This window comes from Rhinopithecus roxellana, chromosome 4 (assembly GCF_007565055.1).
Source record: "Rhinopithecus roxellana isolate Shanxi Qingling chromosome 4, ASM756505v1, whole genome shotgun sequence".
Taxonomy (NCBI): Eukaryota; Metazoa; Chordata; class Mammalia; order Primates; family Cercopithecidae; genus Rhinopithecus; species Rhinopithecus roxellana.
In genome coordinates, this window is record NC_044552.1 from 12084247 (window position 1) to 12372604 (window position 288358).

The window sequence follows — 288358 nt, forward strand, 5'->3', positions numbered from 1 at the left end:
GAACCATTTATCTTAATTTTTTTTTTCTTTTTTGAGACAATGTCTGTCTCCGTCACTTAGGATGGAGTGCAGTGGTGCGATCTCGGCTCACTGCATCCTCCGCCTCCCAGGCTCAAGTGATTCTCCTGCCTCAGCCTCCTGAGTAGCTGGGATTACAGGCGCCTGCCACCATGCCCAGCTAATTTTTGTATTTTTAATAGAGACAAGGTTGCGCCATGTTGGCCAGGGTGGTCTTGAACTCTGCCCACCTTGGCCTCCCAAAGTGCTGGGATTACAGGCATAAGCCACCAGGCTCAACTCATTTTTCTTATATTGAATATTGACAGTGAAACAAAAAACAACCACTTTTCCTCTCATGGCCCTACTTGCAGGGCTGGAATCTGTGACACTACTGTGCGTCCCTTATTAACGTCTTAGTGGCAAGTACACTGAGGTGTGACCTGATGGCCCATTCTGTGTAACTATCTCTACTCTCTCCAGGAACTGAGCCATACCCATATACATAAGAGATCCAATACCAGATGTAAAAAAGTCAATGTTTATTTAGGAAAGAAAATATGTCGTTGCGTGATTAACTCCTAAAAGCAATAGTTAAACTTTTGAATCATTGGAATTTATTTTAAAGCACCACGTTTCTTCTTTGCTTTGTAGTCGGGATTATTTACTGGACACTTGGGTTTTCAATAAGAAAACCACATGGGCACTGTGAACACCAAGAGCTTCCTTTCTATGACTAGTCTGTAAAATTAGCCTGGGAAATTAAGGAGTTAATAACTTCCTGCTCTGAGAGGAGCTTTTGAGCCTTTCTGGGGACCTACGGGGTAGATTCCACTCAGGTGTGAACTCCTGAAGGCAGGAGAAGCCTGTGCACATGGAAGGATGCTAAAATCTACAACTACATGGTGGTGAATGGTGTAGGCTGCTTATAGGGAATGTTTCACTCAAGGAACATATGGTCCCCAAAACCACTGTCATTTAAAAAAGAGAGGCCAAGCGTGGTGGTTCATGCCTATAATCCTAGCACTTTGAGGCAGGTGGATCATCTAAGGTCAGGAGTTCAAGACCAGCCTGACCAATGTGGCGAAACCCCACCTCTACTAAAAATACAAAAATTAGCCCGGCATGGTGGTGGACGCCTGTAATCCCAGCTACTCAGGAGGGTGAGGCAGGAGAATCGCTTGAACCCAGGGGGCGGAGGTTGCAGTGAGCTGAGATCGCACCATTGCACTCCAGCCTGAGTGACAGAGCGAAACTCCATCTCAAAAAAATAATAAATAAATAAAATTAAAAAATAAAAAGGAGAGTAAAAGGTGGCCCCATCTTTCTATTGTGGGCAAGTTGCAGGACATCTCATTGACCTGACACATAGTAGTCCTCAGTCACTGAGGCTGACAGGCACTGGTGAGCTTGCTTGGCTGGTTCAGTTGGTTACAGACTAAGGATACCCTGTCTGGTTCCTTTCAGGTCAGTTCTCGTGGTTCAGGGGAAACACTCAAACCCATGGTCACAAGCATTACCTTTGGCCAATTCACTCAAACCCAAAGCACTTAAACTTCTATTATACAATTATATTCTTGGTTCCATAGAAGAAGACAATGGTAAACAGCCCATAGAAGCCACTTTCTAAATACTATCCTTTCCTCCCCCTCCAGTCTTATTGAGATATGATTGAAAAATAGAAGATTAAAGTGTAAAACATGGTGTTTTGATGTATAACATATCTTATGTAATGATTGCCACAAACAAGCTAGTTAACATACCCATCACCTGAGATAGTTATTCTTTGTGTGTGTGGTGAAAACACTTTAGGTCAATCCCTTAGTGAATTTCAAGTACACAGTGCAGTATTATTGAGTGTGGTCACCATGCTGCACACTAGAGCTCTAGGACTTACTCATAACTGAAAGTTCGTACGCTTCCATCAACTTCTCCCCATTTACTCTGCCCTCCCCCAGCCCCTGGAAATGACCTTTCTCTGTTTTCCTAAGTTTGACTTTTTTTTAAGATTCCACATGAAAGTGATATCTTGCAATATTTGTCTTTCTGTGTCTGGCTTATTTCACTCGGTATATCATCCTCCAACTTTATCCACGTTATTATAAATGGCAGGATTCTTTCCTTTTTTAAGGCTGAATAATATTCCATTATACAGTCTATCCTCTTGGTTTGTCCAAGTTACACGTTTTTTTTCTAGAGAGAAGTGTTTCTTAATGTAGATGAGGGTATTTTAATTGTTACGTAGTAGGAAAATTAGATTGTCTGAAACGTATTTAAGGCTTTGTTAACATATTCATTTGATCAATATAGAGTATTTGTTTGGGACCAAGTTCTAAGAATATAAAAGCCAATAAGAAATAATTCTGGCCCTCAAAAAATTTACAATGTGATTAATATGCAGTTTAGTTTGTTCAGAAGATACAGACTTTTTTGAGAGGAAAACAGTAATCTGATGCCACATGAAATTCGAATATTCTCACACAATTCCACAAGTAAGTTTTTTATTTTTTCCTTCTTAAAAATATTAAACTTATTTATCTTGCCTTTGCAAGATAAACAGTAAATATCTATTCCAAAACTTTATTTCTAATAAACATTATAATTTATATATATTATATATCACTGTGTGTATATATATATATGTACACACACACACACACACACTGATATATATAAATTATGTCCAAGTACTTTTTTTTTTTTTGAGATGGAATCTCGCTCTGTCACCCAGGCTGGAGTGCTGTGGCGTGATCTCGGCTCACTGCAACCTCCATCTACCTTGGGCTCAAGCAATTCTCCTGCCTCAGCCTCCTAAGTAGCTGGCACTAAAGGTGTTCGCCACCACACCTGGCTAATTTTTTGTATTTTCAGTAGAGACAGGGTTTCACCGTGTTGTCCAGGCTGGTCTCGAATCCCTGACCTCAGGTGATCTGCCCATCTCAGCCTCCCAACGTGCTGGGATTACAGGCGTGAACCACCATGCCCAGCCTCCAAGATTATTTTCATAGGACTGATGATTAGAAAGAGTTCTGAACACCAGGACTTGGGCAATTTTTAGTCTATTAATAGGTATTGCAAGAGATATTCTTCTTGCATTCAGTGTTTATATGTCCACAAGAAAATGGATTTAATGATTGTCTGGTATTTTTCAGTAGTGTAAACAATCAGTTAATTTAGTACACAGAGTGAATGACATCACTCATGGGCTGCCTCTGCAGCAGCCACAGATTCTGAGTTGCTGGGAACTCATCTGACTGGCAAAATTGTGGAATGCTTTATTGGACTCATGATACCTACTTAAAACACTCGGGGAGGCTATGCAGTTGCCTTTTTTTCAGCTCAAAGGAATAATTCTATTAAGTTTTTATAGGCTTAAATGCCTAATGAACGTTTTTATAGTTTCAAACCCACACCGCAACATTTTTCTACATAGGCCCCTTCCTTCACCATGACATCCAAGCTCTGAGACACGTGGCTAAGGAATTATCAAGAAAGATTAGGAGGAGAAGTAAGTCTAGCTGGCAGTGTGGGGATATCTGAATGTGGAGGTCACATCTTGGGACCTTATGCCTTTGTGGGCTGTGGGCATCTTGAGACACACAGTATCCACTACCATCTCTGGAAAAGTCCCCAGAAGGTTCTGGATACTCTCAACATTGGCACCAAAGAGAGTGTGTAGATCCTCTATGTGTCCTTGCTGTCCAGCAACAATGGGTAAAATACCAAGATCACATGCAGTGTTCATATCAAGCAGTGAGGACATTAATGAGGTTAATTCTAGGGCCAGGCATGGTGACTTATGCCTGTAATCCCAACACTTTGGGCGGTTGAGACACAGGATTGCACGAGCCCAGGAGTTTGAGGTTACAGTGAGTTATGATTGCACCACTCCACTCCAACCTGGGCGATGCAGCAAGACCCCATCTCTTTAAAAAAAAAAAAAAAAGTAAAAATAAAAAACTAAAGAGGTCAACTCTAATATTCCCTTAACTCAAAAGAAGTTCATCTTTTAAGACCAAGGAAAATGAGTCTTGGGTAAATATGGAAGAACTGTAAAAATTCTGTCTAGAGAGACAAAAGGAAGAACAGGAAGAATACTGGTCCAGGCAGATTTGACCTCAAGCCTCTGTATGACTCACGATTTCCAGTTCTCTCATAATTTGGATTGATTGATTGGTTGGTTGGTTGGTTGGTTGATTTAGACAGGGGCTTGCTTTATCACCCAGGCTGGAGTACAGTGGTACCATCATGGTCTCAACTGCCTGGGCTCAAATAATCCTCCTACCTCAGCCTCCCAAGCAGCTAGGGCCACAAATGTGCGCCACCATGCCCAGCTAATTTTTTATTATTTGTAGAGATGAGATCTCACCATGTTGCCCAGGCTGGTCTCGAACTCCTGGGCTCAAAGGATCCTCCCGCCTCAGCCTCCCAAAGTGCTGGGATTACAGGTGCGAGCCATAGCACCTGGTCTCATGATTTGGATTTTATTCTGAAATATGCTACTATATTTATGACTTTGTTTTGTCCCTTTGAGAAAATGATATAGTGTAATTGGAAACTTTAAAAGATTGCTTTCACAAAAATACCAAGAACTCAGGTAAAAAAAAAAAAAAAAAAAAAAAAAAAAAAAAAAAAACTAAGTATTTGAGTGTCTTTCCCTAGCTTTTAATAAACAATTAGACTCATTTATGGGTTCTTCAAAAAAGGAATTAACTGGTAGATGACTGGTAACAGTAGTTCCTTCTTCTTTACAGAATCAAGCTGTAATAAAAAAAAGGTAAATACCATCTGCACATTGGTGAACTTATCTAAATTGAAATAATCATATTACCTCTGTTAGTTAAGAAGGTGGGAAAGGAGTTGCGTATTTGCTTTGGTCTGCCTTGAATGCTAGCTGAGAGTCTCATTTTGTTCCACATCATATGACTCACGAGTCATTTATAATGGGCTTCCTGAATTCATACTGGTACCTACACATTTAAAAAAAGCAATTAGAGTCAGCCAGGAATATTTTCTTAGGTAACAATATTTTTAAGGCTAAAAAAACTAGTGCCATCAATGTATGGCATTCAATAAATGTCCTTTGACTGTGGTTTAAAAGCCTGTGGCTTAAAAATGATTTTTTTTTTTTTTGCCTTGAGGTATAAATAAAATTGTGAATTTAATTTGAAGTAGGACACTTTTCCAGCTTCTGTAGATTTAGCTGGGCCCAAGGGAATATAATTCTTTGTAAAATATTTTAACTCTCAGTATTGTACATTGAGTTATAAATATTGATGTGGCTTTTCAAATAGGTTTTTCATTAAAAATGTAACTTTTCCCAATTTGTTTACTTCTTTACTATGATTTGTACTTCCCTAATTGTATCATATGTTGGAATATACCTATAATTTTATAAAGAAAGTTAGTTATTGATGATAAAATAAGCATAAACTTATTTTCTCGCTAACTTTAAAAAAAAAAAAAGTGCTATTCCATTAAATGAACTATGACCTGGGTGGTGTGAACTATCAACATGTAATATAGATTAAGTGATTATATTTAATACTTAATAATATTTAGTAGTCCTAAACTTATTGTTGTTTATAGCATAAATATACCCCTCTATATAATACTGAAAACAATATTTTATTTATATGTATTCAGCAAGAACATTTGTCAATCACGTATCAAACGCTTACTATATGCTACAAGTCCTTACAAAGAATTGTTTTCTGTTAAAGGATGATAGTAACTGGGAAAAAAGTCTTCCTTGTGCTCTTTTCAGTGGCAATCAAGCATTCAACTTTAAAAAGGCAGTTAAAGTTGCTTTAGTTATTTATAATGCTTCCATGTTTAAAGACATCTTTACTAGGCAGAGCGCAGTGACTCACGCCTGTAATCCCAGCACTTCGGGAGGCTGAAGTGGGAGGATTACTTGAGTCCGAGAGTTCCAGACCAGTCATGGGCAACATGGCAAAACCCCATCTCTACAGAAAATTTTAAAATCAGCCCAGCGTAGTGGCACATGCCTGGAATCTCAGCTACTTGGGAGGCTGAGGTGGGAGGATTGATTGAGCCTGAGAGTTGGAGGTTGCAGTGAGTCACTATTGCGCCACTGTACTCCATTCTGGGAGACCCTGTCTCAAAAAAAAAAAAAAAAAAAAAAAAATCTTTACTAACAGTTTTCAAGATACATGGAAAAGGTAGATACAGGTTTTCCGAATTCTTATCATTGTTTACTAATATTTTTGGTGTTTGCCTTTCTTTCAGTTCCTTTAGGTTCCTATTGGGTGGCTGGAAGGGAGGAAATTTTATGCCTCTGAATACACCCAGTGCTGCTGCAAAGTGCCCCTGCCCGACAATTCTCCAGTCTCTGACGGATTTCCTTTCAGGGTCTCTCCCTAAAATATACCCATACTTGACTATATTATAACTAAGAGTTCCAAGAAACAGTTGGGTAATTGAAAGAAGATAGAATTTTTAAATGGGGGTGGGTGAGCAACTTCCTGAAACCTGACTCTCCCTTGTGCATAGCCCTCCTTTGTGGCACATTCAGGTCCCATGTAAGGGCAGACGGGGTGGGCCACCTGCCTGCCCCTCACTGCTGTTTTTTTAACAAGGAATAGGACAAGTAGTAAACTAGAAGCAGCTTTTCCACCCTCATGCAAGAGCCTTTTTCCCCTTGAAATGGAAGCAATGCCACCTTTGTCTTTAATTCACAAATCTTTATGGAGAGTGGCAGAATTGTGTTAGCCTTGGGGAAACAAAAATGAAGGGCCGGATGTGGTGGTTCATGCCTGTAATCCAGAGCTTTGGGAAGCTGAGGCGGGAGGACCTCTTGAGCCCAGGAGTTCAAGACTAGCCTGGGCAACATCACTATGTGAGACCCCTGTCTCTACAAAAAATTTTAAAAATGGAGAAAACATAATCTATGCTATTTCTGAGCTTCTGCTGTCAGGAGGGAGATAGACAATCAACAGGTGACAATGAAATAAATAGTCTCCCAGTGGTGTGAAGAGATAGCAGAAAAATGTCTGCCTGACAGTGAGGCCAGAAGATCAGGGACTATTCCTGGAGGAAGTCAACAACCGAGTCCCACGGAAGGAGCTGGCCATACCAGAAAGGGGTATTGTAGACAGACAGCAGCCTGCAAAAAGAACTGGAAATGAGAGAAAACCCGTCCCGGCTCAGAGAACCTGGAGGACTTCATTATCTTGGGAGTGACAATGTGTGGCTGGGAGTGGGAAGAGCCAAAAGAGGCAGAGGTTGGAGACTGGGAATTTGGGTTTTATTCTGGAGCAGTTGGGCCTTGATCAATTTTTAGCAATGCTGTGATGGTATGAAATTGGAATCGGAATTTAAAGGATTGGCAGTAGATAAGACTGAATGGTGGGAAATCAGTTAGGGGAAGGATGTAGCTGGAAAGTCAGGCAAGGGAAGCTGAAGGCCCCCAACCAAGGCCACGGATGCAGAGGATGGAGAGGAGAGAAGGAGCTCTGAGAATTAGTGAGGAGTTGGATGGATGGGCTCAGAGCTGACTGGACAAAACATCGTACCCTTCAGCTGTGGAACTAGGGACTCTCCAAGTCAGAGCGTCCACTCTCAGCTCCATCACTCAAGCCTCCCACACAACTTTCCTCTATCCTTTTGCTTCTCACTTGCCTTTTTCCTTTTCCTTCTTTCCCATCTTCTGGAGTAAGGCTAAGTTATTTATTCAAAGTGGCTTTCAATCTAGAAACTTCAGAATACTGCTTAGCCCCTTCCTTTCCCTCAACCTCACCTGGTCACTGTCATTTATTGATGTCACTTGGGAGTTTCCCAAATCTGGCTCCTTTCTGTCAAACCACTCCTGCTGTTCTGACCAGGCCTCAGTTTACCTCTTCAGACTTCCCTTCTTTCTACCATCTGCCATTGAAATCCTTGTTAGCCCTGCTTAGTGCTAAGAATGATCAGAGATAGCAGAAAGTGAAACCCATTCCTATTTAAAGATGGGACTTAAGCAAAGAACTAACAATGTTTGGGAATATTTTAAAAAAATAATTTTCCCCATCATTTCTAGTTGAATAAGAGTTGGTCCAGTAATAGGATTATAATAATGTTTTCTAGAACACACCAAATTATATACAGTAGTGCTTTCTTGTAAAATTCCCAGTGAGGCTGGGCACGGTGGCTCATGCCTGTAATCCCAGCACTTTGGGAGTCCGAGGTGGGTGGATCACCTGAGGTCAGGAGTTTGAGAGCAGCCTGGCCAACATGGGGAAACCCCGTCTCCACTGAAAATACAAAAATTAGCCGGGCATGGTGCTGTGTGCCTGTGATCCCAGCTACGAGGGGACTGGGGCAGGAGGATCGTTTGAACCTGGGACGTAGAGGTTGCAATTAGCTGAGCTCGCACCACTGCACTCCAGCCTGGCGACAGAGCGAGACTCTGTCTCAAAACAAAATAAAAAAATAAAATTGCCAATGAAAAAGCTACTTGTCCTTTTCTGTCCTCATCTCCCCCAAGAAAAAGCTAAAATATTTTAATGAGGAATAAAAGATTTTTTAAAAGTCACCCCTATTGTATAAGAAAGTGATTATCCATTCTAAAAAAAGCAAAATGATTGCAAGGGATTACTTTTGATGATGGCAAATAGCTTCTTCAAATACTCTGTACCATTGCACTTATTCTAAAATATAGATAATTAAAATGAGAAACCACTTCCCAAGTATACTATGGCTAATACTACTCTTTCTTTGCTTTTGTGTAGGTAGGACAGGTTATTTAAGAGCTCTTGCCAAATAATGTGTTCTATTTTAGGGCAGCCACTGATACCAGATTCACTTAATAAGTACTAATCTCTTTTTAACAGACTGTATGTGATACCAGATTAATAAAATAAGCTCTCATCTCTCATGATTACCCTTTGTTCCTGGGAACTTTCTCTACTTGCCTCAAGGATGTTATATTTGAAGATGTTTATGCTTCAGAATGTTTAGAAAACTTCTTTCCTGAATGGGAAAGGCTTTTCTATATTGCCAAGCAGATGTGTTTCTGGAATGGGAAAGCACAGACTATAAGCCATGGAAGCTTATGTAGCTTATCCATAGCAGAAGAATAAGAGTGCCTCCTCCTTCCTCTTAGAATTCAGTTTAAAGACAAACAGACAATATGTGAAGGTATCTGCATTCTTTGTTGAAAGTCATAATACAAATATGATCCTGAGAAAGGTGACTTTGGAGAACCAAAATTGGTGAACTTCACACATTGGTGAGAATGCAAAGGTGACTTTAGCACTAATGGACTGTCCAGTTAAGGGGTGACTGTGGGATAGGATGGGATATTATTGAAATCTGGCAAATTTCTGTTGGTGAAGTGTTTCAGAACTCCCAGGAATTTGTGAAGTTGCCAGGCTAAATTGGGAAAGGGGTGGGGGAAGCAGGGAGGTCCCTAGCACACCTGTATAACTTGGCCTACGTTGATCTGAGGAGACCCCCTTTGTATTAGCCCGTTTTTATGTGCTGATAAAGACATACCTGAGACTGGACAATTTACAAAAGAAAGAGGTTTAATTGAACTCACAGTTCCACGTGGCTGGGGAGGCCTCACAATCATGGTGGAAGGTCAGGAGGAGCAAAGTCACATCTTATGTGGATGGCAGCAGGCAAAGAGTGAGCTTGTGCAGAGAAACTCCTGTTTTTAAAACCATCAGATCTCATGAGACCCATTCACTATCACGAGAACAGCATGGGAAAAACCCACTCCCATGTTTCAATCATCTCCTACCGGCTCCCTCCCACAACGTGGGAATTATGGGAGCTACAGGATGAGATTTGGGTGGGGACACAGAGCCAAACCATATCACCCTTTTAGATGACAAGTTGTTTATACACCAGTGACCCCTAGCTATAGACATAGTATTGGGAATACACATAATAGCAGAATTTGGGTTGTGATGACAGAAAATGTAAAGAATGCTAAAGGTCAGAATATTTGGAAATAGAATATTTGGAAACAGAATATTTGGAAAAGTTCCTTCTTTTCCACTTGTTGGCACTATCACAGGAAGCAAGAATCTTGATGTGCTTAACTCTGATTTTTCTCATCTCTCAACACGGAGAATAATACAGCTTCCCTTATAGACCTCCAAGGAATACAGTGAGAAGAGGTCATGGGGGAAGATGGAGGTGAGGGTGCTTTGCGAGGGGACTTTAGAAAGATAAGGTGTTGCTCTGTGCCTTGGTGAGTGCCTGTGGAACAACCAGGAGGCCAAGGGATTCCTGTGGAAAGAAAATTGAGGTGAGAAGGGGGGCCATCTAAGAGGATTTTGCTCTATCTCCATTGGTGGAATTTTAAGTAATGAGCATGTTTTAATAGATTACTTGTAATTTTAAAATGAAAGTGTACAGAAATAAAATAGGATTTTTTTAAAAGGAATATTAAATCAATTATAGAAGTTTAATATAAAAGAAGTAACTCATTTTTTCTTCAACTGTAGTTCCACAATCCTTCATTATTCTGAAATCCAAAAAGCTTGGAAAGCAAAGATTTTTTTTCATGTTTTCAGCAAGCTTATTTGATCATAAAACATAATTTTCGCTAATGTGAGGCTAGTTTTTATTTCTGTACTTACACTTTTTGTAAATGTACACAGTGTCAACATGCTATGTAATATACAGGAACTAACTTTTGAAAAGCTGAAAATTCTGATGTATCAGATTTTATATAAGGAATGGTGCATACCTGAATATGTATATTAAGTTTATGAATAAAACACATGCTCTAGTAGTTTCATTCAGGGTAAATTTATGAGCCAGTAGATGTATTCAGGCTAAATCTATGAGCCTCAGATCTGGTAACATTTTTGAGAGCATAATTCAGTACAACGAACATTTACTGAGCAGGTTCTGCTATGGTTTGCACGTTTGTCTCCTCTGTTGAGATTACGTTGAAACTTAATCTCTAAGGTGGCAGTATTGAGAGGTGGGGCCTTTGAGAAGTGATTGGGTCATGAGGGCTCTGCCCTCATGAATGGATTAATCCATTCATGGATTAATGGATCAATGGGTTAATGGGCTAATTGGGTTGTCATGGGAGCGGTACTGATGGCTTTATAAGAGGAAGAGAGATGTAAGCTAGCACACTCAGCCCCCTGACCACATGATGACTTGTGTTGCCTCGGGATTCTGCAGAGAGTCCCCACCAGCAAGAAGGCCCTCACCAGATGCAGCCCCTTGATCTTAGACCTCTTAGCTTTTATAACTGTAAGAAATAAATTCCTTTTCTCTATAAATTACCCAGTTTCAGGTATTCTGTTGTAAGCAACAGAAAATGGACTATGTTTCTTTGTATGGCAATATAAAGACTAGCAAGTGATGATTGCTGCTCCCAAGGAATTTGCATTATAGTGGGGAACACACTTCTTTTTTAATTTAACACAAGGTAGATTGAGCTCACTGCTGTAACAGGATGATAATCAGATCACAAAGATGAGAGAGAGCCCAGGGCCGGGCCAGGAAGGTGACGGAATCCAGTCTGCAAGCAGCAAGGAGGGAGAGAAGATTGTTTAAAGGCTCAATATTTTCAGTCCTTTTTCTTTCTAAGTAGTACGTTGTATTGTTGACACGCTTGTGTTGTTGACACCTTTTCTGTGAGCACTAAGGGGTCCTATGGATTCAGCATTCCCCAAACCTTCCCCAGGGTGATGAGACACACTGAAGACGTAAAGACTCGGGGAACGGCGCTCAGTCATTCCAAACTATGGGGAGTAGTAGTTGATAGTCTTCCTTACCAGAGATGGCGCTGTGGCAGAGAAGACAGTGCAGGGGTTCAGAAATGCCGGTTGCCCCTAAAAGGGTAATGGTAAAGCCCCATTTTCGGGGGGTGGTTGATATTGAAATACATTGGTCTTAAAGCCACCAGTAGAGTTGTGATAGTGAAGACAGACACTGATGATTAAAATATAATTAAAACCAGTTTTTCCACTAACCCTATATTGGCCAGACCAAGTGCTGAGATTTAATAAATGAGGGACCGGAGAATTCTTTTTTTTTTTAAATCTCTTGGTGCCTTATTTATATCCAGGGTGGTTTATGGCTTTGGTGCTTCTATTATTGCCCCTTTTTCCTTCCTTCCTTCCTTCCTTCCTTCCTTCCTTCCTTCCTTCCTTCCTTCCTTCCTTCCTTCCTTTCTTTCTTTCATTCTTTCTCTCTTTCTTTTTTTCTTTCTTCCTTCCTTCCTTCCTTCTTTCATTCTTTCTCTCTCTTCCTTTCTTCTCTCTCCTTTTCTTTCTCTCTCTCTTTCTTTCTTTTCTTTTTTTCTTTTTGTTTTCTGTGGAATCCACCTCTTTTTCTTTTATTTCCACTTTTATGATTACTAGAAAGTCATAGTTCCATAATATGGATATAATGGCATATCTGGAATGACTGTGACTCCGGAGTTGCAGGTAGAAACAGCTCCAGGTCATGTAAAGAAGGTGTGTGTCCTTTAATGGAAGATAATTTGAGCATTAAAAAAAATATATTTCCAGCCTTCCATCAAACACAGGACAGCAGTTGCAGAATTAGCAGGCAGGAAACACTGTCTTTATGATCCATGACAACTTCAGTAGCTGTTTGACATGCATGAGCTCTGGTGGCCTAACTGAAAAGCCCTGGTGATTAGCAGTACAGCAGAGAAAATTGCAAAGGACTAACAGCACAATAGCATAGGCATTGGTTTAAATCTTAGCCTCTAGAGCCCCAAGTTGTGAAAGCTCTAATGGGAAAGGGCTCCAAACTCACATCATTCCACGCAGAGGGAGCTGTGGCTCATGGCTCTGGGGAAAGCTAATGGCTCCTTGTCATGATCATAATTTCACTGTAGTGGCAGTTGCCAAACCCGAAGAGAAAATGGAGAGGAGAATAACTTTTATGAAACGATTTCCTCTCAAACACACAAAACTCATCCACTTAGTTGGAGCTACATTCCTCCTAGGGGATGCCATCTTCTGGGCTGTCAAACCCAGAACATTTGTGGGTGGCAAGATGATGTCATCTGTGTTCAGCAGCTTGCAGTCATTTCCACTGTGCGCCCTGCGCAGAAGTTGAGATGATTGCCATAAATGGGATCTAAGCTTACAGATGAAAGCCTCACTTTTCATTGCCATTGAGTTCACAATACTCTTTAGCAGGATGACAATTGTGCTGTCGTCAACATTACATCATGCTATCTCCCTCGAAATGGCATCATTCAAGCGTGTGAGCACAGCTGTGAAAACAAAACAGATTTTGCTGTGAGCTTAGTACATCCTCAAGGCACATTCTAATTGGTTTGCTTGTTTCAAAGTAATATCAAAAGTATAATGTAAAAAGTGTTGCTGTTGCAAGTGAGTCAGAGAGAAGAAATTCAGGAGCTCTGGAGGCTCAAGAGATCAGGCGTGGGTGGCGCGGCTGGGCCCTGTCAGTAGAGCCCCTGTCATGAGTCTTGTTCCTGCATGGAGGCCCAGCGTGAGCTTGGGTAGAAGTGCTCCTGAACAGCCCATGGAGAAACCGCCGGCCCGCCATGCAAATTCCCCTTAGTCCACAAGGCTGGGGGGCACTTATATCACTAGCTGATAACCATGGGGACCAAGTGAGTATTTCCCAATCTGAAGACAACATTTACTATAACCACTATCAAGATCTGCAAGGCTGAGCACCTTTGACAATGAATAATTCCACATCTGGAGAAACATCCCAACAAATAAATGTAACTACAGTATATGATAAGCAGACACTGTCAGCTCACAGTGCAATGCGGAAGAGGCTTCCTGATGTTGGAATAAGTGTCAGCTGACAAGATGTTTCCTAGATGAATAGGAAAGGCTGACATGACTGACTGTGGATTGAAATGTGAACCAAAGGAAGGTTTACTTCCTTTATTCTACAAATGGCAAAAACTGCTTCACTTACAGAAGATGCCTATTTTGTGGCCACCAGAAATGGCTTTACTATACTTGGTGTAAAAAGTGTATCACTTGGACCCCTGGGACACACACTGGAGAGTCACCGGCAGAGAGTTCTGAGCAGTTTGGGACTTCAGGTTGTTGCCCTTCTGGACAGCGGGACTGTGCTGGAGCTCTCTTAGCTCCTCAGTCTTGTCTTGTGTTATATTTAAAAAGTGCAGAGAAGGAAAGAAAAAAAGGAAGTTCACCAGGACAGCAGAGAAAAGGTGCCTCTGTGCCACTGCACTCCAGCCTGGGGGACAGAGTGAGACTCCGTCTCAAACAAGCAAACAAACAAAATGGTGCCTCCTTCAGAGAGCTGTGTATCCCTAAGCAGAAGCCATCTAGTTGGAGCCAGCAATGATTCATTCCTGGGATTCGCGTCTCCTTCCAAAATGGAAGGATATTCGGAGGCTCAGTATCGCCAAGCGGGGGAAGATTTGGAGGTGGTTTACGTTGCTGGGGCTGCCATAACAAAGTACCCCAGACTGGGTGGCTCAAACACCAGGGTTGATTTCTCCTGAGGCCTCTCTCCTTGGCTTGTAGATGGCATCTTCTCCCCATGTCCCCAGGTGGTCTTCCCCGTGTGATTCTGTGTCCTAATCCCCTGCTTGTAAGGACACCAGTCATACTGGCTGAGGACCCACCTAATGGTCTCCCTTTAACTTAATTATCTCTGCAGAAAACCTGAGGTCTTGGGGGTTAGGACTTCTATGTTTGAATTTGGGAGGGGCACAACGTAGCTCATAGCAGAGAGCATCTTCAGAGTCCATGTCTCCCGCAGCTAAACTCAGGCACGCTCTCGGCCTCACTGGACAGGATTGCGTGGTGTGACTGGGAAGGACCACTAGAGAATCTCGGGCTGGGTGTGTGGCTCAGGCCTGTAATCCGGCAACTTTGGGAGGCTGAGAACAGCGGATCATTTGAGGTCAGGAGTTTGAGACCACCATGACCAACATGTTGAAACCTCGTCTCTACTAAAAATACAAAAATTAGCCCGGTGTGGTGGTGCGCACCTGTAATTCCAGCTACTCTGGAAGCTGAGGCAGAAGAATCTCTTGAACCTGGGAGGCGGAGGTTGCAGTGAGCCGGAATTGTGCCACTGCACTCCAGCCTGGGCGACAGAGTGAGACTCTGTCTCAAAAAAAAAAAAAAAAAAAAAAAGAATATCAAGGATGACACCATTTGGGTTTGTCTTTAGAGCTCTACTGTAAAATTCCATCACTAGCTTTATTTGCATTTAAAAACCACTTATCGTCCTACACAAGGGACAAAGTTTAGAACTGCTATGGAAAAATTTTTTTCCTAGGGGAAGAGTTAATTTCTCCCTTCACTTCTGCCAACAGAAGTTTCCAGGGTGTAGGGCACTTTTTAAAGTCCTTATGAGGCCCTCATTATTGTGTCTATTTTGCAGACAAAAAACTTTGCCAGCAAGTCTTTGGCAGAGACAGCCCTGTAACTCAGAAATTCCAGACTCCTCCAGCCTCAGTGACATAGATGTGAGCTGCTACCACTGCCGACGAGTAGCTCTTTCTGGTGGGGGACCGTGGAGCTGCTCAGCTGCACACAGCGACACCGCACGCCTCCGAACCCCACCACTCTTCCTTTGATACAAAAGGACGGTTGCCGCTGTGGGTGTCAGGGTTTGGCTGAAGCAACAAACATCACATTTGTGTTTATGAAAAAATGCAGAGTTTTTTTAATTGAGCAGAAAAATTATACTTACATCACTGGGGTTTGTCCATCATGAAATGCATGTGGTGTATTTTATATTATGTCTGACCCACGTGTGTGAGGCTGTAGGTTCTTCTCTGTTTAAACACTGAGCGAGGAGGCACAACTGAGTAAATACTAGGTATCCAAGACCTAAGTTTTATGTTGGCCAAAAGGTTCTTGGCTTCACAGTTCTCCCATTATTAATAAGTGTGAAGACTTAAGATACTACATTGATTTTGTTACCTGAATGCAATCAGTTCTTCAAGTTTCTTAACCTTTTAGGTTTACACATATGGATTGAAAAGAGAGGATAAAGAAGACAACAAAGACATAGCCACACGAGATGAAATATGGAATAAAGGCTGGGCGCAGTGGCTCACACCTGTAATCCTAGGACTTTGGGAGACCGGTGGGGGATCATCTGAGGTCAGGAGTTCGAGACCAGCCTGGCCAACATGGTGGAAATCTGTCTCTACTAAAAATACAAAAATTAGCCGGGCGTGGTGGCATGCACCTGGAATCCCAGCTACTTGGGAAACTGAGGCAGGAGAATCACTTGAACCCAGGAGGCAGAGGTTGCAGTGAGCCAAGATTGTGCCATTGCACTCCAGCCTGGGCGACAAGAGAGAAACTCTGTCTCAAAAAAAAAAAAAAAAAAAAAAAAAAAAAAAAAAAAAAAAAAGAAAAAGAAAAAAGAAGAAAGAAAGAAAGAAAAAAGAAATGTGAACTAAAATTCTCTAAAAAATGTTTTTTATTTCTATGGAGTTATAACTTCACTAAATAGCAAAGAGAGAAGAATAAAAATATACTTGTTAAGTTTTAAAAATATTTTTCTAAGTTTTTCATAAGGGGTTCTGTTTTTAAGTAACTTTGAAATTAATTTTATTGTCTTTGGTACCAGAAATTTTGACTCAAACAGAGAAAGTTTGGGGATATGCATTCAGTGAAATAGATGTATTGAGTGATGCAGTATCCTTTGGAAGTTAAAAGGAATAAACCGATGCATCTTTAGACCATTGAATATCAAGCACTGAGAAACTTCTTTTTCAGAGACAGGTGTTAATTTACTCTGAATTAGTGTACATGTAATAAGTGGTAGGATACTTCTAAATCAGCTATTTATTAAATAAAATACAATAGGGACTGAGGAGTCTTTCACTGGTTAGTGAAGGTATTAAAGTTTGCTCAAACGTCTTAATTTAAAGCAAATAAATTTATAGATAGATTAATTGTGAAGGCAGTGTCCAATTTACAGTCCATATACTCTACAATGCAAAAAGTACACAAATTCTAAATTTTCAGGTTTAGAATGTGCCATTTGGAAGGATCATACAGTTTAAGAGAAAAGGAAGGGAAAACAAAAACTGTTGTAATCACTACACCTGAGATAATTGTGCTTTTTTATTTTCTATTTATTATTTTTTCATTTTGAAACAGAGTCTCGCTGTGTCACCCAGGCTGGAGTGCAGTGGCACAATCTTGCCTCACTGCAACCTCCACCCCTCTGGCTCAAGCAATTCTCCTGCCCCAGCCTCCCAAGTAGCTGGGATTACAGGTGCATGCCACCACGCCCAGCTAATTGTTTTGTATTTTTAGTAGAGATGGCGTTTCACCGTGTTGGCCAGACTGGTCTTGAACTCCTGACCTCAGGCAATCCACCTGCCTCGGCCTCCCAAAGTGCTGGGATTACAGGCGTCAGCGACTGCACCCGGTCTGTTCTTTCATTTGAAAAAGATGTTCTGGGTCTCTCAGGTAAAGATGTTTGGGTTGGGGACACAACTTATTTCTAAACACTAATTCCCCACTCAATTCTACATAAATAACCTAAGAAATGTAAATTTAGCAAAAGCCTGTACTTATACAGAAACCTAAGGAAGAAAATCATTAAAACAGCAGAAGTAAGTCCCACCTTGAGGGATGACACAGCCTCCTGGGAAGTGATGGGCAAAGTTCTGTTCCCTGTGAATCTCTAGGCTTGGAGGGTAGAGTTCTGGAGGAAAGAGTGGGTTGCGAGACTTTCCTGGGGCTATGGTCTGAATGTTTGTGTCCCTACCAAATTCAGATGTTGAAACCTAATCACCAATGTGCTGGTATTAGGAGGTGAGCCTTTGGGAGGTGGTGAGATCACGAGGGTGGAGTGCTTGTGAATGGGATTAGTGCCCTTATAATAGAGACCAGAGAGCTGCCGTCTCCTTTTCACTGTGTGAGGACGCAGTAAGAAGGCACCATCAGTGAAACAGCAAAAAGCTCTCCCTAGAAACGGAATCTTCCAGCACCTTGACCTTGGACTTCCCAGTGTCCAAACCTGTGAGCAGTAACTTTCTGTTGTTTCTAAGCCCCCCGGTCTGGTGGTATTGTTACAGCAGCCCGAATGAACTAAGATACCTGGAAAGCTCCAGGTGAAGGGAGTCTAGGTATGTGGACTGCCAGGATCCCTGTTTTGGGGGGTCAATGCAGGAACTCAGAGGTTCAGATGATTGCAATTAATGAAGAACTGTGGTTCTGTGGCTCTGGGGAGAGGATCTTATGCTTTTCCCAGTGTAAAGATGATCCTAATTGTGGTGATGAGCAGCCTAGTAAAATTGTGCTGGAGGCTGCAGAGCGAGGACCCCCATGCCGAACAAGAAGTTGCTGGTCCCGGTGGGAGCAGCATCCCTGGATGGGGGCTCACAGAAAGGCCAGTCTTTGTTGGCGCAGTGAAAGCTATATAGAAAAACGAGACTGAACAGGTAGATACATGTGTGCCAGATCGGAGGCCTGGTCACAGCAAGCCTGCTATCAGGCAGAGTGACTTCTCAGGCAGAGTGGCTTCTCTGTGAACAGAGGGGCAATGACACAGAGACAGAGTTCCCTGTGTGGCATAGCCTGTGGCTCAAATGCTGTCCACTGTCCTCAAACAGATCGATGGATTAACGATAATCAGTAAGCAAGAACAAAATTAACATGGTGTCTAGGAAAAGATTCTTTATCATGACATCCCACCAGTAAGATTCAGAGATTCCAGACTCCTGGAATATTTTTGAAATATTTTTGAAATCTATTTTTGAAAAATATTGTTGGCAAAAAATAAATTTCAGACAGCATCTGCTTTTTACTCTCAATGGCATTCAAGAAATATGATCTCCCTAAAGTAAGATGAACCATGAAAGGACATGTCAACAGAAGACTCAGCTGAGACGTAAGCAGAACCATAAAGGGAAGTAAGGGGGCACTGAGGAAGTGTTTCAGAGCTGTACAGATAACATTAAAGTTTCAAAATGCATCAGAACCAGTAGAGCAGAATCAACCCTGCCAAGAACTATTTCAGTCATACAGAAGAGAGCCCAGAAAAAAAAAAATATATCTGCCATAATGCAAAAAACTAATGCCAAAAAAAGGAGAAAAGAATATGGATGATTTCATGGCCATATGATGGAGATAAAACATGTGGACAATTGGTATTTATGAAGAAAACACCAGAACAAATGGAATAAAAAAATTCATAGTTAAAGACATATAAAAAGTCCTAGAAACCTAAATATTTCCATTAAAATAGCTCACTGGGTCCTGGACAAAATGAAGAGAGTTAAACACTGAACATATCCTGGTGAAAGTAGAAATTTATGTATAAATAAAGAACATCTTGAAAAAAGGTCATACACCAAAAAGAGAGAGAGAGAGAGATTGGAAAGGGAAATATAGATTGGTCTCAAAATTATAATATGGATGCTAAAATCAGTGAAGCAACCAACATTTGTAGAATTTTAAGGGAGAAACTTTGTGACCCAAAATTTCTTACATAGCCAAGCTGGTTTTCACCTGTCAGGAATGGAGAAACCTTTGCAAAGATTCAAGGGCTCATGAATAAACAATCCATGTATTCTTCATGGAGGGAAGAGCTCTCAGAGAAGTAGCCTCTTGCTGCTCAAACTATGGGCCACAGCTCAATAGCATCTCATCACCTGGGACCTTGTTAGAAAAGCAGAAACTCAGGCTTCACCCCAGACCAATGAATCAGAACCTGCAAGCTATCAAGATCTCCATGTGATTTATATGCATATTAAAGTTCGAGAAGGACTGCTGTATTAAACCAAGTAATTAATCAAACTGTAAAACCCTCAAAACAGTGAAGTCATAGTTGAGGACTGTAGTGAACATTTAAATAACCATAGACTCAAATATTAATACATGTATATTGAAAGTCTACATATACATTTATATAATTTCAGGGCAATTCTTCTGGTGGCTGTGGATTAACCCAACCTTCTTCACGTTTTGCTTATGGTTCTCAAGAATAACTGTAGAATGTGCTGAGAATGAAGTATTCTGAGATGGAGGGAACTGCCTGAATCAGCGTGGGCCTTGCTCCTGTCCCTCCTAGGGACTGTAACACCTTGAGTTATGGAGGAACTGCCCAGGACAGCCCAGGCTTTGTTCCTCTCTCCCTAGAAGCTGGATGTCTTGCAAAGCTTTAGCCTAGTGTGACATATTGCCCCTGAGATATATAATCCAGGGAAGGCTGCCTTTCAGGGTCCCTCAGCTGTGGTGCAAGGACAGCATGTACCTTCAAGACTCCATCTCTCCAAGCAGCTTTCTGAGCCTCGGGGGACCAGCTCACAAGGGAGCCCAGGCTTATTTGCCTCTTGCTGCCTATCTGCATATAACAGACTCACTTCATATAACTTGTTGCATGTGAACGTGTTCTGTCTCACTGGACTCAGGCAAGTTGGCAACCAGTGCACAGTGAACCTACTTCACAATAACATAAAATAGTAACTTGAAAATAAATGTTGTCCGAAATCTAACATAAACAGAGAGGAAGAAGGGGTAGGTGACAGGAAATAAAATGTGCCTATTGTGTCATCTAGTTCAAAGATATTCAATGGAAGTCTTAATCTTGGGATGTTGTATTCTTGGAATTGGTAGACATATATTCAGTGATGTTCTTGAAGCTTTTAAAGGTGAATGATGCCAAACTACAAATTAGCTATGTAAGAAACTATTTGAAAGGTAGAAAATTTATATAATATAAAAAATAAATAAAAAATGAAGAATGAATCAGAACACATTATTTGTGAAAACAAATGTAAGTGGGATAAACTCTCCCTATTCAAAGTAGGCAGATTTTTGTCACTGAAAATAGTTTTATAACTCATCTTTAATTTAAATAAAATAGAAAATACAAAGCAGAAACAAATGATAGCTCTCCTGAGCTGTCATTATACACAAAGAATCATTGTAAACGTTCTGATGATCATCTTTCCAAAACAGACCAATTAGTTTTTACAAATGACACCATACTATTCATACATTTTTAAAACCTACCCATTGAATATGATGTGCCTAGGTATGTATTTTGTTGTTGTTGTTATGTGTGTGTGTACGTGTTTACTTTACCATAAGCCTTTTTTTTTTTTTTTTTAATGCTTTAAGTTCTCGGGTACATGTACAAAACGTGCAGGTTTGATACATAGGTATACATGTGCCATGTTGGCTTGCTGCACCCATCAACTCATCATTTACATTAGGTGTTTCTCCCAATGCTATCCCTCCCCCCTCCCCCCTCCCCGCAATAGGACCTGGTGTGTGATGTTCCCCTTCCTGTGTCCAAGTGATCTCATCGTTCAGTTCCCACCTATGAGTGAGAACATGCGGTATTTGGTTTTCTGTTCTTGCGATAGTTTGCTGAGAATGATGGTTTCCAGCTGCATCCATGTCCCTACAAAGGACACAAACTCATCCTTTTTGATGGCTGCATAGTATTCCATGGTGTATATGTGCCACATTTTCTTAATGCAGTCTGTCACTGATGGACATTTGGGTTGATTCCAAGTCTTTGCTATTGTGAATAGTGCCACAATAAACATACGTGTGCATGTGTCTTTATAGCAGCATGATTTATAATCCTTTGCGTAATATCCCCAGTAATGGGATGGCTGACTCAAATGGTATTTCTAGTTCTAGATCCTTGAGGAATCGCCACACTGTTTTCCACAATGGTTGAATTAGTTTACAGTCCCACCAACAGTGTAATAGTGTTCCTAATTCTTCACATCCTCTGCAGCACCTGTTGTTTCCTGATTTTTTAATGATTGCCCTTCTAACTGGTGTGAGATGTTATCTCATTCTGGTTTTGATTTGCATTTCTCTGATGGCAAGTGATGATGAACATTTTTTCATGTGTCTGTTGGCTGTATGAATGTCTTCTTTTGAGAAGTATCTGTTCATATCCTTTGCCCACTTTTTGATAGGGTTGTTTGCTTTTTTCTTGTAAATTTGTAGGTTCTGGATATTAGCTCTTTGTCAGATGAGTAGATTGCAAAAATTTTCTCCCGTTCTGTAGGTTGCCTGTTCACTCTGATGGTAGTTTCTTTTGCTGTGCAGAAGCTCTTTAGTTTAATTAGATCCCATTTGTCAATTTTGGCTTTTGTTGCCATTGCTTTGGTGCTTTAGACATGAAGTCCTTGCTCATGCCTATGTCCTGAATGGTATTACCAAAGTTTTCTTCTAGGGTTTTTATGGTTTGAGGTCTAACATTTAAGTCTCTAATCCATCTTGAATTAATTTTTGTATGAGGAGTAAGGAAAGGATCCAGTTTCAGCTTTCTACTTATGGCTAGCCAGTTTTCCCAGCACCATTTATTAAATAGGGAATCCTTTCCCCATTTCTTGTTTTTCTCAGGTTTGTCAAAGATTGGATGGCTGTAGATGTGTGGTATTATTTCTGAGCACTCTGTTCTGTTCCATTGGTCTATATCTCTGTTTTGGTACCAGCACCATGCTGTTTTGGTTACTGTAGCCTTGTAGTATAGTTTGAAGTCAGGTAGTGTGATGCCTCCAGCTTTGTTCTTTTGGCTTAGGATTGTCTTGGCAATGCGGGGTCTTTTTTGGTTCCATATGAACTTTAAAGCATTTTTTTCCAATTCTGTGAAGACAGTCATTGGTAGCTTTATGGGGATGGCATTGAATCTACAAATTACCTTGGGCAGTATGGCCATTTTCACGATATTGATTCTTCCTATCCATGAGCATGGTATGTTCTTCCATTTGTTTGTGTCCTCTTTTATTTCACTGAGCAGTGATTTGTAGTTCTCCTTGAAGAGGTCCTTTACATCCCTTGTAAGTTGGATTCCTAGGTATTTTATTCTCTTTGAAGCTATTGTGAATGGGAGTTCATTCATGATTTTGCTCTCTGTTTGTCTGCTACTGGTGTATAAGAACGCTTGTGATTTTTGCACATTGATTTTGTATCCTGAGACTTTGCTGAAGTTGCTTATCAGCTTAAGGAGATTTTGGGCTGAGACAATGGGGTTTTCTAAATATACAATCATGTCATCTGCAAACAGGGACAATTTGACTTCTTCTTTTCCTAACTGAATACCCTTGATTTATTTCTCTTGCCTGGTTGCCCTAGCCAGAACTTCCAACACTATGTTGAATAGGAGTGGTGAGAGAGGGCATCCCTGTCTTGTGCCAGTTTTCAAAGGGAATGCTTCCAGTTTTTGCCCATTCAGTATGATATTGGCTGTGGGTTTGTCATAAATAGCTCTTATTATTTTGATATACGTTCCATCAATACCGAATTTATTGAGAGTTTTTAGCATGAAGTGCTGTTGAATTTTGTCAAAGGCCTTTTCTGCATCTATTAAGATAATCATGTGGTTTTTGTCTTTGTTTCTGTTTATATGCTGGATTACGTTTATTGATTTGCATATGTTGAACGAGTCTTGCATCCCAAGGATGAAGCCCACTTGATCATGGTGGATAAGCTTTTTGATGTGCTGCTGGATTCGGTTTCCCAGTATTTTATTGAAGATTTTTGCATTGATGTTCATCAGGGATATTGGTCTAAAATTCTCTTTTTTTGTTGTATCTCTGTCAGGCTTTGGTATCAGGATGATGTTGGCCTCATAAAATGAGTTAGGGAGGATTTCCTCTTTTTCTATTGATTAGAATTGTTTCAGAAGGAATGGTACCAACTCCTCCTTGTACCTCTGGTAGAGTTTGGCTGTGAATCTGTCTGGTCCTGGACTTTTTTTGGTTGGTAGGTTATTAATGATTGCCTCAATTTCAGAGCCTGCTATTGGTCTATTCAAGGATTCAGCTTCTTCCTGGTTTAGTCTTGGAACAGTGTAAGTGTCCAGAAAATTATCCATTTCTTCTAGGTTTTCTAGTTTATTTATGTAGAGATGTTTATAGTATTTACTCTGATGGTAGTTTGTATTTCTGTGGGATCAGTGGTGATATGCCCTTTATCATTTTTTATTGTGTCTATTTGATTCTTCTCTCTTTTCATCTTTATTAGTCTTGCTAGCAATCTATCAATTTTGTTGATCTTTTTAAAAAACCGGCTCCTGGATTCATTGATTTTTTTTTTTTTTTGAAGTGTTTTTTGTGTCTCTATCTCTTTCAGTTCTGCTCTGATCTTAGTTATTTCTTGTCTTCTGCTAGCTTTTGAATGTGTTTGCTCTTGCTTCTCTAGTTCTTTTAATTATGATGTTAGGGGGTTGATTTTAGATCTGTCCTGCTTTCTCTTGTGGGCATTTAGTGCTATAAATTTCCCTCTACACACTGCTTTAAATGTGTCCCAGAGATTCTGGTATGTTATGTCTTTGTTCTCATTGGTTTCAAAGAACATCTTTATTTCTGCCTTCATTTTGTTATTTACCCAGTTATCATTAAGGAGCAAGTTGTTCAGTTTCCATGTAGTTGTGCGGTTTTGAGTGAGTTTCTTAGTCCTGAGTTCTAATTTGATTGCACTGTGGTCTGAGAGACAGTTTGTTGTGATTTCTGTTGTTTTACATTTGCTGAGGAGTGCTTTACTTCCAATTATGTGGTCAGTTTTAGAATAAGTGTGATGTGGTGCTGAGAAGAATGTATATTCTGTTTAATTGGGGTGGATAGTTCTGTAGTTGTCTATTAGGTCTGTTTGTTGCAGAGCTGAGTTCAGGTCCTGGATATCCTTGTTAACCTTCTGTCTCATTGATCTGTCTAATATTGACAGTGGAGTGTTAAAGTCTCCTATTATTGTGTGGGAGTCTAAGGCTCTTTGTAGGTCTCTAAGGACTAGCTTTATGAATCTGGGTGCTCCTGTATTGGGTGCATATATATTTAGGATAGTCAGGTCTTCTTGTTGAATTGGTCCCTTTACTATTATGTAATGGCCTTCTTTGTCTCTTTTGATCTTTGTTGGTTTAAAGTCTGTTTTAATGGAGACCAGGATTGCAATCCCTGGTTTTTTTTTGCTTTCCATTTGCTTGGTAGATCTTCCTTCATCCCTTTATTTTGAGTCTATGTGCCTGTTTGCACGTGAGATGGGTCTCCTGAATACAGCACAGTGATGGGTCTTAACTTTATCCAATTTGCCAGTCTGTGTCTTTTAACTGGGGTATTTAGCCCATTTACATTTAAGGTTAATATTGTTTTTTTTTTTTTTTTTTTTTTTTTTTTTTTTTTTTTTTTTTGAGACGGAGTCTCGCTCTGTCGCCCGGGCTGGAGTGCAGTGGCCGGATCTCAGCTCACTGCAAGCTCCGCCTCCCGGGTTTACGCCATTCTCCTGCCTCAGCCTCCCAAGTAGCTGGGACTACAGGCGCCCGCCACCTCGCCCGGCTAGTTTTTTGTATTTTTTTAGTAGAGACGGGGTTTCACCATGTTAGCCAGGATGGTCTCGATCTCCTGACCTCGTGATCCGCCCGTCTCGGCCTCCCAAAGTGCTGGGATTACAGGCTTGAGCCACCGCGCCCGGCCAAGGTTAATATTGTTATGTGTGAAGTTGATCCTGTCATTATGATGTTCGCTGGTTATTTTGCCCGTTAATTGATGCAGTTTCTTCATAGCATTGATGATCTTTACAATTTGGCATGTTTTTGCAGTGGCTGGTACCGGTTGTTTCTTTCCATGTTTAGTGCTTCCTTCAGGAGCTCTTGTAAGGCAGGCCTGGTGGTGACAAAAATCTCTCAGCATTTGCTTGTCTGTAAAGGATTTTATTTCTTCTTCACTTATGAAGCTTAGTTTGGCTAGATATGAAATTTTGGGTTGAAAATTCTTTTCTTTAAGAATGTTGAATATTGGCCCCCACTCTCTTCTGCCTTGTAGGGTTTCTGCTAGAGATCCACTGTTAGTCTGATGGGCTTCCCTTTGTGGGTAACTCAACCTTTCTGGCTGCCCTTGACACTTTTTCCTTCATTTCAACCTTGGTGAATCTGACGATTACGTGTCTTGGGGTTGCTCTTGTCGAGGAATATCTTTGTGGTGTTCTCTGTATTTCCTGAATTTGAATGTTGGCCTGCCTTGCTCAGTTGGGGAAGTTCTCCTGGATAATATCCTGAAGAGTGTTTTCTAACTTGGTTCTATTCTCCCCGTCACTTTCAGGTACACCAATCAAACATAGATTTGGCCTTTTCACATCGTCCCATATTTCTTGGAGGCTTTGTTTGTTTCTTTTTACTCTTTTTTCTCTAACCTTGTCTTCTCACTTTATTTCATTAATTTTATCTTCAATCACTGATACCCTTTTTTCCACTTGATCAAATCGGCTATTGAATCTTGTCCATGCATCATGACATTCTCGTGCCATGGTTTTCAGCTTCAGGTCATTCAAGGTCTTCTCTACACTGTTTATTCCAGTTAGCCATTCATCTAATCTTTTTTCAAGGTTCTTAGCTTCCTTGCGATAGGTTCGAACATCCTCCTTTACCTCAGAGGAGTTTGTTATTACCGACCTTCTGAAGCCTACTTCTGTCAACTCGTCAAAGTCATTCTCTGTCCAGCGTTGTTCCATTGCTGGTGAGGAGCTGCGATCCTTTGAAGAAGAGGTGCTCTGATTTTTAGAATTTTCAGGTTTTCTCTTCTGGTTTCTCCCTATCTTTGTAGTTTTATCTACCTTTGGTCTTTGATGTTGGTGACCTACAGATGGGATTTTGGTGTAGATGACCTTTTTGTTGATGTTGATGCTATTCCTTTCAGTTTGTTAGTTTTCCTTCTAACAGTCAGGCCCCTCAGCTGCAGGTCTGTTGGAGTTTGCCGGAGCTCCACTCCAGACCCTGTTTGCCTGGGTATCACCAGTGGAGGTTGCAGAACAGCAAATATTGCTGCCTGAACCTTCCTCTGGAAGCTTCGTCCCAGAGGGACAGCCGCCTATATCAGGTATCTGTCGGCCCCTACTGGGAGGTGTCTCCCAGTTAGGCTACACAGGTGTCAGGGACCCACTTGAGGAGGCAGTCTGTCTGTTCTCAGAACTCAAACGCCATGCTGGGAGAACCACTGCTCTCTTCAGAGCTGTCAGACAGGGACGTTTAAGTCTGCAGAAGTCGTCTGCTGCCTTTTGTTCAGCTATGCCCTGCCCACAGAAGTCAAGAGGCAGTAGGCCTTGTTGAGCTACGGTGGTCTCTGCCCAGTTCAAGCTTCCTGGCTGCTTTTCATTTGACTTTTTCTTGCCTACTTTAGCCTCAGCAATGGCAGATGCCCCTCCCCCAGCCAGGCTGCTGCCTTGCAGTTCAATCTCAGACTGCTGCGCTAGCAGTGAGCAAGGCTCCCTGGGCGTGGGGCCCAGTGAGCCAGTTGCAGAATATAATCTCCTGGTGTGCCGTTTGCTAAGACCATTGGAAAAGCGCAGTATTTGGGTAGGAGTGTCCCATTTTTCCAGGTAGTCTGTCACAGCTTCCCTTGGCTAGGAAAGGGAAATCCCCTGACCCCTTGCGCTTCCCAGGTGAGGCGACACCCTGCCCTGCTTCAGCTCACCCTCCTTGGGCTGCACTCACTGTCCAACCAGTCCCAGTGAGATGAACCAGGTACTTCAGTTGGAATTGCAGAAATCACCTATCTTCTGCGTTGATCACGCTGGGAGCTGCAGACTGGAGCTGTTCCTATTGGCCATCTTGCTGTTGTTATTTGTTTGTTATTTTTATGCTTGGGATTCTCTGAGCTCCTTGGATCTGTGGTTTGATGTATTTTGTTAATTTTGAAAAATTCCTTGCAAATATTTCTCTGAACAATTATATTTCTCTTCTGGAATTGTAACCACTCATTGTTAGATCATTTGATATTGTTCCACAGCTCTTCAATGTTCTGTGTGTGTGTGTGTGTGTGTGTGTGTGTGTGCGCGCGCGCACGTTTTAACTCTTTTTCTCTTTGTGTTTTGGTTGGGTGATTTCTAATATGCTATCTTCAAGTTTATTGATTCTTTTCTTGGTTCTCTCAAGTCTACTGAAGAGTCAGCTAAGTCACAATGGTTTTCTTTCCCCTAGTATTTTCCTTTTAAAAAAAGTGTTTTAAATATATTTTTTAAATCCCCTAGTATTTTCATTTGACTTTTTCTTACAGTTTCCATCTTTTTGCTGAAAATGTTCATCTCTTAATGCATGCTGACACTTTCCCCCTAGAGCATCTAACATATGAATTATAATTATTTTAAATTCCCCATCTGGTAGCTTTAATGTCTAGGTTCTTCCTGGGTCTGGATGTGTTGATTACATTGTCTCTTGACTTTGGTTGTTTTTATCTTGTTTTCCATGTGTGTCTTCTAATTTTTGATTGAATATTGGGCATCAGATACAGAATAACCAACACTATGGTAAATAGTATTTATTCCTGCAAATGGGCATGCCTCCTGTGCTAGGCCATTAGTGTTGGCAATGCTATATTATGAGATATTACATTCTCCTGAGTAAACCTACTTAGGAGTTGAGGTGGGTTTGAGTTTTGTTGTTGCTATGGTGACCTTCAGTACATCACTGGCTTCAATTTTTCTAGCATTACCTTGTGCTTAGGGTGGAGGCTGGGGTTCCAGGAGTTTTCTTCTCAGAGCTCCTGCTTCACCCTCAATTTTCAGTCTTACCTGTTTATGACAAAGATGGGGAGGCCTATCTCCATGCTCTTGCCCTCTCCACAGAAATAGATTGCTGTTGCTCATTACTTGTTGCTTGCTTGGTGGTGGAGAGAGGGAAGGGAGGTTCTCTCTTGTCCAGATCCAGCTTCAGTCTTAGGCAAGTCTGTCTGCCTAGGTCTTAGGAATGGGACTTTCTCAGTGATCCTGCTCTTCTTCCCAGTGACTGCCAAACTGCCTCATATCTGTGCTGGGTCTTGAATAGGACAGTTCCTCACCCCTCCCCCACATGTTGCAGACACCTATTCATATTGTCATATATATGACCCTGGACCCAGAACTCTTTCCTGTGCCTTCTACAGGGGTAGAGGATGTTACCTTTTTTCTTTTTATCCCTTTCTCAGCTCCCCCAAATTTGCCAGTGCCCTGGAAACCTAAAATATAGTTATAGGAGAGGAGAGTTCAGTCAGGATTTTGTGACTTTCCTACAACAGCAACCACTCCCATTCTTCAGGTCTGCACCACCAAAGAAGGTTCCCTTGGTCTCATTGCTCTGCTTCCAGACTTTCTCATGAGCATCTAGTGGAGGCCCAGTAGAAGGTCCTGCATGTGAGTGCAAACTCCCTTTGTGTCTGGAGCTCTCAGGGGTGCTGTACTCTTGTGCCAGCCCACACTTGACCTTTGCTCTTAATCATAAAGTTTAGCCAGATTCTTCTTACCCACTTGTACAGTCCCAGCACCTCTTCCTCCTGGTCTCTGCTACAGAGAAATCAGTGAGGGTGTTCCATCTTTCCTTGGAGAAGCCTGACTTTTCTTGGATTTAAGGATATTTGGTTGCCCTCTGCCCTCACTGTTTGATGAGGTCATGAAAAGTTATCATGTTGTAGTAGATCTGGTCTTTTTTGTTTTGTTTTGTTTGTAGTTTATTTTTCTGTTTTTAGGGTAAGGGAATAATTTTTCCTGCTTTCTACACTCTAAGTGGAACCAGACATGGTTTCAAATAGTTTATCTCTTCTTTACAAAAAAAAAAAAAAAAATCTGTGAAGTCTCTAACAGATGAAGAAATTTAAGCACAGAACATTTTAATCACCTGAAGTTATACAGCCAGAGGAGTAGTGCTGATATTCAAGCCTCTCAGTAGTCTGATGGCAGAGGCTGCACCATGAACCACTAAAATACACCACTGTGCACATCGCACATGGTCTAAATATGCCATTTTTAATTTACTCAATGCTTTCCTGAGGGGTAGCAGTTTGCTTCCAATCATTTGCTATTATAAACAATGCTGCAATGAAATTGTGAAGTTATCTCCCAAGGATAAGGTCCTGGACCCTATTGCTGGGTCAAAAGGTATTCTTATCTAAAATTAAAATACCTACTGCCCAATATCAACTAGGATGAGTCCTTTAAAAACTACATTTAAACTCTTTTCAGTGACAAAATTACAGAAGTGGTATGAAGACAAACTTATTGCAAAAATTCAAATGCAAATGTTAGTTATATGCACATAACCTAGAAATACTTAACAATTAAGAAAAAACTAGGTATGTCATGATTACATAAAATATATGTAGATTCTATCATTTCTACCATAAAATATGCACAAAGCTATTATAAAAAGTCAAAATGTATCAAAACTCATACATGTAAACACAGACCATACATGGCACCATTCTCAGTCAAGAGACATATAAACAAACATAAAGATGCAGTATTAAATCATAACTGCATTAAATTAACTGTAGCATGTACTGTACTACTATAATAATTTTGCAGCCACCTCCTATAGCTATTGCAGTGAGCTCAAGTGTTGTGAGTATCAGCTTCAAATGCTGTGTGATGCTTATCTCCTTTCAAGCAGTTTTTCTCTTCAGTAAATTGCGTATCACAGTAAAAAGTGATCTTGTGATTCTCATGTATTTTTCATTGTGTTTGCTGCAATACCATAAACCTGGAATAACATCAGGGGACCCGTACAAGGCAGCACTAGGGATGCCGGAAGGGTTCCCAGGAAGCAGAGAAAAGTCATGACATTACAAGAAAAAAGTTGAATTGTTTGATGTGCACTGAGGTCTGCAGCTGTGGTGGCCACCATTTCAGACAGGTGAGGCATCTTGTAAACAGATGACATAAACTTACGGTATTGATAAATACAGCACAGTGGTGCAAATGTATTTTCCCTTCTGTATGATTTTCTTAATAATATTTTCTCTGGCTTACTTTATTGGAAGAATACAGTATATAACACATATAACCTATAAAATGTGTGTTATTTGACTGTTTATGTTAACTGTAAGGCTTCTGATCAACAATAGGCTATTAGTTGTTAAGTTTTGGGGAGTCAAAAGTTACACATGGATTTTCGACTGTGTGCGGGTCAGTGCCCCTAACTCCCACATTGTTCAGGAGTCAATGTGTGTATATATACACATATGTATATATATACACACACATATATATACACACACACACACACAATGTGTATATATTATATATATATATATATATATATATATCTTTGTGTGTCTTTACTCCTGGCCCACTCCAGTCCTACCTCTCTTCCTGTACCAACCACTATTGCTGTCTGCCATGTATAGTGGATAGGATTTTGAAAGCAGAGAGGAGAGCATGTCAAGCAGAAAGCACAGCATGAGCAAATGAAGAGAGTTGGAAATGACACAGCCTCTGGCAGGAACAATAGGAAAGCAAGCCTGTCTGAAGCAGAGTTATGCAACGTCAGAGACAAGTTTGCATAAGTAGAGGGAACTACAGAAACCAGGCAGAGGACTTGTGATATGATATAATTGGAAATACAGAGCTATTCTTTATTTTGGGACAGAGCAGTGAGATGGTAAAGCTATTGTCTCAAGATGATCTTGGCCAAAACAATTGCACATTGTTTGGATGTTTGGATGGGAGCACGTGGAATCAGGAGTCATGGCCAAGACACTGTGGAGATAGTCCATGAAGGAGGTGGCGAAGGCCTGAGCCACATGGTCATATTAGATATAGAGAGGAAGGCATAGAATAGGACTTCTCAATAAATTAACTGACACGTGACCCACTGGAAGTTATCAACATGTCAAAGAGATAACGAACTTGTTTACTGTGCATATACAAGGCTGAGTATTACAACTTCTTAAGATAAATATTTTATTAATTTCCCCTGCTTAAATTCCATAGTCAAGTATTATCATTTCTCCCCTACATACACTCTCCCTCTGTTGCCGCCCTCTGCCTTTGTTTCCTCACTTAGCTAAATCATAAGCCTGACTAAACCCAGCTGTCTGTTGTGTGACTGAACCACACAGCAGAACATAACTGGAGAAAATCCGGGTATGTCACACTGACATCAAGTGGAGCCTCAAGGCCACCAGGCATTAATACCAAACTGCCTGTTTCCTTCCCTCTCCCATTCTCACCGTGACCTCTATTTCAGACCTTTGCTGCCCTCCCCAAACCTCCAGCACTTCCCCTGTCTTCAGTGTCAGCTCATGATACTGCTTTCTATTACAGTGGAAAACAGAAGCCACTGGAGGGGACAGGTGCCAGCTCCTACCATTAGCCACCTGGACCCACCTCTCTGGATCTGTGCCCACCCACTGTGCCTGCCCTCCTCTTATCACAGACAACCACTGGGGCTCCTTGGAAAGCCAACTTCTGCCCCTACTCACCGGTGACATCCTCCTGTACTCCCTCAGGACACTGCTCCAGAAATTCTCCCTTCTGTCTCCTGTGGCAGCCAATGTTTTCTTCATTTCTGGGTCATCTAACAATCAAACATGTTGACTATTCTTTCATGTTAAAAAAAAAAATAACAAAACCCTCTGGGCCCTCTCTCTGCTTTAGTTACTATTGTATTCTTTTCCTTTGCTTTATGAGACAAGTTCTCCCAAAGAGTTATATTCATTGTTTCTAATTCCTTTCTTCTCCCTTTGGAAGCCACTCCAGTTGGATTGGTCCACCAAAACTACTATTACCAAGGTCTCCACATCCAAAGGTGAGTGCTTAGAGCTCGTTACACATGAACTGTCCACAGGATGCCCTGTCAATGTACTATCCAAACTGGGACATGTGGGAGGGGGAATGGCTGGGAGTACCGACTAGACCATGTCAGTAGGTGTAAACTGGGATTGTCTGGGGCAAACCAAGATGTATCAGCAGATTCGAAACAGCCTTTCCTTCCCTCTTTTGAGACATTTCTACTCTGGGCCTGTGGACAACAGTAATCAGGTTTTCTTCCTGCCTTCCTGACTACTCCATGCCGGTCTCTATTTCCCATTCCTCCTAATCTCCTGGTCTTCAAAACAGTGAGATGCCCCAGGACTCAGCCCTTGAACCTCTTCCCTCCTCTGTACTCACTCCCACAGGGACCTCCGCCTGTCCCAGGGCTTTCAATACCATCAAATGCTAATGACTCTCAAATTTATATCTGGCCCGCATCTCTGCCCTGGACTTGAATAGCCATCTGCCCACTCTGTGTATCTGCAGACTTCCCCAGTGTAATATGTTCAACATTGAGCAACTCTTTCCCAAAACCTGTTTCCCATCTCAGATTATAACAACTCAGTGCTCCTAGCTGCTCTGGCTGAACGCCTCAGTGTCATCCTTAACTCCTCTCTTTCTCTCACAACCCTCAGCCCATATCTGCTCAGTCAGCAAATCCTGTTGGCATGTACATCAAAAGAGACCCGGAACTTGCTTCTCATCACCCGCCCACCTCCGCCTTAGTGTGAGTCACCAGTATCTTGTGCTGGGATGGTTGTAATTGCTCCCTGAGTGGTAGCCTCACTTCTGCCCTTGCCCCCTTTGCATTCTGCACTACAGCTCTCAGAGCCATGCTGTAGAAATAACTGGAAGCCAGATCCTCTCGTGTTTCTTCTGAAAACCCTCCGATGACTTCCCTTCTCATTCATAAAAACCAGTGTTCTCATTCTGGACTGCCTTCTTATTCATTTGCTCTGTAAGTCCTTTATAGTTGCTGATCCCTCAGCTGGAACCAGATATTCACATGTGTTACTCCCTCACGTCTACTTGAAAGCCATGTCCCCAGTAAGCCTATCCAAACCCTGACATCCCATCTGAACCTTGACACATCACACCTCCTTCCTTGCCTTGTTTTCTTCTGGGCATCTGCCACTGGCTAACATAGTATTTATCTTCTATATCTTATGCATTGGCTGTTTCCCCACCTACAATGGAAGTTCCATTAGGGCTAGAGTTTTTGTCTATTTCAGTTGTTGCTGATCCTCAGCACCTAAAATGGTGCCTGACACAGACTAGATCCAATAAATATTCGTTGAGTGAATTCTCTTGCAATTGAATGCACACAATGGAAGAGGAGATGTTGCAGCTATAATAAGCAAAGGAAACCAGACATTGATCATTCCATGTGAAATATGACCCAAACTTCTATATCTAACACTTCACAGAGTGTTTTACAGAAGACTATCAACACAAGAGACACCACAAATAAAAAGGAATCCACAGTCAAATAAGTTGAGAAACACTGCATAGGACACTTTTAGGGATTCAGATGGTGCGATCACAAATAAAAATCTCTGATAAATCATTTAGGAAGTAAATTTGTATCTTTTTCTTTCTTCCTCCATTAGCACTTCATCCAACCAATTCTTAAGTAGTCTTCAAGACATGACACAGTGTATTGGCCAGGCGTGGTGGCTCATGTCTGTAATCTCAGCACTTTGGGAGGCCGAGGTGGGCAGACCACCTGAGGCCAAGAGTTGGAGACCAGCCTGGCCAACATGGTGAAATCCTGTCTCTATTAAAAATACAAAAGTTAGCTTGGTGTGGTGGCATGCGCCTGTAATCCCAGCTACTCCAATGGCTGAGGCATGAGAATCACTTGGATCCAGGAGACAGAAGTTGCAGTGAGTCAGGGTCGCACCACTGCACTCCAGCCTGAGAAACAGAGTGAAACGCTGTCTCAAAAAAAAAAAAAAAAAAGGACTTAGTGTATCAACAGTTGACATTCTTTCAGGCTGCCCAGCTTCACTGGACACCTTTCCTGTGTTTGTGGAGCCTCTGACCTAACCCCCACAAGGACAGAGCATAGACCATTGAGCCCTACTACAGTGAGGCTTCCACTGGAACCTAGTTTTGTGAAGAAGCCGGAGTCATGCAAACTCCATCCTGCAGGGTAGTGGTTGCAGAGGTTCCCATGGTCACATATAGTGTCCTGTACCAGAGGTGGGACAGGAGGAATCTGCATGTCAAGGTGGTAGCAGTGGTGACAGTATTGTGATCCAATTTGAGCAGTATTGCGGTCTAATTTGGGCATTGTTCCTGGCTTCTCTATCTCCTAACCCTAACCCTAACCCTAACCAAGTGTTCTTCAAACATGTCTCAGCCGGAGCTCTTCTCTTAAGAAAACACCTATTAACTTCCAGCAAACATCAGCATTCTTTTGGTAGTCGGCTCCACATCTGTGCTCTCAGAGCCCTGCTACAGTCCTCCACAGGAGCACCAGAGACTGAGATCCTGGCTGTGTCTCCTCCAATCCCAGTGCTTCTCAGCCCTAGGAAGTAGGACAGAGCCATCAGTATCGCTTTCAAGACCCAGATGATTACAATATGCAGCCAGAATGGAGAACCCCCAGGTAGGATAAACATTTTCCTGGATTCTGAACTTGGAATAGTGTTCTGGAATTCAGGCAGCTATGAAGAGCTGGCCCCCAAGTGTTGTGAGAGGCATATCCCCATGCCCGAGTGCAACGCCACAGACCCACGGCCAAGGCCATCACTGCAGGCCAGCACAGATGAGAGAGGAGTGGAACGACTCAGTGAGCAACCTGCATCCTCAAGGAGAAGTCTTCTCTCCTGTTATTAAATCCAGGTGCTGGTGAGCACCAGCTTCTGGATCAGCCTATTGGCCCTGCACCTGGGGACTTTGGGCGAAAGAAGAGCTCCTGTAATAGCATCTAGCAGACAAAGAGCTGGGAGAATGACAGGGGCGTGAAGGAGAAGAGCCAGCACTTGCACAGACTGAATGAGCTCGTGGGAGCTGGAGCGAGTGTTCTGTGCACTTTGAGAAACAGCACAGATCATTCAGCTTAGTGGTCATGATCCAGTCAACAAAGAAACTCTCTTTATTCTCCACTGCCCCCTCACCCCCCGCCTCCGAGACCTCACAGATCCCATGTGGATTTTAAAAGCTTTTATCTGCCAAATACCTGAATCTATTATGTTATAATGTAATGTGGGTTTTTGGTGCTTATTAATTGTTTAGTAGGCTGTGTTGCCCAAGGAGCTTGTGAGTAGTGAGTAAATATGAACTTTCCATTAACCATTTCAATACACTGAAAATAGCTCTACTCCCTGGGTCACTCCAGCCTGGGAATTTGCTTTGGTCTTTTTCTTTAGATTTTCTCTGATGAGAGCAATCCTCTAGCTTTTTCCCTGCTTCTCAACAATCACATTTGAATGGCCACATGAGCTCATCAAGAAAACACAGTTTTTCTTCTTCTTTAGAGGCACCTACCAGGGTGTTCTGACCAAATTAGAACAACAGGATGCAAATACTTCAGTACCTGCCTAAAAGCAGTACTTTTAGCCCAATAATAACTCAGGATGCACCTGTTAAAGTGGTTCAAATGGTGGCATTTCAGTTTCTGAATGGCCTGGGGTTGTCTTGACAACGTTACATCACATTTGGGTCTTGTGTTATCCTCTGGAGGTGGAAAACAGAAGCTGTATTTTTCCCATTCAGTAGCCATTCCTCCCATGTCAGCTCTCATGTGCTCCCTGGGATGAGGACACCTTCCAATGAGAGGCTTTGCCAAGACCTGTAGGGCTGCTGTAGGAAGGGAGTGCAGCTCCTTGAAGGCTGTAGGTTTGCAATAAGAAGGCAGTGTAGGCTTGGTGTGGTGGCTCACGCCTGTAATCCCAGCACTTTGGGAGGCCGAGGCGAGCGGACCATGAGGTTAGGAGATTGAGACCGGCCTGGCCAACATAGTGAAACTCCGTCTCTACTAAAAATAAAAAAATTAGCTGGGTGTGGTGGCCGTGCCTGTAGTCCCAGCTACTCGGGAGGCTGAGGCAGGAGAATCACTGGAACCCAGGAGGCAGAGGTTGCAGTAAGCCGAGACCATGCCATTGCACTCCAAGCTGGGTGACAGAGTAAGACTCTCATCTCAAAAAAAGAAAGCAGTGTAACAATACTATTTTGCTAGAAGTAGTACTAACTTCTAACAGTACAGATCGACATACCTATTGCCTTTTCTGCTTGGGAAAGGCCATGATTTTGAGGGGGGGGGCTCTCTCAAGCAAGCCATCCTCTGAGGGTAGACAGATGTGACTTTTCATCCATTCCTTCATGCATTCATTCAACAAACAGGTATTGTATTAGTCCGTTTTTGTGCTGCTGATAAAGACATACCTGAGATTTGGCAGTTTACAAAAGAAAGAGGTTTACTGGACTTATAGTTCCAGGTGGCCGGGGAGGCATCACAATCATGGCAGAAGGTGAAAGGCACGTCTCACATGGCAGCAGACAAGAGAAGAGAGCTTGTGCAGGAAAACTCCCCTTTTTAAAACGATCAGATCTCATGAGACTCATTCACTATCATGAGAACAGCACAGGAAAGACCTTGTCCCCATGATTCAATCACCTCCCACTGGGTTCCTCCCACAACACATGGGAATTGTGGGAGTTACAATTCAAGATGAAATTTGGGTGGGGACACAGCCAAACCATATCAGGTATTAAATGCCTGCTGTGTACCAGACATCATGTTAACACCTCTCAGGCCATGGGGCTTACAGTTTAGAGGGAAAGTCCGAGGCTCAACAGAAAATTACACAACCAAATAATTACCCTTCTGTGAACGGGTATGGGGAAAAAGGACAAGATATTAGTGCAGGAAGCCTAACCCCAGCTGGAGGTCAGGGAATTTTTCACTGAGAACATTGTATTACTTCATTGCTGTACAAATTCAGTTGTATCTTCACTTTTAGGCTTTCTGAGCTGGAAGCCAAGCTGCTCGGCGATGGGAATCTAAGCAGGACCATGTGTGGCTTCTACCATATGAAGCAGCATGTCAGTCCTTTGGGAGGGCTGGGAGTTCAGAGGAAGATGACACTGAGCAGCTTGTGTGGAGTGGTGGTCGGGTCATGCAGGAAAGGCTGCATGTGAGAGAAGGTGCCAGGCACTGTTTGTTTTAGTGGAGTCTGGGAAAGAGCTATGGTTAGAAAGAGGGGTTCCTTCATCCAACACTTGTTAAGCCTCGACTGTATCCAGGCATTTGGGTGCTAGGGAGAGAGTAGTGAATGTAGCAAATAGCCCCTGGCCTTCGGGAGCTTACTGATGGAGAAGACGGCCACCTTAACTAGCTAAGTCTGCAACAAAATGGCATCAAATGATAAAAAGTGTTATATGCAGAAATTAAACAGCGTGGTACTGGCGAAAGCTCAGTGGGCAGAGGGAGGCTGCTACAGGGAGGGGCTTGGAAAAGGCATCGCCAGGCACTGAGGAGGTGGCGTGGGGGTAAGAGACCTGAGGGTGCAGGGAGTCCAGTCACAGAAAACAGGAAGGGAACAAGCACGGGGCACCACACACAAGGACCTGAGAAGGGGAATGCTGGGAGGGTATTTAGAATCATTCCAAATGGCTAGAATCTAGGCGAGCAGAGGGCAGAGTGGTATGGGATGAGATTTCATCTTTCCTGAAGGCCCTTGCAAGCCAAGGTGAAGAGCTGGAATTTGACTCTATGTGAAGGGAAGCCCCTGCAGGAAGTTAAGCAAAGGAGTGACATGATTCAATTCTAGCTGCTGGATGAAGGATGGATTGGAAGGACTTAAGGGTGGAAACAACATTCAGGAGGCTACTGTAGCAGACAGGAAGAGAAGGATATGGCAGCATTGGAGAGGAGTCAGTCAGTGGGAGCTGTGGCTCAGAGATGGCAATGATTGGACTTGCTGATGGGGAGATGGAGTAGGAGGCGGGGATCAAGGCACTGCAATAAGGAAAAAGGGGAACAAAGTTTACAACTCAGAGGCCAGGTACGGTGGCTCACACCTGTAATCCTAGCACTCTGGGAGGCTAAGGTGGGCAGATCACTTGAGGCCAGGAGTTTGAGACAAAGTTTGCAACTCAGTTTTCTGGTTTGTGCAACAGCGAGGAAGCACCATTTACTGAGGAGGGGAAATCGGAGGACAAGCAGATTGCTTCGGGGAAGCACAAGGTCAGCTTCAGCACACCTGCAGGACAAACAAGAGGAGGTGTCCTGTAGACAGTGAGAGCTCAGAGAGAGGCCTCGGCTGCAAATGTACACTTTGGCATCAGCATATAGATGGTGTTAAAGCCATGGCTATGGATGAGATCACCGAGGGAGTGAGTGTAGAGAGACAAAAGTGGGTTGGGGGCTAAGCGCTGAAAACTGACATCAAAGGTTGGGTTGAGGAGCCTGAGGAATGACGTGGGGATGGCAGGAGGTAGATCAGAGAAGCAGAAAGGATGGTGGCTTCAGATGGGGCCAATGGCAGTTTTACCAATGTGTTGAGAAGCCCAGGAAGATGAGGAACATAAAGTGTTCATTTGACTTGTCAATGTGGACATCTTCAGTGACTTTGAGAAGACTTGGTGTGTGGCAGGTTTGAGAGTCAGAGTGGCATGAACTGAAGGATGAATGGAAAGTGAAATACACATAATTTTTCTATTTTTATTTTTATTTTTTTTTTAGATGGAGTCACACTCTGTTGCCCATGCTGGAGTACAGTGGCACGATCATGACTTACTGCAGCCTCTAACACTTGGGCTCAAATGATTCTCTTGCCTCAGCCTCTTGAGTAGCTCAGACTATAGGCGTGTGCCACTGAGCCCTGCTAATTTTTAAAGACTTTTTTTTATAGAGACAGGGTCTTGTTATTAATATATTGCTCAGGCTGGTCTCGAACTCCGCCCTCAAGCCATCCTCCAACCTTGGCCTCCCAAAGTGCTGGGATTACAGGCATGAGCTACTGCACCCAGCCTTCTGATTCTTTAAAGAAGTTTTGCTGTGAAGGAAAGTTAAGGAACTGGGATAGTAACTGGGGGTACATGAGGACAAGGGAGTAAAAAATTTTAAAATGTTTAAGTTGGGAGACACTAAAGCTTGCTTATACACTGATGAAAATGGTCCAGTAGGAAGGTGTGATGAGTAACTTGTGCAGGAGAGAAAGAGAGGAGCTGAAGAACACAGCCTTTGGGCAGGGAGCAGGGAGGGCATATGAGATTCCTAGGGCTGCCCTAACACCACACACTTGGTGGCATAAAACCACGTACGTTTATTCTCTTACAGTTTTGGAGGTCAGAAGTCCAAAACCAGTTGCACTGGACTATAAATTGTCCACAGGACGGCAGGTCCCTCCAGAGGCTCGGCAGGGAGTCTATTTCCTTGCTTTTCCAGCATCTAGAGCTGCTTTTCCTGGCTCTTGGCCCCTTCATCTTCCAAGTCAGCAGTGTAACATCTTCAAATCTCTTTCTGCTTTTGTTACATTGCCTCCTGCTGTGTAGTCACATTTCCTTCTGCCCCTCTGAGGACACTTGTGATCACATTTAGGACCCACCGAGATAATCCAGGGTAATCTCTCCAGTTCACAACCCTTAATTTAATCACACCCGCAAAGTCTCTTCTGCCATATAAAGAAACAATCAGATGTTTCAGGAATTAGGACCTGGATGTCTGTGGGGGGCATTATTCCGGAGGACTGGGCTTTGCCAGGCAGGGGTATACTGACTTGCTCCTTTGTAGCCAGAGAGAAAGGCGCCTGTGCAGGGGTGTGTAGTTTTGGCGGGGGAGGAATAAGGGAGCTCATGGTTTTGGCTTCATTTTTCTTAGAAACATGAGACAAAGCTGGCAGCTGAGAGGATGGCGAGTGACAGGGTGGGGTGGGGAGAGGAGAGGAGGGGCGGTGTCAGTGGAAATATGGAAGCATCTCAGAAAGGGGGGCAGCACACTGCCTAGGGAGATGTAGTCAGTTAGGGCAGGGGTGAGGAGGAATTTAAGGCTTATTTTTACAAATATGAAGGAGATGTGCTGCTTGACTGTGCGATTTTTCTCCAGCAGAGTTTGGCTACCTGATTGAAGGCACAGGGAACCCAAAGAGACAAAGCTCACCAGCATCTGTGGGGAGAATGTGGCAGGACAGGAAGTGAAGGGTGAGACTCCATGGGCTGTAACTTGGCCAAGAGGCAAGGGAAGACATAGCAGTCTGTTGGGCTGCGAGGGGATTGTAGAAGATGGTGGGGTGGGTAGCTCAGAGGTCATGATGAGGAAGAAGCATTGCAGAATGGGTTTCTTGAGCAAGCAGATTGCAAGTCGAGGAGGTGCTGGGCAGAATGGATGCCTTCAGATTTTGGAGATGGCGCAGATGCTGGTGATGACAAGTGCTAGGGTCTCCCTTTTGGGTGGGAGTTACTGAGGGAAAGGTAGATGGAGTATCCACCTGGATGCTGAAGCTGCCAGGAATGAAAGACAGGAAAGGGGTAGCCAGGAACACTATGAGCCAGGAACCAAAGTCTTCACTGAACCAGGAAGAGTGATGTGGAAGAACGACAGGAACTGGCAGGGCAGAGGGTGCCATGCCCAGTAGCATCAATTTAAGGAGAGCTGAGGGTTTTGTAGGATTTGGAAGGAGCGATGGGGAACCAGGAAGGCATCAGCTTTACTTCCTGGCGCTGAGGGACTCCAGGTGTGAAAGAATGAGGAGCCAACACTTGAGGGAGCTCCTAGAACTGTGTTTCAGTTAAAAACGAAAGACACGGATGCTGTAAGAGTGTATGGCGATGCTTGTGGGAAGGGTTTGGGAGGTATGAGGTGTTGGAGAACACAGGGATTCGAGTTTGGCAATAACAGTTATTGGAGAGAATCCCTGGATTTCTAGTGTTGAGTGAGTTTCACAGGGACACAAAGTATGATGCAACCACATCACGGAAGGCCTTGAATGGCTGCCCCAGGAATTAGTATTTCACCCCACAGGCCAAGACCATGGGGACATTGGTGGTGTGTTGGTCCAAGTTTAAGCAGCAAACTGTCTTGGTCAAAGGCCGGCTTTAGGAAAATTAATTTTCCAGCCATGTGAATGAAAGAGACTCTTAGAAAGCTATTGCAATAGGCCAGGCTTCAGATCCGTTCAGGGCATGAACACTGAGAATGCTGGAAGGAAGTCATGGTTGCAAGAAATGCCGTTGGTTTGAATTTTGAGACACAGGGAAAAGAGCGAGCAATGCAAGATGCCTCCCATGTTTCAAGCTTAAGTGGCTGGGAGAACAGACTTAGGAGGGAGATTGATGGTGTTGGTGTTTGGCAACCCATGGTTAAAGGTTCACAAGTGACTGGGCTTAAGGCAGGAGCAGAATAATGACAGGTGAGACAGTGGGCGTGTCCCGTTGCCAAGCCAGGAGTTAACTACCTGGGGCTTCCTGGATTGAGGATAATCAAAGAGCAGGCAGGATCCCGGAAAGCAACCCGGTGATTCTCCCTAATTTAGCCTCAGATCCCCTGGGTAGGGCTGGAACTTTCGATTACCATCTGCTATAAGGTGTGTGTGCAGGTGCGAGTGAGGCGCCGGGCAGGGATGCCTTCCAGCCATTCCACAAGGCTGAGTTCAGCCAGAGCAGCCGTACTGTCATTCATTTTGGTAACCGGGATAAATTAGGGCACAGTAGGACCCCAGCCAGTCCTGTTAGGTGCCTTCTTGTCTAGAAGAGGCCGCTTTGACGTTCTTTCCTCTTCATCCCCGAGTTAAGGCCAGGCAGGGGTAACCAGCAAGGGGTTCACTTGGTAAGCGGGTTTCATCACCCCTCTGAGCCCAGGTCTAGAATCACAGTTGAGCGCTGGCCAAGAATCTGACTCATTCAGGTGCAAACCGCACCGTCTTTTGCCCGATTTCCTACATTCTGCTGCTGACAGCAGCTCTCTCCTTCCTTTGGCCTGAAATCCCGGAGTGCTTGTGTGAGCTTTGATTAGCCGAGGCTGACCGGCCCCTCTGTGGCTTCCCGCTGGCCTCATCGTTACTTTGTGTGTTCACCGCCGCTCTGAGCGGAGCGGGCCCACGGGGAAAGGGGTGAGGGCCTGGGTTGCGGAGGCGCAGGAGCCTCGCGGGATTGGGGCGAGCCGTCCCGTGGTGGGAAGCGCAGGAGACGGGACTCGGAGGGCCCTCCCAGACTCGGTCCCTCGCTCCAGCCCTTTCCTCCGGGCGCGCGGACCCGGGCCTCGGGCGGGTAGCGAGCGCGCGCCGGCGCGGGCGGGCGGGGAGAGGAAGGGGCGCGGCCTCTCCGGGGCGGGGCGCAGGGCGGGCGCTGCGAGGGGACCGGCGGCCGCGGCGAGAGCGCGCCCAGCCCCGCCGCGATGCCCGCGCGCCCAGGACGCCTCCTCCCGCTGCTGGCCCGGCCGTCGGCCTTGACTGCGCTGCTGCTGCTGCTGCTGGGCCATGGCGGCGGCGGGCGCTGGGGCGCCCGGGCCCAGGAGGCGGCGGCGGCGGCGGCGGACGGGTCCCCCGCGGCAGACGGCGGGGACGGGCAGGACCCGCACAGCAAGCACCTGTACACGGCCGACATGTTCACGCACGGGATCCAGAGCGCCGCGCACTTCGTCATGTTCTTCGCGCCCTGGTAACGCCGCGCAGGCCGGCGCCCTGCCCCGCACTTGCTGCTTCGGGGGGCGTGGGGCGCTTATGCCCGCGGGCCGGGGGTCCCGGGCCGGGGGCCACGTGGACGCCGACGGCTCCGGTCAGCGGCGTGTGCGCTGCGGGCGCGGGGCTCGGGGTTCAGGGCTGCGGGACGTGGGCACTGGGGGCGCGGGGACCCTGCGGGCTCGGGGCTCATGCTGGGAGGTGTGGGGCGCGGGCGCCGCAGCTCGGGGCCGGGAGCCGGAGACTGCCGGGGACCGAGGGCTTGGGGCTCCGGGCTGGGGGGCGTGAACGCAGCGGGCCGGGCGCTCGCGGCTGACGTGGCGCTTGGCGGCCGGGGCGGTGCGGGAGGAGGGGGCGGTCCCCGAGGGGACAGCCGGGAAAAGCCCGCCCTGTGTCGCGCTCCTGAATTCAACTCCCTCTTGGACCTCGGCACCGAGGGAGGGGAATGTGGGGTCGTCGCCCTTTCGGGCAGCCGGGAGTCCAAATGTCACCCCGCGGTCCCTGCCCAGAGCCCCAAACTTCCTGTGCCGGCCGGACGCGCGGCCTGCCCGTGGGCCACGTGCACTCACCGGAGCGGCCTTGCTGCTGCCGCGGCCACCGGGGTCGCCTGGGACACTTAGACGGCGGGCACGTCCCCTTCCAGAGGCTTTAATTGAAAAACAGAACTCAGAAAGTGTCGTTTCCCACTTTGTGCGTGTTTTATGGGATAGGAAGGAGTGGTCCAGGCAGAGGAGGGTTGCCGAGCTAGCCCGGAAAGACCGAGGTAGTGCGAATTCTGGACCCGCCCCCCCACCTCTCCGCAGCTCAGGGTGGGTGTGCTCTCTGACCGGAGCCCACTGGTCCTCAACTCCAGGCTGTCCTGTCACCTCCCCCCTGCTCTCTCGGGGCCAGCACTTGTTATGTGTGAGATCCGGAAAAGCCCCACAGTAGAGCAGATGGTCCCTCCTGTTTTGGTTCTCTGGGTGGGGCTTTGGTGTGGGCCTCGCTGTGACCTGGGAGACCCCTACCCTGGCACTCATCCCACGGCAGGGCTTCCTGCCATTCACACAAGCATGTGCACAGCTTTCCTGCCAGCGCTGGGATGCCCCGAGGAAGGGAAGTGATCACAGACCAGGGCAGAAAAGCCATAATTTTAGGACACAAGACTTTTGAGAGGCTGGAATAGTCTGCAGGTGCTTGTTGCAGAACTTGGTATTCTTCCCCAGAGCTCAGCAGAGGCTCACTTGGGAAAGGGATGTAGGAAGGCATAGAGAAAAGGTACCCTAAGAAAAAGGGCCAGTTCAGAAATTGTACAGTTCAAACTGGGAGAAACGTTTTTCTCTTAACCCTTTATTCAGGCTGTTACTGTGTTTCAGTCCATTTGGAGTTAAATCAACTTTTTGGACCAGTGAGGGTCTATTAACATGTACATATGAAGTACATTGTGTTTCAAATTCCCAAGAACCAACTGACTGGAATGTTTAGAACTACCAGTGGTATAGAAATTACTTTGTAACACGAAACAATCAGGCAGTATTAACAGTTTCTCTCTGTACAGGAGTATTTTCAGCAACTATTGCAATTAAATATACTACTTAATTGGAGCCCATGTCAGTGGAATAAATCTGTCCATGGGTTTTCTTTTTTCTTTCTTCATTATTTATTTATTTTAGAGATGAGATCTTGCTCTGTTACCCAGCCTGAAACCCGGTGGTATGCAGTCACAGCTTACTATAGCCTCTAAGTCCTGGGCTCAAGTGATTCTCCTGCCTTAGCCTCTGGAGTAGCTGTGACTACAGGCGCAGGTCACCACACCCAGCTTATTTTGTTGTTGTTGTAGTTGGTAGGAACAGGGTCTCGCTATGTTGCCCGGGCTGGTCTCAAACTCCTGGCCTCAATCAGTCCTTCTGCCCTGGCCTCCCAAAGTACTGAGATTACAGGCATGAGTCATCACACCTTGTTCTCCCCCCCACCTTTTTTTTTTTTTTTAAAGAAAAACTAACATGTAGATGTAATAAGTCCCTGCAGTGCCAAAGGAATTTTAAGTTAGAATCTCTGCAGTAAATACCAGCTAGTCCTGGGCTGAGTGAGAGAGAAAACTGTCATGTCTGGACACTTGGTATTAAGTAAATTCCTTTTCCATTATATATGGCTTCTAGACATTTAGGTGGATGCTTCCCAAAAAATTAACTGTTTATGTTCTTATTTGTTGGCCTTTTTTTTTTTTTTTTTTGAGGTGGAGTCTTGCTCTGTCGCCAGGCTGAAATAGTGCAAGCTCCGCTCACTGCAACCTCCATCTCCTGGGTTCAAGCGATTCTTCTGCCTCAGCCTCCTGAGTAGCTGGGACTACAAGGTGTGCGCCACCACGCCCAGCTAATTTTTGTATTTTTAGTAGAGATGGAGTTTCACCATGTTGGCCAAGATGGTCTTGATCTCTTGACCTCGCGATCCGCCCGCCTCGGTCTCCCAAAGTGCTGGGATTACAGGTGTGAGCCACTGCGCCCAGTCTATTTGTTGACTTCTTGATAGTCTACTACAAACATTTAAATAGAGATACGTGGGTTTCTATGACGGTGTTTAAGTTGGACTTTCAAGAGGGCCCTTTCAGAAAACTGCAGATAACTGCAGTAGGGCTCAGGAATAGGCTGCCAGGAAAGGAGGCTGAGTGGACAGAGAGGTCAAATGGGAGGTCAGGGGGGCCAGATCAAGTAGGACCAACAATACCTGGAACAACAGCTTGGTAAGTGTAATGCTGAGAACAAGGTGGTGACTCTGGAGGGGCCTTTGCAGGAGAGGGAAGGAGGTCCTGGAGTGGTCAGCTGAGTGTTTAGAGCTCAGAATATTCAGTGGACTCCCCCTCAACACACATGTACCTTTTTCCAGTTTCTGCTGCCGTCAAATGGTGAAAGCCCACATGTGATTAAGGGGCTGGAGCCCCTGTAACAAAAATATTGATCTGTGTATTTTTGCCCTGAACTTGGCAGCTGCAGGGTTGTCCTACTGCTGTAGATTTTGTGCCAACATCAGGTCACAGATTCTGTATGGCTAGTTTGTGAGTCACCCCGAACGAACCTGGTGACAGTGAGGTCAAGATTTGGACCAGGTAGCTTTGCTCTACTTCTTGGCCACAGGCTTCTTTGTGAATGCAGCTGTCTGTCTCAGAGCTGGGTGCTGTAGCCACAGGGCCGACTAGATAGCACCTGTGGCCCCATCACAGCTAGGAGCAAGGGCACATCCAACTTGGTGATGGCCCAGAATGGTCAGTGTTGATTTAGTGCACCACAAACTTACTTATTGTTTATTCTCATTCTTAATCTAATCTTGTGTTTTCACATACAACAAAACAAAACAACAACAACAAAAAAACACGGTAACACAACAAAACCTCGTCAGGATTGCAGAGGAGTTCTAAAGTTCCAGAATGAGCATAACTGATCAAAGTCCCCTAGGGGCAGAACTGCGCTTGACGGTCCCTTAGGAAGGTACTTTGTTGGACACCGCCCCAGTCAGTCAGTCAGTCAGTCAGTCCTCACTGCCAGCGTTTCCTCCAGCATTAGAACTATCATGGCTTCTTTGGTTAAACACCAAATGGACTAGTTCTCAAACCTGTCTTTAGACGGTAGTGTCACACTTAATATAGTCAGAGAAATGCTCATGCCATGAGAAGCATGCAGGAACCAAGACCAGCTGAGGAACAAAAACCTCCCATCTCCTGCTTGCACACACGTCCGGGCTCTGTGGGAATTGCCTTTTTTTCTTGTTTCCTTCTCCCCACCATACAAACTCACTTTGTTGAATCTACAGAAGTTAAATCTGTATGTGTAGTTTCACTGTGCTTTTTTTTTTTTTTTTTTTTTTTTTTTTTTTTTTTTTTTTTTTTTTTTTTTTGTATCTGAGTGTCTCATAAAGCAGGGATTCTCTTAGCTGGCCAAGAAAGTGCTGTTTAGGGAAGAAACATTATCTTGAGGCAGACTTTTTCAGTGCTACTTTTAAATCCTTGTTTTTCTTTTCTTTCTTTTTTTTGAGACGGAGTCTTGCTGTGCTATGACTAGACTAGAGTGCAATGGCACGATCTCGGCTCACTGCAAACTTCTGCCTCCCAGGTTCAAGCGATTCTCCTGCCTCAGCTTCTTGAGTAGCTGGGATTACAGGTGCGTGCCACCACGCCCAGCTAATTTTTGTATTTTTAGTAGAGATGGGGTTTCACCATGTTGGTCAGGCTGGTCTCAAACTCCTGACCTCGTGATCCACCAGCTTTGGCTTCCCAGAGTGCTGGGATTACAGGTGTGAGCCACCGTGCCTGGCTTAAATCCTTTTTTTCCTTAAGAGACAAAATCTCACTCTGTCACCCAGGCTGGAGTGCAGTGGTGTGATCATAGCTCACTGCAGCCTTAAACTCCTGGCCTCAAGTGATCCTTCTGCCTCAGCCTCCCAAGTAGCTAGGACTGCAGGTGTATGCCACCACACCAGGCTAATTTTTAAAAATTTTTCGTAGATGGGGGGGTCTTGCTGTGTTGTCCAGGCCAGTCTTGAACCCCTGAGCTCAAGCAGTTCTCCCGCCTTAGCCTCCCAAAGTGCTGGGATTACAGGCATGAGCCACTGCATCCAACTTAAATGCTTATTTTTGAGGTAATCTGTCAGAAAATAAAAAAGAGATTTAACAGAGATTATCATTTTGAGGAAGAAGTCAATTCTAAGCGTGGGTGTTCTTATAAGCAAGTGTTTTTTTTTTTTTTTTTAAAAAAAAGCATTTAAAAAAGCGAAACAGCAAGTGGTTATATTGTAGGCATCAGTGTATACCTACCATATTAAATAACAAACAAACCCATGTGTCATCGTGCTATGGGACTGTAGTTGAAACTTGGGATAAAGTTTCTAGGGTTGTCTCATTAAAAATTCGAGTATGGCACTGTAGACATACTGTCCTGAGAATGCGGGAAGAGCTGTGGTCAGCTGTGTGGTCAGCTGTATGACTCAAGATCTAGTGTTGGGAAAGATGCTGATGTCCTCATGAAATGTGAAGCATGGAAGAAGCCTAATTAATATACGCTTTTAAATGATAGGTGATTTAAAAATACTTGTACATAACTGAATTCATACAATAAATACTATAGACGTTTGCTTACTTCAACCCTAGAGGTTTAGGTGGCCACAAACTTTTGTTTTTCCTTCTCATTGGGGAAAATTGCAGTTGATTAAATTTTGAGATTGCCTTGTATTTGTCGCTATTTGGTTTGTGAGTAAAAGTAGCAGACACAGCAGGAAGTGCTAAGCTACTGTCAAGGGAGGAGTAGAGAGGCTTCCCAGAAGGGCAGGAGAAGAGAACGGGCACTGAATGGCCCGGGGAGTCAGGGCAGACTTGCTGGAGGAAGTGACACCCAATCTACCTGAAGGGCAGATAGATTTAGTTAGGTGGAGTTTACAGAGGAGGTGTCAGAGAATGTGTCCCAGGGCCAAACCAAGCGATAGCCCTTTGGGAACACTGCAGATGCTGCAGTAGGGCTCAGGACTAGGCCGCAAGGGAAGGAGGGTGGACTCTGGAATAGAAGTCAAGTGGGAAGTCAGCAGGGCCAGAACAAGTAGGATCCAGAACAACACTCTGCTAAGTTTAATGCTGGAACAAGGCCGAGATTTCATGCTGAGAACAGGGCAGCGACTCTGGAGGGGTGGGAGCAGGGGAGAGAGGTCCTGGAGTACTGGTCCAGGAGCTGCCATCTGCAGTGGTGTAAAGAAAGGACTGAGAGCCCCATTGCCTCCTGGACAGGGCTGAAATTGTGGGCCAGCTGCCCTGTGACCTGGTACTCAGTGCGCTTGTACTCTTGCTTTGTTCCAGGTGTGGACACTGCCAGCGGCTGCAGCCAACTTGGAATGACCTGGGAGACAAATATAACAGCATGGAAGATGCTAAAGTCTATGTGGCTAAAGTGGACTGCACGGCCCACTCTGACGTGTGCTCTGCCCAGGGGGTGCGAGGATACCCCACGTAAGTCAGAAGAAAGGGGGCACACTTCCCAGGTGGTTCCTGGTTACAAAGAAAGTCCTAAACTTTTGGTAAAGGAGTGAAGAGATACTAAATTTATGGAGGCAGTCCCTGTCATTAGGGAGAAATTGCATTTAACACTGTGTCTATTTTAGATGCCTTTCATACTCTGGATAACCTTTAATTCATCAGTGCTGGGTGTTCCTGTTTGTAAGAGAATGTGTTTGCAAGACGAAAATGGTGGCCCCGCCATGCTAGATGTTCACTGGTACATTTTACACATTGTGCGTAGACTGTCATCAATTTTGGCTTGCTTTTTCTAGTGACTCCTATTCGCAAACACCCTTCCTATAGTTCCTTCCCGTGTGACTCCCACAGGGCTGTTTCTGTTGGAAAGAAGTATAGAGTCTGACAGACGATGATACTTACTTCCTTGACACTTAAGAATTTTTTTGGTTATAAGAAATAGAAATTGAAACGTTCTCAATTCTAGAAATATAATTGTTCTCTTATTAAACAGAAAGAAAGGACGATTTAAAAGGCTGTGGAGGAACCTCTGAGACCCAGCTTCAGGGGTCGGGGGTCTGTTTCTGCTGCGCCTCCCTTGAGATGATGGCTTTCCAGGCCTGTAGCTCTGTTTGCACAGAAGGGTCCACCACTCACTGGCCCTGCTTGGCTGGAGTGTTCGTTCCAGGAATAGTCACTGTGGCCAGGGAAACAGGAGCTTATAGCAAGACACATGCCCATTCACACCATGTGCCAAGTGTTGGAGGGAAAAGCAGTTCTTCAAAAGAGAGAAGAAGCTGTTTGTGAAGGAGGTGGAGGGATTGCCGTGGTCACTTCCTTGCTGTTTGTTTCAATTGAGGAGTGAAGTCAATTCTATACAATTTATTGCTTAATTGGGTATTATAGGGGGCCATCAATAAAGCATAAAATTGGAGCTTATATTTAAACCTGGGAGGCAGAAAAGTGGAGGGAGCTCTAGGCTTGAACCTAGAAGTCATAGTCAAATCCCAGCTCTCCCATTTACTTACCACCCAGCTCTGGCCTCATCATTTAACCTGTAAGTAAGGTGATCCTCCAAACATTGTTATGGGACTTACATGGAGTGTGTGCAGACACCAATTTGAGCACACCCAATACATGTTAGGGTTTACCCTCCCATTTGGAAATGTGGGCATTTCCACAAAGGACTCTGGAATTCTTGGTCTTTGGTGATTACTTGCTAATGTAAGTGCCATAATTTGGGTTTACTGTAAATCAGATCAATGGAGATAAAATTGCCTACTATCTGTATCTACATAAAAGCAATAACTCTTGTATGCTTTATAGTATTGCCTTTAAAGTATGGATCAAGAGCATCCCAAAGAAGCAGGTAGTGAGCAGAGATGAGGGTGAGGAGGTGAATGCTTACCTGTGGAGAGCCTGTTGCTGTCAAAGTTCAGGGGCAGCAGGGGTGGGCTGGCTGTGGTGTCTTTCCTCTTAACCTGCTGACCATCTGTGGCCTGAGACTGTGTGCACCACAAACCACGCCATGTGGAAGGTAGCACAGGACCTGTAATGGAGCTAAGAGTGGTATGTGTTAATGGGGCGTCAGAGAAGGAAGCGAAGGCTTCCGCCTAAGCCTGGCCATAACAGCTATCAGCTGCAATATCAGCTATTCCATAGTTGGTATTCACCAAAAACCATCACAAATTTTAAAAGGCCTGTGTTGGAGCATGTGTTTAGATTTTTAATGAGAAGATCTGGTCTCCCCAAGTAAACCATGGGCTGGTTTTGTGTTATTAAAAAGAACAAAAACGAGCTTACATCACATTGAACACAGTTTGGGAAGGAACCTCTGTGACCATCACTGCCCTGCAGAAGCTCCCGAGAACAGATGACTTCCCCCCCCGAGAATGCAGAAGGTGGAATGTGCTGTATGAAATGTGGTCGTGTCGGGGCATCTGTAGATTGACTTGAGTGAGCTTTTACTCCTCCAAGAAAGTACTCATCCCACAGAGTGGCTGTGAGGCCTGAAGCAGATGTTATACCTGCCTGAGTCCAGGCACGTGTCAGGACATGAGCTTTCATGTCATTCTTCTCTGGCAAGTGTAACTGGAGTAAAGGATTGGAGGGGCAGGGAGTTTGGGCTCCCATGCCCCCTAGAGATGGCTGGCTGTGCTCAGGAAAATGTTTTGAGGTCTTCCTGCTGGGCCAGTCATGAATCATGACAGCAGGGCAGGACTGACGGGGGAAACCACCTGTGTTAGTTTCCTAGGCTGCACGTAACAAAATTCCACAAACTGGGTGGCCAGAAACAATAGAAATGTATTCTCCACAGTCCTGGAGGCCAGAGGTCCTAAATCAAGGAGCCAGCAGGGCCATGCTCCCTCTGAAACCTGTAGGGGAATCCTCCCTTGGCTCATCCTGGCTCCTGTTGGTTTCCTGGTCATCTTTGGCGTTCCTTGGCTTGTAGATGCATCACTGCCATCCTCTGTCCTCATGTGCCCTTCTCCCTGTGTGTGTGTGTGTCTCTCTCTCTGTCCAAATTAACCCTTCTTACAAGGACATCGGTCATGCTAGATTTGGGCCCATCCTAATGACCTCATTTTAACTTGAATATCTCTGTAAACACCTTATACTAAATAAGGTCACCTTCTGAGATTCATGGTTATGACTTACACAGATCTGTTTTGCAGGATACAGTTCAGCTCATAACACTGTCTACAGTAATAGAACTTTCATCATGCTGTTTGCCAAGGCAATACCTACATGGGGATTTTCTCCCTGCTGTCTCCTTGAAAGAGGAAACTCAAATGCCCGTGTGGAGGCTTGGTAATAGCAGAAATCTGGGGCAATACTTTGTTTGGGCTTGTACCCTGTGACCCAGTCTCCATCACCTTCCTCACCACCATCGACAGTGAGAATTGAAGTCAGATGCCCCAAACTGACTGGAAGGTCTGGACCACAAGTGCCCACTCTATCCCTGGGCTCTGTGAACTTTCCGAGGAAGAATCTCAGACTTCTGGCCGGGCGCGGTGGCTCAAGCCTGTAATCCCAGCACTTTGGGAGGCCGAGACAGGCGGATCACGAGGTCAGGAGATGAGACCATCCTGGCTAACACGGTGAAACCCCGTCTCTACTAAAAAAATACAAAAAAACTAGCCGGGCGAAGTGGCGGGCGCCTGTAGTCCCAGCTACTCGGGAGGCTGAGGCAGGAGAATGGCGTGAACCCGGGAGGCGGAGCTTGCAGTGAGCTGAGATCCGGCCACTGCACTCCAGCCCGGGCTACAGAGCGAGACTCCGTCTCAAAAAAAAAAAAAAATCTCAGACTTCTTGGGCAGGTTAGAACGATTTTCAGTCCAACAACAAGAAGAGATTTTTTCATTTTTTGTTTTGCTCAAATGAATAGCAAATTACAAAAATCATAGGCTAGGTCTTACTGTATTTTACTTTTAGCAAAGACACAAGGAATGAGTGTGACAGTCCCTGTTCCTTTCCGATGTCTTGAGGATCCACCCATTTCCCTTCCTGAAGAGCGTTGGTGGGAGGCAGAGCTGTGCAGGAAGCAGTTTCTGTTTCCAGGTGCGGAACACACCTTGTGGGAGCCTGGGGAGGTGCCAGGCTAGGTGAGAGGAATCATCTTTGTTACCACAGATGTTGCAGTTGCTTATCATGTTGAACTTCATGAAGTAGCGAGTGTACTGGCCAAATCTAGTTAAGTTTTGGCTGTTTTTTGTGGTTATGAGACTCTGAGCTGCTGAGGAAGCTGGGTGTATGTTTTGCATTGGAGACACATTAGGGACCTTACCTAGGCCCCACGGTACCATCTTAGGTTCTGGGTAAGGCCAGTATGCCTATTTTAATTTTAAAGCCTAATCTAGCCATGTGACTTCATTTTAAGGAGATTTAGCCATTTTTTATGGACTGAATGTTTGTGTCCCCCAGCATTCATAGGTGAAATCCTGATCCCCAAGGCTGACAATAGGAGGTGGGCCCTTAGGGAGTAGGTCATTAGGGTGGAGCCCTCATGAATGGGGTTACATACCCCATGAAAGAGGCCCCAGACAGTTCTGTTTCCCCTTTTGCCATATGAGGACACAGCAAGAGGACGCCATCTGTGAACCAGAAAGCCCTCTCCAGACACTGACTCTGCTGGCACCTTGATCTCAGACTTCCCAGTCTCTAGAACTAGGCAAAATAGATTCTGTTATTTCTAAGACACCCAGTCTGTGGTTTTCTGTTACAGCTGTTGAACTAAGACACTATTGAAACCTTCATGTCCAAGTTTTACATATGTTGCCATCTTACAATTCTGATACTGTACATTGGGCATCTACTCACAAAATCCACATACGTGCTGTAGAAGTGTCAGGGGTGTTTTAGATGAGCAGGCTTGCCAACAAATGGTACTCGGTATTTCTTTTCTTTCTATTAGTAGTCTGTGAATTTGTATCTAGCGCATTAGAGCATGTTTCCCCATGACTGCTGGAGGGATGCAGGAACTGGGAGTGTTCATTTCATCCTCTGGTGATGTCTTTCGCTTATGGTTAAAGAGCCTGCTCCCATATCCTCTCTGCAGATTCCTTCAGAGGCTAACATTTGTAGGAAAAAGAAAAGATGCCTTTCCATGGGGAGGTGAATGGACTGCATCAGTCAATGTCACGGATGTTCTTATAGCTGGAAACTTGAATTCTCAGGGTAACTGGATATTCATGCTTTGCAAGAGTTGAATACCTGCCAGGGTGGCCTGGAAGAATACCTTGATTGCAAAACAACACTGTGTCTACTCCGGTCCTAATTTGAGCACACACAACAACAATTGCTGAAGCCGGGAAAGCATAACGGTAGCTTGCAGGGAGGGCCCGAGGCTGCTGTCCAGGAGCACTGAACACTTGCAGCTTTTGTGGCTTCACTCACAGCATTAGGCTGGAAGTTTTCACCTCATTTTAGTTTTCCTTGAATAAAATCAGAAACTTCTAAAAGTTTAGGATTAACTGAATGTATTACCTCCTGGAACGTTAGTTTTGTTTCCTTTTTATCAGAGAAGAGCAGATACGTGCCTGGCTGCAGACCCTTGACAGCTCATTTTCTCATTGTTTCACTAAATGAGTTTGCTCTCTGGTAAAACAACTTTCTTTTTGCTCTGTCTAATCCTTTGCTATTCTTTCAGCTTAAAGCTTTTCAAGCCAGGCCAAGAAGCTGTGAAATACCAGGGTCCTCGGGATTTCCAGACACTGGAAAACTGGATGCTACAGACACTGAACGAGGAGCCAGCGGTGAGTGCCTACCTACTTCCCTCCCTCCCTTTCTCCCTGCCTACATCTTTGGGGTAATATGTAACGGGTCAGAGGCCAGTTGAGGTTAATGATTCAGGCTGCCATTTTAAAGCAACTCTACTTTTTTTTAGAGCTCATTGATATTATAGGTAAAGATGAACTTTTACAAAAGCTTTTTGGTATGGAAATACCGAAATGTGCACAAAAGTCAAGAGAAGACTAAACCCTCAGCTTCAACAGTTACCACCATTTTGGTGTTTGTCTTTCCCGCCACCCTGCACCTTGTTTGGCTGTAGTCAGTCTTCAGGGAAGTCACTTGTGTGGTCTCACAGATAAGCACTTACTCCTTGTTAACACTGCCACCCTGCCACTGTCACAGGTAATACAGTTCACAACTGTTCCCCAGCATCTGAGACTGACTCTGGACCACCTGGGGTCCCAGGGCCAGGCCCAGCCTAGAATCTCCTATCCAAGCCAGCACTGGAGCCTCCTTCCATCCCCCCGACCTTTGCCCTCCACCACCTGCAGTCCTCTGGCTCAGGCCTAGCCCGCCAGCTGTACCCGCAGGGTGGATCCTTCCTTTTCTTCTCAGTGCTCAGTCCCTAAGTCCCTAATGGGCTTTGCTTATAACATCATTTGTACCGTTAATACTCTGTCTTAATGCACTTCCCATACTGAGGCTAGTGTCAGGAGATTGTAGACGCTTAGAATATTACGTACTAAAAAGAGTTTATAATCTTCCCCCTTCCCAGTTGATGTTGGAAGTCTTCACTTTGTTATAAATCATGATCATAAACCACTGGTAAAGTGTCCCTTTGTGGGTGGTTTCTTCTGATTAATGCTGAGCGCTCAGGCCCCGGGAGTCTGGGTAGAGCTGGTGGGTCATGCTGGTGTGTTGGAGAGGGACTGGAAAAAGACCCGTGTTCCTAAACTGTAGGATCCTGATGAGCTAGGAAGAGCATCTGAAGTCTTTGTAATTTCAATTTCAACCAAGACCTAAGACTACCTTCTTGTACCAGCTAGGCGCCCACTGATTTGAAGGTGGTCTGTGGTGGTCCTTTTGGAGCTTTGCCCCATCTTCTCTGATGATCTAATCAGAAACTTGGCTGCTGATTCTGTACTTCCATCCCTCACCTATAAAGACTCTGTCAACTCAGCTGGGCGTAGTGGCTCACGCCTGTAATCCTAGCACTTTGGTAGGCTTAGGTGGGTGGATCACCCAAGGTCAAGAGTTTAAGACCAGCCTGGCCAATGTGGTGAAACCTCGTCTCTGCTAAAAATACAAAAATTAGTGAGGTATGGTGGTGGGCACCTGTAATCCCAGCTACTTGGGAGGCTGAGGCAAGAGAATCACTTGAACCCAGGAGGTTGCAGTGAGCCGAGATCGCGCCACTGCACTCCAGCCTGTGCAACAGAGCAAAAACTTCGTTGCAAAAAAAAAAAAAAGACTCTGAACTGTGTGGTGGAGACTGTTGGTGTGTGATGTATGTCACTGAACCAGAGACTTACCTAACTTTAGCTTAAAGGGAGAACCACAGACCTCTCAGGAAGTTTGCATCTTTGTCCTGGCGAGAAAGCTGAATAAGCAGGTGTGACTTTCATATAGATTTAAATTTGACATTGTTTCCTTTATGAAAATATTGTCTTTGTGGGGACACGTATATTGGATGGTAGGAAGCCAATTTTAAGGAGGAGTTAATAGCCTCAAATAAATTTCACCAAAAAAGCCAGTCTTCTATGATGGCTTTATTCAAGAAACCGGCAGGCGGTATCAGGATGACAGAAAGATCTCATCTCATGGCCCATTTCCCTTAGTGGAGGTGGTGGCCTCACCTGCAGTTTGGGAAGGGCTGAGAGGCGGAGTCCAGGCTCTGCAAGGGACTTTCTGTCTCCTCGGTGTGGGAGCAGGATGGTTGTGTGGAATCCCCCCAGGCCACCCCGAACCACAGTCACCTAACTTGCCATATTTTAGTGTTTCCCAGCAATAGGAGGTCCCAGATAAGTGCCAGAAACAATGACCATATGCCTTATTGTGGAAAAGGTTAAGTATGCATACTTTATACTGCAAACCAGAATTCACTTAGCTGTTTAAGTGAAAACTTGAAAGAAAGTTCTTTATCTGTATACCTAAGTAACTTAGTACCTACATTTTTTAATATTCAGGTGGGATAAATTTAGATTTTTTTAAAGTGTCGTGGCAATATTCAAGAAACTCAAAAGACAGTTTGTCACTTTGTACATTCTACTGCAATTTTTATATTTCCATGTTTGCTTCTGTATTTTTTCTGGAACAGTTATAATCATACAAACATGTTTCATCTCATTAATGATTTTATATATTTATGTGGTCTTTATATTGACCATGTTTTAACATTATTTTATCATGTGGATTTGCCATAATTCAACTCTACTTCTGTCTGGATATTTAGGGTATGTATACTTTTTCCATCATCAGTAATGCTGTAGGGAACAAGTTTATCGTTGTAAAGGACATTTTCTCCCCTCTTCTTTTGAGTGATATTTTTAGAATATAGTCTTCCCAGACATAAAATTGTAAGGCCAAGAATAAAAAAACAAGATCATTTTTATGACTCTTGATAAAGATTGCCAGGTTGCTTTCTTAAGAACCATATCAGCTTATGCTGCCACTGCAGGGTGATAGGCGACCTGTTTCTGGGATGCACTGTGGTGTTCCCGGGCCGGGGGACTGCTCTGGAGTCTGCCAGGAACCCAGGAAGCAAGTAGGGGCACCCTGCACGTGCCATAAATGAACACTGCATACTGAAAGGCCCTTGAACATCTCATGGAGAGTGGCACACAGTGTTTTATTTCACCTTTTGTGAACTCACTGACTTCACTTAGCCATCCTTCCCTCGGGCATTCTTTTGTGTGGGTATTTAGCACTTTGAAAGTCTTGACACGCTCGCAGCAGAAGGGAAACTTTATGGTTCTTTATGATTCCAGCCCTGCACAGCTTTGAACTGTCAGCACTTTTAAAGCCTTTAACAACTTAGCTTGGATATTCTTTTTAATAGGAATATGAACCCCCAGATAAAAGCTGAGTAATACACACTCGTGTGTCTGCAGCAGAACAGTGATTCCATTATCTTTCTCTCATTTCTGGTTACTTTAGTTGGAAGCCACAGCTGTACCTGGTCTTGAAAAGTCGAGAAATGTAGGATTGTGACTAGACAGCTGCACACACCGCTCTCTGCTTGGGTCCTGTCAGAAGCACCTTTTGAAAAGCCCCTTCCCCCTCTTTCTGCACAAGACTTAGTCATGTGAATTACCTTCTTTCTTGAAGGTGCAGCTTATGTTCATGCCATGGTTTTCTCTCTGTCGCCTTTCATTCACCTGCATTTTCCTTCTCATCACCGCCTTTTCTCTTTATCCGTCTTCCACAGTTGTGTCTTCCTCACAGTTTTCCCTGTCATTTGTATGAAGTAAGGATAACCAGGCCCTCCTGGTCCCTGAGTTTCTCATTCTCAGCTTTGTCCATTTTGCTACCCTGGTATCTGTGTGTTTTTTGAGACAGAGTCTCACTTTGTTGCCCAGGCAGGAGTGCAGTGGCGCGTTCTCAGCTCACTGCAGCCTCCAGCCCTGGGATCAAGTGATCCTCCCACCTCAGCCTCCTGGGTAGCTGGGACTACAGGTGCACATCACCATGCTCAGGTAATTTAACATTTTTTTTGTAGTGATGGGGTCTCACTCTGTTGCCTAGGCTGGTCTTGAACTGCTGGGCTCAAGCAGTCCTCTTGCCTCAGCCTCCGAAAATGCTAGGGTTACAGGCGCAGGCCACTGCACTGGGCACCCTGGTGTCTGCAAGTGCTGTCCCCTTCAGAATATGTCCATCAGGCATTGTATTTTGTATTATTTGTGAAGTATCCAAGTACATTTCAAAGAAGAGGACAGGGTGTAGGCTAAGACTGTCCTTTACGTTGTCTGCTTTGTTTGGTTGGATTTTGGGATAGGGACAGCTATCACTTGGCTGCCGTGGAGCCTCAGAGCTAGAGCTTTCACCGAGGGTGAGGCTGGCGGGAGGCTTTTTGCTGAAGCTTCCGGAGGGCTTGATGAGATCAGTTCCTGACCTGCCCTTACTCAGCACAGCAGCCTCGTACAAAGGTTCCAGGTTGTTGAGTGAGGGAGGCCCCTGCAGGCGGTTCCCCACAGACACAGTCACCTCCTGGATGGTTTCCCTGTGTCTCCACTGACACACTCATGACTGTTTTATTTCCTCCTGTTAGACACCGGAGCCAGAAGTGGAACCGCCCAGAGCCCCTGAGCTCAAGCAGGGGCTGTATGAGCTCTCAGCGAGCAACTTCGAGCTGCACGTCGCACAAGGTAAGGGGGAAGGTCCTGGTGCCAGCTTCAGGGAACCACTGACTATTACTCCTTGGCGTGCTGGGCTTTTCCTTCCTGCCACTCAAGGGCTCTCAGGAGCATCAGTGGCACTGACAAAGGGTCACTCTTGAGGAGCTGTTGGGACCGTTGTTCAGTGCACCTCCTCTTAAACATGAGTTCTCCTTTTGCCTGTGCCCTTACAGAAATGCCAGGTCTAATGCTAAGCACACATGACCCACACACTGGCTGGACAGGGCAGCCTTGGCCCAGAGTGTTTATTCACAGGCTCACCTCGCTTGATCGCTCTGTACTTTATTGCACTTTGGAGATACGGCATTTTTTATGGATTGAGGATTTTGGCAGCCCGGCATTTGGCAGGTCTAGCCATTCTTCCAGCAGCTTGTGCTTACTTTGTATCCCTCTGTCAGCATCTTTTTAGCAATAAAATATTTTTTAATTAAGGTACATTGTTTTTAAAGAAATAATGCTGTTGCACATTTCATAGACTATGGTGTAAACATAACTTTGATATCCACTAGGGAACCCAAAAATTTGTGTGAGTTGTTATATTGTGATACTATCTTTATTGCAGTGGTCTGGAACCAAACCCACAGTATCTCGGAGGTATGCCTATGTATTAATGGTAATCATATGCTTAATGACCTCAGGCAGAAACAAAAGCTTCTCCCTATCTAAACGGAATTGAGATTGGGCATAGTGGCTCATGCCTGTCATCCCAGCAGTTGGGGAAAACAAGGTGGAATGATTGCTTGAGCCCAGGAATTCGAGATCAGTCTAAGCAAGACCTTGTCTCTACAGAAGATTTAAAAAAAGAAAAAAGCTGGGTATGGTGGTGAGTGCCTATAGTCCCAAGTACTCCTGAAGCGGAGGCGGGAAGATCACTTGAGCCTGGAAGGTCAAGGTTACAGTGAGCTGTGATCACACCACTGTACTCCAGCCTTGGTGGCAGCGAGACCCTGTCTCAGAAAACAACCAGACAAAACCCAGAATTTAGTGACACCATTATAACGTGAATCAAATTAGTTACTCTTTCCACTTAAAAGATCTTTCTATACCACATCCTATTTTTTGAAAATGGTCTCCTAATATCAGAATGATCCCCCATTAAATTTCCAGTGTGAATATGTAAGTGTCCTTTATTCACACGTAGATGTGTTTCAGAAAACTTGGCCCAACGCCGAATGACTTGAAAGCAAATTTGGCTTCCTGGCTGACTCCCATTACCAGATGCTACCATGGAGAGAAATCCCCTTAGAAGACTGGGTTGGAAACGTGAGAAAGGGCTTGGATTGCCTCTGGCCTTGTGACTTGTGCCTGCTGGGAGTCAGAGCCCCTCCCCCACCACACTTACTGTCCACAGTAACTTACCGTGAGGCCTTCAGCCATTTCCCATTTTGTTAAAAGTTGTTATTTCATCCGTACCAGTGCCCTGACAGTGGAACTTCAGCCTTTCTGCTACGGGAATGCATTTTCAGCTGGAATTGGCTTGGGCCCTGAGCAGGATGTGTTTCCCAAATCACCTGTTACAGACTGGCTCTGGCAGGCCTCGCCAGCGCCTCCCTAAGTGGGTCATTGCCACACAGCTGTGTCGTGTAGGTACCATGGTGGCTTCCTGCCCTTGCTGGCTTCTCATCAGTACTCTGATTAGGTTCCTGGAGAGCCTGTCTCCATCTTATAGCGCAGGATCTACCGTGCACCTGCACATGGTTTCAGCCTTGCACGTTTTTAAATGGAAGTTAACTTTTCAAGGAAGTTTGTCACCATTTTTTCAGGTGCATCATTGCTGTGCTGATAAGGCAGTAGCTGTTAGCCTTAGCGTGGCACAGTCCTGCTCAGAGGCCAGGCCACATGCCACTGGTTAGTTCTCTCCCTGACCACAGCCTGATTTCAGTTTGCTATCAGCCCGATGTCAGGGTAGAACAGCTAAACACCTTCTGTGTCCAAAGAATGATGCTGTGAGGGCTTGTTTTTTTGTGTGTCCCCTAGCCAAGGGGGTGATGTTTTACTTTTTAAACTTTTTTTTATGACAAAATGTAATACAGATCGAGAAAACAAATGTAGGGCTTAATGAATTTTTATAGAGTGGTTACACTCTATAAACTACTGTCTGGTTCAAGAAATAAAACTGCCAGCCTCCCATGTCCCATCCAGGGCTCAGCCCGCCCTCCCTTCTTCTCCAAGAAGGCACTTTCCTGACGTTTGTGGAAACCACTGGTATTAGTCTGTTTTCAGACTGCCGATGAAGATATACCCGAGACTGGGCAATTTACAAAGGAAAGAGGTTTAATGGATAACTCACCGTTCCACATGGCCAGGGGAGCCTCACAATCATGGTGGAAGTCAAGGAGGAGCAAGTCACATCTTACATGGATATTGGCAGGCAAAAAGAGCTTGTGTAGGGAAACTCCCATTTTTAAAACCATCAGATCTCATGAGACATATTCACCATCACGAGACCAGCACGGAAAAGACCTGTCCCTGTGACTCAGTTACCTCCTACCTGGTCCCTCCCACAACATGTGGGAATTGAAGATGAGATTTGGGTAGGGACACAGGCAAACCATATCACGACTCCTTTTATGGTTTCATCACTGAAGTGTGCATTCCTGAGCACTGTAGTTTCATGTGTGTGTATGTATCTTTTAAGGCTCTTTTAACCTGCATGTTCTCCAGACATCTCTTTCTCTTTCTTGCTGAAGACATAGGTGGTTTGACCTGTAGAGCTCCCCGTGGTCCAGACTTTGCTAATTGTGTCCCCGTAGTGTGGTCTACATGTTTCCCTGATTTCTCTGTTTCCTGTAAATTGGTAGTTGGGTCTGGGGACAGAATCAGTTTCAGTGTGATGTTTTTTGGGGGCACAGGAAGACCTTATAGCTGGTGGGGGCACAGAGTGTCCAGTTGTCTCTCTTTGGGATGTGGGCGACCATGACAGGCAGGGCCTGGGTCCATTCATTCCTTAGGGCTGCCAAGTGCGGAGACTCATTCAAGCGTCCCTTCATTTTTTAACCAAGAGAAACTCGCCCTCATTTATCACCTGGTTGGTTATTCAGTGGCGCAGTGCATATGGGAGAGGTGGGAGGAATGCCTCATTCTCTCCCCTTTATTACAGTTTTCCAAATAATGAGTTGTTGCTGATTGTCCATCAAAGATGACAAATTTGGTTTTGAGTATTGTTATGAACTCATGAATAGAAACACATTTGATGGGAGTCCCTTTGTACCAATTAAAGTGCTCATGCTGAACTGAGATTTGCTAAGCAGGACAAAGATCTGATTCTTCAATTAACTCTCTAGTGAGGTCTGACATAAATTACAGTTCCTCTTTCCCCTGTCTCTGCCTTGGCTCTCCACTCCAGGCGACCACTTTATCAAGTTCTTCGCTCCGTGGTGTGGTCACTGCAAAGCTCTGGCTCCAACCTGGGAGCAGCTGGCTCTGGGCCTTGAACATTCCGAAACTGTCAAGATTGGCAAGGTGAGTGAAAGCCCTTATTAAACTGGAAATGGACTGCTTTGGGCTGGATTAATTAGCAGAGTGGCCCATTATTCATCCTGTGTGCAAAGTCGCAAACTTGATTTATTAATTCCATTTAGTGTGCCACTTGATAATTCATTTCACCTTCACAGATGGCAGCCTGATTTTGAGTTTTGCTGACTTTTCCACAGCCTAGAGATAAATTACGGCCTCGGCTGCTTTGTTTGTTTTGAAGAGATGGCCAGATCTGAATTGGCAGCCCCAGAGCCTGTTCTGCAAAGATACAGGGTCGAGCCTTGTAGAACGCTCACTGGACGAACTTGGAGACCATCCACGTTCGACCTCACCCAAGAGTTCTCTCTAAAAGGACCCTGGCTCTGTGCTCACCCAGCCATGCAGAAGACCCTCCCTCAGTGTGCACTGGGCCTGGGATGCTTTCCAGGGTTTCCCACTTTATACAGAGAAGCCAAGAGTGATGTCTGACAACTTCTGTGTAACTGGATTTTCTGGAAATATCCAGTGTAGCTCCAGGGACATCACTTTTATTCTTGTCCACTTTCCAGCACCCACCAGACACCATGCATAGATTTCCTTTCTTAAAAATCTCGTTTTTCTACCTTGCCACGGGGCTGATTTGTATACAAAAGTAACGCTGCATGTCTAGGACTGGATGATGGTTAACAGGATGATCTACTTGGGATGGTGAGAGGGTCAAAAGCGTAAACCTGGGGATTGGGTAGACCTGGCTGGCTGACTTTGGGCAAAACCTCTCCACGCCTTGGTCTCCCCCTTTGCAAAACTGAGCTAAGATCTACTGTGTGGTGTCTGGGCAGGTGAAAGTACACTGCTTAGTGTGATGCTCAGCACGGGGCGGATGCTTAGTAAGTTGTAATCACTTTTGTTGTCAGTTAAATGGATTTTTCACTGTTGCCTCTTAAACACTTACGATAATATATACTAATTATACATGTTATGATTATCAGTTTATATTTATTGAACATTGCGGGGAAGTAATTATAAAATAATCTTGTCTACTGTCTTGCCCCATTCCTTGTATCCTTACTTAATTATTGTATGAAATTTTATGGGAGATTCTTTTAGGTTTATGTCCATAGAGGATCCTAGCAGACACAAGCCTAGGTGACCATGCTGAGCCCTTCATCCCTGGCACATGTGGCTGGGTTACACTGGACCCTAAAAAATGTCCTGTGCCGACCTTGGGCTGAGGTCTGCTGTACTTCAATTCTGCACCTTAGCTGCTCTCTGATGGGTGTTAGGTGTTGAAATAGTATTTTTACCCCCGTTTGCTGACATAGTGAAAAACAACTTAGTCCTGCCTATTTTCGTGCTGGTAGAAAATAAAAAAGAAAGCAGTGACTTAGAACAAGATGTTTCATGAAAATGTTGGGCAAGCAGAATCTTTTTGAGATTGAAATGAAATAAAAAGCTTGAAGAGCTGTGCTTGTTGGTAAATTCAGTTTATAGAATTAAGGATGGATTATAATCTTGACATCTTTTCAGTCTTACCTTTATTATATACCAACTACTCCTGTTTAAAATTCACTTCTTGCTCCCTCTTGATTTTAAAACCCTCTAAGCCCGAGCATGAGAGGAAATTCTAAGCTGGCATGTGAACTGGTCTGGGTCCCAGACACCAACAGCCAGGCTAACCCCTCCCACCAGCACCACCACCACCACCAAATGTCAAGCCAGGGCCCTGACTCCAGCTACCAGGTGCTGACTTTACTTGCTTGAGTTAAAGTGTTGCTTCCTAAAAATTGGCATGTTTAACTGAGCTATTAATACAATAAATCTTATCTCTAAAGTAAATCTTTCCCTTACTCCCTTTAGCTCAGGTATGCTTTAGCGTAGCTTTTAGGAACATTCTCTTCAAAAACTGCACCTTGCTGGCAGAGTTGCTACAGAATCTGGATTTTGAAAAGAATATTTGTAAAGTACAAAGCATCCAGTAGTCCCATTAGCAAGAAGGTCCATGAAGAAACTGACTGGGAAGTTGATCTGCCTTTATTCTCAGGTTGATTGTACACAGCACTATGAACTCTGCTCCGGAAACCAGGTTCGTGGCTATCCCACTCTTCTTTGGTTCCGAGATGGGAAAAAGGTACGTCTGCCCTTCTTGGTATTGAGAGTTCTTCATCTCTTAACCCCATCAGGCTGAGCTACTGAGTGGTTTAATGGGTACAGTGAATTGCCAGTCTTGATTGTTAGGGCACTGGTTTGGAGAAATACGTGTAATGGAACAAATGTCTTTCTCTTAATTGATAAGATTTGGGTTGTGGAGATAAATTCATTTGTTATACTACCTTGAAACATTTCAGTGGCCCAAGTTATCACTTAGAATAACCCAGATCTTACAGTCATAGGGTTGACTGTGCTCTGGTCATGAATATAAACCTTCAGGCCTTTGGACAGAGCTAAGGCTTGCACTTGGTCCGGTTCTGCCTCTCTCCCTCCTTCCCTGGCCGATGGTCAGCGGCTCAGAGTTCCCCATCAGCACAACAGCTCGCTGGCAGGCCTCCACCCCAGACTTCCATGATGTATAACCCCACGGAGGGAAGAGGGGCCTGTATAGTTCTCTCACCAAAGCCGAAGCATTCACTTATCCTGTCTACATTTCCATCTAAATACGAACATGCAGACTTAGCACCACAGCTAAGACATCTGGGAGATCTGACCTAGGCAAGCAGGGGTTGGAGGAAGGCTTAAGTGATTCAGAACACCTCAGTGGACTCACTCAGCAGTGTGCCCATGTCTCGGACAGGTGGATCAGTACAAGGGAAAGCGGGATTTGGAGTCACTGAGGGAGTACGTGGAGTTGCAGCTGCAGCGCACAGAGACCGGAGCCACGGAGACCGTCAAGCCCTCAGAGGCCCCGGTGCTGGCAGCCGAGCCCGAGGCTGACAAGGTGGGTGCCTGCTGGGGTCGGGATCCATGCAGGCCCATGGCCCCCGGCCCCCCACCTACCCACCCTCAGAGGGCCTTCTCAAATGCTTTGGACAAAATGACAGTTTGGGGACAGAGTCATTCTGATGGTTCGCTATAGCTGCGTTTTCAACACATATTTTTCATTGACTTTTGCATGCTTTCCGGGGTAAATGTAAACAAAAGCTTCCCTTTTAAAAACATGAAATGGATGTGAGACAAATCCCAAGACAATATTTGGTGTCAAAAATCTCTAGAGAATCCTTCCTTTCCTCTTCGTTTTAAAGGATGACTATGCTCGGCAGGTTTCTGCTGTGAAATCTTGGCTGCTGGCCCTGGGGCCCTGATTCTATTCCTGACCTTGTCCCGGGCATTTCCTTCCACCTCTGTTGTAAAGGCCCTAGAAGACCTGTAACCAAGAGGGCATCCACAGGGATCAGGCTAGTGACTGTAGATGTAACCTGCTTAGGCAGTCCTGACACACTGAGGGATTTCCTTCCTCCCCTCAGATAGTAGGAGGTTTTCGATTCGTTTATTCTGCTTTATCAAGCCCTTGTTATATCACAGGCACTATTACTAGGCCACCAGGAAATAAAAATAAGACCGGTTTCCTGCCTCTGAAGCATACAGGTCTCCGAGGCAAGCGGTGAGAAGACACACAAGCCCATGGCAGGGGGCTGGGGCAGAAATGTGTGCAGGGCTGGTTGCTAAAGAGAAGTGGAGGCAAATGGGCAAGAAGTGTCCCTAAGGAGCTGACTGATGGGATCTGTGCTGGACAGATAGGCTGGGCAGGGCTGTCGCTGAGGCACCGCACCAGCAGAGATCAGCCGGCGTTTCCGCAGGGCCAGAGCTGGGGCTGGAGGAACACAGTGGGAGACAGGTCGGGGTGTGGTGTAGGATCCCTGAGAGAGAGAGAGATGGGAGCTGGAGTTGAGAGGATGTGGGCAGCTGGCCAAGGATTACGAACTGTATCCCATATTCACAGGGAGCCCACGGAAGTTCTGTGCAGAGTGGAGTTGTAGGAAGATGACTGGCATGCACACGTGCTGGAGGTGGGAAGCTGCTCTATTAGGCCATTAAAGATGACGCGTCTCATGCTGCGGCTGTGACTGGGGGATGGTGAGGAGGAGAAAGCCAGCATAAGGAGTCCAGCCTGCTGTGCAGCGGGGAGGAGAGGGAGGGAGGGTCAGAGGCGAGTCTGCTTCCTGCATATCTGGTGGAGGACAGTACCTAGCACAGGGGCAGGGCCAGAGCTCGAGGAAAAGGGATGAGCTTGGTTTTCAAGGTGTTGATCTTCACAGCTGTCAGCTGCGTAGGTGGCAGTGTTCAGTGGCAGTTCCATCCATGAGCCTGGGGCTACAGCAGGAGGCAGTGTTCAGTGGCAGTTCCATCCATGAGCCTGGGGCTACAGCAGGAGGCTGCACTGGACGAGAGTGCCCGTGTCATCCTCTTCAGGTGGAAGCCACGCCTGAAGGCCAGGAGATGGGATTTGAAAAAAACAGTGGAGCCACCAACCCCCTTCTCACTGGGTGGGGCCATACAGGGCCTCCTCACCCCCACAGCCCCATCCCTAGTTGGACTCTTGTAGGTCAGGGATGGCCTGAGTGTTGTTTAAAAGTTGATGTTTTGGTTGAAGAAGTAAGCAGCTGGTTTTGTAGTTGTTAGGACCACATATGTTAGAGGAGTATATGTGTCATGGTGGTTACAAAGGTCATCCCAAATTGAGTATAATTATATACCATGGATGTTTTCATCACAGCACCATTTCTATTTATAATACAGTTTTCCACCATGAAGTGGGTCTTTTCAGTGCGTGCGGCGTCATGTTTCTGGACATAAAGATGGTAGTGTTCCACAATGGCCCCGCTTGGCCTCCGTCACTGACATATGTTACTCGATGCCAGACTCAAATGGAGCAGCCCTGGTACACTCAGCCACATGATAAATCATCCCATTCCTGCTCTCCAGAGAGAATCGCAGCTCCATTTTTGGAGAAACACATAGACGTCATTCTGTAAAGAACTGTCAAGGAAGAATGGCTTTAAAGCAGACTACCATGTAGCACCTTTCCCTTAAATTCTCCAGCCAGAGCTTCCATCAACATTTTTCACATTGACTTAGAACAGGCTGCTTTCCATTTGTATGTTCAATATAAAACACATATCATTGCCTGTGCTATTGTAACTCGGTTCTTTCTGTTGCGTAGAGAAGATGTCAAAAAGGGTGCTAGGAGAACAGGGTGGCCAGTGAGAAAAGCAGCTGAGGGTCAGACTTCAGTGGGTATCCTAGAGACTCCAAGCCTAGAGGTGCAGACTCAAGCGTCGGACACCCAGGGCTGCCTAGTCCACACCACAGAGCCCTGGAGCGTTGTCAGAACAGTGGCCTGGGAGTTTTCAACCTGCCTCATCCCCAAAAGACAGCCCCTGCCCCCACCACCCCCGTACAGTGTCCAGCCACCTCCTCACCGCATCTCCCAGCCTTGGGACCCAGGGACTTGTATTGATCTCTCTGCCCTTCAGAGGCTGCCAGCCTCCCTTTGTATATAGCCTATGAAATGCAGATTGTGTAGGTATTTCTTTGTGACTTTGGAGCCTGCATAACGGCATTTTCAAAAAAATTACTGATTCATGTATCTGCAATCCCAAAGCATGGCCCTGCTCAACTTTAAGGGATGTACTTGAACTGTGGCTTTTCCCTCCCTTGAAGGGCACTGTGTTGGCACTCACTGAAAATAACTTCGATGACACCATTGCAGAAGGAATAACCTTCATCAAGTTTTATGCTCCATGGTAAGTGGCTGTTTAATTAGAAACTACTTTATCCATGTGTACTAAGTCACATCATGTTTTCCAGCTCATCTGCCACCCCTCCAGACTCAATGGTGGGCACGTGTTGCATTTACATGTAGGTCATGTTGTAGGAAATAAGGAACTGTTATTATGCTCCTATATTCAAATATGTTAAACTTCAGTGGCTTTAATTATATATGGAGAATGAGGCTAATGTAAAGTTCTATCAACTTTGGAGAAAACATAAAAATTGAGGCAAATTATGATGGCCATACTCAGTTTTGTGGTATCTGCACTTTTCCAAATAAATGGACTTTTTTTTCTTTTTTTTTTTTTGGCGAAACAATGAGTGTCATGATGTAGTTTTTGCTCCTCGGTTCTTTTAAGTAGTCAGATTTCTTTTGTAGAGAAATCCAGTAGAGTCTGTTAGAGCCATGCAGTATGCTACGTAGTTTCCTGAACCTGCATGCCACATGGTCTCGGAGACCAGAGCAGAAGTGGATTGCAGATACTGTGAGATCCAGACAACCTTGGTTCTAAGACTTACCGTGAATGTCCTTTAACTCCTTTGAACCCCAGTTCCCTCAGCTGAAAAATGGGAGTAACTTTTTGTCTTCACAAATAAAACAATCCATTTGGAAAAGCAGAGTGTTTAGGACAACATTAAATTCTTTATCTAAACATGATAAAGGCGCCACTTTTCTTTTTGTTAACGCTCCACATATTCCTGGGAAACTAACCATAGGGGTAAAAAGTTAATAAGCACAGCACTCAAACGAACCGTAGTGATGCCTTTCAAATCATTTTCAACTTTTAAAAACCTAAAGCTCCATAGATCAAGTATCAAGAAAGAGGATCCCCTTTGGCTGAAGGGGAGCCATCCATACGGCAGGAGGGGGTCAGAAGAGACAAGGGAACAGAGTCAGGTAGAAGGGAGGGTTTGAACCAAACTTAGTCATGGCCTTGATGCTCACCCCAGATGGCTGAAGTACCAAGGAGGCCTTAACATGTTTCTGAAATTCTGAGACCCCAAGTGATCAAATCTAAAATGTCTTTGGCATTCAAGTGACTTTTTTAGAAATTGTGTGGCATCTGCTGTCTTCCCTGTTCCTGGTGCTTTCATAAACCAGTTAGTGCAGTTGACCATGGCATGGGAATGGTCTCAGAATCTCAACTTGCTTTCAGACTGGCTTGCTTCTGTCACGTTGTCTGAAAGTCTACCTTGGATCAACTTTTGGGTTCTTCGTTTGGGATGGGAGGAGGAGGAAGAGTGAATGTGCGCCCAGCGGGAGAATTTGGTATTTTACAAATTTCTAGGCAATTGTTGTCTGTCCCATACAGAAGAAACAGGGCTTGTCTTGGCAGCAAAGTGTAGGTGAATGATCTCGACCCAGGATTTCAACAAGCTGTCCTTTTTCTCTTCCTAGGTGTGGTCATTGTAAGAATCTGGCTCCTACTTGGGAGGAACTCTCTAGAAAGGAATTCCCTGGCCTGGCGGGGGTCAAGATCGCTGAAGTAGACTGCACTGCTGAACGGAGCATTTGCAGCAAGTACTCGGTGGGTGCTCGGATGGATGCTTATGGGAGCAGATCCCGAGGGAACTGTGCCTCAACCACGATCACTCACTCTGCCCTCATCTTCTCAACAATGTGGCTTTTATGTCCCTTTGAGTTGTTTTGAGAAGCAAAAGAGATCCTCTCTCAAAGGAAAGGCATTCTTCTCCGCCCGCTTTTTAGTTAGTATCCATGTTTCAGTGCAGGCTTTCAGGCCTTGCTGTCTGAGTATAAGGCCATGAAGTAACAGACCCCACACCATAGACTGGGGGTCTTCCCACACCACTACTCTTGATGATTGACCAGTGGTCTGTAGCCTTCGCCATAAATACCCGAGCCGCTCATTTTTCACACATAAGCCAGCATTCCAAAATGCAGGGGCTGAATCTCACAATCATTTCCACATACCCTCCTTTCTGAAAGGGCCATGCCAGCAAGTCGGTCCTGGGGTTAACTACTGCCTTCATTCCAAGCTGTTAGCACAATCTGATGGCCTGGAAGATTTGTCATTTTTATTTCTCCTTTTGTGTTATTCAGACACTCTTGGAGCCTTTTAGATGGAGAATAGACGTAACCCAGACATAGTTTCCTTATCATTAAAAGATACCAGTTGTTTCTTGTGCCCTAAAATTCTTAGAAACGAGTGGCAACTGAAAAATGTATCCTCAAGAGGATCTTGCTCTCATGGTCTGGTCTGCAGACCACCAGGGCATCGCAAGGGAGGTCGTTGGAAATGCAGACTCCCAGGCCTGCTGAATCCAAATCTGCATCTTCACCAGATCCGCAGGTGATTGTGGGCACAGTAAAGACTGAAAGGGTCTACTTTAGGGTAAAATCGTTCCTTTGATGCTGATCTTTAATGATGTCATTTTGAATTCGGAAGTGCCCCACGGCTTTGCTTTCTAAAGTCTGCTCCTCTTTTAATGGAATATATACCTTTAAAAATTAGCCACAGAATTTTCCAGCCACAACAGTAGGACTGTATCTGGTTTTATTTAGGAAGCAATTTGTATGTGATCTGGACCGCTGGTTTGCAAACTTTTTTCTTTTTTGGTTTAAGGTACGAGGCTACCCCACATTGTTGCTTTTCCGAGGAGGGAAGAAAGTCAGCGAGCACAGTGGAGGCAGAGACCTTGACTCGTTACACCGCTTTGTCCTGGGCCAAGCGAAAGACGAACTCTAGAAACGCAGTTGGAAGTCACCTCTCCTGCCCGGCTCCTGCACCCCGCATTTAGGAGTTCAGTCTCACAGAGGCCACTGGGTTCCCGGTGGTGGCTGTTCAGAAAGCAGAACATACTAAGCGTGTGGTATCTTCTTTGTGTGTGTGTGTTCCAAGCCAACACACTCTACAGATTCTTTATTAAGTTTCTCCAAGTAAATGTGTAACTCATGGTCACTGTGTAAACTAAATATTTTCAGTGGCGATATATCCCCTTTGACCTTCTCTTGATGAAATTTAAATGGTTTCCTTTGAGACTGAAATAGAGTTGAGGGAAATCAAATTGCTGGACTATTTTTGGCTCCTGAGTTGAGTGATTTTGGTGAAAGAAAGCACATCCAAAGCATAGTTTAACTGCCCACGAATTCTGGAAAGGTGGCCTTGTGGCAGTATTGCTGTTCCTCTGATCTTAAGGTCACAGTTGACTCAGTACTGTGGTTGGTCTGTAGCATGGAGCAGATTTAAATGCAAAACCCCACACCTCTGGAAGATACCTTCATGGCCACTGCTGGAGCTTCTGTTTCTGTGAATACTTCTCTCAATGTGAGAGGTTAGCCATAATGAAAGCAGCATTACTTCTGACTGTGCCTGAGTAAGAGAATGCTGATGCCATAACTTTACGTGTCCATACTTGTCAAATCAGTTACTGTTCAGGGATCCTTCTGTTTCTCATGGGGTGAAACGTTTCTTTAGTTCATCATGTTAACACGAAGCCAGAGTCCACATGAACTGTAAGATTGTATGTCTTCCTTAGAAAGGGTAGGCATGGAAAATTCCACAAGGAGTTAGTTGTATTTGTCACCTGGGGCGACAAGACCAGACGGGCTTTCCCAGGCCTGGGTGTCCAGGGAGGCTCTGCAGCCCTGTTGAAGTGTCCTAACTAGCGTTTCGGATTCTGTTCCTCAGTAGTCCTTTTAGAGGCTTGCTATACTTGGTCTGCTTCAAGGAGGTCGACCTTCTCATGTATGAAGAATGGGATGCATTTGAGCTCAAGACCAAAGACAGATGTCAGCGGGACTGCTCTGGCCCTGTTGTGCACGGCTGTGGCAGCTGTTGAGGCCAGTGTCCTCTAACTCATGCTACCCTTATGATTAAATGCTTTTACTGTCTCCTTCAGGAATAAGCACTTACAAGACTAAGCTCTAAGAGAGGTGTTTGTCCTTTTACCATCGAGCTACTTCCCATAATAACCACTTTGCGTCCAACACCCTTCACCCACCTCCCACACGCAAGGGGATGTGGATACTTGGCCCAAAGTAACTGGTGGTAGGAATCTTAGAAACAAGACCACGTATACTGTCTGAGGCAGAAGATAACAGCAGCATCTCAACCAACCTCTGCCTTAAAGGAAATCTTTATTAATCATGTGTGGTTCACAGATAATTCTTTTTTTAAAAAACCCAACCTCCTAGAGAAGCACAACTGTCAAGAGTGGCTTCAGCTTTGCATCACGAGTCCTGTATTCCAAGAAAATCAAAGTGGTACAATTTGTTTGTTTACACTATGATACTTTCTAAATAAACTCTTTTTTAAAAAAAGTCTGGTCTTTCCTTCAATGTTACAGCAAAACATATAAAATAGACAATAAATTATAGTTTATATTTACAAAAAAAGCTGTAAGTGCAAACGGTTGTAGATTATAAATGTATTATTTAATCAGTTTAGTATGAAATTGCCTTCCCAGTACATGATTGTGAAAAAGACATTTAGAAAATATTCTAAAATTTGATCTGAGCCTCACTTTCTACAAAGGAAATCATGATTTCAGTTCATAAACAGCACTCTTATCCCCCTATCGCTATTTTAAGCTGGGCACCCTCATTTTATTTTCTTTGTCGGTTCTAACCTGTGGCATGGTATGCTGTATAGTAAACAGGCAGAGAACCGCTTTACTGAAATAGATATTAGAGCCGGCAGTCCAGAAGTTAATGTGCTGGTCAAAGAACCGTTCTGATAAAGAAGACGTGCAGCATTGCCTTCACGTGTTACACACCCCTTGCAGCCTCACCTCGGAGTGTGATCAGTCTACTTTTGGTACTAGCAAGGAGTATAGCAAATGGAGGATTGCGGTGTAGAAATGGTATGTTTTGGCAGAAATAAGTATATATTCACACCAACAAAACTCCAGCATGAACATATAACAGCAATGACTGAGACAAAGGCGCCCCATGGAGCCCTGGCTGTGGCCTGGGCTGTGGGCCATGTATGAAATGGAACTTCCTGGGAATGAAATCTGAACAGAGGCGTTCCCCCAACTTCCCCAATTTCTGTTCTCTGTAAAATCTACCTTTGATAGACAGTACTGAACCAGCTGATACTTTAACCAAGAATACATTTAACTCCTTTGAGATTATTTTCCCTATTTACTAACACCCCAAATAGCTTGATCTACAGCTAAAACTAATTTTGGTGGGTTTTGGGGGGAGGAGGGGAGGAAGAGCTTCACGGTTGTTTCTGCGGTTACCAGACTTTACAGACATCCAAACTCAGCTTGCTACAGACCAACAACTACTCACGTCATTTACCAAGTGAGCAAATTATTAATGAGGTCCTTTAAAATCTTCTTGGGTAATAAGGCACTGGCATGAGAGAGTTTCCAAGTCTCCTCGTCCCACCTCCAGCTGTGCTGCTGTGTTTTTAAGGCAGATGTAATCTAGGAATCCAAGGCAGACTGTGTGTCCCCAGCATCTGGTTTCGAGTTAGTGGCATCCACAAGCTCTTACAACCATATTCCTGTATTTTTTCAGAATGACATTGGAGTTGTCATCAAAGTAAAGAACCGAGATGGCATTTAGTTTAGTTGGTGCACAGCACGGTTTGGGGACATACTCAGGGTTCATCAGGTGAACCTGTTCCAAAACAGAAGGGGAGAAAGGTACCTTAGAAATGACACCTGGTCTCAGCTTACTCCCACTTAGAAAACAGTCTCCGAAAGCTCACCAAGGTCTGCACGATCGCGTGGTTGGTTGCATTCATGTGTGCGTTGAGTGGGAAGGAGCATTCCCCATCACAGTAATTGGCAGCGTAGCCCTTGGGTGCAATGATCCAGTCCTTGATTTCATGCAAAGGAAGCAAGAAACGATTAGCATGCACTTCTCACACTATTTGTGCTTTTCAGGAATGCTGAAAAATACCTTTTCACATTGGACAGGCAAGGAGACAGATGCAGGAAGGCTTAGGAATTTGATTGGCAATGCTGGGAAGTGAACCTGGTCGATCTGACCCCAGAGCCCTCGCTCCTTGCAGAGGCCCACAGGGCCTCAGCTGCTACCTGGAAGCGTGTAGGTTGCCAGCAATATGTGCTTGGACCCAGGACAGCCCCTCCAGGAGCCCACGGTGCTCCTGTGGAAGTAGTGCCACTTGCATATGGAAGCTATCTTTTATTGCTCACCACCTATGATGAAAGTTGCTGCCTTCCTTACAAACTAGTGGTGGCTCTCAGGTATGGGGCAAACGTGTGCGCTTCTGCATCGTTTGGGTGAGCCAGTTTTGTAGCCATTGGAGAAGTTAACCATCAGTTAATTTTTTTTCCAACCCTGTCTCAATTAAAATTCGTTTAAATGCCCAAATAAATATATGTCCTATGGGCTTTGAAAGGATGAGGTAAGAGTATTGGGAAATGTGGCTACTGATTTTTGAGGGATCACAGAGCTCAGGCACCCTAGGAAGGTGTTGGAGCGCTTGGTCCCCACAGGCTCAGCTTCCTCTGCCTCACTCCAGGAGCCTGAGCGTTTGGGAGGGCTCCTCAGGACTTCCATGGAAGGAAGCAGCTCGGCCTTCAAGCTCTGGGTGTTTGGTGATGGCTGCCACCATTCAGATGAGAGTAAACTGCTGAGAAAGGACCTTTGTCCTCCATGTCTGGAGAACTCACCTGCCATCCCAGGTCTTGGAAACTCACATACAGCTCATGCTTCCTGCAAGCTGTTTTCAATTCATTGCTGTTGTAATCTGTTGGAAGAGATCAAAAGACACACTCACCAACTCATTAATTCCTTCAAAGAGAGTCTGCCACATGCCAGGCGCCGTACTGGGCTCAGGACAGCCTCCTAGACACAAGTGTGGCCACCCAACAGCTACATCAGGTTCCCGACTGTTGGCTTGAATGTCTTATGGAGTCTGTTTTGTCTACCCTGGGGTCAGTACTGGGCACAGGGTGACTTGGACACCTTTAAGAAACAGAGGTATGTTGTGAGCCCTGCTGCATGCAAGGCCTATGGAGAACTGGGCCAACTTGCCCGGTACACCCCGGAGGCGCCTGACTGGAAAGGCATCACATTCACATGATCAGACAATCGTACTAGGCAGGATCTGCTGCCGTCCAAACAGGGACCATTTTGAAGCCGCACAGGAGTTTTAAAGACAGCTGCCAGGCCAGGAGAGTATCCTGAAGGAAGAGTAATGATGGAGTGGGGCCTAACCAGAAGAGGGAGAGGGAGACACCGTGCAGGGGCAATGCTCTCTCTGGCTGTACTCCCACCTCACTGCCAGGGTTGAGCCCTTGTGTGCTAATGCAATAATACTAAGCCAGTGGTTCCTCATGAGACTGCTGAAGTGCACATGCCCACCCTGTGCAGCACAGGAACCGCTAGCCTGGCTTAACTCATTCACCAGCAAGAGCACTGGGAGGGCCCCGATTCACTGAGACCCACTGGAGTGATTCTTATGTGACATGCCTTCTGCCTGGCACCACGGCAAATAGAAGGTAAGTCAGACATGGCTTCCCTTCTCCAAGAACTTAGTGAACAAAGGGGTGGTGCGAAACAGACACCAAATAACTCCAATACAAACCAGAACATGGATGCTACGGGCAAAGGCCATAGCAAATATCACATAGGCAAGGGCCATAGGCGAATGTCCCTTCAGAGAAGGGACAGTTCAGAGTGGGAGTGAGAGGAAGAGAGAGGAGTTCTGCTGGAATGGATTTAAGGATGTGTCAAGCACGGTCCGATGAGATAAAGCTGGAGAAATTAATGGCCTAGGCTGCCAACCACGATGCTTCGGACTTCCCACTAGCAGCTCAAAGTGAGCCTTTGCAGGCTTTTGAGCTGGAGAGCAACATTTCGAGCTGTGATTCTAAAGGATCAATCAATCTGGAGTTGTGTTTGAGAGTTCTAGAGAGGATGGAAGGATAAAAGGCAAGGAGAAGGCTTTAGAGAAAGGTCATCTAATGTGAGATGTCAGTGGGTATAAGAGCCTAGGTCATTTGCAGGCTACCCCTTCCCTTTTCAACTACATAAGCCAATAAGTCACCTAATTGTTGAAAGCCTGTTTGAACTTGATTTTCTAACTTCTAACTCCCAGTCTTCCTGGCTCTGAAGCAGGAGAGAACATGCAAATTTTTTTTTTTTTTTTTTTGAAACAGTCTTGCTCTGTCACCTAGACTGAAGTGCAAGGGCACGATCTCGGCTCACTGCAACCTCTGCCTCTCGGGCTCAAGCAGTTCTCCTACCTCAGTCTCCTGAGTAGCTGGGACTACAGGTGTGAACCACCATGCCCAGCTAATTTTTTGTATTTTTAGTAGAGATGGGGTTTCAACACCTTGGCCAGGCTGGTCTCGAACTACTGACCTTAAGTGATCGGCTCATCTCAGCCTCCCAAAGTGCTGAGATTACAGGTGTGAGCCACCGTGCCCCACCAGATTTCATGATTTTTTAAGGAAAAGGGACAAACAGTAACTCAGGCCAGTGGCCTATACTGGGAGAAGAGACGGGCAACATTTTTAGGTGGTTTATAATTCTAAATTGATTCATCCTCTCCACCTGCCTATGTTACCCAACAGAACCACCCTGCCTGTAACTTCAAGGATCCCAGAGAAGCCCTGGAGGGAAATTTTCACCATGCAGGACAAGGACTCTCAGTAAAACACAATCAACCACTTATCACCATGAGACAGAAACTTCCTACTGGAAAGAACCCCTGAACAAAAATGAATCAACCACACAAAGTCTTGCAAGAGTATGGCTGGAATGCAAGGGAGGACCCAGAGGACCCCGGAGACTGTGGATAAGCGTTGTCTGAACTAAGCTCTAAAGGAAGAATACCAAAACAATAACAAAACTAAAAACAAACAAAAACTAGAGAAGAAAAGGAAGAATACCTAAAATAATGGAAGGAAGAAAAGGAGGACTAGAAGCCTAAAGCAAAATTATAAGGAAAAAACATGAAAAAAGAACAGGTAGATGTAAAAAGAGTCAAATAGAACTTTAAAAAACCATAATCATTGAAAATAACAATGAAATCAGATTAGATATAACTGAAAATCAGATTAAACAGGTTAAACATTAGTTGTCTAATTAACAGATTAAACAGATTACTTAGATTAGTTATACATTAAACAGATGAGCATCAAATTACACACAACTAAAGACAGAATTAAAGAATCCCACAGTATATTTGAAGAAATCTCTTCAAATCTCTTCAAATATATCACAGAGTCAAATGGCCAAAACATATGACTCTCTCTCTGTAAAGAGACATGGAAGAGAGAATGAAAAGTCCAATATATTTCTAATAGGAATTTCTGAAGACAGTAATTGGGGAATAGTAGTATTTGAAGACATAATGACTGGGAATTTTCTAGAACTAAAGAAAGGCAAACATCTTTAAGTTGAAAAGGCCCTGTGAGTTCCAAGTAGATCAGATACATTCTTACCTAGCCACATTTAGTGAAACTATATCAAACACATAAAATCTTAAAAGCAACCCAGAGATAAAAATTATTTACAAATAAACACAAATTGGATAGCAAACTTAACAAAAATGCACATTAAAAAATTAAATAATATGAAAATGATGCCATCAATCAAGAATTCCATACCCAGCTGTAGTGGATATTTACTGCTTTTGCTACCCAGCTTTCAGGAACACTTCCCACATGAGGGAATACCTAGATAGGAGGGATTCAGAGCCCCATTTCCCATGACAGATATCTCCCCTCTTTGTCCCCTAGCATCTGAAGTATGGACTCATGACTTCATTAAAGCCAATCAAATGTCTCCACCCTGCAGTATTTAACCTGAGGGAGTGACTCAAAGGTGAAATCAAGAATGGGTAGAATGGCAGCCAGTATCTAGGGTGATGACCCCATTGGTGGGATCCAAAGCACATGGTCCCATGACTAGATCTGAGCCTTGATTTCCTGAATTTAAGTCTCCAGCCTTTTTGTTGATTGGGTAAGTTCCCTGGTATCCTTGAGTTATTTTTCTCTTTCATTAGAGTCTGCTTCTACTGCGTGCAATCTAGAGCACTGTGATAGTTAATTTTGTATCAACTTGACTGGACTATGGAAAGACCACGTAGCTGATAAAACATCTTTTTCTGCAACAGGGTTTTGCTAGGTCACCCAAGCTGGAGCACAGTGGCACCATCACGGCTCACTGCAGACTTGACCTCCTGGGCTCAAGTGATCCTCCCACTCAGCCTCCCAAGCAGCTGGGACTACAGGAATGGGCCACCATAACAAGCTAATTTGTCACGTAGAGATGGGGACTCACTATGTTGCCAAGGCTGGTCTCGAACTCCTGGCCTCAAGCAAGCCTCCTGTCTTGGCCTCCCAAAGTGCTGAGATTACAGGTGTAAGCTACTGAGCCTGGCAACTGGTAAGACATTATTTTTGGGTGTGTCTGTGAAGGTACTTTTGGAAGAAATAAGTATTTGAGTCAGTAGACTGAGTAAAGTAGACCTGCCCTCACCAACACGGGCAGGTATCATCTCCTCTGTTGAGGGCCCAGAGAGAACAAAAAGACAGAGGAAGGGCAAATTCTCTTTTACTGAGCTGGGTCATTGTCTTCTCTTGCCCTGGGACATCAGAGCTCCCAGTTTCCAGGGGTTTGGACTTCAGGACTTACACCAGCAGCCCTCCCCAGTACTCAGGGCTTTGACTTCCAGCTAGGACTTATACCATTGGCTTGCCTGGTTCTCAAGCCTTTGGACTCAGATTGAATTACACCACCCGCTTTCCTCGTTCTCCAGCTTGCAGACAACAGCTCATGTGACTTCTTGGCCTCCATAATTGCCTGAGTCAATTCCCATAATAAATATCCTCATATATATATATATATATCCTGTTGATTGTTTCTCTGGAAAATTCTGACTAGTAAAAACCCCGACTAGCTAAGTTATTACTCAATAGGGCATAGAGAGTGCAGAGTGACAGTGTGCTATCTCACATAGTGTTGACAAGCTTGTCTGGATTTTTTTTTGTTTTTGTGGGTTTAAAAAAATTTTTTGAGACAGGGTATCACTCTGTTGCCCAGGCTGGAGTGCAGTGGTGTGATCATGGCTCACAGCAGCCTCCACCTCCCAGGCTCAAGTGATGCTCCCACCTCAGCCTTCCAAGTAGCTGGGTGTACATCACACACCCGGCCAATTCTTTAAATATTTTGTATAGATGGTGTTTCTCTACATTGCCTAGGCTGGTCCTGAACTCCTGGGCTCAAGTGATCTTCCTGCTTTAGCCTCCCAAAGAGCTGGGATTAGAGGTGTGAGTCACCTCACCTGGCCTTGTCTTTCTGTTAAGGTATCTTCTAAGCAAAGGAGGAGCCTCGGAGTGAGGCACGAGGCCATCTGGGGTGAGAGAATTTCCTAGAGTGTGAATGACAATGTGGAGGCCCTGAGGAAGCAGCCTGCTTCACATATTCCAGGAACAACCATGTGGTGGCTGCGACGTGTTTATTAGCAACCCACATCCTCTATCAACCTCCTGAGCACACAGCCAGACGACATTTCCCACTGCAGTTAGGTGTGGCTATGTGCCTGGATTCTGCCCATGAATGTGGGGAAGAACGGATGTGTGGTACTGCCAGGCCTGGCCCTCCTAACTACCCGCCCCCTCCTCCATCAGTCTTCCATTCACTCTTTCCTTTCCTGCCAGATGGGTGCAGCGGGGGTTCTCCTGAAGACCCCAAGGTCCTAACATCCTGCACTCTTAAAGGTGTCCTGGGTTAGATGATAAACTGCATGATCACACTACTTACAGTCTGAGTCTAAAATTTTCCCCATCCAACCTCATTCTGCTTGTGAAGTAAGCTTCCTCCAAAACACCCTCTCTGTGCTAGGGACCAAAATCTCCATGAAGCCCATCTTGGCACCATGTGGTCATGTAAAAAGCAAAGATTTCTACAAACAACTTTCTTTCCAAGGTCAAGCAGACATGGGCAGTGTGAAAATAATAAATATAGCTGGTCTTTGTCCCTAGTTCCTGGCACCAAGCTTTGACAACCCTTGGACTTTCCTGAGTGTCTTTGTTATGCTCCTGAGGCCCTAGATTGTACACGGTGAGCCCCACACACTCTCTAGGGCCTCATTAGCTTCAGGATGGGGGCTAGTTACCAAAAAAACCAAGCATAGGATTAGGGGGTTGGAACTTTAGCTTAGCCTGGCCTCTGGGGGGCTGGAGATGGAGTTCAATCATGTGGCCAATGATTCAGTTGTGCAGAGCAACTAAACCTCACATAAAAACTCTAGACAGTGAGGCTCAGTGGAGCTTCTAGGTTGGTGAACATACTGATGTTTCAAGAGGACAGTGTACCCAAAAGGGTGTGGAAACTCCAGCTACCCATGCCTATCCCCTTGACCTTGCCTAAGAGTCTCTTCATTTGGCTGGTCCTGAGTCATACCCCTTATAATAAAACTATGATTGTAAGTATAGTACTTTCTTGAGTTCTGTGAATTGTTCCAGCAAATTATCAAATGTGAAGGGCAGTCATGTGAACTCCCAAATTTGTAGGCAAGACAGACAGAAGCATGGCTGCCCTGTGGACCTCACTTGTGCCTGGTGTCTGAAATGAAAGGAGTCTCCTTGGGGACCTAGCCCTTTAACTTGGGTCTGTGGTTAAACTAACTCCAGATGGCTCTCATCAGAAGTGAACTGAGGCCAGATGTGGTGGCTCATTCCTGTAATCCCAGCACTATTGGAGGCTAAGGCAGGAAGATCGTTTGAACCCAGGAGTTTGAGATCAGCCTGGGCAATATAGACCCTCTCTCTACAAAATATAAAATTAGCTGGGCATGGTGGTGTGTGCCTGTGGTCCTGGCTATTTGGGAGGCTAAGATGGGAGGACTGTTTGAGCCCTGGAGGTTGAAGCTGCAATGAGCCCTGATTATGCCATCATACTCCAGCCTGGGTGAGAGACCAAGACCCTGTCTCAAAAAAAAAAAAAAAAAAAAAAAAAAAAAAAAAATTGGATTGAATTGTAGGACACTTAATCGGTGTTGAAGAATTGCTGGCAGAACAAAGGCAGAGACCACCACTTTATGTCTGGACTTCCAGTTTCTTTTTCTGCTGGATGGAACCAAGATGATACAGTCAAAGGGCTTTGCTTCTAACTTCACCAGCAGTTCTGGGTTTCTGTGAACCTGCTGTTGATCTGACTCTCTTCAACGCTCAACAAAGAGAACCTTCTCTGTAAGAATAGCTATTTCTTTTAGAGCCAGACACTGGCATTTTTGTTGTTAAGTAAGGATCAGGGCCAGAGAGAGGAAAGGGAGGAATTCAACTCTCCTGTTTTTCTTCCTACAGATACTCTCGGGCCATGCTTAAATTTCCTCATAATTCCATGGTAAGTGCTGGCAAAGAACGTATAAATATTTGTGAAGGTTGATGCTCCTCGGAAGACTTGTGTCTGCAACTCAGGGTCGGTACCCTGGGTTCTGCATGGAATGACACTGACACACTTTTTTTTTTCTTTTAACAGATTGACAGATTACAGAAAAAACTTCCCCCTCACTCCCACTGCCCTTGGTATTGGTTTTGATGAATGGGCTGAAGAGGGGAAATGTATGTGGTGACAATTCAACAGGAACACGGTCACTCCAGTGGGACAAAGGGAGGTAACACAGCTTTGCCCCAATGGGTTCACCAGTCAAGGGCAGGGCAGAGAAAGCAAGTGAGAGAGCTAGAGAGAGGCAACAAACCAAAAATCAGAGAAGCAGACCCAAGACAGAGGAGCCTCCCCCGCTGCTGGGACAGGAGCTCTCAGTGTGTGACTTGTGGGTGGCCTATGCCAAATACTGGGGATCATCAGGGAGCTTCTCTAAAGTGCAGAGGTCTCAGCCCAATCCCAGACCCATGAGTCAAAGTCACTGAGATCAGGCCTCTGGCTGTCCACGTGCACCTGTGACACCAGAACTGGAACTGCTGCCCTCTAGACAACAGGCTCACACACAGGTAGTGCCATTGCCCTGTTGAGACACAAAGTCTGTCTTGGGACACCAAGGCTCTCCAGCAGCCCCAGACACAGCTGCAATCAAGGCCCAGTATTGGTTCTGAGAGACATTTGCAAGGGATCTGGCTTTTTCAAAGTTGAATGCACAATGAAATCCGGTCCCCCTCGAGGGCAGGCGCTCCAGCTGCCCAAGGCGATCTTCCATCCTCAAGACAAGGCCCCAGGTGCTTATCCAGGGCAACTTGGACAAGCAGGACCCAGCCATAGGTGGGTTTGGGCAAAAAACTGTTGAGTGATCAGGTGACACAGATGACAAAATCCAACAATCATAAAAGCCCCCCAGGATGAATTCCTTCCATAAGCAGAAGGGAACTCCCAGGCCTGCTCTTACACAGGGAGAAACATTCCCCTTGCCAAAGACTTTTGAGCTTTGAATATATCAGATGTTAATTGCCTTTAGCAGCACAGGTTTCTGTCCCTTTTAATAAACTGCTTCCATAAGGAAACCTTCAGGTACACTTAGTATTAAAAAGCCCAAATCCTTCCTCTCTTCTCCAAATGAACATTACAGATATTTGAACACGGGTTTTAAGTGGAAGTTTTTTTTTTCTAGCACCAGAGTTGATTTTTAATTTGTCCTAAAGCCACTGAAGCAAAAACCATGATAAAACATTCTGCTTTCCTTTATAACCCCTCAACACACACACACACACAAAAACTATTTGTAGGAAAAAAATGGCTTTGGACATGAGATTTAAATGGGTTTCATCTCACAGTGTGGGACAGGTAAGTGGGGCCCATCATACAGGAAGCTTCTAAAACTCCCTTCGGGGATGGAGATGAACTCTAAAGATCCAAGACAGGCCGGGTGTGGTGGCTCATGCCTGTAATCCCAGCACTTTGGGAGGCCGAGGCAGGTGGATCATTTGAGGTCAGGAGTTTGAGACCAGCCTGACCAACATGATGAAACCCTGTTTCTACTAAAAATACAAAAAATTAGATGGTCATGGTGGCACGTGCCTGTAGTCCCAGCTACTCGGGAGGCTGAGGCAGGAGAATCGCTTGAACCTGGGAGGCAGAGGTTGCACTGAGCTGAGATCGTGCCACTGCACTCCAGCCTGGCAACAGAGCGAGACTTTTTTTTTTTTTTTTTTTTTAAATGATCCAAGACAGACATGCCTGTTTCCCCTAAGGAAAGTTCTTCAGCAAGAATCTCCATGATCTGTAGTGGAAAAGAAGGTGGCAGAGACAGGCACCATCCCCCTCAGAAGGAGAACAGAGTTGGGCAGAGAGGTCCCAGCTGTGGTGCCCAAAGCATGTCCTTTATGAAGCCTTCATTTTTCCAATACTTTGCCAAGGGAGGCTTGCGTGTCATTCAGGCCTTCTGCACAATGAAATCAGTGGTAGAGAAATAGGCGTTAAGTGTCCCATCCATTCCCAATGGCGGGACCGTGTGGAAGTACCTGCCGTTTTCTACCATAAGAGACCGGGGTGTTCCAATCCAGAATGCATCTTGGAATAAAGCATCCGGTCCGGCCATGGCTCTGACATCCCTCTCCCAAGCCCCAGTGCGTCTTTCATTATCTGTCATTCCTCCAGGTTACCTGGGGGCCAGTACACCTGGGAGGGGCTGGGGGCCAACTTGAAAGGAGCCATACGGAAGTGCATTTTTCTGGAGTCCAGCGGATGGATGGGAGGGAGGACACAGTGATGGAGTCTCCTTGTCCTTGAGACACAACTGAGCTTTCACATCTGAGAGTCCTGTTCTGAGGGGGCTGGTGGAGGGGCATAGCTCCCTTCCTGGGGGCCATCAGGGGTAAATGCTGCAGCTCCCAGCACACACGCCTCTGGCTGATCCCCTTTCTCTGTCCTCTAGCATCTTCCTGCCCCTGTTCCTCCTGTTGCAGGTGCACGTTCCACACAGGCTCTGCTGAGCTCCTACAGTCCGCTCAGTTCTGGTGGGGAGTTCTCATCTCAGTTGCTGGGCCTTGGCCCTGACAATCAGCTTCCTTGCTGACAGCCTCTGCTCCCTAACCTTAAGTCCTTGGCTCCCCTGTGGTGACTGAGGACACATTCTACAGGAGAAAACAAACAGGAAGGCTGTCTGGGCCCATGTGACAGTGATGGGGCAGGGCATCCTAATCATCCCCAGGCAAACCGAAAACTGCAGAGCAGCTCTCTCATCCAGCGCAGTGAGGACAGGGCACCCTTGGCCCTAACAGAAGGTGGCTAGCTGGGCTGGGACTTCCGCACAGAAGCCATGTCCCCAGGCAGCAGCACATGGACTGTACACATTGCCTATACCCCCAATGCAGGGGTCATACCCCACACTAAGGATAACATCTGGGTTACTTCCATCCAGCATCCTTTTTATCTGGCCCTCCTGAAGAGCCACGCACACAGCGAAGTGCAAAGAAGCCCACTGTTTGTTTAGCTCTGAAGCTCAATCTCTATATGCCATGATGGGCCAGTGACAGGCAGTCTTCCCTGGCAATGGAGGCCAGGAGAGTCCCACAGGTGTGAGACCCAGAGGAGAAGGCAAGGGCGCAGCCACTATCCTGACTCTCAGGCAGGCACTGTGCAGGGAGGTTGCACTGCGGGGCCACCATGCAGCTGCTGCTGAGCATGACGGGACGAGGGCGCTGCAGCAAGCCTGTGGGCTCCCAGGGCGGGTGTGCCTGAGTCACGGCAGCCAGAACCAGCCTGGGTCCCAGTGACCCTGCCTGCTGTGCTTTGCAACTTCAGTAGAGGAGGAGAGAGAAACAAAGGGCAAGACAGGGAGAAGGGGAACGAAGGCAGGAGAGAGAGAATGTCAGGGACACCACAGAAAGCAGGTGAGAAGGAGGGAGAGGGGGAGAGGTGGGCAGGGAGCTGTCTCCTCACCAGGGCTTCTGCAGAGGGGCCACTCGGGTTGCCCTGGGCTGACCCCACAGGCCCTGCCAGCTCAGCCGGGTGTCCCCACTCAGCAGGTCACACACAGCCAAGAAAATACCAGCACGGCAGGGGGCTGGACAAAGCGGCATGCTCCACATGTATTTCCCAGCTTTCCTGAGCTCAGGCTGCAGACTCTTCCCAAAGGAAACTTATTTTTTAGAGGGAATAATTCACTACTTTAATTTCCCTTCTCTCCTAGAATGACAAGGGTAGGGGCCACATAGAGGCTGTTAAAGCGGCACCTCTGTCTTCATGGGCCTGGCTGCTCTTTCCATATCTCTGGGGCCGATCTTATCCAAAGCAAGCCTCTGGCTCCCACTTTCCCAGCAGAATCAATACAGCCATTGAGGAATGCGCGGCAGGTGCCAGCTCCTTGTGTCACCGACACTATGGGAGACCCGGGACCACACTGGGGTTTTGATTTCTGGTGTCAATAATCTCCTAACAGTTGATGGGGTTGGGGTGGGGGTGGACAGTTTGATTTTCAGAGTCTAGATTTTGTTTATAACTTGGATGGTCAACACTGAGAAGCAAGAGCGAGGCCCTAATTTTTGGTTTTGCTCCAGGAGATTTTAGGATCTCATGAGGCCCCATTTAATCTGGGCGGGACTCTGGTCTCTTTTCAGCCTTTGTCTTGATTCTAAAAGAATATGGAACTGTCCTACAAAAAGACAAAGGTCTCCTTTGAAGACCTAGTTCTAACACCCTCTGTGCTCTAAGCACCTTCTATACTCTCTGCCACTTCCTAGACTGAGTCTCCTGGTCCCAGTGCCCTCCCAAGGTTGGCAATGATTGGGAACGACTTACGCATCTCACGGTACCTGCATAAGCCTCTTCTTATTGCCTTTCAGAATTGTTGCCATTTGCACATTTGCAAGGAGTGGACCTTGGGAAGAGGTAGAAGGGAACTTTCCAGTCTCTTTCACTCTTTGATAGCCATTATCCTTGAACGAGAGTTGAGCATTATAGAAGTGAAGCTGATTCTTTTTTTTTTTTTTTTGGTGATTCTAACTTTTAGATCACGATTTGCCATGCCTGTCCTCCATGTCTATGAAGAAGTAAGGTTTGATTTCATATAGGAAGCCCTGAACCAAGCCCTACTTAACCAAGACATCTGCAAGCCAAGCTGCAGGCCCTAAAACTTTAAGATCACAATGACAAATTACAATTTCCAACTTTTCTGGAGAATGATAAACTGCTAGTTTACAGTCCTGAGCCACGTCTATTCCTCCCAAGCTTTGAATGTCCGTGATGGACCAACCCAGTCAGCTCTGGCTATCCCCAACCCATGGAAGCCAATAGTGAAAGAGCGAGGACACTGTAACAATGAGACTCCCACTCTGGGCTGGATCTTCCTTGAAATGTACAGCAAAAGATTGCACAGTTATAATAAACTACTCAAACAGTTGTTTTGCAAGAGATGAATCCTGGTTACTTTATGCTGAAAGCCTACTGAATTGTTCTAACCGGGAAGCTTAAAGGACAGAAGATGTAAACTATCAAGAAGAAGGTCAGCAGAATCTCTGAATGTACTAGAGCCACATTTTCCCCCAAGGTCCTTAAAGATACATGTTTGGGTGGATGGGAAAAGGAGGGAAGGAGAACTTACTCTAAGAAATGCTGGCCGGGCACAGTGGCTCATGCATGTAATCCCAACAGTTTGGGAGGATAAGGCAAGTGGATCACTTGAGGTCAGGAGTTCAAGACAGCCTGGCCAACATGGTGAAACTCCGTCTCTACTAAAAATACAAAATTAGCCAGGAGTGGTGGTGCACACCTGTGATCCCAGCTACTTGGGAGGCTAAGGCAGGAGAATCGCTGGAACCCGGGAGGAGGAGGTTGCAGTGAGCTGAGATGGCACCATTGCACTCCAGCCTGGCCAATAAGAGTGAAACTCTGTCTCAAAAACAAACAAAAAAGAAATGCTAACAGGTGGCATTAGTGCAATGGCAGACTCATTCTAAAGGACAGACAGGGTCTCAAGAGGCTGCTGAGTCATAGACGGTTGGCAGAGCTGGTAGTGACAACACAAACATCAAGACTAAAAGCGACTACTCCAATTTCACAGGAATCATTAAAGTGCAGATGTTTCCAAACTGTCATCTATCAAAACAAAGACCAATTCTGCATCACAGCAGCAGCAGCAGAGCAGACTTTAGACTTACTGGCTGACTTGAAATTGCATTAGCTATACCGTCTCAAGAGAGGTCTTGGAAAGATCCTGGAAAATTAGCCAAATGAAAATTTAGAATCACCCAGTGGAACTTCAAGGCCATTTGTTTATGGACCTTATCATGGATTGGCCAAGTGGTATCACAGTCCCCCAGAAGATAAAATAGTGAACTCCACGTGAGAGCTCCCATAAAAGAGGGTGAATGATAGCAAGTAGAAGGAGACCACCAAACTGGAGCTACAGAACCTGAGGACAGGTGTTATAAGAGCAGCAGGCTGGTAAGAAATGGAGGCTGAAAAGGAATTGGTAGATTGGTTAAAATCCCCAACGAGGCAAGGACAGCTAGGACCAGGACTAGTCAAACATGTGTAAAAACAATAAATGATACCATGCAGAGGCTATCCAAGCCCCCGGAGAAGTGTAACAGAGCCAACATCCAGCCTTCCTTTAGAGCAGCCAGCTGCAGAGAAGCAAGGGCGAGTGAAAGCCATCCAGGGAGACGTCGATCCAAACCACTATCCAGTGCACACGTTTGGAAAGTCCAGCTTGAAAGCCAAGTACAAATGTTCGAGTAGATTTTGGTGGGTGGTGGGGCTCCTGAACTCTCCCCCGTTGTGCACTAGTCTTGCTGTCTCAGGCATAGACAGCTCAATTCCAAAAATAGCCTCTTATTTCCTTGCCATGTTTCGCCCTGATGACAGGCAATTTGATGAATGAATGCTAACTTCTTTACCCAGATGTAGGATGATCCCTGGTGGGCTGCTGCTGGTGGTGGTTGTTTTGGAGGAGAACTAGCAATTCCCTGGGAGCATGCCATGGAAGAAGAGGGCAGCAGAGACAAAGAAATCTTTTCCTTCCACCTTCCAAAAGATTGACAAGCAGCAAGTCTGCCTGCAGTCACGCCAGAGTACACCACTTTTCTGTTACTGTAACATCTCTCCCTGGTTCATGAAGGCCCAGCAACATCTGGCCTCACAGAGACCCCGAGGGAGAGGAAAACCAGACAGCCCATCTCTCCAGGTAGCAGGCCATCTCTCTGGAAATCTTTTCTGGCAGATGAATCTCTTCCTCAGCATGTCTACTCCCATTAATGGAAGAATAAATAAGGAGGAAAGAGCCAAAACATAAAGAAGCGCTTCGGTGGGCCAGACACGAGCAATTTCCCAGATCACTTAGAGGATCTTCGAAGAGAATGAGAAGGAGGGAGCATCCTTCGGCGTCATTCTTTCTTGGGAGCCTTTCAATAGGTGAGGCCAGAGAGATTTGGTAAGAACCCTTTTGCCTTTGGATTGTTGAAAGGGACAAAACAAATTTGGAAGTACTGGCTTGGGAGGTGGGCAGTCGGGGAGACCAAGGGAAAAACAGAGACACTTGCACCTATTACCAATTAGATCAACTTCAATATCCATATTTAATTTAAACTCATCAAATTGAAAAAAAAAAAGTTGAAAGGGACTTGGAAAATAATAATTGGTTGATATTGCTAAAATCAAAATCAGACACAACATCTTTCCTCAATTTAAAAACATTAGTGTGTGCATTGGGTGGGGGGGATGCTGAATAAAATCAAGTGAAATTTTGATTTTAAAAAGCAATCAACATTTCAAGAGATGCCTCTATGTCTGAGGTCCCAATACCAAATTGACCACAGTTCATTAATAAATTGAAGCCTACCATTGGCAGACTTCATCATCATAGCCCGAAGGAAAACACGGAGATTATTAACTCTATTCAGCAGGCTGCCTCTGAAGTGAATCAAGGAAAGCAAGTATTTCTTCTCTTTTTCAAAAACCCCAACCCTGACTGTTTCTAGTGGTGAATACAGAACACCCGTGCTGTGAGCGATGCTTCCAAAAACACCAGGATGACAAGAAGCAAAATGTCACATCACACTGGGTGGTGGATCCTCAAGCTCCACATCCAAGTTACTGGTGAAAGAGACAGTTTACTGAAGTCAGAACCCAAGATGGAGACACTGCTTCCCAAAGAAGAAATCAGTGCTTTGGGAAGCTGCATTAACTTTGGCCACCAAAATGACATTTCCGTACAATTACCTGGAAGAATTAATGCATCCTCCAGATTGTTTTACTTCTTTTCCAGGGATCCCAACATATACCCTGAGAACCTCCTTCCTACAATGGCATATAAATAATCTTTGAGTGCTATAATGAGCCAGATTTTGATGCTTTTCATTTAATTCCAGCAACTCTGCAAGGCATTCATCACCCCCATCTTACAGGTGAGTAAACGGAAGCTGAACAGGTCAAATGTGTCCAAAATCACAGGGTAGCAACGAGGGAAACAAGTTCTCTGCAAATCCCACTGCCAATCTTCACCTTTATGGTTGATTCTCAAGCTATTTAAACAGCCAAAGGACCCCAGAACTCAGAACCTGCCAGCACCTGCACTAGACTCAGAAGTGTCAGGTTTCCGTTCGATCCTCACTAGCTATGGGACTGGTTGTGGGGAGGGAACATCCACTCTCCCTTCTTCTGGGCTTCCATGGGTGGATTTCCATGCCACTTCCTAAAAACGCATTGAGGAGAACTTTTTTTTTTTTTTTTTTTTTTTTTTTTTTGCGATGGAGTCTCGCTCTGTCGCTCAGGCTGGAGTGCAGTGGCAAGATCTTGGCTCACTGCAACCTCCGCCTCCTGGGTTCAAGTGATTCTCCTGCTTCAGCCTCCTGAGTAGCTGGGATTACAGGTACATGCCACCATGCCCAGCTAATTTTTTTAGTAGAGATGGGTTTCATCATGTTGGCCAGGCTGGTCTCGAACTCCCAACCTCAAGTGATCTGCCTGCCTCAGCCTCCCAAAGTGCAAGGATTATAGCCATAAGCCACTGCACCCAGCCAGGGAGAACATTTCTGAAGGACCACTCAGCTGACACTCAGGCAGTAGAGCTGGTTTCTCTCTCTTGCCCTTTGAATGTGTCTGTTCTGAGCAGAACTCACCTTATTCCGTAGCTCCAGGATGAGCACACAGTTCAGGTCTGGCCAATCAGAGCACTCCCCACCCCGCAGTGTGCTTCAGGGTAAGGGACGCAACCCCAGCCAAGCCAACCGGATTGTGCCCCGGATTTCTACTGAAGAAGGGCTCTGTCTGAGGTTGAGGTTGCCAAGGGTAACAAAATCTTGGAACCACTGGTTGCCTTCCTGGCCACCATATAGAGATAGTTTTACTAGGAATTCCACCAACAAAGAAAAATAGAAAAACAGAAAAAGAGAGAGATTCCTGATATCATCTGAGCCCATGGATCCAGCCATGCCTAAAGACAGAACCCCTGGCCAGGCACGGTGGCTCACATCTGTAATCCCAGCACTTTGGAAGGCTTAGACGGGTGGATCACGAGGTCAGGAGATCGAGACCATCCTGTTCAACATGGTGAAACTCCGTCTCTATTAAAAACACAAAAAATTAGCCAGGCATGGTGGCAGGCGCCTGTAGTCCCAGCTACTCGAGAGGCTGAGGCAGGAGAATGGTGTGAACCCGGGAGGTGGAGCTTGCAGTGAGCTGTGATCATGCCACTGCACTCCAGTCTAGGTGACAGGGCGAGAATCCATCTCAAAAAAAAAAAAAAAAAAAAGATAGAACCCCTGAACCTCTTCATTAAATGAGCCAATGAAATCCATCCTAGGGGGCTGAGTTGATCTTCCTTCCCTTCTAGCCAAGAGCACTGACACATACAAGTTCATATTACACAAGTGTACCAAGTTTGCTTGCACATCATAACCCCCCAGCATAACGCAACTAGAAAAAGGAAACTAGGTGCTCCCAGGGTTTTGATAGGAATTTTAAAAAGAGTTGGAGAAATGTAACCAAACAGAAAGATGCTTGTCTGGATCAACAGGCAGTCATGAGGCCTGCAGCCTGGGTCTTCAGGTAACAAGTGTTCCACACTGAGGGCCCTCACAACAAACGTAGATGTTCTGTGACTGTACAAGGTACCATCATGCATATGACGCCTACCTGCCTTTGGATTTGCTGTGCAGAAGCTGCTCAGCATCTGAAACTGTGGACACAACTTTTGTTCTGAGGCCAAGAAGGCTTTCTGGAAATACAGGCTCCCCACAAACCCACCTGAAGCACTGGAGACCCGCGCCACGTCCTGGGACTGGGTAGAGCGATTACGACTCTGTTGTCGGCGCCGGCCAGAGGCTGACCTGGTGGTGCGCACGTGGACCTCACTCACTTTGAAGAAAGCCACCATGAAGGGCTGCTTGTCGTAAGGGCCGTCTCTGCCCACCAGGCCTGCGGCTCGGGGGTGGATGTGGACTCCTTTAAGGCAAATCAAAGCATGCATCTCTTTATTCCACAGAAACTTATTCCTGTAGCTACAACAGTTAACGGATACTTCCTAGTTTCCCAAGTGCTAATAATTAAGAATGAGTGTGAAGAAGAAATCATGTATCCCCAAACCTTGGTTGGCACCCATGGGATGGTACCTTTTGGCAGAATCAAAGCACTCCTTTCCAAGTTTCAGAATCACATGAAGGAGTGGCGTGAACTCCTGGGCTCTCCTGTTTCTGCTAGATTATGCATCTGCCCTCCTTGCTGGACAGATCAGCAGTGGGGACCTCAGGCTGCTGGCTCTGATGCTGCAGGAGGAGCGGGTACTGCAAACCTGTTCATCTGTCAGGATTTAAACAGATGCGCCTGCCTCTCTCTTACTCGCTGCGTTCCCCGCAACCTGCCTCTGCCTAGGAAAGCTGTCGTCCCATCGCCATCCTCTTGGAAACATTACCACTCTCCTGTCTCCAAGTGGCTCAAGCCTGTTTTCAATTCCTGTCTAGGAGGCCTCCGGGAAAAGTTTCGGTTCTCAATGCAAGTCATGGGGGATCAGTAAATGAGGCCATCCTGAAGCTGAGGACTTGACTGTAGCCCGCGGTTCTATCACAGCTGCTGTAAGGAAAATGCATGAACCTGATGACCTGCTGGATGTTGGGGGCTTGCGGATAACAACTTACCATCCCGCGTCACCACGCTCAGCTGAAGCCCCATGTTATGCTGCGGGGTCACAACCCACAGATTGCTAGTGGCCGTGATGTCAAATTCCAGCCAGCCTTCTTCTGAGGCCCACACTACGCGGGTGTCCAACAAAAAAAGGTCAGAGTCTCTGAAAGAAAGAAAAAATGGCCCGGTGAATAGCGCACTGCCTGAAGCTCCTTCCCACTCTGTCCCGTCTCAGAGTCAGGATAAAAAATGCCCGAGTCAGATCACATCCACTGGTGAGGCACAAGCACAGGGACCTGCCGTGGCTCTGAAAGGTGTGGTACCACCCAGGACACAGGCATGACACAATTAGGAGAGACAGGTACACCTGATAAGGTCCTTCCTAGAAATCAGCTTTCACCTGGACACGGGCAGACCCTCTCAACTTTACCAAAAATCTTGCTAGTGCTGCTTATGACAGATCTTTTTGCGAATTAGGATAAATTACAAATAAATGATTTTTTTAAAAAACTATTTTTTGAGACTGGGTCTCCCTTTGTCACCTAGGCTACAGTGCAGTGGCATTTAAATTTTCCTACTTCCATTGTATTTTAAAAATTTATGATACTATATTAGTGACTAGCTTACTTTATGGCTAATAAGCTCTAAAAGCAGGGAAAGTAGGAGACAGCAAGAAACAGCATTAAGAAAAGATAAAAATCAGGATCCGTATGAGCATTCACAAATTGGGCTTTGCTCATTTTTTCTTTTTTTGAAATTGGGACTGAAAATCTTCATGTTTGTTCCTGTGAAATAAGGAGAAACAAGAAGCCACATCACATGCCTGAGTAATCATCTACTATTTTAATTAAGGCCTCTGTATGGTCTGCAGTGAGTATCCAGTCCTTCCCCATATGGACGGTGTAGCCGGGGGTGGATGCTGAGTGATTTTAAAGTTCATCCCAGCACCGCTGTGAGCTACGGCTGGGATTCTTTGAGGCAAAGTCATAGAATCCATTCCTTCCATCAGGCTCCTCAGGGAAGACTATGACATTTTTCACAGTTTTAAACTAACATAATCTAGGGGCTGTGGGATGATGGTGTGAGGGTCTCCTTCTGTTCACCCGCGTTTTTTGATAGGTCAGTGCCACGGACGGTCATCTTTGTGTGTTTTAGGGACAACCTGAATCTGTGTATCCATCCCACGGCCACTAGAATGAGATGGCCTGGGACTCCCATGACAGGGAGGGCTATATTTTGGCCATGGAAAGACTCAAAGCTCCTGGTATTGGAAATATTTTGCTGCAATATCTTACAGAGATAGAAAAATGACTAAAATTAAATACTAAGTTTAAGATGAGCATACATTTACGTAAGTTACAAAGTGCTTTCATCTACTTCTCTTTGCTTGGTCCTTACACCAATCCTAAAAGCTAGGCAGAGTATCACTGTCTCCACCTTGCAGCTGGGGAACCTGAGACTCAGCCATGAGGCTACCATCATATGGTCAAGATCTCAAGCTAGTAAGTGAAAAAACAGGACTTAGTTTTGGATTCAAAAAGCTTTCCATAATAACATACTGTCTCGCTGAGATGATTACCAAAGACAGCCTGTGATGAATGAACGAACTTCATCTCTAATCCATCAGATACTTACGAGGCCACTGAAACATCAAGTTCAAATGGTTAGATTTCTCAGAGGAGGAGCAAACAGTTTCTCCTGCCTCCATGGCCACTTAGAGTGAGAAGGGAACTCTACTGTCTTCTTTTCCAAGTATAAACAGTAGGCACAGCTAAAAGTCGTTTACTCAGCTGCTTAACAGAGTCTGCGGGAGGCCACATTCTGGCCTGCCCGGTTGAAAGCTCTCTGCTATGTGGATGCGTCACACCCCCTGTTGACAAATTACCCCCCATCACTGAGGTAACAACTGTTAGCAGGGAGATGGGGGGACGGGTGTCCATGGAAAACAGCAAGCAGAGATTGGAAGACCAAGGCTTTGAAGTTCAGATGTAAGAGGACATCAATTCTGTTCTGGAAGGTCACAGAAGACCCTTATCCAGCAATAACACAGACAGTACAGACAGCACTGTGGGAAAGTAGCCCCGGCCCCAGAGGAAGCACAGCACACACAGGTGTCATGGGCAGAATGTGGCTGGCACTCTCCAGCATCAAGACCCAGTAGGAATCTCAGGAGTAAGGCTGCCTTCAAGGCAGGGCCCATGAGTGCATGCCGAATTACCTCTGACAACTCGATTAGGCACCTACATTGTAAAGACTTACAATAAGGATACAGAGAAATACAGTTCAAAGTGTGAGGGTAGCACAGCTGGCAGAATGAGCTTTTGTTTTTAAAGATCAGGGTTTGTGATAAAGAAAATGGCAGCCTTGGCCAAGAGAAAGTGGGGAATGCGACAGATGCACATCATCCAAGGAGGAGGAGGAAAACAGAGAAGGGCAGAAAGAGAAGGAATGAATTAAAGAGGGAGAACATGAATCAAAAGTTAAACTTGGGGCAAAGGCAGAAGATTAGGATGACCCATCATGACACAAAGCAATTGCAGTCAGTGCGGATTCTTGGATGTGGGGAGACCAGTTTCCATCCCGACTCTGCTACCGAGTCACTTTGGGGCCCCATGAATTTGCATCATTCTGTGGCACACTTTTTCTAACCGTACAATGAGAACACTGCCTGTTCTCACTGCTTAAGAGGCCTGTGAGGTCAACAAGTGCAGTCACAGTGGCTGAGCCTTGAAAGACAAAAATTCTCTGGGGTCCTGTGGCAGCGAGGAAGGCTTGGACTTCAATGTTTAGGTCTAGAATGCTCGGGGCCTTTGGAAGGGGAGTGAGGCAGAGCATGGACTTAAGATAACTGGGCCAAGTGGGATAGAGGAACAGGGAGTACTGACTGTGTCAACAGCCTTTATTCCTCAGGACAGCCAGAAAAGGCAGGACCTATGATGTCTCTTGTACAGCTGAGCCCCAGAGAAGCTCTCAAGGTCACATGGCTGTTAAGTGGGGCAAATGGAATTTCATCAGAGCCCAGGCCCTTAGCCGTCACATATCTAAAAGGTAGAGTCATGAAGCAGACAGGGCAGAGGCTGAAAGTACTGTCCAAGGGCTCAGAATAAAGTAAGGGACCAAAATCTACCACATACAAATGCTAAAGTTAGCTGGATACAGAAAATACAATAAGATACACAGGACAGGCACAGGTTAAAAATCACCAGTTGGGAAGGCTGGGTGTGGTGGCTCATGCCTATAATACTACAACTTTGGGAGGTTGAGGCGGGAGGACTGCTGGAGGCCAGGAATTTGAGACCAGCCTGGGCAACATGGCAAAACCCTGCCTCTACAAAAAAATACAAAAATTTGCCAGGCATGGTAGTGCACTCCCGTAGTCTCAACTACTTGGGAAGCTGAGGCGAGAGGGTCACCTGAGTCCGGGGAAGTGGAGGCTGCAGTGAGCCATGATCGCACCTCTGCACTCCAGCCTGGGCGACAGAGTGAGACCCTGTCTAGATAGACAGACAGACAGACAGACAGACAGACAGATTGATCACCAGTGGGCCTCCCCCTTCAGGGTCAGGTAGGTATGAAAGGTGCGTGCAGGAAGGTGCCCGAGATGGCTGGTGTCGGTTGCAGATGGTGGCATTGTGGTGGAGCCTCAGTGACCCTCTCAACCTTGCCCTGCTCCTTCCAAGCAGAATGCCGTGTCCAGCATGAGAACATCACTCACGTGCTCACACCACCAGGGAGAGGAACTTGAAAAAAGAATGAAGCTTTAAGACATAACTTCATGGGCTCACCCTCAAAGCTTCCAACAACTCAGATACTGAAGAGATGCTATTGATGGCAAATCACTAAAACAGTTCTGGTCTAACCCGCATCTACTAACATTGCCTCAGGGATACATGGCCTTCCTAGTCTGCGGACTGTAAAAGCATAGCCTCGAAGAAGATGCATGTGAGTCTGCCACGTGAAAAACAAGCTTTCCCTTCTAAATCTCACTTCAGCAGAATTGAGAAGAGATGTTCTCACCTAAAATGTGTGTCACTGATAAAGAATCCTACAGACTGGCCAAAATCATCACCATGCCTACATTATTTGGACCTTCCTATTGAGGTGGCACACTCTCAAGTTGGCAAACCATGAAAGAAAATCTTGAAACAAGGGAAGATAATTTTGAATGCAGTTATTAACTCTTTTGTTCTCGACTAACTCAGACCCTATATTTGCATGATGAATACGCTTCCGATTTTTCAAGGATGTAACAGTGTCATTCTTCTCAATGTTATTCCAACCTTAGGGCATGATATTCCTCATACTGTGGTCATCCTGGGCAAATGAGGTTCTTAACAAATTAATGCAGCTAATAAGAGATTTCTGGAAATTTTCAAAAATTCACCCTGGCATTAGAGTTAATGAATCAGAAAGCCACTCACAAAGACTTGTAGAATGGGTGTTTGTGGGCAAGATTTATCCCTGCGTATCCCTCCCATCACACAGCCTCCAAGGCGCATGCCCACATCAGTGATACACCACTGGGCCAACAGACCGAGAGCACCATTGCCAAAATACAGCAGGCCTTTCTCTTCTTTGCCCTTGGAGAAGGGCAGGAGGTGCCTGAGCTCCTGGTGGATAGGCTTTGACTCTTTCCTGACAAACCACACACCCATCAGGTCACAATGCCCGGGTCAAAGTACAACACTGTTTACTACTAACCATTTTGCTAGAAAAATGCTTTTGATAAAGTGGCATTTATATATTCAAAATGAGATTTACAAAATAATAAGGTGACTCTGTGGTCTTGTTCTTTATTTCTTCATAACACATTCCTTTGCATTTGTACATCTGGACTTGATGTTAAATTAAAATGCAGAACAACTTTCAGACACAGAGGAACTGACTTTCTGCAATAAGAAAAATTCAATTTTCAAATAGAATGAAAGTAAAAAAAATCCATTTGCATTTTAGAAAATTAAAGAGTCAAGCTCATGCTTTTTCCTTTTTCCTTACATAAGGTACAGTATAGATTATGTTTAAACTTTTACCATTAGAAAGATAGAAAAGGCATCATGTGTTTGAAAATAGAGTACTACAAACAGGAGCAAGCTGCTGCATACATGTACACATACACATTTGAGTAATGAAGATGAATGAACGTCATTTGGTTACTCTTGCATTTTTTTACAGTCTTTGATATTATTCAATTTTCACTCAATGGTTAGCATGATATGAAGAGATGTTTCAAATATCAAATGTACCTTGATTCTGTAGCGGCTATTTCATCTTTAACAAACCAATATAAATCACATTGCTGTCAGAATATTAACACAGCAAACCTTAACATGGTGTTTACTATGTGACTGTTCTAAGTGCTCTTACATATATTAATGCCTCACAACAATCTTTTTTCCATTCTCCTGCCTCAGCCTCCCAAGTAGCTGGGACTAGAGGCACCCGCCACCTCGCCCAGCTAGTTTTTTGTATTTTTTAGTAGAGACGGGGTTTCACCATGTTAGCCAGGATGGTCTCGATCTCCTGACCTCGTGATCCGCCCGCCTCGGCCTCCCAAAGTGCTGGGATTACAGGCTTGAGCCACCACGCCCGGCCCACAACAATCTTAAGAAGTAAATACTATTAATGCTATTACAGGTTTATAGATGAAGAAACTGAGGCACAAAGAGATTAAGTGGGCAGGGCATGGTGGCTCACGACTGTAATCCCAGCACTTTGGGAGGCTGAGGCAGGCAGATCACTTGAGCCCAGGGGTTCGAGGCCAGCCTGGGCAACATGGCAAAACCCTGTCTCTACAAAAAATAAAAAAATTAGCTGGGCATCGGCTGAGGTGGGAGGGTCTCTTGAGCCTGGGAGCTGCAGGGTGCAGTGAGCTGAGATTGTGCCACTGCACTCCAGCCTGAGTGACAGAGCACAATTCATCTCAAAAAAAAGAGAGCGAGATTAAGCGGCTTGCACGTGGTCACACAGCCAGCAAGTGCAGAGCTGGAATTTGAACTCAGGCAGTTTGGCTCACGTGTTGTACGTGCTCTTTTACCAGTAGTTCTCAAGTGTGGCCTGCATCAGAATCCCCTGGGGGGCTTAACACACGGATTGCTGCCCCTTACCCCTGGGGCTTCTGACTCAGTAAGCTTGGGGAGGGGCCTCAGAATCTGCATTTCTAACAGGTTCCCACGTGATGCTGATGCTGCTGTTCTAAGAACCACACTTTGTGAGCCAAGGACCTAATAAAGCCAGACTACCTCTCCATGAAATATGAACAGTATCACCTGTGCCTGTTTTGTGAACTTAGGGTTGAAAGCTATCTGCTCTCAAGATTTCTTGCTCCTCTCCCTAAAACAGTGCAAACCAAATGTAGGCTGCTCCGCAAGTCAGTGTGTCTTATGGATTAGCTTAACCCTCAGGGAGTCGTCGAATTAGGCTAATAAACAGAACTGCAGGTAAGATCGAGTCCAAAGTATCAGTGTTATTAGAAGTCTTGGTTCTATGTGCCCAAGGCAGGGTAAGAGCGGGAAAGAGGATGGTATCTTTATAGAAATTCACGGCTACCCAGTGTGTTCTCTTTGGCCACATAAACACAACAATGCTTCCATACACTGGGGTATACTCTAACCTTCACTAGTGATCAAGTGTGGAGTTTGCCACCTGTTGTTTTTATTTAGTTTATTTATTTATTTTTGAGAGGGGGTCTTGTTCTTTCGCCCAGGCTGGAGTGCAGTGGCGTGATCTTGGCTCACTGCAACTTCCGCCTCCTGGGTTCCAGTGATTCTCCTGCCTCAGCCTCCTGAGTAGCTGAGATTACAGGTGCATGACACCACACCTGACTAAGTTTTGTATTTTAGTAGAGACGGGGGTTCTCCATGTTGGTCAGGCTGGTCTTAAGCCTCTGACCTCAAATGACCTGCTTGCCTCGGCCTCCCTAAGTGCTGGGATCACAGGCATGAGCCACTGCCCCCAGCCCCCACTACCTTTTAAACATGGGACATGCAAATCTTACATGTTTTAGTTCTCATCACCAACCCTACATTTCCACATTCCTGTCCAAGGTGGGGAAATGAAATAGTAAAAGTGCTATTGATTTTTTTAAAAAAGATGTTTTACAAAGTAATCTTTTACAAACGTTTTTTATTTTTAGTTTTTATGGGTACATAGTAGATGTACCTATTTATGGGGTTACAAAGTAATCTTAACCACTGGCATGGCCTGCCTCCCACAAAGCTGGACAACATAGTGTGGAGACATACATAACCAAAGCGATCTGTTTCTGGACATGAATGATAAATATAAGGCATAGTTTCCAAAATAAAAATCCATTTTCTTTTCTCTTCACGTTTACCAAGTAGATAAGCAGTTTCCAAAGAACAGCATCTCCTGCCCACAACCCACTGACTCTCCCCGCCAGCATAAAATGTTTTAGCATTGAGTGTATATGATTCTTTATAACTTTAATTCCTCTCCATAACATTCTCTTCTACCCTGTGCCTTACAAAGAACAGAACATAGGCTGAGGAACAAGAAGGTCTGATAGCTCCTTGAGCTTTTTTTTTTTTTTCCAAGTAGACCGTTCTAGGTATAAGGCATATGCCCTTGACTAGGAAGATGAAACTAACCAGTTACATAACCTGAACCATGGGTCACTTGTATTATCCTTTTCAGGGGCAAAGGAACAAATACTGAAAAGCTCACTGCTTGCCTGAGGCCCACACAGAGGGAGCCAGAGATTATCAAGTCAGCAGTAAGATTTCAGGAGTCCCTAAGGATCATACCTGTGAAAGCCAGAGACAGAAAGAGAAAAAGGTGTGGCTGGGCACAGGGATAAAAGGCTTTGGTTTTCTTCTGCCCAAACTATAATAGTGTTCTCCCATCTTGGCTTTCTCAAATTTGCCCTTCTCTTCAAAAAAGAAACCCATCTCAGGTATCTAAAAAGGGTGAACTTTTGTCTTCATTTCAGCAGGCAACACTGAAAATCCAACAGATTTTATAGAGCAATCAGTCCATAGGTAATGCTTTTCCAAAGAAACTACTCTCCACCATCCTAGCACTGGATCAACTACTGGGTTCAGATCTTGTTTCCAGGTCTATGCCATTTCATTACTGAATCAAATGTCAACATTTGTTGGGATTCATTAAAAAGATTTCCAAATGAAAATGATAAAACATAGACTCAAAGACTTAAGCTTCTGGTCATGATGTATCAAACTAACATTCCCACCAACAAAACTGAATTAACTTAAAAACAAACTTGTTTGAAGTTCTCTTAGAGCAACGAAGCTCGATGGTTCAAGACCTCAGGGAAAAAGGAAGTGCATTAAGGTGAGCCTTGTGTTTGCCGCTGCCTTTTCCTTTCAGGGCATTTGATAATTCTAGAATGAGGCACAGACACCAAGCAGCAAGTGGTAGCGGCCTAGAGCTTTACGCAATATCACTGGCTGGGGAGCAAATCAAAATTCAAGGCAGCTAGTGTGTGAGAAGAGCTAAAGTCTCAGAAAAAAAGGGGGCTGCATGGAAATGGGCTTATAAAAGTGAGCTCGTAGAAGTTTGGTTCACTTCGATGTAGTCCCTTTCCTTTAGGACTTTGGCTCCTCAAGTCCTGGCCTCCTTGAACTCCAACATTTCCATCTGAGGTATTTGCCAGATATTAAGCTGTGTTTATATGGGATGAGGAGTTGAGAAAACAAGCAGAAAGAAAGTGTTTAGAGGCTTAAAAGCAAAGCAGAGGGTTTGGAAGTCTCACAGTGCTGAGGAGCTAAAAAATCGAGTGCAGAGTCCACCAAGGAAGGCGGGCTCTTGTAAACATTCCAGACTTTTATGTTTTTTTTTTTTTTTTTTTTTTTAAAGATTTTTAAAATTAAAAAAAATGTTTTGAGACAAGTTCTTGCTTTGTCACCCAGGATGGAGTGCAGTGGTGCAATCATAGCTCACTGCAGCCTTGACCTCCAAGGCTCAAGCAATCCTCCCACCTTAGCCTCCTGAGTAGCTGGGATTAAAGGTACGAGCCACCGTGCCTGGCTAATTTTTTTTTTTTTTTTTTTTTTTTTTTGTAGAGACAGGGTCTCCTCAGGTTTCCCCAGTCTTGAACTCCTAGGCTCAGGCAATCCTCCCACCTCGGCCTCTCAAAGTGCTGAATTTATAGATGTGAGCCACTGTGCCCAGCATTCTAGACTTTTAGCTGAAAGGGATAAACTCTAGGAGAAAGGGACAACCAGAAACAGATAAGCCTTAATACATCCTTAAACACTGCCTAAACTGGAACAAAAAGAAAAAGGTGATTTGACCATATTTTGTCTGCCTTACAGAAGAACATTGAATCTAGTCTGGAAGGAGAGAACAGTATCTAGAACTTTTTTTTCTAAATAATGTCCAGAATTTCATAAATGGAAAATTAGCAGGCTTGCCCTGAAATAAAACCAAATAAGGAAAAATTAAGGGAAAAAACAGATAATGGAAATAGACCCATAGGTGATCCAGAGAGCAAAGTTATCAGATATGGTCTTTGAATCCAGCCTTATATAAAAAGAATGATAAATCACAAGCTGAACTTGCTCCAGGGATGTGAGGTTAGTTTAACATTTAAAAGTCATTTAATATGGCAGACACATAACATTATAAAGGAGAAAAATCATGATTGTCCCAAAATTCAGAAAAAAACATTTGATAAATCCACCCCCATTCCTAATTTTAAAAAACTCTTAGAAAACTAGAAAGAGAAGAATTTCCTTTATCTACTAAAGAGTTATCTACAAAAATATTTAGAGCAATCATCATTCTTAATGATGAAATGCCCTGAGATTAAAAAATCTGACAGAAATCTGAACAATTTCAACATTGCACTGGACATCCTAGCCAGCACAATAAAACAAGAAAAAGAGAAATAGAAAATAGAATTGAAAAGGAAAAAATAAAATATTTAAATTATATTCACAGAAATTCCAAAAGGCCACGCAGAAAAACTATTTGAATTAACATGTAAATTTGCAAGGTTGCTGGATACAAACAAAAATCAATGGTATGCTATATGTGAGCAAAAACCAATTAGGCACTGAATTTTTTAAAAAAACTAATAATACCATTTATAATAGCATCAGAAACTTCAATACCTAAAATTAATCTAATAAAAACGTTTAAGACATACAAAAACTATATTATTGAGAGTTATTAAAGAAGGCCTGAGTAAATACCACATTCTTGAATTGAAACACTCATTATTGGTGAGATGTAAACCCTTCCCAAATTGATCTCTAGATTTAATGCATTTCCAATCAGAAGCCCAGCAAGTTTTTTGTTTTTATTTTTTGTGGAAACAAACTGATTTTAAAATTTATATGGGAACGTGAAGGGCCATTAACAGCCAAGAAAGTCTCAAGAACAATTTTGAGGTTACACATCAGATATCAAACCTTATTATAAAACTGAAGGAATTAAAATAGTGGAGTATTGAAGAGAAAAATTAACCCATGGAACAGAATAAAGATCCAAAAAACGGACTCACACATACACAGTCACCTAATTTATGAGAAAGGTGCCACTAAAGCACATGAGAAAAAGATAGTATTTTCAATAAATAGTACAGGGTCAATTAGGTTTTCTATTCTTACACATCTGGTCTATGTAATCTACTTCAGTGGCTTACCTATGGTCTCAAAAATCTCCTACTGTAGTTTAGCTCATTCTGCTGAGCTCAAAACTTCTACATCCCACATCGTCTCGGGTACTCACACCATGACTCAAACGTGCACATCTGAACTCATCTTCATTCCCCTGCTTATTCCTGTGTTCCCAATCTCTGTGAGTGGTTCAGAGTGCGGTATCGAACTCAAAATTCTGGAAAATGTATTTTTACTCTTTTCTCTCCTGGGACAATTATATTCTATCTGTAAAATAGGTAAGATTTTGTGAATTCTGTCAAAAATTAAAGCAATAATTCAGTCTGGGATTGTTCCTGGAGACTCTAGCAGCAACCTTCTGTGCTGGCCTGAGGAAATCTTCCCGTTTTAGTGAGGAGGGAGGGATGAAGGGGGAAGAAAAGAATATAAATTTATTACCACTGAACTATACACTTAAAAACGGTAAAGATGGTAAATTTTATACGTAGTTTTAACTTCAATAACAATGTATTAAAAACATGAAAACCAACTATAGAGCAGCATTTCCCTCCTTGATTTTAAGATGCATTTCTTCAAATCCTAAGGATTCTGAAGTTAAGATGAACATATAAACCAAACTCTAAAACCAAATGACAAAAAACATCCTTGCCTATTTCTACACAGAGGAGTAAGTTGGAATATAGCTTAAATGGAACATAAATTTTAGATTTGGTAATTCTTCAAATGTCTCCCAAAAGACTGTACCGTGATAGAACATGGAGAAGAAAAGTTATCGTACACACAGAAGATGGATCATCACTGCCAAGCAACACAAATGCCAAAACACAGAGAGCAGAACACGGAATTTCAAAACTAGCAGAGATGAGTGTGGCCGATTCACGGATCAAACAGGACCATTACTCAGATATTGAACGTGTCTGTTATAATTTCTGGTTGGCTTTCAAGAGATGCTCTTTGACTTCTAGGTCTACAAAATTCAATTACAACAGTAAAAGTATGCCTTTAACCAAATAAAAAATGTAGAAGAAAATGATATTCTCTAAAGACCTCAAAATGTCACTATTAATATAAAGGTGCTACAGAATAAAGGTCATGAGTGCATGTTGTGAAAAGCACGTACTCATGATGCTACCGTGCGTGACTATGGAAGGTCAGAAGTTATTCAGAGCAGTCTGTACTCTCGGTGTGAAGTCAGCTTAGTATGTATGCAATACAGACAAAATAGTAAAGAAGTAAACTGACAAATATATCATACTTTGTGTAAATTTATTCCAGTCTTTCTTCCCCTCTACTCCCTCCTCTAGAAAAGCTGTTAATAGACCAGTGGTTGATCAAGAGATCAATCAAGTTTTGCAAAGGTTTTCTGTGGGAAGGCCTTAGACATCCAAGTACCAGAGTCTGAATTCTAACAGACCAGATCTTCACTACCCATGAAACTCTCTCATTTGTATTCAAACAGAAGCATCCCTGGGATGTCTGCTTCAAACCTAAGGAAATGGAGGTGTTAATGTGTCATAAGGAGGTTGCTTACCTCTTTCCAGTACTTCATCTTTATCTTGAGACTGTACCCACATCATCGAAGTGACTTTTAGGAAGCATAGCAGACAACAGTTTAGGAATTATTTGGTCTTGGCAAAATTCATATGTGCCATACTTTGTTCTCTCAAAGATAACATGCCTGCCCTGTCTATCTGATTGGGTCATGGTAAAACCCTAATGAGAAAACATAAGAGAAGGCCTTTTCCAAACTGTACCTACTATATAAATGCAATTTTTTACCTGCATCATCACAAGGACACAATGATTTATAACACCAAATTTTAACACCAAAGTCATCTTTTAACCACTATGCAGTACCATGGAGTAAACGTCTAAAAATAAAAAAAGCACAAAGGCATCCTGTGCTACTCAAGCTTAACGATGCAGACTATTGTTGCAGCCTGATGGGTTCTTCTTGCCCGCTGCCTAGAAAAGCCAATGCACTGAAAACAGCAGGTATTACAGCAAAGAGAGGTTAATAATCACAGGGCTAGCCAACTAGTAGGACAGGAGGTATTTCTCAAATATGCCTCCCCAAGAATTTGGAGGCTAGGGTTTTTTTAGGGTACTTTGGCAGGCAGGGAGCTGGGGAACTGAAATCACTGATTGATCGAGGATGAAATCACAGGAGTGTCTAAAACTGTCTTCACACAGCTGAGTCAGTTCCTGGGAAGGAATCTCAGGACCAGGTGGCATCTCGTGGACTGCCAAAACACTAAATCTGAAAAATACCTCAAAGACCAGTTCTTTAGATTTCACAATAGTGGTGTTATCTATAGGTGTAGTTGGGGAAGTTATACACTTTGTGAGCCCCCAGTTACACGATTCTGGGGCAGTCAGCAACTTATGGACAAGCAAGCTAGTCAATGGCAGGTCACTGTTTAACTCTGCCTCTTCTTTAGCAAAGCCCAACCCCCTACCATAATTCTAACCTCGTGACCTCTTTACAAATACAGTTTCAATTTTTAAACATGGAGGGGATCCATTCCAGGAAAGGACCACCATGGCCTCTGCACAAGAATGATCAAGAGCAGTTTAGCCAAGTAGAAGCAACATGGAGTCAGTTAAGTCAGATTCCCATTGTCACTACAATTTTTGCAAAAACTGTTTCACTGTTAGGTTGCTTATTCCATTCTAATCTATGAGTTACTTCAAATCGTCCATGACTTAGACTCCATCTAAAGGCTTATTCTCAAATTTTGAGTGAAGTATCAAGTGTTTCCTTGTTCTTACTAAAAGCACCATCTATTCAAGTATCCACCTTTTTTTTCTTTTTAAAGTTACCTGGTCCAGTGATTTCCTTTCAGTCAAAGGAACATGTTTGTGCAGAGTTCACAGCAAAAGCCCATCTTGCAAGAATCTTCCCTGACGCTCCCTGGGTCAGGCTTCGTAACTGCCTTTAATATCAGAAGGCCCAACACATAACTTCTGCCACCCCAGCTGAGTGTGTGACTCAGCATTTAAAACCCTGACTGTTTTTTCTTTTTCAAGGAGGCCAACTATTTTGCAACACAAACACTTGTTAAATGGAGTTAATCCATCAACTACTACAAATTTCACTTAAACACAGATTGGACAAATATGTTTCTTCACAAGCCTGGAGAATTGTTTTCAGCCAAGACACCCCAAGACGGTACAGATGGGGAGATCAAACCTTCCCCCAGAAGGAGTCCTGCAGCTAAATCTGGAAGTCTCTGGAAGATCGCTAGGAGGCGGCAGGAGGCCTGGGCTCCTGGCCCACAGATAAGAAAAGAAAATCTCTTCCTGGCCAAACTAGAGCCCTTCAAAAGCATGAAACTCTCCCAATTCTCCCAGAATTTCCCCTCTCCTATGCACAACAACGAAACACACAGGTGCCAAATGCTCCCATCCTAGAAGGCAAAGAAACTACAACTCTCTGCTTTGATAGAGAGTCATCAAAGGTTCGGACCATTCAGGGTTTTATTTTCCAAACTCACTGCTGGCCTCGAGGAAGTATGACACCACCATCCTAAGCACAGGGCAGCTGTTCTTTTTTGGCTGGAGTTCAGTATAAACCTTACAAATATTCTGCTAACTTTCTCTCTCTCTTTTTTAAAACAAATAACAATTTTTTAAAATGCCATAGTCACTTAACTCCCACCCTAGGGTTTTCACTATAAAGGTTTTCCTGCAGGACGGAGAAAAACATGTATTCCTAATATATTTCTGAGCCAAAAAGATGCCAGTAGGTTATACTAACCAGAGAAATATAATGGAATAAATAATTAGGCAGATTGAAAATCAATGGCTAAAACAGTTCCAAAGAGTCAGTGAATTCCAATTATCTCTGAAGTATTAACAGACAAATCTAGCAACAAAAATGTACTTTTCAACAGAGGCCTTCAGTAGTATAGCCACTGAATATACTTTTATTTAGGAGTGAGAATCAGATATCAGAAGACTTCCCTTTCATTCCAGGATTGTGGCCCATTATAAAGATACCACAATGGCTATATTTTACTCATTATTCAGCTGTCCTAGCTATAAATTACCTATAACCATCAGCATGTACGTTCACACCATGAAATGTCCCAAAGCATGGCATCTGTCTTTCCTCTTGTGTTTCCCCATTACAGATTTAAATATGCACAAGGGCTGGATGCTGGCAGTGCTTTCAAAACGAAAACGAACCTTTCACAGGGCAAATTAATGTTCCTTATGAGGTCAGTGTGTGTATTTGTGACAGACGCACACACAGATCAATATATTCAGGAAAAACAAAAGTCATTCTTAAGCCTTTGGAAATTCTTGGGAAATCAATAGACTCACAAGACCAAAAGCGGGAACCTAGACTTGGTTTTGTCAAAGCTGACAAATCCCTTATGGAGTCTGGAAGTGTGGAGTTCCCTCCCCCTATATGTTCACTTCCCTCATTTTTACCCTTGTAGCTGCCATATGATTGCCAGACCATCACATCACCTGCTTAATTTCCACCTTGTACACACTAAGAACTACATGGTAATCCTAATCTACTGTGCATAAAGGCCTTGATTCTCACTGACTTACTAAACTGACCCCTAAATGCTAAGCAAAATTCGAGGTCACTGGCTTCTGTGTATTGACTTCTTCTATACTAACTACTCTAAAACTTCATCCCTCAGCCCTTGCAGTCCTCCAGCAATCACTCGATGGAAGTTTTTCTGTATTGCTAGGCAGCTCCATGCACATGCTTCACTGCGGTTCTTTTGTAAAATGGTCTGGCCTTGTTTCAGGAAACAAGAATAATACAGACATGGAAAAAGTCTATTGCTCCCTTGTATGCAAATTTAAAAAAAAATCCATCACACACAAGCTTATTCAAAGATACATGTGTGTATGTGTATCTTATGTGCACAAATACACAGCCTGTATTCCCTGGAATTATTATCACTTATAAGCATCATATGATTTTAGTGTATGAATTTATTTTAGCCACCCTCACCTATCATTCAAAATGAGGACTAAACAATAGTGGGAACATTTTATCCCTAATAAATTATGGAGTTATCTGATCACAAAGGACACTTATAATCAATACATTCACCAGCTTTCTTAGGAAAAGATAGCCATTTGGAGAATCAAATAGCAAAAGATCTCACCAGCGAAACACTGCCATTTAGAACACCCACCTCATCGTACTCACACGCTACCTCTGAACTCCAAGTCACCCTGCACTGACATAGTTGGGATTTATTGTCATGACAAAAGGTGGGAAACAGGGGCCAGCCCCACCTTTGGGGCTTTCTCGAGACTTCATACCTGTGCTGATGCTCCTGTAAGACTTGATAAATGCTGATAAGAAAAGTTTGGTTTTTAAAACTCCCCATAACACAGTCCTTGTAGATGCGGAATTCTGCAGCCGTCACCGCCTCACCCTCAGGAATCTGGGATAAGTTGAACTTGAACTCTTTGTGGTGTCGCTGACGAGGGGAGAACTCCTTGTCGTACTCCACTATAAGATTAAACAAGAGAGAGTGACAACTATTGTTACTTGACTAAGTGCCATGGGCTCACCTCACCAGTTTCCCCGTTTGACTTCACAGGTAGATTACCAGTTACCCACAGCTTATTCAGGGGATCGGCTAGTGAACAGACCACTGGCTGGCCCATGAGGAGGAGATGAAAATCCTTCATGCTACCCAAGATTAAGCAAAATTCTTAGATTTTATTTAGTTTAAATACTTCCGCTTGTATAGTTATTTGAATGAATTTGCATAGACCAAGTTATGAAAACTCTTGGCTTAAAAAGTTTTCTCATCTGCAAAAATGGGAAGAATATGACTTCACAGGAAAAGGTGTGAGAATTAATGAAGCAATGAAGAAGAACCCGTCTGCCCATCCTGGCCCCGTTATGCCCTCCTGGCCCCCTTTCCTCCCAGCTACTCTTCCCTCCTCAGGCTGGTTCACGTGTCACCATCAGCAGTCGACATAACCAGGGACAGCCCTGAGCTGAATGTTGGTGGGGATGGCTGAGGGTGGGGAATGGGGGTAGGCAAAGCATTCTGCCTGGGCCTGAAGTGTAAAGGGTCTTCACATTTTGCCTGTTCAGTGGAAATGTTTATGCCCTCCTCCTACTGGTAGATCCTGAAGGCCGCATGACTCTGAGCGGCGGGGACTCTCCACACCGGGAAGTTGCTGGAACCCCCATTTAATCTGCATGTAGATGCCACGAAGATGTGGAAGGAAATCACCAACAGAGCCACTGCCATTCTCTCATGGTTCACATTGAAAAAAAGAAAACACTGCAGGGAAAGGATAGACTCTAAAAGGTTTTTTCATATGGAATCAACCTATTGTGCACTGAAGGATGAATGAAGAAAATGTGATATATGCATAAATGCGTTTGTATTTGGTCTTAAAAAAGAGGGAGATTCTGCCACTTGCAACATGGATGAACCTGGAGGACGTTATGTGACGTGAAATAAGCAAAGCACAGAAAGACAATCACTGCACGACCTCACTTATATGCAGAATCTGAAAAAGTGGAACTCACAGAAGCAGAAAATAGAACTGAGGTTACCAGGAGCTGGGAGAGGGGAGGAGTACCAGGGAAAGGGTCAAAGAGTACAAAGGTTCAGTTATGCACAACGAGTGAAGTCTGGAGACCTAACGTACAGCAAGATGACAAGAGTTAATAACACTGTATTGTATACTTAAAATTTCTAAGAGAGCAGATCTTGACATTCTCACCACAAAAAAATAAAGCCGTGTCTCTGTGAGGTGATAAACACATTAATTAGCTTGATAGTGGTCATCACTTCATAATGTATAATCAGTATATCAAATCACATTGTACCCCTTAAATACATACAATATTTGTCAATTACACCCCAATGAAGCTAGAAAAAATACGTTTTTAAAATAAAATCTTTTTCCTGCATGAAGACAAATGAGAAATTGCAATTACTGATGATTTTTCAGTCAGCTTTTAGATGTCTATACAAAGTCCTGTGTGAGAAAAGTGATATCAAACTTCAGATGCCTCACTTATAATTGCTGTAAAAGGAGAAAAGGAGTGCTCTGCGTCCCACCACAAACCCTTGACACTTCTCCCCAGAGTCGGGAATACTTCTGCCTTGCTGTTCCTGTTCGTTTTTCCTTAATGGCAACCAAAGTGAAATCTCATGAGCAAATTAATCCTTTTAGCAGAGTTTTCCCAAGGTTTGTGGGTAGAAAAAATAATTATTAGCTACCTCCAACTTCCCACTTTCTCTTACACATGTTGTTTTTCATAATTACCAGAGAAAAGCTTTGGAGATATAGCTTCTTAAAAAAAAAAAAGAAAGAAAAGAAAGAAAAGAAAGAAAGAAAGAAAAGAAAAGCTAATAACTCCCCGGAAGAATCTAAGTCCTCAATGGCATTTGCAGAAGCTAAGTTAAGCCATCTATAGGTACACGATTTTTTTAAAAAGGATTTCTGAAACTGCCATGTAATTACACAACACATTTTTTAGATTCGAGTTCTTTTTTTTATTTTGAGGGTTAAAAAAGAATAAGCTTTGGCTTCTGTAAAAGCTTGAATGTAAGCAAAAAGAAGTCCAGCCAGAAAAGTAAACCACAGTTTAGCCCCAACAAGAGAGCAGGTTTTCTAATTAGTGGCTACGCATGAAAAGCAATATTGTTGGGAAGTTCACCCGAGGACACCCACACATGACAGCGTATCACTTTTCCTAAAACCGATCTGCCTTTTAAGTTTGATATGTTATCATCATTGGTTAAAAAGTGAATCAAATCTGATTTTCCAGAGACTTTCTAAAAACAGTCACACAGCTTTTCTTCAAAGAGCCTTTTGGAGGCCTAATTGTAATATTACTAAATGAAAATAATATTTTAAGATTCGCTGGAGAGCATGTATAAGAATTCCTTAAAGAAGTCTTTCAATAAACTTCCTTACTATAAACAATGAGAAAAAATATAAGAAATAAGATGTAAGACAGTAACTTTAAGATATTTCAGTTATAAGGAGCAGAGAAAGGGGCAGACATTTTTAATAAAGGAGAAATGTGGTAGCTGGTCTTTTGAGAGGTATGCCATCCCCCATAAACCACTCCTCCCAGCATCCATGCCCGTGGGTGGTCTGCTCCCTTCGGGTGACTCTAAGCTGGCTCTGTGGCTGGCTCTATGACCTGTTTTGGACCAACAGAACGAAAGTCTTCAACAGTGGTGCTGAGTGACTTCCAAGGCTGGGTCATAAGCTTTGAACTTCCTTCCACTTAGGCTTCTTGGAATGCTTGTCTGAGGAAAGACAGCTGTCATATAAGAAGTGTGACTACTCTGAAACTTCCATGTTGTGAGGAAGCCCAAGTTAGCCATGTAGCAAAGCTACACAGAAGGGTGGAAGAGGCGAACAGAGATGGGGGGTGGGTGGGAGAAGAGAGAGACAGAACACACAAACTGTCCAGCCTGTCCCCAAGCACCTCAGCTGAGGCACCAGAAGTGTTATGAAGACGCCATCTTGGATGTCCTTTGCCTGACTCAGCCCCAGCTACCATCTGGCTGCAGCTGCACAAGAGACCTTGAAGAACCACCTAGTTGAACCTGGTCATTCTACAAGACCGTGAGAGATGGTAACTCGCTGTTGTTTTAAACCGCTATGTTTTGGGTGACTTGTCACGCAGTAATAGGCAACTAACACAACAAGGGAAAGGGGGACAGGAGGACAAGAGGAGGGAGGAGAGAGAAGGGAAGTCTAACCATGCCAGGAAGGGGATAAATTGCATGCAACTCTTAAGGATAAGGATTGTGCAATGCTGGGAGGCAATATGTACGACTAAGGAAGAATCTTGGCAAATGCTCACAGATTTGAAGATGTGAGGAGATAAAGAATCTAAAAATGAGAAAACAGAAGCACAGTTCAAAGCATTCATTTTATTACAACGTAAAATAGAACCCATTGCCTCATATGTGGATTTTCCAATTTTTCCTCTACCAAAACAACGTTATCGTGAAGCACTCTGAACTTTCTTTTCCTTTATCCTCCTTGGAAGAAAATGCATGGCTTCCTTAGTGCCATCCAAGAGATTCTGATTGCCACCCATACCCCTTTAAGCTCTCACACTCATCCCATTACTCTCTGGTCTTCTAAGCTGCTCCTGTGCCTCTTAACTCAAAGCTATACCACCTTCCTCACTCCCCTCATGAAGTTTGCTCAGAACTCCTCCCTTCCCCGCACTCTTTTGCCTGCGATTGAATTTACACAGCGCGTTTGCTAACATCTCATAGGGATATAAGAAATAAATACAATTAGGTTACTGCCTATATATGCACTCGAACACCACAATGGTAAAACAGTAATGTTTCCAATGAGCTCAGCAATTCAAGCTATATGAGTCAAGAGTCCTCAAATGCCAGACAGTTCAAGAAATATCAATGGGAGAGAAAAGGAGAGGGCTGAGTTCCAAATTCAGCCCTCAGTACCTACTTTATACCCATTAGCATTTGGCTTACTGATGATGGGGTCAGATGCGGTCACAATTAAGTCGTAGTCAAGAGTGTTGGTGACATGTCAAACTGCTACACTTGTGTTGAATTCTAGCTTTTCTTTTTCTTACCTATATGATGCTGAGTTAAAGTTATATTAACGTTTCAGTATCAGTTAAATGGAAATAATAACACTTCTAAAGATTAGGTGAGACAATCTATACTAAATAGCCAATGCCATGGTGTCAATGCCCAGTCAATGTTAGCCGTGATCATCACTGGCTGTTATTTGAGAATCCAGGTTCTCGGAGCCTGGAGTATGTCTTTGCTGAATAATCCAAATGTATTCACGAGTCTACAGATAGGGCTGATGGCTGCTCCCTCTAAATTAGCTTTTTCAATCAGAGTGAGGCATTCCGTGAAAGTGCAGTCAGTGAAATCTCACTGAGCATCAGCCTTGGTGGCCGGCTCCTGAATGCAGTGCTGTGTTCTCTGAGGCAATAATTCCTAGAATTTTTAAATTTCAAGGACCAGTCAAGACAGTTTTTGAAATGGTAGTCACCTTACACAAGGTTATCTGCTTCTTCTGTTTGCTGTTTTTAAGGACAATAAAGACAAAACAACATATTGCATGCTCTAACTCTACCACTGCATCTCTAAAAGTCCTCTCACTACTAAATAAAACAGGGAGGACATAACGCACAAATGTGGCTTTATAAAACTCACTTCCTTCTCTCCTTTCTGCCTCAGACTAGACCAGTGGAAATTTCTGATCTGTCCTAGACCTTTGGCCAACATGTAGGAACAAAAGCCTTAAGGAATAAGAATCGCTGGTTTAAGATTTTAAACGTAAATTATGTAATTATACACACAAAAGAATGTATGCAATTTATGGAGGTAATGAAGCATAATAATAAAGCATCAAGGAAACCATCACCCAACTTGAAAACCAGAGAGTGACTGAGACTGTTGTATTCGTTCCTGATCCTCTCCAACTGCTTCTCTCCAAAGGCCCCTCACATCAGGAATAATGCTTATCCCTCCCCTGCCCTTTAAAACCTAACAATTCTACTACATGTGTGTATCACTAAATCATACAGTGTTCCATTCTCCTCCTTTCCCTTTCCTTTTTAGAGACATGATGGAAGTTGTACAGGCAGGCTCACATGGAAAACCTAGGCCTGCTTATGGTTAAGAGCAAGGCAGCCTGTGCGGAGGAGGGTCGTCTGCCTGTCAGCGGGTGAATGGCTTATGTGTCATAGGTGGGCATGGCTGCTGTGCAGGCAACGGTGACCAGTAACTCCTCTCCTCCTTCAGCCATACTTCATAGAGATCTATTAAAAATATGGGCATTTTCTGACAAGTGTTGATAAGGATTTAGAGAAACTAGAACCCTTGTGCTTTGCTGATGGGAATGCAAAATGGCACAGCACTATAGCAAATAGTGTAGCAATTCCTCAAACAAACATAAAATTAGCATTGACCCAGCAATTGTCTTTCTGGATATATACGCAAAAGCATTAAAAGCAGGGCCTTGAACAGATATTTGTATACCCATGTTCATGGCAGAATTATTCATAATAGCCAAAAGCTGGAAGTAACCCCACATGTCCATTGACGGATGAATGGATAGACACAATGTGGTATAGACCTATGATGGAATATTCTTCAACCTTAAAACGGAAGGAAATTCTGACACATGGCACCACACGGATGAACCTCGAGGACATTATGTGAAGTGAAATATGCCACCCACAAAAGGACAAATGCTGTATAATTCCACGTATATGAAGTATCAAGCCTAGTCAAATCCATAGAGATAGAAAGGAGAATGGTAGTTACCAGGGGCTGGGGGAGAGGGGAATGGGAAGTTCATGTTTAATAAGTACATAGTTTCAGTTTGGGAAGAGGAAAAAGGTCTGGGGAGGAAGTGGTGATAGTGGCACAACCAGTGTGAATGTCCTTAATGCCACTGAACGGTACATTTAAAAATTGTTAAAGCAGCCAGGTGCAGTGGCATTGCCCGTAGTCCCAGCCCCTTGGGAGGCCGAGGCAGGAGGACTGCTTGAGCCCAGGAGTGCGAGGCTGTAGTGAGCTATGATTACACCACTGCACTCCAGCCTGGGCAACAGAGTGAGACCCTGTCTCCGTAAAATAATAATAATGAAATTGTTAAAGTGATCAATTTCCTCAAATATCGAAACAACTGTCTAAATTTTGTTTGTTGAAATCAGGAGCCAAACAGTGTTCACTCATGACACTTTATTATTCTATCTCTTAAGTCTCTTTTATGGCAAACCAGGAATAGAAAGAACTCCATTAACCTGATAATGAGTCTATATTAAAAACAAAAACAAAAACAAAACCTACAGCTAAGGACATTCTTAATGATGATACATTCACATCACTGTCTTTGAAATCAGAAGAGTGGCAAGGACTCTGACTTTCAGTCTGATGTTAGAGTCCAGTTCAGTACTGTTAAGATTAAATAATAGGAAACAAGAGACATATTGCAAAGCGTTGGACCTAATGAGAAAGTTTAGAGGGTTGCTTTCATATGTACTATTTGGAATTTTTATGTTTGAGTTCATAAGTGAGACTGGCGACATTCTCATCTCCTACGGCATTGTGTGGTTTCAAGTTATACAATTTTCCCCTCTTATCTGAGGGAGATACCTTCCAAGGCCCCCAGTGGATGCCTGAAACCATGAATAGTGCCAACCCTATATATACTATGTTTCCTCCTATACATGCATGCCTAGGAAAATAAATGTCAAGTTTAATTTACATTAATTAATTAATAATAAAACAAATACAACAATATACTGTAATAAAAGTTATATGAAAATGGTCTCTCTCTCTCTCAAAATATCCTACTGTACTATACTCAACTGTTTTCAGACCCCAAGAACATACTGTGGAAACCAAAACCATGGATACTGAAACCGTGGATAAGGGGGAACTACTGCACTTTCTCTTAGAATGATTTGGGGAGCCTTTCTGCTCCTTCTTTTCAAGAATATACTTCCCGAAAATCTGGCAGACTTATCTCTAGAATCATTTGATTCTGGTGTTTTCTATTGGGGGACATTTTAAATTACTCATTTTCCTTTAAACACAAACATTGAATCTGTTTCTTTTTAAGTCTGTGTGTTTTCTAGAGGTTTTATTTAATTTTTCAAGTTTGTTGCCAAAATTTGTTTAAAATTTTATTTTATTTCAATAGTTTTGGGGGAACAAGTGGGGTTTGGTTATATGGATAAGGTTTTTAGTGGTGGTTTCTGAGATTTTGGTGCATCACCCAAGCAGTGCACACTGAACCCAATATGTTGTCTTTTATGCCTAAGCCCACCTCAGTCTTCCCCCTGAGTCCCCAAAGTCCATTGTGTCATTCTTTTGTCTTTGCATCCTCATAGCTTAGCTCCCACTTATAAGTGAGAACATACAACATTTGGTTTTCCATTCCTGAGTCACTTCACTTAGAATAATGGTCTCCAACTCCATCCAGGTTGCTGCGAACTAGTACCATAAACTTTTTCATAGAATCCTCTCATTATTTAATCTCTGCTCTATCTATGGTTGTTTCTCCTTTTTCATCCTAATATTAATTTGTACATTCACTTTTCCTGGGTCTAAAGATTTTTCTTTTTCTCACTACTGCTTTGTTTGATGCTAATAAAGATATTTTAATATAGATATTTTCTGAATGGTATCTGACTAAGTCTGAATTATTTCAATTACAATTGTCCAGAGAAAAACAAAGACACTGCCTATCTCAAACTACAAACATAAAAGAGAAAATAAAAAGGGGAACAACAGAGAGGGAAAAGAACAGAACAATCGATTTAACACATTTACTTTAAAAGTAATCACATATTCATTATTCTCTCACTAACTGGACTTACTCTCTGGTTTAGTCTAGATAAGACAATTACAATAATTCCCAATAAATCCTACATTTTCCAAATATTTCACATTTCCATTTACAGTTACATACCAAACTTGAAATTGTTTTGAAACATGGTCATTCCACTGACTAATGTAAGCAATTTTTCATACTATGGCACAAGCTTATTTAATTTTAGGCAACAAGGACATTTCTGGCTGGTCTTCCAAGGGTTGTAATGACAGCGGCCTTTTGACTTTTATGTTGCAAGCATATAACCTTGAATAGTAATACTGACACTGAGCTGAACTTTCCAATTCACTTTTGACCAAGGTGAAATGAAAGACTTTACCCTCCAGGGTTCATCAAATATTTCTAAGTACTTGTATTCATGTTCTATAAGAATCACAAATATCAAGAAGAATTTATTTTTTCTGGCTGCCATGCTACAAATGACATTTTTAAACTTTATTTTTTTATCGCAAACAATTCTAGTCCCACAAGTAGTTGAAAAATCAGTAGAGAAGCCCCATGCACCCTTCACCCAGTTTCCGCCCGTAGTAACATCTTACATAACTGAAGTACAAGATCAAAACCAGGAAACTGACATTGGCTCAATACATTCACTAGACCACACCCGCTCTGATTTCACCAGCTTTCACAGCGCTTTTTGAGTATGTATGTGTATTATTCTATGACTCCTTATCCCGTGTATAGATCCATATTACCACCACCCAAATCCAGATCCAGAACAACAAAACTCTCTGGGGCTACCCTTTTATTCCAAATGACTTTTTAAGAAGATATCCAGTGCACGCATTGTAAAGAGCTTTAGGACATTAAGCACCTATATATCATTAGTAGAAAGGGTTAATAGTCATTTTTTATTATTATTATCATTTAAAAAAAATTTTTTTTTGAGATGAAGTCTCGCTCTGTCGCCCAGGCTGGAGTGCAGTGGCCCGTGGTCTCTGCTCACTGCAAGCTCTGCCTCTGGGTTCATGCCATTCTCCTGCCTCAGCCTCCCAAGGAGCTAGGACTACAGGCGCCCACCACCACACCCGGCTAAGTTTTTGTATTTTTTTTTTTAGTAGAGACAGGGTTTCACCATGTTAGCCAGGATGCTCTTGATCTCCTGACCTCGTGATCTGCCCGCCTCGGACTCCCAAAGTGCTGGGATTACAGGTGTAAGCCAGTCATTTATTATTTTTAAAAAATCAAGTTAAAACCATTTTCATACCCAAATATAGGTATTAATGTCACTTTAAATTGGGGAGATAGGCCGGGCACAGTGGCTTACACAGGTAATCCCAACACTTTGGGAGGCCGAGGTGGGCAGCTCACCTGAGGTCAGGAGTTTCAGACCAGCCTGGCCAACATGGGGAAACTTTGTCTCTATTAAAAATGCAAAAGTTAGCCAGAAGCACTTGGTGGCACAGGCCTGTGGTCCCAACTACTCGGGAGGCTGAGGCAGGAGAATCGCTTGAACCCGGGAGGCAGAGGTTGCAGTGAGCCGAGATCACGCCACTGCACTCCAGCCTGGGCGACAGAGCGAGACTCCATCTCGGAAAAAAAACAAACAAACAAAAAACTGGGGCAATGCTCGTAGCTACCACTATACACGTCTCATTATGGAAATTAGTAGTAGACCTTGGCTTCTATGAGGGAGCACACTCAGGCACTGAAGTCAATAAACATGCGTCAGGAAGAAAGATTTCAAATGAATAATCGCAGCCTTGATAGAGTTCCATTAATGTCAAATAACCACATTTTTGCCCCCTTACAAGGGCTGCTTTCAAGAAGCAATCAGACCACATTTAGTAAAAATCAGTCTATACAACACGCCTTTTTTCACATTTGAGAAAAACTGCTACCTCTCCAGTCAAAATACAGATGGGCCAGCCTAAGAGAAAAAGAAAGCTCCTCCCACACCTCTGATTTCCACTGCAGAGGAACAACCGGCTCCATATCCTCCACATGACTAAGAGAAGAACTCTCAGCCTGTATTCATCCCTTCAGACTCAGCATTCCCTCCTGGCGGATCTGGGTTCTGTGGTCCCACTGACAATGGCACTGTCTTCCCACTGACAATGGCACTGCATTTGCTACAGTGTTTTGCGCCTACTTGTGTGTTTCTTTTTATTCATCCTGCCCTGCTCAGATTTCGTCGTAGTTCATCTGTCTGTGGGTTCCTAGCTCCCATCGGTCCTGGAAAATTCTCAACCAGTCACTCATCAATTATGGCCTCTCTGCCATCTGTTTTAGAGTTTCCTTCAAAAATGACAATTAGATATATATTAGACTTTCTAATGTTCATATCTCTTAGCTACTGATTTTATACCATTTATCTCCTGATCTCTGGACTAGATTTAGATAATGTCTTCTATTTATACGTTTACAAATTCTCTCTCTCACTGTTTAATGTGTAGTTCAAATCATCTATTAGTGAGTTTTGTTTATTTGCTCTTATTTTTTTTGTGAGTTGGTGCCTTGCTATTTTGCCCAGGCTGGTCTCAAACTCCTGGGCTCATGATCCTACCTCAGCCTCCCAAGTAGCTGGGACTACAGGCACATGTCACCACACTCTAGTTTCTCCACCTTAATGATTAAAAAAAAAAAAAATTCAAATTGCTCCCTTTTTGTTTGGTTTGCGCTGTCATTTTCAATGGCAAATTGTCATATATTTACTATTATTTATTATACTATCATTCTTTTTTTTTTTTTTTTTTTTTTTTTTTTTTTTTTTTTTTTGAGACGGAGTCTTGCTCTGTCGCCCAGGCTGGAGTACAGTGGCGCGATCTTGGCTCACTGCAAGCTCCGCCTCCTGGGCCCACGCCATTCTCCTGCCTCAGCCTCCCGAGTAGCTGGGACCACAGGCTCCCACCACCGTGCCCGGCTAATTTTTTGTATTTTTAGTAGAGATGGGGTTTCACTGTGTTAGCCAGGATGGTCTCGATCTCCTGACCTTGTGATCCGCCTGCCTCAGCCTCCCAAAGTGCTGGGATTACAGGCGTGAGCCACGGCGCCCGGCTCTTTCTGTATTTCTATATTATTGTCTTACATTTTCTAACTTGGTGCCCGTTCTCCCATATGTGAAGTTCTTCATGGACTGAAATTACTCTCCCATCACTCTGAGGATATACATTTTGGTGGTATATTTCCTTGTGTGTTTGAAGATTTTTGATTTTTTGGTAGTTTTTAATTGAAATTCATCCTGAATGTTTAAATTGGGTTACTTTTTTTTCTTTCCTAAAAAAAAAAAAAAAAAAAAAAGATATGCATTTGTTTTTGTGAGGACCACCACCAGCCAGAACCACTTTATCTCCCTTTGACAGTCCCGGCTTAATGTGGGAACCTCAGGGACAGCTCCCCCCCTACCCTGTCCCAGACTCCGAGCTGGTCTCAGGATCAGCGGTAGTGTTGGTCTTTGCATTCACAGAAACCCAACTTTCATGTTTGTTTGCTCATGGAAACTCCCACAGGGGAGTCCTGAAAGCTGTCCCTGAGCCCGTGACACTCATACTTTAGGCAAGTTTGCTTTTGTTTATCCTGGATCTTGTCGTTTTTTAGCAGGAGGCCCTGCAGATGATCTACTCTGCAATACTTCCAGAATTTGAAGTCTTTGTTTTATCTTTCATGTTTGGAAAATAACATGTGGGACACACTCCTCTCCACTCCTCAAGATGTTGTAAACTCTGCCTAATGTCTGAAGAGTTTACAAAGCATTTTCATGCACGTAATCTCATCTAAATTTTTCAGAATAGTCCCAGAAGGTAGACAGAGCAAATATTATGACCACCATCAAATCAACAGGAACCTGAGGCCAAAAGTAGTGAAGTGGCTTCCCTGTGCTACTCACTTTTATGATCTCACCTCCCATATTTAACACTGAAAGCTCTCAAATTTCTATCTCCAGCCCAGCATTCTCCAAAGAGGCTTTTCTTACTGCTGGGCATACTTCTTCCCCCAGATACTCTTGCACTTGGAGCCAACATTAACCTGCCTCTCTGTCTCTAGCTCGGTCTACCCTGCCACCCTCAATTGCCCAATTAATCATCAACTCTTGTTGCTTTTACCTTCTAGAACTACACTGTCCAATATAGAAGCTACAGCCACAGGGAGCTATTTAAATACATTAAAATGTAAAATTTGGTTCCCGTCACATCAGTCACGTTGAAAGTGTTTAAGAGTCGCACGTGGCTGGTGGCTCCTGTATTGGAGAGCACATCGTTGGATGCTTCCATCAGCTCAGAGAGTTCTACTGGACAGCACCATTCTAGAAGTATCTGAAACCCAGTGGGTCCCACTCCCTTCACTACCACTGCCCTCATGCAGAGCCTCGGTCCCACTGCCTCACGTTTTGCCCCATGTCCATCCACTCTCCACACTGCAGCTAGTACCAGGGTCACAAGTCTGACTTGCAACAGGCCCGCCTGCCTACAGCCCTTCAGCCTGTATCCCACAGCCACTTCCCAGCTTTATTCCTCACCTTTTTCCACCTTAAACTCTACCTTTGAAGGTCTTAAATTGCTCTACTTGTCCCGCCCAGGACCTCATGACTTCGCCTTCCTCATACAATATCCTTGCCCTTGAAGTGACCTTTCCTTCTCTCACTTCCTGGATTGAGACTGTCACAGAACCCAAATTTTCAAAAGACTTGGTGCCCCTATGTCATCCTAAATAATTAAAGCCATAAAACAAGGGTAGGTACATCAGTGTTCTTACTTCTCTTATAATTATTAATGCTTTGGTGCAAAATACCAAACTGAAACTCTTCATAAGCATGTTTTCACTCAGTTTTAACAGTTCCTGTTTTGCTGCTACTCTAACCACCTACTTGCAATACATAATGGGTAACTGTCTTAGTCCATTTGGGCTGCTGTAACAAAATATCATAGACTAGGTGGCTCACAAACAACAGAAATGTATTTCTCACAGTTCTAGGGGCTGGAAGTCTAAGATCAAGGTGCTGGTAAGGGCCTCTTCCCTGGTTCATAGATGGCTGTCTTCTCGCTGTGCCCTCACATGGTGGAAGCAGTGAGGCAGCTCTCTGGGGCCTCTTTAATAAGGGCACTAATCTCTTTAATGAGGGCTTAATCACCTCCCAAAGGCCCCACCTCCTAATACCACCACCTTGGGGGTTAGGTTTCAAGATACGAATTTGCAGGGCAGTGGAAACGAACATTTGGTTTATTGCAGTAATTCAGCAATATTTTAAATCTTTCTTTAAGACTGAATCCAGGAAGCCTTCCTTAGTTACCTTCTTCCAGCAAACCTCACCCCCAGGTAGTTGTAGTACCCTCAACTCTAGACCTCTATAAGTTCCCATGGAGATCTTCAGCATCAAACCCCTACCTCATACCAGAACGATCAGCTGTTTGCGTGTCTACCTTACCTGCTGGGTTGCAAGTCTCTCAAAGGCAGGGTCCATGTCATGTTCACCTTCATACACCCCATAGAGGGCTTAGTACATGGTGCCCAAGAATGTGTGTTGAACACATGTATGAGCCAGGACTGGGTCCTGCTTCGTGCTTTTTCCTGAGCTCTACAGTATCCCCCATGGGCATAAGGAGGCAGAACAGAACTCAGGCTTCTGACCCCAGCCCTAGTGATCTTCCCCCAGGACCCAGGACCAGTTCTCCAAGATGCAAACAGCTAAGCTGGAGAACCTGCTCAACACATCTGTCCGGGTTTGTTTTTTTAAGCAGCAGCACTATTGGCCCAGAATACTAATCCACATACTGCTTTGTATTCTAAATTCAGGATGCCAACTTCAAGCATGTTAAATTTTAAGAAGCCAAGGAAGGAAATTAATCCACTCAAATCACTTCAATTATACTCAAGCCACATCACAAGGTCACCATGCATAGGAAAGTCAGGCCAGATTTCTAAATTGCATCCTTAATTCAAAGCAATAGACCTCTAACACATTCCTTCCTTTATCTTTCATTCTTTTCAATGAGGTAAAATTGACAAACATAAAATTAATCATTTTGAAGTGGACAATTCAGTGGCATTTTAGTACATTCATAATGTTGTGCATCCAGTACCTCTAAATGGTTCCAAAACATTTTCATCGCCTCCACAGAAAGCCCGTGAAGCAAAAGCTCCCCACTTCCTCCTCCCCTGCGGCCTTGGTAACAACCATCATTCTGTGTTCTGCCTCTCTGGATCTGCCTGTTCTGAATATTTCACATGAATACAATCATACAATATGTGATCCTTTGTGACTGGCTTCATTTAGTATCATGTTTTCAAGGCGCATCTATGTTATAGCATGTATCAGCATTCCATCCTTATTTATGGCTGAGTGACATTCCATTGTGTGGATACATGCCACATTTTGTTTAGCTGTTCATCCATTGATGGACATTTGGACTCTTTCCACCTTTTGGCTATTGTGAATAGTGCTCCTATGAACATGCATGTACTTGTATGTGAGTATGTGTTTTCAGTTCTTTGGGGGCATATACCTCTTCCATTCTCTTCTGCTCTTCCTCTTTGATATGGTTTGGCTGTGTCCCCACCCAAATCTCATCTTGAACTGTAGCTCCCATAATCCCCATGTGCTGTGGGAGGTACCCGGTGGGGGGTAGTTGAATCGTGGGGGTGGGTTTTCCCGTGCTCTTCTTGTGATAGTAAGTCTCATGAGATCTGACAGTTTCATAAAGGGCAGTTCCCCTACACATGCTCTCTCTTGCCTGCCGCCATATAAGGTGTACCTTTGCTCCTCCTCTGCCTTCCATCACGACTGTGAGGCCTCCCCAGTCATGTGGAACTGTGAGTCCATTAAACCTCTTTTTCTTTGTAAATTATCCAGTCTTGGATATTTCTTCACAGCAGTTTGAAAACGGACTAATACACTCTCCATCTCTCCTTCTCAGCCACTGATTCCTCAGAGGTCATTCTGGAGGGGCTGAAGATGGTCCATCAGAGCTCATTTACAGCCCACCCCAAACACAAGGGGATTAGCTAAACACCCTCACTCCAGGGCTAACTATGTAGGATCTCTGAGCAGAAAGAGGCTGGAGAATCAGTGAATACTGAGTGATAAGCCCAGCACAGCACCTGGCACATAGTAGGCTCACAATGAATATTGGCTGAGTCTGAGCAGAAACAAGGCTTAATCCAGGGGAGTCACAGAGAGACTAAGAGAAGGAGAAATAGACAGAGTCTGTAGACTGAGGATAGTCAAAAGAAAAAAGGATACCTCAGAGGGCAACACTGTAGGAAGAGGGGAGGGGGAGGAAGATGGAACGTGGATATGAGAGGGAGTGGAGAGAGCGAGCTCACGTGTGAGACAGAGAGGGTATGCTCTTGCCAAAAGAAATCCTGGAAAAGTTGAAAAGTGATAAGCCCTGGTCAAATGGTGACTGTCTCTGTTTTGAAAGTCGGGAGTCTAATAGGAAGAGAAGAACACAGGACCGTCAGGCTGAAGGTGTGAGATCCAAAGGCAGCAATGTCTCTTTGTAACTGCATCAAATGACTTAACTGTTTTCAGTGCCTTGAACCTTCTCTAGAGTGACCATAAAATCTGGAAACAAAGACAATAGTATCTTGGATGTAATATCTATTACATACTATTACATGGATGTAATAGTATGTTGGGATGTAATATCAATAACCCATTTAGTATGGATTTGCCCATGTTTACTGATTTGGTGACCAATCTCCCTCTACTTGTGGGGTAGTAACGTCTATATATGAAGAGGTGGGAGGGAAACGAGACCCTATGACCAAAATGCTCTGCAGACACCCAACAGTGCTACATGACACCAGATGGTGCATTTTTATTTACGACAGGGTCTCCCTCAGTTGCCGAGGCCAGAGTGCAGTGGTGCAATCACAGATCACTGCAGCCTCGACCTCCTGGGCCCAAGCGATCTTCCCGCATCGGCCTCCTGAGTAGCTGGGACTACAGGCTAATACCACCATGCAGAGCTAATGTTTTCCTTTTTAATTTTTGTGGAGATGGGGTCTCACTCTATTGCCCAGGCTGGTCTTGAACTCCCTGCCTCAAGCAACCCTCCTGACTCAGCCTCCCAAAGTGCTGGGGTTACAGGTGTGAGCCACTGTGCCTGGCTAACTGCATTCTTTTTGAGAGCCTTACTTCTCAGGATCCCTACCATCAAGGTTTTTCTTCATATACACCCTTACCTGGCCAATAAATTTTCCTGCTCCCATCAACATTTCTGGAGGGAGGTAGGGAAGGAAGGAAGGAAAGACAGAGAGAAGACATGCATAAAAAGTCCACAGGATGGAAAATCATCCCTTGAAAAATTGAGAGTCAAACTGCACTGGGCAACAGTTTCTCTCATTGGGTGGCAGCTTAAATCAACACTAAATCCTGCCTTTCTCCACAGTGGACTTCTGACCATGACAATGGAGCTATTTGGTTTAAGGAAACGTTCAAGTTTTGAAAGTTAAAAGTAACTGAGAGGCCAATTCCTTGCTTTGGTTCCCAGGGCTACTGGGGATTCATATTCCTATTAAGTTACACCGCATCAGACGGCCTATTATTCGCAGCACAGCCAAGCCCTGGGACACAGGGAGAGTCCTTTCTCATGGTTCTGTCCAACCTCTGGTCCGCGTGATGGGCCCAGGCTGGCCTGAGCCCTGGGTAGCTGTGGCCAGGACACATCCCTAATCGGGGGCGTCTGCACACGGCTGTTCCTCTTTACCTCAACAACACCGAAACGGTAGCCAGTGAGACAGAAAACAGGCATGCTCCCACTGAGGGTTAAACTCCCCTCCAATGTATGCCCCACAAGGGAAGGCAGGGAATTTTGCTTTGTTTCGTCATGCAGTCCAAGTGCCCGAAACAGTACCTGCACATAGCAGTGGCCAGTACGTATTTGTTGAATGAGTGACCTGAAGGAGCCACATTTCTCAAGAGCTGGCTGGCCTGGCCTGGAAGCAGCAAGGGACAGACACTTGACTCTTTCCTTGGTTTAGAACCAAGACCTCAGTTCTAAACCACCATGTGATCACAGATGCTGAGCTGTGGGCAGGACATGTGTCTAAATGCCCAGGGGTTCGAAACGAGAGGATGGAAAAATACCACCGCAGGGTGCACGAATGTCTCCGAACACAGCCGTGCGCTCTGAACACACAAACAGAACAGGGCCATTCCTTTCCTTTAATAGACAAAACTTGGATCCCCACGTCCTTGCAAAAACACAACAAAATGCTTCTCCCAGGACCGTTCTTGGAGAATATCTTTCCTTTTCTGGGGCAACCAGGCCTCCTGGTCCCTTTTGAGCAACAGCTGTGCTGGTGTGTTCAGCCCTATTTGATTGTAAATGTCTATCTGAATAGGCAATGCTTCCTAAATGACCAAAAACAAGCAAACAAAAAATTCACCAGGCTCGAGTATTTGAATATATGATTTAGAAAAAACAAAAACAAAAACAGAAAACACCTGTAAGAAACTTAAAAGAGTGGGAAAAATAGTGCCTTATCACTCCCATCTTTCTGTTCTTAAAAAATATAAATCACTTAACTTCTGAGTTAACTAAATAATCCCCGCCTGAATCCTGTCATTTCTCAGGCAGTTTTATTTATAAGACCCAAATTGACTCCAGTCTACCAAGGTGCTTTTGGGTGCTTTTACTTACAGATGACGAGAATGATGGATAGGATAAAGTCAGAAAGACAGAAATAAACTGGGAAACATTCAAGTATGACAGATTCGTGGCATGCGCTTATTTGCATTTTTCCTTTGGTTTTGATTTACTAATTAACAAGTGGGGCAAGAAAAACATATTTGGGTTGAGTTGGAAGCTTATGCTCTCACAGTTCTTCATCTCCACTTCCTGGGGCCTTTGGTGAAATAACAATCTTGGATTTGTTGCTCTGCAATAATTTCCATGTCTAACACGGCCTTGTCGTTTTACTGCAGGATTGACTTTGGGAAATACTGGGCTGGAGAAGAAAATTCTTATCCAAGCATGTATCTGAGAGAAGGGAAGGGGGAGCTACAAAAAACAACAAAGTGACCAGCCAAAGGTTTCTCAGTTACTCTGTCTCCCTCCTCTAATTCAAAACATTGTACTTTATTATTGGTGTAGCACCAGAGAGCACATTCTTTGCTCCGGTGATTCACTTCATCTTCCTGAGAGCACAATGGAGAGAGTATCTAAAGTTACTTGATTTGCCTCCGGATTAAGTCCAAGCTAAACTGCTCACTTAACATTCTGTTTTCCCGTGAAGCGCAGCAGGTCCGCGCAGGGCGCTACGGGGGTGGGGCAGGCACAGGGTGGGGCTACATGGCGGGTAGCTCCCCCTGCTGAGTCACAAGATCTTGGTTCTTTCAAGATCTCAAATCACAGATTGATGAGATCAGCAAGCAGGCCTTTCTGCAGGTTGGGGAAAAGGTGAAGAAAGCTGTAGAGATGGGCAGGAAGGCCCCAAGAAGAGCTGCCTTGGTTTCCAGGTTGATGCAGGGCTGGGGTGGATTTGTACCAACATTCCAGCCTCATTGAGGCATGGAAATTCTAAAACATCATGACTTATAGGGCAAAAAGAAGACAAGAGATAGGAGAGGAGCGGAGAGGGGTCTGTCTGGAGATGCCAAGGAGTACCTCCCCCACAAAAGACAGGAAGCATATATCAAGAAAGGAATCAGCCATGCAACGTGGACAGACAAACACACAGGACTGTGCTCCCACAAGAGGTGACTGTGTGGCTGTGCATATTTGGGACAAGATCCTGCTACATCTTGATTCACCTGCAGCAGACGCTTTGCTCTGCCTTTTGCTCTTCCTATCTGGTGTTGGCAATAAGCAGTCAAAAGAAAAATCGGAACGAGGTCAGTCACAGGTGATTATTCAAACCACCTTTGACTATTAGTGTCTTTCCCACAAAATCTCCCACCAAAGTGATTAGTAATCAGCGCAACTGATGGTCTGAGTTTTGATTTTTCTCTTTTTATAACCTTCAAATGCCCAGAAGTTGGCAGTAAGGAGCCCAGTGCAACGTAAGTCTTGAATAACATAACTAGCCTGCAGGTCATTCAAACCTGGGCTAACAGAAGGCACTTCCTCAGGCCCCTCCAGGTGTGTGGTCACACTGCTCCTCTGACCTCTGGTGCATCCTGAGGATTAGGAAGCCACCTGGGAGATCAGTACATCAAAGGTGTATGCCACAGAGGACAGTAAGAACAGGAGGAAGTGAACGTGAAACCTACAGCGGAAGAAACTTGACTAGAAGCGACCTGTAAGAGAACAGGAAGCTAATTCCTGAGAGCTTTTTGAACCAAGTAGAAAGTCCACCCAACCAGACTCGCAGACAGAGAGAGAATGACACATAACACAGCCGGCCATCACTGCCAACCGCCCTCAGGCACCAGTGCATGCTCCTGGGGGACCGTGGTCTCAACTCACAGGGTACCCGGAGCCCACTTCATCCCTGGGGGTCCTCTGGCTGCAGAGCTGGCATATGTGACCAGGCAGGGCCAAGGCAGGCAAAGGAAATATTGGCCACGTGGTGGACAGAGGAGTTATTTTACATCAGGGTCTGGAGTGACTTTGCTGTCGTGTGTCCCTGCCTCAAAATGCCAACAGGGAAGAATGCTGGGGAATATTCTCTCAGACATGCAGCCTTTTGGTCATAGTGGAGTTGCTGATGCCCATGTGGTTGGAAGAAGTGGTGTGTACTTCAGATGACAATTTGGGGAAATACTTTGTCTCTGGAAAACCGCTAAAGTTTGTTTTTTTTTTTTTTTTTGAGACTGAGTTTCGCTCTTGTTGCCCAGGCTGGAGTGCAATGACGCAATCTCCGCTCACTGCAAACTCCACCTCCCGGGTGCAAGCAACTCTCCTGCCTCAGCCTCCCGAGTAGCTGAGGTTACGGCACGCACCACCATGCCCAGCTAATTTTGTATTTTTAGTAGAGATGGGGTTTCTCCATGTTGGTCAAGCTAGTCTCGAATTCCTGACCTCAGGTGATCCGCCCGCCTCGGCCTCCCAAAGTGCTGGGATTACAGGCATGAGCCACTGCGCCTGGCCTAAAAACCACGGAAGTTTTATAAGTTCTCAGAGATGGCCAGATTTTGTTGTGACATAACAATGTCAATAAAGGTCAACCAAAGAAAAACTTAGAAGGTCAGTGTGAATTAAAGTCTATACATTTTCATTCATTCTTTCTTTCTCTTTTTCTTTCCTTTTAGAGGTGGGGTCTTGCTCTGTTGTGCAGACTGGAGCACAATGATGCAATTACAGCTCACTGTAAGCTTGAACTCCTGGGACTACAGGTGTGGGCCACCACACCCAGCTAGTTTTCAAAATATTTTTTGTAGAAATGGGGTCTCACAATGTTGCCAAGACTGGTCTCGAACTCCTGGCCTCAAGCAACCTTCTGGCCTCGGCCTCTCAAAGTGCTGGGATTGCAGGTATGAGCCACCTTATCCAGCTGAAGTCTACGCATTTTTCAATGATACAACAGGGTGTGAATCCCGATAGTGACTGCCTGGGATATAGCAGGAAGATTCTTCTGCCTGTTTGATCGACAATGAGCCAGTGGTGTGAAGTGCCTCGGTTAAATGCCTTTTCCCCCTTTTCCCATCTCACTTTCCTCATCTGGAAAATACTGGAAACACTGACACTCATCCCACCCGTGACTCTAACCACAAATATAGGGAAGAGAATTGAATACAAGGTTCCAGAAAATAGCAACACTCAATATTCAACCACAAATCACTAAATGCAACAAATACTAACTGGATATCTATTATCTACAAGGTATGTTAATAAGCTTTTGGGGTTATCAGATAACCTCTGTGTAATTCACATTTGCACATGAAACAGACTTTAAAACATACTACAAATAGACTGAATGGTATCTTCCCATTTAGCTGGATATTCACTTAGGGCTTCCCCTCCCCTTTGATGTCCTTGAGATAAATTAAAAGATCACACAACCTCCTCCCTCTATTGTTTATCAATCAGAAAGGATCAGTAAACGTCTGTGGTCAAAGGTGGGTTGACAGAGACAGAGTCCCTTCTTAGAGGACTCACAATAGCCTCCAGGAGAAGGTGCCAAGCCAGACGGAGACCCCTGCTACTCACTGCCCTTGCTCAAAGTGGCTCTGGAAAGATCGCCAGGAGATCTGGGCCAATCAGGAAGTCTAGATCTGTCTTCAGCCAACCACAACATGACTATACAACTTCTTGAATTCTTCTGAGCTCAGGGTTCCCCTGACTCCTGTCTTTCTTGGACACCTGCCTCCACGACACCAGCAAATCCTGCCTGCCCTAGCTTCAAAATCTATCCGAACCCAATCTGCTCACCACCTCCACCACTACCACTGTGGACTAAACCATCACCATCTGTTATCCAAACCACTGCAAGAGCCACCTAACATGCCTTTCTGGTTCTACTTTGCCCCTCCAGCCTATTCTCTACACAGTGGCCAGAATGATCCTTTTGAAATATAAACCAGATGATATCATTCCCAGCAGGTAACCCTCAAAAGTCCTCCTCCTCAGAGCAAAAACCTTTTCAGGATATTTTTCGCAATCACTAGGGTGGTGCACAAAGCCTAACCCAACACAGGGCCCTGGTTTGCTCTCTGACCTAGCTTCATTCTACTGACGCAGCTTCTCAGCAGGGAAATGCTGAAGGCTCCAGCCAGGCGCCTGCCACAGGACCTTTGCAAGTGCTGTTTCCTCAGTGCAGATGCTCTCACCCTAGACAGCCACACAGCGTTCTCTCTCCCCTTCTCACATCTCTGCTCACATATCATCTCCTCGGAGAGACCTTCCCTGCCCACCTAACAGAGCGTGTCTGGTCATACTCCATCCTCTTAAAATGCCTGCTTTTTAAAATACACATCTCCATAGCATTGGTCACTATCTGGCATTATATTGAATTTATTAATTTACTGTTACCTCTTCCACTAGAACGCACATTTCATGAATGCAAGAAGTTCGTGTGGTGCCTTTTAATATCCCATGTGTATGGCACATAGCTGATAGTCAATAATTCTTTAAGAAACCTTCTCAAATTTATTTTCACCATTGGCTAAAGGGAGGTGATAACGACTCATCTGCCTCAAGGAGCTGTCCAATGCTAAAATGAAGTAATAAACGTGCCAGCATTTCAAGAAGTATCGAGTACAATATTTTGTAAGTGGAAGGTGTGATTTGTTTGTCCACTGCCTTGGAACAAAGCAGAGCCCACAATTCGGTCAGCCTCTACAGGAGATGCTCAGGAAATGTTGCTGGGGATGTGTTGTGGTGGTAACAGCCATCCCCCAACTCAGAACATTTTCCATGGAAAAAGAAAGTGAGGAGTCTGGGAGAATATAAGACAGAAAAACTTGGGGTTCAGAATGTTACAAGAATATTAAGCAGGCCTGCTATAATGTGTAATTATATATTCAGAAACTTCAAAATAGACCAGTGCTAGAAATAAAGGAGCCCTATTTACCGACACACACACACACACACACACCAGCACCAATCCTACTATAGCATGGGGGGTCCTGCTGAGGTTTCCATAAGGGAATGGCCTGGAGGAACTAGCTACTATGGCTTAAGATCCAAAACGTTCTCAATGCTGGCACTGGTGCCTTCTGGAATTCAGGTTTTTGAAAGTCTCATCACCCTTTTGGTCACCTGTACCATTTTGCCTCATTTTCTACTGCTGTTCTCAACAATTAGGATGGAGAATCTAAAAGGTAGTGAGAAAAAAGAGAGCGTCTGGGTTTCAATAGCACCGTAAGAAAAGGATGGAGACCTCAGAGCCATGGTGGGTTTGAGGGAGGGGAAGAAGGTATTTGTACATACACTCCCAGGATAGAAATAAAACCCACAGAAATAGAGCAGTGAGGTGGCACCACTGCTGGCTGCAATCAGAGCCAGACAAGGTGGTTCAGGAACTGGGCTGCAGGCATGAGGAGGGAAGAGAGGCAAGAAGATTTTCAGGGACCTGATCCAGTGCACAAAGGCAACTGCACAAAGACGGCAGAGAAAAGAATGCACCCTGTTTCTGCGGACCACATCCCATTTCAAATGCTGGGGCTGCTTAAAAGTCCTTCCCGGGTGCGATGGCTCATGCCTGTAATCCCAAAACTTTGGGAGGCCGAAGCAGGCAGATCACCTGAGGTCAGGAGTTCAAGACCAGCCTCACCAACATGGTGAAACCCCATCTCTACTAAAAATACAAAATTAGCTGGGCATAGTGGTGCATGCCTGTAATCCCAGCTACTCGAGAGACTGAGGCAGGAGAATCACTTGAACCTGGGAGGTGGGGGTTGCAGTGAGCCAAGATCGTGTCATTGCACTCCAGCCTGAGCAACAAGAGCAAAACTCTGTCTCAAAAAAAAAAAAAAAAAAATGTCCTTCCCACAGTCCATGGCAACGTGCAGTCAGTCGATGGTTTCACTGGGTAGAGGGAACGTGGATAGTTAAAATCCATAACCGTAAGCCCTATTTTAGGTTAAATCTCATTCCCTGCAACTTTCCCCTTCACATTCCAAACAGCCAAATCCCTTTGTATAGACTTTTTCAATGTGCCTTGTGTTGAACAGTCTTAGATGGTGGAGAATGTCTTAAGAATGAATATATTGACTCCTGACAGTATGCCAAATAGTTTGCAAAGTGGCACACATGCACTGTCTTACTGCATCTTTATAATCACCACACATGGTAGTCACCATTACTATATCCATTGCAGTTTGGGAGAAAACTGACTCTCAAAGAAGAAAGTAACTTACTCAAGGTCATGTGACTGATGAGGGCAGAACTGGGACATGACCCCAAACCTATACATTCATCATGACACTATGATGCATACAGGCAACTACAGGAGTCATTCTTTAATTTTTCTTTTATTATTTTTTCAGTTTTTTGTAGAGATGGGGTCTCACTATGCTGCCCTTCTGACCTCAAGTGATCCTCCCGCCTCAGCCTCCCGAAGTGTGGGGATTACAGGTGTCAGCAACCGTGACCAGCTCACTTGAGTAATTCTGAGAGCAGAGATGACAAAACAGTTGGCCCAAGGCTCAGCGGTGATAGGCACAATGCAAGAACCCAGAAACAAACATCAGTTCTGCCACTCGGCCTAGGTGAAGCCACTCCTGGGTGGGGACAGGAGAGTCCTTTAGGGCCCCAATTCCCACCGTCCTTGGGTCAAACTGCCAGACCTGGATAGTAGAACAAGGTGGAAAGCTTTTAAAAGGCTGGTGTCATGTTCAGCTCAAGAAGGCTGAAGTTGCCCTGGAAGAAAGGGACCACTGGAGAAACAGCCCACAAGAGGCAGAATGATGTCCCATAGAAGAGGGGTCCCCAACCCCCCCTCTCCCCCACCGCGGGTTGCAGACCGGAGGCACTGGTCTGTGGCCGGTTAGGGATTGGGCCCGTGCAGCAGGAGGTGCATGGCTGGCGAGGAGCATTTCCGCCTGAGCTCCACCTCCTGTCCGATTAGCCTTGGCACTAGCTTCTCATAGGAGCACAAACCCTATTGTGAACCAGGCACGCAAGGGATCTAGGTTGCGTGCTCCTTATGAGAATCGAATGCCTGGTGATCTGAGGTGGAACAGTTTCATCCCAAACCATCTCCCTCCCCACCTGGTCCGTGGAAAAATGATCTTCCACAAAACTGGTCCCTGGTGTCAAAAAGGTTGGGACTGCTGCCTACGACACACGTGCTAGGGGATAAGGGAAAGACGAAGAACGAGCAACTCAACTCCTAGAAAAATGGGCCGCAGGCTTCCATCCAGGGCATGCTCACCTGCCTTGGGGAATGAGCAGCTGGGCCAGGCTCTGGTTCACTGTCCCCACCTGACTCCCTCCAGACCAGGAAACAGAAAGATGCTGAGGGCTCCCAGGTCACAAGGCAACTGGAGCGCTGGAAAGACCGCCAAGCAGAGCTCCCTTTGTTGGGGACAGAAGGGGTCACGTGAAGCAAAAAGAGCCAATGCACAGTCATCAGCACGTCCTGAGAGCCAGAAAAACACTTTTCTCAGAGCTTTCGATTTGTGAGGTCTGTGGAGTTTTGGTCAGAGCTTCCCAACAGCTTCCCAAACCACCACCAACACACCTGGGATGGAATCTATCAGTGTGAGGTGAAAGCTTTAGTCCTGTGTCAGGAATGCTGTGATACCCAAAGCAATCTCAAAACAAAAGAGAACAAATCTTTAAAAATTTACTTACAAAACCACAGGTATGGGGTGATGCCACTTGTATACGCACACGCATTTTAAAAGGTACATACACACACTTTTTTAAAGGCTGAAACAAAATTGTAGTTAGCTAGATGATGGAGTATGAATAATTTCTATTATCTTATTTTTGGTTATCTCTGTGTTATCAATTCTTCATAATAAATACATTCTATTTGTAATAAAACACACTTACATTATTTAAAACAAAACGTTTAAAAGTATATCACTTAAACAGACCACCAATATCCCCACTTTCACCAACTCTTAACTTTATTCCTTAAAGAAGTTGTTAAATACTCTCAGATGACTAGAAACATATTTGGAATGCCTCTTTCCATCTGATTAAAAGATTACTCACTGTAGTCCAATTTATGGTAATGCCACTAGGAAAAAAAAAACCCCAAAAATGCAGCTTCTGTTTCTGTTTGAATATCACAGTATTACCTCAACTCCAGCTGGAAGATGGAAAAACAACATTTGGGATTTAAAGACCATCTTCACTTACATGATGAATTTTGGAAGAAAATGGTAACTGGAGGGAAAAAACTTTAATACAACTAAACAGGATTTCTAGAGCAGATTCTTGGTTCCTGTGGTTGGGCTCATGTTGGTTCAGTGACATTACCAGGACCTTCCCAATGGGGCTTAGAGGCCTTTTCCCCTTCCCTTTCTTCCTTTCTTTCACCTTACCATCCCTTTTTTACTTCTCCTTCTCCCTGTTTATTTCAGTTTGCCAAATTCAAATTCAACTGTTTTTTGGATCTGATAGTAAAAAAAAAAAAAAAAAAAATACAGTTATCAGCCATGCAGTCCCTAAAACATTAGCACATAAATTGACCAGCCAGTAATTTGTGTAACCTACAAGTTATACAAATTCATTGTGGAGACAAAGAAATATATATGCAATTATACCCGGTACACTCAGGTTTGAGTTTCATCCGATCATCCTCTCCAGCTGCTAAAGCTGGGACAGACTGATAAGACTAGGACAAATTGGTCACCCTACTGTCATAGAACATGTCTTCAATAAAGCCTCACATGATATGGTAGACTAGAGGTCGCACATGTACGCATGAACACACACAGTCACTCACATATGTACTCACACACAAAGACACCACATGCCTGTAAGTGTGCCTAAATCTCACATTGCAGCTTGTCTTTTTCCCCCTTTCTGCTCCAGCCAATTTTCACATTCCACCTTGTCATTATGAACAATGTTTCTCCTTCTAATTACTCATGTCTTACCCTGGTTGGACATGGGATATCCCTCTCTGAAATCTGGAAAGAATGTCTTGCCAGTATCACATGTTTATAAAATGCAATCATTGGCTCAAAAAGATCTCCTTTCCCCAGATCCTGACGGTCTTTTCCTTTCTCTGATAGTATCAATGTGCCTAAAAGTGATGTGCCTCTGACCTAGGCGTCAGGCATGTGACAGTTGTATGGGGTGTCAGATCATAAGTGACTACACATCCCCTGTTTGCTTGGAAAGCAAGGGCTATAGGGCAAGGCTCCAGGACCTCAGGCCCTGGAGGAGGCCCCTTGGTTTGAGCCAATGTGCTGCCTTTGTTTGTGATGGAGACAGCTAGAGGCACTTCCCTCTAGGGGCTGGTTCATGATTAAACACCGTCTAGCAGGAAGAGAAGCCTCTAAAAGTGCCAGGCCACTCTAAAGAACTTGTCCAGCTATCTATGTCGACATGTGCAACTTATATAAAGACGTCAGTTACTGCCTACAGCTGCTAGCAAGTTGGAAGGAAAAAACAAAAACACTTTCCAAATCAGAATTACAAGTGCTGAAATATTCCACAAGTTGTGGCCGTAAGATAAATAACATGATTCTACAGGGAGTATTAAAGATTCCAAAATCTTTCCTATTTTTTCACCCCAAGTCCCCTTTAGCAGAGTGGAATATAAAATGTCCCAAAAGTATAAAACAAACACGAGGTTGCCACGCTCATCTTGACATTAAAAAAAGAAATGTTTAGAAACACGTTTTCACACTTGCAGGGCAATGAGATCAGAAAATCTGGAAAGCTTCTCCGGCTCTAATTCGTCTGTGTTTGCTTATTTTTGATCTGCTGCAATCCTTTGTATTTTGTAAATTCTGAGAAAAATCGGCAGAACAAAACAGTCTAAGCCACGGATTTGGTCTATTTTATGCTTTTTAGAAGTTTTCAAGTATCCAGTCCATTTGTAAATGTGTTTTTAAAAATGTGTGACCTGATCTAAATTTACCCACCTGTTGGGCCTGCAACATGACGACCCAGACACGCTGACTGATGGCTTGCCATCCACAAACCTCAGTTTTCTCACTTTGCAATGTGAGGCGTTTGTGCAAGATGATTCCCAAAGCCCATCGCAACACCACGTTTCTATAATTACAGGAGACGTTCTAGATAATAGAATATCCTGGTTAGCAAAAGGCTAAATCTAAATTTCAAAGTACGCTTTTAATTCAGCTTTAAAACGTCAGGCAGTTTTTGACCTTAATATATAAGCACATCATTTTTTAATAATTGAGCATCCTGCACCACCCTCCACATAAGCATCCACTGAAAAGGTAAGAAGGCCAGTGTTGTTTAGTTGACAGAACTTTGAACACCAGAAGACCTGGGAAGAACAGCATATGCCTATTTTTTCTCTCATATAAAAAACGTGAGAATCAAAGGAGCTTATTCACACGCTTAAAAGCATGTTGCAAATTGCAAAGTTAAAAAGCAAGTCATTTAAAAAATAGACTGAACTATTTGAAAATTGGTTTCTCTCGAGTGGACTGGTGATGAGAAGGTGAGGGCGTGCATCTTTGTTTGCCTTTGTTTCTGAGTTTATTGATCTCTCTCTTTTCCGAGTAGAGTTCAGAACAACAGACAATCCTGGTTAACTGAAGGAGCTGATCTTAGTAATTGAAATATTGCCACAATAAAAAAGAACGACCAGCTAATAATCCATATTAAAGACAGTAATAACTTCTGCTTACATAGCATTCTACACTATTTTCCCCTAATGTCATAGTGTTGTTTTTTTTTTTTATCTAATATATTATCCTTGCAAGGGAAAACTGACATTAAGTGGTTAAAAAATAAAAGAAGACTAAAAGAAAAAACAATCACTACCAAAACAAAGTATATTCTGCTGTGTAATCAAGTAAAACTAGTTTTCACAGTTAATAAACAAACCATTAGTCTAAAATAAAGGTCAACATGAACAGAAAGCAATTATGGATGGGGATTTAACTGACAGCCCTTCCACCGGAAGGGATTATCTCAAATTTTGCTTTAACTTCATCTCCCCCACCAGTGATGCCATGGCTGAAGGCACTGATACTTTCCCAATTTCACTTCAGCTTCAAATCTAAAGTCAAATTAGTGGAAAATGCATGGGATCTGTAGTCACACAGACCTGGGTTTATATTCCAGCTCTACCACTTATCAATGAGTGTGACCTTGAACAGTTTTTTTTGACCCCCCAAGTTGCTTACCTTTAAAATGGGGAGGATATCCATTCTGTGGGTTATGGAGGGGATTAAATGAAGAACCTACAAGTTACACAAATGTAAACTCCATTCTCTTCAACTACTTCTATGTATTTCTCTGTTTCCACTATTTCCTGCTCCCTTCTTAATCCATTTGTCAGAATACATCCTCAATTAATGCTGAACAATGGTGTAAAAGTGCACACACAAGTCTCTCCAGCAATTTTCTAACCTACTAACTGATGGCTTTGCAACCTAGGAGGCCAGACTTTCTCAGTCCTTTACTGTGTGAAATATTCTAAAATAAAATCGCAACCCCATCCTGAAGAGTCACCGAGTCAGACTGGAACAATTTTGCCAACAAGCACAGCTTAAGCCATATCAATACACCAGTGATTAGTAAAATGCCCCTGCCAACCATTTGGTTTCCAGCCAGAACTACTATTTATTTCTACAATGCTACTATGTTCTATTTCCTCTTGCTCTATTTTTGGATAAATGGGTTGTATGAGGAAGTCCAGCAACTGGAGACAAAGGAAAATGTTAACACGAAGCACATCTTTACTGTTAAACGCCCACTGTTAATTATAACAGGAATGAATTAAGCCATTTTCTCCCCTTCTTAGGGGTCTAATTACAGTGTGTGTTCTCTATTTTTAAAAATTTGGTATTTTGTATTTTTAAATTTTAGTATTTAAAACTTCTTGAATTTCTAATTCAACTGTGTGATCCTTCTATGATCATTTTAACCTCCAAAATGTTTTCATAATACTGTAATTTCAACCAAGACTAAGGTTTTGCCACTGCCATGTTAATTCTTAGCAACAAAAGTAACAGTAGGTACTATTTATTAAACATTTATTATGTGCCAAGCATAGTGATAAGCTCTTTATAAACATCTGATTTATTTCTCTCAATTCCATTATCCTAATTTACCGACGTGAAACTTGCTCCAATTCTTGAAGCTTGTCAGTGGCAGAGCCAGGATTCAAGCCCAGATATTTTTTCTTCAGAAGTTCTTGCTCTTAGTCACCCTGCTAGTCTGCACCCATAGAGGCAGTTGCTGCACATCCAAAAATACCTCCAAGTTCATCAGTGTTTAGGTGCCACAGCACTTGGCAGAGGTCTGGAGTCCTCAGCTTCCAGGAGGTATTTTGAGTAATGACTAATAGCTTGGTAAGAGAAACCAAGGCTGACCCTTTGATTAAGTCCCAGGAATTCTTGGGCATATCATGAGAGAAGGGATTCCAGAAAAGGAAGAATAATCTTACAAGAGGTGATTTAGGAACTTAGCATCACATAATTTGAATATTTTAAAAGACATTTAAATAGGCTCATTTTATACTCTAAACAGAGAAAATTATTATTTTACTTTAAGTTCTGGGATACATGCGCAGAACGTGAAGGTTTGTTACATAGGTAAACACGTGCCATGGTGGTTTGCTGCACCTAACAACCTGTCATCTAGGCTTTAAGCCCTGCAGGCATTAGGTATTCGTACTAATGCTCTCCCTCCCCTGCCCTACCCCCACAGGCCCCGGTGTGTGATGTGCCGCTCCTTGTGTCCATGTGTTTTCATTTAAACAGAGAGAATTTGATTTGCATTTCTCTGATGGCAAGTGATGATGAGCATTTTTTCATGTGTCTGTTGGCTGTATGAATGTCTTCTTTTGAGAAATGTCTGTTCATATCCTTTCCCCACTTTTTGATGGGGTTGTTTTTTTCTTGTATATTTGTTTGAGTTCTTTGTAGATTCTGGATATTAGCCCTTTGTCAGTTGAGTAGGTTGCAAAAATTTTCTCCCATTCTGTAGGTTGCCTGTTCACTCTGATGGTAGTTTCTTTTGCTGTGCAAAAGCTCTTTAGTTTAATTAGATCCCATTTGTCAATTTTGGCTTTTGCTGCCGTTGCTTTTGGTGTTTTAGACATGAAGTCCTTGCCCATGCCTATGTCCTGAATGGTACTACCCAGATTTTCTTCTAGGGTTTTTATGGTATTAGGTCTAACATTTAAGTCTCTAATCCATCTTGAATTAATCTCCGTATAAGGGGTAAGGAAAGGATCCAGTTTCAGCTTTCTACTTATGGCTAGCCAATTTTCCCAGCACCATTTATTAAACAGGGATTCCTTTCCCCATTTCTTGTTTCTCTCAGGTTTGTCAAAGATCAGATGGCTGTAGATGTGTGGTATTATTTCTGAGGAACCACAATGAGATACCATCTCACACCAGTTAGAATGGCAATCATTAAGAAGTCAGGAAACAACAGGTGTTGGAGAGGATGTGGAGAAATAGCAACACTTTTACACTGTTGGTGGGATTGTAAACTAGTTCAACCATTATGGAAAACAGTATGGCAATTCCTCAAGGATCTAGAACTAGATGTACCATATGACCCAGCCATCCCACTACTGGGTATATACCCAAAGGATTATAAATTATTCTACTACAAAGACACATGCACACGTATGTTTATTGCGGCACTATTCACAATAGCAAAGACTTGGAATTAACCCAAAGGTCCATCTGTGACAGACTGGATTAAGAAAATGTGGCACATATACACCATGGAATACTATGCAGCCATAAAAAAGGATGAGTTTGCGTCCTTTGTAGGGACATGGATGCAGCTGGAAACCATCATTCTCAGCAAACTATCACAAGAAGAGAAAACCAAACACCGCATGTTCTCACTCATAGGTGGGAACTGAACAATGAGATCACTTGGACTCGGGAAGGGGAACATCACACAACGGGGCCTATCATGGGGAGGGGGGAGGAGGGAGGAATTGCATTGGGAGTTATACCTGATATAAATGATGAATTGATGGGTGCTGACGAGTTGATGGGTGCAGCACACCAACATGGCATAAGTATACATATGTAACAAACCTGCACGTTATGCACATGTACCCTAGAACTTAAAGTATAATAATAATAAAAAAAAAGAATCATAAAATAAATAAATAAATAAACAGAGAGAATTATTAGTCACTACTGATTGAAGAGACCAAGACACTAAGATCAAGCTACATACTTAATGTAGGGACAGAACGGGGACTGGAGTGTGGGTCTCCTGACTCTCACATCATTACATTTCTCCTGCCAATGGCTTGAAGGAAGAGAATGAGAGGAAGAGAAAGGTAGAGAGAGATACTTCCTACAGTTACTAGTGAAGAATTCAGAGACTGTAACAAAAGATTTGAAAGGATATTGCACACTGGATGTGAAAGAGGAAAAGAAACTCCAAAACTAGAGCAAAAGTTTGCAAACAACAGGAAGACAGAAATGAGGGAGTACAAGAAATACAACCTTATGAATGAAGAGAAGCTAAGAGTTTTTGACATCTGGCTGTTTTAGGCAAATGCCTGAAATAGTCTCCTAAGATTTCTTGTCCTAATTCCCAGGACTATAAACATGACGAGATGTCATGTACTGATTATGTGACGTGGCAATAGGGATTCTGTAGATATAATTAAAGTTACTAATCAGTTGACTTTGAGTACAATCAAAAGGGAGATTGCCCATGTGGGCCTAATTGAATCTCAGCAGCTCTTTAAAAGCACACAGTTTTTCTAGCTGGTAACAGAAGAGAGAGGCAGAGGGATCCCAGGCATAATAAGCTGCTACTGGCTATGAAGATGGAAAGGGCCACTTGGTGAGAAATAGTCAGCTTCTAGGATCTGAGAGCAGCTCTGGCTGACAGCAAGAAAAGGGGGACCTCGGTCCTATGACCGCAATAGCTGAATTCTTCCAACAACCTGAGGAAGGACTGGACTAGCTAGATGCCCCCAAGCTGGCCACTGGTGGTCGCAACATCTAAGAACAGCTGGGCTTTCCCTCCATAGAGGAAATCAGAAAAGGGAGTGACTGATGAGGTAGTAGGGTTGAGGGCGTCACCCCTCAAGTGACTGTTTCCAACTCAAGTATTCAGAATCAAGGGAATTACCAAGATAAATTGCAGGGAGATGCTATGGAGTAGCTATAGAAATTTTCAAATATATATTTTCTATACTGGGTTTTGTTGGTTTTTTTTTTTTTTGAAACAGGGTCTCACTCTGTCACCTGGGCTGGAGTGCAGTGGTGCGATCACAGCTCACTGCACCCTTGAACTCCTGGGCTCAAATGATTCTCCCACCTCAGCCTCTCTAGTAGCTGAGACTACAGGCATATGCCACCATGCCCGGCTAGTTTTTTAAATAGTTGTTTTTGTTTTTATTTTTATTTTTTGTAGAGACAGGGGTCTCACTATGTTGCCCCAGGCTGGTCTCAGACTCCTAGGGTCAAGGAACCTCTTGTCTTGGCCTCCAAAATTGCTGGGATTACAGATATCCCATCATGACTGGCCTCAAATGTATTTTTATGTAATGATTTACTTAAAACCCATGTCATTCCACAAAGTATTGGAGGTGTTTCATAAAAATCAAATAATATATCATAAAAATAAATGAGAAACTAGAGAAGAGAGAAGAGAAAATACAATCAGAGATATACAAATTATGTGTCATGAAGATCCCTTATCTACCACCATACCCGCTAATTTTTTATATTTTTTTGTAGAGACAGGGCTTTACCATGTTGCTCAGGCTGGTCTTGAACTCCTGGCCTCAAGTGATCTGCCTGCCTCAGCCTCCAGTGCTGGAATTACAGGCATGAGCCACCACACCTGACCCAGCATGTTTTTTTTACCTTTGCGGAAATCACTGAAAACACAGATACGTAGCCAGTTCCAGAACTCAGAGAAAGGTAGCCCAGCCCTGAGGGAAATCCTGGTGTGGGTCCTCACAAATGGGACATCATATCAATGGTGTGGGTGAGGTCCCCACGGCACTTTCAGAAACACAATAATGAAATTCACAGAGCCGTTGAAAATACACCACAGGCATTTGGAATTCTTTCTCAATTTCTTTTTCATGTGTTCTACATATTTTAAATTCAACTTTTCTTCTTGATTTTCTTCTTGATTTATGTGGGCTTTTCATATAAGAATAGGTCTTTGTCATATTTATTGTCTATCATATTTGCAACAAATGTATCAAAGGGTTAATGTGTGTATGTTTAATTTTGTTTATATTTTGACGTGAGTTTGAAAATTTTATGTCATCTAATATCTAGGTATTTATGCATACTGTATGTGTAAGAAACATATCTACATGCGTACACGTACATTATACAGTCTATTACTTATAGCCAGAAAGCTTTTCCCCATTGAGAGACCAGTTAAAACCATCACTTTTATTTTCTTCTAGATTGTAGTAGTTTAAGTGTGTAAATTTCTGTTGCCCAAAGTCTACTGAATTTCAAATGTGTCTAGGCCAACGTTCATAAGAACTGGAATGGATAGTGTTCATCAAGCAAACCAAAGGAACCTTTTTTTTTTTTTTTTTTTTTTTGAGGCGGAGTCTTGCTCTGTCGCCCAGGCTGGAGTGCAGTGGCCGGATCTCAGCTCACTGCAAGCTCCGCCTCCCGGGTTTACGCCATTCTCCTGCCTCAGCCTCCCAAGTAGCTGGGACTACAGACGCCCGCCACCTCGCCCGGCTAGTTTTTTTTTTGTATTTTTTAGTAGAGACGGGGTTTCACCGTGTTCGCCAGGATGGTCTCGATCTCCTGACCTCGTGATCCGCCCGTCTCAGCCTCCCAAAGTGCTGGGATTACAGGCTTGAGCCACCGCGCCCGGCCAGGAACCTTTTTCTAAGATTGAAAATTTAAAATAGTTACTATGTGGAATTAATTCACTGAGTTCTGAGAACACACAGATGGATTCACTGATTACTCCCTCTCCCTAAAGTCCTTCCATTTTTCTCAATCCAATTATAACACAATTCTGTCAAAGTATATAAAATGTACAAGCCTTGATCTAACTCAACCCTAACCCAAAACAGCTAAATGTTGAATTTGGAAACTCAGTCTCCTCGGTTTGGGCCCCCCACCCTGTTCTCTCCATTTGAACACCTGCCTATGTTGATACAAAGCTCTGAGCAGAGGCACTACCCTGTTCTAACTATTTGCAGAGCAGTAATTTTCATATATACATTTTTCATTTGGTTAAGAATCCCAGTTTTTTTAAGTAAATATTTTCATCACCAGAGGCTTTTTATCACCCAAAAAGAAAATTAAGTGCTTCCATCACTAAAGTTATCTGCAGAAAGCATTCTCATCTCTGCAAGAATTTAACTGGAAGTTTAACCAAGGGAAATGTGAACTGATGTGAATTTAATAAAGAAGGGAGGAAGATGTTAGAGAGACAATGAAGATGCCTGGAATCAATTAGGTCAAATTATACCCTGTGTTACTTGTGTAACTCCCGTTACAGTCAAATGAAACAGCAGAAAAGAACACTACCCTGAACTTAGGCCCCATTTCAGAGTGGAGAGTGCTTCATAAACAGTATCCGAATCAAGTTGTTTCAAAGGGTGGGTCTGAAATTGCCGACTGAAAATGCTTTTCTCCGGGAACATACATTTGCCAGTGCTAGATCCCTCCAAATCAGACCTTCCTTCCAGATAGTCTCCCATTTTCTCCCCCAAGCAAGTATTTCCCAACCCAAGACCCCCAGAGGAGCTTGGGAAGCCGTGCACCTAGGAGAGGTGTCCTGGACTTCTGGGGCCAGGAGCAAGGGGGCCTGGGGGAGCAGCTTTGTTCACCTGGGAATCATTGCTACAGTCATTGAGACTGTAGGCTGACAGGTGCCAGCAGCCTGTCACATACTGACAGGTGGATGCCTTCTCAAGACGAGAATAGCCCCATTTACACACTGGCCTTTGGTGCCCTTGAGCATGAGCCTTGAAATTTACTAAGTGGGACTGGTCAGTAACAAAGCATGAGCTGTCCTGAGGTAACGGGGCACCTATCAGGCCCCGGTGGGGGCCCTGGAGGCCACCTATCAGGCCCTACACATTGAACATACTTCAATGAGGGCCCAGTTTCAGACTCAGGCTTCCAAGTATGGCTGTGGTAGGGTTTGAATCACAGGCCCACCTGACTCCACTGTTGACATACCCACAGGATCGTGTAGCTAAAGATGGTTCCTCTCAGAGACCCCATTGCCAAGAATCAGTGTTGGCCTACGTACCGCAGAAGCAAGATAAGAAAGAGCCAAATCTAGCGTATACTTTGAATGTTCCCTTCTCTCGAGAACAAATGTATTTTCATGCTTTATAAACATTCCTTTAGTAAAATACAATGAATACGATTAAGTATAATGAATGACTCAGAAAATAATCTGAAGGATTCTAAGATCCTTTGGTTAATTTTCACACTTCATAAGCTTCCAGTTTGTAATATCCGAGGAAGAAAGATCTAAGACAAATATGAATACCATGAGCTACCCAAGGACAGGGACTTCCCATGCACCTGTCTGGAACCAAGTCAGTACCTCGGTAAGAGTTTAATGCATGCAGAAGACCTGGAGGGAAACACAAGAAAAGACCAACCATGGCTCCTGGGATTGGCTCTGCCACCAACTGCGTCTGGAGTCTTGGGGAAGTCACTTGAGCTATGATTACTGGGCCTCGGTGAGCTCTTTTGCAAATTCAAGATATTGAACTGATGTCTTCTAATACCCCTTGGAACTTTAAGAATTCCATAATGGTATCTATGTAGCTGTTTTCTTAAAGTATGAGGGTGGGTTGGGGGGTTATCCCACAACTTGAGTGACATTGTTTTGCTGTTTATGGATAAGATGAACAATTGGCCTGGAGCAAATGTCCAATTCTTATCCTCCAGTGAATCAAAGAAATCTATTTGAATATAATAACTTTAAAAAATTTTCCCATCAATACATACAATTAACCAAGAAAATAAGATCCAACTTTAGGAATTTGTAGAGGATATAGAAACATATTTGTTTTAAAAACATGGTTTGAAAACTTTGGGCTAACATTCTCTAGCTGTGCATAATAGATAACGATGAATATTTGCTCAGTGAACAAATATATGAGTAAGTGGTCTCTGTACACGATTTAATGATCTTACTCAGTTTCCCTTAATTTTGCTGTCTTTGATAATGTTTTGTTCCCTAGAAAAATTCCTAAGCGTTCAAACCGATGAGGTTACTTTGTACATAGCAAGTCTTTTTTGCAAGCTGAACGCAGTATGAATTCATACTCAATCATGCACTGTTCACCCATTGGGCTGTCAACTCTAAAAAAACCAACAAATAGCATTTGCAGTAATAACCATGTCAGCCTAGTTTACAGAGTCTGAAGCTTCCGACTGAATGGTGGTGGGTGGAATGTGGTCAATGGTCAGGAGTATCTCCTGGATTAAATGTTTTCTGGCATTCTTCGGAGGAGGAAAGCAGTTAGTCTGCATTTAATTTTTAAACCGCATTTCATCCTTTTCCGCCTCTACATAGCCACACACAGGAAAAAAAAATCCTGTTGCTCATGCTACGCATTCTTTTTACAATTCTTCTGGGCTGTTCTTCCATTTCTGTTTAGAACAGCTAATCTTCCACAAACCTGGATTGAGTGCAAGAGGCACATTTTGCACATCCCTAATCACACAAATATAAATAAGGTTTGGACACCATTAACCCCTTGAATAGCAGCTTTTTTCCTGGCCACGGATCCAAGGAAGGCTCAGGAAACATATGATATCTATTTCCCACTCATTCCGATGAGTTTATTACAGGTTGCGAAAAGCTACCAGAAAGTTCCACTGAAATAAACTCAAGCCAAAAGTTTTTAAAGGATGAATGTTTAAGTTATCACTTTTACATTTTTCAGTCAACATATTTTAAAAGGGTTTTTTTGTGTGTGTTGGTGGGGGGGTACTATACACCCATTGGAAGAAATGGAGCCCTCACCAAACCCCTATATTTTAAAAAATTAGCCCTAAATTTTCCTTATGATCACATGTGCTCAGGATTCTCATGTCACAGAAGCGCTAATAGGAAGCGGATGCCTCTGATCAGAGTAGCTGAACGTTCACCTAGTTTGCTTTTTTTTTTTTTTTTAGAGAGACAGGGTCTTGTTCTGTTGCCCAGGCTGGAGTGCAGTGTCACTATCATAGCTCACTGCAGCCTCCACCTCTTGGGCTCAAGCAATCCTTCTGCTTCAGCCTCCTGAGTAGCTAGGATCACAAAAGCATGCCACCACACGGGCTAATTTTTAAATTTGTTGAGACATGATCTTGTCGTGTTACCCAGGCTGGTCTCAAACTCCTGTACTCAAGCAATCCTCACACCTTGGCCTCCCAAAGCACTGGGATTACAGGCATGAGCCACTGTGCCCAGCCTACATTTTGAAGGTAAATAAAATCGGACAAAAGTTTGGTGTTAGTTGGAAATGAAGAAGGAAAGCGTTTCCGGGAACATCCAAATCTTCTTTAGACTTCCCATGTCCTAAGAATAAATGCCAAGTTTAAAATGGACAATTCAGAATTGGCAGTCTGAAGAAGTTACCTGCAATGCAGAAATTTCAGGCAACTGGTTTTGTTAAGTTTGCAGTGGTCCCCCCAAGAGGCTCTGAGTAGTTTCTGGTAAATGAAATGCGTGATTAATAGATTTCAGAAATACTTCCTCATCCACCTATCAGTAAATCTTCAGATTTTGCAGAACTTTGTTTTCTACCAACCAAAGTCCAAGCTGACTAATTTTAAGTGCAATCTCTTTATATGCATATTTTCATTTAACATTTAAAGACTTTCCCTTAGTAATACAAAAAGAACTGATCAACTGCGGGCATAGGCATTCGCAGACTTATGTCTGCATTCTTTGGTTGTCGTCAAGATGTACCTGAAGTACAACGGAAGGTGAAGGCTGTCCATTCCTCTTAGGGTAGTTGAATTGTTGTCTTCTTTCTGACTGATTCTCTCTAACCTCCAATATAACAAGGGGTTTCAAACTTAGCATGCATTAGAACCAACTGGAGGGCCAGTAAAACCACAAATTGCTGGGATGCACTCCCAGAGTTTCTGAATTGGTAGGTCTGGGATTGGGCCTCAAAATGTGCATGTTAAACAAGGTCCCGGCTGGGCGCAGTGGCTCACGCCTGTGATCCCAGCACTTTGGGATGCCGAGGCAGGCGGATCATGAGGTCAGGAGTTGGAGACCAGTCTGGCCAACATGGTGAAACCCCATCTCTACTAAAAATGCAAAAATTAACCGGGCATGGTGGGCTGTGGTCCCAGCTACTCTGGAGGTGAGGCAGGAGAATCACTTGAAACTGGAAGGTGGAGGTTCCAGTAAGCCAAGAGTGCGTCACTGCACTCCAGCCTGGGCAACAAGAACAAAACTCTGTCTCAAAAAACAAAACAAAAACAAACAAAAAAACAAGGTCCCAGGAGATGCTGATGCTGCTGGTCCGTGGACCACACTTTGAGAACTGCTGCCCTGTGTGTATCGAAAGGATGGAGATGGAACAGGAGGTCTAAGATTCTTGTGGGGCACCATTTTCTTCCCCAACCACAATCTTAAGGAGAGTATTACATAAGAGAAGGACCCTCTGTTTCCTAACAATAACAGAAAAATTGACAAGCTGAAGCAAGAGATGCTTAGACTTCTAGAAAGTTGTTAAATATTGAAATGGGATAGCAGAGAAACAGTGGAATCCTCTTGTCACGAGGTTATTAAAACTAGGGACAACTTTCAATTCAATGGTATGATTTAAACGGAAGACAGGGAATGTCAACCAACCCATTCCTATCTTGTGATAGGTGAAGTTTTCTTTCCTACCTGCCTCGCTGTGCTACATTAATTGGCCTCTTGACAAGGCATGAAACTTTAATCTTAAACTACATTTTTCTCATAAAAATTAGTTAGCAATCCAATCACAGTTCAACAAGATGAGCTATTTTAAGTGGAAAATACTAATTTCATCAGGATGTATAAAATATTTAAAATTGTCCAACCCAAGAAAAGAAAAAGATAACTAAGAATAGTCCATACCAAAAAAAAAAAAAAATCTCTGTAATGACTTTGTACTTGCTTTGTTTAAACACTTTTTTTTCTTTTTTTTTTTTTCTGGTTGTCAGGATCAGAAGTATGTGTTTCTTAGAATCAGAGAAACCATCAATAGCCAATAGAATACATCCATATAATTACAAAAGCCATACACATATAAGTCAAAATTTCAGGTAGGGGAAGAAAAAGTTTAGCAATTTACACATGAGAAGAGCTACATAAATTCTCAACAGGAGAATGCAAATAGTTATAAAGATGTCTTCACACAGGCAATAAGCTGGTTAGTAATCCTAAAAATGGGACATAGGGAATGTAACTTATAGATTGCCTATTCACATGTAGAAGTGATAGGTACTAAGAAATCAATTTCATCACGTTGAGGTGGATCACAGCGTGTGTCGCCTGCACTTGAAGACCCTGATCCGCTATGTGTGAGGGTGAGGGAAAGACTCAGGATGCTGGAAATCCCCAGAGCAGTGCTTGCCCCATGTCCCCTGGGCCCCCAGGAGGCTGGCACCAAGTGGTTAACTTGTTGAGCAGGCTTTGTAGAAAATATGTTCGATGTTAATCTCCTAAAAAACATCCAACCACATTGCTGACCCCACATCTCAGAATGCAGCAATCTTTATGTGTGAAAGAATGCATTCTTTCAAAGTGGACACTTCACACTTCAGCAGTAATGAGGCTGAATGTGGCTGCAGTCATGTGTTGTTCCAACCCGAGATAAACAGATTCAAATGTGCCTTCTACGATGACCTCGCTTAGTGTGGGAAGCCTCACTGGGACATTTTTTCAAATCATGGCATATTTAAGATTTTAATGGTCTTTTGATTTCTGTGCTAGAATATTTTATGATCTCTACTGACCCTCAAAATTCTCTTTGTGGGGTTTTATTTTGCTGTACATGGCCCTTACATGGTGCTCTTTTAAAACGGAAAAGCTCTTGTACCAAATATTGACACTGTTTGTTTTCCCCCAGTCATAACGAAATAGGCGCTGGTTGATTCACATTCATTGCTGTTACTTGAAACCTCTACAAAACTCTAATGGGGGTAGATCTGGTTTCCTTCCAAAGGATCTGCTGCATGTATACAATTAAAATTCCATCCTTCCTAAACCATTAAAATAAGACAGCAGGACCGGCTTGCTTCTTTAAATGAACCTGATAGAAAGCCACAAAGAATAGCAGCATCTCAGTGTCTCTCATTAAAATAACACAAATTTCATTCTACTTTTTAAGGTGACTACAACCAAGATAATAATCGTGTGTGTGTTGAATAGATACAGATCTCTTCACATACCTGTGTGTCAGTGCAGCTCTGTAATCCAAAAGATAACATTTATGAAGTCCACATTGTATAAGATATGGACAGTGAGCTCAGCGATTATTCTGGCTCCACTGAAAAGATGACAGATGAGCAACCAACAAAGCTCTTTTACACGGGAAAGACCTCAGGGAGGATTCATAATCCTTCACGTCACTCCTTGTCTATTGGATCTAACAGAATCTGTAGACTAGGGACAAAACATTGAAATGGGCATAGAAAATTTACATCACATCAACAACAGTATTATACAAATAGGGTTAAACTTTCAACAATAAAATTGCTTAGGATTTAATAGTAATTTGTTTTCTATAAAATATTTCATCCCCCTGGTGTGACCTGAGAGGGCGTTTACAAGCATTAGGTTGGTTGGAAAGTGGGAGATTATTTCTGTGCAATGGCTGTGTTTTTTAATACACTAAGAAAAAAAAAAGTCAGTTGTAGAAAGAGTTGGAAAATATTCTTAAAATCCTCTAGTCCCACCATGGAAATCATCTAATTTAAACCAATCCAGTACAGAAGGTAGTCTATACATCTAGACATGACACTGTATAAATAATCCAGTAACAAACTCTCTTTGTATTTAGAATAGAAGCTGTGTGAAGGGACCGAGCATATTTTTATCTGTGTATTCTTCAAACCCAGCACAGTGACTGGCATGTAAAAGACACCAGATGTTTGCTAAATGAATGAATGAATTTTCCATTCATAGGGAAAGAGAAAAAGACTTCCAGCATTACCCATGTGTCTTCGGGTTCTAAAATCTTCATCCCCATTGAAGTCCAGACTGAATGTGAAATTGGTCATTTAAATGAAGGACTTTGGCGACTGGTCCCAATAGTCATAGAGCTGCCTGAAAACTCTGTTCTGACAATCACTATGCATAAAACCAGCACCTCTACTGAATAATAAAGGAAAAAGCAAAGGAAAGAAAGAAAGGAGTGTTGAAAGCCAGTTTGCATAGCCAGATGGCTAATGAGAAGAGGAGGTAATCTTTTAAAATATGTAAGTTTTAAGTGAGAGTTAAAAAAAAATAAGTTACTTTAACCTCTGCTTTAATTTCCTACCCAATGGCTTTGCCTGTAACTTACAGTCTGGGATAATCCTTGAGAGATCAGAATTCCTTAGCTTGACATTTGGGCTCACTACTAAACAGGTCACCCACCCCTCTCTAGACGTTTCCATATCTTATAATGCTCCAATTTAGTGTGTTGGATCCAGCTGGAACAAATCCCTTATTGTTTCCTGCACATTTTCCTCTCATTTAGCATTTTATATTCATTGGAGGGCACCAACTTTGCATGTCAAAAAGTATGCTTACCTTGGGATACAGAAAGGGGGACCATGTGGTCCCATGCTCAGAGATCTGATTTCAAGAGGGGAAAATGCAATTATATGGATTACTGTAGTACCTGGTAAAAATTAATTACCATGTTTCATCCAATCTAAGATGCCAGTGATGGTAAAATGCAGCATTCATTTATGTCACTGCTAAGAGAAGAAAAGCATGGCCAATTAAACGACAATACACTAGCAATTGTTAGGCCCGACCTGACTTCGGAAGTTTAATGTGGGGAAAAAAAATGTGCATCTTGAAATCAATGAAATATAGTTGTATTTATAAGTTACAAAGGGCTGGTAGAGAAGGGCAATCACATCTGGGCTGAGAAAACTACAAAAGAGAGGCATGGTGAAGGGGAAGACACATGATCCGGGCCTTGCAGGGTGGGGAGTTTTCTGTAGGTGGAGACAGTGGCATGGACAAAGGCTTGAAGTAGAATGTGTGTAGGGAGCAGAGGTTGCCATTAGGTTGGAGCTTAAGGGGCAGGATGGGAAGAAATGAAAGATTAAGACAAGCTGATGCCAATGAGAAGGCAGTGGGGAACCCCCTAAGATTCGAGTGTTGTATCATAACCCACAGAAACCATTAATACGGTAGTAGTATCTAGGATGACATCGCAGCTATACTCCAACCCTTCAGTGGATTCGAGTTGGACCAAATCCGGACTCTTTTTCAAGAAAGCTAAAACTCTCAATGATCTGGCAATCAACTCCCTCTGCAGCCTATCCCACACCTCTCTTGACCACGGATGGTCTAGCCAAGCTTGAGCCAGTCACGGTCTCTCTACCTTGAGATGGATGTACGCTGCTCCCTCTGCCTGCGCCACTCTTCCTTGGGAAGAAGGGACCCGCCCTGGCCAACCCCATCCCAAGTCTACTATCTTCCCACTGAGGCCTTTGCAGGCTTCCTTCCTAGCACCCATCACAGCTTGAAGTGCTTTTCTCCCCAGGTCGACTTGCTTTTGTCTCCCTCCTTGGAATGAAAGGTTCATCGGTATAGCAACCACATCTCTCTTAGCATCTGTTGTATCCCACAGCACCTGCAGGGAGCAGGCATTCTCTGAGCATTTGGTGGATGAATAAGTGAGTGTCTGATCCCCTCCTCCCCTACCGCATGTTCAGCTCTAAGCCAGAAGGCCAGATGGGCCCCAGACCTACTCAGTCTCACCATCTGGAAAGAAGGCAATTGCCTAAGAATGTCTCTCTGGGATGAGGAAACCGTTCACTGTCAGGTGACAATCCAAGGACTAGTCTCAGTCCATCCAAGGACACTGCCACCTCCCTCTCCTTTCAGTGACCTGCTCAGAATGTGCACAGGTTGTTGCTGATGGCAGCACCCTTCCCTCCTCATCAAGTGACTGCCCTGCCTTCCTGCCTCCCTGATGCAAGCCCATCAAATAGTGTTGTCCTCACTCAACCCTGCCACAAATCCAGTGTTGTGCTGAACACCGTGCCTATTCCATTCATTTTGACTGCTTTATTAAAAAGCCCTTACCTGTGAGGATTACAACCTCTGGGAAACAGTTTAAGAGAGAACAGCTATTGGGCCCATCATCGGTTTCTGAATGCTGCTCCATCATATGACTGAATGGGCCTCAAGGGAGGGGTGAGGGACCACACCTGTTTCATTACCATCATAGCTGGTGCTGAGAACACAGAGGTCCTCAATTAACAGTTACTGATTGAATGAGGGAAAACATCAAATAAGACACTCTTCCCATTGGGCTCCGTTATATAATCAATCATACTTTTCTCTTAAATCCAAAATCTCTGTAAGCAATAGAGCTTTTTCTTTAATAACAGACACAAAGAGATGAACTGAGTTAGGTAGCAAATTAAATGGCTCACATAAGGTTCTCATTCAGGCTGCATTTCTCTTGAGCATTCCACCAAATGCCTTCTAAATGGCCTGTTGGCAGGTCCTCTGTGTTCAGGAAGCAGATTTGGAATGTACCCTCTGGATCTCTGTCTGGTTGGGGGCACTCCACATCTCCCTGACAGAAGGGGCCTTCTATGAATTTCTGGGCAGTGCCTATGTCTCCCTGACCTACAGCAAGCTGACCAGATTCATCAGTGGTAGTATAGGACCATCTGCACCCCATATTGCTTGATATCAGTCAGGCTGTTGCTTCTGCCAACAAGAACAACATCTGTTGTGTCTACCGTGGCTCAGAAGCCCACTAAATCATGAGCAGCACCTCCATGTCTCAGTTCTCCATAAACATTGCAAAGATGCAGAAGGCATCTGTGTTCATGCTGCGTTTTGCAAGCCACTACTTCAGCTTCCCACCCACCCCAGTGTGGCACACATCTCCCAGACGGGGAGGGAAAAGTGGTGAGAAAATTTTCCTCTGACACTACTCTATTATCTGGACAGATTTCCTCAGCCCCTGAGCTATTTCACAGAACCCCTTGAGGTCACAGGTGATGCCAAGCCTGTGGATGAAACGTGACTTGGCAGCACCCAATTGTCCTGGGCCTCCGCATTTGATCACTATGGATCTCAGAGCTCAGTGTTGACCAGAAGGAAATGATTTCCTGTTCACCTGGGTTTGCTCTTAAGGATTTATTCAGATCCAGCCTGGCAGAGTCCACCCAAGCGTCACTCACTGCAGGTGCTTCTCTATCGAGTTTCTCAGTGCGTCACTGCTCAGCGATGAAGCACTGGATTGAGGTCCAATAGTATCAGCCAATGCCAAAACACAAGAGGACTGGTCTTCAAGAAAACAGTAAACAGAGCAGTTTGGAAATTATGCAAGAAAATTTTTAAGAGGATTTGGTTCAAGTTAATAAATGCTGTCTTAAAAAGTTGATGCCAAGCCACCCAAAGTGAACGAATACTATTCATTGTGCAGGAGAGATCATCAATTTAGAAATATTTTGCTTCATTTTTGCCTTCGTTACTGCATTCTGGAACTGAGATACATATCTTCCTCCAAATTAAGTGGCCAGATGAGAACAGTCTCAGTTCTGAAAAGCTTAGGTACCTGCGGCAAGCTGTCACGGAAGTACACATGGTGGCACTGACCAACTTGACTGACTGGAGCCAAAGTCAAGGACATGTGGCCCCCTTCTGCTTTATTTTATGACCACAGCCTGAACACCTAACCCTGGGCAGTTCAAATGACAAATCACTGGCCCTAGAACCCTAGAAAATGTGGTTTGAATATAATTTCTTTAAATTAATGAAGTTTTATTGAATCCATTTATTGGTTGGTTTGTAAAACAAAGTCCAATAAATACTTCTATCATGCTCCTGCATATGGAAATAAGATGGAACAATAAAAGGAACCCCAGGATAACTAGAAGTAAATATATACATCCATCTCCTAACCCTAGAGGAAAAGAAAGCTGCTTTTATAGTAGGGGAGAGCTACAATCAATCCCCCAGAGCTTAATAAGAAGAGAACAAAGACCTTGCCACCCAGACATGGTTTAGACTGGGCCTCCCAGACACCACAGGCAGGGGAGGGACAGAAGAAGAGCTTTTTCAGGATATAAATGTTAGATGTTTTGTGAGACACTCAGGCTATAGAGACAAAGGCCATTCAGTGAAGGAGATGTGAGATCTAATGTAACATTTTATGGACATTATTGATTATCTACAAAATTTTCCACTAGAATTATCTCTTTTTTAAAGTCTGTATATAAAAGCTCTCTCCCTAAGAGTTCAAGGAATGTTCCTATTTACTATCTCATTTGTCTCCACTACTCACTGTGAAGTAGGAAAGATAAGGATTATCCCATTTTATAGTACAGGCATCTGAGATAAAGGATTGCAGTAAATCAGACATGTTTGGAAGTGGGTATGTGAGGAGGGAAGAAATCGTATGCCAGGGTGGCTTCTTTTAGATCACACACACACATACACACACACACCCCTACCTTTATCGTAATAACACTCATCTCTTTTGGATGAGAGAAGATATCCTGATAAAGTTAATATAAACAACTCCAAAAGAATCATGCAGAGCTTCATCAATTCAGGACTTCATGATTTTGGAATGTATGCTTATTGATGACACCTGACCCTTCAACATTTGCACCTATCAATAAGCGATTGGTTCCTTAAGCAAATGCAGATGACACCTAGGTCAGGGCACAGGCTCAACTGTGAATGAGAGTTGGGAATAAAATCAAGATCCTTTCAAGTTTTAAAGACTCTATGATAATATGCTTTTAAGTACCAGAGATATTATCTTTTTTTTTTTTTTAATATATAAACAGTGTGACTACGATATAAGTCAAGGAGAATGAATTTTGGCTGGTGCTCTTGTCAACTATAAATCACGGCTGCTTATTTATTAAAGTAAGCTGAGTGGTGAGGACGACTCTGCCAGCTCATTACCAGTTGCTGTAGGTATTTCAAAGTAATAGTTCTATTCTTATAGGATGTCTGCCTGGAAGAGACCTTAAATTTGATCATGGTCTATACTCCTTATTTACAAGGAAGGCCCAGGAGAATTCAATAACTGGCACACTAACATTCAGTTGGAATCAAATAGCCCCTCTTTGAAAAAAGAAATCATAACTTTGATCTTTTCAATAATCTGAACAGGACTTCCCTGAAATAATCCAAGTGACTAGCAGTTTTCTGAATTCTACTTTATAAAGAATTACTGATTTAGCACCTGACCCTGTCCTCTACTTTGATTGGCTGAGATGTGGCGACCATCGCAAATCTACAACATAAATAAACCTTGAGATGGATAATTGAGAATGGAGTGTAGTAATTTCAACAAATGAGCTTGGCACTCCGGCCTTAAAATGAGGCTATTCCGTTGAACAAGCTGCTCTCTCCTCTCTCCCTCCTTTGGAGTCATTGCCAGATTTTTGCCATCCAAAACCTTAGAATTCGCAGTAGCCAAAGTTTTCATGCTCTATGTTGGAAAGTTCGAGTAAGCTTGTTACTCTTCAGCTACTGACCAATTAAAACCAGTACATGATGTGTTGAGAGAGAGTGAGTGAGGTCAAGAGGTAATAATTAAAAATGATGTAATGAGATGATCCAATCTCCCTAGGCCTGCCAGAAGGCCCACTGGTGACCACGTTCCGAGTTTCTCTGTATCACTCTGGCGTCTGGCCATGGAATCTGTGAAATAAAGTTACCTCTAACCCTAGCAGGGGTTTCTCTGGTTCCTGAGCTGGTTATTACAAAGTCTAAGTCTAAGGGAATTACTTTATAATTTTCCTTATGCTACATGTGGTGTGGTGGCAAGGATTATTTTGAAATGGTTTTTATGAACAGGTGGAGGTCTGTCCTTGTTCCTGCAACCTAAGCACAGTGTGTGGCATGCAGCAGTGCCTAGTGAGTGAGTGTGGAAGGAACATCTGAGGATTGTCCCCAAGATGAATCGGACTGGCAAAATGTCACTGGCATTGGGAGTAGGAAGCAGACTGTGGGGAACAGGTAGAACACGAACCCTAAATTAGTGTGGTTTTGCTCATTTGCAAAAATGATGTGAGATATTTGCTGAGATGCCCATGCACACTGTACCAGAAAGTGTTAGACTGGAAGGATGGTCACCCAGAACCAACTCTAAGGGACTGCATGACTATGAACAGGGACTTGACCTCTTTTGGCTTCAGTGCAACATCCATAAGGTGAGGAAAGTGGTCCAGACCATCCCTGTGGTCCCTGCTGGGCTCAGAGTCCTCACCGTCTGGTCTTACATCTGGTTCTACTTTGTGACTCATGGCAAGAATTTGGCTGAGTGGCCTAAAGGTATACCCTGTGGCCTTCAAATACAAGAAGCCTAATGGACTCTGCAGAGATATGGACATATGTGGAATATAGGTTGACTTTTGTCATCATCAAATCCAAGACTTGGTTTCCTTGGTACTTCACCCCATCAAACAAGTCAACTAGTTAACAGACTATAAGATTAGACTCATAGAGAGTACTAGAGCATATTTAGCTTAAGGGAAAGAATGACAGAAGCACAAGGTCTACAACACAATGGCAGCAGAAGTCACCACATCTTAGGGGAAGGACAAACCAATGTATACATCTGATCTTTTCAATAACCAGTTTCTACATTTCTCAAAGCATCATGATGGAACAAATTACCAGAGAAGATTGTTTAGTAAAAGAAAAATACACATAAAACAAAAAAATTGGATCTAGAATAAATTTGCTTTTCATTTTGAGGTTCTCTAACACTTGCACCCATCTCCTTTTTGTTGCTGTTATTAATAAAGTTAAGGTCTAAGAGATGAACCAAGCCATCTCCTGGCACATGGAACTTACTACTCATGCAATTTGCACTCCAAGAAAGAGATTTACAGACCCACTGAGAAAAATAAATCAAAAGTATGCTCATGAATAATGTCCAATGAGAACAGTGGTGTGATGAAATGTCGCCATTTGCAGTTGGATGGTTTATTACTCCCTCTCAGCACCCACTCTTGTTTCTCACCTCAAACACAATTTCACATTGGTATAATTTATAAGCATCAGTTTGCCAAGGTTGATTGTTAACCTTAACTTTTCACTCAATGAATTCTTAGGTGCTTATTAGGATTAAAATACATCACCTCTTAGAATATTAGCTCCTTAGCCTCAGATGCCAAGAGAAAGTTGAAGCGACTATACACTTCATTGCTTGGGATGTGTAACAGCTCATGTTTTGTGTGGCGGATGGGAGGGGGGTGCTGCCCGTGCTAGATTTATTTTGGAGACTGAGAACTTAGGGACACATTAAATAGAGCATACATTTAAAAATAAGCACCACCTGAAATTTCCAGCGTGTCATCTCCACAAAGAGTATGATGACGTATATTTGTTGTAGTTACTGCAAAGTTTCCTATTGCTTTACCAAATACTCATTATTGGGTTGGTTAGTCTACACTGAAACATATTACAAATAGGTAGTACTTTATAATAAAGTATTCTTTCAAGAAGACATTGAGATCCAGATTTTTACAATTTAGATTGACAAAAAACAAACCCTAAGTCCCACGACAAAGAGAAACAGAAACAACTCACGGGAGTTCTGTTTATGAGCCTACGATTGTGCCGATATCTGGGAAACAGAATAAATTATACAGAAAGATTTGAATAGCTATGGATAACATGATTATTTCACAGAACTAGTTCGCTAATTTGGAAATCTAAAGATTTGATTCAATGGTGAATATAGCAACCTTCTTTTGTTTAAAAAAAGTCACTTTAATTTGCTTACAGAGTAAACATTGTATGAAATGAAACTAAAATTCCATTATCTATTGGTTCTACTAGGTAGTAAAAGAGAAAACAACATTTATTTTATAAGTATCACTTCTTTTCTGGCAAAATAGAAACTTCTTCACTATGAAGATACCCTCAGAGTTAAGGTTTAGGACATATGGATGTTTTTTTCTCATTAGAATGTCCATTAGGTACCTGATAAGAACTTAGGAAAAATTAGTTAAAATATTGTGACAGCAAGACAAAGTCTAAGATTAATGTTTCTATAGATGAGGAAGGGGGTGATGCTATTTAGCATGCTTAATGCAACAGTGTGGGGAACAGGGTGAAAAATAATATTTTTCTACCAAGCACAGAAGGGACTTTCCTGCAACAGGATCAAAGCCATCTTGGCCACGAGGGTGGCAGTTTGGCTTCATTCTCATAAAATCTGCCAAAACATTCTTCCCTTGGGCCACCAATGTGTTCCCTCTGGCAATCCAGATGGCACTCTTCTTTTTAAGGACTTATCTGTAGAATTTGACATTACTGATCCCACTGGCTTCCTCCATTTTTGAGATTCCATAAATGTCTGATTGTGTCCAACCTCCTCCCCAGGATCCTCTTCACTGCTTGCTTCTTTGTCTATCTCAAGAACTATTTCATTTTCACCCTGGGTGTTCTCCCTGGGCAATCTCATCTGCCCTTATGGTATTAACTCTTACTCCAGGCTACAGACTTCCAATCCTACATCTCTATCACCTTTCTTACAAATGATAGACTTGACTCCAATTGTACTTGCCATCTCCCAAGGACACCTGAAATTCAACATACGTCAAACTGAACTCATCGTCTTTTCCCCAAAATCTACATCTGCTCCTCACTCTCTAACTCATTTAGAGGCGCCTCCATCCACCCATACACTCAAGATGGGTGCCCAGGAGTTATCTTCAACACCTCATTCTCTACCATCATTGTCCCCTTTCCAATCAGCGCTAAATCCCACTCACTTGACTTCACAGGGGTTTTCTGGCTTTGTCTTCTGCTCTCCATTGGTTCCATATCTATCTAGCCTAGGCCCTCATCTCTCTGTTGGACAATGTGATGGCCTTCCTTCTCCAAGTTCTATCCCATGCACTCTCTTCGTTGCCACCCAGCAGTGTCCCTAAAAACACAAGTCTGGTCACATCGCTCCTGATTAAACTCCCTCAATGGCTTGTCATCAGCTGTGGGGTTGAATCTAAATGGCTTCATGACAAACTAGCCCTTTGTAGCCAGGACCTTGCCTCTCTGTCCAGCCACATCCCTCTGCCTTGGGGATCCATGAACTAACAGGGCTATTTTACCACTGCCTTGCTTTGTTTCTCCATCCCCTCAGCCTGGAGCACTCCCCAGTCACACTCTAGATCATCTTCCTAGGCCAATTCCTTCTTCTTCTTAGGACTTGACTCTGTCCTTCAAGAACCCACACTGACCATCTCAGACCAGGCCAGGGTCCTTCCTTGGGGTTCTGGCTGCCCTTGCGCATGCCTCTTTCAAAATCTCAGAGTGGGGATGAATGAAAATTGCCTGCCTCTGTGTTTTTCCCCATGAAAGGTTACAGACACGGGGACTATGCTTCATTTCCTTTATGTCTGCAAAACCCAGCACACAGCAGGAGCTTTATCTCCAGTGCCTGGCAAAGAGATGGTCAACATGCTTTCCTTCCTTAACTGGGTGGCTGTTATTTTGCAGTTTAATAAACACTGGAAAAACATAAATGTTTCCTGTCAAGGACTCTTGTGTTCCCATGGATAGTATTAGAATCCTGAGGTCTTGAAAAATTTCTCTGTAGAATAGCGAGAGCCTTTCTAGGATTCAGAAATACTATAAATGGGTCTTTTCACAGAGTTGGGTGTCCCTTAGAAAGTCATCGTTCCACCACGCTCTCTTCTTATGAGCAGTATGGCACAGTGAAGTCAGACCAATGTGTGTCCAAATCCCTGTCCTATCACGTATGACCCTGGGCAAGTGAAGGCTCTTCCAACTCCCTGTGCCACATTTCCTCACCTTCAACCTAGGGCTGAGAATACGATCTCCTAAGGTTGTAAATGTGACAAATTTATTGTAAGGTATCAACTAACATATTACTTTCCCACATCCTTTACATTCTTCTTCTTCTTTTTTTTCTTTTGAGACAGGATTTCATTCTGTCACCCAGGCTGGATTGCCATGGCACGATCATAACTCACTGCAACCTGGAACTCCTAGGCTCAGGCAATCCTTCTGCCTCAGCCTCTGTGGCATGAGCCGCCACACCCAGCTATTTTTAAAAATATTTTAGTAGAGACGCTATGTTGCCAGGCTGGTCTAGAACCCCTGGGCTCAAGGGATCCTCCTGCCTTGGCCTCCCAAAGTGTACACTCTTGTTTTTACCCCATGACACTTTCCCATTTGGGCCAGTAGACATGAAGCAACCCATTATTCCAGAGAGAAATCCTTACAGCAGAACAAGAGAACCAAAGAGCCCAACTTTTGGCTTTCTAGTTTCAAAACTCAAGACCCTTGATAAGTAATTATAGGTTTGCCAGAATGCGCTGAGCCAGGTGTACCTCCCTCCACTCCTTCCCAGACACAGAAAGAATCTCCAAGGCAAGGGGCCATAAGGAGCAAGAGTGAAGAGCATCAGTGCCACGGGCCTCTACGTATGAGCCTTACCCGTGGACAGAGACTGCGAATGAGAGCAACAGAACTCCCAGATAGGTCTGTGGGTCCTGTGCTGGGGAACAGGCAGCTGGCAGCTCCGAAAATGCCATGCAGTATGATGGCAGCAGATGCGAGCCTGGACTAGGTGGCTGGGGCTCAGGCAGAAACACAGACACATCAGCAGGCATCAGGGTGGAGGGAAGGCAGTGCCTGGGGACAAGATGAGAAGACTGATAGCCCGTGGATATCTGGAATGGTCACTGAGGATAGTCACACGCCTCTTACTTCTTTGAATCCATGTGAACTCCTCATAAATGAAATGCAACCCCAGTGAGGAGGACTAATAATACTTTGTTTTTTAATAGACTTTATCTTTTAGAGCACTTTTGGGTTCACAGCTATATTGAGTTCTCATATGCCCCCTGTCCACCTCCCACTAAGCACAGCCTCCCGCATATCAACATCCTACACCAGAGTGGTACATTAGTTGTCATCGGTGGACCTACACGGACACATCATTATCACCCAAAGTCCACAGTTGACAGTGGAGTTCACTCTTGGTGTTGTATAGTCTATGGGTTTGGGCAACCGTATAATGACATGCATCTACCATTGCAGTGTCATACAGTGTTTTCACTGTGCTAAAATCATGTGGGCTGCATCTATTCATCCCTCCTTCCCCCAAACCCTTGGTCACCACTAATGTTTTTAACTGTCCCTACAGTTTTGCCTTTTCCAGAATGTTGTACAGTTGGAACTATACAGTATGTAGCCTTTTCAGTTTGGCTTCTTCAGTTAATAATATGTAGAGCAAACTCTATATCCCTCTGTAGCTTGAAAGCTCATTTCTTTTTAATGCTGAATAATAGCCCATTATCTGGATGTGCCAGTTTGTTTATCCATTCATCTACAGGAGTATTAAGACTTAACTGAAAAAAACTCCTAATTGACTGAGTTTTCCTGGCATTAACTACATGAAGTTTCTCCCATCAGGCAGAAGTGGGGCATGTGAGACAAACCAATTTGTAAGATGATAAAGAAATTCTATTTCTTGCAAGTTTGTGACATGAAAATGCATTGTTGCTACACAATGAAAAAATCATGTAAGGATATTTGTACATCTGATACATGGTGGTCAATAGTTAATGTTACTAGACCCCTGAGTGGGAAACATTCAGCTGCAAAGGGGCTCATCTTTTCTTTGGTTTCCCTCTTGCAGTTTGTCTGCTATGGCTGAATCCAGACCCAGGCTACAGTAAGCTTTGACATGTTGGTTGTAGGGCCCATTGAAACATTGTTCATATCTGACAACCATTCCCTGCCATCAAATGTCCTCTGTTACTGGCTTGGCATTATTAGAATGTTGCTTCCTACAGACCATCCATGAAAAAATAGAAGGCTAAGAACATTCATTCATTCATCCACTTTCAGATATATACACACATCTTGGTATGCCTGTGTGCCTGTCTATGCGTTTACATCTATTTGACTCTGTATATGTCTGTGTGTATTCTTATTTTATGCACCCATTAGGTGGACAAGACATAATACCTGCCTGCAGTCCCATGGGGGACACAGGTGAGTACACAGCCCACTTCAATAGAGTAAAATACTTGTTAGAAGATGTGTGGTGTGGAAACATCCACCCAGAGGGAGAACTGTGAGGGTCAGTTTTACGTGTCAACTGAGCAAGGCTACAGTCCCCAGGTATGTAATCAAACACTAATCTAGGTGTTGCTGTGAAGGTGTTTTATAGATGAGGTTAACATCCTCAATCGGTTAACTTTAAGCAAAGGAGTCACCCTTGATAATGTGAGTAGGGGTTATCCACCCAGTTGAAGGCTTTCAGAGCAAAAACGGAGGTTTCCCAGGTAAGAAGAAATTCCACCTCGACACTTAAGCATCACCTCCTGTCTGAGTTTACAGCCTGCCCTACAGATTCAGAATTATTAGCACCCTCCTTCCGCAGTTACGGATTTTGAACTATCAGCCTCACGATTAATTCCTTAAAATAAGTTTCCATCCATCCATCCATCCATCCATCCATCCATCCATCCATCCATCCATCCATCCATGCATCCATCCAATTGGTCCTGTTTCTCTGACTGATACAAGAATCTAACCTGTTCTTATGAGGTCAAGGAAGTCTTCCAGGGTTTTGATTCTTAAGTAGGAGGCACAGGGTGGGAAAGAATAAAAATAAGTAGACAGATATAAAATGTATTGAGGTAGAAAGGATGTGATTTGGCAATTGAAACTAGGAATAAGACAACAGATAGGAAGGAATCTAATATAAAGCCCTTTTTGCTGGCTTAGGAAGCTGAGTACATGACAATGTCATTCGCTGGAGAGGGAACACAGAAAGAGTGGCAGGCATGAGGGTCACAAGGAAATAAGTTTCCTACATGCTGAATTTGAGGGGCTTCTGGGACTTCCAGGTAGTGATGTTCAGAGCTCCATTAGGAGAGTCAAAAGTTCCAGAGACAGAATTCTGGGTTAAGAGGCAGCAGCTCAAGGATCAACTGAAGCGCTGGGAGGAGGTGAGATTGCCATGAAGATGGAGAAGCAGAGAGGGCCAAGAGCAGTGCCTGAAAAACACTAACATTTAAGGGGCCAGAGGCAGTGACTGTAGAGGTGACAGACAGAGATAAGGTGGCACAGAAGCTAGGGGAAGACGCTGCTCCCAACAGGAAGAAGATGTAGCAATGAGAGGGTCACTGAGCCATCTCACCGAAGCAGGGGGAGTGGATGCAAACACCAAGGAGGGACTCACAGGTCTACTGAAAATGCTTTAGGATCATCCAAAGTCATTGACGTTAGTTAAGTAAGTAGTGGAACAGGATGTGATTTGCTCTGGGATGATGTAGAAGTCACATATTTTAAGAAAGAAGGAACTTTGCCATCCTCTCACGCAAGTGACCATGCCCCCTCCACCCTCTGGTGGGGTAAACCAGAGGCAAGGGAGTCGAGGGCAGCAAAAGAGAAGAGAAGAAAGGAAGGGAAGTATGAGTGTAGACAACACTTTTGGATTTTGTCTGAGGAGAGGGGAGAGAACACATGTGCTTTAGGGGGAAGAGGCCAAGGGAGATTTGTGTAAGACAGACTCAAGCGTGTATAAAGGCTCATGGGAAGGAGCCTGCAGAAAGGGTGGACTCGAACATGCAAATGGAAAGGGTGACAAGTGGATTTGTGAGGCTAGAAGAGCTGGGAGTAGAAATTGACCCAACAGAGTCAATCCTGTTAGAGTACTCCATGTGACAAGGACAGACCTGCAGGAAGGAGTATTGGGCCATGTGGTGGCATCCCGTGGAGTGAGAGAACTGGTAGTTGTGTGGTATTCTGTTTTGTTTGTACTACAAAAGCCTCAAGGACCATGATGCCACGGACAAACTCTGCCAACACCATCAACCTGCTGTCCCTGCTAGGTGCTAGAAAAATTATCACCCAGTAGAAGGGCAGGAGGCAGAGAAGCTTACTTGAAAACAACTTAATATATACATACCCCAACAAGAACAGCTGTGTATGTGTGTCTTTTTTTTTTTTTTTTTTTTTCGAGACAGGCTCTCACTGTGTCACCCTGGCTGGAGTGCAGTGGGGTGTTCTCAGCTCACTGAAACCTCCACCTCCGGGGCCCAAGTCATCCCCCCACCTCAACCTCCCAAGTAGCTGGGACTACAGAAGTATGCCACTATGCCCAGGTAATTTCTGTATTTTTTTGGTAGAGATGGAGTTTCACCACGATGCCCAGGCTGGTCTCAAACTCCCGGGCTAAAGAGATCCGCCTGCTGCCGCATCCCAAAGTGCGGGCGTTACAGGCATGAGCCACTGCACCCAGCCTTGTGTGTGTGTTCTCAAGCCAGCATCAAAATAAGCAGCCCAGGGTCAGAAAGCTGACTGTAGCAATTAGTAAAATACAAGCGATTTCTGGAAAGGAGCAGGGGGCATGTATTGCTTATAGAAAATGGACAGAGGGAACAGCCCTAGACAACACCTCCACAGACACTGAACAGTGCCAAGCAGCACTGGCAACCCCGAGGAGCAGCAACAGAGCAGGGCCAGGTCTTCGGACAGAGAACTCAGCCAGCCTGCTCCCGCAGCAGACCCAGTTCTATCAGGCTGAGTTGATCATTTCATCAAAGTGACTTGATCTTATTTTTTTAAAAAATCAGTCTACCATAATCAGCAATCCAGAAGGTGTGAGAAGCCGCCTGCCCCCAGGTCCCACAGGCTCAGCGTGGGTTGGTAAGGGGCATCAGAGGGCCTAAAGAGCCTACACTTCATCTGGAAAGGATAGGAGGGTCCTACATTTTTAAAAGGTCAGCCAGGGAGAGTCTAAGAAATCCCATAAGCTGGGGAATGATTACTAACCAGCCCAGAGTACTTCCAGAAAGGAAGCTGTCAAGACACTTTGGAACTGGCTGCTGGGGAGCAAGTGACCCCCTCTCCATGAGACTCCAGGAGCACCTGCCAGCCTGTGTGTCCGTCTCTCTGTCCCTCAATATCATCCACATAGTTTCACATCAACAATCCACGTGAATTACCGTCTCATGGGTCTCAGTCTTCTTTCCATTTTTCTACCCATGTTTAAACTTCCCCAGTTACACCTTTTAGAATTCTATGATAAAATACAATTTTATTTCTCACAGTATCTTTGGAAATGTTTTTCTTTGATCTTTTCCTCTACATATGTGCCTGGTGAGAGTCACACACTACAAAGATTTCCTGGAGGAGGCACAGGTATGGCTGATTCTTAAAAGTAGATTACATTTCCAGAACCTGTTTCCATATGAGTTCTTTCCTGAAACCGATTAGCCTGAGATTGCTCGTTCAGTTCTCCTTTCCTCTTCCCCTTCCAAATCTTGGAGCTCGCTGACCAGTGTAGTAAAGCCTTGGGGGAGACGTAGGGCTAGCGGTACAGAGTCCCTGCTGTGCAAGATGAACGAGTTCTGAAGGTCTAGCATACAGCATGTTGACTATGGTTAACAACACCGAGGTGATGGATATGTTACTTGATTGTACTGGATATTTTACAATGTATACATACACCAAATCATCAACTTGTATACCTTAAACATATACAATTAGTTGCCAACTATACTTCAATAAAGCTGGAGGAAAAAGCTCCTTGGGTTGCCAAATACAAGGAGTAATTTGAGAATGCATTCCTGAGAAAGAGCCTTGAAGAGCAAAGCACAGAACACTTTAAAAAAAAAAAAAAGGCCGGGCGCGGTGGCTCAAGCCTGTAATCCCAGCACTTTGGGAGGCTGAGACGGGCAGATCACGAGGTCAGGAAATCGAGACCAGCCTGGCTAACACGGTGAAACCCCGTCTCTACTAAAAAAACACAAAAAGCTAGCTGGGCAAGGTGGCAGGCGCCTGTAGTCCCACCTACTTGGGAAGCTGACGCAGGAGAATGGTATAAACCTGGGAGGCGGAGCTTGCAGTGAGCTGAGATCCGGCCACTGCACTCCAGCCTGGGCAACACAGCGAGACTCCATCTCAAAAAAAAAAAAAGAAAAAAAATAGAGATAGGATGGAATAAGGGGTGGGGAGGGATCTTATTTCTACCAGGTGACAAACTCCCTGCAAAGTCCTTGCCTTTTCTATCTACATATCTTAGGAATTTAAATTCAGAAGCAAGATGATTATTTGAAAAGACATGTTAACACATTTACTTAAATTTTAAAAACAAAGTCACCCCTTCTGATTTGCTTCATCATAATGACTGGTTTTGCTGCCATTTGTTTTACAATGATGAACATTTTCCAAGTATGGAGAAAAGTCCATAACTTTGACTCTTTGATGATAATACACTTAAAGCATATATACAGTGTTACAATTCATAGGATATTATGCCTTTTAAAACTATCCAAGTTTATTTTTAAAATTCTTTAGTTCTTGGCATAGAAACATATGAAGGGGTTCACCATTGTTGAGCCTAGACACAGAAGACAGTATTTGAAGGCAGCCAGTCATTTTCCCCATTGTATACCAGCACACAATAGCATACACTGTTTTTCTTAAGTTACTGATGGTACACACAGTTTGACTGGAAAGACTGAAGTAGGATCCCCAGTTCTTTCCATATTGGATGCTTATGATGACCCCTGGTTTGAGCTACAGCCTTAACATGTGTTCTATCACTAATGCCCTCAAATAATTACTACACAGACTTTGGCCAAGAACTCTTACAGGTGGAAAGGTAATGGATTGAGCCCCTGGCAAGGTGTTTCCAAGGACTCCATCTTCTTTCAGTGATTTGAGAAATACATTCTAGAGTTGAGCAAAGACTGCCCATACCTGAGAGTCTCAACGATTCTTATAAGTAAACATTCATCATCAGTTTCTAGTATCTCTAAAGGGTCACGTTTATTACATGTGGTGTGAAATTATACTTAAAGTTATATCAGGCTGGGTTGATCATTTTACCAAAACGACTTGCTTTTCTTTAAAAGAAAAAAATCAATCTACCATAGCCAGCAATCCAGAAGGTGAAAAAATCATGCCAAAATAAATGTGAACCCACCAATCAGCAAAAAGGAAGGATGGCTCTAGAAAGAAAGTGCCAAGATCAAGTGAGTTTTTGTGCAAGAAATCTTGTTATTAATATAATGAAAGCCGCAAACATTCCATAGGAGTTGAGAGGCAGGAATTCAGAGAAGTTATACCAGGGTCTAGTATTTACTAAATTGAGAATCTTCATTCCAACCTAACATGCAAATATGCTAGAGCTGAATGAGAACATGACCCTTTCAGACAGAGCAGCCACGGCTAAGAAAAAGTGGCCAAGTAGCACACCACACAAAGCAAATGGCACCTTGGTTTGCTAACAGAATTGCGAGCAAATAGATCCCTGCTCTAAGTGAGGAGTCTAACAGATTCCTCTTAGAGCTTTTTTTGCAGCCTGCAACAATTCATCTGTCAAAAAAGTACATGAATGGGAAAAATCCAGTGTCCGAGCCAAGGACTGTGTTGCAACTGTCTAAGATTTTTGAGAGCTGGCCAAACACGCCTTAAAGGATTGTTTTCACTCTCTTGGCTTTGCAGCACCTCATCCCTAAATACTTGATAACTGTTTTAGAGGTGTAGCTCCTTTTCAGACACTGACTCACTCAGGCGCTTCCAGAGAAATTCATGCACATTTTTCAGTGCAGATGGTGTATCTGCATATGTACAACTGGCCAGAAGACAAATCAACACATTTTCCTAGGAGCCGATCAACACTTAGTTATTCAAGGAATGATCTCCCAAACTCTATTTGTGTTCCCTCCCTGATATTAGCCTCTTTGACTGGACTTTCACTTCTTCCTAGTATCTTTATCAGAGGATTATTGGAAAAGAAACAAAAGGAGGCTGAACTGAAACGCGTCACTTCAGTTTGGAGAAAAGGCAGCTCTGGGGAAAAGGATCATGAGAAAGAAGGATGTGAAAATCACTACCAGGATTTGGGGAGCGTCTGTGGATCTTAATTATTCCTGCTCTTCCTACCTCTGAAGGTCAAAGATATTATTGACAGCTGGCTGCTGGGGAAGTTTGAAATGGGACAAATTTGTCAAATTGCTGTGCCCTCAGGGAAACCTCCCTGCTTTGACCCTGGATTGAATCACCTGCATGGGACTTTTCTACCTGATGCTCCGAGTGAGACTCATACATTATAAGTCAAGTTTTTCCTTCTGCTTTCTGTGTATTCTCGTGAAATGCTAGGGAGGGCTTGCTTGTCACTGGGGGCTGTCTGTTCTAGGCTGATTGAATCTACCGTTCTGATCCACCTACACAATATTACTTCTAACTCACAGAACAGCAACCTGCTAAATCGACGGCCTGCCTATAGTAACAGGTGTTGGTTGGGAGAATGTCATGGCATAGAATGCAAGGACTTTTACTAAGGAAGCATTGCCAAGGATGTGAGCTGAAAGGTTTCCAGAGGGATTTTATTTAAAAAAAAAAAAAAAAATCGACTAAAGAAGGGAAAAGCAGCTGTTTGGAAATAAACTGTAAAACATCTGTAGCACACGACCAGAATTCTCTAAGTGTGAGTATGAGGTTTTAAAGGGACCTCACCTTTCACAAACAACATTCCAAGCACAGAGCATATGCCACAGGCAATCAGTCCTCTCCAGTGTTCCCAGTAGTGGGGAGAAGAGGTGTGGTGTGCCCAGATGTGCCATCATGATGGGACATCCAGCTTTTCTGGAAGCCACTGAGCACAACTGTCCTTCACCACAGCAAGTCACAAAGAAGGAAAAAAAATCCAGAGAAAACTTTGCCATCAGGCAATCTTTCCTTATTGCAGATGCAGCTTAGAGACCAAAGACGCGTGTACCTGCTCTCCCTCTACTAGGAGGCCGGGGCTTCTGCCTCCTGCATTTTCAGGACTCTTTAGGGGCACATTCGTTAATAAAAGGGCAAAGAAACATTCTGCATAGTTTCTCTGGCTTCATTTGCATCACTGCAATAGAATTCAGAGATTTTTTTTTTTTAAATAAAGGTTCAAGGGTCTAAGTAGCTCAATTTATTTTTCAGTAACTAAGTTACCAGAAACTTGTAGCATGGCTGTATTTATTTTCTGAGGGAGGCTCCAAGTTGGCAAAAGGGTCCTCGGAAGGACATATTTCTTCACGTTCTCTTGATCTCAGTGTGTGGAGATTCGCTTAACAGCTGTTTTATGTACAAGTGTTTTTTCAGCCATGTCCTCCCCCTCCATAAACAGACTCCTTTTTTTTTTTAAGGCAAAAGAAGTCTGCAAGACACAACAAAATACTAAGCTGCTCCTCACTCTCCTTCCAGCAGCAGACATGGGAAGAGTCTAAAATCATCATGTTGCACGACCTCCATTTATTCCTTTAATAGCTTCAGACCAAATTGTAGTTGAAAACAAAAGTGCCTCCTTCTCCTACTGTGTCAGTGAAGGATGCCTTTCCCAGTTTCTCATCACTCAGAATGACAGGCTTGACATTAAATCCTATAATATAACAAAACTAATAAAACACAACTAATCTTACTGTGTCTGACAATTCTGAGTTTCTAACACCAAATAACTCTTCTGATTTACAAAGGAAGCTACAAACAAGCACTCAGTTATGACACATGAAAAGAAATTAAGAGAAACAAGCAAATTAGCCACCACATTCCCAGCTGTATTGATTAATTACAGCAATAATTCCTTGCATTTTTAAACATCATCTATTTGAAGAACACCCAACTTAGTAGACCTGCTATCTTCTTTACTTCTTATGACACTAGTGGGTAGAAGACAAGTACCAGTCACTTTTTATAAAGTGCTAAAAGCAGACCACCATAAAAGCTATCTGGTGTACTTCCACACACCTTCAACCTTGAGGGGCCCCCTGCCTCTAGCTACCTGGAACAGGTGCTTGGGGCTGGGAGATCAGAATTCATCTAAACTTTCTTATCTCCATGACTACACTTCTCGGTTTGCAAGCATTGGTTACCCTTTGCTACATGGGAAAAGTTCTAGGGGCTTCCCCTTCCTGGAGTGAAAAGTGCACCTCAAACCTCCTTTCACTTCCTCAACATAAATTCCGCAGCTCCAGCAAGGAGGAGGTGACTGTGTAATCCCAAGATAGAAAGCTGCCAAGCTCCATGGGGACAACTGGTCCCTCCTTACCTCAGCTGCTCCTATTAGCTGTAGGTTAGCATCCTACTGAGAAAACAGACCACTTCAAAGTATGGTCCAAGATCAACTTACTACACACTTCCTTCTCTTTTGTGTTTGATCTTCCCCCTTGCTCATATAAAACATTGTCATTTAAAGTTCAAAGGAGTTTGCAAGAAAAAGTGAATTTTGCCAAATGTGTTATTTTTTTTTTTTAAAGCAACTCTGGAAAATATATCTGAATTGAGACATGAATTTTTAAAAAATTTATCCTGGCATAGAGAAGCTTTATTTTGCAATAACACTTGTGATAACACTCTGAACACTTTATTATCACATGATCCGAACACACACTCAGACACATACACACATTCAGACGCACACACAGACCCATCGAGCACTTTGAAAAGACAGTCAATTCATTTGGAAAGAACTGGCACTAACGATGACTTTCATACTTTCATATTCCTTAAAAATAGATAGGATGGACTTAGATAATAAGCAGGGTGGAGGTACAAGAAGTTAAGTCATAAATCTAATGATGAAATGTAAAAAAATGTCAACAAGCACAAAAGGAAACTGGGAGGAAGGAAAGACTATTTTTGGTTCCTATGTGAAATACAGAGTAAGCAGGCTAGAAATAAATGCATCTAACACTTCTATATAATATACAAGATGATTTAAGCAAATTGCTAATGTTTAGATCCATTTAGATTATTTTAAAAATTGAACTTAAGACATTCATACAGCCAACAGACACATGAAAAAATGCTCATCATCACTCGCCATCAGAGAAATGCAAATCAAAACCACAATGAGATACTATCTCACACCAGTTAGAATGGCAATCATTAAAAAGTCAGGAAACAACAGGTGCTGGAGAGGATGTGGAGAAATAGGAACACTTTTACACTGTTGGTGGGATTGTAAACTAGTTCAACCATTGTGGAAAACAGTATGGCGATTTCTAGTTCTAGATCTCAAGGATCTAGAACTAGAAATACCATATGACCCAGTGATCCCATTACTGGGTATATACCCAAAGGATTATAAATCATGCTGCTATAAAGACACATGCACACGTATGTTTATTGTGGCACTATTCACAATAGCAAAGACTTGGAATCAACCCAAATGTCCATTAGTGACAGACTGGATTAAGAAAATGTGGCACATATACACCATGGAATACTATGCAGCCATAAAAAAAGGATGAGTTCGTGTCCTTTGTAGGGACATGGATGCAGCTGGAAACCATCATTCTCAGAAAACTATCACAAGAACAGAAAACCAAACACCGCATGTTCTCACTCATAGGTGGGAACTGAACAATGAGATCACTTGGACACGGAAAGGGGAACATCACACACCAGGGCCTATTGTGGGGAGGGGGGAAGAGGGAGGGATTGCACTGGGAGTTATACCTGATGTAAATGACGAGTTCATGGGTGCTGACGAGTTGATGGGTACAGCACACCAACATGGCACATATATACATACGTAACGAACCTGCACGTTGTGCACATGTACCCTAGAACTTAAAGTATAATAATTTTTAAAAATTGAACTTAAAAAGATTAACAAAAATAGAAATAGAAAGCATGTTGGGGGAAATCAGCCATGGCTTTAGCCTCATTCCCAAATACACATCTTCTTATCCACAAGGATGAAACTCTGTAGGACTCATCCTGAGGGCTCATGTGTGGCATTCGGAAGGCAACAGTGACCAGAATTCCACAAGGCCTGCAAGATGTTTTGAATGAGGGAATATTTAATGTCATTTGTTAGGAGACAGAAACCAAATAATAAAGGACAAGGACCATGCTCATTTCAGGAAGAAGAGGTGAACTCCCTCTGCTGACTATTTGGAATGGACTGAATGAGGAGGTCTCCCCAGTCAGAAGGAGTATTGAGGTCATCAGGCCTCAGAAAACAATATGTACATAATCTCAGGCTGTGAACAAGAGAAAGGAGGGGGAAAACATGACAGTCAATCTTAACAATTTTTGCAATGCCTCTTATTTGCAGACCATTGGATTTATGTTATTGCACCCTTGCACCTTGATTTATCATACGTATCTAATAGTTTTTATGAATTGTTTTGAGTTGTAAACTCCTATACCCTTTATTAAAAGGGACCTAATTAAATGAAATAGAAACCATGTTTCTATATAAAGAAAATAAGTGGCAAAGAGGAATAAAAAATAATTAAGACTTTTCAGATCCAGAAAGATGGAACCTTAGAAAGGACCCAGTAAAAATACACAGCGTCATAGAGGACAGGAACAGCAACTTCTCTGGATGGCATGGCATCTCATTTCATTTTCACAACAGTCTTATGAAGAAGATAGTTCCATTTTACATTTTCAATCATCCATTCTCTCTCCTGGAGAGTGAGCTCCTCTGTCTCCACTGGATCCTTCCCAGAGAATATTTACATACACTCAGATCTCTCCTTCTCTAATCGTACAAATGCCACAAATGCTTCTTTGCTGTGCATCCTCTCCAGTGCAGACCTTTTCTCTCTCCTCCCCTTTACAGCCAGATTTCCTAAAAGCTGTCTTGACCCTATGTCTGCATTTCCCTATCTCTTATTTTTACTCTGACCCATTCCTATTTGACTCTTGCCTAGATCTCTCTATCAAATGGATCTCGATGGTCAGTGACTGCCATGTTGCAAAGTTCAATGGCCAAGTTAAAGTTCTCATATTTTAGGATCTCATTTACCGAGATCTCAGCGGCAGTATTTTAAACTGTTAATTGCCTTTCCTCTTGACATGGCCTTTCTCAGAACTCCTCGTTTTCCTCTTACCTCCCTGGCTACTCCCTTTCAGTTTCTTCTGAAAACTCAGTCCTGGGCTGTCTCATCTACTCTATACTCCTTTCCTGGGCAAGTTCATCTATGCCCACTGCTTCAGTTACTTTGGGTTTTTTTCTTTTTTTTTTTTTTTTTTTTTTTGAGATGGAATCTTGTTCTGTCACCCAGGCTAGAGTACAGTGGCGCAATCTTAGCTCACTACAACCTCTGCCTCCTGGTTCAAGCGATTCTCCTGCCTCAGCCTCCCAGGTAGCTGGGACTACCGGCATGTGCCACCTCACCTGGCGTGTTTTGTATTGCTAGTAAAGACAGAGTTTCACCAAGTTGACCAGGCTGATCTCAAACTTCTAACCTCAGGTAATCTGCCCGCCTCAGCCTTCCAAAGTGCTGGTATTACAGGCGTGTGCCACCGTGCCTGGCCTGCTTCAGTTACTTTGTACATACACAGCACCAAGTCCTATCCCTACCCCACCTCTCTTTCAACCTCCAGAACTCTATCAACCAAAGCGTACTCAACAATCCCACTCTGATGTCTCAAAAACACCTCAAACTCAACACAAGCATGCCCCAATTACAATCTCCCTCCACCAACCTGTGGGGGCCTTCCTAGATCTAGTTCTCTATTTCAATGAAGAAGGTGCCTTCCTTCTAGGTTGGCAAGCTGGAAGCCTGTGCATCTTGCCTCCCTCTGGCACTCCTTCACATCTTATCCATCACCATGTCTTGTTGGCAGTTTGCCCCCTGAACCTCTCTCAAGTTCATCTGCTTCTCTCCACCTCCTCTGCCATTCAAGCCACCACCATTTCTCAACCCAGCTACTAAAAAGCTTCCTAAATGGGCCCCCTGTCCACTCCATCCCTTCCAAGTGTGACCAAGGCAGCTCCTACCATCCTCACTACAGTTGCTTAAAACACTTTCATGACTACTCACAGCTCTTGGAAAGAAGGTGGAGACCCTGAACATGGCCTGAAAGACCTCGCACTTCCCACCCATCTTTTCAGTTCTCCAAGAGTTTCATATTCCCCCACTGACATGGGGCCTCTGACCAAGTGCCATTTGTTCCAGGAAACCTTCCCAGACCTCTCAGTCTTCCTTAATGGCTTTTGCTCATTCAGGGAACTTCACTCAGTTTGTCATTATACTCAGTACTATGATTACTTGATTGATAACCATGTCTGTTTTTTATTTAACTGTATCACTGGGCATAGTTCCTGACACTCAATAGGCACTCAGTGAACACTGGGATGAATGAATGAATGAATGAATGAATGAATGAATGGAGAGACTCAGTTAAATAATGTGGTGAGGCGGTGGGTGACAGAGTACAATCCAAAGCCAGATCTAACAAATGCTAAAGGCCATACTCTTTGCTGTAAACCACACTGCCTCCCACAGTCAGGCCTGCTGTGTGCTTATTAAGGCTGAATCTGCACAAATACAGCAAAAACAGACAAGCTCACTAAGCCTCAGCCCACATCCCCAAGGAGCACACCTTGAAGCTGACAGAGACAGTGGCATGGTACATGTGAAGGAGCATGGGTTTTGCCATTTACTGGCCACGTGAACTTTAGCACATTACTCAATCTTTCTGTGCCTCAGCTTCCTCATCTGTAAAGTGGTAATAAAAGTAATGATACTACTTATTTTGCATACATTTGGTGAGGATTAAGCAGAATGTAAACAGTTTCTTGACTACTGAATACTAAATATTCGATAAGAGGGGACAAGAAGTAACCATGGACATAGCTTTAATGATAGTGTTAGGGCAAATAAAAGACAGTGACACGATGCACTGTACTGTTCGGACTAGGAAGTTGTTAAGAGGTACAGATTGAAAAAAGAGTTGTTGGCCAGGTGTGGTGGCTCACGCCTGTAATCCCAGCACTTTGGGAGGCCAAGGCAGGAGGATTGCTTGAGCTCAGAAGTTTGAGACCAGCCTGGGCAACATGTTGAAACCCCATCCCTACAAAAAATACAAAAATTAGCCAGGTGTGGTGGGGGGTGCCTGTAATCCCAGCTAGTTGGGAGGCTGAGCGGCGAGGACAGCTTGAGCCCTGGAGATCCAGTCTGGGCAACAGAGTGAGACTGTCTCAAAATAATAATGATAAATAATAATAATAAACAATAAAATAAAAGTAGAATTATCTATGTCACATTTAACAAATATATATTGATCCCTTACAGAGTTAGAAGCTGTCTGGGGGACATTAAAAAAAAGTATATTAAGTCAAGGATTAAAAGAAACTAAGTTTGAAGAGTCTCCCTTGCTTTTTTTTTTTTTTTTTTTTTTTTTTTTGAGAAGGGATTTCACTCTTGTTGCCCAGGCTGGAGTGCAATGGCGTGATCTCGGCTCACTACAACCTCCGCCTCCCGGGTTCAATCAATTCTTATGCCCCAGCCTTCCGAGTAACTGGGATTACAGGGGCAAGCCACCACATCCGGCAAATTTTTTGTATTTTTAGTAGAGACAGGGTTTCACCATATTGGCCAGGCTGGTCTTGAACTCCTGACCTCAGGCAATACACCCGCCTTGGCTTTCCAAAGTTCTGGGATTACATGCATGAGCCACCGTGCCCGGCCTCCCTCGCTCTTTTAAAAGAATTAGAAGTGCCACTGTGGTGGGTGAACAGTCTAACACCCACTAGGAGATGCAGAATTAAACTGGTCACAGAAACACAACACAAATGCAAGAACATTTATTCCTGCTTCCCTAGAATAAGCCTGGACAAATGATCACTACAGTGAAGTGAAGGAAGCACAGAAATAAATGAGTGTGTGTGCTAGGTAGAGCCTACTTAACTCAAACACATGCTCAACCACACAGCCCATGAAGTAAGGTAGAGTGAGGTGAACCAGAGCTGTAAATTGGTTTCCCAAAGGTGGCCTGTGGTTTCAGGGAAGAAAGCCCATACACACCCAAACACACTCGCCAGACACCACAAAAAGACATAGCAAGCCCCAAGGAGGTACCAGGAAAAGGCTCTTTCTCATCAATACCTTCCTGACCTCGGATGGCATCTCTTTGCTATTTGAGGACCCCTCTCCCTCTTCACTGGTTTTCTTGTCTCTAAAATAAGGATAATGGCCTCATGAGAGCTCAGTACAGATGAAATGAAATAGTGCACCTGAAAACACTTGGGCAAAGGGAACATTCTATGTAAGAGTAATGGCATTTTATTATCGTTCTTAGTAAGTGCATTATTGGCTGGGCGCAGTGGCTCACGCCTGTAATCCCAGCACTTTGGGAGACCGAGGAGGGCAGATCACGTGAGGCCAGGAGTTCGAGACCAACCTAGCCAGTGTGGTCAAACTCCATCTCTACCAAAAATATAAAAATTAGCCAGGCATGCTGGTGGGCGCCTGTAATCCCAGCTACTCAGGAGGCTGAGGTAGGAGAATCACTTGAACCTGGGAGGCAGTGGATGCAGTGAGCCAAGATCACGCCACTGCACTCCAGCCTGGGCGGTATAGACAGAGTGAGACTCCATCTCAATAAATAAAAATTTAAAAAAAATAAGTACACTATTTACAAATTAAAGTCTTACTAGAGCTTAAATCCACCCAGGTGTAGAGTGGAGGTAATAACTTGAGCATCCCCCAGAGGGCACCATGGTTGCCTGGCACTGGGGACACTTCAATCAAGTATTGGATTTCTTGGGCACTCACCACAAATATTTGCTGGGCTATAGCCTGGGCCACAGGGCAAGAATGGGTCCTCCTACTCGGCTCCTTAGGGAGACCCTCAGGATCCAGAGCTGAGTCTGGAAACACTGCTTCCCGAAAGGCACAGTTGTATGGCACACCTAATGCAACACTAAAATCACAGTATTTGAGTGCCTACCTGTTTGAGACAGTGGACTATGAGCTTGGAGAAAAAGAAGTTGCACAGCACCTGTCCTCAGTGTATAATCTTGTTGGAGAAATAAGATAGGAATACAGGAGAAAATAATCAGCGAGGCCAGAAGATGAGTAAACACCAAATGATGAAAAGAGGTAACAGAAATCATAGACGGTGCCCTCCTGGAACGGGAAGTATGAAGGCCAAATGGCAGAAAGGTGGAGTCTGGTGTCCAGACTCGATTCAAGTTCTGCCACTGACTCATTTAGCGACTTTGCAGAAGTCACTTCATACAAACTCCAGCAGAAACAGTGAATGGTGAAGACAAGATAATCCCAAACTCTTTTCTAGGTCTGAAACCCTAAAATTATGACACAGTTCCAATTTCTCCTTCAAGTTTACCCTGTGCCTCAGTTCATGAAACTTAAAAGTTTACCACCACAGAAACAATGTCTGAGAAGCTGGTCCCCACATGTGCTCAGTTACAAAGAGGCAGAATCCTCTTGTGACCACGGGATGGGATTTGGAGTCAGACACACGTGGACTCTGCCACTGCTGGTTGTGTGACTTTGGGCAAGGCACTGAACTTCTTTAAAGCCTCAGTCTCCTGATCTCTAAAATAGGAATAACAGCAACTACCTCAAGGATTGAGGAAATTCAATGAGAAGGCACTTTTAAAGAACAGAGTACGATGTTTGGAACAGAGTACACTCAATACATGTGAGCTGTAATATTTGTGTTTTAAAGTTCTGCACCCATACACACTTCTTTCTCTACAACGTGTATTTATCCTGTGTACTCCCACTGCTTTGAGAGGAGGGTGTCTAAAAGATATGTCACGCCTTTTATTACACACCTCTCCCTACAAAGTTTCCTACTGTGCTCTGATGGTCGCCGACAGTCAGTAAACAGTAATTTAAAATAATTTCCAAATGGCACAGTCTCCCTCTCCAGGGAGATGCACTTCTGCCTGGGAGAATGTAACCAGACTTCTGAGCTAACAGGTAATGTTCCTTATATAAAAGTTATTAGCACTCATTTTGGGAAAGGGGGAAAAACAGAAGGGCAATGCCATCACTATTTAACATTCCTTAAGCCAAAGAAAACATGAACTAATGTATACAGTGGTGTCCCGGACGGGGGCTCTAAAGAGTGTTTGTCACTTGGGAGAGTCCCACTGCCGCCCAAGCCAGCAACCTCCGAGAAAGGTCACTCCCAAAGTGGTTCCAGCTCTAAATATAAAGGTGTGTTTGTGCAGAGGACTAATTTGGTAGTTCTGATGTGTTTACTGGGGTTTTATGCTTTACTTTCAGCTTTTTCTCCCCCACTTTTTAAACTAGTGATGCTGGAAAGATAGAGGTCTTCATTTGGTTTATGTGTTTATATTCACCTAAGGTCCTCTCCCACCTCCCTTCTCAAATCTGCAAACACCAGAAGTCTTCTAAGAAACATGGCACTTCCTTCTTACCCAACTGGCCTCCAGGGAGTTCAATTTCCTCTGTACCTGCGATTCTCCAGTCCCCATACTGGAGACAGAGAGGGGGCATTCCATTGACACAGATGCACTCTGAGGGAGCTTTAGAACACTTGGAAGAAAGCATTCATGTATTACTTGTATCGTTTTTAAAACCACAGCACATAAAATTGCATCCAGTCCCCTCTCCCTTGCCTTGAAGGCTGCCTGTTTAAAGTATGTGCCTGAATGTGCACGTCTGGCAGCTGAAACACACATGAAGGCCACCTGCCACCACCAGGGCTAATCCAAGTGACTCAGCCAGCACCTCTGACCTCCTTCCCCTCACCACATGCACAGATCCAGAAGGCACCTGCCAGTTCCAAGGATGACCTTCTCAGGCGGAAGATATCTTTCCTAGATCATGGCATATGAACTCTACTTCCCCATGGGAGCCCTAAAGGCTGTGATTTAGAAGGCTTAGGAGGCATTCTCAGCTCTATACCACAAAGTTTCTCAGTATGTCCTCCCCATATTGTAGTAATGTAGGTGCGCTTGATCTTCAAAGAAAACATCTGGGTGTAGATAGTTGAGTTATAGCCACACTGAGCAGTATTTCTAAGAATCCAATTCTCACCCTACTACATGCCTTCTTTTATATCTTCTCCCCTTCTCTTCATTGCTATTATTGTTAAGGTAAACTGGGGTACAGACCTAAGTGGCTTCCAATATCAATAAAAATGTTAAAATATACTACCTGCCTATGATCCCAGCTGGTTGGGGCACTGAGGTGGGAAAATTGCTTGAGCCCAGGAGTTCAAGGTTGCAGTGAACCATGATTGTACCACTGCACTCAAGCCTAGGTGATAGAGCAAGACCCTGTCTCTAAAATACATATACACATACACGCACACAAAAACACACACACAGTATTTGTACCTAATACTCGAATTTGACAACTACCAATAGTAAAGTTGGGGAATGACACATAGGAACAAGTTTTAGAGAAGCAGTGACTCCGAGGAAGTCACCCTAATGACTAGATGGTTGACACCATTAGGTTCTTCCTCCTGGAAGACAGGAAACGGGCACACGACTTGCCAACTAAATAAAGGTTTGTTGGGCACCATCATTTTTATTGGGGACCCACGAAAGAAGCTATACATCTAAGCCAGACAACTTTGCTTCATGTTACTGTTGATTCATCTTTTATTATATCAAAGTCTCTATAAAATCTCCTTTAAATGTTTCAGTCCAGGATCAGCTAGATAAAGCCCTCGGGCCAAAGTGAGAAAATGAGGGAAGGGAGGCAGTGGTGGAAGTTCTGAGCTCAATATCTGCATGTAAAACTTGGGCAACTATCTCGGTGACTAAATTCTTTAACTCAGCTCCAAATTCTGCTTCAACTTAGGTAACTGCCCCTAAGAAGTCAAACAGCTTCCAAGCATTGCAAACTTTACCTTCTATTCTCTCTCTTGCTTATAAAACAAACATCATCTAGTGTTTTAGTTAATTGCTTTAATTAAAGAAAAGCACAGAAAACGTACTTGAAGTGCTGTTTCATTCTAACGAGATCAGGTGCGTTCAGGGTGGTATGGACATAGATGAAGTGCTGTTTCATTCCAATGTAAGTAGAATGAGTGCAAAGTAAAGTTATTTGGAAAAAAATAGAATTTCTTCTTAAACGACAGAGAATGGGCCGGGCGCAGTGGCTCATGCCTGTAATCGCAGCACTTTGGGAGGCCAAGGCAGGCGATCACGAGGTCAGGAGATCGAGACCATCCTGGCGAACACGGTGAAACCTCATCTCTACTAAAAATACAAAAAAAAAATTAGCTGGGCGTGGTGGCAGGTGCCTGTAGTCCCAGCTACTCGGGAGGTTGAGGCAGGAGAATGGCATGAACCTGGGAGGCGGTGGAGCTTGCAGTGAGCGGAGATCGCACCACTGCACTCCAGCCTGGGCGACAGAGCGAGACTCCGTCTCAAAAAAAAGAAAAAGAAAAAGAAAAGACAGAGAATGGTATATTCTTTGCTACCCCAAATGTTTACTTTTGGAATCACAGAAAACAGATTATAAATACTGAACTAAGTCATTTGAGTTGATGAAGAACATTAGCAAATTTATCTCCAACAATCAAGAAGAACCTGACCCCAGATGTCAAGTAGATCAAGAAGTTTTTGACTTGGGAAGCGAGCAAGGGATAGGGTAACAGAATCAGAGAGCTGACCTTGCCACATTCCTACAACTGGGGACATGAACCTGGTCCCTTGATTACTTGACAACAGGCAGGCAGACACAGACTAATGAGCCCATCTTCCTCCTATTTTAATCACTAGGAGATAATGACAAACATTATTTTTACATTACAATAAACAGGGATGTATTACAGATAAAAATCAAAATCTGCTTGATGCTTTGAGAGCATGTGGGAGATCCCTTTTTAAATCCCAAGCTCGTGGTGAACACCATGGGTGTTCTGTATCTTTCCAGAATCAAAGTTTGGTCTCCACAGCCATTCAGGGCCACTTCAGCAGCTCTGTGACCCTCAACATTCACTACCAAGGTCATCATCCTTGGAGCAAGGGAGAGAGAACTTACATGTCCTAGAGATCTCCAGCTTAGCCTAAAGTCCACAATTTTGTTAACAGCTTGTGCCTTATCTCAAACATTCATGCTAATTTCCATCATATTCTTCCATATAGCTGCTATGGTTTGAAGGTGTCCCCCCAAAGTTCCCGTGTTGGAAACTGAATCCCCAGCGCAAAACTGTTGAGAGGTAGGACCTTTAAGAGGTGATAAGGTCACGAGGGATCTGCCCTCATGAATGGATTAATGCCATTGTTGTGGGAGTAGGTTAGTGAACTCAGGAGTAGATTCTTGATAAAAGAGTAAGTTCAGCTCCCTTCCTCTCTGTTTCTCCTTTGAGTGCTCTCTTGCCATTCCACCTTCTGCCATGAAATAATGCAACAAGAAGGCCCTCATCAGATGCCAAGCAGATGATGGTGCCATGCCCTTGAACATCCCAGCCTCCAGAATTGTAAGTCAAACAATTTTCTTTTCTTTATAATTGCCAAGCCTGTGGCATTCTGTTATAGCAACAAAAAGGGAACTAAGGCAATATGCATGTTTGTTTCAATAAGGAAAGAAAACTGAGGGTCCAAGAAAATGTAATGTGTTGATCTTTTTTTTTTTGATGGAGTCTCACTCTGTCACCCAGGCTGGGGTGCAGTGGCACGATCTGGGCTTACCGCAACCTCCGCCTCTTGGGTTCAAGAGAGGCTTCAAGCTCTTTAGTAGCTGGGACTAAGGAATGTGCCACCACGCCTGGCTAATTTTTGTTTTGTTTTGTTTTGAAACAGAGTCTCCCTCTGCCACCCAGGCTAGAGTGCAGTGGCACGATCTCAGCTCACTGCAACCTCTGCCTCCCAGGGGTTCAAGCAATTCTCCTGCCTCAGCCTTCTGAGTACCTGGGATTACAGGTGCCCAGCACCATGCCCAGCTACTTTTTGTATTTTTAGTAGAGACAGGGCTTCAATATGTTGGTCAGGATGGTTTCAAACTCCTGATCTCAAGTGATCCACCCTCCTCAGCCTCCCAGAGTGTTGGGATTACAGGCAAGCCACCATACCAGGGCTAATTTTTCTATTTTTGGTAGAGATGGGGTTTCGCTGTGTTGGCCAGGCTGGTCTCAAACTCCTGACCTCAGGTGATCCGCCTGCCTCAGCCTCCCAAAGTGCTAGAATTACAGGTATGAGCCACCACGCCCTGCCAAATGTACTATGTTGATCCCTTATGCCTTAGGAACCTCCCAAGGATATGTTCCCATGTGGCAGCAGGTGGCAGGAACCCTAGACTGGGAGTTGGAAGATCTAGGGTCTATCTCAGTTCCTACTTCTAGCCAGCTGTGGACCTTAGGCCAGTCACTACCTCTTTGGACCTGATGAGCCCCCAAATCTCTACCACCTCCAGAGTAGTATAATTAGACTGACACATTCAATGCTTCTTTTTTTTTTTTTTTTATACTTTAAGTTCTAGGGTACATGTGCATAACATGCAGGTTTGTTACATATGTATACTTGTGCCATGTTGGTGTGCTACACCCATCAACTCGTCAGCACCCATCAACTTGTCCTTTACATCAGGTATAACTCCCAATGCAATCCCTCCCCCTTCCCCCCCACTCCCCCATAATAGGCCCCGGTGTGTGATGTTCCCCTTCCCGAGTCCAAGCGATCTCATTGTTCAGTTCCCACCTATGAGTGAGAACATGCGGTTTGGTTTTCTGTTCTTGCGATAGTTTGCTGAGACATTCAATGCTTCTTAGTGTCCCTCTCTCCTGCCCAAATTCTGAGAGTAACTGGCACTTAACTTATTGCACATATTTTGCTCCTTCTCTCTAGTTTTTATAACCCTAGAGCTATTGTTATGGGAGAAGGTGAGGGGCAGACTCCCACCTTATGATGGGAGAGATGCAAAGGAAGGTGGAGATTTCAGGTTTTGCTGTTGCCATAAAGTCTTTCATCCAAAGAGTTCAAACCATTTAACGATATGGCTTCTAAGCTTTTCTAAAAGTCGAAACTTATTTCAAAGTAAAAAGTTTAAAAAATAATAATAATAATGGAGGAAGGAGGAGAGGAGGGAAAGGGGAAGGGGAGATACTCACAGGAGCACCAATGCCCTGCTCGCTTTGCGATCCAAGCAGGGAGAACATTTGGGCATCACCATGCAGCAGCATCTGTATTAGTCAGGGTTCAGTAGCAGATAAAACCCAACCTAGCAACTTGAAGCAAAATGAACCTTAATTCAGGCAATTAGGTGGCTATGAGATCAGAAGAAGGACTGAAAGGACAGACTCTAGGCTGGTCCTCCAGTTATAATGCTTAGAACCACTCAGGAACTGGCCTGCCAAAGGAATTGTTACCTGTACCCTCTGGAAGGCACTCCCCAGCACTGGCCCCAGAACCACACAGGGCACAACCAGGGAAACAGGCAGCCACTGCTGGACCTATTGGCCCCAGAGCCTCAGTGGGCTTGCAAGATTAGCACCAACCAGTAAAAGCACCTGCCTCTCTCCGCCCCCAAGTTGGTTCCAACTTCAAATCTTCCACTAGTACATCTGATTGGGGAAATGCAAATCGAATCCAGAGCTGGGGCTGGCTGTGGCGGGGCATGGGGGATGGAGTTTTTAGCTTGCCACCTCTGCAGCACAGCAAGGCACACCAGGCCTACTGCACGTGCTGCCTCCAGCGACCAGAGAAAGTTCTGTCCACAAGGCAAACACCTTGGCAGGCAGGGAGCAGGAGCTCTAGTCTCATTCTGAATCATCCTCATTCTACAGAATCCCAGGGCAAGCTCAAGAAGCCCTCTTCCAAGACACCCCAACCTCCACAGAAACGACAGGCACAGCAGCAGTGTGCTGGTCAGCTGAGGACTGAAGGCCGGATGCCCATCTACCCCACTTCCTGCCCAGGGGAAGGCTGGTGACAGTCCTAGCAAGCGCCCTCTCCATGTCCTCTGGCCATACCCACACCCTTCCAGAGACAGATCCCTCCCTGATATTGTTTTTGAGACAGATCCTCCTCTACTCTCCCTTTCCAGAACTCCTGGGAACCATCATTCTTCCTTACTTTAGCTGGATTCCTGCCCCTGCCACCAGGGAAGTATGTAGCTCTGCTGTGACGGAAAGAATGCTGGAATTCCAGTCAAAAGGAATGGGTTTAAATCCCAGCTGGGCCGTTGACAGCTGAATGAATCTACACGAGGTTCTTTAGCACACTGAGCTTTAGTTTTCTGCCATGTGCCCTGTTGATTCCTAGAACTACCCAGGGATGTTACAGGATGAAATGAGAGGAGATGCCCTAGAGTGCCTGGTAGACCAGGTTCATGACAAGCACTCAAATATCCCTGCATCCTTTGACAGGGTCTTGTTGGCTGCTTGTTGCTTTCTCCCAGCCCCTCTTACTTGGTGATGCCCAGTGACCACCCTGACATCAACTGCCTCCCTCTCTGGGCTTCTGATTGCCTGCTACTGAGCAGTGGCCCAGAACACAGTCCCTTCTGAGGGCCTCTTTTGAGCCTGGTGGTTTTCAACTATGGTGAGTCATAAGCAGGTGGAATAAAACACTGGAGTTTGCAAAATACTTACTTTTTTTTTTTTAGGAATGAGATGAATTCAAGGCTGATTCTGTGTTAGCACCAGTCTTATTCACCTACTTGCATTTTGCTATACTTTCATTTTTTGTTTGTTTTGTTTTTTTGAGATGGAGTCTCACTCTGTCTCCCAGGCTGGAGTGCAGTGGTGGAATTTCAGCTCATTGCAACCTCAGACTCCCGGGTTCTAGAGATTCTCTTGCCTCAACTTCCCGATTAGCTGGGATTACAGGTGCCTGCCACCACGTCCTGCCTATTTTTTGTATTTTCAGTAAAGATGGGGTTTCACCATGTTGGCCAGGCTGGTCTGGAACTCCTGACCCCAGGTGATCTGCCCGCTTTGGCCTCCCAAAGTGCTAGGATTACAGTTGTGAGCCACCGCACCCAGCCTGCTATGCTTTCTTGGGTGGAAGGCAGAGAGGTGGAATGAGAGCAAGCAAGCTGAGAATTTTCTCTGCCACCAGGCTGAGGGAGCCACCCAAATCCCGCCGTGAATTGAGCACCATGTGTCTCTTCATTAAAAAACACCTTGTTCTAGCCTCTAAGACCCATTCCGTGAAGTCCAGGTGCCACTGCTAACTGCAGTCCACTCCCACCTTGGCCCAGGACTCTACCTCCTCCAGCAGGTGAGGCTGGAATGACCACGTCTCCCTGGAAATAACAGAGGTGATGCTCAAAGATGTTCGGGGCTCCCAGCCATTTCATGCATTCCCAAGGAACAACGACCAACTGGATAAAATGCCATTATCCAAAAATTCCAAACAGCCTAGGAAAACAGTATCGCCCAGAAGAGAGAGAAATGAAGGGGAGAACCTGTCCCATTAACCCTAGCCTACACAAGATGACCAAAAGTCAGGTAGTAAATGCGTGGAAATCCCAAGCAATCTAGTGAACTGCTTCTGAAAAGGTCCCATGAAAATAGTTCAGTTGAACTAGAAGGCTTCCCTTAGAATATTTAAATGTTTAAATCCTATGCTTAAATTTAACCCTTGTTCAAATGTCTCTTTATTGCTATTCCTTTTAAAACTTTTGGATGCTTTTTCTGATAGAAAACACACTGAATGGAAACAGAGCTGCTGTGCACATTCTGCTATTGTATGAGTCATTTGCATATCCTTTCTGAGCCTATGTTTATGCATGACGGATACTCTCCACAGTGACCTCTGCCTTCCAGTCTCTCCCTAGAAGCCTGCCTAATCACCTTCACTAGGAAAATGCACCACGGCAAATAAACACTTAACAACAGGTCTTCTCTGCTCTTCCGGCCCTTCCCTAATTCCTTTTGGAACATGGGAACTCATCTGGCTTTGCCTAAAATGGTGTAATCTACAGAACTAGTTCTCCTGGGCTGTATACATGTGTGTACATGGAGATGAAGGGCAGAGGGAGGGTCACACTGGGGTATTAGGTGCACCATTCGGGAGCAGGTACAAGAAACAGTACCTCAGAAACAGCATCAGACATCAGTTGGGCAAAATTTCATAACAAAGCATCTGCTACGTTCATCTAAGCATTTTTCTTCTGCCATTTTCCCGACTGTTAATGGCACACAGGGCCCTTGGAGGGCCTTGGAAGAGTCCCCCCCAAGACTCTGGAAATAAGAGAAAATTGCCCTCAGAAAACTGCATTTTAAAATCAACCCATAATGAATTCAATTAAGATAAATTAAACCACTGCAAGGAGAAAGGTTCCCAGGCCTGTCAAGCATGAGAGTAATCAGATCAAATGTTCAGTAAAGTAGCTAAAGAAGAAATGTGAGAATGGGAACACCAACTAGGGGAGGGTAATCTGTCACCTGCCAGCCATGGGACCTTAGATAGAAGGGTCCAGAGACAAAGACAGGACACGTTCTCCCCAAGCAGTGTCCAGAGGGAGAGGAGACTTAGCCTCATGGATTCTGAGAAGAAATCCAAATTTTGGAAGTCTCATTGCTTCTCGCATCCTAGTTCTGGTTTTGCCTAACCAGTTCTTGGTTATAATTTTAGCCCCGTGGCACTGGCCCTGAGGGACAGGATGCACTGGCAGAAAGGAATGGTGCTCGGTCCCATTGGCAGTTGTCATCCTCATTGTAAATCAACAAACTGGCACTGAGTTTGGGAGCTGGCTTGCTTTGGCCCCATCTACAGGGAGAGAATGTTCTAGCTATTTGACTAGAGTGGTCTGGTCCCCTCAGTCCTTATAATTTAATCATAAATAAATTCATTACTGACAAATTGGGCTGTGGCCTTTAAGAGAGGCTCTAAATTCACCAAGGAAAAGACCCCAACAGGTATAATTCTGTATGTGAGAAAGTAAGACAAGTAACGAACAGGACCATGCCTTCACTGTGAACAATGACAAGACGATACAGCATGTCTCATTAACTAGAGGCCACTCTGTTGGCTTAGGACCTGGATGAGTTTGGTTATTCACATTGAGAGCAGAGTGGTCTGTAAAATAGAGGGAGGGGAGTGTGGAGTTCGCAGGGGTGACCCTAAGAGGGTGAGGCATGACAGCTAAAAGTGTTTTTCTGAGACAGAGTCTCGCTCTGTCACCCAGGCTGGAGTGTCATGGTGCAGTCTCGGCTCACTCCAACCTCCACCTCCCAGGTTCAAGCAATTCTCTCTGCCTCAGCCTCCCAAGTAGCTGGGATTACAGGCACCTACCACCAAGCCCAGCTAATGTTTGTATTTTTAGTAGAGACACGGTTTTGCCATGTTGGCCAGGCTGGTCTCAAACTCCTGACCTCAGGTGATCCACCTGCCTCGGCTTCCCAAAGTTCTGGGATTACAGGCACCCACCACCACGCACAGCTAATTTTTGTATTTTTAGTAGAGACGGGGTTTCGCCATGTTGGCCAGGCTGGTCTCGAACTCCTGACCTCAGGTGATCCACCCGCCTCGGCCTCCCAAAGTGCTGGGATTACAGGCATGAGCCACCGCATCTGACCTAAAAGGGCTTCTGAGGAAAGGAACGACTGGTGTGCAGTTTTGGGTTTCTGCTGTACAGCCTGCCCTCCACCACTCTCTGTGGAACGCCCCTCCATGCCCTGCCAAAGTCTTCAGTAGAATGCTGCTGAGAGGCCAGCAAACACGACGACAAAACCTCAACACAGGCTGTGGGGCCAAGATGCCTGGGCTCAATGTCCGCTTCACCACGCACTTACTGAATAATCTAGGAAAACGTTAGGTAACTTCTCTGCCTCAGTTTCCTCATCTGCAAAGTGGGGATGACAGCAGTTACCTTTTGTGGGTGCTATATACATATGGTATTATTATGAGGGTTTTGTGTGAAGGAGGGGTGATTTCATACCTGGGTCAACTCAGTGCAGAACTGTGGGCACAGCAGCAGACACACCATGGCAGAGGCCAGTAGAGTCCCACAAACCCAAACTGGCAGATGTTCTGAGGACATGGACTGGAGATTCAATGCAATCAGCTTAAGGAGCTGGACAAGCCCAGCTGACATCTGGATTCCAGTAACAGTAATTAATGTTTATCAAACATTTACTATGTGTCAGGTACACATCTGTTTTTCTGCAGCAGCTTAACTGGTTGACCAGTATGATTTTAAGCAGAATTCAATTCAAGAGAGACGAGGAGGTAAAAAATAAAAACCAGAGCAGAAAGAGAATCTCAGTCTCATTTCTGTTATGCAAAAACACAGAGTCTACTCAGTTATACCCAGTCTTCAATTTCCAACGAGCCAAAGAATTGACAATGATCTCAAATAATACCACTCAGTTCCTAAGAATGCTGAAACTTAATGACTCTCAATGCTGGCAGAATGTTTACAAAATCCTGATGTCCAGGCCCCACCTAGAGATGGATCCCACTCAATAAGGGGGGCCTGGGCATCAAGATTCTTAATGCTCCAGAGATTGTAATGCAAGGCAAGGTTAGGAGTCACTGCTGTGATGAATTTCAAATAATAGGGATCACCTGGTATAACTGCTGACTGCACAGATTTCCCCAGCCCCCTTCCCTAGTACTTCTGAGTTAGTAAATCTGGAAAGGAGCTCAGGAAGCCTTACGAGCACCCCAGGTGATGTACAGAATCAAAAGGATTCAGAAAACAAGGAGCACTTTTAGGACAAGGTGTGGGTAATACGATAAAACCAACAGGGATGTTAAATTGAGAGCAGTGACTCCAAGTACACAGATTCACATCCATTAATCCAGAATCCCTCCCTCTGAGGTTTTGTTCCAGTCCCAACCTATGTCTAGGACTCAAATGAAGACAAAGCGTGAAAAAAAATTCCCAGTTCCGAGACTATGCAGTCTTTACCGAGTAGGTCACAAGGCCCGGAGACAGAACCAATTGTTACATATGGTTCCAGTCATTTCTTAAGGGATTTTTCTTTCACTATTATTTGAACCAAACCACCAGGACCTAGTAGTTAACAATGATGTAAGCTGTATTCACATCACTGAAGAAGCATTTAGATATCAATTCACTTGAAAGTATGTTCAACCGCTTAAAAACAGGATGTGGCTTATTTTCGTATTTAAATAAATCTTATACTGTATTATTGAAACTGCTCCAAAGCATTTTTTTAAAAAAGGAAAAAGGCAGTTTCCAAGCTCACTCTTGAAGTTTACAAGCGGTTATATAACCTTGATACGAAAACCCGACAAGCAGCATTTAAAAAGGAGGTGGGGGGGGTTGTCGGAGGAAGGGACATAGGCAACCTCATCTGGCTACATCCAAAGATGCTAAAATAGTAGCCTATTAAAATAATCATATATGATGACTAAGGGTTTCTTGATGCAAGAATGATTCAACATTAGAAAATCTGTTTACACGGCCGGGCGCGGTGGCTCAAGCCTGTAATCCCAGCACTTTGGGAGGCCGAGACGGGCGGATCACGAGGTCAGGAGATCGAGACCATCCTGGCTAACACGGTGAAACCCCGTCTCTACTAAAAAAATACAAAAACTAGCCGGGCGAGGTGGCGGGCGCCTGTAGTCCCAGCTACTCGGGAGGCTGAGGCAGGAGAATGGCGTAAACCCGGGAGGCGGAGCTTGCAGTGAGCTGAGATCCGGCCACTGCACTCCAGCCCGGGCGACAGAGCGAGACTCCGCCCCAAAAAAAAAAAAAAAAAAAAAAAAAAAAAAAGAAAATCTGTTTACACAAGTCACTGGTTTTCAAGGATGCCTGTTGTCATTATGATCTATTTGACAAGGTCCTAGACGGTGAAAGACAAGAGTTATGAATAATGGAAAGATAAACTATCTGCATTTGCAAATATGCGCTAGGACTCAAAAATTCAAGATCAACCTCTTTGCATCATAGACTGTCTTGTTTGACTTTTAAAAGTAATTGTGAAATTACAATTTACACATTGTAACAAGAATTGTTTTTCTAAACTGTTTCTTCCCCCGAAATTCCAAAACCCTAAGGCAACTACCATCAGGGTTTTCCCATGCTTGATTTACCCGTGATCCTTCCAGTTAAGTCCTTCAAGTTTTAAATCCAAAGGCCAGAAAATGCTGAAAAACAAAAACCCTGCAGAGGTCTTGTTAACAAGCATGTAAGGTCAAATATACCTGTGCAGAACTTGACCCCCACTCAATGCATCTGATGCAAAAGTCAGGCGACAGCAAACTCTGCTGCATGCTAGAATCACCTGGGGAGCTTTCTAAACGTGCTGATGCCAAGCTCCCAGCCCCTAGGCATCCTGATTTGGATGGGGTGCAACCTGGGCATCAGGCTTTTAAAAACTCTCCACGTAATTCTAACATAAATTTGGGAGCCACTAGCTGAAACAGTTATCAGGTTGCTCATCATTTCGGCAAGTCTGGGCTCTGAAGAGCTGATCAGTGCAGTTCCGCTTTGTCCTTCTCAACAGCTAGCTCAATTCCCCTACCTTTAGCCAGTCTCATTTAGAAATTACCTGGGACATTTGCAACACTTGTTTGGTTTGAGTTTTGTTTTTCCTACCTGCATTAGCATATTAACACGTCACATACGCAATGAATATGTTTAGTTTTGGGGAGAAGCGTATATTCCTTTTGAACTGTTTTATCTAGTCAGCACAGTAAAGCTATTATGCAATATTTATTGACTGCAATATATCATTTCTGGCACTGGAAGTAATAGCAATTGGTTAAGTTTCAGTCTCTGGCCTCCTGGTTTCATAGTTTATAAAGTGGTAGAAAAGGACACAAATAACTGTAATATATGACAGATCATGGTAAGCTGTGATGAGCACAAGAAAGCCACAAAGTGTTAGGGGAATTCAAGAGAGGGAGAAATGTTCCTTTACCGCTCAAAATAATGACACAGGATTAAATCGGCACTCTTAGAAAGCTGTTGAAATAAAGAGAAACCCCTCGCATCCCTGTGAGACTGGGCAGAAGTGACAAAAAGATGCCAGGCTGGGTGGAATGACTGTTTTTTCAGAGGAACCACTACTAGAATCAGTAAGAATGGGGGAAAAAGAATGGTGAGCACATATGTTGAGGAAGCTGAGGTGAGGCCATTTCGAGGCTCGAGACCCATGCTCAGAAGCAGGTAGCAAATACCAGAAGACAGCCTTGGGACATAGATGCAAAGAGACCAGAACCCATGGCCTGGAAACACCCAGAGGACCCAGCTCTACCCAGGGCAAGAGACGCAAACTTACCAGAGTAGAAACCTCCATAGGAACCAACGCCAGGGAAACCCCGAATCCTAAGTGATGAATTGCTGGAGGCTCAGCGTGGACAAGTCTGAGAGTGAAAAACTCCAGGGCGCCCAGTCATGGGAGGGGCATGCTTTCACAGGTTTTACTTCCAAGAGCTGGACCAGGTCCTCAGAGTGAATGTGGGAGAAAAATCCTTTCATACTTCACAACGGGAGAGGACAAGGAATGGTGTGCAATATGCCAGAACGCTCTGTTCTTCTTAACAAGGCCTGCCCTCAGGAGAAACTAATAAACCAGAGCCCAAACCACCTGGGGGAAGGGACATGCGCACTTCCTGCCTGCTCGTGCCTCCCTAGAAAAGAAGGAAAATACCTACCTCCAGCCATCCTGTCCCACCCAAGCGGGGAGAAAAAAACCTGAGACCCACTGAGCATGAGCTGTTATGCAATATTTATTGACTGTAATATATCATTTCTGGCACTGGAAGTAACAGCAGTTGGTTAAGGTTCAGTCTCTGGCACAGGCTCATTAAAGAAAAAACCTGAGCCCAGGGCACAGGCTCATTAAAGAGGCCCAGATCTAATCATAGACCACAGAGGGCCTCCCTTCCCCAACAGATTACCTCCACTTCACCAAAGGCCTAGCTACAGCCGTTCCTTTCACAGAGGACATCATGTCCAGCTCTCAACAAAAATTACAAGGCACACTAAAAGCAAAAACACAAGAGATAGAGCAAGCACCAAAAGCAGACTCAGATGTAGCGGGGCTGTTGGAATGATCAAATCAGGAAATTAAAATAAGTAGGACTAACTGCAGGTACAAAAGATTTGCCACCTGGTTCCTGGATAAGAAATTATCTCTGGCTTGAATGGGCTCACAGTATGAAATCTTCACCCTAAGATAAATACAAAAAATTACAGATTTGTATCTGGAGAAAAACAGCTGAGAACTAGGTTTCCTGAGAAGCTTGACGCTCCCCCCACACCCCCACAACCTACTGTATTCTGCATTCACATCTCTGTGGTGGGGCTCAGACCTACACTTTACAAAACACCTTAGGTGCTCCGATGATCATGCAGGGTGAGAATACTGCTCTATGCCAAAAGAAACTCAAAGAGACCAATCCAGAGACACACATTCTAACTGTACCAACAGCAATGAATGGCTTCATTGGAAGACTGTTGCTATCTTTTATAAAAAGCACAATAAGCATAAAACATCTTAAAAATGTTATACTATTCCATATCCATTTGATTTATACCTTACTGGGCCAATCCTAAGTCTGAAGGTATTTGATTCTTTTTTATTTTGTTTGATTTTTTAAAAAATAGTCTTTGAAATGGAGCAATAAATTCACCAATAGGATAGGGATGATAGCTAAAATGTCTTCACATGTACCATGAAGACATAGAAGATGTGCCTTCAAAATATATAACTGATTTTATTTAATTACGTAGGCTATTCTTTAAAACAAGTCTACACTTAGGAGCAAGGAAATAGTCTATGAATTATATACCTTCTAATTAGTGATTTCTTTTTATTTATTTATTTTATTTTTTATGAGACAAGATCTCACTCTGTTGCCCAGGCTGGAGTGCAGCGGTGCGATCTTGGCTCACTGCAGCCTTGATCTTCCAGGCTCAAGTGATTCTCCTGCCTCAGCCTCCCAAGTAGCTAGGACTACAGGTATGCACCACCACATCTGACTAATTTTTTTAAAACATTTTTTGTAGAGACAGGGTCCCACTATGTTGCCCAGGCTGGTTTTCAAACTCCTGGTCTCAAGCAATCCTTCCACTTCAGCCTCCCAAAATGTTGGGATTACAGGTGTGAGCCACCACACCCAGCCTAGTGATTTATTTTAATCCACTTTATTTAGCTCATTATTAGAGGTAGATTGCAAAGCCACTCAGAAAATCAGAAGACAAGATACAGTCCTCAACATTCATAGGATCTTTCTTCCATCTGCCAAATAAAAAACAAACAAAAAACAACCGGGAGCACACACTAAATGCAGAAAGAATCTCCCATTTAAAAATTGTGAGTCATTGTAAAGACATTACGTTTATTGTGGCCAATGGAAAAATGCCATTTCCCCACCCCTCAAAAAAAAGGTGTCCTCATCTTAATCCCTGGAAGCTGTGAATATGTTCCAGGAATGCTTAAGGTAAGAATTTTGAGATGGAGAAAGGATGCTGAATTATCTAGATGGGCCCAAAAAGGGAATGCAGGAGGCAGGAGAGTCAGAGAAGGAAATGTGGTGATGGAAGTGGGAGTAACCGAGAGAAATTTGAACTTGAAGGAGGGTGTCACAAGCCAAGGAATCCAAGCAGTTACTAGGAACTGGAAACAGCCAGGAAATTGATTCTCCCCTAGAGCCTCCAGAAGGAACATAGCCCTGCCAGCATCTTGATCTTTTTTTTTTTTTTTTTTTTTTTTTTTTTTTTTTTTATTATACTTTAAGTTCTAGGGTACATGTGCATAACGTGCAGGTTTGTTACATATGTATACTTATGCCATGTTGGTGTGCTGCACCCATCAACTCGTCAGCACCCATCAATTCATCATTTATATCATGTATAACTCCCCAATGCAATCCCTCCCTCCTCCCCCCTCCCCCCTCCCCATGATAGGCCCCAGTGCGTGATGTTCCCCTTCCCGAGTCCAAGTGATCTCATTGTTCAGTTCCCACCTATGAGTGAGAACATGCGGTGTTTGGTTTTCTCTTCTTGTGATAGTTTGCTAAGAATGATGGTTTCCAGCTGCATCCATGTCCCTACAAAGGACGCAAACTCATCCTTTTTTATGGCTGCATAGTATTCCATGGTGTATATGTGCCACATTTTCTTAATCCAGTCTGTCACAGATGGACATTTGGGTTGATTCCAAGTCTTTGCTATTGTGAATAGTGCCGCAATAAACATACGTGTGCATGTGTCTTTGTAGTAGAATAATTTATAATCCTTTGGGTATATACCCAGTAGTGGGATGGCTGGGTCATATGGTACATCTAGTTCTAGATCCTTGAGGAATTGCCATACTGTTTTCCATAATGGTTGAACTAGTTTACAATCCCACCAACAGTGTAAAAGTGTTCCTATTTCTCCACATCCTCTCCAACACCTGTTGTTTCCTGACTTCTTAATGATTGCCATTCTAACTGGTGTGAGATGGTATCTCATTGTGGTTTTGATTTGCATTTCTCTGATGGCGAGTGACGATGAGCATTTTTTCATGTGTCTGTTGGCTGTATGAATATCTTCTTTTGAGAAATGTCTGTTCATATCCTTTCCCCACTTTTTGATGGGGTTGTTTGTTTTTTTCTCGTATATTTGTTTGAGTTCTTTGTAGATTCTGGATATTAGCCCTTTGTCAGATGAGTAGGTTGCAAAAATTTTCTCCCATTCTGTAGGTTGCCTGTTCACTCTGATGGTAGTTTCTTTTGCTGTGCAAAAGCTCTTTAGTTTAATTAGATCCCATTTGTCAATTTTTGCTTTTGCTGCCGTTGCTTTTGGTGTTTTAGACATGAAGTCCTTGCCCATGCCTATGTCCTGAATGGTACTACCTAGATTTTCTTCTAGGGTTTTTATGGTATTAGGTCTAACATTTAAGTCTCTAATCCATCTTGAATTAATCTTCGTATAAGGGGTAAGGAAAGGATCCAGTTTCAGCTTTCTACTTATGGCTAGCCAATTTTCCCAGCACCATTTATTAAATAGGGAATCCTTTCCCCATTTCTTGTTTCTCTCAGGTTTGTCAAAGATCAGATGGCTGTAGATGTGCGGTATTATTTCTGAGGACTCTGTTCTGTTCCATTGGTCTATAGCTCTGTTTTGGTACCAGTACCATGCTGTTTTGGTTACTGTAGCCCTGTAGTATAGTTTGAAGTCAGGTAGCGTGACGCCTCCAGCTTTGTCCTTTTGACTTAGGATTGTCTTGGCAATGCGGGCTCTTTTTTGGTTCCATATGAACTTTAAAGCAGTTTTTTCCAATTCTGTGAAGAAACTCATTGGTAGCTTGATGGGGATGGCATTGAATCTATAAATAACCTTGGGGAGTATGGCCATTTTCACGATATTGATTCTTCCTATCCATGAGCATGGTATGTTCTTCCATTTGTTTGTGTCCTCTTTGATTTCACTGAGCAGTGGTTTGTAGTTCTCCTTGAAGAGGTCCTTTACCTCCCTTGTAAGTTGGATTGCTAGGTATTTTATTCTCTTTGAAGCAATTGTGAATGGAAGTTCATTCCTGATTTGGCTCTCTGCTTGTCTGTTACTGGTGTATAAGAATGCTTGTGATTTTTGCACATTAATTTTGTATCCTGAGACTTTGCTGAAGTTGCTTATCAGCTTAAGGAGATTTTGGGCTGAGACGATGGGGTTTTCTAAATATACAATCATGTCATCTGCAAACAGGGACAATTTGACTTCTTCTTTTCCTAACTGGATACCCTTGATTTCTTTCTCTTGCCTGATTGCCCTAGCCAGAACTTCCAACACTATGTTGAATAGGAGTGGTGAGAGAGGGCATCCCTGTCTTGTGCCAGTTTTCAAAGGGAATTTTTCCAGTTTTTGCCCATTCAGTATGATATTAGCTGTGGGTTTGTCATAAATGGCTCTTATTATTTTGAGATACGTTCCATCAATACCGAATTTATTGAGCGTTTTTAGCATGAAGGGCTGTTGAATTTTGTCAAAAGCCTTTTCTGCATCTATTGAGACAATCATGTGGTTCTTGTCTTTGGTTCTGTTTATATGCTGGATTACGTTTATTGATTTGCGAATGTTGAACCAGCCTTGCATCCCAGGGATGAAGCCCACTTGATCATGGTGGATAAGCTTTTTGATGTGCTGCTGAATCCGGTTTGCCAGTATTTTATTGAGAATTTTTGCATCAATGTTCATCAGGGATATTGGTCTAAAATTCTCTTTTTTTGTTGTGTCTCTGCCAGGCTTTGGTATCAGGATGATGTTGGCCTCATAAAATGAGTTAGGGAGGATTCCCTCTTTTTCTATTGATTGGAATAGTTTCAGAAGGAATGGTACCAGCTCCTCCTTGTACCTCTGGTAGAATTCAGCTGTGAATCCATCTGGTCCTGGACTTTTTTTGGTGGGTAGGCTATTAATTGTTGCCTCAATTTCAGAGCCTGCTATTGGTCTATTCAGGGATTCAACTTCTTCCTGGTTTAGCCTTGGGAGAGTGTAAGTGTCCAGGAAATTATCCATTTCTTCTAGATTTTCTAGTTGATTTGCGTAGAGGCGTTTATAGTATTCTCTGATGGTAGTTTGTATTTCTGTGGGGTCAGTGGTGATATCCCCTTTATCATTTTTTATTGCATCTATTTGATTCCTCTCTCTTTTCTTCTTTATTATTCTTGCTAGCGGTCTGTCAATTTTGTTGATCTTTTCAAAAAACCAACTCCTGGATTCATTGATTTTTTGGAGGGTTTTTTGTGTCTCTATCTCCTTCAGTTCTGCTCTGATCTTAGTTATTTCTTGCCTTCTGCTAGCTTTTGAATGTGTTTGCTCTTGCCTCTCTAGTTCTTTTAATTGTGATGTTAGAGTGTCAATTTTAGATCTTTCCTGCTTTCTCTTGTGGGCATTTAGTGCTATAAATTTCCCTCTACACACTGCTTTAAATGTGTCCCAGAGATTCTGGTATGTTGTATCTTTGTTCTCATTGGTTTCAAAGAACATCTTTATTTCCGCTTTCATTTCGTCATGTACCCAGTAGTCATTCAGGAGCAGGTTGTTCAGTTTCCATGTAGTTGAGCGGTTTTGATTGATTTTCTTAGTCCTGAGTTCTAGTTTGATTGCACTGTGGTCTGAGAGACAGTTTGTTATAATTTCTGTTCTTTTACATTTGCTGAGGAGTGCTTTACTTCCAATTATGTGGTCAATTTTGGAATAAGTGCGATGTGGTGCTGAGAAGAATGTATATTCTGTTGATTTGGGGTGGAGAGTTCTATAGATGTCTATTAGGTCTGCTTGGTGCAGAGATGAGTTCAATTCCTGGATATCCTTGTTAACTTTCTGTCTCGTTGATCTGTCTAATGTTGACAGCGGAGTGTTGAAGTCTCCCATTATTATTGTATGGGAGTCTAAGTCTCTTTGTAAGTCTCTAAGGACTTGCTTTATGAATCTGGGTGCTCCTGTATTTGGTGCATATATATTTAGGAGAGTTAGCTCTTCCTGTTGAATTGATCCCTTTACCATTATGTAATGGCCTTCTTTGTCTCTTTTGATCTTTGATGGTTTAAAGTCTGTTTTATCAGAGACAAGGATTGCAACCCCTGCTTTTTTTTGTTCTCCATTTGCTTGGTAGATCTTCCTCCATCCCTTTATTTTGAGCCTATGTATGTCTCTGCATGTGAGATGGGTCTCCTGAATACAGCAGACTGATGGGTCTTGACTCTTTATCCAGTTTGCCAGTCTGTGTCTTTTAATTGGAGCATTTAGTCCATTAACATTTAAGGTTAATATTGTTATGTGTGAACTTGATCCTGCCATTATGATATTAACTGGTTATTTTGCTCGTTAGTTGATGCAGTTTCTTCCTAGCCTCGATGGTCTTTACATTTTGGCATGTTTTTGCAATGGCTGGTACTGGTTGTTCCTTTCCATGTTTAGGGCTTCCTTCAGGGTCTCTTGTAAGGCAGGCCTGGTGGTGACAAAATCTCTAAGCATTTGCTTATCTGTAAAGGATTTTATTTCTCCTTCACTTATGAAACTTAGTTTGGCTGGATATGAAATTCTGGGTTGAAAATTCTTTTCTTTAAGAACGTTGAATATTGGCCCCCACTCTCTTCTGGCTTGTAGAGTTTCTGCCGAGAGATCTGCTGTTAGTCTGATGGGCTTCCCTTTGTGGGTAACCCGACCTTTCTCTCTGGCTGCCCTTAAGATTTTTTCCTTCATTTCAACTTTGGTGAATCTGGCAATTATGTGTCTTGGAGTTGCTCTTCTGGAGGAGTATCTTTGTGGCGTTCTCTGTATTTCCTGAATTTGAATGTTGGCCTGCCCTACTAGGTTGGGGAAGTTCTCCTGGATGATTTCCTGAAGAGTGTTTTCCAACTTGGTTCCATTTTCCCCCTCACTTTCAGGCACCCCAATCAGGCGTAGATTTGGTCTTTTTACGTAATCCCATACTTCTTGCAGGCTTTGCTCATTTCTTTTTCTTCTTTTTTCTTTTGGTTTCTCTTCTCGCTTCATTTCATTCATCTGATCCTCAATCGCTGATACTCTTTCTTCCAGTTGATCGAGTCAGTTACTGAAGCTTGTGCATTTGTCACGTATTTCTCGTGTCATGGTTTTCATCTCTGTCATTTCGTTTATGATCTTCTCTGCATTAATTAGTCTAGCTGTCAATTCTTCCACTCTTTTTTCAAGATTTTTAGTTTCTTTGCGCTGGGTACGTAATTCCTCCTTTAGCTCTGAGAAGTTTGATGGACTGAAGCCTTCTTCTCTCCTCTCGTCCAAGTCATTCTCTGACCAGCTTTGATCCGTTGCTGGCGATGGGCTGCGCTCCTTTGCAGGGGGAGATGCGCTCTTATTTTTTGAATTTCCAGCTTTTCTGCCCTGCTTCTTCCCCATCTTTGTGGTTTTATCTGTCTCTGGTCTTTGATGGTGGTGACGTACTGATGGGGTTTTGGTATAGGTGTCCTTCCTGTTTGATAGTTTTCCTTCTGACAGTCAGAAGGACTGTCTGTTGGTCTGTTGGAGATTGCTTGAGGTCCACTCCAGACCCTGTTTGCCTGGGTATCAGCAGCAGAGGTTGCCGAAGATAGAATATTGCTGAACAGCGAGTGTACCTGTCTGATTCTTCCTTTGGAAGTTTCCTCTCAGGGGTGTACTCCACCCTGTGAGGTGTGGGGTGTCAGACTGCCCCTAGTGGGGGATTTCTCCCGGCTAGGCTACTCAGGGGTCAGGGACACACCTGAGCAGGCAGTCTGTCCGTTCTCAGATCTCAACCTCCGGGTTGGGAGATCCACGGCTCTCCCCAAAGCTGTCAGACAGAGTCGTTCGCGTCTGCACCGGCTCCCGCTACTTCCCCTGTTGGTCTTCAGCTGTGCGCTGTCCCCAGAGGTGGAGACTACAGAGACAGGCAGGCTTCCTTGAGCTGCTGTGAGCTCCACCCAGTTCGAGCTTCCCAGAGGCTTTGTTTACCTACTTAAGCCTCAGGAATGGCGGGCGCCCCTCCCCCAGCCTCGCTGCTGCCTTGCGGATAGATCGCGGCAGACTGCTGTGTTAGCAGTGAGGGAGGCTTCATGGGCGTGGGACCCTCCCAGCCAGGTGTGGGATATATTCTGGTGTGCCTGTATGCTTACAGCGCAGTATTGGGGTGGGAGTTACCCGATTTTCCAGGTGTTGTGTGTCTCAGTTCCCCTGGCTAGGAAAACGGATCCCCTTCCCCCTTGCGCTTCCAGGTGAGGCGATGCCTAGCCCTGCTTCAGCTCTCGCTGGTCAGGCTGCAGCAGCTGACCAGCACCGATTGTCCGGCACTCCCTAGTGAGATGACCCCAGTACCTCAGTTGAAAATGCAGAAATCACCGGTCTTCTGTGTCGCTCGCGCTGGGAGTTGGAGACTGGAGCTGTTCCTATTCGGCCATCTTGCTCCGCCCCGAAGTGAGAGCAGCATCTTGATCTTAATCCAGTGAGACTCATGCCGGACCTCTGCTCTATAGAGCTGTGAGAGAGTAACTGCACATTGTTGTAAGCCACTAGGTTTGTGGTAATTCATGACAGCAGCCACAGGAAACATGCTTGCCGTCTACCAGCCATGTGCTAAAAGAGGGTCAAGCCGATGAGTGATAATCAGAGGAGGATTCGGTGTGGTCCCTCCCCCTGGGAGATGATGCTGCTGACATGGCGAGAAATGTACCTTGGTTAATGTGTGTTTTTGATGCACTTACGCATCCCGCATTAATATCAGGTGTGGTCACGCGGCAAGGTAACCTAACTGCACTAAGCAATAATTGAGCCAGCTTTGTATTGTTTTGTTTTTGAGGGGAGTCTTTTTTCTTTACCTGTACTGCTGAGAGTTGGTCCGATTATTAGATTATTACATTATTACATTGTCCCTCCTACAATCCTGAGGCAGCAAACAAAATAATAAATGTGGTCAAACTGGGGTTTCCCCCTCTCTGGGAAACTAATTTAAACTTTTGGGGGAATAAATCCACAATCCTGGGCTCATTAGCATCCCTGCGCAGGCCAATTCAACCAACCAATCAGAAGGCAGAAGTATCAACCAATCACTGGGAAACTCGAGGCCTACAAGTCTCCGGAATGGTCCATGCCTGGGCAGTGATTCATTGAAAACGCCACTGCAAGTGGGAGCAGGGAGGAATACAACTGCAAATAAGCCAGAGTTCAAACTTACGACCAGTCTCCCACTATCGAGAAAAAATTTGGCCAGGAAGTCAATGAATTACCTGCACTCCGTAAGTATTTAGTAAATGTCTACTATATAAATGAAGGCATGAAGGAAACCCTCAAGCCATCAACTGCCAAGCCAAGATCTCCATGCATAAAGTAAACCCCTCCTTGCCCTCACTCCCCTACTCTCCCTTGGGCCTCCTCCTGCATCAGCTACTGCCGAGGGACCTGCACTTCCGGCAATAAAAATGGAAGGGCAGCCGGGCATGGGGGCTCATACCTGTGTCCCAGCTACTCCAGAGGCTGAGATGGGAGGATGTCTTGAGTCCAAGAGTTTGAATCCAGCATGGGCAACATAGTGAGACCCTGCCTCTAAAAAAAATATTTTTTTTTTTTTTTTTGAAACGGAGTCTCGCTCTGTCGCCCGGGCTGGAGTGCAGTGGCCGGATCTCAGCTCACTGCAAGCTCCGCCTCCCGGGTTTACGCCATTCTCCTGCCTCAGCCTCCCGAGTAGCTGGGACTACAGGCGCCCGCCACCTCGAGACGGGCAGATCACAAGGTCAGGAGATGGAGACCATCCTGGCTAATACGGTGAAACCCCGTCTCTACTAAAAAAAAATACAAAAAACTAAAAAAAATTTTTTAATAAAAAGAATTGGGGACTGGGAGGCAACTAAAAGCCGGAGGTCCATCATGGGCAGAAATCTGACCTCCATATAACACCATCAGAACGAACGTCTGATGTGCAAATGGCAGGTCCATCGCAATAGCACGTTCTCTACACAATATAGATATTACCGAAGTTTTAGCTGTAGAGAGAGAAAAGAGACAGGAGCGAGGCCTAAGACTTCATCTTAGCAGTAATTGATATAAATTAGCAGTAATTGATACAAATACAAGCTGCTGGACCCATGAGTTTCCAATGTCTTTTACTCCAAGTTGCAGATTATTTTAAAATTAGTCGAGAAAAAGATACAAGTTCCCTTCCACCACCTCCAGAAAAAGGCAGCCAAGGTCTTGTATGTTAAACAAAGGTTTAATTTGAGGAAAGCAGATCAAATTTCAGAATCCTCTTCCCTCCCAACCTTCCCACACTCATCATTCTCCATGCTCCACCAGCCTCAGCTGCAAACACAGAATGGCCTCTCCTGGAATACGGAGGAGACACATGGTCCCAGCCCTGCTGCGCCTCGCCTGCTCCTCCCAAGCCCTGGAACAACTCTCCCCTGCTGCGCTCTCCCTGGCAGGGCATGGCTGTTTTTTCACCATTTCTGAAGACAGATCCTTCACTCAACAGCTGTGTTTGTTTACAGACCTAGAAATGAACGCAGGACACATACGCTTGATCCAACAGAGTTTTTCTTTTGGCATTTTCCCCTCTAGACTACACAGTATATTGGTCCTTGTAGTCCAATTATAACTTGCCATCAGTGTGAGCCAAGAGGGTGGGTAGAGAGAAGGTCACCATGGAGGGCAAACTTGTATTATTTGCTCCACATTCTATAGACAGATTTTTTTTCTTTCCTTTTAGTGGGGCCAAGGACCGCACCTGCATTCACCATCTGAGCCTGCCATTTCCTTAAAATGGAGGGACAGTGTCCCCACTTCTCAGAGGGTCAGCCCAGTAAATAGCCCAGTGGAGTCCATCAGAGGTTCTGCCCAGCCGTGACAGGACAAACCTGAATGTCAACACCCACAAACCACACTTTCTATCTGGCAAATTGTCCCCTGCAGCAAATAGCTTTTAGCATGAAACCCGCCAGCCTCTTTCTTTTTAACTGGTGTTTTAAAAGAATAGGATAAAAGGCTAGGACATAAAAGGCAATGGGATGTTTTCTTGAAGTTTTCCTGTTTAGAAAAACACTTTTTCTTCTTCTTTTGTTTTTGGTGTCTTTTTATTCCCATAAGAGTGCCTCCCCATAACTCTTAAAATAAGAGGATCATCATTCTGTAAGAACACAGAATTTTACCATGACTTTTTACGTGAGTACTTACAGGCCTCTTGTTTCAAAGTAAAGAGGTATCTTGTGCTTTCGTTTCTTTGAGTTCTCTTTTATATTATTCCTCCCCTGGGGTTGGCTGCAGACAGTGGAGGCTGAAAACACTGAAGAACTTTCTCCAAGTTCTAAACTCACTTCTGAGATGCATGCTTTGTACTTTAAAACATGGGTTTCCAAAAGCTAACCTATTTACCAAGACTTGCAGAATTCATAGGAGTATCTGCAAAGAAGAGTGTGAGGATGCAAAGGCGCATAGGAGTTTAGAGGTCAGGTGTAAAGCTGGGCCCCGCCGCACGGCCACATTTTATGGGCTGTGGCTACATCTCACAGTCGTTAAGAGGCTTCTCCTCCAGACTCCCAGGATACCGTCACTGCAAAACGGACTTCAGCTGGCTGCACATCTGCATTGCCCGGCAGCTTAAACATCAAGCCAACTATTAAGATCCCCCCTAGCAACATACTCCTATCCCCTGGAGAAGAACTGCGAGAATATGGATAGAAAAACAATGTGTTGATAAGACAGATTATGGCCACTGGAAAAACACTTAAAATGTTGGACACACACTCAGACATGCACACTGAGTTGCATCTTTTTACTAAATCAGAATATAAGCATTGTTACAGATGCAATCATGTTCAGAGCTAGAAAGAATATTTAGTAAGCTGGGGAGGAAGCTTCTATTTCTATAGAATTTATTTGCCGTTTTACTCAGCTAGCACTTAGGACATATGTATATATGTTATATATATTTCTATAATGTCATAAACTCCAAGAGGGCAAGGCTGACTGCATAAAAGTTTTGAACTCCCCCACGTCATGCCTTAGCAAAAGTCAGTGCCCAGTACTATTGTGAAAGACCTATTAAAGCAAACCTTCAAGATCATTAAAGCAGACCTTCAAGTGTCAACCCAGGAAGTCACTGGCTGAATATGGATGTGTCCTTTGAAAAATAACGTATAATAACTGCATTGACACTTGATCACTCACACTTTAATCAAGATACAACTCCTTCCTTTTAGGAAATCCAAGGTGGGCCAGGTGCGGTGGCTCAGACCTGTAATCCCAGCACTTTGGGAGGCTGAGGTAGGTGGATCATTTGAGGTCAGGAGTTCGAGACCAGTCTGGCCACCATGGTGAAACCCCATTTCTACTAAAAATACAAAAATTAGCCAGACATGGTGGCAGGTGCCTGTAATCCCAGCTACTTGGTAGGCTGAGGCGGGAGAATTGCTTGAGCCCAGGAGGTGAAGGTTGCAGTGAGCTGAGATCACGCCACTGCACTCCAGCCTGGGCAACAGAGCCAGACTCCATCTCAAAAATAAATAAATAAATAAATAAAATAAATCCAAGAGGAGTAAGACACATTCCTTGTCCTCAAGGAAGTTACAGACAAGTGGGGTCAATGAGACGATAACAAATGACAAATGACAACTGAGCGATCAGAAAGTACAAAGAAAATGCTGTGAAGACTTTGAGGAAAGGGAGTCTCTGAGTCTACTCTGAAGATGTCAACGAAGCTTTTTTGAAGGAGCCACCATTTAAGATGGGCCTTAAAGGTTGGCCAAGAGCAAGTAAAGAACAGCCAGTGCCAGCAGGTGCCTGAGATACTGACCAACACAGACAGGCAGTGCTGTGTCAGTGGCCACATCTGTGTCTTATGTTCCGGCCAGTCCATCCTTCCATCCACCCCTGTTGGCTCCAGGGCTGCACTTGGTAATGCCCCAGCTGCACTGGAATTTTTCTATGCTATTAATTGATCACCCTGAGTCTATTACAGAATATTATGTGTCCTTCTCAATCTTACAAGAAGAGAAATGCACTTGGAATTCTATGTTAAAATAATATACTGTGCTCCTTCTGTCTACTGCCCAATTATATTATGCTGGAACACTCTACTGGAAAACTTACTATCATAACCAGCCAAGTGCTGAAGGCCATAATGTTTTGATTGTCAAACAGGTTGTACATGATGCAAATATATGACTTAAGAAGTGATTTCACAAACATTTTGGTAACAGTAATCTGACTCATAAGCTCCAACAGAGTCTCATAAAACAGCTGTGTGTATAAGTAATCCAAAGATAGTCTTGGAGAAATGTGACATAGAAAAGCATAAAATAAGAGAAAAAAGCTGGAATCTTGAAGAGGATGTTGTATTGCATTGTAACGAAATGTCGAATACAAGGCAAAGGCCAAATTGACCCTCGTTCAAATAACATGTGCTGCTGCCATTCAGATCTGCTGGAGTTGTTAATCCAGGGAGAAAGAACAATGTCTGTAATGGCTTATATTTTACAAAATTAACTGGAGACTTTCTACTGACTAATTACAGCAAGAGGTGAAGAAAACTCACTTTGGAGGCCCCGCATGATAACAACACTTATTTCACAGAGATGTTTTTGATGCATTCAAAACTTTCCTTTGACTTTTATTCACCAGACTTCTACTTTTCACATGTTAAAACACTATGGTCTGGCCAGGCACAGTGGCTCATGCCTGTAATCCCAGCACTTTGGGAGGCCAAGGAGGGCAGATCACCTGAGGTCAGGAGTTTGAGACCAGCCTGGCCAACATGGTGAAACCCCGTCTCTACTAAAAATACAAAAATTAGCCGGGCGTGGTGACAGGCATCTGTAATCCCAGTTACTTGGGAGGCTGAGGCAGGAGAATCACTTGAACCCGGGAGGTGAAGGTTGCAGAGAGGTGAGATTGCACCACTGCACTCCAGCCTAGGTGACAGAGTAAGACTCTGTCTCAAACAAACAAATCAATCAATAAATAAAACTATGGTCCAAGAGAGTTAAACTACTTGCCCAAAGTCACCCAGAGCAGCAAAGTCAAGGTGGAAAGATGGTAGTCCTCGCTCTACTCTGATTTATTTACTTTAATTCACATGCAGACTGACAAAGATACTCAGGAAAAGGAACAAATAAATTATAATTTCATATTTCCTGTTTCAATTTCACTAGTCTATCATACCACCTCAAAAACTATATTTGAAGGCCAGGTACACTGGCTCATTCCTGTAATCCCAGCACTTTGGGAGACTGGGGTGGGAGGATTACTTGAAGCCAGGAGTTCGAGGCTGCAGTAGGCTATAATCACTACACTCTAGCCTGGGTGAGAGTGAGATCCTGTATCTTAAAAAAAAAAAAAAAAAAAAAAAAAAGGTAAAAAATAAAAATTAAGATGTGAAGTTCTGGTTTCTTAGATAAAATTGAGAAAGAGGCCAGGCGTGGTGGCTCACGCCTGTAATCCCAGCAATTTGGGAGGCCGAGGTGGGCAAATCACCTGAGGTCAGGAGTTCCAGACCAGAGGTCAGGAGTTTGAGACTAGCCTGGCCAACGTGGTGAAACGCCATCTCTACTAAAAATACAAAAATTAGCCAGGTATGGTGGCTGGCACCTGTAATCCCAGCTACTTGGGAGGCCGAGGTGGGAGAATTGCTTGAACCTGGGAGGCGGAGGCTGCAGGGAACCGAGATTGCACCACTGTACTCCAGCCTGGGTGACAGAGCAAGACTCTGTCTCAAAAGAAAAAGAGGAAAAAAAAGAAAGAAATCAGTCTTTAATATTCACTTCCTTTTTTCAAAAAAAATTCTTTTATTTCACTCAAGCTTTTAAAATCTAATTTGTTTAGTCTCATGTGTTCATTACTTAAAACTCAAAGCAGGTTCAAGGCAAGAGTTTAGGGTTATAAGGGCTTTAAAGAGCATGTGTTTTGCTGATGAGGCAAAACTAGGGTCTGCAAAAGGTTAAATGAATCGAAGGTCACCAGCGCATTAGTGGCAGAACCAGGACTAGAACCAAAGTGTTCTGGATTTCAGCAGCTGGGTGGTGGCTGAGGACCTCAAGGGAAAAAAAAGCTGAGTTCTAACTTTCAACAGCATTGCTTGCATTTTTAATCCACTCATGTACGCAGAGGTCCCCTCCACCTGGAACTGCTCAAGGAACCATTTGGCAAGATTCTGTGGCAATGTATGACCTTCCTGGGGACACCGGGTTCCTGGTAAGATTGATGACATTACTAGTATCAAGCATACATACTTATACATGGTAATGAGGAACTTAAAGGATATGAAACTTCAAGAATCATCTCCTGATTCACTGAATGTCAAATCCCAAAGACAGCAGCAAGACATTCTTTAAGGGAAGCCTTCCTTGTACCATTTAACCATTCAGGAGATAATTCAATGGCTGTCCTGAGCAGGCACTGTGCTGGACACTGAAGACATAAAGAAGAATAAGACAATCTCTGCTCTTAGGAGCTCTTGGTCTAGTGGGAAGCACAGATGAGTAAACAGACCACTTATGTTAGTCTTACATGAGGACCTGTATTCTCCCATGGCTGCCCTGATTCCCCTCCAACCACAAATGCATCCGTGGACAAGGGAGCACACAGAGAAGGGGACAGTGGCTCCACCTCGTGTGCATGTGAGCATGTGGAAGGGGGTGGAGAGAGGGTGAAGGGGTTTGTGGTTGGGTCAGAGAAAAGACTGGATGCCAGAATTGCGAGGCACAGCTGGACCCAAGGGCTGCGTTTTTCTTCGGTGTCAGGCTTGGCAAGCCGCCTTCTATGACTGACCCTCTAAGGCATCTTGAAGCTTCACCCTTTAGCCACTGCCACCACAGCTATTCAAAAGAAGTCAAAATTAACACTCAAATACCACAAGGTGCTGTAGGGAAGAGAGGGGTTTTGTTGATCTTGTTTTAAATAGGCTTGGTTGCAAACCGTAGTTGTTGGTATGGCAATTTTCCAAACACAAATCTAGTAAGGTCCTGCAAGGACCCAACAGAAACCCAGATGGATTTCTTTGTCTTGAAAAAAAATGCCTGGCGGTGAGTTTTGAGCCAAAACTCACTGAATCTATTCCTGATTCTGCCAGTTATTTCTAACCTTGAGTGACCATCATCGTCTCTTTATCCAGCTCCTTGCCTGGATAGCTGGGAGATCACTTGTCTAAGTCTGGTGGCTACTCAGTCTGCATTCACATTCTCAGTACGAATTCACAAAGATTCTGGGGCCTGTGTGGACTGTCATCTTTCCAGAAAGAAGCTGGGCTATAACATAAGGCAATATGCAAAACGTTTGGGGAAAATGTTATATTTGATTGGCATCTTTCCCATGCAGGGGCATTCTTCTTTACCAGCAAGAGTAATCTACTGTAATTCTGTTTCTCATCTGCAGAACTTCGATCTGGAAAAGGAGCCACTTCTAGGGAAATGCACCACGAAGGAAACTTGTGAAGATAATTAGAGGCAGGATTCTAAATACGCAAACTTTCAGAGTGCTCATTTTAGCAGGGTCAGAGAGTGATGATGAACAGTTATGACTGAAGCTACAAAGGGCATTCAGAGGCACACGAGATGGAATTTTCTCACTGCCCTGAAGTTCAGAAATAGACAGGGAACCTGCAAGGAAATAGGCATTCCTGATCTATGAAGATGAAGCTGTGGATACATTGTATAATTATGAAAGAACACTGACAGATTACCAGGTAGGGTGCAGAGACGTAGACAGAGCAGTCTGGAAATGATGCAGGCAGCATATCTGAAACTAGTCTTATCTCAGCATAAAGAATTTCCTTATCAAGGGATCAAAGCAACTTTGGGACTCACGGTTGTCATACATACTAGGTTGAATAGTGTCCCCCCAAAATTCATGTCCTTCCCAGAACCTCAGAATGTGACATTATTTAGAAATAGCATCCTTGTGGATATAATTAAGATGATGTCATACTGGAGTAGGGTAGGTCCTTAATCCAATCTGATTGATGTCCTTACAAGGGAAGAAAAAGAGACACATAAGCAAGCATAGAGAGAATGTCCTACCGAGGTAGAGATGGAAGTGATGCTTCTACAAGACAAGGAATGCCAAGGATTGCCAGCAACACCAGAAACTAAGAGAAAGGCATGAACAAAATCCTTCCTGGAGTCTTCAGGGGGAGCATGGCCTGCTGACACCTTGATTTCAGACTTCTAGCCTCCCGAACTATGAGAGAGTAAACTTTGTTGTTTAAAGTCATCCACTTGTGGCAGATTTAGGAAACTAACACACCATGCTATGCATTTCACAAATGGAAGGATACTTATATGTTTATGTGGCAGCCCAGGGAGAGGGCTACCAAATAGGGTCCAATAATCTCATCGATTTTAGAAGACAGAGATTGGAGTTTGGGGAGGTCAAGTCATCTAAATTTTCAGGGCTAACTACTGGAAAAGAGAGTGCTACATAGAGAGAGAGCTCCAAAGATCTACAGAGGGGTCTTCTCTAACCTTTGGCTGAGTTCTGAACTGCTTGTGTACAAAGAAAACCTCCAAGGCAGGGAAAGAACTATGGGAAAACAGTAGGAAAAAAAATTACCAGAGTTTACAGAAGGCTGGGGAAAGTTTGTGTGCTGGAGAACCAGAATGTAGCCACCTCATAATATATGGAGTATTAGGTAGAGTTCTTAAAAGCGTGTCTCTTAGGAGGGGATAAATTAATCCTAAAATAAAGGCCTGTCTGAATCTACCACAACAAAGCTTAAAAGCAAAGTTCAAAAGGATCAAATTGATCTGCAAGTTACTTCGTTGCACAAAAGAATAAAATCTGACTTTTTTAAAAGGAATATAACAAAATCCAGCACACAGCATCTTTGCATGCTCAAAAATTAGTGAGCATTTGAAGATGTAGGAAAATAGCTCATAACTAAAAGAAAAATCAATCAATAAAAACAGACTCAGAAATAAGAGGTAATAGAATGAGTAAGGCCAGGACCTTACAATTGCTATTATAAATCATAAATATATGCTCAAGAATACAAAGAAAAACATGAGCATGAGAAGGAAATACAAGACATACAAAATAAGCAAATGAAACTTTTAGTCGAATGAAAAATGCATTAGATGGGATTAACAGCAGTTTAGATACTGAAAAAGAAAATATTAGTGAACTTGATGTCATAGCAATAGAAACTTGCCCAAGTGAGACAACACAGAGAGGAAACAAAACAAAACAAAACACTGAAGCGTGAGATATAAAGGAGTCCAGCATATGGGTAATTTGAAACCCAGAAGGAGGTGACAAAAGGGGAAAGCCAAAAAGTGACTTGAAGAAGTAATGACCAAATTTTTCTGAATTTAAATAAAACTATAAACTCACAGATAGAAACTCAAAGAGCCTCAAGCAGAAGAAACCTAAATAAAACGACACCAAGGTACATGATAAAACCATTTCTAAAAACCAGTATAAAGAGAAAATCTTAAAAATCAGCCAGATACCAGAAGACAATTTATGTACAGAGGAACCAAGATGTCATCAGGCCATCCAGGGTGGAAGTCAGTAAAACACTATCTTTCAAGTGCTGAAAGGAAAATAAATGCTGTCAATCTCAAACTATAGACCCAGTCAAAATCTTTCCACAATACAGACAGAGAATTTTTTCAGATAAATAAAAGCTGAGGGGATTTATCACCAGTAGACAAGTCTTACATGAAAAGTTAACAGAAGATCTTCAAGCAGAAGGAACATGATTCTAGATTAAAAAAAGGAATAAAGAGTGTGAGAAATGATAAATAGGTGGTTAGACATAAGAGATTTTTTTCTCATTTTTAATTTATTTAAAACGTGATTGACTACTTGATATAATATGGGGTTTGTAACATAAACAGAAATAAAATATATGAAAACATTAGTACAAAGAACAGAAGAAGGAAATTGAAGTATACTGTTGCAAAATTCTTACATTATACATGAAGTGGTAAAATATTTACAAATAGACTGTGGTAAGTTAAGCACATATACTATAAACCTTAGAGCGACCACTAAAAATAAATAAAACATAAAGGCATAAACCAGTAGTGGAAATAAAATAAAATCATAAAAAATACACAATCCAAAAGAAGGCAGCAAAAGGAGGGGGAAGGGAACAAAGAACAGATGGGACAAACAGAAAACAACGAGCAAGATGCTAGATTTACACCAGATACATCAATAATCACATTAAATGTAAATATTCTAAACACACCAATTAAAAGGCAGAAATTGTCAGATTGCTTCAAGAAATAAACAAGACCTAACTCTATGTTATTTATGAGAAACCCACTTTATATATAAAGACTAAAGACACAGATAAGTTAAAAGTTAAAAAGGTTAGAAAATTATGCCATGTGCACACAAATCAAAAGAAAGCTAGAGTAGTCATATTAATTTCAGACAAAGATGACTACTGAACAAAGACTATTGTCAAGGACAAAGAGAGACACTATGTAGTGCTGAATAATCAAGTTCATCCAGAGACATAACAGGCCTAAATGTGGATTGTTTTGAATCCCATGAAGAGGGCTTCAAAACACAGGAAGGAAAAAAAAAGTGATAGAACTGAAGAGAGTAGACAAATCCTGAATTATAGTTGGAGATTTCAACATTCAGTAATTGATAGAGCAAGTACAAAGAAAGCCAATACAGACTTGAGCTGGGCATGGTGGCTCATGCTTCTAATCCCAGCGGTTTGGGAGGCCGAGGAGGGTAGATCACTTGAGCTCAGGAGTTTGAGACCTAGGCAACATAGAGAGATCCGATCTTTCCAAAGACACAAAAATTAGTCGGGCATGGTGGCACATACCTGTAGTCCCAGCCACTTGGGAGGCTGAGGTGGGAGGAACGCTTGAGCCCAGGAGGGAGAGACTGCAGTAAGCCATGAGTGCACCACTGCACTGCAGCCTGGGTGACACATTAAGACACTGAGAAAGAAAAGAAAAGAGAAAAAAGAAAAGAAAGGAGAAGGAAGGAAGGAAGGAAGGAAGGAAGGAAGGAAGGAAGGAAGGAAGGAAGGAAGGAAATAAAGAACAACACTATCAACTAACTTGACCTAACTGCCATTTATTGAACACTTTACCCAATGACAATAGAACACATATTCTTTTGATGGGCACAGGAAACATCCACCAAGATCAACCATATTATGGCCCTAAAATAAGACTGAAATTTAAAATGATTGATATCATACAGTGTTCTCTCATTACAATGGAATTAAACTAGAAATCAGTAAATCCCCAAGTATTTCGAAATTAAACAGCATACTTCTAAATAATCCACAGGTCAAAGAAGAAATCACGAGGGGAATTTAAAAAATATTTTGAACTCAATGCAAATGGAAAGCACAACATACCAAAAATAAATTGATGTTAAACGAAAACCTATATCCTTTAATGCTTATTTAGAAAAGTCTGTATAGCAGAGTGATGAAAGTACTTACAGTTCTAGCACTCAGAATAATTCCATTTTGTAGATTTCCGGGCAAAGTTTCACTACCATTAGAAGTATGACATCTCTCCTTTACCTTATCTCCCCAAAATAACTCAAGCTCTTTGTAATATGGGTGCTTCTGAAACAAAGATGGCCCTGCTGGTTTACCTCTGTGCAGAAGGAAGGCTCTGGGTTGGATCAGTGCTTCTCAAACCTTACTGTGCCTATGAATCACCTAGGGGTCTTGTAAATGCAGTTCTCTGATCTAAAGGTGCCTGGGATGCTGCATTTCTGACACCTTCCCTAGGGAGGCAGCTGCTGCTGGTCCACAGACCACATTTGAGTAGCAGGGATGCACACATTTCATTTCAACCAGGAACAACAATTTCCACCAAATCTGGTTTTTCATTTCTTCTTGTGCACTCTCCCCTCTGTGGAGAAAGTGCTGAGCAAAGGTCAGTGGGTGACTGGGGTGAAGTCACTATAGAAGAGACAGGGCTTACCAGTGACCATTTGATCAATTTAAGTAGCAGGTGCTTGATTGAAGTCAGGGCTAGCTTTAATAAACATGACTTAAAATGTTCTGAAACCTTTCTTTAATGTCTAAAATTACTTTGGACTCCAACCAGTTTTTTTTTTTTTTTTTTTTTTTTTTTTTTGTTTGTTTGTTTGTTTGTTTTAACATCAGCAGGGCTCTTACCATATATAATGTAAAATCTTAAAATGAGGCTGGTTCTGGGCTTAATATTACCAGCTTCTGCAGCATGATAGGCTGACTCCTGGCTGACCCAGTTTCTTGATCCCTGGAGCTAGGTGTACATGTTTATTATGCCCAGCAGATAATATGCTGGCACTACCACAGCCCTATAGAAGAACCAAGAGAAAAGGGGGGAAACACATGGGCAATGCTTCAGGTAGATATTCTGTGCAGACATCTAAATGATAATCCACAGCTCTGAAAGGAGCATTGCATTCAGAACCATAAAAATAGTCTACACTTTTAGGGCAAAGATTTTTGTTCACCTGTATCTTTCTCACCTCCAAATGGCCACCTCCCATCCCACAAAGCTCAATGATGGAAGACTAAAAGCACCTTCCTGAAGGCATGGCTTTCTGGCACACACACACAAAATTACATAGCATTAAAATGACCTCCTTTTAAAAAGCAAAAAAAAAAAAAGCCAATCAAACAAACAAAAAATTGAACTCCATAATAATATGTGCATATTTAGAACCGCAGATAATTCCAGTTACAGATTCATTTCTGTAGGACTTTAAAAACTTTGATAAGATTAGTTGAATGGCATTAGATAAACTTTCTTAGTTCGCTCATCAGGCCCATACAAAGGGAGAGCAAATGCCTCTTCTATGTCAGGGAACCAGCCTGGAATTAAGAGTTTGAGTAATTCATTTTCAGGACCTAGATTACACAGGTCTAAAATGAGAGTCACCAAGTTACATACAGCTCATGAGCCAGTCACCTAGTTTTATAAATAAAGTTTCAATAGAATACAGCCATGTCTGTTTGTTGAAGTATTGCTTCCACACTGCCACGACAGAGTTGAGTAACTGAGACAAAGATCACACCTGCAAAGCTGAAAATATTTACCATTTGGCCCTTTAAGAAAAATGTTCCAACCCTTGCTCTAGAAGGATAACCAAGGGCCAAGAAGTTTTAAGGAGGTAGAAAATTATTCCACTGAGCAGAAAGCTATCAATGATCACAGTACAAAATTCAAAAGAAGTGTCTTTGTGAAGTAGTGAGTTTCCTGTAGCTGGAAGTGTTTAAGCAGCTCTGAAAGGACCCCCGGCTTAGAACTGTGCTGAAGGAGATGTATATGCACCATTCAAAGGTACACCATTAAATCACTTCGAGATTCTGCAGCATTTTATGTCATCAATTACTCAGAGGTCCAGATTAGACTTCTTGAAAAATAGTCTCACTTGACTAACAAAGAAAACATCTTACATTCTAACTAAGAAAATTAGGCTCTCTAAGGAGATCCCTGGGTATCTTCTGATTGCCAGTTCATCTGTAATTGGCCCAATGCAGTGACTCCACTGGACAGAAGCCATGTCTAATTCTGTGGCCATTATAAGTCTTAACTTGCTATGGTTGTTCCACAGAGATCTGTAAATATAATTTAATGATGTTTTTGTGTAATCCAGATTGCCAGATCTTTCTGCAACCTTACAGACAATGCCGAGGCAGAAAATATATGTGTCAACCCAATTATATACTCTGAAATACTGCTGCATGGTTAGATATTGTATTCTAGAAATTCAGGTGGATGGGCTAGTGGAAGAATAAAGTAAGGCTTAAAAAGACGTCAAAGATTCATCCTTGTTATTCATTTCTTAACAAAATTGCTTTTAAAATAAACTAAGGGTTTGGGATGGGTATTTTTTGGAAGTTTCCAATTAAAGTGTTTGACATGTCTACTACATTTTAGTTAGGGAGCCCCAGGAGATTGATGTGCGCTCCATTTCTTTGCCAGAGGAACACACTTTGCAATTCTCAAGCCAGTTCTTTCTTTGACCAATTTGGCAGAGCAACTGGCTGGGTTTGCAGGTAGTAGAGCGAGCACTCTTAGTAAAATGTTCATTTTTATGGTGTTGGCTTCCACCTAAATATCAGCGGGAGGCAATACCACTTGGTCAAGTCTGCCTTCAAGCTACATCAAAGGCTCTGAGCTTAATATGGCCGGGAAGAGAGTAATCCAACAACATTTGAAGCTTTGGGTTGTAGCCAAGGATAAGTAGGTTGAGAATTTTAGCTCTCACTCTAAATTAGAGTCACTTAAGCTGTATCCTGAGATGGATCCATCCAACATCACTGCCAATACAGTTCAGGACAAGAAGCGAGGTGGGCAGAATTACAGCTCAAACATCTCAGAATGGGCAGAAGTGGACAAGAGTGAGGAGGTTGTCTTATATTTAGTCATAAAGTGTTTGATGACCATGGAAACCTGACTTAAAAAGAAATGAAAAATAGCCAAGTTATTTAAAATCTTACCATTTTTAATCTTTCAAATAAAGGTCATTTTGTTTTTTAAGAATAGGGAATAAAAAGTCAAAGAGGACTTTAAATTTTTTTTTAAAAATTTCAAGTTCCAAAACCAGCTGGAAAAATCTCAAGATACACCTAGTCATGGCTGCTACATTTATATAGGTCATTTAATTAAGCAGCAAAAAGACAGGTAAAACACAAGCAAACCATCCAATAAAAATAAAAGTTATTGTTATTGCAAAAGTCACTGTGAGAATGTTAAGCTAAAACACTGCACTGCACAATTTCAGAAACTCCAAAGAATAAAAATATCTGCTCAGCTTTCAGTTTCAGATCTCCTCTTCTTCCTCATCCGGCCCGTATCAATTCCTCATTGATATTCTCCCAAACACATCTCTATCATAGTACCTCTGTAGTTCGGAAGTTCCATGTGTCTACACATCAGCCTCTCCTTTGGAACAGCATGCTCTTAGACAAATGTGGCCTTAGTATGTCAGGATCCTTGGCACCTGGCAAATCAGCCAGCACACAGTAGGCACCCAGATGTTCAAGGGCACACAGCATGTAAAAGGTTTGAGCTAGCACACTCAAATGCTGACGTTGGATGTTTCAGTGTTGATGTAGATCTACAAATGGCATTGAAAGTGAGTAAAAGCACCCTCAGTGTTCATGGCACCCACCCTTAAGCATCCTGTCTCACCCCCTGTGCACATGGCCAGAATCTGTGCCTCTGTTTCCACCAGTTCCATCCTCTGAAGTGCATACCCCTTCCTCTTTAAATCCTACCCACCCTTTAAGGCAGTACTTCTCAAAATCTGGCCCATGAACCACTTGATTAAAAACCATGTGGGATGCTCCTTAAAATGCAGATTCCTTGGTCTCAGATCAGACATACTGAATTGAAATCTCTGGGAGTAAGCCCCTTGATTCTGATGCCCATTATCCACAAACCATACTTTAAGAAAGTTTAATGTCAAGTCAAACCTGGTAGTGATGCCTTCACAATGAATCAACCGGGCGATGTCACGGTGTCCCATCTGCACTCAGGGCTGTGCATGACACATAACCACTTGGCAAAAGACTCCAGCCCCACACACATGGTGACATAATACAGGGTGTAGGCTCATCCTCAGAGGAGATCCCAAAGGCACAACCATAGAGATAGATGTGGGACCTACTGGATCCCATGACAACAGGCTATAGTTCCTTTGACCATTTATTATCGATTTGGAGTAGTAATTTGTTTTGCCCCTGCCTCGTTCTGAAAATAGATCTAAGACAACTTATAGAAATACCATTTTATGGAATAAACATTGAACATATGTGAAAATAGGAATGAAGGGAAAATGGGGCAAGAAAATAAGATACTGTTAATATAGGATAATAAATATCATATGATAAAGAGAGGTTGCTCTGAGTTTCGTAGTGGCCAAAGAATATAGAAACATGATCATTTACAAGAGTCTCAATATTCATAAGATAAAACAACAGTTGGTTAGAAAAATGCTGAATTTTCCTGATACTGGCCATCTGAGCTAAGCACAGCTTCATACTCTGCAAAGCATATTGGTGACGTGGAATCCTGATCTCCATCTCTCCCCAGTGGAGGTACAAGGATTCATCAGTGATTGCCTTTTGTAGATGAAACACACTGTGGACAATGGAAATCTGCAGGAAAGTGCTAAGCTCTTGTCCTGGAGGGTAGAATACCAGTAGCATCAATGTGGAAGATCAAAATGGTGGTACTACAGGTCTTGCCTCTTTTACCAAGACACCTCATGTAGCTAAATAATACAGGATTTCCAGATTTTTTGCTTTGACAGATTCACCCTCTACTGATTCCAGGATTAGGACATCATCATAACACAGCAGGAAATTCACAATCCTAGAGATGGGGGTATCGTGAGATGCAAGAACATTAGAGGACTCTGGAAATTATGGGAGTATGAAATTCTGAAATTGCACGACTAAGGAATTGGAAATGTTTCTCAGGACATGAGGATTATCTGGACATTGGCAATGAATCTTGATCGTTCACCTTGGTAAGCCTAATAACCGGAAACATCTCCACCCCAGTCAGAAGCTGACTGTAGGAACTGAGCTTATTCATGGGGTATTTGTGGTCCTCCACACTGGTATAGCCCCCAAGGGTCCTGCTTCATTTTACCCTGCATTGACATAATGCTTCAGCTTCATACGTTTCTCTCATAAGCATGATCTGCTCAAGTGCCAGAGGCTCCATCATATACAAGTGCTTTCTAGAACTTAGAAACCCAATAAGCGCTGCCTAAAGTGTTCCAGTTTTCTCTTTGATGGTTTCCTGCTCTTAGCATAAGAGGACGATGTCTGAAAGAGTGTGACAGGTATGGAACATGAAGATCTTTTTAATGGCCCCTTACTGCAAACAACTCTAATAAAAGCTTATAACTACTGAGTACTTAAGAGGTACCAACCACTGGGCTAAGCTCTTGACATGTATTATCTCAATCCTCCCAACCACCCTGAGAACTCAATGCAGTTATTATTTCCATTTCACAGTGCTAACCTGGAGCACAGAGAGGAAAACTCACCTAAAGCCAAACACTCTCCAAGGGGTAAGGCCCATATTCAAACACAGTCTGACTCCAACACCTGCCAATCAACTGCCAGCATCCCAGATCACTCCAATTTAAAAGGCTCCAAGGGAACAAAGCCCTGCATGAATAACACTGTACTCATTTCTTATTGCTGCCTTCAGACACTGAGCAACTTGGAACAACACAAATGTATTCTCTCACAGGCCTGCAGGTTAGAGGTCCATAGCCTGGCACAGTGGCTCATGTCGTAATCCCAGCACTTTGGGAGGCTGAGGCAGGAGGATCGCTTGAGGCCAGGAGTTCATGACCAACCTGGACAACATGGAGAAACTCCATCTCTGAAAAAAAAAATTAATAATATAAAATTAAATTAAATTAAATTAGCTAGGCAAGGTAGTGTATGCCTGTACTCTCAGCTATTGGGGAGGCTGAGAGGATCGCTTGAGCCCGGGGCGCTGAGGCTACAGTGAGCCATTATTGTACCACTGCACTTCGGGCTGGGCAAAAGAGCAAGACCTTGTCTGAAAAAGAAAAAAAAGTCCAACAGGGTTCTCCCTGTGCTAATATCCAGGTGTCAGCAGGACTGTGCTCCTATCTGGAGGGAAGAGGGAGGATATGTTTCCTTTGCTCATTCAGGTTGTTGGCAGAATCCAGCTCCTCACGAGTACACAGCTGGGCTCCCCATTTCTTTGCTGGCTGTCAGCTCAGGGCCATTCCCAGCTTCCAGAGGTCACTGCATTCCTCAGCCTGGGACCCCTTCCTCCATCTTCAAAGGTGCTCATGTTTCAGGTCCCTCTTGCCTCTTCTTCCATCAAATCCCTCTGATTCTTCTGCCTTCCTCTTCTCCGTTTATAAGGGGCTATGTGATTAATAATCCAGGATAATCTCCCTATTTTAAGGCCAGCTACTCAGCAACCATAATTCCCTTTTGCTATATATGGTGGTATATTCACGGATGCAACACCAGGAGTCAAAGCCCACAGGGCTGGAATCCTGTCTACCGCAAACACTGACATCGAACATCTATACTTCTCTAAATCACCTCCCATACTCGGGGCTGCCCTTGTTTTTGTGAACCGAGGTAGTGAAGTTTTGTGATTGTACTTGGTAAATAAAACTTCTTAAGAGTCAGGACTTATGGGATTCATTCAGGAGGTAGAAAGGAGAGTGTGTCACTGGTTTGAACTGGCACTGACGAATCCCCACCCCCAGGAGATGACAGCTCTCTCGCAGGCTACCTGGAACAGGTGTGAGTTGGCCAACAGAGTGGAGACAAACCAGGTGGAAAATGAAGCTGGATTTCAATCTGGTCATTTCAAGTGGCTGAGCACCTGTGAACAAGATGCAGTTTCCCTGTGGACCAACTAGCTTCAAAGACAAGAATACTGTCTGCACCCTGACGGCAGATGACGCTCCTAATTCTAAGCAATCAGCTCGCAAATGTGTGTTTTTAACTGTAAGGAGGAATGAGGGAAAGAGTTCCAGGAGGACCAGGTTAAGTCTATTTAAATGTCTATTTAAATTGTAACCTTTCAGATTTTAGTTACTGGAATTAGTACTTTTTCCACAAGTTTTAATCTCTTGGGTGCGATTCACGAATTTGTCACCTAATGGCCCCTCTTGATTAAACAGTCTACATTTAATTGCAGGAAAGAAAAAAATGTAAACTATTTTAAAATTTCAAAAAGACCCTCAAATGCTATAAATACAGATTAAATGGGCGGGGGGGGGGGGGGGTTGTTACCTAGACAATTGCAAAAATGCCCCAGTTGGTCTCCCATTTCAGGCCTTTTCCACACTGCAGCCAGGAATATCTCCCAAAGCACACATCAGTCATTCAACAGTCTTACTAAAAAGTTGTAAATAGTTCCTCATTGCCTACAAAATAAAGTCCAAACTCCTTAGACTGGCTTCATTATCCCTCACCATCTGGCGTCAGCCTACCTTTGCAATCTCTTCCCCTGCCAAGTCCTGTGCCACCACCAGTGGCCACTCACGCTCGGATCCGGGCACCTCAGACCTCTCACGGCTCCCAGAGCACCATTGAATCAACACTGCCCCTGGTGTGTTCCTCGGGCGGGGAAGGCTTTGCCTCTATACCTACCAAGGGAAATCCAACTTCTCTCTCCACACTCAGCCTGAATGTCATGTACCCTGAACTTAACCATACCTTCCTTGGTGCTCCGTCAATATTCTCTCTCTCTCTCTTTTTTTTTTTTTCTTGAGACAGTTTCACTCTTGTCACCTAGGCTGGAGGGTAGTGATGCAATCTCGGCTCACTGCAACCTCCGCCTCCCGGGTTCAAGTGATTCTCCTGCCTCAGCCTCCCAAGTAGCTGGGATTACAGGTGTGCACCACCGCACTTGGCCTCTTTTGTTTTTTACCTCTATCACAGACACAATCATGCTCTGTTTGGGCCAGCTGTCTGTGCATCTCCTTCCCTCATGCCAGCTGTGACATCTTCCTATTATTTGTACCCTTATCCTGGCCCCTCCCTACTGCAGCCAGTGCTCACTGCAATGCCTTGAAAGGGATCAATAAACACTAGACAACCAAATTAACTCTGTCATGTCTAACACTGAAGACACTCCCTGAGTTTAAAAAACCTTTTATTTAAGCCTGGGCATGGTGGCTCACGCCTGTAATCTCAGTGCCTTGGAAAGACAAGGTAGGAGGATCACTTGAGGCCAGGAATTTGACACCAGCCTGGGCAACAGAGTGAGACCCCATGTCTACCAAAAAAAAAAAAAAAAAAAGAAACAGCTGAGTGTGGTGGTATATGCCTGCAGTCCCAGCTACTAGGGAGGCTAGGGTGGGAGGATCGCTTGAGCCCGGGAGTTTGAGGCTGCCTTAAGCCATGATTGCACCACTGCACTCCAGCCTGGGTGACAGATTGAGACTCTGACTCCAAACAAAACAAAACAAAAACCCTTTCATTCAGGGAGTCTTCAGATGCCATTTGGTTAGAGACATACCGTCACTGCATCTCCCAGAACATAACACAATGCAGCAACAGGACCTATACACTTTTTCCTTCACAGGCTATTTGAAATCCTTTTATAAATAGATCTTTTGGGCATTCCACATACAAAAAATTATTAAAACCATGAACAGAGTTCCATGTCTGGGAATGGCCAATAAGATCCTATTGGACTGACCTGCCCACAGATTAGAAACATAAACTCTGGCAAAAACAATTTTTAAAAAATAACACCCGGCTACCTGAAGGCGCTGGTGATTGACCAAAACCAGGCACATTCTGGGCACTGACACTAGAAGCAGGAAACAGCACGGGATATATTTCCCAATTTCATGACTTCTGGCTTAAAGGGAGGGCTTGGTCTGTACCAGGCTGGCCAGCAGGAATGCCAACAGGAAACCAGCAGTCTTTCTGCCTGGAGAATCAGAGAACAGGTTTGGGGCATCCCAGAAAGGAAGGGAACCTCGGAAAGGAAAGATGAAGAGAGGCATGCTCCTACATTCTGGGTGACTCCTGGACCACCCATGCTTAGGGCAGATAACAAGCAGCCTGAAGGAACTTTCTAGTAATGTTCTGTATCTTGACAGAGTTTTGGGTTACACTGGTGTATACACACATCAAAACTCATCAAATGGTATGCTTAAGAAATGTGCATTTCATTGTATAGAAATTTTACCTCAAAAAACTATAAACATTGAACTTTAATGGCAGGCAAGCAGAATTATGTAGAAAGCAGTGTACTGATGTATGCAACTTTTTTTTTTTTCGAGATGGAGTCTCACTCTGTTACCCAGAGTGAAGTGCAGTGGTGCGATCTCGGCTCACTGCAACCTTAGCCTCCTGGGTTCAAGTGATTCTCCTGCCTCAGCCTCCTGAGTAGCTGAGACTACAGGCGTACGTCACCATGCCAGGCTAATTTTTGTATTTTTGGTAGAGAGAGGGCTTCACATTTGACACCAAACTCCTGACCTCAGGTGATCCGCCCACCTTGGCCTCCCAAAGTGCTGGGATTACAAGCATAAGCAAACGTGTCCGGTGATGTCTGCAACTTTACTTTGAATTGTATTAAAAAAAAAAAAAAGATGGACAGCTGAATGGGAAAACGGATGGATAAACAGAATAGATACCTGATAAAGCAGATACAGTAAATGTTAATCACAGAATCTAAGTGGAGGATACAGATATTTGCTATACAATCTTCCCCTTTTCCATTTGTTGAAATTTTGTTCACAATAAAATGCGGTAAAAGTTAAAAGATGCATCACAACTTGGAATTTGCTTCCTCAAAAAGGTGTGGAAGTAAATCACCATATTTGTAGAAATCAACATGAAGGAAGCCAGGAATTCATTGTGGTATTGTAAACAGAAAGCACTTAGGTAAGAGTTTAGTAAAACATGTTTGCTGCCCAGTAGGAAAAAGCAGCATGTACTATAGTTGAACCTTAGAGGATCATGGAAAGAAATTCCTCATCTCAGTGAAATGTTCTGGTGACATATTTTATTTGTGTAGTGTTAATGGGGCCACCCCAGTCATCTCTGGGGTTAGCGATGCTAGGTGGCACCTCAGGAGAAGTTTTGATTCTGAGTTCAGCTTCCTATGAACCAGGTCTCAAGCACCGAGTGGCCACGAAAACATCACACTCAATGAGACAGGGAGGGAGAGCATGCATGCATGAGAATAAATAAGCATTTATACTGCCCTGAAAACAAAGTCCTCTAGGTGAACAAGAAATCAGAGATGCCCAATCCATTGGCTTCAGAAAAGAGCATCTCATGTCATCCAACACTGAGAGGAGAATAGCAGTGCCCTAGTTAGATTGCATCCTACAGGCACAAGATAAATGATTTTCACAGAAGGCAGCCAAATGGAAAAAGAGGGCACAGATATTTCAATTGTCAAAACGTATTAACCTTGTCAATCCTGAATAATGCAACATTACATACCATCTCTCGTTCCTAAATACAGCCCCCCAAAATAAAAAGCAAAACAACAATAAACTACTTATTTGGGAGGGGGGTAGAGGGAGTATACACTATAGAATACACTCTCCTCTAATTCTACAAATATTTTGGAAGTGTAAAAATACAGAAGATTACCACTTGATAGGACAGATGCATCTGAAATTATTTTCATTTTTCCCTTGCTATATCCTTGAAGTTCATGGAATAAAACGTGAAAGATATTTGCTACTTCTGTGGTCTGTGTCAAGCCATCTCTCTCTCCCCCTTTGCTCCATCCTGACTCCACTATATCCTGGAAATGAAAGTGTTTGTATCTCACATACTCTGGTAGGGAGTGCAAAATTTAAGTGGGATAAGAAGAGGGAGGGAAAGGTCTCTGTTCCAGGACCTACCTGTCTCATTATACATAATTTAAGTACTGAAGAGTTGTTTAATTTTAAACAACTTTTATAGCAGTCTATAAAAAGAGAAACATCACATCTTGTATGTGCTTACTCTCATTTGACATTTTTTCCAACCTATTTGGACGCACTTGTGCCCACTTAAGCAGGCTCTCCGGATTGGCCACTCAGGGTTTAATTCTGCCTGATTCATTTCACCAATAGTCTGGAAATACAGTGAGGCAATAATGTACATCTGTTTCGGGCAACGAACCAAGAGACCACCCGCCCCCTGGGTAAAGGTATCTCAATCCTGCCCACAGCTTTGATCAGTTTTCAGTTTTTAAATGCTCCCTGTTGCCTAGTGGGGAGCTAAGTGACTTTGCTTCAATAGACATTATGTCACCCCTCAGTCCTTATGTAAACGGAATGTCTAACACCTTCACAATGTATGCCAAGCCTGCCAGCCTGAAGTGGAGGTTGACAAGATAAGTGTTTTGCAGCGGCACCTGCGTGAAGAGTCGTGCCTCCTCGCATGCACGAAAGCTCGAAGCTTTCTGCCTGGCACAGCCAGGAAATTTAAATTTAGACTCAGTAGCATGTCTTTCTGACTTGTATTCATGCTTATTAAAGTCATAATGACATCAGATAGAAGGAAAATAATATTTCTTCTTCCCGAAGGCTTTTAAAAAATTTTAGAAAGTCACAGAACATACACCCTGCGAGAGGAAGGTAAGTTCTCTTTTCCCTTTTTATAACCGCTGCCGCATACGGAACTTGATAAGCGTTTCTTATAACGGCACACATGCTTCACAGCTTATAATTCTCTCATTCAAATGCTTGATGTTATTTGTAATGAGAGAATGGAAGGAGATGGTATACGCCGGTTTTATTTTTGAGAAACTGACCTACGTTTACCCAATGTGCACCTATCGAGTATCAACTAAGGAAAGGCACCACGCTAGGCACTTGGGGGGAGGGAGGATGTGTCAAAGATAAATAAAACATTTTAATAGGATAGGAATCAGAGAAGTCAGTGTTGAAGGTGATTCAGCGAATCCCACAGCTGAGGGATAGCAGAGCCAACACTGGAACTTCAGGCTCCCAGCTCCTTCGTTGAAGCCACATGGAGCTCAGCTGCAAACAGACATCAGAAATTAGAATGCTGCTCTAGGCTGGGTCTGGGGGCTCATGCCTGTAAGCCCAGCACGTCTGGAGGCCAAAGCAGGAGGATCGCTTGAGCCCAGGAGTTTGAGACTAGCCTGGGCAACATAATGAGACCCCGTCTCTACAAAAAATTAAAACAACTAGCCAGGCATGGTGGCACATGCCTAGTAGCCCAGCTACTCAAGAGGCTAAGGTGGGAGGATCACTTGAGCCCAAGAGTTCAAGGTTGTAGTGACCTATAATTGCACCACTGCATCCCAACCTGGGTGAGAGAGAGACCCTGTCTCTACTAAAAATAAAAATAAAATAGAATGCTGCTCTATGCCTCTCTGCATAGGACAAGTCCCCTGTCATTTGGCCCCAAATGTTCTTCCAAGGAGTCATGGCACGTGGATAAGCAAATTTCAGAAAGCCTTTCTTGACGAGATGGCATTTGAGCTGGGGCTTAAAAAACAAAATTGAGAATGTGGCAATGGGTAGTTTCACTAGGTAAATAGGCAAAATCACAGAGCAGAGTGTGCTGGCTAGATAACAGTATATGAAAAGATGAGTAGAGGAGATGGACAGGGTGGACCTCAGAGACATCAGCTTAATCTAGCGGCCACAGGATCCAGAGAAGGCGATGGAGGAGGACTAACAGATCACACCTGCACCACAGAAAAGCCAACCTAGCAGGGATGCAGGGTTGGATTCGCAGCAGAGAGACCAGTGCAAAAGTCAAGGTCAACGATTATAAAGACCTTATGCAGGCAACTTAGGGATAGATGGAAAAGAAGATGGGAAGGCAGGAGTAAGAGATTTCAAAAGCAGGATCACTGAGCCTGGCAACTGACTTGATGTGTGCGTGAGGGCAAAGATTGAAGTTAAGCCTGAGTAACTAGCACTGTGGTTCCCAAACCTCAGCCACCGCTTGTTAAAATGCAGATTCCCACACCCAAATCCCCCAAGTCAGGGGTGGGGTCCAAGAAGCTGTTTGTTAATAGATCTGTGCTGATCCACAAACTTTGTTACCAGCTTGCAATGAGAGTACAGAAATGGAGTGTTTAGACAGTTTAATAGCAAGTTGACTGACAACTTTCTACAAATGGAACCTAATGATTAAAATTCGAGGCTTGATTTTGAACATATTGCGGGGTTTTTTCATGTCATTTTTCTATCAAAAGTATGGGTCCACAAAATTTAAATTAAAACAAAAATTTAAAAATTTGAAAAACCAAGTGGTTCTTGCACCAAGTTTGAGAAAAGCTACACTGCATGAGTCTGGGATGGGACCACACTTGGGGCATGCTCTGAACAGATGGGTCATAAGAGAGAAGGCAGACACATGAGGAGGCACTCACAGCTGGGGGACATCTCCGCAGCTGCATCCATCTGACTTTCTGAACACAACAGCTACCACCAGGCCACCGAGCCTCGGTGGCAGGTCACCTGGGAGCCTGGTACATGCCCATCATCCTGACCTTTGGCCACATGTTATCTTTTTACTCCTGCAACTGGGTGTGACCTCCTCCCTACGCCCAGCTCCCTGCCTGTGTCCTGTCTCAGCCCAGTGTGCAGGTCTTATACCACATGCCAACCCTTCTAAACCTTTTGTTGTATTTCAGAAAATATCCCCAAATACAGCAGCAGTCTTCGAGACAGGAAAGGAACCAAGAGTGAACAGGCAGTGTTGTAGAAACTAAGGAGAGGATTTTTTAGAAGAGCTAAAAAATAGCCCAGTAGGGAAAAATGCATAGTCAACATGATCAAGGCTTTTGGAAAGGAGGATGAGGACTCAGGACACAGTCATTAGCTGCCTTCAATGAAACACTTGCAGCCGAGGGATGGGGATGGAAGTCAGACCACAAGCGCAGAGGAGACAGTGGGAAGAAAAGAGTAACATCCCCGAATGGTGGGCAGGTAGGGGACAGTTAAGTTATTTCCCAAAAATGTTCTATTACGTGACTGGGTGCTATTTGGAATATTCAGTTAACATTACTCTAAACATCAATTTTCTCCAAAAATCTCTAAATTCTCCCCTATCTTACTATTTGCTAGTTCTTACTGCATATTTGCAGCCATAAAAGTGTATTTGCCTTGCTGAGATAATAGGATAACAAGTGACATCAGCCATTCTTTAAGGCAAAAGGCCATAAAGAAATACAATACTTGTATTTTTGTGCAGAAAAAAAATCCAATTTCTATTTAAGCTTCCAGAACATTTGCAGGAGGATGAGGATAGGGAAAATGTCAGGGGTAAATTGGAGTCTACTTTCCTAGAGTTCTTGGAGTTGTGCCCTACCCAAATTGCCCAAATTTAAAACAGAAACACGGGGAACCATCTTTGTGTTGTGTTCCGGCAGGATCAAATCTTCTAAATTTCAGTCTTTAGAGACAAAATGCTGACAGGGTCACCACAACGCAAAACTACTCCCAGACACTTGCTTTCAAAATTAGAAAAGAGGTCTGCCTATTTTTATTATTATTTCCCAAAATCAATGTGGAAAGTGAGATATAGGGTAAAGGCCAGCTGCCAAGAGCAGGCTTGACCCTAAGAAGATTTGACCCCATGGTTCTCTGATCCAAGAAAACAAGCCATGAGGATCTTCAGGAAATTCCATTCTTAAGGATGTTCAAAGCCCATAAGGGAAAAGCAAGAAGAGCCATAGTGTCGATGAAAGATGGGACTTTGCACAGCACTTCCTGTGTATTAGGAGTGATGATTTCATTCCCTAGCATAGGAGATTCTTTCAAGTGTAGCTCAGAATGTATTCACTATTTTCCCTGCAGTGACAGTTGCAGCCGTGCCTACCTATGTCTAAGTTTATCGAACTGTACACTTGAAGCAGTTCCTTGTATGTCAATGTGTCAAATTAAGCTGTATTACCAAAAATTTTTTAAAGTGTCCTCTGGGGAATTACCTCGTCTGGGATTTCTCAGCTGTGATGCAGGGAATTAAGAGCCCTTAGCTCTTAGAGAACAACCAGGAACAGAACCTTCTGCAAGAGTTCACAACAGAGGGGATTTCACACAGGGATCTGGTGGCACAGAAGCGGGAGCGCTACGCGGCCAAGCAGGTCATGGTGAGGCAGCACATGGACTGTCAACTGCAGGAAGCCACGTTCCCTCTCATGAAGGAGGGAGGGGAGCCCGGGGACCCTAGCATAAGGTGGAAAAAGGAGATCCATCCAGAGAGAGCTGGAGCCACAGAAGAGCAGAGCAGCTGGAAACACAGCTTCCTGGGGTCCCTCCCCTGATCTATGAGGACAACAGGAGAAGGTTCAGGAGTGGGTGTGGGGACAGAGAGGCCTGGGTCTGACTCAAGGGGGTTTCAGCCAAAAGGGATTAGACAGTAAAAGTCAGTTCAAACAAAACTCTGTTGAACCAAGTTAGCAGGCGTCTTTACTTCTGGCCTTGTCAGGGCATTAACAGGAGAAAGATTTGTAAACCTCAAAGAGAGGAATAGAATAGAAAGTGCTTCTACGGTCTTTTCTTGCAGAACATTTTGGAAAAGTAGTAACTTTTTGGAAAATGCTGATCTAGCCAATACAGTTTCCAGACAAGGAAAGAGACCTAGAAATTTGATTAAGTGGTTTGAACAAGATATTACAAAAAAGAAAAAAAAAAAAAAGAAGAAGATATTACAAAAAAAGAATTATACTAAGAACTAGAGGCCAAAATCAAGCCTCCTGGATCTTGATCCAGTTCTCATTCCTCTATAACAAACCGATCATAAGCATGTTCCAGCACTGTCAAGAAAACCAGCTACTTAACCATTGTAATGGGCGAAAATGAGTCGTTTCTGTGGTAGAAAACTCCCAGACTCCGTGGACGTGTATAATCTGCTCTGCTAGATCCATAATAAAGGCTCCAAAACTATGGGTAAGAGCACATATGAAAGTGGAAATAAGTGCAATGGAGTTGCCAATTTTATTAACGGGAGGAAAAGAAGAGAAGGAAAAAAAAGGGGAAAGCAAGACCGAAAGGGACACTGACATCCACTGGGCACCACCTTCACCCCTGCAGCCCTGTGGGATCATCTACAATGATGACAGGAATGTGCATGCATAACGACAGGGTCAAATGATCTCAACTAATCAGAGTTGGTGTTCGGAGGCTCTGCCCTAAACAGACCCCATAAAAATGCAAAGGCCTGCTCCATGGCCCTTGGGGAGAAAGGCAACTCTCCAGATATCTTTGGCTCCAGGCACCTATGGCCTTCTTACTCTTCCCTTCATACCTTAGTCCTGCCCATGGATATCACCTCTCTTTCTGCTCCATTAAACTCCCACAGAGAAGTATTAAACCACAGCACATCCTAAGTCAGATGTTATGAGACAAGGCTGAATTTCTCAAGCCCACTGACATTGGCATGGCCCCAAGCTCTTACCTTTTCTTTCTTTTTTTTTTTTTTTTTTTTTTGAGATGGAGTCTCGCTTTGTCACCCAGGCTAGAGTGCAGTGGTGCCATTTTCGCTCACTGCAACCTCTGCCTCCCGGGTTCAAGCGATTCTCCTGCCTCAGCCTCCCAAGTAGCTGGGATTACAAGTGTGCGTTCACGTCTGGCTAATTTTTGTATTAGAGACAGGGTTTTGCCGTGTTAGCTAGACTGGTCTTGAACTCCTGACCTCAAGTGATCCACCTGCCTCGGCCTCCCAAAGTGCTGGGATTACAGGTGTGAGCCACCGCACCCGGCCCTCTTCCCTAATTGTAAGAGGTTTCCTCTGCAAGGGAGCAGAATAGGGTGGGAGATAAGGGGTGGACAATTTAGCTAGAATTCAGTAATACCCCACTACAATGAGTAACTGACATGAAGAGAGATGGAGAGAATTCACTAAATGTCTCACCTGCACAATATTTGTAAAGGAATAAACACAAACCCCTAATGGCCCTCAAATGAATTGCTCATTTACCACATTTCTTGTTTCCATTATTGTCTTCTCATATCTATTTACCATTAACCTGTGTAGCTCTTTTTCATATAAAACAGTTTAAAGGCAAATAAGCCTATTCGATATATCACTTACAAAGACCTCTGAATTGATGGAGTCTCTATTAATTTAGTTTTACTCTGATCTAAATAGTCTCTCCTGAGGAAGCCTTTTAAAGTCCCCTGATCCTGCCTCTAGGGCCAGTAAGATATTTTTGTCAGTTTCTCAATTCTAAAGTCATATTAAGTTTTAATATAAGTTTTCAGAAAGGAAGGAAAAATATTTAACCTCTCCCCTAATAAGCCCCCAAATTTTAATAATTCACAAGCACAGAATTCCTATAATTCTTGTTCATTCTTCAGCCTTCTTTATTTTACTCCCCCAAATCCTGCCTAGCATGGATCAAACAGGGCACAAGCCAGGGAGAAATTTAATCACTCATATCTCTGCCGAGGGTTTGTCTAGGTACTATGGTGACAGACACCTCAGTGAAACTATGTGGAGGAAAAAAGATTTTTAAACTCCTAGACTTAAAAAGAAAGAAAGAAAAGAAGAAAGATTTCTGATGGATTTGTTGTCAACACATAGAAGCACTATAAAATAAATCCCACATTGTCATACACAATCAAAATTACTTCTTTAGGGACCACTTTAGTAAAACCCCAGAAACAAACTATTCTTCAACTGAGGTATTTTATAATTCTTTCTCCAAACTCTGCGTATTTTGAATTTTTATACTTTCATTGACTTGGTTTTCCTTGCTTAATGTACAGCTTCTCTACAGAGGATTTGGAGGGCAGAGTAGTTTCCTGGGCATGATACCGTAGTGGTGGATAATGTCATTTCACATCTGTCCAAATCCACAGTATCTGCAACACTAAGAGTGAACCTGGATATAACTGTAGACTTTAGGTGACAATGATGTGTCCATATTAGTTCATCCAATTGCAACAAAGATACCAAACTCTGCTGAGCGATAACGGGAGAGCCTGTACACTGTGGGGCAGGGGGTACATGGGAAATCTCTGCAAAATTTTGCTGAATTTTGCTGTGAACCTCAAACCGATCTTTAAAAAAAAAAAAAAAAAAACCCTCTCTTTATAAAAAGTGTACAGCTTCCCCGTTGGTAACTTATTCTGATATGGGAGTCTACAAATAAAATCTGAATAAAAATCAAAGTCAAGTAAAAACTTTTAGTCCTTAATTTTGTAGTTTACAAAACTCAGTCTTTGGACTATTTCAATGTAATTCATAGATTTAAAAGGAGGGAGGGAAAATCACTGGTCTCAGAGAACAATCGAGGCTAATGTTATAAAAAATCGCCTGGCCTAATCAGCACACAAAACAACTCTCACCAATGATATGGCTCACTCATGCTCTGCTGAGACACAAATCAGAATTCTTTTTCCAGCCCATGTTCATGTACAGGAAACCAACAGGACTGTAAACACAGGAACAACAATCAACAAACGCAGATGCTCTGGACGGTGAAAGGGCAAGCGGCAGGAGAGTGATAATAAGGCCTGTGGCGGATATCGGAGGTCAGGGTGGAGCGGGCTCCTGGACTCTGCCTCTGAGGGGCACTGTTTTCTGCCCGCTGTGAATCCACTCCACTCCATTCCTCCTGGTCACCAACTGAGCTCTTTAGTGATGAGAAAACAATCTGAACGTATAATCGGCACTGTGTGGCAAGGACGTTTCAGGCCTAGGACAATCCTGACCTGGCCAGCAGGAGGATCAGTCATCAAGGGCGTATGCCTATGAACCTGAAAGTCAGGAAGGCTCTCCCACTTGGAACCAGAACCTCATCCTGCAAAAATGTTTGAAGGAGATTCTTCGACCCAGTCATCTGGGACTGTGTTTGAGATAACGAGACCGTGGGGACCCATCAAGGAATTACCTGATGTAATTTAGATATCATCTCTATTATGGACCTGATCTCTTTAATAATGGAGATGGGAAGGGCAGGAAGAGAATCAGTGGATATCAGTGGAACAATGCCGCTCAAAGCAACGTGGTTTTCAACTCAATTTCGGAGCAGAAAACAATTCTTTGGGGTCAACAGTCCTTTGGCATACCAAACAAGAGGATATTTATAGATATGCATAGCATTTTCTTTTCTAAAAGTAGAGTTCTTGGAGAAGATGCTATCCACTAAGAGAAAACCCCAACAATTCCAGATTTGGGCTTCCTCGGCTCCTGCCTGCTTTTGTAATTTCTCCTTCATTATCCACTCCGGCCTGGCCAACAGCCCTATTGCTCTGATGCACTAGGATCTCTGTGTGTTTGCATGGATTGTCCCTCAACCTTAAGAGGTAACAGCAGTAAAGAGAAAATGGTGAAAACATCTAACAGATTTAACTGCAAACAAACAGATTAGATGATATCCAAGAACTTTTTAAGCTCTAAATTCTATGATCTATGGCGAACATACATTCACCAGTCATCCCAAACTCATTTAACCAATAAACCCCAAATGGGTTTTCTGTTGCTAGGGCATCTGTGTCCCCAGAAAAACCATGTTAGGGATGGTAGCTGTGTTCCCAGCCTGGCTTCAGACTCTAATTTTATGCATAGGGTGTGGAAATACTATATAGTCACATTGGAAAAAAAGTATAGAGAACGAAATCTTCAAAACACTAGTGACTGAACAAAAAATCTGATAAACTTCAGTGACCCACAATGTGTTACTGATTTCTAATGCATGTAGCAAAAGGTGAACAGGGGGAATGCAGGTTCTGAGAATTTCTGGTACTCTCAAAATTTCAGAGGTTAATGGCACTGAGGTTAATGGCACTGAAAAATTAGAGTTAACTCTAATTTTCACTAAAGTGGTGATGGCTTTCCTTCCCCTTCATGCAACTATCACCACTTTCATATATTCCAGCAGAGACTGGTGCCGTTTTCTGACTCACACGTTTCCAGTGGGTAAAAGCTGGATCAGAGATGGGAATAAGGGTGTTGAAGAGAAGGTAAGAGTATGATCAGAAAAGAAGGTGTGTTTGAACAAAGTTAACTCCACGTCATGATGAAAACAGGGAAATAAGAACAACACAATGCACTGGTTCCTTGTGGGGAAGACAAGAGAAGATGCCAGCCATCCCCTATATCTGCCCCCCAGGTGACAGCCTACGGCTGGAGCAGCCCAGCTGCTGGGCACGTGGCTGGGTTGTGCTGTGGGCCTCGGAAGGGTGGGACAGGATGGTTCATGTGTAACAGCTGTTTGCGTGAATGCGGACTTGGTAAATTGTCTACTCCTATCTTAGGGAGTTTCTGTAGTGATTTCTATTCCTTTTACTCAGATATTTATTAAAACTCCTAGCGAAAAACAAAATTGGCTAATTAAAATCTTGCCTACTTTTCTTCTCACTACTGGAAGAACCAAAGATGGCAAAATGACTAAAATTCTGTACAGAAGAGAAAGAAAAATAGAATAAAGATCAAAGTAGAAAAATTAAAACTGTAATGACATTGTGCTAAGTTAAACAAGTCATTCCCGGCCGGACGCAGTGGCATGAGCTTGTAATCCCAACAGTTTAGGTGGCCGAGGCAGGCAGATCACTTGATGTCAGGAGTTTGAGACCAGCCTGGCCAACATGGTGAAACCCCAGCTCCATTAAAAATACAAAAAAAAAAAAAAAAAAAAAAAAAAAAAATTAGCCAGGTGTGGTGGCGGACACTTGTAATCCCAGCTACTTGGGAGGCTAAGCAGGAGAACTGATTGAGCCCAGGAGACGGAGAGGCTGCAGTGAGCCAAGATCTCGCCACTGCACTCCAGCCTGGGTGACAGAACAAGACTCTGTCTCCAAAATTAAAAAAAAGAGTCATTCGCTAGAATAATTCATTTTTGATATAAGATGGGAGGCAGAAAGTGAAGGACTGTTTGTGAGAAAGTTACAGAAAGCTGCTTAATGATGCAAGACATTGTACCTTCTTCATTTTCCTTGTCTAACTCACCTTCATAAATAGACAAGAGTGAGGCAAAGATAGCAGACCTGCTATCTTTTAGTTTGCTATACTATACTACATTTGATAGCCAGTATTCACAGTGAAGTAAAATATCAATTTGAAATCCAACATATAAAGTAGTTACTCTCCAAAGACACAGAGAGGCAACAAATTATTACATGCTACATAAAGCGCTGAACATTGTTTTTGTACTTAAACAGATTCTTATCCCAGGGTAGCCCTCCTCCAAGCTGATCAGAGGTAAGCTCTCAAATAGAGGAACAAACCATGATTCAGCACATTTAAAAAGGATTTATACCCATTCTTAAAAGGACACCCAGAGGAAACACCATCTGAGGTCTGAACAATGGTATCTGCTTGCCCTTTGATCTTAGTTTAAGAACACTTTGTGCAACTTTTTTTTGTTTAAATGCCACTGAATTTCAGATTTACTCTTTGTAATCTCTTTAGAAGAACATCCACTGCTTCTTTGAATCACACTCTTGCAACCAAATTCTCCAAACTGTTTTTGCTGTGAGTAGCTTGCAGGCATGGATTTATTTTCTGCTAACAAAAATCTTCATAAGTACAGGTAGCTTAAATGAAAAACAGTACTACTGATGCTATGTTTAGGAGAAAGAGATAGTGCAGCATATCTAGTTACCAATACAAGTAGGGAGTATTCCATTTTTCTTCTCATTTATGTTTCCCAAGAGTAATTTTGTTCAGAAGATTGCCACTATTTTTAGCACAAGTTTCTTGCTGCTTGTACTAATATATACTGATTCCCTTTTCTGAGCATCATTTGAGTTTTTTTAAATTTCCATTTAATCCTAGCATTTGGAGATTAATACCTCGTGAATTCAAATAAACAAGTGAAATCTGAAATGCAGATATGTAATTAAATGTTTTTACTACTCTCAAATGTAATGCATATTACAAATTCATATACTTGTGGGTGACTAATAAAAAAGGTATATTAATAAAGCATGATGATTTACCTCAAATACTGTGAACCTCCCTGTCCTAAACGTCTTCACTTTAAACTTTTTCCTCAATAAAAATCAGGTATACCTTTCCAAATAATCAAATCTTCCAGATCAGTGAAATATGAATTTGAAGTATGGGCTATGTCTATATTTTCACTAATTCAGTCTTTTCAAAGCACCTTCCATGGGGTCAGCATTATGTTAGGCACTTGGGCTACTGTGGTGGGTTAGTATGGTTTCCGCCTTTAGAGGCTGACATTCTATGGGGGAGACAAACAAATGAGTAAGCAAATTTAACAAGAAAAAAAAAAAAAACTTGTGATAAGTACAAGGAAGGAAATAAGCAGAGTGCTGTCATGGTACAGAAGTGGGTGGGATGGAGGCATGACCAGTTTAAAAATACAGAGTGGCAGAGAAGGTCTCTCTTAGGTGAATTTTAAGCTAAGACCTGAAGGATACCTCTCCAAGGTCACCAAATTGGCAGGGATGCTGATTAGGCTGCCAAGACATTTTTAGCATTAGAAAACAAATAGAAAATGGCATCTGTGGCCCTGAGTGAATGCAAGTTCACGAGCTCACCCAGGCACTCTGCACACCAGCAACCCAGGCAGCAGACGGTTAGTATTTAGAAGGTGACACATCCCAGTCTATTCACCCAGAAAGAGGTTGAAACAGTCAACATAAACAACAATGAGCTGGTTGGATGACCAGCACTTGTGCTATGAGAGAGAAATTTATCCTGTTGATTCATACTTCCTGATAGTCCGGCTGGCTTACAAGGCTCAGGGTGTCTCAAATGTATTTCATGAGTAAATTATTCCCCCAGTCCCAGGGAAGTCGGATGTTTACAACTATGTAATACTTTCCCTTGTACTTCCAGTTTGTAATTTACTTAACCTAGTAGGTATAAGAGCACTTTAAAACACAGCGCTGTAATGTTTATCTTTCTGTAGATTCTTTAATAGATGAGTCAGGTAATATGGCAGTTAACATGGCATTGACACCAATTAGGAAATCTGTAATTCTCCAGCATCCCTATATAAAGAATCCAATATTGGTAAGCAATAACTTTTTTCAAATGAACTGTCCTTCTTATGTTCAGAGTCATGGTAATCAGATTTTACCCCATTCTAGCCTCTCATGATGAAATACCCCTTTCCTACTGCTAAATGGATTAAGATGAAATAGAATTGCTTCATTGGCAGGTGGCATGGCTTGCTGCTTGGATTCTACTTACCTGCAAAAGGTCTTCTCTTCATACTATCAGTATAGAGTCCAGAATTGGACCTACAGTAGCTATAACTTGTACAAGGAGCCCAGTGATGGGAATATGAGGGGCTTGGGGTAGAATTCCCATCCTGGAACTCTTTCAGTTCCATGTCAGCCTGTCCTGGGGCCCGGAATTGCACTACTGGGTGAGTTCTCTTGAAATTTTTCAGGAGATTTTTTTTATATCTTTCAAAATCCTTTATGAAAAATGTCAATATCCCAAAGGAAATAATATGTTAAAACATTACCCTAGCAGGATTAGTTGACGGCCAGCTTTAAGCAGTGTGACTCAGAGCCAGTGTGTCAGAGAAGCAAAAGAATAAGGGGAATTTGGGGGTCACTAAATACAGTAAATGTGACTGTACTTTACAAACTCGCCTTAGGCCCAGCTCTTGAAATTTCAAATACCATCTAAGGCAGTGGTTTCCAAACACTGACATCACCTGAGATCCTGACAAAACACTGACACTGCTGGGCATGGTGGCACACTCCTATCTTCCCAGCAACTCAGGAGGCTGAGGAAGGGGGATTGCTGGAGGCCAGGAGTTTGAATCCAGCCTGGGCAACGTTAGGAGATACTCTTTATTTTTGTACAAAAAATAACTGCTACCTGGTTTCCACCTCCACACATTCTGATTTGATATGGAGTGACACCTGGGCATCTGGATTTTTTTAAGGTGTTCCCCCCCACCTCCCACGTAACACCCCAGGTGATTCTAATGTGTAGCAATGTTTGAAAGTTTTGCTCTTCATCTCTTACTGGGATAATGTATCCATTTCCTTCAGACACGAGGATCTCCTGTGCCAGTGTTTCTTGACCATGGTAGCATGTTAGAAAAACCTAACGTACTTAAAAAAAAAAATGATGCCTGTGCCCCACCCTCAAAAGATTCTGACGTAATTGATCTGGGTCTACGTAGTGGCCCTAATAACCCTAGATCTCTAAGTCCCCCGGGTGATGCTACAGGGCAGCTAATCCTGAGAACCTCAGTCCAAGCCCAGGAATTGTTTCCCCAGGGACTGTAACACGATTCTCTGTGAAGTAGCCAGGAGCGCCAGTCTTCCTCCCCTTTGTCCAGGTTAGGACTACCCCCAAAAGGCAATAAAACATTTCCCCAAAGCTGCCAGGAAACCTGGGGGCGGGGGAGGGGGGTGGAAGGAGACGAGAGGAAGAGGGCAAGGGGAGGAATTTACTGAGTCAGAAGCAGCAGAAAAGTTAGAATAAGGAACAGCGCTGGTCCTCTGCCACCCTGGCCCCCACCCACTACAAATTTTATTGACTGGCATGAGAATTTCCTTAGAATGCTTCCTGGAGGTGGCTCAACCTTGGATTTGGTTCCAATAAATTGTGAAAATTCTTGTCCAATCAGAACCTCGGGCAGTGCAAGCTGCCAGATTGGCAGGCCCTGAGCCTGGACTCCCTGTGAGATTCTGTTTCACGAATTTCCCAGGAGGATTTCTGCACCACTTGGATGCCAATCGTCCTGCCTCCACATCCTCCCCTCCCCCCTTGGCTCTTACCCCCCACGTTCTCTCCCTCAAAGCTCAGCGGAGTTGGGAATCATAGATAGGCTGGTAAAGAAATCACCCAGATAGTCTACGCGGGAATCATTCCAGTAAGTAATGCCGTTAAAAGACGAGCGTCTTTGACGTGGCTGGGAGACGCGTGTGCTCCTTTGGCGAGTGTCTGCTCACCCACTCCAGGGCCTGGGCACAGCCACTGTCTCACATGGGAAGGAGGCCCGCGAATACCCACCCCGCCGCGCAGCTGCACCCATCCCGAGCGTAGCCACCGCACCCCTGGTCTGTCCGCTGACAGCGCGTCCCTCCATCCTATGTCTGCTCTAAACTAAGTCAGCTTATGAATGAAAAGCAGTGCAAACCGGAGGCACTGACTCCGAAGAAAAGAGTCTTCTTCGCACCCTTCTCATTTACAGATGAGAAAACTCAAGGGGGTGGGAGGGGGGAGAAAGGGCGATGTGACTCGGTCCGGGTTTGCCACAGAACGTTTGTGGCGGAGCTCGATTTAGCCGCCCTTGAATTTCCATTCTGTTGCCTGGCAACCGGTTCAGAGGAGCTCAGCGCCCAACCCCGGCCCCTACCCCGCACCCTTTCTCTGCCCGTGCAGCTTGGGCTGCATCGATCAAAGGTTCAGCCTTTGGGGACAATGGCCAAGGGCATGTGAGCGGGGGCACAGGATGGATTACCCCAGCTGAGCTTTCATCCCGCCCCAAATAGGAGCGAGCCCCGCCCGGGCGGGATCCGAGCGCCTTCTGCAGTGCTTTCGGGACTTTCCTCTGCAACCTCTCCCAGTGCCGTGGATACCTCTAAACATACTCATGCCAAGTTTTCAAAGTTCCCAACCGCTGTCAGATTCCCTAAAAGTCTCGGTGGGAAAACTGCACTCCGAGTTAAGGGGCAAAAGAAGTCAGTTTAAAGGGAAAAATCGTACTGAAGAGCCCTCTTACCAGCACGGCCACGCTCAGGCTGGACTTTTCTGCTGCAGTTGAGTTAACCTGACCAGAGCTGGGCAAGAGTGGAAAAAAAAAAGCGCGGAACGTGCTCAGGGAGTCCGCAAAGACACGCCCGCTGGGGACAGCGCTCCCGGAGTCCCGTGCCCCGGCCGGCCAGCCGCCTCTCGGGACCTCGGCGCGCAGCCCTGCCCGCGGCGCGGGGGAGCGCATGTGCCGCCCACCGCCGCACAGGTGGCGAGAGCACAGTCTGCCTGTCCCCGCGTCCTCTAGAGCTCCAGGCCGGACCCGGCCCCTCACTCCACCCCCTGGGCCCGGGACTGAAAAGGGGGAAATGGTCTCGTCATTAGGTTACCCCAAATCCTTACCCAGGTTCACAAAGCTCATGACCATGTCTGCGTCGTTGAGGAAGGCGCTGTCCTGCGCGCTGGTCAGTGGGGACGCGCCGCCGCTGCCAGGTCCGGGGGCCAGGAGGCTCTTGCGGTTGAGCGGGTGCGCGGCGCCCGGGGGTGGCTGCCGAGGCTGGGACGAGCTGGCTCCTTCGTGGGGCCAGGGCTGCTGCCTCTCCCCCTCCGACGCCCCGTCCTCCTCGTCGTCGGCGGACAGGGCGTTGTACAGATCCAGCATGAAGAGGGGCGCGGACTTCAGCCGCCCGGGAGGGGGCTCTCCGCGAGGCGGCGGCGGCGGCTGCTGCTGCTGCTGCTGTGGGAGCGCCGGGGGCTGCGGCTGTTGGAGGCCGTGCAGGGGCCGGGGCCGGTGTGGGAGCCCCAGCACCGACAAGATCTCCTTCTGCATCTCCCGCTTCTCGTGCGTCTTGAGCCGCCGGTAGAGGAAGCCCGAGGAGGATTGCGGCGACGGCGGCGGCTGCTCCGTGCGGCCGGGGCTCCCGCCGTCCCCCAGCAGCTGGCCCCCGGCGGCGGCGGCCGCGGCAGCGGGCAGGGGCGGCCGCAGCGGCGGGGGCCCGCAGCAGCTGCACAACAGCCCCCACCACCAACACAGCCACTGTGCCCTCCGCCCCAGCCCCGGCATCCCCGCCCGGCCGGGCTGGCCCCGCGGATCCCGCGAGGCGTGGAGCGGCGGAGCGATGCCGGAGCGCGGCCGCTGTGGCCCTTGGCGTGAGCAGCCCCCGCCACCTCTCGGCGGGCTCGCTTCCCCTTCCTGGCCCTCAGTCCTTATCTCTCATGGTCGTCCGGGGCGCCCCCAGTTGCCCAGGCTAGAGGGGCGGCGAAGGGGCGATCACCGGGAGAACCGCTTGGAGGGGAGGAAGGGGAGCCCCACAGCCTCGCGCAGGTCTCTAGAGGCGCGCGGTCCACGCCAGGTGCGTCCGAGTCCGGGCTGCGCTGCAGCTTGCGCCCTGGCTCCTGGGCGGGTCGCGGCGCGGTCACGCTGGGCCTCGCTGGCCGCTCACGTGTGCTGCCCCGCGCCCTCCCTGGCGGCTGAGTGGAACCCGGGGCGGCGGGGTAGCGGGGCGGCTCACGAGCTGCTGGAGATGCCTGGCATCACCGTGGCGCACGCCCCTCCTCGGATCGCAGGGCCACTGTGAAGTTTACCCCGGCCCAGGGCCCACGCTGCGGCGACAAGGAGTCCCCAAATGCCAGTCTATTCCGTGAGGTTTAACTTCGTTCTTGCTCACAAACTCCGCGTCCCTGAGCCCTCGGTCACCGTCGCTCCCCCACAAAATCTCCGCGCGCCGCACGCCTCAAGTGGAGGCGGCGAGGATCTTGCTTTCCGTTCGGCGCTCGCCCGGCTGCCCAGCAAACCCGCTCGCAGAAGGGATGGGAAGGAAGGGGACCAGTGCACCCAGCAGCGGCCGCGGCGGAGGCGCTGGAATTCGCAGTCTCCAGCCTCTCCACGCCGCGCTCCCCGCAGCGGCCAACGTGGGCTTTCTGCGGCGCGCCGGGCTCAGGTACCGCACTCCAGCCCCGGGACTCCCCCCTCCCCGCGGTAACCGACAGGCTAGCAGCCAATCGGGACCCGAAGCTCGCGGGCTATTTAAATAGCCCCGCCCCTTCTTTCACCCTCCCTCTCCCGAGAGGCGTCGCCGCCGCCGCGCGTAGGTTTCAAGACCCGGGAATTCTTGCAGGCAAGCGAAGAGCCGCGAGGTGCCAAAGGCGAAGAGGTCGTCGCTAGTAAGAATGATCTGACCAATAACCCCCGATCTGAAACTTTCTCTTTTACCATCATTTAAAAGGCCTAAGGTGATGCTTTAACTAAATAAAAATAATAACAGCGATTAAATCACCATACTGCCAGAATTGAGGAAGAAAAGAAAAATGATAGCTTTTCCATCCCTTCCTTAGTTTCTCTTATTGATGTAATGTAGGCTTTTAGCGGACACGTGGCTTTCCACGGCAGCTGCTGGAAGTTGGGACACACCCTCTGGGAAGGCTACTCACAAACTGACCACAGAGAGGGCCACATGTAACCCAAGCCAGCGTCCTGAGGGTTTGGGGTCGCATGTGTTGACTTATCTGTTCATTTGGGCTTTGGTTTGGCTTCTTAAGCTAGCACCCAAAAGAAAGAGGGTGTAATCAGACAATATATTAGAAAAGTCGTCCCCTGTCTTCTTGGAAATGACTCAGTGCTTCTCCAGCTTATCTATTAATGTTGCATTTTAATATTGAAATACAATGTGACTTGTTTGGTGCAAGATAAAACTTGAGGAGAGGTGATAAAGATAACGCCAGGAAGAGCAGGGGCTTGGCATGCACTCTGAATGGTCAGGACAATAGATAGGGTCCTGAAACACAGGTTGCTGTGAACTTTAGGCAAGATAACACCACCACCAACACCATTTGCCAGTGAGGACGCAAATTCATTTGCCTTTACCCCGCCCAAGAACATCCAGTCATCTATGGATCATAGAAGCAAATTCACATAAAACATTAAGGTTTTTTACCTGGTGAAAACTGTGTGGAGTAGAAAATAAAAACTGCAGTTTTCTGACTTGCCAGCCTTAGTCCAAATGGTCCTAGGCATTTGAGAGTGAAGTCAAATAGATTATAGACTGTGGGATTCATGAATTTATGACATCATAGGCTTTCTGCTGGTCCAAATCTTATAGCATTCCTATCCTATTTCCAAGAATCTATTTCTTATGGGTAAAAAGTCTTTACCTCCAACCACCCACTGAGTCCTTCTTTCTAGTTCTGTCTTGGCCCAGACACAAGTGGTCATTTAGAAGAGTCTTTATTTCTACAAATATCTGATAGCTATTAATTTCAGGCCACAAAACTTAGCACCCCTGAATGCCAGTCTTTAACCATCTCTACAGGGATTTCTTCCATCTGAAAAGATAATACGATACTTCGTCTGGGATGTCAGGATCCTTAGAATTCAAGAGCTCTGTCACTTCTTTTTTCTGTATGGAACATGTTAGGGACATAAATTCATTGCAGTGCCCCACAGCAGCCAAGAGTTCTGCTCAGAAGATCTGAAATTCCAGCAAATACACCTAGGCTTCCTGCCAAGAGCCTCCTTTTTAAAAACCTAGTTGCATCTTCTTCATAAGACTTCTGGTGAGATGCAGGCTGAGTAAAAGACTTTCCACCTATGAGGGCAGTGGGGAAGACACAGGAAACTCAACATTTCAAACATGGACGAGGGCACCTTGGTGGGGCTATGTCATTTAAAACACAAAATCAAGGCGTGACCAACCTATTGTAGAGGTTGAGCATCCCTAACCCAAAAATCTGACATCCGAAATGCTCCAAAATCTAAAGATTTCTGAGAGCTGACATGATGCCTCAGATGGAAAATTCCACGCCTGACCTCATAGGATGGGACGTGGTCAAAACACAGTCAAAATTTTCATCCACAAAATTATTTGAAATATTGTATTAAATTACTTAACTTCAGGCCATGTATACGAGATATATATGGAACATAAGTGAATTTCATGTTTAGACTTGGATCCCATCCCTAAGGTGTCTCATTATGTATATGCAAATATTCCAAAATCAAAAAATCTGAAATTTGAAATACTTCTGGTCCCAAGCATTTTGGATAAGGGATATTCAACTTGTATATGCATCTATGGGGTGGACCTAGTGCAGAACACATACACACACACCCACACACACACACACACACACCATCTCTCCCTTTCCTTAGACACTTAGAAGTAGATGGGTTCATATGACATGAGTCCAAAGTGACTATCAACTAAACATCTGAGCAGCAACTCTGATTCAGGTCTGTCGCAGGCTTCCCACCCCACCAGGATGGACTCTCAGTTTCTGTCAAATAGGGCTAGAATGAGGAGGTGTGTTGAGGGTGCTTCCAGGTGATGAACATGAGAACACACATCTCCCTTAAGAGCCAGAAGAAGCCCCCAAAAAAGATGTGTAGTGAGACATTACAATGATCACAAGGACAGTGACATCCAACTAAGGATGTGCTCCTCTTCTCTCCACTATGACTCGCAACATGTGCACATCATGTTTGCAGAACACATGCAGGTAAGCCCTTGTATCCATTGGGAAAAAGGGGACAGGAAAAGAGATACAGTTTTAGGATTTTGATAGCCTCAAAATTGGGACTACTGTTTCTCCAAGCCAGTTGGATCTCTAGGTGGATAAAAATCCCCTAAAGTACACCTTGTCTACTCCCAGCTTCTGAGACTCTTCCCCATTAGACACCCCCAGTGCTCCCCTGGAAGCCTCAGGGCAGGGAGCTAGACAACGTCCACATGTGATTCAAGAGGAGGAGACGTGGTGGGTGGAGTTGGAGGGACAGAAACAGATCTGGCTTTGAAGTCCGCTGGAATGTATGAACCGACTTGATAAAATTAGAGGTAACTTCGCCCCCTGCAGGACACCAAAATATTACCACCCCTTCCTCTGTGGGCCTGGGACAAGCTTCATTAAGTTCTCTGTGAGTGTTTCTAAAACATCTGGGTGGGAAGAGGAGGAATTCGATCAAGAAGCCGGATGTGGGAGCCAATCCACATCAAACATCTGGTTGCTTGGCTGACATTTCATGCAGATGGCCTTCAGTTTTCTGGCAATAAGTTGCCTGTCCCATCTCCCTGCCCCACTTAATGAAGAAATGAGGAACCCTCACCAAAAAGCACAGGTTCATCCCATACTTCCAGTGATAGTGGCAATAGGATGGGAATTTTGTCTTCAAGTGTTTATTAAGACACCATGTAATTCACACAACAAATCCTTTAAACCTGTAGTTGTCCTTGTTCCTTACATATTATGAGGGTTTCTGTTATACATTTATAACACACTTGACCAAATAGTTTCTATTTTGTAAACATGCTGTTTATTAATTTGACATATTAAACACATATTCTATATTATATTATTAGCAATAAACTGCAACTTCAGTCTTGGGTTTTATATTAAATTTTACATTGGCCCCTTTCAACTGCATTTCCTGAAGATGTAAGTTGCTCCTTTTAGAATTAACTTAATAGAAATATCTTGGCCAGGCATGGTGGCTCATGCCTGTAATAGCAACACTTTAGGAGGCTGAGGTGAGCAGATCACTTGAGCCCAGGCGTTCGAGATCAGCCTGGGCAACATAGTAAGACGTCGTTTCTACAAAATAAATAAATAAAATAAAATAAATACAAAAATTAGCCGGGTATGGTGGTGCACGCCTGTAGTCCCAGCTCCTCAGGAGGTTGAGGTGGGAGGATCGCTTGAGCCAGGGAGGTGGAGGTTACAGTGAGCCCAGATCACCAGATCATGCCACTGCACTACAGCCTGGGTGATAGAGCGAGACCCTGTCTCAAAAAAAAAAAAAAAAAAAAATCTTTTAAACTGTGTGGCTGTCATGTTTACAAGACTGAGGTCAAGCCTCCTTGAATTCTTGAGATGTTCCACTCAAAAGACCAACTTTTTATCTTTACCATTAGCATAAGGACCTGAATACTTCTTAATGTTAATTTCAAAATATAATAATTTGATCAAATTTTTAAAATACCAGTTTAGCTTTGAGTGGAAATAGGTAAATGGTTGCAGAGTACGAGAAATGAAAATTTGCAAGTGAAATAAGTATTGCTTCTGAAAGCTACACCTGTAAGACAGCCTTCAAAAGCCATGTCTCACCAAAAGTCTGTGGTAACATTTACATTCAGTCACACTCCGCTTTCACTGTCTACTCAAAAATGCTGGGCATTCACACTTCAAAATATCATTCAAGTCATCATATTTTCCTACTCATGAAGGACATCTGGTGGCAAAGTGAAAAACTAATACATAAATCTGTTTCCAGAGATTTTTTTCCACACTGTAACCCAAATAGCAAATCTGTTACTTGTACGCATTTCAGACTTTTCACACAAGCTCAGATCTCTATGATCCTAGGATTTAGGCTGTCTACACAATATTAAGCAATGGAATATTTCGAGATATCCAGATGATTAAATCATTTGTGAAATTTTCATTGAGTAATTAACATGTGCAGACTAAGTCTTCAATTTTTTTTTCTGAGCAAAACAATGCTTAACACATTTCCATGACTAGTTTTACTGTCCCTGAAGAGCTTTATTTCAAGAAATGATTGGACACTTAGGTCAACTGGGGTGCATGAGGCTCCCTGGCCTGTGCTGGCCTCTGAGCTTCAGTCCGTCTTGTGACCCCACTCTGTAACTCCTGTCGTGGATGTGTCTCTGTGTCACTAGGAGATAACCTGAAAATATAACATTATCCTGTTAGCAATCCCCTTAACTAGCAAAGCCATAACCAGTGGCACGTGGAGCCAGGGAAAACCACACTGGTGGTAAAATCAGGTTAAAATGAAAGTCACTGACAGCTTTTTGAAAAGAAGAGAAAGGCTAATTACCCAGTCTTCATTCATTCATTCAACACATCTTTCCATGCCTATGTGCCAGGCAGCGGTCTAGGTTTTGGGATACCAAACAGAAATCCTTGCCCACATAGATTCTAGATGGGGAAAGGATAGTAAACAAAATAACTGGGAAAGTATATGGTGGTAGGCAGGATGTTGGTCCTCATGATTTTTGAACCTGGTTTTGAAGGGGAAGAGGCCATACGCCAGGGAATTCAGGCAACCTCTGGAAGCCAGCAAGAAAACAGCAACTCCAACCTTAATTCTGAATTCTCTCAACAACCTGAATAAGCCTAGAAGCAGATTCGTACTCAGAGCCTCCAGTTAAGAGCCAGGGCAAGTGACACCTTGATGTCAGCCTGGTGAGACCCAGAATGAAGAAGGGAGTCTAGCCTACTGGACTTCCAATCTGTGGGACCCTGTGACAATGAACTTGTGTTGTTTTAAGGCACTAAGTGAGTGATATTTTGTTTTGGCAACAATGGGAAACTAACACATATATAGTAGGGTGATAAGTGCTGTGGAGAAAATTCAAAGAGGGTAGGGGGCTAGGGAGCGTGTGGAGGGTCAGGTAAGACGTCACTTCCTCACAGAGAAGACGGTTCTTGAGCAGAGACCTGACAGGGTCAGTGGAGCCAGCCATGGGGATACCTGCAGACAGAGCTCTCTAGGCAGTAGAAATGGTAAGTGCAAAGGCTGTGTGGCAGGGTCATGCCTGGTGAGTTTGAGAAGAACAAGAAGGCCAGTGAGGCTAGAACAGAGGACATGAGCGGGAATAACAGTAGGAAATTGGATCAGAAAGCCAAGGAGGGCAGGAATTGGGCCCAAGGTGCTGCAGGGTTCTGGACACTGGACACCTTAGAGAAGGTTTGGGATTTTAAAAAAATGTGAGATGGCACAATATGGAAAAATCTCACAAACAGAACAGTGAGGAAAAGAAGCCAGATAAGAAAAAACATATACTGTAATTCTATTTGCATAAAACTCAAAAACAGGTTTACCTAATCTAGAAGCGTGTAGTGGTTCCCTTTGGAGAGAAGAGTGGGAGTATTGATCGAATGACGGCACGTGGGGTTTCCCAACAGTTGGTCTATTTCCTTACCTGGGTGGTGGTTAGACAGGTGTAGTCCATTTTAATCATTTCGTGAGTGCTACACGGAGACTCTGTATGCTTTCTGTATGTATGTTACTTTGCAGTAAAAACTTTGGTTTAAAAAAATCAGTATGAGAACAACAACAAACAAGTGTGAGATGGGAGGGCTGTTAGATGGTTTCAAGTGAGAAGTGACAGGAGCCAACTTAAATTTTAAGAGTCTCTCAGGCCACCATGTTGAGAACAGACTATAGAGTTGTCAGGGCAGAATCAGGGACACTAGTCAGGAAACTGTTTATGCTCAGACAAAAAATGATAACGGCTTGTAGAGGACCTCATATGGAAATAGTGAAGGTAGAGAAAAGTAGTTGGATTCTGGACACATTTGAAGGCGAACCCAGATGATATGAGGATGTGCACATTGCATGGAAAAACAAGCCACGCAACAACTTCTCCCTCTGTGTAGGTCCCTCCCACTGCACAAAGCCGGGGGTAGTAGTGTGAATTTACTATGGCTGAGGAAGATTGTGTTCATGCCCTAATGATTGTGGGTTAATATGCTGACCATGCCAAAAAAGTGGCCTGGAAAAGCTTTGGCATCAGCACCACACTACAAAAGCTTCCCATAATACTCATAATAAACATTCGGAGGGCTTGCTAGGAAAGACCAGCTTCAAGACAAGTCCCCTAATAGCCTGCCCACAAGGTTCCCTATGTAGTAACATAATAGCTCCATCTCTGAATATAAAATTTCTTCCAAGATAGGAAGTTTAGCCATTAAGTATTCATTTTCAAAGGACTCCTATAAATACGGGATCCTGGATGAGTTATTGAAGCAAAAATAAGAACTTTAAGAAAAAGCTTATAGAATTGAAATAAAGTATGGAGTTTACTTAGTAATAATATGTTAATGTTGATTCATTAATTATGACGTAAAATGTCGTCTTATAATAATAGGAGACACTGGGTGTAAGATATACAGGAACTCTCCATACTATCTTTGCAATTTCTCTGTAGATTTAAAATTATGCTAAAATTAAAACTAATTTTTTTAAAAAGCATTCTTGTAGCTTTAATCTTAGGATGTAATAATTAAAGCTCAGTCACCTCCTTTGCTGTAGAAAGTAATACATGCCTGGGCCAGGCGTGGTGCCTCATGCCTGTAATACCAGCACTTTGGGAGGCTGAGGCGGGCAGATCACCTGAGGTCAGGAATTCAAGACCAGCCTGGCCAACATGGTGAAACTCTACTAAATCTCTACTAAAATTAAAAAAATTAGCCAGGTGTGGTGGTAGGCACCTATAATCCCAGCTACCTGGGAGGCTGAGGCAGGAGAATTGCTGAAACCTGGGAGGCGGAGGTTGCAGTGAGCTGAGATCACACCATTGCACTCCAGCCTGGGCAACAAGAGTGAGATTCTGTCTCAAAAAAAAAAAAAAAAAAAAAAAAAAAGTAATACATGCCTTTATTCCAATTAGATTAGTAATGACAAAATTATATCACTAAGTTTTTACTCAGGATTTAATTTATTAATCTATATTACATCAATTATTACTAAAGCCAAGCTTCTTAGCTCCCAACTTACTATTTCCTTACACATTGTCTCATGCCACTTAGTGTTGAGTTTTTCCATAACTCATTTTTAACTCAAAATTATGGGATTGCATAAAGATGTTAAATTTAGTGTCAACTTTTCTTGCCTTCCTGTAGGTTACTTGCACGTTGTTTTTAGGATTCCACCTTGATTGATTGATTGATAGCATTTTTTAGTTATCTTTTTGTATAGCTTTCATACTGGTTGCTCAGGTTACTAAAATATACATTTGTGACTTATCACAGTCTATTGGTATCAACATATTTCTACCTCAGTTGAGGTTCAATTCACTTAGTTCCCTTTACTTTCCTACTATTAAATATTATTATCTCATTGTCTTACATATAAGATGGTGTTATATTTTTGTTTCAACCATCAAATATGAGTTTTTTTGTTTTTTTTTTTTTGAGACAGGGTCTCTCTCCGTTGCTCAGGCTGGAGTGCAGTGGCATGCTCATGGCTCACTGCAGCCTCAACCTCCCAGGCTCAAGCTATCCTCCCACCTCAGCCTCCCTACTAGCTGAGACTACAGGCATGTACCGCCACACCTGTCTAATTTTTGTATTTGTTGTAGAGATGGGGTTTTGCCATGTTGCCCAGGCTGGTTTCAAACTCCTAGGCTCAGGTGATTGCCCAAACTTGGCTTCCTAAAGTACTGGGATTACAGGCATGAGCCATCATACCTGGCCTAAATATGATTTCTAAAACTCATGAGGAAATTCATAGTCGATTGTATTACCAATATTTCTGCTCTTTAAATTCTTCCTCCTTCCTTCCTGATGCTCCAAGAGTCTTTCTTTTATCATTTTCTTTCTGGTTGAAGAACTCCCTTTAGCCATTCTTTAAGCAAAGGTACACTAGCAACAACATCTTTTAATTTTCTTTTGTCTAAGAATTAGTTTGTTTCTCTTCATTCTTGAAGGATAGCCTCACTGGATATAGAATTTGCAGTTGACAGTTCTTTTCTTTCAGTTCTTGAAAATGTTGTGCCCCTTTGTTTGGCCTCCATGGTTTCAGATGAGAAATCTACCATCATTCTAACTGTTTTTCCCCAGGGAAGTAATGAATTGTTTCTCCCTGGCTGCTTTCAAGACTTCTTTACTTTTAGTTCCCAGAAGTTTAATTATGACATGTCTTCACATGGATTTCTTTGGGTGTATTTTGTTTGGGATTTGCTCAGCTTCCTGAACATGTACGTGTGTGTTTTTCAAAAAATGTGGAGAGTTTTCAGTCATTATTTCTTCAAATACTTTTTGAGTCTGGTTCTCTTGCTCCTCTCCTCCTGCGATTCTGACAGTAAATTGTTGCATCTTGTGTTATTGTTCTACATTCCTGAGTTTCTATTGATTCCCCTCAACACACATTGCGCCTCCCATCTGTTTTCTCTGTGTTTTTCGGAATGGACGAATTCTATTGATGTGTTCTGAAGTGCACTGATTCTGTTCTCTGTTGTCCCACTCTACGATTCAGCCTATCCAGAAGATTTTTTTCCTTCTGTAATTATATGTTTTTCAGTTCTATAATTTCCATTTGTTTTTTAATCGCTTCTGTTTCTTTGCTGAGATTTTTCTACTTTTTCATTTGTTTGAAGACAATTTGTAATTAAATGTGGAAGCATTTTTATGACAGCTGCATTAAAATTCCTGATGATTTGGATAATGTGGGATAATGCCTACATCTGATTGTTCTTGGTGCTGATGTTAGTTGATTGTCTTTTTTTAAACTGTATTCTTTAGAGCATTTATGTTTATAGAAAAACTGAGAGGAAGTGCAGAAAGTTCCCATATACTCCCTGCCTCCCCTACATGTATACCCTCTTCCATTATCAACATCCTGCACCAGAATGGTACATTTGTTACAACTGATTAACCTACACTGACACATCATAATCACCTAATGGCCATAGTTTACATTAGGGTTTATTCTTGCTGTTGGACATTCTACGGATTTGGACAAATGTGTAATGATATGTATCCACCACCGTAGTATAACACAGAATAGTTTCACTGCTCTAAAAATTCTCTGTGCTCCACCTATTCACCCTTCCCTCCTCTCCACCATCTGGCAACCACTGATCTTTTTATTGTCTCCATAATTTTGCCTTTCCAGAAGGTCATCTAGTTGGAACAATAGAGTGTGTATTCTTTTCAGATTGGCTTCTTTCACTTAGTAATATGCACTTAAGTTTCCTCCATGTCTTTTCATGGCTTGATAGCTCATTTTTTTAGCACTGAATAATATTTCATTGTTTGGATGTACCATAGTTTATTTATTCATTTATCTAGTGAAGGACATCTTGATTGACTCCAAGTTTTGTCAGTTGTGAATAAAGCTGCTATAAACATCTGTGTGCAAGTTTTTGTGTAGATATAAATTTTCAGCACCTTTGGATAAATACCAAGAAGTGTGATTGCTAGATCATATGGTAGGATAATGTTTAGTTTTGTAAGAAACCATCAGACTGTCTGCCAAAGCGGTTGGCAGCAATAAGTAAGAGTTCCTGTTGCTCCATGTCCTCACCAGCTTTTGGTGTTGTCATTGTTTGAATTTTGGCCATTCTAACAGGGATGTAGTAGTGTCTCATTGTTGTTTTAATTCGCATTTCCTTGATGACTTAATGATGTGGACAGTTGATTGTCTTTACTCATTTAATTCGGGAAGTTTTGGTTCTTGGTATGAAGGTGATGTTTGATTGTATCCTGGATGTTTTGTCTATTATGCTAACAGTCTCTGAGTTCTATTTACATATTGTATTTTATCAGGAAGTTGTCCTGTTTAGGTTCAGCATGCAGGTCCTGGCCTAATTTTGTGGGTGATGGTTCCAAAGGCAATTTAATTTCCAGAGGCTTTGTGTTGTTATCTTGGTCTGCTTGGTTTTTCTGCTGCTGTTGGGGTTCCCACTGATTCCTGCTGGTGCTGCCTGAAGAGACAGGAGGGCCTTCCCCAGGTCCCCAGGTGTCTCTTGGTGGGAGAGGGGAGTCAGGCCCTCAGGGATGAGAGGGCTTCCCTGGAGTCAACTTCTAAATACCCAGATAATTTACTGTCTAGGGAGAATTTACATCTACAGATCATATTATTAATTGCAGTAAAATTTTAGTCCCAGTACAGTTTTGTCTAATGACTATGTAATGAATGCAGTCACTATTTCTCTGCATTGATGAGTACATGCTGATTTTTCCTTTTACGTGAATCAAATGCATTAAATATGCCAAATCTACTCCAGTAAGATCCACATGGTATATTCCATATAAATAGAAACTACTGTTTGGGCTTTTAGATGGTATTATTTTCCCAAATTTCCTATAGAGGCTTGTGAGTTTACTCTATAAATAAGTGAATGGGGTAGAACAGGTAACACATAGCTAACTTTTAAGTCACTCCCCAGATATCCAGTCTGATTTGCACAGGTGAGAATCCACCACACCCCACTTTCCACCTAGCCAAAAATCCAGACTGTAAGCTCTGTTGTATCCCAGCACATAGCACAGTGCCTGGCACACGAAAAGGTGCTAAACAAATATTTGTTTAATGATGGAATTTTATTCATTAAGCCTTGAGTAGAGAAACAGAACACATAGGCCATCTTTCTGATGGCATACTTTCTCTACCACGAGAAGGCTGAGAAACATAGGAAAGTATGTGCATTTTTAATGATTAAACTACATTGTATCCAATGATAATAAATAGTAAATTATCCACCAAACATAACGAAAATGTCAGGACTTTAAAATTATATTATTCTCTTCCTATACAGACATTAGCATGGGATGACAGAAGCTAATTTTAGCAATCACCTCTACTGCTTAAATGTGTATAAATCACACTCCTAAAAATGAGACTTTCATACCGAAATAAAACTAAAATTTGCCAATACACCTCAGAGTAAAATGTTATTTAAGGATTAGTAAAACATTTATTTTCCTAGCATGTGAATAGGACACTTGTTCTCATAATTTTCCTTCACGTCCTTCTCCAGAACTGAATCTTCTGGCATCTGGAAGAGATTCTTTCAAATGCATTCATACACCTGCTTCAAATTCAGACTCCCCAGCGTTGGTAAAAGGGAGCTCTTCCAGACGATGCCAGAAGGATGGGGCTGCCGTCACCAGGGCACACTTTGCTAAGGAAAGAGTGGGGTCTGTCCCTGTCATCTGAAATGAACCAAAGGGAAAGAAAGATGCTGCTTGAATCCAATTAATAAAGTGATGTTATTATCACTTACAAGTTTAGTAAAGTGTGTGCTCCATGTTAACCATTTGCAATAATTACCTTTGCCCTAGGTCATTTTCTCTTACCTTTTAGCAGACGCACTCAAGAAACATTCTTTGCAAGATTATGTTCTTTCCTACTGTAAGTATGTTTCACTCAGCAAAATCTCAGGGCCTCAAAGGGCACTTCCCAGAGAAGCTCGGACTTGGCTTCAGGTTGCTGCAGGTTCCAGAGGGAGGCAGCTGGCAGCAGTCAGGGGCCTGGGTTTCATGACTGAGCCAGGAAAAAAGTTTCCTTCTTCTCATCCAAGGGCCAGAAGAGGGCTGCTGTCAAGGACCCTCAGAACAGCATTAGGCAAACGCGCATGGAGCACCTGCTGGGTGGACCCCAGGCACTATAAAGCAGGCTTGGGGTTTTAGAGATGAAAAGATAAGGTCCCTGACCTCAGTGAGTTTATGGGCTATCATGGAGATGGACGTGCAAGGAACTCTCAATACCACAGCAACTGCTCCAGTGGAGGCATGTAAAATACATAAATAACATATAGGAGAGGGGAATCTGTGGGTCAGTCTGAAGGAATCTGGGAAGGCTTCATGGGCTGGGAAGGCTGTTAAAGAGGCAGATTTGAATTGAGACCTGGAGCATGAATGTGAGACGGTGAGATTGTTTGTTTACCAAAATACTTTTTGAATACTTTTTAAGTGCTTGTTGCTGGGTATACAAGTGTGAACAGAGCAGGCTTGGTCTCTGTCTTTATGGGCTTTACAGTCTAATGAGGTAAGCAATAAATAGACAATGAGTAAATCTATCATTACTTACGAGCCAGCCATGGGGAAATAATGGGCAACGCTTTTCAAGCTGAAGGAATAGCATGTGCAAAGGCCTGGAAATGACAGAGACTTGGTGGGCTTCAGAACTGCTGAAAGCTAATATAGCTAGCACATAGTAAGTGCACAGTGAATGGGGTGATCTGAGGCTGGGATGATCAGCAAGAGACATATCATATGTGACCTTGAGAAATTTAGATTTTCAAAGGTTAGAGGGATGGCACCCAAGGGTTTTCACCAAGAGAAATATAAGTTAATAGATTATTTTAATTGGTTTCTTTGCAGAGGAATGTCAATGGAGAGCTACTCTAGTGAGCCAGGTGACAGAAGATGGCTTAGATTAGGATGGAAATAGTGGAATATATTGGACATATATTTAGAAAATAGGGAGATTACAGGACTTGGTGGACAGATTGGAAAGGAAGATCAAGGAAGAGGAGGAACCAAAGATTTATACTTGAGCAAACAAGTTGGCTGCTAGCTCCATTTAAGGAGGCAGGGAATTCTAGAGAGAAACAAGTTAGGGAGAGGGAAGTTAGAAAACCCAGAAGTTCTATTATACACATTCAGCCTGAGGTCCCTTTCAGATATCCAAATGGAGTTATCAAGTAAATGGTTAAAGAACCCATTCTATAGTTCAGAGGATGTATTGGCTGAATAAGTTAACTTCAGGTTCACCCACAGCTAAGTGGTTCTTATAACCCCAGAAATGAACGAGGTCACTTGTGGAAAAAGGGAAGACACAGGCTGAGCCCTGAAAAATACCAACATTGAGAACCTGGATAGAAGGGAAGCCAACAAAAGAGCCTAGAAGGGAGTGACCAGAGTGGTTAGAAAAAAGAATATGTAACCACATAAGTGTGGTGTCATGGAAACCAAGAGAGAAGGAAAGAAATGGCCAACCATGTTGAATGTCATCAAGGACAGAGGAATGCTCTTTGGATATAGCAACATAGAAATCGTTGGTGATCTTGAAAAAAACAATTTCAATGAAGTAATGAGGCAGAAGCATTTTTAAGGCCAATGAGTGAATGGGAATTGAGGTGTTGAGAGAACATGTAAAGGCAACTTGTTCGAAGAGATTTACGTACAAGAGAGCAGAATAATGAGGTGATAGCTTACAGAGAACAAGAAGGCCTAGGGACATTTTTATTTGTGACAGGGGAGGGCAGGAAGAAGAGCAATTTGTCAGTGATAACAGCAGGAAAGAAGATAATGGCTGAAGATGAAGAAGATTTGAGACTTAGTTGGAAAAAGATAAAAGAAAACCTTACCATCTATTTTCTTAAAGAATAGGAAGCCAGGTCACTGGGTGAGACTGGGAGTTATGGAGAAAAGAGTAGAGAGAAAGGAGTGGTATGGGAGAGAGGATTTAGTAGCCACTAGGATGACCTGCAGTGATCCCCACCTCCTGTTATTCATGAGTTTGTGCAATCTCCTCCCCTTGAGTGTGGGTTGGATGTACTAACTCACTTCTAATGAACAGAACATGGTAGGAGTGATGGGATGTCCTTTTTGAGATTAGATTATAAAAAATGTGACTTCTTTCTTTAACACTTTCTCACTCACTCATTCTGAAGGAAGCTAGCCACAATGTTGTGAGCTGCCCTGTAGAGAGGCCCACTTATTACAGAGGGAGACCTTTAGCCAACCTTTAGCTTGGAGCTGAGGCCCTCAGCCCAACCACCCATGAGGAACTGAATCCTGCCAACAACCACATGAGGGAGCCTGGAAGAGATCTCCCTTCACTTGAGTCTTCAGATAAGACTGCAGCCCAAGCTGGCACTTTGACCATAAACTCATGCAAGGCCTGGAATCCTAGAATCTCAGCTGAGCTGCATCCAAATTCTTGACTCTCAGAAACCGTGAGATAATAATGTTGTTTTAAACTGCCAAATTTTGAGTGATTAGTTACACAGCAATAGAAAACTAATATAAAGGAAAAAGCAAAGAACAGAAATCTTGAACAACAAGAAATTCAGTTAACTAAAAAACTACTGACAAACAGTGTTAAATAACTGGTTTGTTTAGAAGTATTAACTTGGGGGGGGGGTCAAAATGTAAATCATTTTATATTTTTCTCCAATCTATGGATTCAACTGTACTCTCTCTCAAATCCCTATTTTCCGTCTCTTAACACATTGGGGAAGATTTAGTAAGTTGCCACTCACTTTCAGTTTAAAAGTCCATACTACTTAATATTTAACTCTCTGATTTCTTCATTAAAACATCTGACTAAGATTTTGAAGGAACATCCCAAACCCATTGTTTGGACCACAATGTGGGTAATCAGTGCTCTAAACCACACAATGGTTCACAGAGGGTATCTCACAGAATAGTACAGCTCCTTATTTTTCAAAATTCCACCAAAACAAGGCAAAAATCTTATGCTATTTTTATTTTCTCTAGAAGGCATTTAAAGTACAAGTATAAGAAAAATATTTAACTGCATTATAAAGTTGTATGTTTCTTAATTCTTGACAGCCTGGCTTTAAAAAATGCTGCGATTCATCAGAAAATACTGGGAATCACTGAGAGTGACTGGCTCATTCATGAATCCATGGCTTTCCATCTGCTTACTGATGAATATAAATGTTTCTTAATTTACTATTACCTTGATGTACATCTTGATTTTGATTTGATGATCATTGATTCATATTAGATATCTTGTTCAAAATTTCAACCCTTTTGATAGGTTATTCTTCCTTTAATATCTCGTATGTTTAAATAGATATTGCTACAGTCTGAATGTTCATATTCCCCCCAAATTTTTACGTTCAAATCCTAACCTCCAAGGTAATTGGGAGAGAGGCCTTTTGGGAGGTGATCAGTTATGAAAGCAGAGTCCTCATAAATGGGATTAGTAGCCTTGTAAGATAGGCCCGAGGGAGCTCATTCACTCCTTGGACCAATTTAGGACACAGCTAGATGGTGTCGTCTATCATCCTCATTAGATAAACGCAAGCCCTCATTAGACAAGAATCTGCTGGTGTCTTGATCTTGGAATTCCCAGCCCCAAGAACTCTGAGAAATACATTTCTCTTGTTTATAAGCTGCCCAGTTTATGGTATTCTATCATAGCAGCCTGAAAGAACACAAATATGAATACATTTGGAATGATTTCTTAGAGGAATTAACTAGTCAGTGAGCCAATATATCAGTACATTAGTCCAAGTTTGCAAAATATCCTGTGTGTCCTTGCTAATTTTGTATCATTTTATCATATCAGTATTTCTGATTTAAGAAAACCTAAGATAGGTTGGCCTATAGAGACTCTCAAGCACCAGAATCATTTAATTTTATTTTTCCAAGTCCTTTCTTGATGCCTAAAACTCTGTGTGTGTGTTTGTATGGGTGTAGGGCAGGTGCACACATGTGCAATTTAAATCTCTCCTTCCATTCTGTACCCTCCCATGCCAGCACCTTGACTTGGACCGAAGAGTGTGATCTAGTCCTGGAACACCTGCTTCTCCTCCCTCTCCTGAGTCTGCCTCTGGCAAGAATGAAGACTGGAGGAAACATACAGGAAACCTGAGGCTATGCTGAGCATCCATTGTCCCACTAGTGATGGTGATGGGATATATCTCTGGTCCACTCTGGTTCAATCTGATGCTAGTGCCCTCTACTGATATGGTGGTCTCTACAAATGCAGCATGTGTGGTTTTAGAGGGTGAGTTCAGGCTCACCTCTGCCTCCCCCATCCTTGATGACCCCTTCAGAAAGGGGCAGCCATGTGTCTGGTTCTGACAGTGACCCATGCTCTCAATCTCCTCTTGAAGTTGGGCCTGCTTTTGCCTCAGATGTCTCCTAATTACTCTCTGTTTCTCACCTAACTTCTCTGCTCAATACCCACAGAAGTCACCGAAGTCCTTTTCCATGTACCCCGAAGGCAAGAGAGAATTGAAATGAGATCACCTCTTCATTTAAAGCAGGGGTGTTCAATCTTTTGACTTCCCTGGGCCACATTGGAAGGAATTGTCTTGGGCCACACATAAGATATACTAACACTAACGACAGATGATGAGTTTAAAAACAAATCACAAGCAAATCTCATAATGTTTTAAGATAATTTACGAATTTGTGTTGGGCTACATGCAAACCTGTCCTAGTCCGCATGTGGCCCATGGGTTGGACAAGCTTGATAAAGCACACTAAACTGTGTGTTTCTTACTCCCTCTCCTGGCAAGGGGTATTCCAGAAAGGCTCTTGCCCTAGAGTTCCAGGCAGAGGAGGCATCCATTTCTACTTACATACATGTGTACTCCTAAACCCCCAGGACACATGTCAGGCTCCCCCTGGAATCCCTTTCCCAGGCTCTCCTCTGCTCTTTGGCAGCACAAGAGTGGACCAATAGGTTTCCAGCTTCATGGGCGTGCAGTCAGGGAAGGTGACACCAGCCTTCCCTTTTTGTGATTCATCTCTACAAGTGATTCTCTTGCTGCTCACCACACACACTTGGCTTTAAGGGAAACAGCCCTCCCTACCCCACGGTGAGGAAGTGGAAAAGCCATGCATTCCCTCACCAGGCCAGTGACTACTGACTCCAGTGATTCCCTCTCTCTACCATCCTTGGGAACACAGGGAAAGATAAGAGTCATGGCTGAGGGTTGTAAGGAAATTGTGCAGACTCTTTAGTAATCCTTGATGGAGTGTCTGGCTCTAAATGTGGGCAGTTTCTGGTACTTATTGTTTCTCTAGCCTCCATTTTGGACCTCCGGGTACTGAGCCAGGAAAATGGCACGTTTCAGCAAATGTGACAGACAAGCATGGGAGGAGATGCTGGGGGAAGGGAACAGCATATGCAGAGACCAAGAGGCATGCAAGATCGTGGTTATTGAGAAGTAGATCAAAATGCTTCATTGGCAAGGGCTCCAAGACCTAGGTCTAAAGTGTAGGCCTGGTTGTAAAGATGCCTCTGTGTCCTTCTAAAAGGGTAAAAATTATATGCTGTAGGTGAGACACAGTCACTGAAGAATTCCTTGCAAAGAGGTGACAAGACAATTTGCATGCTAGAAAGGTGATTCTATTGACATTGTTGCGGATAGATTGTGGAGAGGTATCTAGAAATGGGAGGGAAGGAAAGGAGAGTGTTACTAATGTTTCAGGTGAGAGGGTAGAAGCCCCTGTACTAGAATGATGGCAGTTGTGTTGTGGGACGCAAACAGAGGAAAGCAGTGTTTAAGATACACACTGGATGAGGCTTTGTGATTAATTAGATGTACAGGAAAACATAAAAGGAGAAATTGACAGTGATCCATTGGTTTCTGACTTGAGGAACCTGGTGAACAGCAGTGACATTTGCAAAAACAGTTCAGCAGAAGATGATGAGGTCAACTTTGAACATATGAAGTTTGAGGCCTTTATAGAACACATACACATGGAGCTGCCTAGTTAGACAGGAATAGCCCTCAGTGTCAGCCTGGCTGGAGACATCAATTTGACTCAGGACAAAGTTTTGAGGGACCTATGATGTTTTAGGCGTGAGAGGAGGAAGAGGAACCCACAAAAGAGACCAAGATGAATTTGCCATTGAGATAGGTGGGAAACTAAGGAGAGAATAAGCCCATAGAATTCACTAAGCAGGAGACAGCACAGTGGAAATAATACAGGACAAATCAAGTAAGATGGCAGTTGGAGAGTTTCCACCGGCTGTAGCCACCAGAAGGTCATTTGAGAGCCTGGGGAGTGCAGCTGCAGAGAGGTAGATGCTGGCATTGAAGGCGCGGAAGAGTTCATGGAAAGGGAAGAAAGAGAGAGGCAGAAGAAGTAGAAGGCCTACTGTGAAGGAAAGAAAGAGATAAGAAAACCGGAGGGGTGCAGGGTCAAGGAAGGAAGGTGTGTGTGGGCAAGGGGTGGGCAGGTGGTTCCACTTTAACTCTGAGAAGTGACCTGAGAGTGACTCCATGAGCTTCCTGCAGCTCTGTGCTCTGAGATGATGGTGAGTTCCAGAGAGACACACTTCTAAACTGGTCATGGGACTCACTGTACTTTACTTACCAGCCTTCTGAACTATGTAACACTGCACTGGAATGTAGCAGCCAGAAATGAAATCTCCAATGTCTAAATTCCAGTTCTTTGTCTCCATCTCTGCCTTTGCTCCCAACAAAAGAAATACAGAAGCTGGGAAGGCCGTGTCAGTGCTGTGGAAGTGCCATGGATTTCAGGGGTTCCCCTTGTGGCATCATATTCACTTTGAATATTTTGATAGAAATCGTAAGCATTTTGGAAAGCATGCCCAACTCAGTTATTAATCATCTGAATCAACCAATAACTCTTCCAATAGCCCAACTCAGTTATTAATCATCTGAATCAACCAATAACTCTTCCAATAGTCTTCCAAAACTAGATTAACCCCACACACTGCACAGCTAAATGCTGCTGAGGAAAAATACCCGGTACGGGGACTCGTATCAAGATCATCCTCACCCATTTCCAAGGACACTGCCTAGCAAGTTTTCTCTTCATCTCCACATTAAGGCCATATCATCTCTCCAGACAGCCTCAGTCTGCTCAACCCCAGCTCTCCTCTTGCCCTTCACTCTGACCCCACTTCATGCTTCCTAAAGGAGGAGAAAAAACCACCAATTGGAATAAAACGTCTTCATCCTCCCAAACCAAATCTGTAAACCCATCTTCTCCGCCTTTCCCTCTTGTTACCACAATGGAAGTGTCTCTCTTATCCCAGGAGCAGCATGAAACAGTGTAAAATGCTCCGCATGCATTCTGGCCACATGTTCTTGTGACTGCCCAGGGCTCTCCTTCTTTGATTAGCTGACAGTGTATGTCTGTGAGATTCTTTCTCTTACCTACCACCACCACCACCACCACCATCATCAATCTCTCTTTCACTGATGAATGACTTTCATTAGTGTGCACAGATACTTTAGTATGCTCCACTTTCAAGATCGTCCCTTCAGGCCAGGCATGGTGGCTCAGGCCTGTAATACCAACACTTTAGGAGGCTGAGGTGGGAGGACGGCTTAAGCCCAGGAGTTCAAAGTCAGGCTGGGCAACACAGGGAGACCCCGTCTCTACAAAAAATAAATAAAACCAAAAACTTAGCCAGGTGTGGTGGCACACACCTGTGTTCCCAGCTACTCGGGAGGCTAAGGTGGGAGAATCACATGAGTCCTGGAGGTCGAGGCTGCAGTGAGCCATGATGGTGCCACTGCACTCCAGTCTGAGCAACAGAGCAAGACCTCATCTCAAAACAAAAACAAAAACAATGACAAAACACTTTCCTTCAATTCCCTGCCCTATGTACACCCCGTCTTTAGTCTGTTCAGGCTGCTATAACAAAATATCCTAAAGCCGGGTGTTGTGGCTCACACCTGTAGTCCCAGTACTTTGGGAGGCTGAGGCGGGTGGATTGCCTGAGGTCAGGAGTTTGAGACCAGCCTGGCCAACATGGTGAAACCCCGTCTCTACTAAAAGTACAAAAAAAAAAAAAATTAGCTAGGCGTGGTGTCGGGCACCTGTAATCCCAGCTACTAGGGAGGCTGAGGCAGGAGAATTGCTTGAACCCAAGGGGTGGAGGTTGCAGCGAGTGGAAATTGTGCCATTACACTCCAGCCTGGGAAACAAGAGGGAAAGTTCATCTCAAAACAAACAAACAAACAAAAAACAAAATATCCTAGACTTGGCTGGTTTATAAACAACAGAAACTCACAGTTCTGGAGGGTGGGAGGTCCAAGATCAGGGCCCAAGTGGACGCCTCGGTGTCTGGCGAGGACCTACTTCCTGGTTCACAGACCGCCATCTTCTCACTGCCAGCACACACGGTGGAAGGGACGAGCAAGTTGCCTTGGGCCTGTTTTATAAGGTTACTAGTCCCACTCAAGGGACCCTTGCGACCTAAGCACCTCCCAAAGACCCCACCTTTTAATATTATCACCTTGGGGGGTAGGGTTTCTACATATGAGTTAAGGAGGCACACAAACATTCAGACCATGCAACACCCTCTCCATCTTTCCCGTTCCCTTGACAACTACATTCTTATTAAGCAGGTCTGCAAGTAAGGTCTCCATGTCAACTCTCCCCAACTAGCCTCCACCCCACACCCTGTGGGGTCATCACTGGCCTCCGCTTTGTCAGGTCCAAGAGCTGCTTTGGAAGCTTCTTATGGCAATTAACACACTCAACCTCTCCCTCGTTCTTAAAATACCCTCATGGCATGGTTTTGAGGGAGTCCTCCTCTTCCGGGTCCATCCTGACCCTTCTTCCAACTCCTTGCCCCTCCGTTTTCCAGCGGCAGGCATGATGGTCTTAAAATATAAACCGTACCCCTCCTCAAAAAATGTTAATGGCCTCCCCACATTCAGCAGCCTCAAAATCATACATTATCCGCTCTGCTCTTTTCACATCTGGGCTGCTCCCATCTCCTAGAGGTCCCAATGTCTCTGCCTCAGGCACTCGGCACACACTTTGTTCGCTCCATCTAGAATGCTCTTCCCTCCCCTCCCCAACCCTTCACCCAGCTGTATCCTACTTCAAGGCTTAAATGCCACTCCTTTCAAGAGGCCTTCCCGGTCTAAACTGAGTTCCCAGGTAATCTCTCATAGCCCCCTCTAGCGTTTGTTTTAGTATGTACCATCGATTTAAACATTTATCCATTTGTGTGTGATTGTTTCATGGGCGTCTTGCTGAGAACTCCATGACCTTCAAGAGGGCAGATGATACCTTTCGTACAACTTCTACCACGTGCATTTTCACCCCACAGCCCAGAATTATTTGTGGCTCCCAGGAGTTACTGAACAAATACCTGTCGAATAAAAGAAACTATTATTTTGAAATAAAATTAATTTGCTGAATAAAATGAATAATTATTTTGAAAAACTTTGTCTAATTTGAAAATAATATTCTCTGTATATCAATTATATTCTGTCATATCATTTGCAAAAATTGTTTTTTTCAGAAAAAAAAGTTAGAAAAAATTCTTCCCCTTTCTGGTCAAAAGTCTGTATGATGTTGTGGAAAGGATGGAACCCAGCTAAACACACAGGCAGACAGCCCTGGCTCTGCCCTCTGAGTCAGAGTTTTCTCATTGGTAAAACAGGAGTAACAATCATACCTAACTAGCACTAATGGAATTATTGTGAGTATTGAATAACGAAAAAAAATAGGAAACATGCTTTGCAAACTGGAAAGTGCTAAGTAAACATAATGATGATGCTAAGTAAACATAATATGATTATGGTGCTAAGTTTAATTCTTTAGAAAAGGATGTTTTCCTCATTAGTTTTTCTTACAAAGAAATAAGCCAATTAGTTGCTTAAGTACTGCAAAAATATGTAGCAGCCACCTGCTTCTAGTTGACATCTATTTTTTCAGCTTATTTAGAAATACGCACTGCACGTTCCATTGAGAAGAAATTGAAACAGGTCTCTATTTTTTAAAAGGAGCATTTTTGATGCAATAATTGGATCAGCTTATTGAGAGCATCATGCTGGGATATGAGTTCACATAGAATTTAACTCTTGTTAACAAAAGCAAGAAATATCAAAAGTCAAATGAACAAAGATCTTAAACAAAAGGATTCCTTTGTTACAGTTAGACTAAGAAGCTATCTAGCCCCAAAGTTCAGGGTATTTGGGAGAAAAAACAGGGCCTATTTCCTTGCAGGAGTCTTTTGAAATTGTAAACTTTTTAAGCCCTAATAGATGGTTACATAAATATACATCAGCCTCTCTTGGAGAAGAACTTAGTTATGAAACTGGTGAAAAGTCTAAATGAGTGAATTTTTTAGTTCAGCCACCGATTATCCAAGCGAGTTTCACTTGAGGAAACTGTCCACACCCTTTTTACTCACAATCGCTGCTTCTCTTCCCTTAAATGCCTCACAGAATATTCCTGCTTCAACCAAAGAGGGGAGCATTTGGAACTCAGATTATTTCTAGTCTTATGTAAGCTTTAAAGGGTATCAGTTGTTTCTTTCAAAAACTATGTTTTATCCATGTTAGTATGCCTAACATTATGTTTCTTCTAAAATAAGGTATTTATTTAGACGTGCTTTTTAAAAAATAACTTACTAATTCAGAAAGATTATCCTTCAACACTATATATTCATTCCTTTATAAAGCTGACAAAGTCATTCAATAGACCAGCATAATAGTTTATTTTTGCTGACATTTTTCCTATTTTACACGACCATGGGTATATAAGTCCTACCACCATCTCCATGTATCCTCTTGATGTCTAAAACATGCTTTGTAACTGTTAAATATGAGATTAAACTGTCAAAAGTATATGGAGGCAGCTGCATAAATTTTGAAACCAAAGTCAAAGTTCTATCTGTTCTGTGACTGTGTGAGTGTTGCAAACTTTACAGCATTATGGAAAGTTAAAAACCCCACCCCAACATCTTTTTTTAAAACGTATGCTATAGTAATTTCTTCCAAAAACTAGTCACTTATTAACACGTTCTGTTTCTAAGATGAAATGATATACATATTTTTAAAACATTTTATTGAACGTATTCTATTGAATGTATATTTATATACATTCAATATTATATACAGGAGGAGCCTGGGGGGAGGTGATTGGATCAAAGGGGCAGATTTTCCCATTTGCTGTTCTCATGACAGTGAGTTCTCAGGATATCTGGTGGTTTAAAAGTGGGTAGCACCTCCTACCTCACTCTCTTCCTCCTTCTCTGTCGACGTAAGATGAGCCTGCTTCCCCTTCACCTTCCCCCATGATTGTTAAGTTTCCTGAGGCCTCCTTAGCCACGCTTCCTGTACAGGCTACAAAACTGTGAGCCAATTAAACCTTTTTTCTTTATAAATTATCCATGTTCAGGTATCTGTTTATAGCCACGTGAGAACGGACTAATACACCCAGTTTTGCATTTCATATGAATGGAATCACACAATATGCTGATTTATGTCTGTTTTGTTCAATACTATATTTTATACTTCATACTAATATGTTAACCTCCAGTGCTAACCTCCATAGCATTGTAATTTTTATTTTATTACAACACAATATTTCAGGGTGTTCCAGGAACAAAACAATATTCATTATTATAGATAGCATTTCAGTGTTCATTTGTTTATAGAAAATCAGTAAATAAAACTTCAGTGTATTAACATGTGTTTCAAAGTTCATTGCTTTGCCAAATTGAATTTTGCCAATTTAAAAAATACTCTAAAAATCACTATACACATAAAGACATAGGAAAGATTTTAGTTTTCTTGAAATAGGTACAACTTCAATTTGTTCTAATATTCTCAACATTTCTCAATATTCTCAGTGTTTTCTCTCAAGACATTTTGTGATCTACATGATTTTTAGATTTGTAAACCTGAATTCTTTGGAACAGTCAATTCTTTAGATCAATTTGTTCTCCAAAGTAGGTTATGGAGTGATTCAAACGACATACTAAACCTGGATGTGAATCCCATTTTTGCCACAAATTAGCTGTGTAACTTCAGGTAAGTTCCTTAACCTCTCTGTGCTACCTTCTGCATCCATAAATAAGATGTTTTCTGCAGGTTCTCCTAGCTCAAAACATTCTAGTTCAAAAATAGTTTCAAATAAGAATTTGCCAAAAACAAGAGAATCAGGCAAAAGGAAACAGAACTTCCATCAGTTTACATTAAAAAGGAATAGCTGCTACCATGTGCTGAACTGGTTCCTGGACCAATCCACAGTGAGACACTCATTCAGTAGAGCATCTTCCATTTTCCCTGTACAGTAAATGCTTGAAGGCAGCTCCCAAGAATGTTACACACTTTCCTTATGGAGGTGTGTAAAATTCCCTACAACACGCAAAGAGTATCATAGAAATGTATTTCCTTTTGGGCAACATCTTTACTATTGAAAGAAAACCTCCAAAATGGTGTTTCCACCTTTTCTTTTCTTTTTTTTTTTTTTTTTTTTTTTTTGAGATGGATTCTCGCTCTGTCACCCAGGCTGGAGTACAACGGCATGATCTCGGCTCACCACAACCTCCGACTCCCAGGTTCAAGTGATTCTCCTGCCTCAGACTGCTGAGTAGCTGGAATTACAGGCGCCTGCCACCACGTCCGGCTAATTTTTGTGTTTTTGGTAGAGATGGGTTTTCACCACTTTGGCCAGGCTGGTCTTGAACTCCTGACCTCAGGTGATCCACCCACCTCAGCCTCCGTAAGTGCTGGGATTACAGGCATGAGCCACAGCGCCTGGCCTGTTTCCACATTTTAAACTTACCTTTAAGCACTCAAATGAAGAGCTGTGTCTATGAATGGCATTTTCTATATGGCAAGCCTAAGCAATGGGTATAACTATGGGACACAAAAACTTGTCATCCAAAAGACCACCAGGATGACTAAATAGTAGAAAGAAGAGCTTTATTGGTGATATCAGTTGCAAGCTTAAAAAGAAAGTCTCCAGCATGGACCAAAGATGCTCTCTCTTCAAACAGGGGAAGGACAGGTTGGGTTTCATTCCTCTCAGAGTCTGTATTACACAATAGAGTCATACATATTCAGCAGGTTTGGGGGAGAAGCTATACATATTTATGAGGAGAGCTGAGCACAGGCGCAATGAATGAACAAATATGTAATATACATCCCATATTCACTTTGGGGCAAAAGGTGAACTATAGGACACAGACAGTGTATGTGCAGCCTCTATAAGCTGGCTGAAACTGGCTTAAGGTCTGCAATTGCTCATCAGAAAAGAATGTTTGTAAGACCTGTCCTCTGTCCAATCAGAATAGTAGTGGTCTGGATTGCGAATTGGAGTTAGGATAATTTGCCCAATAGCTCCTATTGTTAGGGAGTTTAGCAAGAGTGTGGATTTTCTTACAGGAATTTAGAAATTTGCCATGCCAGCTGGGCCCTGAGCTCTCAATCCATAGGTTTGTTTTTTTGTTTTTTTTTTTTTTGAGACGGAGTCTTACTCCATGACACAGGCTGGAGTGCAGTGGCATGGTCTTGGCTCACTGCAACCTCTGCCTCCTAGGTACAAGTGATTCTCCTGCCTCAGCCTCCCGAGTAGCTGGGATTGCAGGTGTGTGCCACCGTATCCGGCTAATTTTGTATTTTTAGTAGAGACAGGGTTTCACCATGTTGGCCAGGCTTGTCTCAAACTCCTGACCTCGTGATCCGCCCACCTCAGCCTCCCAAAGTGCTGGGATTATAGGCGTGAGCCACCGCACCCAGTCAGCTTTTTGTTTCTTTAACCTTAAGGTCCTTCTTAATTGATAAAGGAATGTCTACTTTGGTCTCCCAGATCACAATCTCAATCTATTTTCCCAAAGAGAAAACTAATCAGGTAAAACAGTTGATTAATGATTAGCAAATCACCACAAAAAAAAAAACCTTAATACTTTAGTCCTTAGAATTCTTAAGTCTAACCATAATGCTTTAAAAACAGCACTTCATATTGATGATAATGTAGCTCTTCAGGTAATAAAAAATTTTTTTAATAAAAGCACTTCACAGATAAGGGACAAATATGATTTTTTTCATCTCCCTTTCTTATGTTCCCACAAATGGGAAAACTGGGGTTGTCTTCAAGTTTACATGGTAATTTAAAAAAATGAAAGCAAAAATCTAAAGGATGTTGATAAATATGCCAATATACTGCCTGCTGAAGTCCGTGCCTGTTTTCCATTTGGTGAGGTCTAAGCTTATGACTTCATTTTGTGAATATACACTGGTGAAAACCAAAAACAAAAGCAGAACCAGTCAATATGGGTTTTCTGTCATCTTCAAATGGGGAGCTACACACGTTTAAATCAATCCCCCAATCCTATTTTTGGTTTATTTGTAGGAGACATATATCAACACAGATTTTTTTTTTTAACCTCTGAAAAGTAAGTCACTACTTACGTAAAACAAACACCCCAGAAAGGAGAGCTTCATCACCCTCCGCCTGCAGTGGGATTTGGGGAAGTGTGCTGACGCAACTCAGATTTTCATTTGCCAAACAACGACTGAGCTCATCTGTACAGAGTTGGTAAATTAGAAAAGGTAAACTGCAAGAAATGTTGCGTAATGACACCAGAAGAAAAAAAAAAAGTCATTTCTGAGTTTGCTGTTCTTTAAACTCTTTGAATTCTTGCTTCAGTGGCTCTGTTGAGTCACAGCTGTGATCCATGTTGGCATGAACCAAAAATAACATGACTAACTGCAAAGGTTACAGGGTTTTGGCCGGCTTTTTACGGCCACACAGCAGTACCTTTCTGTTGAGTGGAAATGTAACATTTAGCTTGTAAGGCAAATCTTTCTCAAGCAGGTTCTTATTCAAAGTTGTTTTAAGTCTTCCCAAAGCATTGTTTCTGCTCTGCTGAAAGCTGGAGTCAGCAGACTGCTAAGGTCTGAAAGATACAGTATGTAAAGGACACACTTATCTTACTGCAACTTCCTCTAAACATCTTATACCGGACAAGACCACTAATGGAGAAAATGAGGCACGTTACTTAAGTAACATAAAATGAGTAGTACATCTGACTTCCATTAGCAAACATAAACCCTTTTCAGACTCTTTTCCCCTTCTTCCCCCTCCTTCCCCCAAAATGGCACTACGGACTGCTTCACTTTTTCCAATCATACAGTGATATTTGGAAAGTTCCATTTGCTTCCGTTAAGAAAAATACAGAGAAGGAAAAAATACATAATAGCCATCTATCATCTTGTATGTGAGGCCGCTTCGTTATGGGATTCTCCCCTCCCCCCCAGAAAACTCTGTGTTCTATGAATAATTTAGGTATCATAGTGCTAACCCTATTTTTCTCTAAATAAATAACTTGTATGTTCAAGTAATTTTTTGTTTTGTAATCTCTCACTGAGGGTTTGGTTTGCCCTAATCAATCTTTCATTCATTTTTGTCATTTGTTCATTTTGTCATTTTGTCACTTATTGGACAAATATTGATTAAATGCCTATCATCCTATAGGATGACAGTAGTCAGTGGCACCAGACATGGTCCTTGCCCTTGTGGCAGGGGATTTAGTAGGAAAGACTGACATGAATCAAAGAATCACAAAATAAGTTTGAAAAAACAATTGGGGATAAACACTCCAATTTTGTTTTGACAAAACAATTGGGATAAAGGTTCCAATAAAGGGGAACAACACTTTAATGGAATATAAGGGGCCTAGCGCAGTGGCTTATGCCTGTAATCCCAGCACTGTGGGAAGCCGAGACCGGTGGATCACCTGAGGTCAGGATTTCAAGACCAGCCTGGCCAACATGTTGAAACCCCGTCTCTACTAAAAATATAAAATTAGCTGAGTATGGTGGCACGTGCCTGTGATCCCAGCTACTCAGGAAGCTGAGGCAGGAGAATCGCTTGATCCTGGGAGGTGGAGGTTGCAGTGAGTCGAGATCACACCATTGCACTCCAGCCTGGGTGACAGAGCAAGACTCCATCTCAAAAGAAAAAATAAAAAGAAAATAAGGTTAAGAGCCTTGAACCTAAGCATCTAACCGAGGAGGTTAAGAAAGGCATCTCCAAACAAGGAATATCTGAGCAGAGATTTAAAGGGTGAGACAGAGTTAACTGGGAGTGAAGATGGAGGAAGAGTCATCTAGGTGGAGGACTGCTCTTTTCTGATGGGAAGACCCTGCACAGGAGAGCATGGGCACATTTGTGGAACTAGAAGATCTGGGTAGTCCAGGGGGCAAAGCAGAAGCCAGAATGGGTACAGAGTCAGAAGTGAGGCTGGAGAGCTGGGTAGGACAGAGACTACCTAAGGACTAGAGGTCGCTAATCAATATTTTAAGCCTTTCTCTTAAGGAAAGCAGGAAGTCATTAAAGATGTTTTAAGTAGTGAGTGACTACCAGATTTCAGTTTTATATTTGCCACACAAGCTAACGGTTGAGTCACAAAAAGAAAGAGAAAAGAAAAGAAAAACCCAACAAAGACCCAAAAATGAATTCTGGGCTAAATTATTCATTATTGGTAGGAATATCCCCAGCAACACATTACAAATAAACTTGGCACATGTGAGGCTCCCAGCAAGGACAGACAATGATTCTTCTTTTCATGGTCAGAGAAAGTTGACCCAAACCCTGGTAACTTTGCCATTAGTCATGTCAGTTTTGGTCAATCCCAACCCACATGTTTCCAAAACACTGTGGAGGTGCTCTGGCAAGACAGACCCAAGGCCATCAATAGGCCAATGAACCCAAGTGGCCTCAGGTCTTGGGCGTCTCTGAATGGAACACCTGCAAGGAAATGCAAGCATGAGAGCAAGTCCGCAGAGCCCAGGCTAGTGGGTGCTCATCAGGACGAAGGCATTCAGGTGCTTCGTTTTGTCTTGTGTGAAAGAGTCTTCAGATGTTCCAAAGTGAGACAGTAAGCTCCCTATGGGAGACCTCTAAGTTCTCCCCTTCCCAGGTGGACTTCCTCAGGAACCTCCACAATCAACCTGTGCAGGCCCCATCATCCGGATTATTATCAATCCTGGGGAAGTCTTTGCTTTGAGTGCCTTTCTCTCTCTTCCTTGCCCAACTCCTACCAGCTAAAGCCTCCAAGACATGCCCATAAGATGTCCTGCCACTGAGAAAAATAATAATAAAAACTGTGAGTAGAGTTCTTACAAGCAAAAAGTGCTTTTTAAGATTTTAAAAAATATTTTAAGAATGAGAAGGGGGCCAAGTGTGCTTGCTCATGCCTATAATCCCAGCACTTTGGAAGGCTGGGGTAGGAGGATTGCCTGAGCCCAAGAGTTCAAGACCAGCTTGGGCAACATGGTGAAATCCTGTTTCTAATGAAAAACATATATATATATATATTTGTATATATTGTCATCTGATTCTCTCTATATATACATAAACAAATATCTATATTTGTATGTATTGTCATCTGATTCTATATAAAGATTTATATTTATTATATAAACAAAGAGTCATCTGATTCTCTCTATATTATGTATACTATATATACATATCCTCTCTATATAGAGTATATATACTATATCTCTATATATACCCTATATTATCAGACGACGATAGGTATGCCAGGCTCTCCTTCTCAACCCCCACGCACAAAGCCAGGACCTGCAGTAGAGCCCATTGCAGCTGTGAAATATGAAAACACCGAAACCTAGCAAGTGCTGAAAAGATAATGACTAGAACGCTCTCAGCACAGTACCTAGCACTTGGTATGGAGCTACCATCATTACCATCATTGTTGCTATTAAAAATTGCTCTCGGCTAGGTGCGGTGGCTCATGCCTATAATCCTAGCACTTTGGGATACTGAGGCAGGAGGATCGCTTGAGCCCAGGAGTTCAAGAACAGCCTGGGCAACATGGCAAAACCCCTTCTCTACTAAAAATACAAAAAATTAGCCAAGCATGGTGGTACGCACCTGTGGTCCCAGCTACTTGGGAAGTTGAGGCGGGAGGATTCCTTGAGCCCAGGAGGTTAAGGATGAAGTAAGCCAAGATAGCACCACTGTACTCCTGCGCTATACCCACTGGGTGCAGGAGCCACAGTGCTGAGGGCCCACGGTACTTGGAGGAGTCCACAAAAGTGTTTTTATTTCTTTCAGAATCAGAAGAAAAAAAGTAAATTTTTAGGCCAAAGGCTTTGTCTTCCTATGTCAGCCTGGGTGATGGAGTGAGACTCTGTCTCAAAAACAACAAAAAAAAAATTGCTCTCTGAGTGCTGCCTTTGCACTGCCCGAAGGTAAAGACCCTGATCAACCTGGAAGCTGGACTGAAGGAGCATGTAGCCCATGTCACCTGTCCCACAGCACAGAATGAAACCTGGTCCAGAATCCAGGCAAGAGCTATGCCTCCCAACAAATTACTATCATCGGGGGTGCGTTAGGACTCTGGCAGGTCCTTGGGCATTTCTGTCTTCCTGGACCTTTCCTCCACCAAAAAAAGAAAGTAATGTACATGTATAAATTAAAATTTGCAGCCACATTGGCATAAAGACAAATATATGAATCTGACATATGAAGACCAAGCCTTTGGCCTAAAAATTTACTTTTTTCTTCTGATTTTGAAAGAAAGCAAAACACTTTTGTAGATTCCTCCAAGAACTGTGGGCCCTCAGCACTGTGCCTCCTGCACCCAGTGTGCAAGCAGGCCCTGACTATGACTGTGCCTTTGCCTCTCAGAAACACGCTTCCATGTAGCAGTGTGCCAGTGACCCTGGGCACCCAGGACTCCCTACACACCACTGTCACACTTAGTGTGAATGTCACACAGTGTGAGTGTTGCCGTGGCACTGCCTGTCATTCCGAGAGCTCTAGGAGCCCCGAAACATCTTCTGTGCAAATTTTCCTCCTTATCACTCAGCAACATGCCTAGCACTCAAGAGGAACTCAGTAAATGTTCATTAAATGAGTATAATTCTGATAGGTGCAATGGGAGGATCACTTGAGGCCAAGAGTTCAAGACCAGTCTGGGCAACAAAGCAAGACCCCCTGTTTCTACAAAAAAAAAAAAAATTAAAAAATTAACTGAGCATGGTGGTGTGCACCTGTACTCTTAGCTACTCTGGAGGCTGACAAGGGAGGATGACTTGAGCCCAGGAGTTGGAGGCTGCAGTGAACTATGATTGCACCACTGCACTCTAGCTGAGGCAAATGAGCAAGGCCCTGTATATTAAAAAAAAAAAAAAAAAAAAAAAAAAAAAAGTGTAATCCAATAAGCTGGATGTGGGAAGACTGGGAAACTTTGACTCAAGGCTGGGCACCATCCTGTGTAGACCTGACTCGGCAGACTGATGACCAATGGGTCTGGAGTGAGAACTCAGGCTGCAACACTCCACAACTGGGCAGCTTTGGGCAAATTTCCCAGCCTCTCAAGGCCTCAGGTTCGCCACCTTTAAAATGGAGGATCATGGAATTGTGGTAGGAGTCAAAGGAGATCATACTTGTGGAGAACTCGGTGCACAGCCTGACACGTCATAAGGAATAAGGAGTCAGTACATGGTAAATATCAGTGCCGTTTAGCCAGAAGAGATATAAACATATCTATGCTATTGTGTCATGAAAATAGAGTGGGATAATGAAAGTTGAAGGGCTTTCTTAATTGTGATGAATGAGAGAGTATTAGGATGGATAACGCATTAGAAGACCTGAATCTGTATCCCAGCTCCAAAGCTGACCAGGTAGGAGACTTGAAACAAAGCACTTACCTTATCAAGCCTCATTTTATTCGTCCACAAGATGGAGATAATGCCTGCCTCAGAATGTGGCTTTGAGGATAAAATACTGTGAATGTGAAAAAAGAGTGTTGTAAAGTCCGAGGTACTATTAAAAGGTACTGCACAGCTGTTGCTCTTGGTATCCAATCCATAAATCCATAGTTTATGCTTAACAATGTCAGTCATCGATCCCATCTTCTTCCTCCTCTTCTGTCAAACTCCTTTGGGTTTTAGCACTAAAACCAAATTCCTTAATAAAAACTCACCTTTAATGAAGTCTACCTTGGGGTTTTCCTGTTCTTAAGCCCTTAACTTTTGGCTAATCTGAACGGCTTCCCCTATATACTTTATTATTATTTTCTTTTTTGTTTTTTTCTTTTTACCTTTTTTTTCTCTCCTATATACCTTTTGCTAGTCTCTCAAAATGATCCTGCTCCTGTGGGAAGTTTGAGGGCACGTGGAGTGAGACCATCTTGAAATTTTCCAGTTTTCAAACCCACTAACCCCAGCCTGTATTAAATGACATAACCTTAAAGGCACCAACAATGCTCCCCACGCCCCCTTCCCTGGAGTGGACACGCATAGATTTCCTGCCCCTTTCTAAGTCCATTGTTCTAGGTTTAGGAGGAAGTTGTAAAACAGACAAAAGCTCTGATAGGTGTCCCCTCAAGGGTGACACTGAAAGGACTCCTCGCTGCAATGGACAGTTTCAGGCCCCCAAAAGAGTCATCTCTGACTTTGCTCTCAGACCTCAGACACTGCCGCCGCAGCACCGTGACTCACCCTCTCGGAGGAAAGGGTGGGGCTGCAGAGAGTCAACAGAGAGCGGGCACCTGAGTCTGAGAAGCCTGGGAATGTGCTATCTCCTCTCGGGGAGGCGGCGCCCTGGCTCCCGTGGAGATCATCAGCACGGAGATTTGGGTTTGAAAGAGATCATTGTGGACTAGTTCTCATTAGCGTCCTTGCCTGCGTTTAGCTTTAAACACCAGAAAAAATGTGCCTGTGATTCAGCAAACACCTCCTTTCGGTTTTATGGCTGCAAATTTCCGTTGGAGCCATTTAGAAGTAAGAATTCTCTTCTTACCCATGTCATCTGCTTCTCCCCTCCTGACATCTTTCCCTCCACACTCCACACCTGAGGACCATGGGAGGAGCGGGGGGTGGCACTGGCAACAGATGTCTCGCCCATGGGGGCATTTCCCCAATCCGCTGCGCCCCAGAACCACGGAGCACCTTGGAGCACAATCATGACCCAAAGCTGAAAATCCCCTTTCCGCGGCGCCTTCGGGGGGTCCATCTTAGTCTCAATGCTCTAAGAACTACAGGCCCACCAAGCCCCCCATCGCACCCCACACCGCCACACGGAGGGGCCTGGCAGCCTTATCTGTGTTAGTGCATTCTGCTTATCCCAAGGTGGACACCTGACCCAGGCTGGCCAAATAGGAATGCGGAATCAGAAATCTGAGACAGCAGCCGGGCGTGGTGGCTCATGACTGTAATCCCAGTACTTTGTGAGGCCGAGGCGGCGGACCACCTGAGGTCAGGAGTTCGAGACCAGCCTGACCAATATGGTGAAACCCCGTCTCTACTAAACACACAAAATTTTAGCCAGGGGTAGTGCTGGGTGCCTGTAGTCCCAGTTACTCAGAGGCTGAGGCAGGAGAATCACTTGAACCTGGGAGACAGAGGTTGCACTGAGCCGAGATTGTGCCATTGCACTCCAGTCTGGGCAAAAAGAGTGAAACTTGGTCTCAAAAAAAAAAAAAAAATTCAAAGAAAGAAAAAAAGAATTCTGAGACAGCTAATCGGTGGAGAGAGAAAGGAGGGGAAGGGAGGAGAGGGAAGGTGAAAAGAGGAGCAGGGAGGGCAGGGCAGAGTGATGATGTAGGTTCTTGATGGATCTCTGGCTCTTGACTCCCACCCCGCTCACCCATACCCTACAGCTTCCCTGGCCTCGGGCTCCATGAGACACACCTGTATCTGTGTAATAAATTCCCACCCTTGTTTAAGCTAGTTTGGGTTGATTTCTGATACTTACAACTATTGTAGACATTGAGTCGCCTCCTGACGTGTATTTTCCCTTTCTTGGCAACTACCTTGATTTCATTGTTATCCACACTTCTTAGTGCCATTCACATGCTTCAGGGGAAGGGGACTGATTTCAGAACAATACATTTGCTCAGGCTTAAGTTAATCAGTATAACCTGATCCCCCAACTGCAGCTGAAGTTTCAGAAATGGGCCCATCTGCCACAGAAGCCAGTGGGATTGAAGAAAGGTTTGATGAAGTCTTCTGGAAGCTTCCAGAATGACCCCTGCACTCACTTCCTGGGTCCTCATGAAGACACAAGCAGACCAGAGAGTTGCTGACAGTTATATATTAACCACAAAGAGATGACACCACGAAGGCTAAGTGAAAAGATGAAAGAGAAGCCTTGTCTTGGAAGATGTCATGAAGCTGCCAAATCAAACCATTCCCAAAGTTCACCCTCCCTCAGACTATTCAGTTACAGGATCCAATAAATCCCTTTAACTAAACATCTTAACTAAATTCCCTGAGACACGACTCCAACGCACATGCTTCCAACTGCAACAATCCAACCCACCTAAGTACATTCTCAGAGAATGAAAAATAAAACAGGAAAGGAGTGCTTGACTGGAAAATTGGAGGCTTCCAAGATACTGGTCCTCCTCCACCACTAATTACCTATGGAACCTTAGGCGAGCCATGTACCTTCTTTGAGCCCAGTCACTCCTTTGCAGAATGAAACCGATTAGACTTCCAACACTAACATTCTATGACTTTATTTGTAGACTCTTAGTGCCAACTTGTATTGAGTCCCATAGGGGTAGTTTATAATTTCATCAGTGAATCTTGCAAGATCTCAATTTGGAAACTAACAACAATAAACAACAGCAAAAAATAAAAAAAAAAGGTATTTGCATTAAAACTCTCACCGTGAAGAGTGAGAAGTGTTAGAGTTGGAATTCTAACAATAAAAGGTGGAGAGAGGAAATGAGTGAATACAATGAAGAATCTTCTGGCTGAGCCCTGTTCACAAAGGCCAGTCTTTTGAGTATTTTTGAGTTATAATAACCAAGGAATCCATGGTTTGGTGGCCCCGCTGGTCACACCCAGCTTGAGGGCATCCTTCACTTGAGCTGTGTGGTTGGGGCTGACTCCAGTCCCTCAGGCTTATAAAAAGGATCCAAGGCTGTAATATTTAATTTAGGTTTTGAATTTGTTGATCTCTTAAAAGTTAGTATTTGTTATTGATATTATTTTTCAAGACATTTTTTGATTGTCAGAGGTTGTTTTGTTTTTCCCTTTTGTGGCTTGGTTACTGTTAAGAAAATAAAACCTGCCCCAACCCTGAAACTCAGAACTGATACTCCAGGTTCTCTCACTGGAAAGAATAACAAAAACAAAAACCAGCATAACTGACTTCCACCACAAAGAGCATATACAAGATTGTGCGCACACACTCACACAAGTTCATAAAGGATCTTGGACCCAATTATGCAGGAATCAGGCTGGGACCAGTCCTGCCATATGGATTTACTTTTACTGGAGGTTTCCAAATATTCACGTTTACAGCAGGCTTCAGTACCATATTTTTCAAGAAGTCTCTTCTCCTCACAGCTTTAAATATAACCAAGCAAAAGTCAAGCCTGATCTCCAAAGAACAAAGCAGGAAAAGTTCATAGATCATCACTGGGTGAAGTACCAAGGGTGTATCGTATGACAGGATCAGGGTGTCAGGCCAATTTTAAGACTGATGTCTACCCATACTACGAAAAATAATACTGGAGAAAAATATAATTCTGGAGATCATAAAGAAACAGTATGGTGTGCATTTCCCAAATGCCTTTAGATTGGCTTTAAACAACAACAACAAAAAAGGCTATTTGGTTGGCCAAAAATGTATTTCAAACAAAAAGTATGTCAGAGTTCTCTCAACTCTCAGACTTCATTTCAGACCTGGAAGTAATCATGGTGCTTGACCAGTCTAGTCTCCTCATTGTTGTTTGGCATATCTGTGCTGCTTTACACACAAAACGAATCTGAAATATAAGTAAACCTATCAAGAGTGCAATATTCAATACTGTATGATTTTGTCTGTACAAAGTTCAAAAACAGACATAATCTCTAGTGTTAGAAGTCAGAATACTGCTTCTGGAAGATTAAGGGGGTAAGGGAGGGGCTTCTGGTAATGTCCTATTTTTTTTTTTTTTTTTTTTTGTCTTTTTTGGTTTGGTTTTTGAGACAGGGTCTTATTCTGTCACCCAGGCTGGAGTGCAGTGGCACAATCGCAGCTCACTGCAGCCTCGACCCCCCTGAGCTCAAGCAATCTTCCCATCTCAGCCCCCCGAGTAGCTGGGACCACACACATGTGCCACGATGCCCAGCTAATTTTTGTATTTTGTAGAGACAAGGTCTCTCTGTGTTGCCCAGGCTGGTCACAAACTCCTGGCCTCAAGTAATCCTCCCACCATCACCTCCCAAAGTGCTGGGATTCCAGGAGTGAGCCACTGTGCCCAGCCTGTCTCTTGATCTGGGTGGCAGTTGGTTAAACACATAACAGTTGTAATAGTTCATCAAGCTTTACAGGTATGATATGTGCACTTTTATATGTATGTTACACATCAATGTAGAAGTCTACTTCAGAAAATAAAAGAACGTAGATAATCAAATCTAAGTCAAAAAAAGGAGAAATAGTAACCTGTTTTGCTTTCAATCTAATACAATAATTTAGAAAGACATCAGCCTTTTATTCACTTAATTTATGTACAATACGATTAACTTCTTTGGTGTGTATTTCTGTGAATCTGACAAGTGCGTGCAGTTAGACCACCATAATCAAGACAGAGCAGTTCCGTCACCCCCCAAACTTCCTCACACTGCCCTTTTGTAATCAACCCAAGCCCCCATGTTGAACCCCTGGCAACCACTGATCTGTTCCTATAATTTTCCAGGATGTCAGGTAAACGGAATTGTACAAAATGTGTCTTTTGAGTTTGGCTTCTGTCACTTAGTATGAAATTTATCTATGTCATTACATGAATCAGTAATTTGTTCCCTTTTATTCCTGAGCAGTATTCCATTGTTTGGACATGCCACGGTTTGTTTACCCACTCAACAGCTGAAGATATTTGGATTGTTCCCAGTTTTTGATGATTATGAATAAATATGCTAGAAACATTCACGCACAATTTTTATATGAACAAAAGTTTCCAGTTCTCTTGGGTAAATACTTAGGAGTGGGATTGCTGCATTATGTGGTAAATGTGTGTTTAACTTCATGAGAAACTGCCAAAGTGTTTTCCAAAATGGTTGAGCTGTTTGCGTTCCCACCAGCAGTGAAAGAAACTTCCAGTTGCTCTGCATCCTTGTGAACCTATAAGATCGTCTTTTCTCTTTTTTAGTCATTCTAATTGTTGAAGGGGTCATGTTCACAGAAATAGTTTCCTGAAGATACTGCTAAAGGTATGCATGGCAAGTTTAAAATTCAGGAAGAGATAAAATAATTCAGCTGGTTGATTGAAAGTATTACACTTTCTTGTAAATAATTAGCTTATTTTCAAAAGTAAAGCTTTAATCTGAATTTCTTTAATAATTGATACTATCTTATATTCATTGGTCATTTGTATTTCTTCATATGTGAATTACCTTTCCCATTTTTCTATTATTTTAAAAACAAATTTAAAACAACTTTTTGTATAGTTTATGGAAATCAGACTGTTTATTGCCATTATGTTGTAAATACATTTGTTTGTGCTTTTACTTTATGAGGATTCCTGCTACAACGAGATTTTTTTAAGTCTATAGTCAAATTTATGATTATTTTCCACCGTGGTTCCTGAGTTTGGTAGTACAGTAGAAAGCCATTTTCCACCCAAAGATTATTCAAAAGTTCTCACCAATATTTCCTTTTTTTTTTCTTATGACTTCACTTTCTTCCGTGTAAACACTGATCTATCTAGAATTAATTTGGGGTTCATAATTAATTAAAGTAAGAATCTCAACCTATCGAGATTAAAATTAAGAAAAAAATTTGTGGTAACAGCTGAAAAACATATTTTACGATTAACAAACATCTTTCCAAAAGGGATATTTTAAATTTAGGTTTGTAAAATAACTTTCATTTGATGCCACATTCCAACTTTATAGTCTAAGATCTTTTGCTTTTTTCAGTTTTAATTAAAACTGAATGTAATAGCGACTTCCTGGGGAAATGTGATATCAATGCCTGCTCTTAACTTACATATTTGAATGTAAATGTAAATTTATTTTTTAAAAAAATTTTTAGAGATGGGATCTTATATGTTGCCCAGGCTGGTCTCAAACTCCTGGCCTCAAGGGATCCTCAAGGCTTGGCTTTGCAAAGTGCCCAGATTACAGGTGTAAACCACTGCTCCTGGCCTTAAATGTAAATGTCAGTGGCATAGTTTGATCTTTAATAGCTGTAACAGTATCTTAACGCCATTTTTTTTTACATTAGGAAAAACAAATAAATTCAAATGGCAACAACCTGATTCCAGAAAACATAAATTCCAATGCAGAGTGTTATTCCATGAAATAGATAAAAATATTCCCATCACCAGTTGTTACATAATTCATATTTCTCTCCACTAACTTGAAATGCCACATATATTATATACTAAGTTCCCATTTGTTCTTGGTTTATTCTAGATTTTCTATGATTTTTCTATAATCAGCCTATGACATGAATACTTTTACAATTTCAACACATTATACTTTTAAAATTGGAAGAGACGGTCATTTTTATATTTTATTGTGAAAATTAACAGATACAGAAAAAGTGCATATGATATGTAAGAACATTTAAACAAATAGTTATAAAGTTGAACACCTGGGTAAATACCACCCAGGTCAAGCAACAGAACTAAAATTTATTTTTTTAAAGTTGTCTCTCACAGACTTCCTATTTAAAATAAGAGCTATCATCTAGTTCTGATGGTTAGGCAATCCTATTTTTAGTTATTTAGTAAAAGTTTGCATGTAAATTGATAATGAAAGTACCAAAGCTCCAGTGAATAGAAAGTACTTGGTTAATTTTGTTACTTTTATAAGTAAATGGAGTTTAAACTTCCTTATCATTCCTTATTATACAAATACAAATAATTATTTCTTATTACACAAAAAGATTTTTCTAAATAAATCCATCATGTAAAGAACATTTGAAATTGAGAAGAAACCCCTTCCAGGTGTTCAGAAGCATTTGTTTATTTATAAACGGTGTAGGCCTGTGCTGTCCAACAGGGCAGCCACAGGTGGCTATTGAAACTTAAATTTCAGTTAATTAAAATTAAACAAACTTGAACATTTTGTTTCTCAGTCATACTAGCCACAATTTCAAGTGCTCAAGACCCACGTGTGGTGGTGGCCGCCATATTGGATGGCACAGATACAGTACATTTCCATCACGCACAAAGTTCCATTGGATAGCGCTGGTTTAGCATCTCCTTGGCGTCCACAGACCATTTGGGGTGTCTTAAAACACACAAATATGAGATGTCTTGAAAACATACAAAATATGCAGTTTAAAAAAACATAGCAAAGAGATCAGAAATTATATGAGAACAAAGAAATGTGATATACAATTGTACACCACATCTTGTTCTAACCTTGTTTAGCCAAAGCTAAACAAACAAACAAACATAATATTCAATGAATCACATAGCTCTCTTTAGGCAGAAGGAAGCATATACTTTTATTTGGTAAGACATACTGTTTTCTGGCAACACTATTTAGCAAAAAGATATTATGGTAGCCCTCTGTCAGTGTAACCCAAGGATGGTTGGACCATTTAGGTGGCCTCTGTTTAACTCGAGCATGCCTTGAGGTTGGCTCATCAAAAAAACACCAAAAGTCACTGGTAAGTGGCGTCTTTTTGTGAGGAGATGAAGAGGGGGATAATGTCACACAGCACATGGTAAAACCTCATCCCACTGCATAACAGGTATCTCTGTCCTTACCCATCTCAAGGCTTTTCCAGTGGCCCTTAACTGGGTTTCTTTCCCTCCTGTATCTCCACTCCTTACACCGCTTCCACAACGCCTCTTTATTGGTCCAAGCAATTCAGCTCAGTGCCCTCCCCTGCAGACCTCACTCAGCAAAACCAAAGCTCAGCAGGGAGCCAGATGGCCACCAAATAACTCCACCAGCCTCCTTCACAGGCGCTTTCTGTTTATCTTGCCATGTAAGAAATACTGAGCAAACATTTTATTTGTTTGTTGTTTGTTTTTTGAGACAGGGTCTCCCTCTGTCACCCAGGCTGGAGTGCAGTGGCACAATCACGGCTCACTGCAGCCTCAACCTCCCCATCCTCCTACATCAGCCTCCCAGTAGCTGGAACTACAGACACATGCCACCATGCCCAGCTAATTTTTGTATTTTTTGTAGAGATGGAGTTTTGTCATGTGGCCCAGGCTAAACCATTTTGAAAAATGCTGTTGACTGCAATTTTGAAGACAATATGGAGAAAAACACACACACACACGCACACACACACACACACACTGAGATAACATTCAATTATAATTTAGTCAAAGCAATTCTTCAGAGAATTAAACTAACTTGTTCCAGATATTTTGCTTTCTGGTCAACTTACTAGCAGTCGAGGCAAAACAAAAAAAACAAATAGACATATGGTGATACGTTTCTCCTCTGGAAGAGGGAAGCATCCACGTGTTTACGGGAGGACATTCTCTTTTCTAGCTCCACAGCCAGTGATATCTAAGGCTCAGGGGAAACAACTTGCCCAGTGACAAAGATCATCAACTTACAGACCTGGGATTCCAGCATGTGTCTGTCTGAACAATTCCTTCGCCTCCCTTCTTGACCACAAGCATGGGAGAGAGAAAGGAAACAGAAATTGATCATGGTGGCTTCCAAACCTAGCTCCTTCTCAGAGTCCAGTGAGGCCAACATTAGTCACCATAATGAACTTCCCCAGTGACAGCCCTCTGTGGACACTGCACATTTCAAAGGAAGAAACCTGAAAGGTACAGTCCCATGCTTTTCACCCTTCTTGGCAGAAGGAAATTAATCAGCAGTCTCTTTGGACACTGAAATTACAACCAGAGAACTGGGAAAGACCCTAGAGCCCATGCCCTACAGTTTCCTGCCCCTTTCAGAGGTCACTGGGGTCAGAGATGTTAGGTGATTTGTGTAATCACTAGCAAGTTAGGGGTAGAACCAGAACAAGAACCGAAATTGGCCTGTAGCTCCAGTTATTTAAATCAGAAGACACAAACCATTGGCCCATACTAACTATATTTTTATTTGTTTAATTGTTTGCTGAAGTTTTTTAATTGGGAAATTTCATTCCCAGAAATCTGCATTTCTTTTATTTTTAAATTTATTTTAATTTTTATTTTTTAAGATATGGGATCCCATTCTATCACCCAGGCTGCAGTGCAGTGGCGCTAACATAACTTACTCCAGCCTGGAACTCCTGGGCTCAAGTGATCCTCCTGTCTCAGCCCAGTTGAGATTACAGGCATGAGCCACTGTGCCTGGCTTTTTCTTTTTTAAATTGAAAGATTCGCCAACATGGATAATGGCTGCCTCCCTTAAGTGAGCTATGAGCTATCAGGTCACTACAGTTGCCAAACGTTTCCTCCTTGTTCCACCTGCTGGCTTCATCCTTCCATGCCCCACCTGGCCCCTGCAGCCCTGTGGGTTTACAAGCTCTGGTTGAGATAACTAGTACATGGTCACCCTTATCAATCAGTCAGTAAGCTTTCCATGCTTTTGAACCACATCTGATTTATTTATTTATTTATTTATTTATTTAAATGTATTTACTTCTTTTTTGAGACGGAGTTTCGCTCTTATAGCCCAGGCTGGAGTACAATGGTGTGATCTCAGCTTACTGCAACCTCCACTTCCCAGGTCCAAGCGATTCTGCCTCCAGTCCGTAGCTGGAACTACAGGCGTGTACCACCACACCCGGATAATTTTTTGTATTTTTAGTAGAGACAGAGTCCCATCATTTTGGCCAGGCTGGTCTTGAACCCCTGACCTCAGGTGATAGGCCTGCCTTGGTCTCCCAAAGTGCTGTGGTTACAGACGTGAGCCACCATGAGCCACCATGCCTGGCCTGATTTACTTTTGTAAATTCAGCATGAACAATGCCATATGATCCACAATTAATGCACATTCATTTTTGAATGAATGTTGAATGAATGATGGATTGACAATTAGTTAAGGAAGGCAATGGGAAAAGGCACAGTGTTTGGCTCAGAGTTCTGCCCTCTACCCTGAGCTGCTAACATGATGGGTGACAGCAGCATCCATGTAGACCACCTAGAAGTCTGCCCGCCTCATTGGTCCCTGATCGCCTCAGTTCCAGCCACCTTTACCTCCACTTCATTCCCTGCCAACTCTGCCCACACTCAATGTCACATACAGGACTTTGAGATTCCTTTGAAGCATTAAATAGCCAACATCTCCTCTCTCTGACCAACGTGCTCATCTTGTGAGCCCTGTCACCCCCTTGCTTCCATCTACTCAGTGTATAAACCTGCAGGGACAGACCCTCAGTTCTCCATCACCCTCTTGTCTCCTGTCAACACTCTTGACTACACATCCTTCTTTGGCCAGCCCAGATGCCATGCACCATGTCACCCAACCTCAAGATGTTTTTCAGACTCAAAAGGAGTATCGTGGTCTGATAATTTCAGAGCACTTTTCACAAACATTTTTAGGGTCCAAAATGTGTAATTTAGCAACTGTAAACAAAGACCCTACTTTGAGGAGGTTTTTGCTCTGCCTTTTATCTCTTCGGTTTTGTTTTCTTATGCACCATAACTTTTTCTTTCTTGAGCATAAGGTTTGCATTGTGGTGTGTGTGTGTGTGTGTGTGTGTGTGTGTGTGTGTGTGTGTGTATGTGCGCGCGCGCATGAGACCCACCAGATAAAGCACTGCATTAACCTTACTGAAAACTGTGGGTATGCCATTCCTAGGGCAACTGTTTAGAAGACTGTAACTACCATAAACTGGGCTTTCCTGCCTACTGCAGAAGCATTACATTCAAGAATGCTGAAAACTTAGAAAGTCAGCTTTAGAGGCAAAGATATCAACCACAAGGGAATAACATATAATTCTACTAGGTAGTGAATATTGTATTTCCAAATAAGTAAAATGCCACAAGTGGGAAGGAGTGACAGTCGAAAAAAATCCAAATTTCATTAAAATAGCAGTTGCAAACAAAGCTGAATTAACTTTGACAGTCATACTTGCATGAAAACATCTGTTCTTACATGTGTGTCAAGATATCCAAACATCTAAAACTTAAGTATGAATGATCCATTGTTTAATCGGCAAAAGGGCAAGCTCTTTTGTGATATAAATGAAAATACAGTACGAAAAAAAGGCAGGAAAAAAGAAATCTTTGGATAAAAACTCACACACATACACAGAGACTTTGCCAAAGATCAATAAGAGAACAAAAGTCCTGAGGAAGAAAGTGGCAAGACGAGGAACGGCCATTCAGTGGGTCCATTGCCCAAAAACAAAAATAGAAAAGAAGGAGGGCTCAGTTAAACAGATGGAGTTGGCAGGGAGCTCTGCATCCAGGAGTGAACAGGAGGACTGTAACCTTCCATAGTCTCCCTACCAGAGCCGCTCCCCAGTACTATTCAGTGTGCTGCAGCGCAAGTCTCACTATCCAGGACTGTCGCCCTGCGTGAAGTTTGCTTGCTGTGTGAAATTTCTGGGGCTTCCATGTCAAAAAGGCATACAAAATGCTAGGAGTTGCTTCAAACAAACAAACAACAAATGAGGCAGGAGGCAGGTTAAAAAGAAATGAAGAAACCAGGAGATGAAATTCCCTCTAGCATTATCTTTCTGGTCTAACAGTAATAAACATTTCATTATCACCATTATAATAAATGACAAAGAATATACGTTTCAACTCCATTTGCCTCACCATCTAGGCTAGCCAAAAAATGCAAAAGCAATTAAGTTGACAATTAAAGCCAGAGATAATCCTGACTCTCCCATTTCCAACACTGCCTTATGATGCGGTATGTCCTGCTGGAGCAAAAAAAAACAAAAACAAAAACAAACAAACAAAAAACAAATTTAAAAAAGGATCATCAAGGGCCACTCCCTTCAGAGCCATTTCACCCAGATGTGTCCCAAACAGCTGCTGCATGGCCAAAATCCCAGCATGGGTAATCAGCCAGGAGGAGAGCTGAATTTCCCCACCACAGGCTGCATCAATAACAGGCTTGGAAAACCTGTTACTCTAGGGGAGACAAAACGAGGAAACACCTTCAGAAACACAGGGTCTGAGTAGCAGCGATGTCCCATCACCACCTTTGTCAGAGACGCTCAAAACAGAGTGACTCTGGGTAAAATAAGGTTGATACCTGCTGGGCCGCATTCCCAGGCATACTTAGTCACGGGATGAGATAGGAAGTCGGCAGGACTGGTATCACAAGATACAGGTCATAAAGACCCTGCTGATAAAACAGCCGTGAAGAAGCAGGCCAAAACCCACTAAACCAAGATGGTGATAAAAGTGACCTCTGGTCGTTCTCACTGCTTATTATATGCTAATTATAATGCATTAGCATTCTAAAAGACACTCCTGTCAGCACCATGACAGTTTACAAATGCCATGGCAACATCCAGAAGTTACCCTATATGGTCTTAAAAGGGGAAGAACCCTCAGTTCCGAGGTTTGCCTGCTCCTTTCCCAGAAAACTCATAAATAACCCACCCCTCATTTAGCATATAATCAAGAAATAACCATAAACATACTCAGTCAATCAGTTCTTAGTGCTGTTCTGTGTATGAAGCAGCCATTCTTTTGTCTCTTGATGTCTCTAATAAACTTGCTTTTGCTTTATTCTATAGATTCACCCCAAGTTCTTTCTAGCATGACATTCAAGAACCCTTTCTTGGGGTCTGGGTCTGGACCCCTTTCCAGTGACATATTCATCACCATTTGCCATTTTTACAGCATGACCCTGTGGCTGAACCAGGTCAAGAGTAAGGAAGCCGCCCTATCCCCAGCCATCCCCAAGTTCTGTCTAACTGAATGGATGTGTCCCTCATCCCCCTCTGTCTGTTTTCTGAGTGATCTATCATGTAACATCCTCTTGTGCCCTTCCTGGGAAGCGTTTACAGCCATTTAGTACAGTCTCTGTGCTCTGCATTTGTTCAAGACCCTCTGCAAATTGCCAACACTTACCATTTCCATCTTCCCTTCCCTTCTTCTCCACACATGCCCTGTAATTCTGCTCAAGAGTAACACTTGCTGTTTCCCGAACACACACGGAGCTTCCCTCCATGGTGAAGCTCTGCTCCTGCTCTGGCAACAGGTGAATTCACTACCCTTTGAATGTCATTCAACTTTCCTTTTTTTAGCTCACAGCCCCTCCCCCAGTTCTAAGAATGTGACCATCCCAATGTGAAGGACACAGTGCTGCCCTGGAGTGTTCTGGAACTTTCTAGTACTCACTTCATGTCCTGTCTTTCACCCTTGCTGAGGGTAGGCTCCTTGAGGACAAGAGCAGACGGTAGCCTTCATCCTCACGTACCTCAGGCAGATAATGGGATATCTTGCACATAGGCGGTACTTAATAACTATTTGTTTAAATGTATATGGTTGAACTGGATTGAATTGTAAAGTAGGATTTATGTGGTTTAAGCTTGGGTAACCTGAAGCTAGTTTCAGAGTCATAGAATGTTTGTACCAGAGACAATATAAAGACCATCTAATTGACACTTCTCATTGTGCAGATAAGGAAACTGAGGCCTGCGGAGATTACTGACTTGCCCAAGGATGCGCAATTAGAGACAAAAACCTGAGACTGAGAACAAGTTCCCTAGGGCTTAATTCTGACAATCCTATTGCGTATGAAGGCACAACATTGATACGTTAATTTTAGAATATCTATTGAGGAATTGATTTCTCAGCAATATATGGAGAGCCTCCTGGGTCCCAGGCACTGTGCTAAATGCTCCAGGGGTGGGAACCCACAAGAACCCCTGGATATCTCCTGCCTTACAAACATGTAAATTGAAACAGTTGGCCGGGCACAGTGGCTCACGCCCATAATCCCAACACTTTGGGAGGCCAAGGCAGGCAGATCACCTGAGGTTAGGAGTTCGACACCAGTCTGGCCAACATGGTGAAACCCCATCTCTACTAAAAATATAAAAATTAGCTTTGTGTGCTGGCATAGGCCTGTAGTCCCAGGTACTCAGGAGGCTGAAACAGGAGAATCGCTTGAACCCGGGAGATGGAGGCCATAGTGAGCTGAGATCGCACCACTGCACTCCAGCCTGGGCAACAGAGCAAGACTCCATCTCAAAAAAAAAAAAAAAAATTGAAACAGTTATCTCTAGGAAAGCAGAAAGTAGACTGTCATTCCCCCAAGATCCCGCACTGCAAGGCTGCATGGGACGTCAGAGATCCTCCTTCCCTAATTCACTGTCGCTCAGTGTTTATGGTTTAACCATATTTCCTCTGTAGAGACAAATTTCATTTTTATTCCCCCAATTGTTCTTTTCTATGCCTTCTGAAATTCAAGTCAATGCCTACATTGCTGTCTGCTTTACTTTTAACTTCTCTAACACTGGCCCAAGTGACAGATGCATACTCGATAGCTTTTGTCTTTAATGTGGATAATAAATAGGACTTGAATTTCTAACATTAAGAGGTTTATGATGGGCCATTTCAATTTAGAAGATATACACTGTCTCCCCAGCTTCTAAAACAAGAAAAGAGAAGTAGTAGCAAGAATGATTTGAACTCCTAATCTGGCCTCCCGCACACCCCCTCATTTTTAATCTTCTCAGATTTATTGTCTTCCAACATAATAAGGAAAAGAATGGAATGCTTCCTAAAATGCATCCTAGACTGGACATCTGTAAGTTGACCTCTATTATGTGTAATTCTTCACTGTTTCTTACTTTTGTTTCATCTGGACTCTTTCAACAGACATGAACACTTTTTGACTCAGCACAAGGACAGCTACATGAGCGGCGTTAGTTCCTCCTACGTACCTCATGAGTAGGTAAGACCTCATGCAATACAAATCACCTTCAGAAAGTTGACATTTTATTCTTTGTGCAACCTTACTTGTTCAAATATCCAGCCATATCCCAAGTATGGAACATCACACAGAGCGCCAGGAGTCCAGCCAAACCTGAGTGGAGAGGGGTAGGTCAGAGACAGTGTCAGTCTATTTTAAATGTTCATTTCTTCCATTGGCTTGTGTCCTAAATGCTATTTAATATTTGTTAGCACCAATTTTCTTTGTCTCTGGGAAGGTATTGAATGTGTACCTAATGTGAATTGAATTCCTTATCAGAGGTGAAATAAGAGTCAGGAGGAAGTGAGAATAACCCTCTCCATAGATTTGAAAGTGAACAGTCCTAAATTCATTACTGCATTATGGGTTCTCCCATGGAAAAGTGTTTGCCTGCTGTGCCCTCAAGCAAAGAACCCAGAAGTGGGGAGACCTCAGAAAGGACTTACAGAAAACAGGAGAAGATGGAAGATGACTGGAGACAAAGAAATAACAAATTCCGTCATCAATTGGATTTGTGTTTCTCAAAGAACATTTTGTATGTAGATGTTGAATTCTTACTATTTTTAGATGCAAATTAGTAAAATTGTCTGTTTTCCTTTGCTCTGAAAATATGTCTCTATTTTGATTCCCCAGAGAAACAGAACCAATAGAATGTAGGAAAATGATAGGTAGATAGGTGGATGTATGGATGGATGGATGGATAGATAGATAGATAGACAGAGATAGATAGATAGATAGATAGATAGATAGATAGATAGATAGATAGATAGATAGATAGATATAGATGGAGATAGATAGATACATAGATAGATAGATAGATAGATAGATAGATAGATAGATAGATATAGATAGATAGATATAGATGGAGATAGATAGGTAGATAGATAGATAGATAGATAGATAGATAGATAGATAGATAGATAGATAGATAGATAATGGATAGATAACTTTAAGGAACTGGCTCATGCTGTTGTAGGGGCTAGCAAGTCTGAAGCCTGCAGGGAAGGCCAACAGGCTGGAGATCCAGAAAGGAAATAACAGTGCAGCTTGAGTCTGAAGACAGCCTGGAGACACAAATCCTTCTTCCTCGAGGAACCTCAGTCTTTTCTCTTAAGGACTTCAACTCATAGGATGAGGCCTACCCATGTTATGGACAGTCATCTGCTTTATTCAAACTCTACTGATTTAAATGTCAATCTATCTATGAAATACCTTCATGACAACATCTAGACTGCTGTTTGACCAACTATCGGGGTACCACGGCCTAGTCAAGTTGACACATAAAATTAACCATCACAATATCACAATGCTTAATCTGAGGTTCTCTACAAAAAATTAGAACAGAATTATCAAATTCAAAGCATTTTACATTATTGTTTTGATCTTTGAAACATTGTAGCATGAAAATCTGCAATAAGCACCTCTTGGAAATTGAAAAAAAAAAAAAATAGAACCTTTTCCAAAAGTTTAAATTCTTTGTCTGGAACTTGTAATACAATTGCCACAGTTATTGTAACAAATGGTTTTATTTCACCTGCTTAATCCATCATGTGCCTGAAGACGATAAGACTTGTGGTTCTCTTTCAGGTACACCTAATCATTGTTCGTAACCCTGTGTCTAAGGGGAAATACATTCTAAACCATGAATCAAAACACCAGTAATATCCTGCCTGTGCTGGCCTCCCCGTAAATGAGTTGTGACTGGGGAGATTCAAGACAAACAGACATGGGAAGGGTAATGATGCTATTGGTCACCTGTAACTTGTTTGCTCTCTATATTTGCATAATTAGAAAAAGCAATCACTCTACATTTTCATCAGCTGATTAGAGAATCCAAACAATCCTGGTAACTAGGCCTTCATCCCAGGGCACAAAGGAAAAGTGTTCTAGAAAGAGAAACTTGGGGCCAGGTGCAGTGGCTCATGCCTGTAATCCCAGCACTTTGGGAGGCTGAGATGAGCGGATCACTTGAGATCAGGAGTTCAAGACCAGCCTGGCCAACATGGTGAAACCCCATCTCTACTTAAAATACAAAAATTAGCTGAGTGTGGTGGCACGCACCTGTAATCCCAGCTATTTGGGAGGCTGAGGCAAGAGGATCGCTTGAACCCAGGAGGTGGAGGTTTCAATGAGCCAAGATCACGCCACTTACTCCAGCCTGGGCGACAGAGCAAGACTCTGTCTCAATAAAAAAAGAAAAGAAAAGAAAAAAGAGAACCTTGAGCCATGTGTTTTCATATAAAGGTTCTTGTTAAGCTAGGGCCACCTGTCTAGATAGAAGTAGAGGAGTAGTTTAAAATGGAAGAATAGAAGCATTCAGTTGTGATGTGAAAAATTAAAGTTTTTTTTTGTCTTTGAATACCTAAAAGCATGGAAATAAGGACAGAAGATCGAAATGGTGTAATGGAAAAGGAAGCCTACACATTTCAACTATGCACCAGCACAGTTACTCTTTTACTGGGATGAAGCCATGAAGAAAAGCTTCCCAACTGATAATAGCGGCGGATACAATGCTATGTATTTACCACATCTCGTTTTATTTTCCTTTTCCCAGCCCACATTCCCCAGCCTGCTAGCAGTTAGGGACGGGTGACTCGGTGCTACTTGTGAGGACTTGTTGGAAGTTACAGAAGCCACACTCAGGCCCAGCGGTGACCCACCCCACCCCAACCAGCAAGATTGTCCACAATCTGCAATCTCATTTTCTTGGCAGTCCCAAAGGCCACACATTTAAGATTGCAATGCCGTGAGATAAAGGGACCCCGGAGCCCCGAGACACTGCTCGATAAAGAGTCATCAAAGAAAAACATCTGCCCAGCATGACATGAGGAAGACAAACCCTTTATCATGAAACCACTGAAATAGGTGGTTTATTTATTACACAGTATAACCTACCCTGTCCCGATTGAACATATCACCTAATTCTTGTTACCTGGCTGTAGGAGGGAAACAATATTTTTAAAAGTACTGTATTCGAAAGTAAATTTGTCATGTGGAACGTTATTCAGAGAACAGCAAATACTGTAACAGATCACATAAACTTC

General features: G+C 43.4%; 2 protein-coding genes across 2 annotated transcripts; one reads left to right on the forward strand and one right to left on the reverse strand.

Annotated features, from left to right (window-relative positions):
• Nucleotides 1-42746: 42746 nt before the first annotated feature.
• TXNDC5 (thioredoxin domain containing 5) lies at nt 42747-72157 on the forward strand. The gene is made up of 10 exons (XM_030928124.1): nt 42747-43049; nt 48882-49031; nt 54184-54289; nt 58534-58630; nt 62007-62122; nt 64158-64244; nt 64905-65048; nt 67772-67854; nt 69282-69411; nt 70468-72157. Exons 1-10 carry the CDS (start codon nt 42787-42789, stop codon nt 70588-70590), a joined length of 1299 nt encoding a protein of 432 aa, XP_030783984.1. The 5' UTR covers nt 42747-42786; the 3' UTR covers nt 70591-72157.
• BMP6 (bone morphogenetic protein 6) lies at nt 72020-238496 on the reverse strand. Its single transcript, XM_030928123.1, has 7 exons — nt 236977-238496; nt 107750-107942; nt 91865-92013; nt 90978-91175; nt 74498-74574; nt 73567-73677; nt 72020-73475 (listed from the first exon to the last, which is right to left on the reverse strand). Exons 1-7 carry the CDS (start codon nt 237635-237637, stop codon nt 73326-73328), a joined length of 1539 nt encoding a protein of 512 aa, XP_030783983.1. The 5' UTR covers nt 237638-238496; the 3' UTR covers nt 72020-73325.
• Nucleotides 238497-288358: the final 49862 nt, after the last annotated feature.

Excerpts from the sequence above, each read along its gene's own strand:
- TXNDC5 (XM_030928124.1), top strand. The coding sequence starts at position 42,787 with ATGCCCGCGCGCCCAGGACGCCTCCTCCCGCTGCTGGCCCGGCCGTCG. Across the intron at positions 58,631-62,006 it reads CGAGCTGCACGTCGCACAAG|GCGACCACTTTATCAAGTTC; the intron begins GTAAGGGGGAAG and ends TCTCCACTCCAG. Across the intron at positions 62,123-64,157 it reads AAACTGTCAAGATTGGCAAG|GTTGATTGTACACAGCACTA; the intron begins GTGAGTGAAAGC and ends CTTTATTCTCAG.
- BMP6 (XM_030928123.1), bottom strand. The coding sequence starts at position 237,637 with ATGCCGGGGCTGGGGCGGAGGGCACAGTGGCTGTGTTGGTGGTGGGGG. Across the intron at positions 73,678-74,497 it reads TCCAAGACCTGGGATGGCAG|GACTGGATCATTGCACCCAA; the intron begins GTGAGTTCTCCA and ends CATGAAATCAAG. Across the intron at positions 73,476-73,566 it reads ACGCGATCGTGCAGACCTTG|GTTCACCTGATGAACCCTGA; the intron begins GTGAGCTTTCGG and ends GTTTTGGAACAG.